Genomic DNA, 288,358 nt, shown 5'->3' on the forward strand with positions numbered 1-288,358 from the left:
CTTTGTACAATATTTGCTGCCTTCAAAACTACAGTAATTTTGGTAAAAACAATGAAAAAGCATTTAAACAACTCTGTAGCTGTTTAGCTGTTTGAATAATCCTCTTGGGGTTCCAGGTTAAGTATCTTTCCCCATCTCAGAAAGGTAAATTGACATTCTTTTCCTGTAATTTTAAGGAGTGCATGCCCTCAGAAGTAATAATTTAGGGCACAAAGGTTGCAGTTCCCAGGCTAAGCATGAAAGTGACCAGCAAATGTGCAACTTGATCCATGTCTGCTTTGCTGTAGTCTAGCAGGAAGGTAATTGAGTAGGCTTGGACTTTGCTCCTGGGTCCTCTATGAACTTTATAAGCAGTCTTAATTTCTTTATGATGAAAGTATTAAAAAGTTTAATGATACATGAGATAAAGCCTGTTTAAAAATATACAGCAATGTAGAAATTTACACTAATGCTATATTCAATGGTCTGACTAGCAAACATCCCTGGGAATTGAACTGCAGCCTGGACCCTACTCACTGAAATTTTCAGCTGTGGAAGATCCAGCAATCAATTTCCAAATAAATAGAATTGGTTCAAAATCCCTAGCTATCACTTGGGAACTTTCTCTATGAAATATTCACTGAATTTGATATCACTCTTGAATTTAAGATTCTATCTCTCTGAACAAGTATACAAAATACAATTTGAGGAGATACACTCCATGTTTTTCAGTGTCACTGATCATGTTATCAACATTGCCACTGAGCTTTACCCATTTCTCTATAGCTATGTAGATAGAGTTCCACAAGACAGAGAGAAAGAGAGAGAGAGAGAGAGAGAGAGAGAGAGAGAGAGAGAGATGGGTGTGAGTTTGCATACATGGGTGTGTGAATGTTAGAGAAAGAGGAAGGAAGGTAGTCAGGACTAAATGTTGGTGTGGAGAAGGACAAAAATATCAAGCCAAATACTGAAAATGTGCCATTGGTTATTGACACTTTGAGTGCATTTGTGAATTCAGGGTCTATTGACAGAACAGAGCCCATGTCGGTTTTGCAAGAACATCTAATTATGAAAAGGCTTCTTAGGCTACCTCAGTCTCACCCCATCTGCTTGTAACCTCTTTCTACCTCGGGTAGGGATCTGAGCTTCTGACGGTGGGATTAGGAAGCATAAAGGTATTACAGAGAGATGCCTCGGGTTGCAAAGAGCCTCTCATCCACTGTGAAGAAAGCAACCAGGCAGCTTACAGGAAAGTTTTCGGCTCCGTGAGTATTTCTCAGTTTCTGCTGGGCTTGAGCTGCGCATCAAGGAAGAGTGTGGGAGGGCTGATCTGGCTCTAGAGCAAGTGGGAAGAGGGAATGCTCTGGACCTGTGAGCTGTCCTGGGGCGGGGTTTAAGATGTGGGAGAGAACACGAAGGAAATCTTCCCAAACCACCTTCTAATGCCATGTGACAAGCTAATGAGGGGAACTTGTTATACAAGGTCACTGCAAACCTTGATTACCAAATTCATTTGGAAGGGACTCCAAACAGACCCTCCTCTTTGTGGATTCATAGCAAACAGCTTTCTGGGAAAGGAGAGATCTGGGACACTAAAGAACCACAGAGAACATTCGTTGCTCCTAGGATGTGCTTGCAAACTTGGCCCAGGCACTTGCAAGTGTGAGGATAAGTGAGTAGAGAGTGAGCACAGAAGTGACCACAGGCACTGTGGGTGGCTCGGTCTCCTCCCGCTGAGGTTAAATTGTTTGTTGTTTGTTTCCTTCTGAAGCAAGGTAATTGCTAGAGTTTTTTAAAAATGGCTTTGGTTTGGGTCTTTCTTGATCCTCCAAACAACTTATTTCTCTCTGCCTCAGTGGGACTGTGATGCTGCCCAACTCCAGTATAGAAGAAACATTACTGCTCCTCCTGTTCCCCTCCACGCCTCTTTACAGTCCATCAGCAATGGAATCGTCTGTCTGACTAGATCTTTGTTGAGAATAAGGGAACTTGGAAGTCTAGTGTGACAGGACAGCATTAGACAGCCCATCTGAAGGACTTTCTACAGTTGTTTTCCTCCCTGGAGTTTGTGGAAGCTGATCTGCTGTGGCTTTGTGCTGCTGAGCCATTTGCTTTGGGTCTAAGGTGACTCTCAGTTCACTACCAAACTCCGCCTGAACCAACTACTTTGCTACCTCCACTTTTAAAAATTATTATTTCAAAGAAAAAAAAAAGACAATGCAAACAATAGCACAAAATTTCAAAAGAAAGTTGTAGCAGAGAAACAATGGTTAGTACTAGTATATTGTTATTTTCAAAGTAGTTGGTTGTGTTACAAGACACAGGCAGGAAAAACTGATCAAACAATATAGGCACAAACCTTTCTTTTGAACTAATCGAAGGAAAAATAAATCAATAATATACATAAAATTAATATATATGTATATATACACACAACAATTAAGATAGTTATGTATCCACTTTTTCTGCAGAAGAGCAGTTTGTAATCTTTAAAAGGGAAAGGGTGAACATTGCATAAAAGAGGAAAATATTCTACTTCACAGTGAAATTAATTACTTGACAGTTTAGAGGGAAAAACACAAACCTCCTCTTATAGTGAAAATCAATAGTGATAGGAGATGGGCTACGTGGCTCCAATATGCCCTGGGGATTTCTAGGAAAAGCATGGTTAGATGAATTTAGCCTTCGGTGCATCTCTGCTTAAACTATCTTCCATGGAAGGAAAAGGTCATACTTGTTTTGCTTTTCCTAAAGGCCTTGCAAAGAGCCCATAGATCTATGATAAATAAGATAAATCTATGATAGAACCCCTATAGGAATTATTTGGATTGAATACTATTAAAAATGAAACATTCAATACACAGAATAGAAAGTGTTATTTATAGTGCAAATTCCAGGAGTCAACAGCATCCAGTGACCAACCTGACAGCTATTATGTAGCACTTTCCAAGGAGTATTTTATGTAATGTATCACACCTAGACATGAACTCTAGAAGTGCAACGTCAAAATTATATAAACATGCAGAGGAAACATATGAAAAAAGGGGAAGTGAAATCAGTATAATATGAAAGTCAAATGTGATTTAATTTCTCAGAGTTACTTTTAGAGGTGTCAAAAATTCTAGGAAGGTTTCTTAAGACAGAATTCTGAGACCAAAAATAAATTAATGGTAGGGTCATTTGAGAGAGTCAGAGGGTGACCTGTAAAGATACAATTTGAGTTTCTGATAAATAACAAAGTTTTTAAGTGTAAGTATGTACTCTGGAATATATTTTCACTAAAACATAATTTGTTGCTTATTTGAAATTCAAATTTAACTAGGTGTCTTATGTTTTTATTTGCTAAATTTGGGGATCTTACTCTTAATAGGCTCTCTAGATGAAAGAAATGATTTGGTGCATCCTTACTGCTTTGGAAGAATTGGAGAGTTTGCCTTGATCTGGGAGAAACTTTCCAGCTTTTCCTGGGAGGTGGGCACAGTCAGGATGTATCTGTTGGTGATGGTGCCCTCTGATTGCAATGGTGCTCTGGGTGCCCATCCCCAATTCCCATGATTCCAATTGCCACATTTGGAAGACGGACAAGTCTTGCCTGTTGACAGGGATAGAGAGAACCCACAGCATGAGTATTAGAAGCAGTAATCAGAGCAGACAGTTTATTTCCTGAAGTCACAGAGGACTTTGTGAGGCGAGGACCAGATGGTGCCTTCTCTGAGGTCTGAGAGAAATCACAGGCTCAGGATCTCATCACACAAGGTTCAGAATATTTACTGAATTCTTCATTAATTTATTTACTCACTCTATCAATGTAATTCATATGCATTCTCCCCATGTGTCCAGCACTTCTGTAGGTGCTAAATGTATGGAAGTAGACCCATGTTGAAAAACATCTCATGAAGCACATCCCAGTAGGGATAGAGACAACATTCGTAGCGTGAGAAAGTAATTCAGAGACCTGGCAAAGTTCACCATTCCGTGCACCAGCTTATACATCAGTGTATTTCTTTTGAGCATGTGTGGACTGGCAAGAAAAAATAACTATACAAATAGAGGTCATAAATTAAAAAATAAGGTCAAAAATATATTGAAAATAAAGACAGTAAGTTAAACCTAGTTTTGAAAGTCCTAAGAAAAAGTTCTGAATTTGAAGTTACATAATAGAAGAGGAGAGGGATGTGCACTGATGTGGGAAAAAAGAAAAGTAATGAACCTGAGCAAAGATGGCCAGGGAGCTGGAGCTAAGAATATTAGCACAAATCCGTACCAGGTGAACTAAGGAATCCTACGTAAACACAGCCTGCAGCCCTGGCGTCTGAAAGGGTTGGCTCAGGGTAAGAAGTTAAGGCTATTGGAAATGCTCTGGAGCTTTTCAGAATCTTCCTTCGCAGGGTAAGTTTTGTTAACTGTTGTAGAAGAAAAGGATAAAGAAAAAATGTAAATCTTAGTGTATTTAACATTTTAAAATGCATTCTTGTGAATAATGTTCTCTTATTTATATTTAAAGGACAATGTACATGTCTGGGAACAACGTAGTACATAGTCCATCATTTAGATAGGAGAAAATGTTGGAATCTGGGTTAGAAGAACCTGATGTCTGCAGATATACAGAGGAATATGTAAATATGGAAGGTTTCAAGAACCAATGAGAGCTATTAAATAAACTGTAGCTATGTATCAGTTAGTTCATTTCTCTCCCTTTGCAAATGGTGAGACTGGTGGTTGTGGAGAAGTATGATGTTATGATAAATTTACATGCCATGCTAGTGGAAGATTTATTGGAATAACATATACCTAAATTTTCAAGTATTTAAATCTCTCAATGATCTGGGTTCTATATATTGAAAGTCCCCTTGATTTATACAGTGTTTTCTTCAAGTTTCTTTAAATACAATGATCTTTCCCTTTTTGAGCTAATATAAAGTACCGGGCTTTATCAAAGCACTGTCTTGCCCAGTGACTTGAAGGTCTTCCTTTCTCCTCTCATTGTTTTAGGAAGCCTGAAAGAGAAACATCAGTCACCCAGGAGTGGTCAAAATGAGTGACAACGCTACCTTGGCTCCTCCAGCACCAAACCAGGGTCCCACCACCCCCCGCAAAGGGCCACCCAAGTTTAAGCAGAGGCAGACTCGCCAGTTCAAGAGCAAGCCTCCAAAGAAAGGTGTGAAAGGGTAAGACCAACACGAGAGAGAAAGCTTTCCATTATTCTCATTTGCCATAAGACTCCTTTGGTCTTGAGAAACTAATGCTCATAATATTAAACAGACTTATAAAAATTTCTGTTCCACCCTCTGTTTTCCTGTCCAATCTAGTATTTGCAGAATTATATCTTTAGCCCTGGAATCCATTCCCTCTCAGCACCCAGATACAAGGGCAAATTTAGCATGCAAAAGGATACCTTTTATGATAACTTTTGATTTGGACTTCTGGTCTTTTTTGTGACCAGACTTTTGTCTTGACACACTCTGTACTTTGGATCTGAAATATTGAATCACTGGTAATTACCAGAAAACACAGTTCATTTTTGTGACTTTAAATCTTACGTCACCAGTTGTCATTTTTGTCTCCTTGTTCTTGACAAAATCCTATTCCCTGTCAACACATCCTGCTACTATGTAAATTTCTTTTTGAAGCCTTTACTGATTCAAACTGACTTCATCATTACTTTCATATTTGTATATTATAGTATTTAAACTTTCACAACTTGTGTTAATTTATACATTTATTTACATGTGTTCTTTAAGACTAAAAGCCCTCAGAGATTTTTTAGTTTTTTCCTTGAACTTTCTGTGCCTATCGTGATGCCTTCTGCGTAATAGATGCTTAATTAATCCTTGTGAAGAAGTGAACAAACAGATAAATGAATCATTTTAATGCTTTTTAAATGACTCAGATACTATTTGAAAAGTGAAGGTTGATTATTGTGTCACTGTAATCAATCTCTCTGGCTTTCTCTTATCTTCCTCTAAGTTTCTGATAGGGAGAAATCTCTTCTCTCTGGAATACACTGCATCCTGCTGAGATGACATTTTCCCTGCTTAACTACAATGCCAATAAAAATGATTTCTCAAATACAAACACTTAAGCTTCTTCTTCTAGCCCATTAGGTCAAGAAATTCTCCATGTGAGTAACTTCAGGATCATTTTACTCTGATCTCAATTAAACTTTATTTCATTTATTTGTTTTCCTGTAGGTTTGGAGATGACATTCCAGGCATGGAGGGGCTAGGGACAGGTGAGCAACACACACCTAAGAAAGAACTTTGTATTTAGAGTTTCACCTTTTTGTACATTTCAGGCCTTAAGGAGCAGTTGAAGGTTCTCGTAAGTACCCATAAAAGGCAGCAGGTTCCATGATGCCACAGAAATTTGAAGATATGATTTACTCTTCCAAATAAGTACATATGTGACCAGATGCAAAAACTCTAAGAGAAATCAGGGTAGGCCCAAAGTTGAATGAATCTTTCTGGTTTGCTAAGCAACGTTAAGGGGATACAATGCTGAGTTGTAGGTTTTTATGGAAGAAAGAGTCTCAAGAGTTTGTCTAGCCCAACTTTATTTTTCAGAAGAGGGATATGAGATGGAGAGGAATTAAGCCCCAATCCGAGGCCACAGAGTGAGGTATTGGAAATAGGGGTGGGGCCTGGGGAACCTTTCTTCTGTACCAGCCAAACCAACTTCCTCTATTTACATACCCGCTAGCACCCACTGGGGAAGCCTTTGGTCTGAGCGCATTTGATACAGTCTGATTGGCTAGAATATCCGCATTCATTAGATAATAACTGTAATCACTGAATTTTTAAAAAAAAAAACCAACAGACTATTTTTTAGAGAAATTTTAGATTTATAGAAAAATTAAGTGGCAAATCCAGATACTTCTTATACACCCCCCACCTTTCCTTCCTCTTGTATATACTTCCCTTTTATTAACATCTGAATTAGTCTGGCATGTGTGTCCTATTTGATGCACTAGTAATTATACATTATTATTATATTCACTGAAGTCCAAACTTGTGTAACTTGAGTTTATTATTTGTTAGATATATTTCCTGAGGGTTTTAAAAATGCACAACATACCCACCATGTAGAATAGTTTCACTGTCCTAGACATTCTCTGTGCTACTTTTGTTTATATCTCTCCCCTACTTCTCAAAAAAAATTCCTTTACCACACCTTAGTTTTGCCTTTTCTACAATGTCATACAGTTAGAATTATGGAGTAGAGTCTTTCCATGCCGGTTTCTTTGAAAGATTCCTATATATTTTTATATGACAATAAGTAACTACTATATAATATTCCATCGTGCAAATGTACCATGCTTTATCCAATTGAAGGGCATCTTGTTTTCTTCTAAACTTTGGCAATAATGAAAAAAACTGCTATACACATTCATGTGCAAGCTTTGGTATAGACACCCAAGTTTTGAACCCATCCAACACAGTTAATAAATGGTGATACTCCTCATGCTAAGTGTCTGACCAGATAATCATGAATGTGTTTGCATTTTCTACTAAAATACCACTTCCAGGAACTCAAATGGATCTTTTATCCCCTTCATAAAAAGCTATTTCCTAGGTCAACTGCTTTTGTAATTTGGCTAGAAACGTTCAGGCCAGCAAATTTGTTCTAGATTCTGAAAGATAGATTTCACTTTACTGGCGCATTTGAGGTAATATAAAGAGATTTATACTGGTGGAAGTTCTGCAGTATGTGACCTGGTTCTAGTCTCATCTACATAATTGTGTTTTCCTGCTAGTTTTTTAAAGTCCCTGCCTATTGGTCAGCTTCTCTCTACATGGAGATAATAACGTTTTATCTAGAGCAAAAAGGTTGAACTAGATGATGCGTTGAGATTGCTTCTCAGTATGTGACTTGATGCAGGAATTTCAAAATGCAAAGGAAGTGAGGAGAGCAAGTCAGATCAGTTCAAACAGCTCACGTGGTCTTGTAGGAAGCCCACAAGACCACAGATTCCCAGACCACAGGACCTAAAGTGTTACTGCTTCTTGCTTCAGTCCTTGGCTGGATCAGAATTCCACTTTGCTCTTTCTTTGGTGGTTGGTCTGCGGGAGTTTCAGTGAGTTTTACTCCCAGCATATTCCCAATCAAACCATGGTCACCTCTGCAAAGAGGTTGCAAAATGAAACCAACAGAGATACTTGTGGCTAGTGATGATCCCCCACTGATCTCATTCTTTTTGGGCTACAAGGCATTCTAGACAACTTCCCAGGTATAAGAGAGTGCAGTGAGATGCCTCTGCCTGAAGGGTGACTTTTGAGCAGAAGAGCTGTACTTGGGGGTCCACTGGCTTACATGTTTTTTTTTTTTTTTTTTTTTTTTTTTTTTTTTTTGTCTCTTGCAGATATCACGGTGATCTGTCCCTGGGAGGCATTCAGCCACCTGGAATTACATGAGCTCGCTCAGTTTGGGATTATCTAAGACACCAGAGGCTCTGCCTAAAGCATCTCACTCATCAGCATCTTCTCTAAAGTTGGTTACTTTGCCAAAGCTGGCAAAGAATCTGGAAATTTGGTAGTCACAAGTAGTTTTGGGGGGCTTATGTGGCCATTTCTGATCAGTTACTATTGAGTTCTCATAGTGTTAGAATCACTCTTGCAGTAAGGCTCAGCAAGAAATAGTAAATGAAAATCTTTATCTGTTGGGAGCATTTCAGGTTTTTCCACCTTTTCCTATCAGCTGGTCAGAAGTCATCAGCATTTCTTTATGTTTTGTGTAAGTTTCCTAAATTTATTTTTGTGAAGCATTCATTGTAATTAGCAGTAGACCTCTAACACTTATGTCACATTCCTTCCCTTTTTATTTAATAAAGGAGATATTTCCCTTTAATCTCATGATGTTGTATTTAAATGTGTTGATTATCTGACACCCTACTCTGAGAACCAATTAAATAAAGAAGGCATAGTCACATAGGAAACAGGACCAGTGCCTGCCGAAGGACACAGGGTTACGGTTCAAGACCTGATTCTACTTTGAAAATTGATAAGTCACGTACTTTCAGGATCTATTCTGCATTGAACTAGGTTAAGATAGGGGTCTCAGGTAGCTCTAAGTTGTGTAGTTCTAGGCTGCTAGAAGACTTCAGACAAATTCAGAATGCTTGGCAAATTGAACTTTCTTTTTGGTGCTCTGGTTCAGGAAAGTTCCCTTTCACAATATCCTTCTGTCCAGTGGCCAAAGGTGAGGACAGTGAAGTATTTCTATAGTCACTGACCGGCTCTGTGCATCTGTACATATGTATAACAAATCACTTTTCAGTGGTCAGCTGGAAAGATTCGTCTACTATCAGATGCAATGGATAGGTGGCTGTACCTTTTAACTAAAATGATGGTTTGCTTCACCTCTGATGTTGTGTCAAATTTAATGTGCACATAGCTATCTTTTCTCAATACTTTTAAGGCAATTGTGAAATTCAAATGTTGCCTCTGTCTGATTTGGATGCTTTGGTACTAACAGTATGAATTTCTTCATTTTAGTTTTGTAATCTGTGGTAAAGGAATGGAGTAAATTAACTGAAAAGAGAAGAAGTGAGATAAGAAAAAGAGTCAGGTTCTAGTCCAGACTTTAACAGTAAGTCACTCTGTGATTTGGGTAAAGACCGCATCCTGTGGATCTTTTGATTTGCCTGAAGATTCACCAACGTGAGGTTCATATAAGTCATAAATTCTAGGACTTTGAGGATCCCTAAGAGTGAGAATTAGGGCAAGCCAATGGCTTCTAATGCAGGGACTGTGTTAATTATTTTGCACAAATGACAAAGTTGTCTTCTGGTCAGAAAACTACAAGTACAAAGGAGAGAACAAGGCATAGATTCAAAAGTGGAACTATGACATGCAAGGAGGCACTGTGGTAATATGCACTTCCCTCTTCAGGAGGAAGCCTTGCTGTCAGCCGTGCACCTGTGTCCCCTCCTGCCACAGCCAGCCCTGCCCCTGAGAGTCAGGTGCTGCTCTGGACAGCCAGTCTTCTGTCTCTGCTTATTCACCTCAGGGTATCTCTTGGTTGAGGAGTCTACTGAGTCCTCCACTGGATGAGACTCTGGTCCACAGCTGAATTACTTTGCAAAGGTGTTCTAAACTGGAAGCAATAATACTGACATAACAGAATGCCTCAAAAAGAACACATTTTCAATGGTCAAGATGGAGAAGGAGTTGGAATCAAGCCTCATGAGGAACAACTGAAAGAACTAATGATACTCATCCTAGAAGAGAAAATGATAACTGCCAACAAATATTTGCAAACTTTTAACAATGAAGCAGGCTGAAGCTGACCTTGATCATGTAGGATCCCAGCATTGAGTGGTGAGATGGTGTTGATATAATTTAAATCACCTTCCAACTCTAAAATTTTATTATTTCTATTCCTAAATTCTGATTTTATCACATATTATTTTTAGTAGGAAATAAGAAATTCCTTAATATATAAAAGCATACATGATAGGGATGAAAAGTATTGGTCCAGACCCAATAAGGTGCCAAATTCAAACTGGGTAATTGAACAAAGTTTAACAGAAGGGCTATTTAGAAAGTCTTAGAAAGAGTTTATATGGTCTACAGATGCCAATGCAGTAACCAGGGGTCCTAAATTACCCTGAAAGCTCACACTGAAGAAAGGATCTGCTGACAACACTGGAACACAGTAGAGGAGCACAGTGCACAGTGAGCTTGTGGGTCATCAGGAGGGGCTCCTGTGGAAGCCGAAAGCTATCTGGTTGTTGGTTGCTTGTTTGCTTTCCTGTTGATACTTCCCATTGGCTATATCCAGCCGGAAGTCACTGATGAAGCTATTAAAGTGCATCTTTTACAGAAAAGAACAGGTTAGGAAGGGTAGGAAGTAGACCCGAGGGGCAAAGGCTGACCTCCAGTCAGCACAGGTATCAGAGAGCAGATGCTATTGCCAATCAGTGACTTTCCACTGCAGTCTCCATGTGGTATATGTGGGTCAAATTCTCCAAAGGTGGTTATGGTGTGGGCCACTGGAACGGAGAAAGGGTGAGACTCAACAAGAACTACACAGACAAAAGTGGACAACAGCAGAAATGAATTTTTATCAAAATTTAGGATTTGGAGAAATTTGTGAAATATTCAGATGCTTTCAGATAACAGGAGACTTTTCTGTGAAAAGCACACAAAATTTGGACCCCACTCCAGGTTTTATGAATTAAAATCTCTGAGGGAGATATCATGAAATCTATTTTTAATAAGGACTCCAGGTTATTCTGATGTTCATGCTGTTTTGAAAAGATCGTTGCTATGGTCCAAGCTTACAGTTTACATGTTAGGAATTAGCTAATTTTTAAAAAACATTTTGTATCAGGTCAGACTAATTTTATAAATACTAGGTTTCAATGTGGTGTTTTCATTCATGCATGTAACGTTTGATCATATTCTGTTCCCATTACCCACTCCTTCCCCTTATTCCTGTCCTTTTGTCTACTGACAGTCTCCCTTCTACTTTCTTCCCGTTTCTTTTCTTTCTTTCTTCCTCTTCTCTTTCTCCTTCTTCCTCTCCCTCTCCCTCTCCTCCTTCTCCTTCTAGATTTCATGTAATAGGGAAAACATCCAACGCTAGTCTTTCAGAGTTTGGTTTATTTTGCTTAATATGATGGCCTGCAGTTCCATCCCTTGGGATGACATAATTTATTCTTGGGAATGACATAATTTATTCTCTTTTGTGTCTGGATAACACTCCCTTAGGCATATGCCCCTTCATCTGTTGAAGGATATCTAGGCCACTTCTATTATCCTGACTGTTGGTAATTACTGCACGATAAATATGGATATGCAATAAACCTATAGAATTCTGACTTTAAGGATTAGCAGATACAATAGATGTCTCATTATTGCACACAGGCTCAGAGAAATGCTTCCTCAATTGCGGAGAATGTTTGAGGGTTCAGAAGTTAAGTATTGGACTGAAGCCTGTCCAAGAAGTGTGGAGCCAGATGGGGACCCTAATTGCCAAGGGTTAATCTCCTGTTTGTCGTCTCACTTAGGCGCCCTTCCTCCAAAGCCCGCGTCACTTCTGTCCTCCACCGATTTCTCAGACTGGAATAAAAGAGATCAGAGAGGAAGAAAGCTTTTGGTAAAGGCAGGTGGAGGCAGAGACCCGGCTCCTTTGGGTTCCCAGGGCTGGGTGGAAGAGGACCGCATGATTTAGGTATTGCCTCTCCTTCTAGACCTCAGCAGCAGATTGCAAAGAGGAAATGCGCCTCTGGGCGCCACACCCTAGGCAAATATGCAGTGAGCTTGAACAGTTGTCACTGTGCAGCTGATCTCTAGTGTGATAAAGGAAGCTTAGATCTTAAACAGAAGGAAAGAGAGAATATTTTCTCAACAACTAGAGAAGTGAGGGAAGTATACACAGAAGGATAATCAGTAAGGCAAATACTCAGCATTAAAGGAAAAAGCCAATTACCTAAGACTGAATAACACAAAAACTAACGGGAGGAGAGCTAAGCAAATGCGACATTACATTGTCTTGCAGGGAGAAACAAAAGGGTTTATCTTTAGTAGAAACCACAGAGAAAGGCATACAGAAGCCACAAAACTTGTATATGACTAAAAATTACTGAAGAAACTTTTGTGACTCTAAATTACTGGCTGGCCTGTCCTTTTATTGCATGAATGCAGAGTTGGACAGCTGCAAACTGAAGTTGAAAAGCAAGGCTCATAAACTGATTGTCAGCATCAGCCTCGCTCCTTCTTTTGGCAAACTTAATGAGACCAGGTTCTGCCTGGCTGTGATACCAGGTATAGGCTAGATAATCAGCCGATTTGGGCTGACGTTTGGAGAGTAAAGCAAGGATCTTGAGTTAAGTGGTCTCCAAAGTCTCTGTCAACGTAAACTCCAAAAACAAAAAAAGCTTTGAATATATTTCAAGGAGGAACAAACTGTTCTCTCTATGGCCAGAAGTGTTAAGGCGTAGGGCCTGGGTTTCCAGGTCCTTTCAGAATGAGCCTTCAATTCTGCTACTTTCACCCTTCTAGTCAGTGACAAAATCAAGTCATGTACAGTACTGCCACCTACTGTGATGAATGAGAACGTCAGCCCTTCAATGACTGTTTCTATCAGATTTTTTAAAACCTCAGAGCTAATTCTACATTGGTTCCCACTTGATCAACATAACCTATTGTACTGCTTAGTTATAGAAAAGGAACCATTCACAGGATAAACATTAAGAGGTGTAAGACAGGTACAAGGTTAGTCTCACGTTTCATTACACATACAAAGTAGTGTTTCAAAGCTCTGTTCATGTAAATTTCACATAATTCTAGTTACTTAATTTCCTTGATAAGTAAAATTATACGTAATAACTGTTTATTAATTTTAAGTAAGAAATATGTAATCATTTATAGATTAACTTCATACTTAATTGATTTAATAAGTTGTTAGATTATTTTACATAACTTACATTTGATAATTTTTAAAATTTTTTTGCACTTGATAATTTAAGGGTTACTAGATATACTGTTACACTTTAAGATGTTTTTCCCTTTTGATGTACTGTCACATAATTTAAATATAAATTAAACTGAAAATAAAAATCTATCATTGGTTAAGGTACCCTAGCATTTTTGCAATATGCTATCATATTAGACAGCTATATTATTTAATTGAAAGATAATGCCTGTTTTTGAATGTTGAACCAAATCATGTACTGATATTGGATAGATTCGGTTAGTTTCAAAATAAGCTGGAGTTTTCAAAAAGAAAAATATACATATCTTGTTATTTTAATTGAGATAATTTCATTGACCTGAGTAATATCAAGATGGAAAGTGTGAAACACAGGCACAGAAAGTGATAATCAGAACAGGAAAACAGAAGCACATAGTATATTTTGACTCTATTAATAACCTTCAGTTGATCATTTCTGAGGCTTATTATTTGTGAACCTCATGATAAACTATAAACTATTGATGATTTCAATAGACACGTGATGTACAAGTGAGTGAATGATATAACTACATGACTGTTACTGTACGATGTACATATATATCAGCAGAGGCACTGTATCATTAAGAGAATCAAGGACAAAAATCATGATTATCTCAATCGACCTGCAAAGCATATTCGGAAAAATTCAATATCTCTGCCCGATAAGAATTCTCAGTGAATCAGGTATAGAAAGAATGTGTGTGTAACATAATAAGGGCCATATGTGACATGTTCATAGCTCATATCAGATTCACCGGTGAACATTTGGAAGCTTTTCCTCTAAGATCAAGAAGACAAGGATGCCAGCCCTTAACATCTCCATCTGAAATTGTCCTGAAAATCCCAGATGGGACAGTTAGGCAAGTAAAGGAAGTAAAAGACACTCAAATTGGAAAGGAAGGAATAAAATGATACAATCTCATAGAGAGAAAACCTAAAAAGACCAACCAAAACTGTTAGAAATAATAATAGAGACAGCAAAGTTGGGAGAAACAAAATCCACTTACAAAAATCAGTCTGGGTTCTACACACTAACAACAAACTGAAAACAAATTTACAAACCAGTCACTGATAACAGCATAGAAAAGAATGAAATACGGAGTAAATTTATCCAAGAAGATGAAAGAGGTGTACAGTGAAACCTGGAAGATACCAGTGAAAGAAACTGGACATGAAACAAATACATGGAAAGACAGTCCATGTTTGTGTACTGGAAGAATTAATATTGTCTGAGCGTCTCTATTACCCAAAGTGATCTCTAGATTAAATGTCCCTATCAAAATTCTAGTGACTTTTTTTTTTTTTACAAAAATAGAAAAATCAATCTTCAAATTCATATGAAATCACCTTAAATACCTCCAGCAACCTTGAGAAAACGAGCACAACCAGAGGTGTCACATTTTGGCCTCATATGACAAAGCTTCAGTCATCAAACAACATGGTACTTGCATAAAACCAGACAGGGACCAGCGAGTAAGAGAAAAGATTCAGAAGTACATTCACATGCATGCAGTCAACCAACCTTAACAAAGGAGCTGAGGAAACTCAGTGGGGCAAATAATAGTCTGTTTGACAAATAATACTGAAAAAACTAGATATTCAAATACAGAAAAGAAATTTGACCATTATTTTACAGTCGATACCAAAACCACTTCAAAGACTTACAAGTTAGATCTGAAATCATAAAGTTACTAGAGTAAAATATAGGGTAAAAACTTTTTGTTATTGGTCTTGGCAATGACTTTTTGGATATGATACCAAAAACATAGAAAAATAAACAAAAGCAAACTCAGAGTACAAAGATGAATAATTTGAAACTCTCCAATGCCCTTCTCCTCTGCACGCTGATCCCAGCCAAAAGGCACCCTCCTGCACGGAGTCCTTGTCTTCTTAATCATTCCCTTGGTGAAATCCGCAAAACACCGTGCCGATCTAGAAATTAGAAAATGCAATGTTTATAAATTCATCTGAAACTTTCACAAATACTCTTTCTCTTCCCCAAAATTATGAAACTTCATGAGAAATGTCAATGAACAATGCACCTAGTAGGCATCATTTGCATATTTTTAAAAACTGGGCTAGCAGAATTCCATTGCTTCATTTTTACAAGAATTCTCATATGTTAAATGAATCTTTCTGTTTCCTGTTGAAGACTATGAGGACTTAAGGTCTATTAACTCCTGTTTATCTCTATTACATAACATACTATCTAGCAGGGGAAAGAATAAGGATAATTATTTAACTCACAAGGTTTTGGATTTTATTCTTTTTGCTACTATTACTCAATATTTCAATGCACACACCTCAGCATACTTAGGGAAACATACTTTCAATTTAAGGGTACATAAATCTACCCTTCAAGGATAATGCCCTGATAGTGAGTGACATAGGATAGAATCAGAGAGCAAGCTGCGTGAGCCATGAATAAAAACTTGGGCGACATTTCCTGCCCTAAAGCATAAACCCTTGAGCTGAGTCTAGTGGTGCATGCCTGTGGTTTCAGCTACTGAGGAAATTGAGACAGGAGGATCTTGAATTCAAGTCCAGCCTGGGCAACAGAGGACAAATGCCTAAAAAGAAAGAAAAGATAGGAAAGAAAGAAAGAAAGAAAGAAAGAAAGAAAGAAAGAAATCTTCATCTTTTTATGGATTTTCCAATTCTCTTCACAACAAAAGTGAACAAAAAAAGTTCTCCAAAATTTTTTAAAAATATATTTGTGTACATGGATATATTTCCACAGCCACATGTATGTTACACACATATGGGAATATGTGATAGATATTTATATATATTTGTGAATATATACAAATATAGCATGCATGTGTATACTTCTTAGATGAAGTGTGAAAATGTTGTACAAAAGAAAGAAGAAATTAATATTTTTAATAGCTCTTTGTGCTTGTGATTTACATTAATCCCATTTAGTCCTGAGGTGCTCTTGCTAAGTGCTAAAGACATAAAGAACCAAAGGAGATACAATGCCTGCCTTCATCACACTTACACTCTGGTTAGGGAGAAATATTAAACAAAAATGACACATAGAAGTATATAATTTAATCCATGCAAGGTCTGAAATTATTTGTGGTGTATGAGACCATTAGTGCACATAATGAAAATAAAGGGGTACGATGACCAGGGCAGGTGTCCCTGATGACAATTGAAGTGTTATCTGAAGGAAAAAAATTATCTAAGTGACAGAGGAAGGAAATATGGTGGATGGGAAGACTAAGTCGGAATGAACCTCTGAGTTTCAGGAACTGCGGGGAGATGGAGTGTTACCTGTTTCTGGGGTGCTGGCATTTAGGTTGCCAGGTTCTTTTCATCTGGAACAGCATTGAATAAAACAAACAAGAGTGGTGACAAAATTGCACATTTATTTGAGGCAAACAAAATTAAAAATGAAGAATAAGGGGGGAAAATGACTCTGCAGAGTGAGCTTGGTAAGTAAAAGAGAGAAAAAAATAAAAATAAAAGTAAACATATGCCTTACAGCCTGAAGGTGCCCCTCTGTGAAGAGGCAGGACAGAGGGCTCTTCATGGCATCTGTGTCTTTATATTCTTTCCACACATCACAAGAGCCCCAGAGAAGCCCACATGGCGGGGCCTGAGAATTGTTTGGCGCTCCTGTCCTGAAATCTACCTGGTCGTGCCTTCATTCAGCAGGGCCAAGCCCACCAGGTCATTTAGAGCAGAATAGCAGTAGATGTTGCGCATATCTACAAAGTGTCTGCACTCCAACACCTCGCCAGAGCTTCAACAGATGAGGGGAGTGCTAGGTACCGAACTCAGGGCCTTGCACGGAGCCATGCCCCCAATCCCTTCTCTCTTTCATTTATTTTGAGACAAGATCTCCCTAAGTCTCTAAATTATCAGACCGGGCTCAAACTTGTGACCCTCTTGCTTCCACCTCACAAGTGCTGAGATTATAGACTTGCAAACTGCTCGCTCCCTCTATCTCATTTTGACTTTTGTTTTGAAAATATGTTGGCATGGTAACTGCTCCGGGCTGGCAATGCTGTTCACAGGCTATGGGAGAGATTAGGCAAATGCTTAGCAGTTGGAGGCTGGAAGGTGAGTCCACTCTCTGAGTGTTGCTTATGGCTTTGCTGAACTTAGAATTAAAAAAGAACCAGAATCCTTGAATTGGACTTAGACTGCCATCTTGTGGCAGTCTGCAAGACTACGCCTTGTAGTTTGCCTCCTAAACTAGTGCAGACCAAAAGAATATTAAAAGGAAAACTAATTTAGCAAGACCCTGTCTCAGAATTTAATGGGGAGATAAGAGAGAGACAGAGAGACAGAGAGAGAGAGAGAAACAGAGAGAGACAGAGACAGAGACAGAGAGAGAAAAACAGAGACAGAGGCACACACACACACAGAGACACAGACACTGAGACAGGCAGAGATACACACAGGGACAGACATACACACACACACACACACACAGAGAGAGAGAGAGAGAAAGAGAGAGAGAGAGAGAGAGAGAGAGAGAGAGAACACTATAGCTCAATAACAGAACACTCTTGGGTTCAATCCCCAGTACCTGAAAAAAGGTAAGTGTATACGTGTATGACTCTTTGAATTTACAAATGAATATTGCATATGGTGTACTATATGATATTTTGATACATGTACACATTGTGAAATTGCTAAATCAAGCTTGTGCTTACTATTTTTTGGTAGTAATGAAACACTTAAGGTCCACGGTTTCAGAAATTTTCAAGCACACCAGTATATTGTTATTAACTTTTGTCACCATAATTTACAATGGAGCTCTTGAATTTATTAACCTTGCTCCACTGAAGTTCTGTGCTCTTTGACCAACATGGCCCAAGTCCCTGACTCTGGCTTCTCATGTCCATTATTCTGCTGTTTCTATGTGTCTGATTTGTTTTATATCCCACATGTTAGTAAGATACTTATCTTTCTGGATCTTATTTCTTTTAACATGTTATTTTTCAGGTTTATCATGTTGTGGCAATGACAGGATTTCTTCCTATTTAGTGCTGAATAATATTCTGTTGTATGTATATACCACATTTTCTTTACTCATCCACATGAACATTTAGTTTGTTGTTTGACTATGCGGAATTACATCATAATAAACATGGGCATCAGGATGTTTCTCCAGCAGACTGATTCCATTTCCTTTGGATGCATATTCAGCAGTGAGATGCTGAGCCATTGTGGCAGCATTATTTTAAATTTTTTTGAGGAGCCTCCAAGTTGCGTTGCATGACAACTGTACCAATTTCATTCCTACCAACATGTACACATATATACTTGACAAGCGTGGAATGGAAGAGGCTTTAGATTATTTGCCACATCTCCTAATTTTACAAAAGAAAACATTTGAGTCTGAGAGAATAAAATGCCTGCTCATGCATATGTTTTCATTGAGCCAACCAGGTCCACTCATCAGTGAATTTTCCTCTGACCTCAGTAAAGGGAAAAGGCACAGATTTGCAGTTGGAATAAAGATAGGGCAAGGCTCAAACCTGGGATCAGGCTCAGGTGTGGGTCGCAGTAGATTGCTTTGCTGTAAAATCAGTATTTTAAAGTCAGTGCAAAATATATACTTAAAACCAAAGAACTGTTTATAGACAACAAAATTCCCTCTGCTGTATATTTTCTCCTTTCTTGCGATAGGCAACTCTATTTTTAACTTCCTCATTGTTTATATTATACATTTAAACAAGGCTTGTGCAGTCTTTAAATTTAATATTTACTAGTTCATATTTTATTTTTAGACGGCTTATTGATCACCTATAATTTCAATAGTGTAGTTCAGCTGGTACATCTTCTTCCATTATCTTTAGTCATTTCCTGGAATCATTGCTTATTTAGGATGAGTACTGTCACACCTCTTTCTAATTTTCTCCTCCTGCCAGTCATAACTTTTCTTTATGTTCTATAGGTTGTTCACAGTAATGTTCTTTTCACTAGCCATTCGTAAACTTTCTATAGTTTTCCCAAAGGGTGATTGTAAAAGCAAACCTATTGACAGATAGTTACATCATTATGTCTATGTACTTTAGTTTTTTAGAAAAGGCCAATTAATGTTTATCCCATACATTTTTCTCTAGTTGTTCAATATCTATTCACCTGAGTTGTGCTGTGGAATATTTTTCCAGCAGCGTCAAGATCAAATGGAGCATATTTTTCTTATACTTCGTCAATTACTTAAAGTCTAGCAAAGTCTGTGCTTTTTTCTGACTTGACTTTTTGTTTCCTTTTCCTCTCTCTTCCTGCCCCTTTCTGTCCCTCCCTTCCTCTCTTTTTTAAAATTTATTTTCTTCTTTTTTCCCCCTGAAAACAGCCATACACTGTGACAGTCTCAGGCTTGTGTGCTTCCTGATTGTTCTGTCTGCTGCTGGTGTCTGGAGGGCCTCTCCTCCCAGAGTCCCTGCCCTCCTGGCGCACTCTGGACGGGCCTGGGGTTTCCAAGCTGCCTCATTCCAGACCTAATCTGTCCTGGATCACATCTATGTTTTCTTTCCTGGCAGTTACAATTATCTTTTATCTTTAACTTTTACAGAGCTCTTTCATTCATCCTACTCAGCAACCAGTGAGTCTCCTCTTTGCGGGTTCTGTCTGCACCCCTCCCTCTGCCTCTGTTACTTTGATAGTATCCTATTTTATTTCTCTGAATTTCTAAATCAAATGTAGTTTCTCTAATTCTCATATTTTCTCTCTTATTTCTCTTTATTATTTGGCTTACATTTTTTGATATTTCTATGACTGGATCTCTCATTTTATTGACTTTTTTTGCTATCCCATATTTACTTTGTTTTAAATTATTTTTTACTGATTCCTTTAGCTTATTATCTTGGTTACAGATGTAAAATCTTTTTGAGTACTTGAGTCCTCTTTTTTCCATTGCAGTTGTTTTCTTCTTTCTTTTTCTTTATCATGCAGGCTCATTTAACATGTTGAGTTGTCTTTTGTAATTTAAGAATGAAGGATGGGGATGTGGTATAGGTACCACCCCTGTGTGGGTTTCCAATAGGCTGTTCCACAGGGTGGAAATTCTGCCAGGGCGTCCTGCTTATACAGGCCCCAAGCTCCAGCCTTAAAATGAGATGTGGAAGAGGCTGTCAAGTGGGGTTTCCCTCAATTGTCAGAATGAGATGACTTTATTCTGGAGTGTGCTCAGACCCATTGGATGCCTTTACTTCCTAGATGGCATGCAAATGTCAGAAATGAGGGAGATGGCGAGAGGAGGATTTGGTGGGCACACTTTTCTGTTTGTATATTCACCAGATTCTTTTGTTTCTAAGTTCCAGACCAATGCCTCTGCCAGTGCCTCTGACCCAAATTCCCTGTAGGAGTCTACTTGTCCATTCATGGCTTCTCCAGTTCCTACTCAACCCCTCTGATGGAAATTTCAGGCTATTACTGTCATGGCAGTGATCCATTGGCATATCCCATCTATTGTATGTCTTCCAGAGATTTAATGATATCTATTGTTTGTTGGTTATTTTTGCCTTCTATCCTTGTTTCCTTAATTATTTTGGCGCTTTTGAACTATTTAAATGTGTTCTTGGAGGAATAACATAGAAAAGCATGTATTCATTTCAGCAGCTGGAATGATTTGATAAATTTCCTTTTATGTCAAAATCTTCTGTTTATTGGTGCTCAAGTGGTTTTCTAATTCTCACTAAAATAATTCTGTTTTTATTTTTTAAATTTTTTGTTTCTCTTTTTTGAAATTTTATTTAGAGAACAAAAGCAAAACAGAAAAAAGGGTAGAAATATTACAGCATTTAAAAAATAGCAGTAAGAAATGACTAGTCAGAAAAAAGAACAGTAAGAAATCACATATTGTTTTAAATGATATTGATTTCATGACAGGAGTTATTGCACATCTGTATCTAGTCTCTGATCCTTGTAATCATAAATAAAGAGCTACCTGAGAGCTAAGGTCTTGTCTGTGCTCTGAAATCTGGCTTGTTCTTACTATATGTTATACATGCTATGCTTCTTGGTAGGGTTTTTGAGCAGCCAATCACTGATATTTGCCCCATTATTCCTTAAATTAACAATGTACTTTGGGCAAGTAAGCGCCCAACTCGTAGATTTCCTCACAAGTGCTTGTCAAGTGTTTATTGATTGTCACCTTTTTATTCACCAAATATTTTAATCCTCACTCCTAAGTCAGCCGCTGTGCAAAATGTTAAATAAATAAGTCGGTCTGCTCTCCCTGGGACCTTGCATTGAGGTAGATAGACACAAGGGGAGGATACCTAAATCACCCTGAAGTTGGAAGAGAGTTGGAAAAAGTATATTATGTGCCAGACACAGTGGTTCAGCTGAATATATGGAGCTTGGAACACTTAGATACTTCCAGAAACTGAGAGGAGAAGCTCCGGGTGCAGCTGGCTAAAGGGAATCTCTAGAGATGTAGAGTAGATATGTGGATGTGGATGTGGATGTGGATGTGGACATGGTGCTACAGGGGAGAGAAAGCCTTCACTTCAGAGGGCAACTACAGACACTGCCCATAGAGAATTCAGAACCAGTGTTACCGAGTTTCAGAAAAGGAATAAAAAGTATGGATTTAACATTAGTGATGAGAAAGAATATGGTAAGAAGAGTTTTCAAATCCTCTCAAAATAATTAAAGTTTATTTATGTAGCAGTCAAAAAGTATACATAATCTGCAGATGCTGAATAGAGTTGAAATTAGTTATGCATGCTCTTATTTTAGTTCACTATAAAAGCACCCAGGCTGGGGATTTAGCTCAGTAGAATGAGCACCTGCCTGGCAAGTATGAGGTCATGAGTTCAATCCCTGGTACCAAATAAATAAGTAAATGGTTCTGAAAAAACTTCTTTAAAAAAAGTAAACAAAAGCGCACAGACTTAATCAATATCCTCCATATTTTAGTAGTCATGGTTCCTAAAATAAGCAAAACAAGTTGGAATCAAAACATTTGTAGTATTCATTTCACCTAAAGTAAAAATATGTCAGTTAGAAGAATCCTTGTGTGGTACAGTTTTATCTAGGCAACTAATTGTGACACTTAGCTGCAAATAAATGATTTGTCACTGAAGTGTCAAATGAATTAGTCTCTGAAATAGTTTTCTGGCTTTTAATTTTTCTTAAAAATCTGCTTCTGTGTAGTTTATCACTAAGTATCTTTGAGTGAAATCATTTCAGCTATGCATGTGGCATACCCCAGACACAAGAACATTCTAGAACAGAGTATCTGGCAGCTCTCTGACCTTAGAATACAGCGTTTGCTTTTATGTGTATGTGTTTTGGTTGTTCCAGAGGTGGTGAATTTACAGGTCTCATTTGTCTCATTGTATTAATGGACATGGTGTTAGTTAAACTGCTTACTATGAATCATTGCCAGTTGAAGTGATGACTTATAAATGACAGAAAATAAATGTAAAATATTAATCCAGTTGAACTGGGATGATGCTTTGTCATTAAAAAAATTTTGTGTGCACATTAGGATAACAATGGATTGCATACTCCTCTGTCCTCACAGACTTTCAGTCTTTGAATACTGCATATGATATCTAATCGCTATACGGTTGTTTTCTGGCTAAGCCATTAGAAGAAGCTCCAGGAGGACAGGAACTTTGCCTTTGTTTGGGATCATAATTAGCCCAGAACCTAGAAAGATGCATGGAAATATGAGAAACTCAATAAACACTTGCAGCATGAATAAATACCTGAATAAATGAATAAGACAATTATTCGTGTGCTTGGCTAGTTGCAAAGATCAATGTGGTGTAGCACAGGCTTCCTGCTCTGGCTCTTGCAGTGATGTTCAATGTTGTTTACAAACTGCCCGTTGCCAGTTGAACCACCTGGGACTGTGACTTTTGATCTACTTCAGTTTACAGAAGGATTTGCTAAGAAGACACTGTACTGGTTTACTGCTATTCCAAACCTATCTTTGCATGTTCAGCTCTGTGATGCTAGTGCTGGAACAGCAGGAAGTGTGATTTAATTTCCCCTTAGTAGCTTCAAAGGAAGAGACTCAAAAGATGGGCTGTGAGGCTGAGGGCATAGGGAAGTTCTTGTTCTTGGTAGCAGCAATGTCCAGTAACGATTCTGTTACTGGATGTTGTGGTGCCCAGTGATCCTTTCCAGACTCTTGTATTATTCAGAAAATTGAGTGGGACAACCAGTGACCACAAAAGTTTAACTTTTATTTAAGGTAAAAAAAGAATAAAAGAATCAAGCAAAGAAAATGAAAAATAAGTGCAAAAAGAAGTGCTCGAGAAGGAATAGTATGAAAAAAAGAGACAAGAAAATACACCCTGCATGCAGATCTGGCCTCAGCAAGAATTAGAGCACAGGAGCCTCCAGGCCAATGGCTGCCATCATTTATATCTTCCTTCTGACATTAGATCTGGGTCGTCATACACAGGGGTCTTTGTGCATACCCAGTGATGATAGTGAGGTCTCTGTGATTGATGAGTCATGCCTGATTATCCAGCCATCTTGCTTTGCCCTAATTTCCTACCTGAAATCCCCTCACCTGGAAATGATAGGTGATATGATTCTGTTCTCCAGCTTCTTTCTGCCTTCCCCCAATACCATACTGTGCGTAGAGATTTAAGTTCCAGCCAGGCAGTGTCTGCCCCTCAGAGGACAGATCTTGGTCTGGCTCCACTTCCCCTGGGCTGCTGCTGCACCCCCAAATTTTTTCTCTTTGTTCTACCATCCCTATGAGGGGAAAATGTCTCAATGTTGTTATTATTATTTGTTTTATTTTAGTGCCTCTTTTTTGCATCCTCAGGCCTCAAACATCTGTTTAGTCATTTTTTGTCATTGACTATAACTGATTTTAATGAATTCTGTTAACATATAAAGCTTGCTTTCTAGTTTCCTGAACTAAACTCTGATGTGATAATTTCATTCCTTATTCTACAGTTCTGTGTCTTTATGAAGTTTGTATTTCAAACCTCTAATAATTTGCCACAAACTTACAGGACTTATTTTAATTTCAAACTTTAATTTAAAAATGCTTTTTCTGATGGAAGATATTTAAAATCATTAAGCAAAGAGAAGTATAGGCCATAAGCCTACTTACTAATTTTAGCATGTCGAAGTTGGATTAATTTTGTCTTACTTTTAAAATCTTCTCTTTTTGAAAATACAACTCCAAAGTGTAAATAATTAAAGAGCAAGATAAAAGACAGATAATAGGAAATAGAGAGATGTATCTTCTGCAAATGGGAAGGGGACAAAGACATGGAGTGAGGGAGCGGGAGGGGAAGAAGACATGAAAAGAATTAGGATGTATTATGTGCGTGTATTGGTTCCCTGTGATGAATGTAATCGTTATGTACCACAAATATACACTAGTAAAATTAAATAAATGAATACATATATAAATAAATAAATGTAACCCCTCCAACAATGACAACAACAACTTTCAGTGGCTCATGAATCATGGGTTTCCCTTTCTATATTAGAGTAGAGAAAAAATTTCTACAGGCTTGTAATTCTATCCACATACAGGTATAATTCTTTACATTCTGGCTATTTTGAATAGGTGTTCAGGAAGGTCCAACCCAATGGATCACTTGCTTGTTCATCCTTCACTGCATGTGTGTAGGATGCTAACATGCACAATTTGGACTTTTTTGGCTGACATGGTAAGAAGCTGCCCTTTCCCACTGGGGCAGAGTTAGTGCAGCAAAGAGCTGATTATTCACTAGGGACATTGGGAATGGATGAAACTAGGAACAGAAATTGCTATCTGAGATGGATGAAATTCTTTTATTTGTATGTATTTTCAGTGCATGACAATTGAGCTCAGTTTGGGGAATTGTTACATATACATACCATATCTTGATTATTTTTGCCTTCCATCCTACTACTCTCCATTCTTCTCCAAATCCCCTTCCATTTCCACAGAGTCCAATTTCATGATAAGATCTACAGAAGGATTTCTGCTACAGAATCCTTGACCTGAGATTTAGCAATGTACCTGACTTTGCTAATAACAGCACTTTCTCATAAAATAGAAAAGATCAAAGAGTGATACAGTAGGAAGGTGCAAGTCATCAGGAGAGTAGTTTGCTTGACCTGCAGAGTGGAAATAAGTTCATTTCCTTTCTTTCCACAAGTTACTGTAACTTCTCTCTATTGAGTGTTTCTGAGGGGGTAGTGCCTATTTTGGGCAATTTATGCTCATTAGCTCACTTGATTTGTCATGAAACTGTGAAGTGGGTCTTATGATCAGAGCATTTGTCATAGCATGTTAGCTAATTCAGTACTGAACTAACTAGAAGGTATAGAGCTCATCCTTAGTTAAATATAAGTCTAAATTCCAGTGTTTTTCTTTCCTTCCACAATAAAATATAATATGTATTCATCTATAATCTGGAAGAACCAATTTCCTTGCTTTACACTGAGACCACACAGATTAAAATAAATAGCTGTTTGGGGCTGGGGATTTAGCTCAGCGGCATTAGCGCCTGCCTTGCAAGCAGGCAGTTGTGAGTTCGATCCCTGGTACCAATAAAAATGAAAAAAAAAAAAAGCTGTTTATAAATAAGAGAAACTAAGGCAGACAGAGGTGTTTGATTAATGAAACTAATCACACAAATTGGAATTGAGCCATGCCTTCAAGGCAAAGTCTATTCAAAGCTCTTCCCTTGCACCACTAAAATCTATCTGTCCTCACCTATATAAGTCATTCTCACCATCATCCCAAACTGTCCCAGTGATGGTTCATTTGGCTTTGTTAATAACAGCAATTTCTCACAATATGGGAAAGATAGAAGTCTGACAAAATCATCTGGTGCTCTGGAGTTCTGTTTGTGCTTTCTGGGCCCAATAGTACCACTCTGATTACTGCAGAGCAATGATCTAACTCCGGTGTAAGTGCTTACTGCTGCTACCCAGCTAGACAGGAAGAATCCTTTCACTGTTTTATTTCTGCACTTGCATAGTAGCACAGGGCTGGTATTTAACAAATATTTGTTGAATAAATGCATGAATGATTCTGGGCTCACCAAACATATGCTCAACTTTGTCTTCTGTGCCTGAATCTACCTGGGGAATTTCCATCTGCTTGAACCACCATCAGATCTCCATAAATAGACAAATGGTATTTGTCAAAGTTGATAATGGGCATTTGTTGTTGTCTAAGCTGATAAAGTCAGGTGAAAAAATAACTTCTCCAATAATCTACAAGGAACAATGAGAAATGCTCTAGAATGGGCTCTTTTATAACTATGAATTTTACCAAGATTTTACTGGCTGTCTTACTAGTTATACATGGCAGAAATTCAACTCTAGAGCCTATGGATTTTGGAGCTGAGCAATCTTATCTGGGTCTTTCCTGGGGTGCACCTTTCTTTCTTTTTATTTTCATTTATGTAACACTGGCTTCTCTCTGTAGAAACGAAGGAAGGCTCTTCCTATTTAACCAGTAAAAGACAGACTAAGATAAGAGGGCCATAAATCAATGAGTATCACAGTATGCTACCAACAAAATCAGCACTGGAAATAAATAACATGTTCTGTAGCCCAGTACTAGAGTCATTGAATCTGAAACTCTGACATTAGGGCCAGGATTTTCCATGTTTATAAACCCTCCAGGCGATTGTGGTGCACATGAAAATTTAAGATCACCTGAGGAAGGGTAGGAATTGAATCCTCCAATAAGTGGTCTTCATCCAGTGACTTTCAAGGACATGGCAGATGGCCCCACGAGAAAGATACAAGTTTGGAATTCCTCTGAATTCCAAGCTGCTCGACTGAGAAAAGCCTAATTGACCCATCTTAATTACGTCCACTGCCTTATTTTTGAGATGTCCTCAAAAAGAAAAAGCTTAGAAAATCATTTGAATTTGTAAAATTCCATCTTCAAGTCTGATGGAGACAGGTTGGGAACTCTGCGTTCCATCAGAGAAAAGTATTTGAGCTCCAGGTCTTACATTTCCCTGAGAATTCTGGGAGCTCTGCCACTTCTCAATTTTATTTATTTAATTATTTATTTTTTGCACCAATCTTTTTCTTTATAGAGATTAATAGCAAAATGTCTGGGTAAAAAAACAGTTGTTCATTAAAAAGGGAGCTTGAACGGGAAATGTGGAGAACTTCACTATTGAAGGAACAGGAACCTCAGTAGATGGCAACAGAAACCACAGCTTTGAGGAGGGACTGCCTAAATTCCTTGGACTCTAAGAACAGAGGGTTCCCAGGGACTACAAAGATCCCCAGGGATTTCAGATCTCCAAGGACTTGTTACTATTTCCCTCAGACTAATAACAAGTCACTTTGGAATGTTGCATTCTGCATTATCTGTCATTTCAGATTCTAATTGTTTTTATTCTTTCTTGATCCTTTAGTTAAAATAATTTTTTCTTTTTCCTCCCAGAGCAAACAAATTGTCTTTACTGGAGTCACAAAGACAAGAGGATACCTCTTGAGGCAGCAACATGGCAACCCCTGGCTTAAAAAATAAAACTTGGGGCTAGGGATTTAGGTTAACGGCATAAGCGCCTGCCTTGCAAGCAGGCAGTCGTGAGTTCGATCCCTGGTACCGAAAAAGACCAAAATAAATAAATAAAACTCAAAAATAGTTAAATAATAATTGTAAGTAGCATAAAACTCAATTTGAAATTTTAAATAATTCTCAATTTGAAAAATTCTAAGTAGTAATTAAACTAACATAACAATAGAAAATATTTACCGATCACTCATGATGTGTTAGTTACTGTTTTAGGTACTTCTTTAAACTAACTGACTTAGCTTTTGCAACTACCATCTACTTTCCAAGCACATATTGTCACAATTTGTCAAAGTGATTTTTTTTGGTCCTGTACTAGGAATTGAATCCAGGACCTGTTGCACTGAGCCCTTTTTAGTTTTGTTTTGAGCCAGTGTCTCCATAAGTTACAACTGCCGAAGTGGCTCAAACCTGTAATCCTCTGGCTTCAGCTTGCCAAGAGTGCACATTAATTTTTTTTGGAAGAAGCTTTTCTTGTACTGACCCTTTGCACAATTCATACAGCTACTTGTGATTTATGTTTTTCTCTACAAATCTTTAAACTCCTTGCTGTGAAGGTTAAAGGCTATTTCGTTCAAAATTAGAAAAAGCTAATTTGAAGCTGTCCACATGAAACCCCAGAGACCGAGCAAACTTTCTTCCTCACAAAGCAACTGACTTTCATGAGTTGAGCTTCATTTTTAATTTTTTATGGTCCTTAAAGACTGCTCAGAATGTTCATTTATATTGTATTTTTAATTTCACTGGTTCTCATTGGTCCTTGAACTCAACTGTTCTTATCTGAACAGTGTTAGGATCTCTCAAGATATGACATCTTCCTATAGGAATCAGTTTATAAATTTTATTTACTTCAGGATTATAGTTGACACATATATTTAGCAGCTATAGATTTAGAGATAGCATGGCAAAAAGAAGCTATTAGCTATTCTCTTAGAGATAATATTTATAAATGGGATATAATCACAATCTGAAAACAACTGTTTCCAGATCTAAAAGCAATAAAGTTAAAGTACTAAGACTTTGCTATTAGCTCTCTGGGGGGTAGGGGCCTCTGATGGGATGGAAAAATGGTCTGGAGTAAGGATAGGGGCTGGGAGGGGAGAAGAAAGAACAGGAAAGTAGGATCAAGATGAGGAAGTATTTCAGGCTCATCTGATCAGCAGACACTGGCGCCCGGAAAGACCAAACTCCTCTGGCCCCTATGGAGGAAAATTTCTTAAAGTATTTTTCCAACCTGGTACAAACTTTCTCATGGGAATGACTTTTTTCACAGATGTTTTCCCAAAAGATGTTTTTTTCTTATTTTCCCAGATAAAAGGATTAAAAATATTTAATAGACACAACCTCAATCAACTAGATAATATATAGCTTTTGTCCGTGAAATGTGCATTCAGGTTGATAAATTTTTATTGAGAAATTACTACAGGCTAGGTACTTTATTGAGTACATTGAGAGAGATATCAAGATGAATAAGATGGGACTTCTACCCTCAAGAGGCATATGATTTAGAAGGGGAAAGAAAATATTAATTACTAATATTACTTACCTTGTTATTCACGTCAATGCCAAAGAAAAATGTTATCATGATTTTCATTTAATGGCTAAGGAATTTGAGGTACAGCACTATTGCAAAACTTGTCTGTGGTCAACCACCTATAAATACGTTTTAACAGGAGTCAGTCGGAGATGAACTAGCTGACAAAGTAACAGAGTAAATCAGTGTCAGAGCCTGGGCTGTACTTCAGTGCAAGTCTCCTGGCTCTCGACACAAGACTCCCATTATTAAAATATGAAATCTTTTTGTTTCTTTCCTTTATAATGAATGAGACCAGAGGTGATCTTCACACTCCATCCAAGATTCCTTCTTGCTTATTCTGAGAAAGCAATCAACTATAAGTCAAACTTTGTTTTTCTACTGTCATGAAAGTATTTGCTAAAAGTTTTATGAAATGAAGCAAAGAACTGTTTGTACAAATACATTTTAAAAGCGTCTCTGGCTTAGGCTAATATAAATGTACATTTGCCGTTGACTTTAGAAACACTTTCATGTGAATACCCATTTTGAAGTTTATGTTTAAAATATTCGTTTATCTACAGTGCATATTTCCTTTGAGTGCATCAGAATAAAAGTTCATTAAATAATGTTTTATTAGGAAAATGGATTTGTTTATATAAACCGTCTAAATTATAGCTTAATTGAATAATTCAGCTAAATTTTATAACATTCTCTAAGAGTGTTAAGGTTCCTAAATGATTTTTTGAAACCAGCAGGGCTGATTATCATCAACCTGACCCATAGATAAAAGAGAAAAGCAGAGGTCAACTTCAATGTTCTATTTTGGATCTGCTTTTCTTCTCTTGTCTGCTTCTGCTCAAGTCCTTGGACCACCATGTTTGTCCTCTAACAAAGACGAGCCTTTTTCTCCAATGCTTCTGGTAGTTGCTAACATTCACTACCTCCCATTTCATTCTCTAAAATTCTATGCTTTTTTAAGTGTTCAAAGAGATGACTGTGAATATACCAGTGAAACTGGCTGTATCCATCTCTGAAGGCTGCCATAATGAAGTACCACAAATGGACTGGCTTCAAGCAACAGAAATTTACTTTCTAATTTGTCAAAAATCTAGAAACTCAAAGTCAAGGTGCCAAAGGTTACACCCCTTTGGAAGGTTCTACAGGAAAAAAAGATTGCCTGATCTCTTCTAGTTTCTTGTGGCTGTCAGCAGTTCTTGGCATTTATTGGTGTGTGACTGCATCCCTCTTCTAATAATCTCTGTCGCTGTCATTCTATGGCCATTCTATGTCATTCTATGGCTTTACTTCCTGTGACTTTCTGTGTCTGACTATCCTTCTCCCTTTTAGATTCTGGTCATTGGATTTAAGGCCCACTCTAATCCAGTATAACCTGATCTTTAGTAATTGATTCCATGAAGACTCAACTTCCAAAGAGGTCATATTCTGTGTTTTCCAATGGGCAGGAATTTTGAGGGACAATTTTCAACCCACTTCAATAAAGAATGCAGGAAGGAAAGTCTTATAATTCAAATACTGGTTTATTTTGAAAAGTGTTTCAGATTTCATCTTCCTAGCATTAATTTTATCTTGTTATAATTTTTGCTTTCATCTATGGCTGATTAGAACTATCCAGTGATAATGCAAGTAAGGAGATGCAGCCAGACCCACCCCGGCATGCCTGCCACCACCACTGGAAAGCTTGCCGCTCTTGGATAACCAGCACAGCTAGGGAGAAACAGCCAGATAACACCTAGTGCACCCAGAGGCTGCCATTGGAGATGCTGCCATAATGTCTCTCAATCTCTTTAAAAGAGCTGCCCATACCTTCACGTATGTTGAAAGTAAACAAAACAAAACAGGCTAAAATCACTCTGAACAAAGAATAATAGTATTTCTGGATTTCACATCATGATGCTATGGAATCAGCACTGGATACTTTAGTGTCTCTTTTTCTTCAAAGTAGCTGTTCATTTCATTGTGCATTATATATTCAATTTTCATAAACTGTTTAGAAGTTCTACGCATGCATGATTCTCTACATGTCTATCTATTCTTTCTGTGTTAGAAGGAAAAAACACAACAAAACAAGGCAAAACAAAGCAAATTCCTAGAAAAACATGAAATGAAAAAGACGTATAAACAACAATAGCAAAGAGCCCAGAACACTGACAATACAGGCCTTCAAGGTGGTATGAACATAACTAGGGTTGTTATTTTACATAATGATCTTCAAGAGTTCCTCAGATCACCATACAATACTATGCACAATTGTTCCAGTCCTATGAATGTTAACTATTTTGATTCAAGAGCTTAGAGAATTTGTAGCACAATCATCTTAGCTATACTAAGTGTGTTTATATAATTTTATATCTTTTCTTTTCCCCTCCTTTTTCTTTTTCCTCATTTTCCCTGAGATATTCTTTTCCCTGAAGGGCAAAATTGAAGGACAAACAGCAGGAAAGTAGCATGGCAGAGACAAAAAATGCATGCCAGTTGTAATCATTAATGTAAATGGCCCCAATTCAGCAATAAAAAGAAACAGCGATAGTGGATCAAGAAACAAGATCCACCAATACACTGTACACAAGAAACACATTTAACTCATAAGGAAATTCATAGACTGAAAATCAAAGGAGAGAAACAATTGTTCCTTGCAGTAGGAGGACAGGGGAAAGCAGGAGTAACTTGCCTGTCAACTACAGAATGCATAAGAAAGATACAGTATTTTCCTATAATGGAAAGTTACTCTGCTGTGAAGTAGGATAATCTCAAGGCTCTTGTAGGTGAATGGATGCAACTGGAGATCATGCTCGTGGATGAAATGGTTTGGACTCATATGGGTAAACGCTGAGTTATTTCCCCAGCATAAAATACTGAAGGAATTAGTAGGATCCAAAAAGTACAATCCATATTATGAAAGTGATAGGGGAGAAAATATCTAAAGAGGGAAAGTGGTAACTACTGTTAACTTCCTATCGTCTTGTTTGAATTCTTGTATCATATTCATAATTTTGTTAGATTTGGTTTTATTCTGTCCTGTTTTTCTGGATTTTAGATTTTACTGTGTCTGATGGTATGGACAGTTATTTTGAAAATAATAATATATATTATGGTAACCATTGTTGATTTCCCATTATCTTGTTTTGAAGTCCTATAATGCCTTCATTCTTTTGTTTGGGTTTGGTTCTGTTTTTCCTTTTTTTACTGTTTTGTATGTGGTGGTATGGATGGCTATTTTGAAGAAAATAAGAGACATTATGGGAGTTATTGTTGATTCCCTGCTGTCTTGTTTTGAAGTCCTGTATCACTTGCATTTTCTGCTCTGATTTGTTTTATTGTGTTTTGTTTGGTTTGGTTTTATTCTCTTTAAAATAAAATTTAAAATAGTAAAAAAAGATAAATATGTAAAAAAAGAAATAAATATCCAGTGACTTTCTTGGATCTCATTATATCTCCAAAAGGTCATAGATACAACCTCCAAATTACTTGACAAGGGAGAGTGCTACCTTTGGTTAAAGTAATTTGTCATCTCCACTAGTTTCCTTTCACAAGAGCAAATAAAATTCAGCATGTCTTGAAATGAAATTACGATCACTTAAAATAAGAGAAGATAAATTGAACATAGGGAAAAGACTGCAATCTTGATAGACAGAAATAAATTCAGTTCTCCGCGCACTATACACTGCTTACTAAACATGGAATTGCTAATCATGCTGTCTTAGCAGCAGACTCTGGAGCAATTATACTGACATAAAGTTATTTTTAGTATTAAGGAACTAGTAGCCATCCAAAAATAACAATATGTTTTCTACATTAATAATATAAAAATGGTGCTACTGCAGTTTGAATTTAAGTGTCTCTCAAAGGCTAGTAGTTAAAGGTTTGGGTGTGAGCCTACGGTGCTGTGGGAGATGGAGGAACCTTTGGGAGGTGTGACTTAGTGGAGAGAAGTCAGGTCATTGGTCGTATGACCTTGAAGCCGGTAGTGAGACTAGCATTTTCTTCTCTTTATCTGCTTTCTGCCAGCCATGATGTGAGTAAGTGTGTTAGTCCCAAATTTTTGTCACTGTAACCATAAACCTGACAAAAACTGCTTAGAAGAGAACATTAACTTCAGCTCATAATTCCCAAGGTTTCTGTCCACAGTCAGTGGGCTCTAAGGAAGAAATATCACGGTAAAGGGAATGACAGAGGAATTTGCAGCAGCCAGGGAGCGGGGTGTGTAAGAGCCATAGAGAAGAGAGCCAGGGCCAAGACAGTGCCCAGGGCTATTCCCCTCTGACCTCTTTTTTCAACTAGACCTCACCTCCTGTCTCCAACTACAAATAAGCCATTGAATTATAATGTATCAGTGGATTAATCCACTGATGAATTCAGAGTCCTCATAATCCAACCACCTTTAAAAATCCTATCTCTGAGCACACATTTTGGATCTAACCTATAAAAGCCGGTTACTTCTTCATGAGCTTCCATGTGCCTTGGCGTAGTCCTAAAAATAACAGAGCCAGTCACTTCTAAAACTATGAACCAAAAGAAATCGCTCCTTCTTTAAAGTTTGTTTTCCTTATCAGTTATTTTGTGACAGCAGTGGGAAGCTAACACAGCTGCCAACTGAGAATGCAGTTGCTGTATAAACAGATGGAATCTGAAAAGTAGGTCTACCTTTTTTTTTTTTTCTGAGCAGCGGAGAGGGGATTGAAAACAGAACCTTACTGAGCTACATCTCCAGGCGTCTTAATTTTTTTTTTTTCTTTAACTTGAGACTGGATCTTACCAAGTTGCTAAGTTGTGCAGACTGGGCTTGAATTTGCCATGTTCCTGCCTCAGTCTCTCAGTGCTGGGGTCACAGGCATATACCGTCATGCCTGGCAACCATTTCATATTGTTGAGGAAAATCAGTCTCATACTTCATGTCCAAGAAGGGAACAACAGATTACCTTAGAATATTGAAACAAAAGATGTCAATATTTATAGGGGTGGTTAAATCTCCAACCTCCTCAGACTTTGTAAACTATGATTTATTTCATTCTCATGTTACCTTTGACAGTGTGCAAAGTTTGGACCAACTGGTCTTCCAGTCCAATCTTTTTTTAACATGACAAAAATTACATGCTGTTGTATATTTAAGTGTGTAGGATAGAAAACCATATTACTGAGTTTTTGTTGGATCATTGAACAGAACTGTCTGCAATCTCACTGTATTAAGGTCCACTTTGTATGCGTTAATTTTGTAATCTGGACAACTGTTTCTGGGATGACAATATGTAATCTATTAACTAGTGATTTCTTACTGTATATTTTTTCTCTTGAAATTCTGTATTACTTGTACCCTTTTACTGTTTTGTTTTGTTTTTCTCTTTAAATAAAAAAAATTACACACTGTGACCCTCCTGGTATCACAATGATTTTGTTTTGCAGAGGGAAAAATCTTAAAGCTTAAAAAGTGAGATGATGCCACCTAGAAGCAAGCAATGCGTGGAAGGTGGAGTATTTCTAATAGTCAGCTAGCTCCACCACACAATATCTGACTGTATCACGGACCTTGGGTTGGTTGCTTTACTGCCAGATGGTAGGCAATTTCTTGCTCATTTCCTCTAAGTAACTCATGTTAGTTCCTAATTTCCAAAACAGAGAGTCTGGATAATCACTTGAACTTGCCATGACTTAGTTCTGGGTCAGTTTATTTCTCAAAATTTATAAATGCATCAGAGAAACTTCTGAGAAGTAGTCATTCCATATCCCATACTGATTTCCTTACTGCAGTTCACAGGATGTCTCTCTTGCGCTCTCTGGAAGGTTTCTTGCCTCCCTTGATCCCTTTTGCACATTCCTTACCCCCAGCCCGGCCCCTTGGGCTCTGGCCCTGCCATTGGCTTATTTAGTACAAAGCACTTAGGCAGTGCTGTCTTTTTCTAATAGAGCTCACTAGGGAGCTGCACATTGAAATATTTAAAGCCACTGTCAATTTTTCTCAGTGATTCACTTAACCTCTGCATCATAATTTATCATAAAAGCAAAGTATGCTCTTTCACATGAAATTCTTATTTGATTATTTTAATTAGCTTTTCAGAACAAAATGGTCAGGTAAAAATCCCTGTGCATAGAATGTTTCACTAGCTGTGTGGGAAATAGAACCCACACATCATTTGCTTTGTGGAAGCTAAAGCTGTACCTTTATTTTTCTCATTTTAAATACCTCCATCTTTCCATTTTTAAGGAAAAATAATCAAGAAAAATGTCCAGTGGCACAGTTTTTAAAATTTCCTTCATTCTATCCTTCTTTGAAAGATCAGCTATTGCCAACAGCAAAAGGATTTTTTTCCTTGCCAAAGGGAAGACAGGGTCAACTCAAAAAAGAACTCTAATCGAGGATTCAGCCTAATATAGCCTAAAATTTTCCTTTTTTAAAAGAAAAAACATGATCCTTAAACACTGAACCATCAAATGAAAAAACAAATGAAACTTCTTCATTAGCTTGTGTTGTAATAGGTAACATTACAGATAATATCCTATTTAAGGAAAAGTACTTATGTTACATTTAAATAACTGAAAATATTTTCTGGTTCTCTTTCTTTATATGATAGTAATATATACATACAGGTACATTTATCAACATGGTTTTACTCCCCATTACAGAAGGAAGAAATAGGCAGAGAGCACAGGCCAGTGTGTCTCAGTAGATGAGTGGGATTGTACTGGTCTTCTGTACTCAGAATGTCACATAGTTCTAACCTTATAAGACAAGGGGAAGGAAAAGCATGATGCAAATGGTGGAGTGTGCTTCCTACACAGAGATGCAATAGAGAGGAAAGATTCTGGAACCTCAGCAGCTGGAGAGCGGTCAAGCAGAGGGTGTTGAAAAGCATTTACTGCGCCACACTGCAGCAGGGAAATAATGAAGAGCGGTCCCTGGACTTCACTAAGTGGACCTAAATGATTTTTTTGAAATGAGAGAATTGGCATTGAAAGGTAACAAGAGATTAAGAATGCTATCTATACACAATGAAGTATACTGCTCTGCCGTAAAGCAAGATAAATTTGCATGTTTAAATATATAAATGCAATTTGAGAGTGTAATGTTTAGTGAAATATGTCAGACATGTTTTCTTATACATGAGAACTCAAAAGAAACTATCTATATATCTCTGTAGATATGTAAATAAGGAAGAAAATAGATAAAACATAACTAGGAAGCAGTTCAAATAATCCCCCAAATTATCTTTCCATTGTTTCAAAAATCTTTTAATGTATATATTATTTGGTTTTATTTATACTACTAGCTTCTCATTTTGTTGAAAGGAAAGTTTTGTGCCATTAGCTGTTTGTAAGAGAAAATCTTTTTTGCCCATGTTTTGTATTCTAACTGCTTTGAAAATACTGATACAAAATGTATTAACCATTATTGTTCTTTTATTTTGTTATGAAACTTGGTTTTGTTTTTTCATAAAATAAAAACAAGAAAAATGTTCTTTCTAAAACTATTAGAATTAAGTGCTGGGTATATCATTTAAGTGTCTGCCACTGTGTATAATGAAATTAAAGTCATTGGAAAGAACAGTGGAGTCGAAGGACTTCTTTGGCCTTTGTGCCAGTCCAACGTGAGATAGAAAGAAGGAACAAAGAAGAACAGAATTAATGATGTCAGAGAAAGAAGGGAGGAAACAGAGCTGAGAGCAAAGCATTTCCTTTGTCCTTAAGATAAAGTGGAATTTTCCACTGTTGGTTAAAATTTTTCATGGAACAGAACTGCAAATGAATTTTTTAAATTATTTCTTTTCCAGAGTAGGTTAGACTTAGAAGGTCCATAACTCTCATAGAATCAGGGGAAGTAAATCAGGGAAAGTAAATAACTTTCACATTCTGAAATCTCACCTCTGAAATATATTCCCTGCCAAAACATAGGGCTATCCCATAAAAAATGTAAAATATGTATTTTAATCCTCACGTCTACTGTATATCACAGAGTCATCCCAAGCTGTTGTTGGGAAATCGTTTCCCAAAAGTTGCCTCTCTCAGTAGGAGACTCAGTGAGTGTAGATTCATAAAAACCTTCTTTGTCTCTGAGATAAACATCATGGCCATGTTCTCTTTTTCGCTTTCCTTTCATTGGAAGACTCTGTTGTGGTGCCAAGAAGCAACCCTCTAAGGTTTATGTCACATTAAGAATTATTAACAGTCCGAATAGGCTGTGACTCCTGTGAGCTGACAAAAGGAGACACCTCCCCTGCCCGGCGTGCACCCATCATCTCTGATACTATGACAGAGAGGCCTGCTATTGGTCCCTCCCCCTTGGGTAACTATTTGTGAATAAGCATTGTGGGAGGGGTTACTGCTTTAAAATAACACTCTTCAACCTTGACATCTGGAGCACTGCTGACATTTGACATTTGGAGCATTACAGACATTTCCTTGTTTTGGAGGGACTTTCCTGTGCTTTAGGACATGTTGCAATCACTTGCCTCTACTCCTTAGATTTCAGAAAGGTCTCCAGAGCCTGCCAAATGTCCCCAGGGCCTGGGAGAAAAGATGTAGGGGACAAAATTACCCTAGTTGAGAACCACTGCGGTGAACTATTATCTTCTAGTATTTTCTTTCTTTCTTTTTTTCCTATTACTTCTTGTGAATTAGTTCCAGTGGTGTAGCAGAGCATTGAGAGAATGAGAGATTTGGGAAACAGGAAAACCAGCATCTCAGAAAGTGCCATAGCTTTCAGAGGACCGGAAGACAGGAATCAGGGCATGAAGAAAGACAATTACAGGCAGAAGAAATACTGAGAGCAGCGTGACTCACCAAAAGCTTTACACAGATAACCCGAAGGAGAAATTACCTTGAATGGCTGAGTCAGAAAACAAATTTCTAGTCTGCTCACCTCTTGTGTGCTTACCTTGGGTTGCCTTGTCTAAAACATGTGGCTGTTTCCAGGCATGATTATTTTAGAACACTAAGTGAAGGCAATAGGTGAGAATATATTCTGTAAATGTATTATTTGCTGAACTGTCAAGAATTGCTACATTTTGTGCATCTGAACTCGCATGTTAGTTAGAAGTTGATGGGACATAATTTGAAACTGAAGAGGCCCAGGAGATAGACTCAGCTTCAGCCCAGAGCAGTATCATGCAACTCAGTGATACCCAAGTCATGCTTTCTTGACAAACCTTAGATTCCAGAGCACTGAGAATGGCATCTCAGAGTGCAATTTTTATCTGAGTAAATAAGAGACTAGAATCCAACTATTAGTATCTTTCATATCTAAGAATTTCTGTTTACTTCAATTCACATGTATGAGTTTTTCTAAAGTATCTTAGTCTATCTTGGTATCCAAGACATGGAAAGTCTGAATTGTTTGTGTTTTAAAATGGAAAGGAGAATAATTGCTTAAAAGAAGCTTAGAAACATATTTCAGGTAACTTTGAAACCAAATAATCATTTTTTCTATATCCTGTGTTGAGGACTGATAAAAATCTTTCTTAGAGCATTTTATAAAACTTAAGATTAAGAGTTGGCTAGTAAACAAGAAGAAACAAATGAAAACACCAAGTTTGAAAGCCTGAGGCAACAAAACCCTTTGAAAATTCTGAAAAGATTATGTTGAGGATCATTGCCTTATGGAAAGATTTAGTGCTTATTTGTTCAACCCCAGTAAAAATAACTAAACAGGTTTGCCCTCTGGAGCCTAGACTTTTGTACCTGGCCAGAAGGAAGAAACACATCAGCTAAGATTTACACAGTTTGTGCTGGAATATGTTTGGCAGAATAAGTCCAAGAGTAAACACTGTTAGAGACTGCTGAGTTAGGTAGAAATGTTATAGGCAGTCAGACAGGCCAGGCCCTCAAGGCAATACAAACAGAACACATCACATATGTGACAGGAGGCTCATCTATTGGAGGCCAAGCCTCAAGATAACGTCACAAGGATCAGACCTATATGCCTCCCCAAGGGATAAGTGGTAACACTTGATCCAATAAAATCTAAATAGACATCACTTTGGTGGGTGACCAAGACTCCCGGGTTCATCCGTTTCTGAGAAGTTCTTTGTCCTGTCCATGTGTACTTGCTAAGTAACCTGATTGGCAATTTTGCTCTATAAAACTTCCTTTGAGAAGTGGGCTTGTTGACAACCCACTTGTGTCCTATATTGTCTCTTTCAGGAGATACCTCTCTCTCTCAATAAAGTTTTCTACTTTTAAACCCTGTTGTTCCTTAAAATTCATTCTTTGATTTGGGGGAACATGAATTTGGCATACGAGACATCTAGTGCATGCGGCATTACATCTATTTCCTCTATATAATCTCAAGGTCTTATATCAACACAATGATTGTATTATACCTAACATGTTAGACATTATGCTTTGCCATTTTCAAGTTTTCTGTTTACCAAACTACCAATAAAAGTGTGCAGAGACATTCAGGTTTTTCTATTTCTGAAATGCTGCTGACTATTGCCATTGTACTAAGTGGAAACTGAGCACTTAATTATAGTAAAATCCAGTAGTGTAGGAGGGAACCATCAGCAGCAGTGATACCAGACTGCTTTTTCTTTGTTTGTGGCCTTTGGGAAATAATTCTAACTCTCCCCTTTTGTGTTTGCACCTTTTTCCATTCTAAAATTGAAAAGCAGAACCTTCTTGGAAAACACTGTTAGTCAGGCATCTTAAGGGGATAATTAATCAGTAAACAGTTAAATGATACAAGGAATTAAAGACCAAGGTACTTTAAAGAGTAGTATAAATTTTTAAGGAAAATAAGTGCTCCAAATTGACATAAAATATTCGTTTTATTCAAATGCCAGCATCTCATGAAATGCACCTTCAGAACAATTCAGACACTGGAGCAATATTAGCTTTTAAGAGCAATTTTTATTGAAAATTTGGGTATGCAGCCCCAAAGCTAGTGAATAATTTATAATAAAAAGTATCTCTTACATTTTAAGGAAGCTCAAAGAGGCTATGCTCAAATTCTCATGATTCCTACCTACCTTGAAATTTACTTGTTTCTGGACCCTTAGTACTTTTTGAAACACCAAAATCATGTTTATAAACAAGTAGGTACATTTTCTGTATTACAACACATGAATCTTGAAGGTATTTTACCAAGTGAAATAAGCCAGTCTCAAAAAGGGGAACACAGTGTGTGGTTTCTAATGCAGTTGGGCTCAGAAACATATAGCAGAATGGTGGCTGTTAGGGCCTAGAGTAGGGGAAATAGGAGGTAACTATTCAGTTTTCCATGATGGGAGAAGGTTCTGCAGATCTGTTGCACAACAATGTGAATAAATTTAGTACTGATGAGCTGCTTTATGAATTGTCTATTTGAAAAGTACAATTCAACTCCTAAAGATAGGCAAGAGATTAATTTACTTATCACCTTTGGCTGCTTTGCTAGGCATCTCTGATGATCTGAACCCATATTCAGAAACTAGTGTAAAGATGATACTGGTAAACACAGGCAATTCTTTTCCCTTATGGTGCCACATGTCATAGAGAAAAAACTGATGGTTCTCAGGATACTCATGAATATTTTGTCTTTATATGGAGCGGGATAGATTCTTAAATGAGCCAGACCATTGGGAATAATTTTATTCCCTCATAAATAAGGGAAAAAGTATTATAATAAGTCTCTGACTTATGAGCATTCTAGTTGCTAACTTTCACAGATACAAATAGACCTCCTCTTACAAATATTTGTAGATGCAAATAAATTGCACACGTAGCTCACATGTCTGCTGGACACTGTCACAGTTGTACTGCTGTGTGCTTACTGTACAGCATGATAATGTGCAGTTAGCACAGTGCTCCATCAGATCCCAGGGTGTCCAGAGCAAGAAGAAAAGCAGTGGTGATATGGAGAGGATTGCTGGGAAGCACAAAGCAATAACCATGCAAACGAAAGTGAAAACAAAAAATTGGACTGAGGCAAAAGATGGTAGACCTAGCTTGTTATTGTAACATGAATCACTTGACCATTGGCACAATTCTAAAGAGCAAGGACAAAATCATGGAACATGTAAAGTCTGTCTCTGTGTGTTTTTTAATGCTTTACACTGTGTATTTGTGTCAAAGGTGCAAAGACTCACTTTGCCAGACTTACAAACAAATGTAACTTAAGAATGTTTCTCTCAAAGCAGAACTCATTCATAAACTGAGGACTTGCTGTAGTTAGTAGCTGTCTGTGAAGAGAATTCTCATGACCATAACATTACTTGGAAAAAAGATGGTGCTGGTGCTACTGATGATGATCATAATTAGAGTAATAATGAACATTTGTTGAAAGCATACCTTATGCCAGGAACTATGCATTTTTTCCTCTGGGGGAAGATATGTTAGTTTTCTGTTACTATGATAAACGCCTGAAGACAATCACTTGTAAAAAGAAAATATTGATTCAGAGTTTTAGAGGTTTCAGCCCATAATAGATTGTCCTCATTGTTTTGGGTCTGTGACAAAGTAAAACCATCAACTCAGAGCCAGAGAGCAAAAGAGAGAAAGAGGAAGAGACCAACGTCCTGTCAGGGGACTGCTTCAATAACCGGAAACAACTCTGGCTCTTAGTGGTTCACCACGTCCCAATAGTGCCACGGGCTAGGGAATAAGGTTTTACACATGGGCCTTTGGGGGCCTTTCAGATCCAAACTATGGCAGTAGATTTCATCATTATTACCACTCTTTTCCGGTTGAAGCTCATAAGGGCCAAGTCTGGGGCTGAAGACTACACAATTGGAAAACTATACTGATACAACTCAAACTGCCCCTTAGAGAACATAGAAATGGCAATTTGGAAGAGGGAGGAAAAGCTTTGGAGTTCCAGCTTTTTTCTGACATACCAATATTTCTCATTTCTTTACTCCTAAAAGCTTTCTCATTTCAAGAGATCTGTGCCACTTCAGCCAAGAATCATAAGAGATCCCTTTGTTACAGTTATTTAAAACTAAGATCGTATGAGAATGTTGCCCTCATCTTCTCCACATTAACCATAGCAGGGGGAAAAGCTACAGGAAAAATGAATATCTGATGAAAAGAAGTCTCTCTGCCTTTGGCAATATTTTCACACTGAATTTAAAAGAGAGAGGAGATAATATGTCTCTATCAGTGAATCTAGGAAGGGAAAATTCATAAACCTCAGGTTCTTTGTTAGACATTCACACAAAGCAACAAAGTGAACATGTGACTGCTTTTGACAGACCGAATGTTGAATGAACAGAAAATCACACTGAGGCATGGTTTGTGAAAAAGGAAATTAGCCAGCCTGATGGTCCCAGCAAAACAGAACATAACCACACGTACATTGCTTACAAAATCTATTTCCAGGTGATAGAATTCAGAGCAAGCGTTAGATCAAAGGTTAAAGGATGACTCAGCTTCTTGCCTTTCTCTAACCAGTCACACCAGGAAAGTAGGATTTCAGAAAAAATTGTCTTGTTAAAGTAAAGGTTAAAAAGATCCAACTTAACATTTTGCCTTGCTTTGGTATTTTCAAATCACTTTCCCTTTTTATCCATATAATAAATCTGTTATTTCAACAAGGCAGATACTTGTGCCTGTAGTATTTGTCTAAGAAAAAAATAGACTTAGCAAAGTTGTCTCAGCAAAATTCAGGGAGTTGACAAGAGAATAGGAGGGGCATTGTACTAGCACTTGGAATGCTCAGACTGGCATGGCATTCATTGCTTACTAGGTCAGAGCAAAGGGAAGAAAAGAATGAGAATCTCAGATCTCATACTCCCAAAGAAAGTTATACAAAATGCAGAAATATTCAGACAGGGAACAGACAATCCAAAAGCCATCAAAATTAACTCCGAGAATTATAGGCTAAATATTTTATTTTGGGTTCCTTGAAAACAGACCCTAACAAAGGGGTCTTAGTGTAAGAAATATGATTGGGAGTGAGTCCATGATTCCTGGAAAAGTGTCGGGCATTAAGAAAATGAAGGGGACATTTCTGGGAAGATGGTGGAGTGGCGAACAGAAGAGAAATCATCTCTCTGAGATTTGGTGTTCTAACACCAGCATATAACAATGTGAAGAAGAGAAGGAAGGAAGTGAGTCACTGGGATCTAGCAAGGATCTGAGGTGATAACTGAAGGCCACAGAGAGTGGGAAGAGAGATTTCAATGAAGAAGAACAAGGTGGCAAGTGACACTTTCTCCTTGAGTCCTGACTTACTGTGTGAGAAGGGCAGCCCAAGTCACAGTGAGTACTGGTGACCCCAGTGGCCTCCACAGAAAAATACATCAGTGGAACAGAGCAATGGAACAGCAGTCTGTAGTGGTTGGTGAGCTATTCAGGTTTAGATGTACCTGAGGAGAGGCTGATTTGCCAGTAGCCATCTTGGAGAGGGTCCGACTGAGCTCAGAACTCAGAGCAGCTATGAGTTGGCACCATCCAGTGTGTCCCACTGTCAGGAGAAGGCAGAGCTGAGTGCAAGCCAGCAGGAAACACACAGAGTTTTGCAGGCTGAGCAAATTTTGTTCCAGCCTCACAGAATGAAACCAGCCTGAACTTCAGGGGAAAGAAAAGAACAGGGACTATCCATTACTCTGGCTTGCTGGAATTAATCAACTCAGAATGAGTCTCTGTCTGCCAAATTTGTCTACCAATGACAGCAAAGACATATCTTGAAGTGGACAGTTTTTTCCTTATTTTCTTTTTTTATCTTGTTTTTTAAATTTTATTTTGTTTTCTTTTCTCTTTTGAAAAGAATAAAACCAAATGAGAAACAAACATAAAACAAATTGAGTCATTCAAAACAAAAGGATGGACATAGTACATGATTTAAAACCACAATATAAGGTGATCTACAATGGTTACCATGATGTCTCTTGTTATCTTCAATAGAATTGCCCATATCATCAAGTACTATAAAATTGAACATAGTAGTACAGAAAAAAATCAATAAAAACAAAACACTGGAGACATAGGACTTTTTTGAGGGTAATAGTCAAACCACAATGGGTATCATGGTGAATCTTATTGTTTCAGAGTAGTTGTCTATACTCTCAGACGTGATACTATCAAACATAACAGATTCAATAAAATCAGTCAAAACAAGGCAGGGAAGACAATACAGGGTTTCAGATTAAGTTAATAAGAAATTAAAAATGGTTGCCATAGTATATCCTGCTCTTTTTGGAATAGCTGTCTGTGCCCTCAAATCTAGTACAAGTAGACAAACTGGAACAGAATATAACCAAACTAAATAGAGTGATGAAAACAATATGGGTTTCAAATCATGATGCAAGATTAACAGTAGCTACTGCCTTCCCTTTTTAGACAGTGTCTCACTTTCACTTTCCCAGAATGTATTGTACATTTTGTATTCCACTAACTCCTTTAGTTTTTAAATAAGGGAAGCAACCCACTATTCACCTAAGTGATGCCGAACCTTTTTACCCCTGAGCATGATCTCAAGTTGTATCCATTTATCTACAAGAGCCTCAGGGTTTTCCTTGTTTATAGCTGAGTAGTTCTCCCTTGTATAAAAGTGTTATGTCTTTCCAACCAATACATACCTGATGGGCGAGCTACCCCTACTTTTTTCTGGTTCCCTGTCACATAGAGCATAATTTTCTCATCTTTGACTTTCTGTTCATAAACCCTCTTTCAGGTGCAATATATTTCTTATATAGAACATGTTGATGGACCCTATCTCTGGATCCACTCTGCCTATGTTTCTTTTATTGTGTATTGAGGCCATCCATGTTAGCGATTATGGCCAACCTTCTCTGCCTTATCTCTGCCATGCTATTTTTCTGCCATTGGTTGTCTACTTTTCCCCTTCATTCCACTGTCTGCCCCATTCAGTGAGCCTCCTCTGTCACTGTTCTTGAAACCATGGTCCTTTTTTTCTCTCTCTAGAATGTCCTTCAGTGTTTTTGTTAGAGTTGGATTGGTGGTCATGAACCTCCCTCAGTTTGTCTTTATCATGGAAGCATCTTGTTTCTCCATTAATTTTGAGAGACAGTTTTTCAGGCTACACCAATCTGGGGTGGAGGTTATTTTTTTCAGGGCTTGAAATACTTCTCTCAAGCTCTTCTTGACTTGATAGTTTGTGTCAAGAATTCTGTCATGATTCTGATGGGTTTTCCTTTATAGGTGATCTGTTTCTTTTCTCTGACAGCTTATAATGTTTTGTTCTTGTGTTGAATTTTTGGGATCTTGATTATTACACATCTAGGTTTTGATCTATTTTGGTTATAGCTGGCTGGAGTTCTGTATGCCTCATATATCTGAATACCATTTCCTTTTCCTACACTTGGGAAGTTTTCTTTAATTATTTCTGTAAATAGCCTTTGTATTTTATTTATGTTTATCCCTGCTTTTTCACTCACATTTTTTATTCTTAGGTTATAGATCCTCTTGTCATCTTCTAGCCTTTGTATTGTTACTTCCTGGTTCTTTGTTATTTTTAAGAGATCTTTCCTTTCATGATCACAAGTTGCAAACCTGTCTTCAAGGTTTGATAGTTTCTTTAGTTTCTTTCAAGCAGTTTTGCCAGTTTTTAATGGAGTCTTTAATTTCCTGGTAATCTCTTTGAATCTGTTTTATGTATTCCAGTTTTTTTTAATATTCTCCATCAAATGTTTCTCTTCTTTTTCTATACTCTTACATTTTTCCATCTGTGTCTTCTTGAGAGGTACTTAGCATTTCTTTTATTATTTTTCTTATATCTGCCTTTACTTGTACTAGTATTTCTGTTCTGAATTCTTTTTAATGTCATAAAGATAATTCTTTATGTCAGATGCTACTTTTTCAGGAACCTTAGATGTGCAGTCCCTGAAATCTTCTGTGTTTACCTCTCCTGGACAAGTACTGTTTTGGCTGGGGTCTGGAAACTTCCTTTTGTATCTTCCTCATGTCATGTTTCTGGCTTCTTCCAGACAAGTGGGTAATGGAGGTCCTCTGCACTTCCTGTATTGCTACGATTACTCTGGAGCATGTTGGCTAGGGGTTGCTTCCCTCCCCAGTCTGCTGATGACCACTGAAGACAAGCATGTGCAGAGAAAGCTGGCCCCTCCCTTCCGAGGTGGTCAATCACAGGGAGTCTTCACCATGTTAGTGGGTGTCATGAGGGATGGGCCGGTTAGGGATAGCTTCAGGGACACCTTATCCTTGTCTATTGGATTGCACACCCTTGCTTCTAAACTCTATCTCTTCTTATATTTCTGTATTCTCCCTAACCTCTCTTAAAATTTCTCTCTTGAGAGTAAAATCACTATACTTAAGCATATTTACTATTTGCAATTTTCTGAATTTTTAAGATTTTTGTCATATACACAAATATAGTTTATACAGTTAAAGGTAGCAAATCAGTTCTTACTATAGTTCATCATTTTCTAGGCTGTTTTTGATGCTGTTGTTATTGATGACTGTATTACATTAGCCAAGATGACTTAATTATTCTAATCAATTGCTCTTCTTGGTGTGTCAAGATTGAGATTTCCTAAGGCTTATAAGCAATACCATAAGACAGTGCCAAAGAATCTGGGGCTAGGCCAAAGAGGTAGCAATTTCCATTCCCAGTAAGGAGGTAGGAACTTGCAATAGACTCAAACCCAAAAGGCAGCTATGCCTGGAAGATGTCTCTAAGAAGTATTCGTTTCCCAAGGGTTCTAAATACTAGCGATAAAGCTAATTGCCATAAACAATATACAAGCACTGATTCAGAAACTGAACTGAAAAGTAAAGAAAAGAAGAGAAAAGAAAAGGAGAAGATACTCAAGCAAGATGCAACCTCAGACTTCCATCTCACCAATGATAACCTCAAGGGGAAATGAGGTGTAATAATTTGAAACCTATCTGCCTGGACTTTCTGAAGTGGTAACAGTAGAAATAACAAAGCAGTTGAATGAAGTCCTAGAAAAAAATCAAATAAATATAATTTCTCAGATAACTAAACAGATGGTGACAATAATAAAAGACTTTTTTAGTTTCTCTAGAGCAGATACAGATTTTAAAAAATAGAGGAAATTAAGAAAATGGTGGGAATCATGAATGCCCAATATAGGAAAGAAATGGAAACCACAAAACAGATTCAAACATATATCTAGTAGGTTGGAAATTCTTTTTAAGGTATACACAAGCAGAATAAACTAATGTGACTACAGAGTGTCAGATATAGAACACAGGATTGTGGTTATTAATCATAAAAAGAAAACTTTCTTAAAAATAGTGCATCATGAAAAATCAGTCCAGTGGCTGCTAGATGATATGAAGAAGAATAATACAAGATTGGAGTCAATGAAAAAAGCAGTAGATAGCATAAATGACATTTTTTAAAAAAAATGTGTTCACAGAAGTACTGGCTGAAAATTTCCCAAGTATGGAAGAGGAATTTAAAATACAGAACAGTGAGACACGTAAAACTTGAGTCATCCATGACCAAAAAAGTCTACCCCAAGACATATAGTAGTCAAGATTCCAGGTATTCAATACAAAAACAGAATATTAAAAGTGGTTAGAGAAAAGAAACAAGTTACCTATAAAGAAAAGCTCATCTGAATCACTGCAGACTTCTTTTTTTTTAACTTTATTTAAAGAAAGACTAAGAAAAACAGAAAATAGGTAGAAATAATACATATGTTCAGAGAAAAAAATAAATAGTAAGAAATCACAAGTTGATGTTTACATATTGTTGTTTTACAAATAGTTGTTCAAGGTACAAGAGTGGAATATGTGAAGTGGGAATTCAAACAGCAGACTGCAAACAGTTCTGTTCAACTGTCCAATAAAAACTTAGTAACATGGTTGTCAATCCTATACACTTAAACATATATGCTGTTATCCATATCTTCAATTATGTTGACACTGAATAAACCCAAGCAGGCTAATATCACTCTGAACAAAGAATAATACTATTGCTGGGTTTCACATTATGACACTCCAGGATCAGCACTGAGGATTTTAGTGTCTCTTTATCTTCAAAGTATCTGTTCATTTCATCGTGTGTCACAAGATCTGTTCTCATAAACTTTTTATAGATTCTACACATGCATGAATCTTAACATATATTTCTATCCTTTCTATATTAGAGGGAGAAACAAAACAAAGCATGGCAAAACAAAACATATTCCTATAAACATGTGAAATGAAATAAACATGTAAGACCATTGTACAAAGAGTTCTACCATGGTTCCTGTGTTGTCTCTTGTTATCTCCAATGGAATTGGCTATATCACCAGACATAGTATAATTGAATATATCAGTACATAACAGCATTAATAAAAACACAACTTTGTATATAGTATAGAACTTCAAAAATCGGCAGTTATCAAACCAGAATGTGTATTGTAGAGTCTTGTCATCTTCGGTGTAGTTGCCTATACTCTTAGACTCAATCATATCAGTTTTGAATAAAATCTTCTCTGCCTCATTTCTGTTATGCTCTTGTTTGCCATCAGTTGTTTGCTTATCTTCTTCCTTCTGTTTTCTGCTCCAGTCATTGAGGCCTCTCTGCCACTGTTCCTGGAATCCTAGTACTTTTCTCTCTCTCTAGAATGCCCTGCAGTATTCTCTGTAGACTTGGATTGGTGGTTGTGAATTTCCCAATTTCCTCTTTGTCTTGGAAGCATCTTGTTTCTCTATTAATTTCTAGAGAGAGTATATCAGGGTATATCAATCTGGGCTGGAGGTTGTTTTCTTTCAGGGCTTGGAATATTTTGCTCCAGGCTCTTCTTGACTTGATGGTTTGTGTTGAGAAGTCTGTCATTATTCTGATGGGCTTTCCTCTATAGCTTATCTGTTTCTTGTCTTTAACAGCTTTTAATATTTTGTTCTTATATTAAATTTCTGGGATCTTGATTATTATATGCCTGGGTGTATCTCTGTTTTGGTTGTAGGTGGCTAGAGTTCTGTATGCCTCATATATCAGAATATCATTTCCTTTTCCTATGTTTGGGAAGTTTTCCTTAATTATTTCTGTGAATAACCTTTGTAGTTCCTTTGTTTGTACCCCAGCTTCTTCATTCACATTCTTTATTCTTAAGTTATAGATCCTTTTGTCATCTTCTAGCCTTTGTATTATTACTGCTTGTTTCCTTGGTATTTTTAAAAAGTTTTCCACTTCATACTCCCATATTGCAAAATTGTCCTCCAGTTTGGATAAACTACCCTTAGTTTCTTTCAAGCTGATTTGCCATCTTTCCATAAAGTTTTTAATTTCCTGGTGATCTCTTTGAATCTGCCTCATGTATTTTATATTTTATTTATATTCTTCATCAAATGGTTCTCTCCTTTGTTTGAGTTCCTTCCTTCTTCCATCTGTGTCTGCTTGAGGGGTGCTTAGTATCTCATTAATTAATTTTCTTATTATCTTGCTTTATTTGGCTAAATATTTCACTTTTGAACTCATCTATGAGGTCCCGAATATATCTCTTTATGTCCACTGGTGCTGTGTCTGATATTGCATGTTTGCTGTTCTCATTCTCCTTTGTATTTACCTGTCCTGGGTCAATGTTCTCAGGGTTGGGACCTGGGGACTTTTTGTTGTTGCTTCCTCTTCCCATCTTTTCTGCTTCTTCCAGGAGTCCCCAGTTTCTTTCTTTGTTGGTTACAATTCTTCTGAAGTGTGCTGGCTAGATGACCCTTCCCACTGAAGTGTGCTAGTGAGTTGCAGATAGGGACAGCGTATGCTGGCCCCTGCCCTCCAGATCAGTCAAGCTCTGTGGCCTGCAATGTATTACTTTGTGTCATCTCCCCTCTGGCTGGCGGTGGCTGGAGCACAGCGGCAGCGGCAGTGGAGTTTGCATCACTTCCCCTCCGGGTTTTCACCATGGTGGAGTCAGGGGCGGGGGCAGCCAGTAGGCGTCCAGTCACTCCTGGGCCTGCGGCAACAGGTCTTGCCAGTGGCCCAGAGGGCCACAGGCAGCGGCTGGAGGGTGGTGGCCCAGAGATCAGTCAAGTTGCTTGTGATGTGCACTGCATTTCTTTGTGTGCACCTCCCCTCCGGGTCAGTCAAGCTGCTGTGGCCTGCACTATCAGTCAGACTTCTGAGATTTCACTGGGTTAGTGTGTGCCACCACTGTAGGGACCTGATTTCAGATAACCTATCGGGTCTCAGCCAGGTCATGTGACCCAGGCCTAGCTCACTCCACCAATCCCGTTAGGGAGCAATTAACTGAAGTCGCTGCTGCCCCTTGTACTTGCCAGTCCTGCCTAGTCCCAGAATGTCATCTGCCGGAGCCCCCCTCTTTATGGAATGGGTCCATTCCCATCACTCACCACAGGTCGATGTAGGCACCCTGCCAACTCAGCTCTCCCATTGGCTCGCCAGCCCCTGAATTCAATGTCAAAGCAGTGGGACCTCAGACAGCTGGGCAAGTCATGGCGGGACCTTGGCAAGCCGTGGCAGGACCTTGGCAAGCTGTGGCAGGACCACCTTGGGACCTCAGATGGTTGGCAAGTCACCTTAATTTCTTCTTGGGATGAGAGAATTCAACTCCTTCTGTTTGGGGCTCCCTACTGTCAGAGAGCCTCTGTAGCCAGTTGTCATCTATCTGCCATCTTGCTCCTCCCCCCACTGTAGACTTCTTAGTACAAACCTTGAAATAGATGAAAGCTTGGAGTATTTCAACACCTAAAAGAAAACTACCTACAACCCAGACTGGTGTAGCCTGTAAAAATATCTTGAAAAATTGATGGAAAATTAAGAACACCTGAAGAAATTCATGACTACCAAACCAGCACTCAACAATGTTCTGAAGGATATTCTAGAAAGTTATAACAAGGATTACAACTCAATGAACTCCAATAGGATGAATCTACTAAGCAAGGGAAACAAACAGAAGGGAAAAAAGGGAACCAACAACAGCAAAATAACATGACAAGAATAAACACATCAGTTATAACTGTCAGTGCAAATGGCCTCAATTAACCAATAAAAAGGAACAAATTGGTAGACTGGATCAAGAAACAAGATCCAACAATATGCTGTATACAAGAAATGCATTTAACTTAAAAAGAAATTTATAGACTGAAAATCAAAGAATGGAAACCAATACTCCATGGACAGGTAACCAGAAAAAAACAGGGGTAGCTATTCTTTTTGAAGACAAAGTTGATTTCAAGATTGATTAAGTGAGACAATAAAGTTACTATATCCTTATAAAGGGAATTATCCAAGAGGAAGAGATAACAGTTATAAATATATATGCACTAAATATCAGCATACCAAACTGTGTAAAACAAATACCAATGGATATAAAAAATCAAATAAGCACTAGTACAATTGTAATGGGTGACATCAATATTCCAGTGTCACTAATAGGTCAACTAGACAAAACAAATATCATAACTGAAGCAAACTTTTGAGCAAATGGATTTACAAGATGTCTGCACAGTGTATCATTCCAGAACAACAGAATACATATTCTTCTTAGCAGCACATGAGACTTTCTCTAAAATACACTACATAAGAGCTCAGAGAATATGCTTAAGAAAATGCAAAGGAACTGAAATTATCTCATGCATATTATCAGAACATAATGCAATGAAACTGGAAATCACTGATAAAAGCACAAGCACTTCATAAACACGTGGAAATTAAGTAGCATCTTTTTGAATCATCAATGGGTAACAGATAAAAATTAAAGAAATTATACAGCTTTTATAATTAAATAATAATGCCAACACAACACACTGGAACTTATGGGACAAAATGAAAGCAGTCCTACAAGGGCACTTTATAATGATCAATTTTCATATCAGAAAACTACAAGTTCAAATAAAAACAACCTAATGTTGAGCTTCAATCTTGAAAAAGAAGAGCAAGTCAAGCCCAAAGTTTATACAAGGTAAGAAATTATAAAGATCAGAGCAAAAATTAATGCAATGGAGACTAAGAAAACAACACAAACAACCAGTGAGTCAAAAAGTTGGTTCTTTAAAATGTTAAATAAAATCGACAAATCTTTAGCCAATCTTTTTTAAAAAAGGATTGCAAAGACTCAAATCCATGCAACTAGGAATGAAAAGTGAGAAATCACAAGAGATCCTGTGGAAATCAATAAGATCACCAGCACATACTTCAAGAACCTGTATTCTAATAAGATGGAAAACACAAATGAGATGGACAGATTCCTAGATGGATATCTCTTACCAAAGGTGAACTGAGAACAATTCACTGGATTAAAGATAGCCTCTTTAATGCAGGAAAAGCTGGCTTCCTCTATGCTAAAGACTAAAACTATACTCTTGTCTCCCATCAGTAACTAAAGTTGAAATGGATCAATGATCTAAATACTAAATCCTAGTTATCTCCTTCTAGAATGTCCAAATCTGTTCGATGATAGAATAGGTAGAACTCTTGAAGACATTTTTGTAGGCGAAGACTTTATGAACAAAACTCTGATTGTCAAGAAATATCACAAAGAATCAACAACCAGGATTTTGTCTTATTAAAAAGTTTTGCACAGCAAAAGTAATTAACAGAGTGAAAATACAACCCATTGAGTAAGAAAAATATTGCTAGTTGTTCCTAAGACCTAGGAGTGATATCTACCATACATAAAGAACTAAAAAATCAGAGCTTCCAATTTAATAACTCAATCCCAAAATGGAATGTCTCAGAGAAAGTAGTGCAGACAGCAATCAAACATATGAAACATGTTTAACATTACTGGTTATTCAAGAGATGCACATTAAAACCATCTCACTCAAGAAAGGATGACTATGATCAAGAAATCAACAAGTTAACAAATGCTCACAGGGAAAAAGGAACCCTTCTCCACTGTTCTTGGGAGTGCAGACTGGTGCAAACACAATCTGCACTGTTCAAGTTAGTGTAAAGATCCCTCAAAAAACCCAAACTAGAGGTTCCATTACCCAGCTATTCCCCTTCTGGTATCTTCCTGTAGGAATTAAAAGTATGATACAATAGTGATGCATGTACATCCATGTTTATAGCAGCACAATTTATAAAAACTAAATCTTGGAAATAAGACAAATGTGCATCAACCAATGAAAGGATGAAGAAGTGAGTTTCTATTTTAGTACAAAGGATTGGGCCTCTTCCACAAAGAAGTATAAGCTTGAGACCTTTCCAGGGAAACTGAGGCACTGTGTGGCTATACTTTGAGATGAAATAAGTTGGACACACATGTTTAAATATATTGTTTCTCTGCAATGAGAAATAAAAAGAATAAGTTAGGACCAAAATGTGTGATAGATATTGGGAAATGGGAAGAAAATGTTCAAATGAGAAGAGAAACAAGGAAGGGGCATAAGAAAAAAAAGAAAGGGCAAGAAAAGAAAAGGAATAGGAGGAAAAAATGGAAACAAAGGTTTTGTAAATAAGGAAGGAAAGGGCTTGAAGGGAGGGGAGGGCAATGGGGATAAGAGAGAAAGCAAGTTAGGGCTGGAGATATAGCTCAGTGGTATATGTGCCTGCCTGACAAGCACAAGGTCCTGAGTTCAACTTCAAAAAGTAGAAGGAAGAGGAGAAGGAGAGAGAAAGGGAGAGGGAGAGGGAGAGGGAGAAGGAGAAGCAGAAGGAGAAGAAGGAGCAAGTTAAATGATGGAGTGCAAATTCCCTGTGTATATCTCATATGATTATGTATATCTAAAATGCTCCATCAGTGAGCTATACCCCAGCTCTCTTCATGAATGTTGATAATAGCATACGAATTCAAAATTTCCCAAATGACAGTTTAGAGCTTAATAAAATAATATATTGTATTCGATAGAAAGAAAAAAGATATAACTGGAATTTTAGATAGCTCAGTTTACTATTCTCTAAAAGGAGAAATCACAAGATTCTTTGCAGAAGTATGGTCTCTTCCTCACCTCCCAACACCAGCACCCTGACCAGGGCTTAACTGAACATAAAAGAAAACTTACTGTCTGGATTTGGTGATTTAAAAAAAGACAAAAACAAAGAAAGAACAGTTCTGACATAATGGAAAAATTCTTATTTTGAGGCATAAGGTTTTTATGTTCAATCCTTGGTCTTGGCCTCAAATTCTTACACTGCAATTTTGAACAAGTTACTTCTTATTTCTAGTCAACTTTCTTTACTATATTTTCCTCCAAAGCATGCATTTTTAGGCTTTTTCTAAATAAAATGATTCTGTCACATTAGAGGAGAGCAATTTTCTGTATACAACTAAACAGCTCATTTACACTTGGTGGAATTCATCGCTGGGAATTACTGATGAAAACATTTTACAACACAAGTTATTGAATTTGGCCAAGCTGTGGAAGTTTCAAAAACAGAGAGATTTAGTTTCATCTCAGAATGAGTAAATAAGTATTTCCACAGGCAAGATCCATGACTCTTTTAAAAGCTCTCCAAAGTGATTTTGATTGGTCAGGGTTGGAGGAACTAGTGGTTGTCAGACTTTGAAGTGCTTGTGAGTTATAAAAGGATCTTGTTAAAATGAAGACTCAAATTCAGGAGATACAGGGTGAACCAAAACTCGCCTTTTCTAAGTTGCTCTTCATTAGGGGATGGGACTGATACTGGTCTAAGAGGCTGTTTAGGATAAGGGGTGTCAGCCTATGTAGCTGGTAAAACATTACTACTGGGTGTGTGTCTGCGAAGGAGCTTTTTAGAAGAGATTATTATTTGAATCCATGGACTAAGTAAAGCAGACCACCTTTACCAGCATGAGCAGCATCATCCAAAAAGTTGAAGACCCAAACAGAACAAAAAGTCAGAAGAAAAGTAAAATTACTTTCTCCATTTTCTTTTCTCCTCTCTCAGATCTTGATTTCAGGATTGAGAGTTACACCACTGGGCATTCCCAGTTTCCATAAGAGATCTGCTCTATGTATCTGGAGACTCCCAACTAATACAAAGCTATTAGAACAACTAGTTGGTCATTTTTGAAAGATGAAATTGCATACAGAAAACACAGCATAGATGGAGTAAAATTATAAAAAGATTAGTAACATAAAAAATGGAACTGCACAAATCCTAGAAAAAGTATGGCTATTTTTGTTTTCTGACCCAGTATAGGGTTAAACTTCCTAATAATGACTCAGAATTAAGAAGTAATTATAAAAAAAGTAATCATATTAAACCAAAAATATACTTCTGGATAGAAGAAATTAAAAAAAATATAATTAAGAAAAACTTGTGTTGTAGCTTTTATTATAGAGAAATAACCCTAATATGTTATAGAATCCTAAATAACAAGAAGAACAATAGCAATTTAACAAAAAGGGGAGCAAATACAGTTTTAGAAAATAAGGACACTGATTTTGATGAAGAGACAAATATGAAAAGGTATCCAATTTGCTCCTCATAAAAGAAATTAAACCCACATCCAGCCACACTTTCTCACCATCCATTTCCTAGTATGTTCTGTTATTGTGGCTCTGGACAGAGAAGCTCTCTCATACCTAGCTAGTGAGACTGCACAACAGCACAATTCTTAAAGAGGAGAATTTGACACAGTTAGTAAAATTCCTGTTAAAATTTTGCTTTGGCTTAGCTTTTGGAGAACAGTCACAAACACAAAAAAAAGAGGCTCAAGTGCACTAGATTATGCATTATAGAAGTATTTTGTTAATAGTGATAGATTCAAAATAACTCACATGTTTATCAAGCTGATTAAATAAATATGTACAACCATACAATGAAATGTAGACAGCTGTGAAAAAGAATAAATGTAGTGGAAAAGTCTTGTATGCATGTATTTCCAGAATATATTATTAAGTGCAAAAGTTAAGGAACAGGAAAGTGGATGAAGGATGCTAGTTTCTGTGCAAGATGAGGACACAGGAAAAATACACATGGAGAGAAACTGAAGCATTCTAGCTTCTCAAGAGGCAATGCCCTTCAGAATGCCAGCGTCCCAGGCAGAAGGCTGTAGCAGTTCTTGTGGGTGTTTAAAGTCCTCGCCAAGTACAGGGTTTGTTAACTAGATTTCCACATGAGAGCTTCTTCTTCCTAAAGTGATGTTCCAACCTCCATCTTCAAGTGATGACCCTGTTTTTCTATTGTCTTTGTTCCAGAAACCTCTCACTTCGTGGAATACTTATTTATCCATCTTGACCACTTTTTCTCTTTCATTTTAAGGCACTTTGAATTTTAAGCAAATAAAGATTCCTTGAAGTGTTTATTTAGACTGAGAGAGTATTTTCAGATGGCTTCTTCTCTTTGCTTCATGAAAATGGAAAATTGCGTATAATTTTCTTCTATTTAAGAATGTGAAATTACATATAGAAAAGAAGAAAAATTGAAGGGGAAAAGCAAGTAGTTACTCAGTCCTTATTTTGTTTCAAATTAAAATGTATGTTCACTCAGCCAGCTTATCATTAACAAAGGTGACCAACACATTCAGTGGAAGAAAGATGGCCTCTTTAATAAATGGTGCTGGAAAAACTGGTTTTCCATGTGCCAAAGACACAAAACTAGACTCCTGTCCATCACCATGCACTAAACTAAAATCAAAATGGATCAGTGACCTAAGTATTAAAATAGAAATACTAAATCTGCTGGAAGACAGAACAGGTAGAACTCTTGAAAACATAAGTTTAGGCAAAGACTTCATGAACAAAACCTAAATTGCACAGGAAATACTACAAAGAGTCAACAATTGGGATTTCATCTCATTAAAAACTTTTGTACAACAAAAGAAATCAATAAAGTGAAGAGACAACATACTGAGTGGGAAAAATTTTTGCCAGCTATTCTTCAGACAAAGGGCTAGTATCTTGAGGACATAAAGAAGTTTTAAAAAATCAGACCCCCCATTCAGATTAAAAGACCAATCCAAAAATCAAATAAATGCACTCTTCTCAGATGAAGTATGAATGACAAATAAATATATGAAAAATGTTCAACATCACTGGTCACTCAAGAGATACAAATTAAAACAATGCTGAGATTTCATCTCACTTAAGAAAGAATGATTTTTATCAAGAAATCAACCAATAACAAATGCTGGCAAGGCTGTGGGGGAAAAGGAATACTTTTCCATTGTTGGTGGGACTGTAGACTGATGAAATCACTGTTGAAATCAACGTGTAGATTTCTAAAACAAAAACAAAACAAAGCAAAAAAAAACCTAGAGGTTCCATTTGATTCAGTTATTCTCTTCTTGGTATCTTCCTGTAAAAATGAAAAGCATTATACCAATAACAATATATGTACACCCATGTTTATAGTAGCACAGTTGGTCATAGCTAAATCTCGGAAACAATCCAAATGCCCATCAACCAATGAATGGATACAAAAGATGTGGTTTGTTGTACAATGCAATACTGCTCAGCCATAAACAATGATACACTTGAAACATTTCTAGGTAAATGGATACACCTTAATATCATGTTGTTAAGTAAAATAAATTGGATATACATGTATAAATACCACATTGTCTCTCTGTTGTGAGAAACTGAAAGTGTAAGTAAGAACCAAAATGTATAATAGATATTAAAAGTAGGAAAAAATTGTTCAAAAGGAAAGGGGGACTAGGAAGGAAGGAGAGGAAAAGGAAAGAAGGGGAAAGAAAAGATGAGAAAAGAGAATAAAATGGAAACAAAGTCTTGTAATTAAGGAATGGAAGAGGGATTGAAGGTAGAGGAGGAAAATAGGAAAAGAAAAGAGAAATCAAGATACACCACATATACTATGATGAATGTGATCATTGTGAATGTCTAAATTTTACCTATAAACTGAATAAAATAAATAGATAAATGGTATTCTAAAAAGTATATATGCTGTATTAAATATATGTGGGTGTGTCCCTAGCCATTAAATTCTCAGTGCTCCATTTAAAGTCAATTTATGCAACCAATATTCTGTGGCTAGACAAACTAAAAGACAAATAGAGTCCTTTAATTTGCTGTATGTAACATTATACACTAACTTAAATTTTACTTAAGTTTAGAAATTTAGAAAAGTTCTAAAAACTTATATGAAACACATACACTCATGTATGCATACCCCCAACACAATGCACTCACACATCACATTGTACAGAGCAGTTATGTGCCTATTTTTCTGGTGCTGAGTCTAAGTATCTAAGGAAAATTGCTTTTCAAGATTTTTAACTCCTGCTCCTCGTATTTACAACCATATTCCCCAAAGTATGCTAATTAGCTACTTCTTCATTTTTTTTTCATACTAGGAATTTGTTTTACAGCTTACTATTCTGGCAGATATAACTACATCACACAGTGCTCCCATGCACTTTTTCTCCCCATCATTAACTTAATGAATTTTGGTTAAACCAGTATTAGGGTTAAATAACAAAACTCTATGCATGTTGTTCATTCAGGCATCTGGTAGACTTTGATTACATCTTTTTCTTGCATGATTTTTAATTTCTGTGATGTTAATAATCTTCCACCATTTGCATAAGTGTTATGGTTTAGATCTAGAAGTCACATGTGGATGGAATTTTCCAGAATGTGGTGTGAGGTGGAGGAACAGTGGCTGCCTGACCTGTGCACTGCTATGTGCTCCTTCCTGCTTCTCCCACTTCAACTGAGTCCTCTCTACACCAGAAGCAAATGATGAAAGAAACCACTTACAATGATGTTTTGGGGTCAAACCCAGTGCTACTCAAGAAACTAAAAAAGGTTTATAAGAAACTGTCTTTGAAGTACCACCCTGATAAAAATCCAAAAGAAGGACAGAAGTTTAGACAGATTTTACAAGTGTATGAAATTCTTTCTGATGCAGAGAAAAGGGGATTACACGACAAAGGAGGATTTAGAAGCAATTAAGAGGGTGGAGCAGGTGGTGGTTTTGGATTCCCCATGGATATCTTTGATTTTTTTCTTTTTGGAGAAGGAGGAAGGATGCAGAGAAAGGAGGGGTAAAACTGTGGGGCATCAACTGTTCATCACCTTAGATGATTTATATAATAGTGCCACAATGAAACTGGCTGTGCAAAAAGAATGTAATTTGTGACAAATGTGAAGGCTGAGGTGGTGAGAAAGGAGCTGTAGAGTGCTGCAGAGCTACTGGAATGCAAATAAAATTCATCAGATAAGACCTGGAATGGCTTAGCAAATTCATTCTGTGTATTTAGAGTGCCAGGGCCATGGGGAACACATCAGCCCTAATGATAGATGCAAAAGTTGCAACAGAAGGAAAATAGACAGAATAAGATTCTGGAAACTCATATCAACAAACACATGACAGACAGAAGAAAATGCTCCATGGTGAAGGAGACCAAGCATCAGGACTGTAGCCAGGAGATACCATAGTGTAGGATCAGAAGGACCATGCTGTTTTTACTTGATGACAAGAAGACCTTTTCATATGCATGGCTATGCAGCTGGTTGACCGGCACAGCCCCCCAATGAGACAGGAGACGCTTCAGGTGGTAACAGGAACTGCCGCTTTATTTACGGGCTCTGGTTTATACATTCCCGTGACCAATCACAGGCTGCCACGAGGAAGCAGGGCGGGAATGGGACGCAGGCTCTGGCCAATATACCCAGCTGTGGCCAATCAGGGGTTGCCACAGAGTCGGCAAGGGCGAATACGAGTGAGCACGAGGTGCGGCACAGGGTTGGCTAATTTAGAGAAGGACATAGCGCATTGCGGAAGCTGACGTGGTCTTATCTTCCCTGGCGGGGTGTGTTGAGCGCCTGCGCCCGACAGCTGGTTGAAGCACTGTGTAGCTTCCACAAGAAATATCTGCTCTTGACAACCAAACCATAGTCATCACCTCCCATCCAGGTCAGATTGTCAAGCATGGAGACATCACGTGTGTGCTAGAGGAAGACGTGCTGATTTATCATAGACCATATGAATAGAGTCAGTCTAATCACTGAATTTAAAGTAAATTTTCCAAGAATGGCTTTCTTTCTCTCGATAAACTCTCTTTGCTGGAAAAACTCTTACCCCAGAGGAAGGAAGTAGAAAAGACTGATAAAATGGATCAGGTAGAACTGGTGGACTTAGGATGGCTCCATTGTAATGGAGAAGCCTATGAGGGTGGGCATCATCCCAGAGGTAGTGTTCAGTGTGAGACCTCTTAATGGGGCTGGTGAATAACACTCACAGCTGGCATCTAGTGCAGTAGTGAATGTGTGAGGAGCTATAATCATCATATGCTCACTACTTGCCATTGTTTTTGTTTCAATATTCAATTATAGTAGTATTTTAAAAACTAAATGAAGAATAAATGCAAATGCACAAGCTCAAAAAAAAAGTCCCGTGTGTATGGAAGTTGATTGTATTATGGGTCGCTATACTCATCGGAGAATGTATTCATTGATGAGTTCAGTAGCTGAGTGTGCTTTTAAGAAGTGGGTCTTGGTTGGAGGCTGGTTGCTGGAGGCATGACCTGGAAGTGTGTGTTCTTCTTGCTGGCTCCTCTCTTCTGTCCCTGCTTCCTGGCTTCCACAGCTTGAGCAACGTTTTCCCCACCGTGCTTGTCTCTCACCTGCTTCCGATTTGGAGCCAGTTGACCGTGGACTAAAACTATGAGATCAAATAAACCTCTCTCCCTTAAGTTTTCAGTGTCAGATATTTTGTCACACTGATGGATAGTGACAAAGATAATAGGTTTCTATGTGTCTAGAAAATTCAGAAGGAAAGACGCATTGAACTCCACTATGGCTTATAAAGCCTGGACTTTGAGAGAACTTCCAGAGAACACTGGAAGCAGATTCCTTTTAGAAATTTCCTGAAGGTATCTCCCTAGCCTACATGAATGAGAAGCTGTTTCCAAGAGACAGGACACACAGGCAGCGTGCATCAGAGGACTGAAATTCATTGGGCACATTATTAGGATGCAGAAACAGGCCATGGAGAAAGGACAATAAATGTTGCTTGGAGATGTTACATGTTAAAAATTTCAGTGTTTACATGAAACATAATTTCATGTAATTTCACTAAATTCATCCCTACGGTGCCAAAGAGATCAAGCTGGGAAAAATGGAAATTAAGACCTTTTAAATATGTGAGATCAAAGGGCAAAAATAAGGCTTGAGGACACTACAGTGTCTTAAATGCCTGTTTCAGAATAAAGCAGTGCACAAAGATAGGTTTTTCTTCCCAGGGTAGGAAAAGCTTATTATGGTAGTTTACCTCTCAGTGGGACATTTTTTGGAAAGATGTTTTAACTCATAAATTGTGAACTTCAGATGAAGGCTTACAGATTAAATGGATTTAGTGGAACAAGACATTTTTTCTTTCATCTCTTAAAGTTCACATCAGTTCTTCTTTCCAAGGTAATACTGGATTTTGGCACACTTTTTTGGGTGGGGGTGGTGCTGGGGTTTGAACCCAGATCTTCGCACATGCTAAACATGTGCTTTCCTACTGAGCTACATTCCCAGCCAATTTTCAGACACTTTTGTCTTTTATACGTTCAGGGTATCATGGTTTTGGGAACATAAATTCTTCCTAGGAATTTGGCCATAAGAATAAAAAATTTGTTTTATGAATTTTATAGATATGAACCCAGTGATGTGATAACTTTATATCTTATTTATACTGACTGGAAAAATGTGTATGCATTTTTAGGGTTGAAATAATGCCAGATTTGTAGGTGTCAGTGAAAGGCAACTATATTAGCTTTGTCATTTTGGGGACAAATTACCCAAAACTGACAGCTTAAAGGAGGAGAGATTTATTTGGCTCATGGTTTCAGAGAATTCAGTCTACGAACTGCTGGCTCCAAGGCAGGAACAACATGGTGGAAGGGTATTGCAAAGTGCTTAGTTCATGGTAGCCAAGGAAGACAGCAGGGGAAGAGGCGGGATGAAGGGATTAAGGACCAGGTACAGCACCTTCATAACTGTCCCAGACATACCTAGAAATGGCCTTACTAGTCACCCGGGCATTCCTCAATTCAGTCCACTTAATTTGTCATGATTAACAGTCACAACAACCCAAGATCCAGCAGCTCTTAAAGTGTCCTTAGGGAAGAGAAGAGCTGTCATTAATAATTTATGAAGTTTATATGTTTCATGCTGTAGAGTCTAGTCTGAGGTACTCATGGGAATTCCATGACATCTTCAATTCATCTCATGGAAGAATCAAAGCTACAGATAAAATAACTTTCCCAAGTGCACACTGGTGTGTGGAAAAAATAGGATTAGGGTACAGGTCAGTTTGAATTATTTGTCTGTTATTTTATTTCAAGCATAATTTGGTCAATGGTTTTTAAGTTTAGATTTTTCAGCTGTACCTTTATTTATTGAAAATTTTTTATTTGCAGCCATTTTAAGAGAGGAAAATGTTATTATTATTTATTGGAGGTACTGGAAATCAAACTCAGGATCTTACACTTGCCAGGCAGATACCGAGCTAAATCCCAAGTCCTAAGATAGGAGAATAGAGTTAAAAGCCTCACTTTGCTACCTTTTGTTATAAGTCAATGATAATGTCTCAATTTCCAACAGTGACACAATTAAGTTTTAAAATGGTGCTGGTTTTAGATACAGACTACATAAGTTAGAATCTCAACCTTTGGTTTGTATAACCTTGAGTTTACTTAACATCTGAATGTCTTAATTCTTTTCAAACTATGGTTCAGTGTTAATATTATTAATTACTACTGGATTATTGGTTTGGCATATTGCATACTGTAGAGGACGCTGTGGCTTCAAACTCTAGTCATTTGAGTGCATGTGGGGACATGAACCCATGTCCAGTGCAGGTGCAGAGCAAGACAAACTTATGTAACTGTGACTTAGCATTAATAATAACCATGAATTAGCATTGATAAACATGTACGCATACAAGAATGTAAATAAGTGGTAATGGTTTATATAACATATAAACAATACAGACATAGCTGCTCTTTCTTGCTGCTGCCTGCTTTTTGATGTCTGCCACTTATACCTTCTTTTCCCTGGGGATTGCACCTGCAAAATTACTGATCCAGGTCTGCAGCCTTGACAATTGGCATAGTTGGCACAGTGAAGTTAGTGTCCCCTCTCTAGCAACTTGGAAGGCTCTGGAAGACTGGGAAGCAGTCTGTCTAGAACCCACAGATGTTTTGTTAGAAGTGATAGACATATAAATCCCTCCTATCATGAGTCCACAGATTTGGCTTTACTTTAACCTTTTTTATCACATGAGCCAAGAAATAAAACCCTTCATCCAGCAAGTAGGTCAACTTCAGTGGATTTAAGAAGACTTGGAACAATGGCTGGCTGCCACCCACATCGTCTTGAGAGGTACAGATAGATGGTACAGCCTCTTTCTGAAGCGTATCCTAAAGTGTAAGTCTTCTTAAGGGTTCCCTGCTTTTGCATGCAAGACTTCCTTGTGACCAGAAGGTGGAGGTAGAGGAATCCCTAGCACCAGGAGAAGGGTCAGGAGGACCACTGACCACTACCCAGCACACAACATACATAACCTATGAAGCCATGGAGTTGTGGGAGGTAGCAAAACAGTTAAAGCAAAAGGTGGGTGAGATGATGCCCCCATGCTGCTACAGCTGTGGGATAATGGCGTTGATAACAGAGTTAAGCCCACAAGAGAGGTCTCAGATAGCTGGTAGAGTCAGCACACACTCCTTGTGCTGGGTTCTGCAGGACATGAAGACAACAGTCATGCAGGTAGGTAACCAGACTTTGATAAACAAGCCCATGTAGGACAGAATAAAGTGACCTCTCCATTGTGTGTGGCAGTACCCAATATTACTGACTGGATGCATTATCTCGCCCTAACACAGTCTTGGTACCATTGGTTAAGGGCAGCAGCTTGTCAAGTTTGAATGAACCCAAGAGACTTGCCAGAGCAAGTTACAAAATGGACAATCTACCTAGACTTAGTATTTGTACTGACAGAAATGGGTATGTGTTAAATGATGATTGCTACGCAGTACAATAGTCATGAGGAATTGTCTCAGATGTACCTTTATTTATTGATTGATTCATGATCTTGGTAAGTGGGACGGTTGGCATGATGAGGACAGTGGCTGCCCTTTTAGTCCCCTTCATCGATCACCTGATCCACAATGCTGTGGATGCCTTAGACCACTTCAGGGATGTGGAAGGAAAGTGCCAAGGTAAGGTGAGACCTTTACACACTGTAGAGCTAAAGCCCAATGCCCAGGCAGCAGGGCTGCTGAAAGTCAGCCAACACCAAATTTGAATGGATCTGCTTGTGGTCACCTCAGAGAAGACAGATGGGCAGCCCTTGCTTGTTTCTGACTCTGGTGTCAGTTGCACCCTGAGCAGCAATACTGGCCAATGAGTCCAAAGGTAAAAGCATCCCCAGTGAAACAGGAGGAAGTGACTCTGGCCTCCTTCTACCTTGAATAGGACGGAGGCTGGGGTACTCGGTTAGTGGGGACTCCAGGGGACCCAAAGCTACTTGTGGAAATGACTGTATATTGCTCCTCAAAACCATACAGCATATACTAGTGTTGGTGGATACTGGAGCCAAGTTATGCTAATTTATGGCAATCCAGACCGTTTCACAGGACCTACTGCACATATAGAAAGATGTGGAGGTCAGTATGCCATGCATTGGAGAGCTCAGGTGACACTGGGTATTGGATAGTTAACTCCATGCTCCTATGATGTCTGTGTTGTTTCCTTGGTTACTGAATACATCCTGAAGGTGAACACAGTGAAGGGTGCTTGGTTTAGTACCGTGCACATGAAATCCATTTGCAAATCTACATGGTGAAAATCATAACCCAAGTACATTTACAGCATGCACTGATGACTCTCCTGAAGGCTACTAGGGTTGTATGTGTGAAACAGTTTCAACTACCTGGCAGCCATGAGGAAATAGGGGAAATGATCCTGAAATTAGCAGAGACAGGGTGATACACCTTGCACATAGCTCTTTCAGTTCTATGGTATGGTCCATGTGAAAGCCTGATAGGACATGGTAAATGACTGTGATTTTACTGGGAACTGAATTAAGTGACTGCTCCCTTGTATGTGGTAATGCCTAATATTACTGACTTGGTGGGTTGTCTCATTCTAACGTTGGGTCAGTACCACTGGGTTGTGGATTTGGCCAGTACCTTCTTGTCCATTACTATCATGACAGACAGGACCAATTTGCCTTCACTTGGGAAGGCAGGCAATGTACCATTCAGGTGTTGTTACAAGGCTATTTTCATAGCCTGATTTTGTGTCACGGCCTGGAGGCCCAGACTTGGACAAAGTCACACGCTGTGTCACTGTTTCATTGTATTGATGATATCATGTTAACTTCTGACTGCCTTGCAGATTTGGAAGCCACCATACATGGTCTGAAGGAAGTTTTCCTGGTCTAGGGGTGGGCCATAAATGAACACAAGGTCCAGGGACCTGTCAAGTTCTTGGCTATTGGATAAGGCAAAAGTAATTCCTGATACCATAATTGACAAGAGCCAGGCATACCCCAGACCCATGACAGTACATCAATTACACACAAATGTGGGCTTGGTCTTTCATGGAAGTTTATACCACACCTAGCTACCCTGTTGTACCCCTTACACCAGATGATCAGAAAGGATGCAACATGGGACTGGATAGATGCAGTGGAAGCTGCTTTTCAGGACTCAATGACAGCAGTCACACAGGTATAAGCCCGCCAGATAGTTGACACTGCCCTGCTGATTTCCCAAACTGTAAATGTAGCTGGTGATGGATTTGGCTGGGCCTATGGCAAAAACAAGGGAAACAGAAGCACTCAATGGGATTTTTGTCATGGTTATGGAAAGCAGCTGAAAGTTGGTATTCCCTGATTGAGAAGTAGCTGGCAGCAGAGTATGCCACTTTATATGACTTTGAGGGGATCATGGGACACCAGACAGTAGAAGTGAAGATCAAATACACTATAGAGGGCTGGGTCTATACATGCATGTATAGACCCAGGAGTGGAGTGATCCAGTTCCCCACCCTCACGCCCTGGGGGACATACTTGCAGATGCTGGCTTCATTTTTGGCTAGCTTGTTGTCAGGCACATTGGCAAGAATTTTTAGACTCATAACGTACATGGCACAGGAAACAATACAGGATGATAGACTATGGGTTACAACACTTGACCTCCATACAAAGGGAAAAGTGGGATTATGGCTGATGCCTGGTATACTGATGGGTCTAGCCATGGCAGAGTCCCACTATGAATAACATTTGTGTCCAACCTCATATGGAAATTTTCTTCGTTTGAAACTAGACCAGGCAGGTCAAACTAATGGGCAGAGCTGCAGGCAGTGTGAGTACTTGTAATGCATAGAGTAGGTCCCCTGCATGTCTGCATTGTCAGCTAGGCCATATTTTGAGGCCTGGCACTCTGGTTAGCAGCTTGGATGACCCAGGACTGCCAGGTAGGGCACTGACCCTTTTGGTGTGCTGACTTATGGTGAGATTTATGGGAGCAAAGCCAAATAACTAATCATGCAGTATATCGTATTTCAGGACATAGCCTATCCTCTTACCAGGGAGTGACATAGCAGATCCTTTGTCAAGGGCAGCTGCTCTCTGAGGGTTACCTTCTGCTGTAACACCCTGGGTCTACAAGAAAAGATATGAAGGACCCAACACCATGCAACCTGTAGCACAGTGGTGGCACCTGAATTTCACTCTGACTGAGACAAAGGCTGTATTAAAGATGTATTCATTTTGGGATAGTTCACCCATTGGCCCCCTGAAGGAGGGTGCCCACATGGCTTGGTGCAGAACCAAGAGCTCCCTATATGCTACAGCAATGGCAGGTAAATTATACAGGGCCTCTACCTCTCTCACAGGGACACAGGTATGCTTTGTCTGCTGTAGACACAGCCACAGGCATAGGTTTTGCCTACCCAACTCCCTCTATTGATCAGTTCATACATTAAGCATTGAAGTAGTTGACAGTTGCATATGTGATGGTGCTAGGAATAGTACTTGACCAGGGTGCTCAATTTCACAGGACCTCAGGTGCAACAATGGGCCAGAGATCATGATGTCAGATGGTACTTTCTTGTATCCTACAGGCTGCATGCCACTGGTATGATCAAGGGATACAAAAGGCTTCTCAAATCCAAACTAGTCTACTTGGCACTAAAGTTCTCAGGGTGGGTGAGGGTCTTGCCTCAGGCAATCCAGTTGCTCAGTGACCAGCCCTAATGTGAAGGGAACAGCCCACTGGATCACTTCCTGAAAGCACAGTGGGCTCCTCGGTGCATCCAATCTAAGGAAGGAAGCTATAAGGTAATACAAGGGGCCTTCATCTTCTCCATATTGGAGCAGAAATGGCTAGGAGACCATTATCAATGAACTTGGGATTGGTTCAAAGACTCAGTGTGAACATGTTCTGATGGGGAACTGGGTTTTCCTTTTAAAGTCTTGAAACATGATATGTAAGTACAGTTCTAGACTTCAACATGTAAGTACAGTTCTAGACTTTAAAGTCCTTGATATGTTCTCCATCTGATGCTGTAGTAGCCACCATTGTAAAAGGGGGTGATGTTGTGGCTGGTTGGCCTAACATCCTGGAGAGGGAATGGACCAAGCACTGACTCCCTTAACCCTGGTAGCAACGGGAACCCGGGTGAGGTATTCTAAGTGGTGGTGGTGGAGGGTGTAAGATGATTCCAGCCACAGTACTATCATGGATGAACATGTGCCCTTTATCCTCCTGGAAGGGCACAGCTGATCTCCCTATAATGTTTTCTCTTTTTGCCCTGTCCTTCTGACTAGGATGAGCTATACTATATATGTTTGCCTGCATACACCAACAAGTGTATTGTTGGGCATGTCCTGAATTCCTGACCATTCCTGACCATGAGAGGCTGAGGGCCTCTCATGAAGAACTGTGACCTCATCCCTACTCAATTGGTTTGACTGATGGCAATAAAACACGACTGGCTCTGCCTGGGATCAACCATGCTAGGCCATCCAGGTTCTGATCTGGAAGAACATGACCAGTGCACAGAGGCTGGCACCTGTTATGCACAATGGCTGGGGGTGGATGATGGGAACTCGGGTAGCAGCACTGAATACACTGGTGGGAAACCGAACTGTGTGGTGGATATCCCTTGACCTGTGTAAACATACATTGCTGATTACCAACAGAAACAAGTGGTGGGATGGTCAGAAGCTCGTCAGCACAGTACTCACTGATTGGCCCAATATGGGTCTGTGGCAACATAGGTTGGCTGCACCTATCCCCACACTAGACAGGACACTATAACTGGGGATTTCCATATGTCAAAAGCACTATCAGACTCACCCGTACAGACACACCTCCCAATTGGGACACTGTGTTCAACAAGTGGCACCATACTAAAGAGATACCCTGATGGTTTTATCCAATGGCCTTGATATTGTCAGGGGCCAGGACCATAGATCTACCCCTTTAGGTTGAAGTCTGTGTTTACATATAATCCAGGCCCTGAATATTACATGTCAGGCTTTGATGTTGATGAGACTTCACAAATGAGAAAGGTGATTTTGCAAAAATGGCATGGCTTTTGATTTGTTGACTGCAACACAAGGTGGCACTTGTTCCCTCTGGCATGTAGAATACTGTGTTTTTCTCGCTGGCCATCAGACACAGGTGCAAGAAGCCTTGTAGGAAATGGATACAGAGTTGTCTGCCATCCAAGCTTTGCAGCAGACCGCCTGCCCCGGTAGTGGGAATCCATGGGGTCCACCTGGCACTGGATAGCCATATGCTGTACCGTAGCGGCAATGGGGTTGATAGTGTTATGCTGTTCCCTCTACTGTTGTTGTGGTCTTTGTGCATGGGGTCAGAGCTTTAGGCTGCTCAGAGGAGCAACATTTCCTCAACCTCTGAGGAGGTGGGATAGGAGACGTAGAGGCTTCAAAGTTCTGGTCATTTGACAACAAGTGAAGATTCTGCTGTCTAACATAGGCACAAAGCAGGACAAATTTATGTAGCCACACACTGGTAACCTGAATGTTCACATACAAGAATGTAAATAGGTGATAAACAGTACAGACATAGCTGCTCTTTCTTGCTTCTGCCTGCCTTTTGAATTGATGTCTGCCCCTTATACCTTATTTTTCATGGAGATCTCACCCATAAAAGTAGTGCTCCAGGTCCCCAGCCTCAACACATACTAAGAATGTCCCATCAATTTGCCTGTTCTTCTGTCTTTTGTCCTGTTCTCCATTACTTGTTTTTAACAGCTCTGGTAAGAACTTTTATAGCCTAGCAGGCCAAATTAAGTTAACTAGGCTCAATGTATTGCATGCTACTGAAATATTTCCACCTAGTGGAAGAACAAAAGTAAAGTTCATTTGATCACAAGTGTCAAAACTCAGAGGGCTTGGCCTAATTAACAAATTCTAGCTGCTTTGATATAAGTGGAATGTTTGTGAATCCATCCCTTGGGTAGGATTGCAGTTTAGAATACTCCAAACCTGGAAAGATGGTCACATGCTAATTCTCTGAGGTAGAAACTGTGAAAGTTGCTACAGAAACTCTGTGTGAGCTTCCTGATTCTAGCAGCTGCCTGAGAATTATGAAAATAAGTGGCTCCCATGCCTTGTTAGCTGCAGGTACTGCAGCTTGCTTGTGCAGATTTAAAAAGTAAATGTTTGAGTTCCAAGTTTGTCATGGAGAATGTTGGGAAATATGGTTGAATCCAGGACAATTTGAAAAAGAGTATTTCAACTTTGGTATATCTGTGATTTGTAATACTATTACTATCTGATTTAATGAAATAAGGTTATTATTTGGGTATTTGTTAATTTACAATTCATCCCTGTATCTAGCGTCAATCTTTTAAAGATTACATGGTGATTATAGAATGATAAAACATCCAAGTGTATTGAGTATCTCTTATTTACAAATACATCATATCAGTGTAATTGTTTGGATCTGAAATACCTCTAAAAGCTAATGTGTTGGAAGCTTGATCCCAGCTAATGGCACCATTAGTGACAATTTTAGAAATTGGGCCTAGCGGTAGTCAATGGGAGCATCTGAGAATGACATGAACAAAGGGATTACCACAGGAATACATTAAATATGATCACAGGCAATAAGTCAGTATGTCAGCTCGAGAAAAGGTTTGATCTCAGTTTCAGATGCTATCCTGGTTGACTGGATTAAGAGACTCCTGAAGAGATTATTGGATTGTGATGGCCTTACCTTATTCACAGGATGAGTTCATAAGCAGAATGAACTATTATTAGTAGGTCTATCCTAGTAGGAGGAAGTGAGTGATGGGCTTTGATCATGGAGACTACCTGTCTCCATGGCCTTTCCCTCAGGCTCTTATCATGGCTTCTGCTTCCCAGATGCTGGGAATTGAACATCTTTTCTTTGTCTTGTTCTTCTGCCATGAAATTTCTGCCTTGGAACAAGTTGACCATGGACTGAAACCATGAGCCAAAATAAATGTCTCTTCCTCTAAATTGCAGGTGTCAGATTTTTTGTCCAAGTGGTAGAAAATTGAGCAATGCAAGTGCCTTTTGAGAAAAAAATTTTTTACTATTTTATTTGCCTTTATGAGTAATCATATACACTAATACAAAAGTAACTGTGAAACAGTTTCTCTAGTGTACTTTAAGAGCATACCTGTTCAGCTTTTGTCACCAAATGTACTACCTGTTAGTAATAATCTTCAGTATCACTTTCTTTCTTTATAATAGATGAAAGTTTGGGATTATATTTACCCTAATCACTGGTCTACTTACTTCCAACCCATTTCTGAAGGTGAAATCATGATAACAGATAGTTCGCTGTCTATGCAAGCCTGCTGCCTGCCTTGATGACAAGATATAGTTTTCTTGTAGGATTTCATATATAGTAACTCATTCTATTTTAAGCTCCTTTCACTTTTAATACCTGGATGGAAGTTGATGGATAGACAAATATAAGAAGAATATAAAATAATCCTAGACCTTGTTATGCTTTGGGTCTGGATGTCCTCCCAAAGCTTCATGCAATCATGGGGACAGACTTCTAGAGTTTGTGACTGGTTCATGGTCCAGTACTGGAATTATGGATAGAAGTGCTACACCCACCCCACAATGAGTGGCCTACATACAATATAAAGGACTTCAATACAATAAAGAGACTTTCTGTTGTGTGCTTCCCATTTTGGCTATTGCTGCTTTGGCTAACTTCCACGACCATGAAGTGTGGCTCATCTGCCATGCCACCTTGCCTTGGAGCCAGCTGATTACGGATTGAAACCTCTATAGCCTGTGAGCTAAATAAACCTTTCCTTCCTTAAATTTGGGTATGGGATATTCTGTCTCAGCAACAAGGAAAAAATAACCAAGGCGGGACCTGTTTACTTCCCTTCCCAAGAAAGAGTAACAGACTAGATTAGTTTGGGCCTTCTTCCAAACCCAAACATCTATATAATGTTATAACTGAGGGTGTTAGTTCTGGAGTAGAATAGCCTTGATTTGAATCTTGGCTTCTCCTTTCTGTTAACATGGCTAGTGTAGTTTCTCCATACAACAGTATTTTTCTGTGTAAAATGAAAGTACAATAAACACCTGTTTTCTTGGTTTGCTTTGAGAAATTCAAATGATTAGTGCATGCCTTGTCTTTTATTTATTTATTGTTTGTTTGAGACAAGATTCCCTGAGTAGTTCAGGCTGGTCTTGAACTCTCAGTCCTCTTGCCTCCGCCTCCTAACTGTTGGGATTAAAGGCTTATGCCACTAAGCCTGGCTAATATATCCTTTTTCAAAAGTACTGGACATGAAAGAGTCTTCTGTTATATAATTGTAGTTAGAATCACATGCTTAAGTTTACCAGTATTTTTTCCTACCACATACAATTTACTACTGCATAGACTAATTATAATCTTCAAAATTTTGATGGGCTTTTTATGTCTGATATTTTAAAAATTCACTCAATTGTGCTAGCTTTGTGTTTCTATAGATAAATTTTGCCCTTTTCTTCAGTTATCATTTAAAATGCTTCCTCTACTAATCACGAAGACTGGTTTTGTTCTGAGTCAGTGTTCTACCTTGCTTCATCACCTGGTAATGAGTATAAAAGCAAAGAGGAGGTTTCTCTTCCCTCTCTCCAGCCCCTTCTCATCCTTGCTAATCCAACACACAGCCATATTGGCACTGATTTATCTTCAGGAGAATATAATAAGAAAACATGAATAAAGACTTTTAGTCTTTCACATTTAAACCTCTTGGACACAACTTTAAACAAAATTGGCATATGCTTGCCATATGTTTAAATGTCAGCCAAGTAGTTAGATCTCTAATATCCAAACATAAACTGCAAAGTTTAGAGTACCGGGAGAAAATTCTCTTTTTGTTCAGGGAAGGGCTCACATAGTGAGGTTTTATGCTGTATGATTGGAAGGGCATTAGATGTTTTACCTTCTGTCCAAAAATACCCCTTTTGCCCTCTTCTACTAAATGTCTCTTTCACTAAATTATTTTTTCTTCTGGGAAATGACAGAGACTTGCATGCAAAGAAAATTAGATTACTTTCCGTCCAAGGAGGATTAGCAAATATGAAAATAGCCAGTGTATTGGAACACTTTAGTTCAATAACAGGAAACATGGGAAAGAGATAGGGTCTGGAATTAAACTCTGCCCATATGATTCTCTGGTTTAAGAAGTTTCTGTTTTCATTTATTTCTGCAGTTCTTTGAAGGCAGATTGGCTCACCATGGGCTTCCCTTTGTCATTTGGCAGTAACAGTTACCTCTTAGAAAATGAAACCACTGAGACCATCAAAGAGCATTAGATGGAACCAAAGACTATTTTAATTTAAGCAAGGACAGGGACGTTTGCTTTTGAGAAATGGCTCAACATAATGTTGCTGATGTAAAATTAAAAAATATTCATCTAATACAAACCAAATGTAGACCAAATACGCACTGCTTAAGCTTAAATTATCCCTTTCTTTTTCCAAGAGAGGTACCATTATTTTCCTTCTCTTGTTTCCACAAAATGCAAGTGTAGAAGAAAATTACCAAGTTATTTGCAAGCTCCTTGAGGACCCATCTTGTATCCAGCTTGAGAAACTGACCCAATCAGCTATCATTTTCCATTTATGCTCACTTGTGCCAATAATTAAGAATGGCAACCTAAGCTACAATTTTCTTATTTGAATTTAGCCTCCGGAAACCATCTGTATTATGGTATAAAGATTATTTACCAGCTAGGCAGTGTCAGTATTTTTACCTCTAATCCTAACCAGTTTTTTGTTTTTGAACTTAAAAAAACACTGGATGCTAAAGTGTTCTGAGGTTTTTAGTTACTTGGCTATATATGATCCTGCAGTCACATTGAGAAATACTACCATTTATTGGTGACTGAATCCATTAGGGCTGAATCCATTAAACCAAGGTGTCATAGATGCTTTGGGACTATGGTTAGTTTATGCATGGAAAAGGTGTAGCTGGAGGATGTGAAGGGCTAAAAAATTAATTTAGTGTTGCTAAAACACAAAAATAACAAACCATGCATCTTGAGCTAGACTAAATATTAACCTTACTAGTTATATAAATTTTGTCAAATTACTTAAACTTTAAGTGTTAATTCCTTTTTGTAAAGGAAGACTTGAAAGTTTTCTCAGAGTGCTAATATAAGGAAGTAACAAAGTAAAGCATGTAAAGTGTAGTTGAGTTGTAGATGATGAATAAATCCTTGGGTGCTAATGTTAACATGATAGAACCCTGAACTTTCCTTATCTACTCACTATCACAGTCATGAGGAGTGGAAGCATTTCCTGCTTGCTTTTATCCATATACTTCATCAATAGATCTTGGGCATTTGTAACAAACCTAATAATAGTTCATAACCAACAACACAAGTGAGTCTTACTTTATGTTATATTTGAAATCTAAAATGTTCCATCAAAGTCTCATGTATTCAATGGGAGGGATTGTGGCGATTGGATCTTGAGGGTATCATACTCATCAATTGATTAGTCCACTGACAAGTTCATGGTTGAACTTGCTATCAGGAGGTAGCCCTGGTTGGATGTGTGTTTCTGGAGGAAAATGTGACCTGGGAGGATATATTCTTGTTCCCTGCTCCTCCCCTTCAGGTCTGCTTCTTTGACTCCTGAGCAGATTTCGTCCACCATGCTCTTTGACTGTGATGCTTCTGCTTTGAAGCCAGCCCAGTGTAGAGTGATTCCCCTGAACTAAGAGCCAAATTAAACATCCTACCCTTAAAGTCGTGAATGTTGGGTCCCAGCAATATATCAGCTGACTGATATATATCATAAGGCCAAGTAATATTTCCCATGAGTTTTTGTGGCTGTCATATGAGAATATTCCCAGGACATTTTTGTTTTGGAGGAAGAATTTATACTCATTCTTTTATTGCCTGCACATCTATTTATTTTACCAATATTCTAAAAATATATAAAAGGAGATTGTGACTATTTCGATCAGCTTCTTTTTTAACTTGTGCTATATTTAATATTTAAATGGAATGCTTAAAAAATTCCTTGTTTTGCAAAGTACTAATCAATGATATTATCCTCTTTGATCTGAGTGTTTCCTAATCATTTATCTTATTTTAACATAATAAACTGACTTATATTTATGCTGAAATCTTTATTAGGTGATTCTTGTGTCCTAAATTTAAAGAATGTCAAACAAGTAGGACATCAGTAAGTCACAATCATATAGTTTGTCACTTGCCTTTTCCTTAAACATGTTTACAAAGAAGAAAGCCAGGGAATGATTGCTCAATAATCCCATTCTTTCATAGCTCATTAGAGTCTGGGGAGGTTGGGAATGCTCATAATGGGGCTGATTTCCTTCCTGATCTCTGACAACTCAGAGCCTCTCACTTCCTTTCTTCAAAAACGAGGTCGGAGCCCCAGGAGTGGGGAGGGGCACCAAAGCTGACCAGTATGAAATTGACTCTGTCTCCACTGCTACTGCATGTCTTAGAATGATTATTCAACGTATTTGCCAAAATTTGAATTAAAAAGGAAAGGAAACAATTGAAATAAAATTGATGAAATTAATTTGTGTGATAAAACTACTCAACAACTCTAATTAGATTTCAAGGAGCCAAGTTTTGGGGTAATTTATTAAAACCTTTTGAGAATGGTGTGGGACTTGTTTCCAGCATTTTGACCTTACAAACTGACATTCTAATTAGAGTTTCAAGGCTAAGTGGAAGCAATGGGCTGTCCTCTGTGTGCTGTAGATTTTCTAACCTCACACAATTTTTAAAGATAATACAATTATTTCTATTTAAGAAACTGCCACACTTCATTGTACGTATGGTATGAATTTAAGAGGAGTGCGAATAGGCCTGATCAACTCCAATCCTGGTTTTGCCTCCAGGTTTTGATTGGGTTGTTCTCTTCTGATTCATTCTGGGTCAATTGTTCTACTTAGGGATTTAAATTCTTGATCTTTAGGCTTTTGATATTAAAGTCTTTTAGTTTGCTATTTCTCTTGGCAACAGTTAAATGCACAAATATGAATCCTTTCTGTGATCATAAATGAAAAGGATTGTTTTTAGTTTGCCTTTTTAAATATTCCCTCTCATCTAAGATCTCTCATTTTCTTTCATATTTAAAATAGCTTAAGTAGTCACTGCAAAAGAGGCTGTTCCTCGAATTTTAAAGCATTGAGTGTGTCGTGTTTTTTCTTTTTTCTGTGTAGTGATTTCTATTACTTGACCCAGTAACAAATATCCATGTTTGTATGTGGCCTCATAATTTATACATCACTCTCATATTTTCACTTGAACTTTGTAAGTTCAGGAAGTAGTAGATTCATTTATTGGGTCTCGGGTATATAATATATTATTAAAGACTAACTGAATATGGTAGACATTGATGTCTATTAATACTATTAAAAATAGTTACTTGAAATGTAGAGAAGTTAAGATGATGTTTCCTTGGTAGAGTCAGACTCATTTTCAACCTTTCTAAATTATAGGACAAGATACTTTCCGCCATTCTACACCACACCAATAATATTTGTGGTTTTAGTTTTTGATATTTTAAAAGTAAAATGTACATAATCTGAATTGTTTAGATATTAATGATGCAATTTGAGTTTTGATAGATTTCTTCATCTGCAAACCAACAAAACAACCAAGATATTAAATATTTCCACTCTCCAGCTTTTCCTAGGGAGCCTATCCGTTACTCTCAATCTACACAGACATTGTATTCCTCTTTTTTCCACACCGTAGTTTGGATTTCCCTGGTCTTACAAATGGAGTCTTGCAAGTGTACTCTTTCAGGGCCTACTTAGTTCACTGAAGACAATGTTTGAGATTTACCCATAATGTTGCATGTATAAGTAGCTTATTATTGTTTACTGCTGAGTAATATTCATTGTATGACTATAGCACGATTTGTCCTTCTATTGAAGAGCATTTCAATTATTTCTAATTTTTAGGTAGTATGATCAAACTGCTCTTAATATCTGCATACAAGTTCTTTATGGACATGTATTTTTGTTCTGCTGGACAATTGCTAGGTTATCGAATAGATAATGCAACAGATAAGAAGCACCTGAATCTCCCCTATTCCTGTGTCAACCAGAGAGGGTGTCATTTGGCTATGACCCTTGGGCAGGCTTTCCATTGTCTCCTTCACCCCACTTCCCCCAAAATGGAAAGGGGGTCTTCTTGGGTTACCTCACAGTGGCACTGCCAGCCACTCTGACAGGTGTGCAGATGCCTGGTCAGCCTTGATGCCTCTCTGCTCACTCCTGGTGCTCCAGATGCTGCCACTTCTTTGAAGAAGAGGAGGCAGGACTCTGAGGTAGTGGAGATCATAGAGGAAATCTGGCTCATTTTCACATCCCCAGCCTCCCCAGACCCCAAAGAGCTGTGGTTAGCACAACCTTTTCAAAAATTCCTAGGTTTTCTTCCCACAATTGTCCTGAGAGATGCAACCACTGTCAAAGAGCTCCCCAGTGTTTTCTCAAATAGTCCTACATGCATCCCATGAAAGCTCTGCTTTCAAAGAAATCTGGCTTGATATAGCATGCTTGAATTTGAACCTGACTAGTAGAGTTAAATTTGAACCAATCAGTAGGCTGGGATTCAAATATTTGAGTTTAAACTAATTTGAACCTATCAGCAGGTTTGGATTCAGGTTAATCAGCTGGACCAAATTTGGACCAATCACACCTTGCAGCTGTTATATGAACAGCACACCTCTCACCCTTCTTGGGTTGGTCAGCAAGGTTGTCTTTTGTGTGGCCTACAGACTACTCTGTGTCCTGTTTAAATACAGCCTCACTCTGATGGTCCTATAACCCTGCTCACGATTTATTTCTCAGGGTTCTGGGATCAGAAGAACTTGTAAATCTGCTTAAATATGAATGGTGTGAGCAGAATGGTTGCTTTAAAAAAAACAGCTGTAAACCCTAGGGAGTGTTATATCTAAAGAACCCAGAGACCAGCATCCAAGGCAGGCAGTGACAGACCAGCAACTCAAAGCAGCCTGCAGTGTTCACCAGCAGCATCAGGGTCCAGAAGGCTGAGGGTCACTAGTGCCCAAAGCCTGTCCTTTATCTGAAGGAGCAAAACTACCTACAACTGATTGGTGACAGTGGAAAGCATGAGAAATCCTAAGACTTCTTCCAATGTGGTTGTACCACGTTACATTCCAACAAACAATACAAGAGTGTCTTGCTTGTTCAACATCACTGTTGATATCTAACATTCTTAGTCTTTTAAATTGTGGCCAGTGCAGTAAGTATCTAGTGGATCTCATTTGCATTTGCATTTCTTTGGTTAATGTACCAAGCTCTTGTGCTTTCTTGTGCTTATATACCATTAATGTATCTTTCTTAGTGGTTCCAAAATTTCCTCCCACTTTTAGATAACATTATCTTTTTGTTATTAAATTGAAGGCCCTATTTATATATTCTGAGTACATTTGCTTTGTCACATATATTTATTGTGAATATGTTCTCTAAGTTAGTGGCTTATCTGTTTTTTTAATGATGTCTTAATGAATAGAAATGTATCTGATAAATTTTGATAAATAGATTTAATTTGTTTTTTTGGTACTGGGGATCAAACTCATGACCTCATGCTTGCCAGGCAGGCAATTGTGCCACTGAGCTAAACCCTCAATCCATTAGATTTAAATTTTTCCAATCAAGTGACTTTGGACTTAACTGTTATGTTATTTTCTTGACGTAAGCTTTTTATTCCTGAGCCAGGGATTTAGCTCAGCGGCCTAAGCATCTGCCTGGCAAGTATTAGGTTGTGAGTTCGATCGTTGGTACCAAAAAACAAAAGCTTTTTATTCTCTTCCTTCTACTTTGTATAGAGAAAATTAAACCCAAAAAGAAGGAGATAGAGAGAAATAGAGAAAGAGACAGAGACAGAGAGACAGAGAAACAGAAAGACAAAGACAGAGAGAGAGAGAGAGAGACAGAGACAGAGACAGAGACAGAGACAGAGACAGAAAGACAGAGAGAACCAGAGAGACAGAGAGACAGAAAGACAGAGAAAGAGAGAAAGAGACAGAGTGAGAGAGAGAGAGATTGCCCTGGGGATTGAACCCAGGTCCTTCACACTGAGTTACCTCCTCAAAATCTTTTGTATTTTTTACTTTGATACACGTTCTTACTAAATTTCCCAGGCTGAGCTCAAATTTGCAATCCACCACAGCCTCCCAGAGTGCTGGGATGACAGATGTACCCTGCCAACAAACCTAGAAGATTTTGATAGTCTGTTTTTACTGAATTCTAACTTAATTGTGTTTAGAGAATGTACTCTATGAAAAGTCAGGCTTTTAAAATTTACTAAAAATTTATTTTATGGTACAACATATAGTTTATCTTGGTAATTGTCTCTTATGCACTTAAAGAATATCTATAATTTATTTGCTATATGTAGTTATCAATAAATATGAATTAGATCAAGTAGCTCATTATGTTTAAATCTTTTTCATTGCTACTTGAAAAACTGCTAATTGCCTTATATAAATTGTTTTACTAATTGTTGAGAAAGAGGCATTGATACAAAACTATGTCTGTGAATTTGTCTTTAATTCTGTTGATTTGTTGCTTAATGTATTTTGAAGTTTTATTATTACTGTATATTGTATTGTATTATATTGTATTATATTCTATTATTGTAATTGTTATTATTTCTGTTGAATTTCTCATTTTATCATTGTGAAATTACTTACAACCTCTCCTAATTTTAGCTGGAGAATTTACAGTTTAGAACATTGCATATAATTATACTAAGTAGTACAACTGGATTTAATACCAGTTTACATTTTTTCTACTCCTTGTTTTATTTTAGAAGAATTTCTCTCTCCCTCTTTTTCTTCTCATCACTTTAAGAGAGAGCTAGTTCTCCATTGAAAAATTATTATTTCTTCTAATGAACGCTTTGCAGAAATTCTCTTCAAAGAGGAGCTGTGCAGCTGAGAATAGTGGCAGAAACATGCAATCCCCGCACTCTGGAAGGCGGATGAAGGAGGATTGTCAATTCTAGCCTAACTGGCAATTTAGTGATTTAGCAGGGTCCTGTCTGAAAATTAAAAAATAAAGAAAAGGACTGGAGAAGTAGCTCAGTTCAAGTGCCTTGAGTTCTACCCTGAGTACCAACACGGAGAAGGTGGTAGTCTTTGAATCAGTAGCATAAATCTTATGAATTGTAAATTAATTCTAAGCAATAGCACTTAATATCTCTGTGCATGCCCCATAGCCTTAAAATTGCATGAATCATTATGGTACTTATTACTTTTCACCTTTATTTCCTGCCAGAAAATATACATGTAAGTACATGTATGTGTGCACATGTGTGTATATACATATATATATACACATATACAAGCATATATCTTTTATTAAATTCCAAGTATGCATACTTTATTAAAACTGTAGTAGTTCACGTTTAGAGTTCCTTAAAATTTGGGACTTCTACTAATTTTTTTCTTGGTGGCCTGTCTAAATGTTCAATTCTACCTTCCATCTTTTAAAATCTATGCAGGAGCCTTTGTTTTATTTCATTTTCATTAGATTATAATCCAGTATTAGCAAATGCAGGTATACCAATTCAGATATTTATTTGAAAAACTTTATTTTTCATGTATACCTGTTTACTGTCTTTAAAAACTAGACTATGAGATATTCTTAGCTCCAGCTGGTATAAAAAATCATAGGCTATCTGGCTTAAGCAACAAATTTTGTTCTCACAGTTGTAGAACCTGGAAAACTCAATGTCAAGGCCAGCAGATGGGTGTTCTTTAAGAGGTTGCCAGCTTGGTTGTGAACAGTCTCCTTCTTAATTTATCTCCTCATGGTAGAGAAAGGGACCCAAGTCTCTTTCTGTTCTTTTTGTGTGTTTGTTTGTTTGTTTTGGTTTCTGAGGCAGAGTCTCTGTGTAGTTCAGAATGGCCTTGAGCTCATTATTAGCCCAGGCTGGCTTGAACTTACGATGATTCTTCGGTGTCAGCCTCCTATGTGCTGGGATTACAAGTGTGTGTCACTATGCCCAGCTCTTGCGGTCCTTAAAAAGATGTTAATTTTATCACAGGGGTCAAGCCTTATGACCTGTAAACCTCATCACCCCCCAAAATCCCCACTTGTTCTTATCCTCCAATTGGGAGTGAAGGTGTCAACATATAAATTTGGGGGAATAGAAACATGTAGTTAATAACCAATATTTAATCAAATGTTCTTGGTTGCCATAAACATATTATTTTATTAACAGCAAAGATATAAATGCTGACATCAAATACTTGCTTCTGCCTCAATATTCTCCTACATGAAATGAACTCTGCATGAACAAAAGGAAACCTTTTTTTTTGCACATCTGTTTTCAGTAAAGTCACAGAGAAATCAGTTACCTTGACTACAGGATTAGTTGCCCATTCATTCACTTATTAAGTTACTGTTTAACAATAGTTATTCCTTCTTCCTGGCCCAGAGACATGATCTGATCTTTCATTTTGAATTGCTATGTAAAATTATAAATTCATGTGTTCATTTTCTTATTTGACAAAACTGGATTTTGTTTCTTTGGTTATCAAGATTAATTTTCTGGATTGATTCTATTCAATCTCTTAAGTAAACTCATGGGATGGAGTCATAGGCCTTATTGTTATCGCAAGGAATCATAAAATATGTCTGCCTAATAAAAACTAACTTTTTCTTTTCTATGAAAATTATAGTATATTGATGCACATCTGATATGGGCATTACTGCTGCTTACATGTAGTATAGTATATGTTTCTTAAGATCCATTTAATCAAATCAGCTAGCAGTAACTAAAAGGATTCTACATGTGACTGAAATAACTAAGTCTGACGTAGGATCATATTACCTATTTATTATTGCCCCATATTACAAACAATGCTTTTGAGCATAAGAGATGTATATTTTTATATTATTTTGATTACATAATATTTCTACTCTCCTGTATGTAATCCTGTGAGAAGAAAGACATTACAAATTTCTAAGCCTTTGGAGGAAGGTATGAAATCAATTAATTAAAATAAGCTTTAATTTAATGCACTACAACCCTTATCAATACCAAGGGAATGATTGCAGTAGACTTCATTTAGGAGAGATTGGCTTCAGCAGAACCAGCAGCTGGAGTGACGGCTTTCACATAGATTAAGACTTTCCTCTTCACTGTATGCTGATCTCTTCTGCAAAGTATGTCCTCGGACACTTCTGAAGAACTAAGAAAGGATGAATGAAATTTTAATCACCAATGTTTGTGAATTACTTTAGTCTAAGAGGGAACACCAGCACACGCTGACTGAAGATTAGGTGAAAGAATCATCTGAATTAGTTTTTGTCTTAGCCACTATGATCCTTAGAAAATCACATATTCTTTTTGTCTTCAGTGTTCTGAGTCATAAACTAAAGATATTGAAGTAGATGATTCTGACGTCTAGTATTGTATTTCAGATTTCATTGATAAACTGTATATTCTCCTTCTGGCCATAACTATAATCAGGTTTAATGAGCATTGGTTTCAGAAATTCCAAAGTCTCCTAAATTGATAAATGTTAGACTTCAAATCTATCCTAGTACTTTCCTAATTTTGTTGCTTTAAACAATAGCAAAAAAAAAAAAAAAAACTTTTAAGACTGTAAAGGCAATATTTGTCCATCTCCAAAGTGACATTTTCCTTTTCTGCGTTAGACACAGTTAATTAAAGGTATGCTATGAATTTAAAGCCCAGTTCTGTCTGAATCTGATAACAAAATTTAAAGGAAAAATAGCTATTTTAACTACCAACCATGTTGTCTCCCTCCCACCCAAAATAATTACCCAATAGCAGAATTCTGTTTTTCTTCTTAAATAGAGGTATCTGACCATCTTAAAGTACAAAATGTCCTTCTATAGTGCATTATACTATTTATTCATTCTGGCATGTTAAGTTTTTTCTTAACTAATGCACAAATTGAGACTAAAATAAAAATGTGAGGGGATTTGTTTTTAAATCAAATAAAGAGCAAAATAAAAGATAGGTAATAGGAAGTAGGGAGAGAGATCTTTTTCAAATGGGAAGGGGATCAAGAGATGGAGGGAGGATAGAGGGAAGGGAGGGAAGAGGAATTAAAAAAAGAACTGAGTGTGTTATGTACATGCACCAACTCCATGCAAGGAATGTGACCACCATACAATGCAAACGTGTAACAAAAGAAATTAAAAATAAAAAAAAATGACTTCTAGGTTATAATGTTTTCAAGAAATCAGTTTATTCTCCATGGTGTTTAGGACTAGAATAGTTTTTGCTATGTAGACACATACAGATGTGATCCAAATCTAAAGCATATGTAGGATGCTTTGGACAATAGGAAACATCTGTGTTCCTTGTATGCGGTTACTCGCCAAACCTAAATGGGACCATGACTCCAGAGAACCGCGGTGAAAACTGGTGTCATGTTGGCTCTCACTAGGTATCATTTTAAGGACTGTCAAGAGATAACAGAGCTGAACATTTCTTCTTATACCTTTATAATACGTAAAATTAGTGTTCAATTTACCATGGAAGGCTGGGTACTTAAAGTTCTATTACTTTAAGAAAAGATATTTTAAAATGTGGTGATGAAAGAAATTGCATGATTTAAGTACAAAAACCTAGTCATAGGCTTTAGAAAGAATACAGATTGGAGAAAATTTCCAAAGCACTTGAAAATTTTATTAAGCTTAATGAACTATCTTGTAATCGTATTATGAGACAGTTCTGTTAGTCAATGTAGGTACATTTATCTGTATCATTGTCTCTGTTTCTTTTTTTTTTTTTTTTCCTTTTTTTTTTTTCCGGTACTGGGGATCAAACTCATGACTGCCTGCTTGCAAGGCAGGTGCTTATGCCGCTGAGCTAAATCCCCAGCCCCCATTTATCTGTATCATTTTGTGAATATAAAATTTACATTTATTAGTGATAAAGTTAAACATAAATCCAGGTTTTCTTTTTTTAAAATTTAATTTAAAGAAAGACTAAACAAAACAGAAAATGGGTAGAAATAATGCATACTTTCAAAGAAAAAAATAAATAGTAAGAAATCATTAGTTGATGATTAAGATTGTCCTCTTACAAATAGTTATTCAAGATACTAAAGTGGAGCATATAAAGTGGGGATTCAAACAGTGAGATTGCAACCAGTTCTGTTCAACTATCCAATAAAAACTTAGAAATACGGTTATCAATCCTATACACTTAAACATACATGCAGTTATCCATGTCTTCAATTATGTTGATATTGAACAAACCCAACAGGCTAATATCACTCTGAACAAAGAATAATACTATTGCTGGGTATCACATTATGACACTCCAGGATCAGCACTGGGTACTTTAGTGTCTTTTTCTTCAAAGTGTTTGTTCATTTCATCATGTGTCATAAGAGCAGTTCTCATAAACTGTTTATAGGTTCTACACATGCATGAGTCTTAACATGTATTTCTATCTTTTCTATATTAGAGGGAGAAACAAAACAAAGCAAGACAAAACAAAACATATTCCTATAAGCATATGAAATGAAAAAGACATATAAGACTGTTGTACAAGGAGTTCTACCATAGTTCCTGTGTTGGGCCAAGGATTTAGCTCAGCAAGCATAAGTGCCTGCTTTGCAAGTGTGAGGTCATGAATTCAATCCCCGGTACCAAAAAAAAAGTATGTATCATAGTTCCTGTGTTGTCTCTTGTTATCTTCAATAGAATTAAGCAAGTTTTCTTATTCATCAACCTCATTCTTAGCTCCAAACTTATACAATAGTAGATGTGCTATCTTTCCTTCCTTCCTTCCGTTCATTCTTCTTTTCTTTGTATTTTGCATGATGTTTCCTGAAACATATCCTTCTTCTATCCCTCAGGTAGTCACATCATTTAAGCTTTTGCAAACTTCAGGATGAAATTCCATCACTCAGTCTCTGCCATAAAGCTCTGAATCCCTTCCACCCACTCTGCCTTCTGGATCAGGGGCAGTCACTCCATCCACATTTCCACTTGGCATTGAACTACTGGTGATCTTTATATTGCAACCAGTCTGCCTGGGATTTATGTTGATCCACACATCCTTGAAATTAAGTTGAGTCCTCCATGCTACCATGGTTTGTCCATGTTGTATGCCTGCAAAATTAGCACCAGTTGGACACCACCGAGGTTTATGACCTGTGCCCCGTGGAGTGATGAGTTGAGGCACACCTAGAGTCATTAGGAAATACTGCGTGGAAGTGTGGGAAGCAGCGTCCCAAGGTAGCTCTGGGCAGTGAGCTCTTGTAGGCTCACCCAGTGCAATTGTCCTGCCTTTCTTCAGCTCTGGAAATGCTCTGGAGATCTTCACACTGTCTTGATAAACTCTTCCATTAGCAATAATCGTAGACATTTTCTTTCCTGAAAATGCTCTTCAGAGGCTGTTTCCCAAATCTTTCCACGTTACTTCCTCTTTTTATTTTGAATTTTGTCTTTTAAGCATTTGTTTTTCTCTCGTATATAATATAAACAGTTAAATGCAAACAAGAAAGAACCTGAGTGCTTTTCTCCTACCAGACATCCAAATTCATTGCTCTTACGTTCTGCATTCCCTAAAGCTCTAGGGCATGAATGCAGTCCAGCCAACTTTTTTGTTAGTTTATACAAGGATGATCTTCATACCAGTTTCAAATATTTTGTTCTGCAGTGCTAAGGCTTCAACAGAATGTCCTTTATTGTCCATATTTCCATCTGCATTCTGGTCACAATCACTTAATAATCTCTAAGAAGATATAAACTTTACCTAGTCTTTTCTCCTAAATTCTTACTTAATTCACTCTAAATGTTCCATTCATGGAAATATAAGCTATTTCTAGCATAATCCTTTAAATTCTTCCAGCCTCTACCCTTACCCAGTTCTAAAGCCATTTCCACATGTCACGGTGACAACACTCACACTTTGTACATTTTTTTGTCTGTGTTAGTTTTCTGTTGATAAAAATGAATACCACCGACTGAGTAGCTTACAAAGAATGAAGGTTTACTTGGACCATGATTCAGAAGATTGAGAAGCTCAAGACTGCATGGATATGTCTGGTAAAGTCTTTCTTGCTGAATGAGACTCACTGCAGAGTCCCAGAGAATCACACAGTGAGGCAGAAAGCCTTAGCTGAAGCTCAGTATCAAAAGGCCACCTTTCTGGTCTCATTTAAATTTAATTATTTCTTAAAAACCCCACTTCCAAACACCATAGCTGGATGAGATTTCTGCCCACTTAGTAATTTAAACAAGGGATTAATTTTAAAGGGGAATTTAGATCTCTTTGATCACCTTTTCCTGTTAATCACATTTTGGGTAATGCACTGTCAGACTCCACATTATACTATTTTGCTCCAACAAGTGCTAATGGTTTTCTCACAGTTAAATTACTGGTATACCACTTTAAATCTCAAAAAGATTTGCTTCAAGCTTTGTCACAGCAGGTCTCTTTTATTTACTCCTACTTGTAGGACACAAAATTTGTGAGTTTAGATCTTAAAACACTAATGTACTTGCCGATCTCTCAGCACTCTGATTTAGCCCAAATTTGACCTTTTCCTTCCTAGAGCTGTGTAGGGCTCTCTGCTTTTCTGTTGAAATTTTGCTCCTGTGGATTCACAGCTTAGGGACACTAATTGATCCAAGGGGAATTTTAAGTGCATATTTGAGAGCTCTTGCTCTGTGGTTCTCACCGCTGAGATCTTCCTTTCCTCTCCCTCTTGCCTTGGTATCCTCATACAATGTGTCTTCTTGCCAGCAGAACCAGTGCCCTTTGCTTTGCTTCTGTCTTCCTGCTCTGAGTTTTGAAGTTGCTCTCAGTGGAAGCAAGAGAACCTAGGGCTCACCTTGATTTTTACATTTTTTTCAAAGATTGTAGCTGTGAGCTAGGCTGTTATTCAATGCCTACAAGAATAGTGTATATGTCTTCAATACCTCCAAACTATGATGAAAAATGAGTCCAATGCCAGCTAACCCTACTGACTGCTTTTTAAAAATTTTTATTAATACGTGTTTGCAGTGCATGATGATTCCATTGATTATAAAGAATTGACATATATGTACGTCATACATTTCTCTTTCTTCCCCTTTTCTTCTACTCTTTTATTTTTTTCCAGCATCACATTTATTTATTTATTTTACAAGAATTTACAAAGTTAATAAACACTATATACAGATCAAAAACCAGACTAACAGGGCACAAAATTTATAAGACAATTGTAAGAAGTCAGGGCATACTTTTAGATCTATTGTCAGCACTGAATACCTACTTTTTGTTTCTCTTTTTTATCCTATTATCTTTTTTTTCATATACATTGAATTAAATATATATGTATATATGCATGTTTTTAATATAAGACAATCCATGTAATATTTAAGCTTGTGTGTCTGAGTTACTTCTCTAAAAACTATGGTCTTAAGGTACATTTGTTTTCCTACAAATGACTCAAATTTCTCCTTCTTTTTGGCAAAGTAATACTTGTTCTCTGTAAATACCACATTTTCTTTATTCATTCACCGATTAATGGACAAATAGTTTGTTTCCAAGATTTAGCTATGAATTACACTGCTATAAATGTGAATATTCATACATCACTTTGATATGATGTGTTTAACTCTTTTTGGAAGGTATTTAGAAAAGGAATAACAAGGTCAAATGGAATTTCTAGTTTTAGTTTTTTGAGGAATTTCCACATTGCTTTCCATAGTCCTTATGCCAGTTTATACTCCCACCAACAATGGAGAAGGATTCTGTCTTCCCACAGCATTACCAATATTTGTAATTGATTGATTTCTTAATGGCAGCCATTATTTCTAGAATGAGACAGACTCTCATGGTAGTTTTAATTTGTATTTCTTGAATCAACAGCTTTGTTAAACATTATTTCATGTATTTATTGGCCTTTTGTATTTCTTCATCTGAGAAGTGTCCATACCAACCTGAATGAATCCAATCTCATCTGGCATATCATAACATGAATCCTTTCAAAATCTGTCAGATTTTCTTTCTTGTGAAATCTATTGTCTTTATGCAATTCTTTGATCAAGTTATCATCTTGTCTTCCAATACAAAAGAAGTGAACGATGGAGAGCGTACTGTAAACTCAACCACCTTGAGATTTTACTTACAGCCTATTAGATCCTGTCAGTATTATTTTTGATAATTTTTTGTATGGAGTGTTCTTCACCAGGTCAATAATTTTTAATTAATGTGAGATAATGGATTTATCTTGATATTCAACCTCCTTGACATCTGTAGCATTTGCCATTGTAACAGCTATGTTATTCTTAATATTTTCACCTTGTATTATTTTATATTTGCATCACTGACTGAAATGGATTGCATGGTTTTGCCTCTCTATTCACATGTTAATATTCTACTCCCCCAGATGATGATATTGGAAGTAGAGTCTTTGAGAGCCAGTGCTGTGAGTTCCCTTCTAGCAGAAACTGTGGAGTCCTCTCTTCCCTCCTCTAATGTGAGGCTATGGTGAACAGTCTAGCACGTGTGTGATACTGAATTTGCTGGAGATTTAAGCTTGAGCTTCCCAGTTCCCACTCAATGGTTTGTACTTCATGTATCTCCCAAAGGTCCATGTTGTTCCCCACTGTGGGGCTACTGTGAGATGGTGGAACTTTCAAGGATGAGACCCAGTGGGAAGCCAATGTCATTAAGGGCACACACTTTAAAGAGACAACTGGTCTTCAGCCCTTTTCTCTTTCTCTCTTTGGCTTTTTGTTCCCCAAGTAAATGCTTTGATCTACTGTGTGCCCCCTGCCATGATATGCTGACTCACTTCAGGCTCAAAACAATGTGCTCAACTGATCACCAATAGGAACCTCCCTAACCATGATCCCAAATAAAGCTTTTTATATATTATCTCAAGTATTTGTTATAGTAACTCAAAATGACTTAACATTCTCCAGACCTTTGAGAAATAAATTGCTATTGTTTTAAACCACATAATTCATGGTGTTTGTTATAGTAACCTGAACACACTGTGACACTGGCAATATTTCAGTAAAATTTCTGTTTCATGGTTTGTCTGTATCTTTACAAAGTTTCTCTGCTGAAAACATAGTTTGTAACCTCTCTAGTCAGTCTAATTGATGCTTATAGATTCAACTATCATTACTAAGAAAATGTTTTCTTTGACATCTAAAGTCAAAGCAGTGAATTCAATATGTACTGTTTTGAAGACATAAAATTACTGAACTAGTACTAGACTGAACACCTCTGTTATTGTTTTATAGAAAATTGAAAACAATCTGATATTTGTGGGAGCTCCTCTCTTTCTCCCAACTCCTTTCCCATCATATACTTACTAGGTTAATTAGTCCTGAAAAAACAAATACAGAGCCTTACTTGTGTGTACAAATGTTCTCAGTTCTTTGGAAACAACTGGAATACACTTGACTGAATAAATGCTCATGTTTGTCTAAAGGTCTTGTTAATATTTTGGTAGTCACCGAGTTGATTTTAAGTGTGCCATTTTTGTGTTGATAAGAGGTGATTATTTTATTGTAAGCATCTGATACAAATATGTCTTTCAGAGAAGATTTATTTGTCTAAAGGAGAAAATAAAACTTTGGCTAGATTTAGAAATTGGAAAATCTGATTGCGATAGTAAGCAAGGTGATAATATAAACTGTTCCTTAGAAGAAGGGGTCAGAGTGAGGTGAGAGGTGATAGGAGGCTAGAAGGCTGAGATAAAGTCAGAGGGAAATGATAAAGACTGTTAGATACAGGAAAATTCAGTCTATGATTGGAACCTGTTTGCCTTGTTTTGGATTAGAAATCTTTTACAGTATTCAAAAATCGCCAGTGAAACCGACTGACTACATTCATGAATTGTTTCAGCAAGTGTTTTGCTTTAATTTGATTCTCAGAATTTAGAGAAGGCTGTGTTTTACATCCAAACCAAAATAACAAGGAACAGAGAGAGAAGGTGTCAGGAGACAGATGTGGTCACAATAACATGTTGGAAAGGGTTTTTGTAGGCTACAGGAGTTCCAAAGTATTTTATCTCAATATAAACATAACAGAAAGACCTCATATAATTCCTAGATAATAGTACTTACCAAGTCTCATTTAAAAAACATCTTATCAAATGTGGCATGATTTCTTGATATGCTTAAATTCTTCAAAGACAGATTCATATCTTATTCATTTCTTTGTTTCTACTTTTCTCATCTCATGAAACACAAATCAGTGACTTACTTATCTATTAATGTTGAGAGGTTCTTGCCGTAGTATAAATTACTGTACAGTTATGGTGGTGGTCTAATGTAGCACCAAAGAGGGACACTTACCACTTCCTGCCTCTTCTCCAACCTAATTGCAACTCCTCTACCTGTTTTAGAGAATTCCAATTGGTCCCTCACACATCATCAATATCTGCCCCACGTGTCACTTCCAATCAGAGGTCATGTAACCCTCTGCCTCTCTGTATCTGGTAGAAGGAGACAGCCCAACCGCCATGGGTTGTGTGCTCCTTTCCATGTCCTCTACTCAATAAACCTCTTCATTTTGTACTTTTTGCTTCTCTGTTGCTCCAGAGTACTCTACAGGACTGAGTGAATAAATTAGTAGATGTAAGCTATTGTCTCATTATTTAGAGCCAACAAACAACTGGACTGCCCTGATTTCAAAAATAAAATAGAACGGGGGTGGGGTAAGTAATCTTCCAAATATTTTACCAATCATAGAGATTTTGGGAAACAACTGTTTCAGTAGTTCTCAGATTTTGACATGCTTCTGCTGAGATGAAGGGTTTGTTAAAGCAGATTTGGGGAGCTCCTCACAGAGTTCTAACAGTAGATTTGGGGTAGAGTTCAGGACTGTATTTCTCACAAGTTCCCTTTGCAGCTGCTGAGGACATGGAGACCTCACTTGGAAGCCCACTAACTAATAAGGTGACATCATTAATCATTCAGCATACTCTTCACAGAAAGCATTACAGGAACACTTTGCTATTGAAATGCCTAAAATACACTTCTCCACTCCTTAGCACAACAAAGCAAGAGGCATTCAAGTTTTACATCCTTAGTATAACATCCATCTGCGTGACCTTAGGGAAACCTCTGCCCTTTGGCTTCATCTCTTGACAAGGTCCATGATGTCATTTTTAAAAACTGGTACATGTTCATAGTACATAATGATTACATTCATTCTGGAGAGTTGATACATGTAGATGATATTTCTTAATTCTTTTTTTTAAACCTCTCCTCTGCAAACTCTTTCCAAACTCTTTCTAGAATGTAAGTTCTGACTACAGAACTGAAAGTATACAGACCTTTCATGATGACTACTAACTAAGCTCAGTTACACTTTCCCCCATAAACTTTCATTATATTATTTTATCATTAGCCAGAACTGCAAAAATATCATATTAATATGAACTAAAACTAGAAGTTGACATTGGTTGTCTTTTATTTCTCTGCTACAAAGATATCGAATGTTCCAATTTGGATTGAAGTCTAGTCTTTGACTTTCTGGATCATATAAGGGAAGGATGCAGTGGAGAATGGGGCAGTCACCTCCCCTTTGATGTGTTCCCAGGGCACTTGGCTATTGGCTATGTGCATGGAAATTTGAATAAGGCACTCATCCAAAATGAGCAAGATCAAAATTGTAATGACTTCCCCATTCTCCAAGGTTTTGCAGCAATTCACACTCAGTATTTTTTATATTGCAAAACAAAGTCATGCTTTAAATTCAGCTTCACAGAACAAGTTTTTTTTTTTTAATATCTCCTTTCCAAAACATTCCAATTCTTTAGAATCAAAATGGTTTTTTGGGTCTTGTAGATGTACTATTTAACCTTATGGACTTGTGTTTTTCATATAATTAGAAAGCATACAAAAGCCTAACATTCATTTCAAGCTTCATACATGGTGACAGGCATGCAACTTAACTGTGAGCACTTCGAGTTTACTTCCTTGTCACGAGTCTCTGTGCCTGCTCCTTTTTTAATGTTGACACTGACTGATACTGTCTAGACAAAATGATTGATTTTATTTCTTATTCTTTTAGTGGGGAATAGGTAAGCTTTGGAATGAGCTGGGTTCCAACAAGAGACCAAGACAGTGTTAGGGAGTCACATTTAAGTGCTAACATGTTCTAATTTAAGCTGTTCTCTAGGTATCCCTGAAGGTTCTGTGTACATTTGGATTCGGTCAGGAAGGGGGAACATAATTCATAGAGTAACAGGGTGAAAATTTTCATGAAATCCATGATGCTCTTAGACAAGAATATACTTTCAGATGTCAGTTGCCTTTCCTTAATATTATAGCAAAAGAGAATTATTAATGGGATAGCCATAGACACCATGCTACCTGTGATAGCCTTAGTTCATATGTATTTTCCTTATAAATGAATATTTCTCTCTTTTGCTCCTAAGTAGCTCTATCTGGATAGTAAAGCTGGTCACTTGACTAATTAGCAATTGTAAACTGTATTTTAAATGTGTTACATATTTATTAAATAAGTAAATGGTTAACATTTTCTTATTTTTGTTTGCATAGCAAGGGGTAATTGAAAACAAAATGAATATTTAAACTAGAAAGTATTTTCACAAGACACATTGCCATTTATTACCCTCAAAATACTCTCCCTCACTTCAAACATACTTCATGTATCAATCTCGTCCCTCGCTGAAACAGTTGTCAGTCTTCCTCTGTGAGTGTCTTTGCAAGGTGTGAACCACAGTCTGATGGATGCTGCTGCCAAATGCCATCCAGTGGAGAGGCGGGCTCATAAACACTGTCCAGTGTGTGGTCACCCACCGTGTTCACTGAACCTGACACTGTGTAACTTCTAGTTCCCCTTCAAAGCCAACATAAAAGGTAAATGTTTCAAATGGATTCAAGACATTGAGGCAGCCAATGACACACAGGAAAGAGAACTTCAAGAAATATTTCAGAAAGTGACAAGAATGATGAGATAAGTGTGCTCAAAGGGAGGGGAATATTTTGAGGAGGAGGACGACAATCTGTCTTTTACTGTAATAATTCCTTTTTAAAAAATTAACTATTCACCCTAGTTTTTGATCACATCTTGATCTTTCTAAAACACTGGGGGGAAATATAGACATTTGCTTCACCAAACAATTAGTTTCCATTCAGAATGAATCCCTTTGAGATACCCTAAGGTGGTGTGAAACGGTAACAGAATACAAGAGAAGACATCTGTGTCACACCAGAACTTTACTCAGGCTGGATGGAAATTTACAGCCAGTTAATAGGTATCTGAAAAAGAATGCATTGACATCATGCTAATCCATTTTAAATTATTGTGATTTGCCTTCATAGTGAAAATAGATTCTGATGGCTGTTGAATGTTCAGGAAAACAGAAAGGTCTAAAAAAAGTTATTTTTACAGACAGGGAGTGTCCATGTTGCATGAAAGGACAGACAGTTCTCCAGTGAAAAGGATTTCCCCTCTGCTGTGTATTATCACTTTATGGCAGGTTACGGATGCTATCTTACACCATCAATAAACATTGTAAATTTATCCTAAAATTGTATTTTGTAAAGTGTGTTTTTGGCTTGCAGTAAATAAAATATTTGCACCAACTTTTTCTTAGTCCTTTGAGTATAAGAAAAAATAATTTAAAGTTTAGGAAAAACCCACAGATAATTATACAAATGTAAGATAAAATGAATAGAAGAAAGCACCATGCTGCCATATGTCTAACATATAATTTTAAAGATATTTTAGAGGTACAAGTAAACTTGGCCTCTCATTTGGGAGCTGAAATGATGTACAAAATGTTCATTTTGCTAACACTTTGCACACCAAAGTTGGTCATTTATCAGCAATGCATAGCAGTTGCTTAAGTCAACCACTGACAAATTTTCAGCGCAGTTAAGGAAATGATACAATAAGGAATCATTTTTTCTTCAGGATTGTGTTATTCAGACTTAGGGTCCACTTTTCTCCGCATGGGACAAAGTTACTCTCTGAAAAGATGGGATGTGAGAATAAAGAGGAAAGAAGAGATTGAATTAATGCTCTGAGAACATTAGATGAAATTATGATTGATATGATTGGCATTAAGTAATACCATTTTGAAAAGTTATTGATTTTATAAAAGTCTTGTGTTGGGTTAAGTATTCAGTTGGAGAGCAAAAAAAGTTTAATTTTTAAAACCTCTGTTCCCTCTTACGATATTCAGAGAGAACCATAGAACTATTGGAATCTTTTTAGCAAGATCAGGCAAAAATTCTTGGCATTGGCAGAGTGGCAACCTTTAATTTCCTTATCCGTTCTTCCTAAAATTAGTAGTTTTCATTTCCTATTTGCTCGTTTAGAGTTGCAAGTTCATACATATAATTGGGAAAAGGCTACTCAAATAATGGTTTTTCTTGAATTATTCAGGATGTAACTCTGAACAAAGGGACTGCTATTTGTAGAACGTTAGATAAGAAAGAGAAATAGCAGGTGATGGATCATGCCAGTGGATTCACACACTGAATCCTGTGTTAGGAAGTGGGCCCACTGGAGGTGGTGGTGCCTTGGAGTTGTGCATTTGGAGGCGGTATCTCTCCTTGACTCTCTGGCTCTGTGCTCAGCTTTCCAGCTGCCGTTACTCCATTATGCCCTTTCACCATGATGCTCTTGCCTGGGACCCAGAAGACTACCGATGAATCTTCTGAAACTGAACCAGATTAAACCTCTGCTCTTTTAAACCTTGGCTACTGGGTATTTTTTCCCCCCAGAAGTAGGAAAACTGACAAGTACATTTTCCTTCTTGAGAAACTCAAGATAAGAAAAGTTGAGGTTCTGTTTTGGACACAATGAAGTCATTGGGTGGTTCCTAGGGTAAAAGAACTGATATTTTTATAAGAAGAAGAGATCAGGAGGTAAACATTACAGATGGAGGAACAATCATATGAGGACATAGCCATAGAAACCTACTATGAAAGCCCTTTTTATCTGAACTTTCAAGAAAAGCTGCATATATAAACACTAAAGGAAACAGAGGGCTGGGAAAATTGAATAGACCGAATCTCACCCAGATGGGAGATATGTTGCAAAACTCAACCCGGGCTCTTAGCTCTAAAGCCGCACACTTTCCTCTACATCAGTACATTGCAGATAGAGGGCAGATTTCAATAGGAATACTTGGGTAGAACCTAGGTGAAGCTAGTTTTCCACTGTTTCAGAAGCTGACATTCAAATAAGCATTTCTGAACACCTCCGAATTCCTGGAGTTTATTTTTCTCCATCTGTTAAAATTGTATTCATCTATAAAGGACCAGCTGTGTATTGCCACAAACAGAATTGACTTCCATTAAAACAAACAAAATTCCAGTTCCCAAATCTCACCCAGACTATTAAATCTATCTCTAGAGGATGAGGAGAGCCCTTGTTATGGGGAGGAAATGTTAATGAGCTTATTAAGGATGCTATAACCAAGCACTGTACACAGATGGGGTGGCTTTAACAACAGAAATGTGTTTTCTCACAGCTCTAGAAGCTAGAAGTCTTAGATCGAGGTGCAACCAGGTTTGCTTCTACCCAAATCCTCTCTTCTTGGCTTACAGATGGCTGCTTTCTGACTATATCTTCCTTCTGATTTTCTCTCTGGCCTTGGGGTCTGTGTCCTAATTTTCTCTTCTGAGATGGACACAATAATTTTGTGTTAAGTATAACCAATAGGACCTCATTTTCCATTAATTACAGTTTTTAAAGGTGCTATATCCCAATAGAGTCACTTTTTTAGGTAGCTGTGATTAGGGTTTTGCTATGTGAATTTTGGAGGAAGAGGGCTGAGTTGATTACAACCTGTATAGTTTAGAAGTCCCAGTTGAGTAATTTACCCATTCTAGGTCTCACTTTCTTTCTCTGAGCAATAAGGGTAATAGCTCAGAAGTAGTGTAGAGCCTAACGATGATAACATTTAAAATGATTTTTAATATAGCATTCAGTAGAGTACTGTACTCAAGTATCAGTAAAAGCAGGATTCAAATTCTTCCTTTGGCGCTTACTATGTGCACATCTACATTAGTTTTCTACTGCTGCTATAAGAAATTACCACAAATTTAGGGTCTGAAAACAACCCTAATTTATTATGTTACAGTTCTGCAAGCAGAAGTCTGGTCTCCTAGGCATGGCTGTGTTGCTTTCTTAAGAAAACAGCAGGGAATCTGTTTCCCTGCTCTCTGCAGATTCTAGAGGCCACTTGGTTCACAGGTCCCTTCCTCTACTGTCAAAACCAACTACTGACCTCTTTCCTCTTGCCTATTTTGGTTTCTATCACATTTTTCTCTAACTCTAGCCAGGAAACTTTCTCTGCTCTTAAGAAGCCATGTTATTAGATTGGACTCTGATGATACAAGATAATTTTCCTGTCTCATAGTGTTCAATTTAATTACATCTTCAAAATCCTCGTTGCCAAGCAAGGTGACACAGTCACGGGTGTATAATAATAGAGGGCATTATCCTGCCTGCCACAATATCCTTGGACACATTTTTCTCTGAGCCACTTCTTTAACAATAGAAGGGACACACTACTGTAAGTGCCCTAACCCTGAGAGGTTTATTGCAAAAATTTTATCCATTATTTCCTACTTGAGAATAACAGTATTCTAATGAATCAAATCTCTTGATAGTCAAATGAGAAATGAAATCTGATTATCAGAGCCATAATAGAAATTCAGCCAATTCTCCTTCCACTGTAGTAAAATTTTTCCCTTCTGTATGTCACTCCAGGCTCACTGATTCCCTTTCCCTATAATGAGAACTCCCTCCTACGTTCCAAGTGAAACTCCCTGTTCTTACTTTGACAGTGTATACAATGGCTTCAATTAAAATACCTCATTCTCCAACTCTTTTACAAGCTAAAACTTGAAAATTGTGCATAGCCCACGTGTATTAGCTATTAACCTTGATACTGAGCTTAATGCTGTATTTTAAAAACCTTGAAAGCCTTAATTTATGAAATTGGTTCTAAGATAAAGAGATTATGTAATGTGAGGGTACATGTGGATTCTTTTCTCTTGGCATGTTATACTTTTCCAATGATTATGTAGAGGCCAGTTCAGCTTAATGCATAGATGGTAGAAGGAGAACAGATCCACCTTATATTTCAATCTGTTCTATTCATATGATATTAAAAATGTACTTAGAATTTGGAGTTTTACAATAAAAAATGTCAAGGCTTAGTCCTTAGTCAATAATTTTTTGAGTAAACCTAGGAAATTTTACTTTATTTAAACCTTTATTTCCTCATCTATTGACCATGGTAATATAAATTTATAGGCTTCATTTTGGGATATAGTAATGTAAAAATACATTTATCATCATAAGATCACACAGTTTTATCTTCAGCTTTCAAAATGATGGATGTAGAGAAACTGGGAATGAGAAGCAACTTAAATGTATAAAAATAAGGAAAATGAATTTCTTCTTACATAAAGATCCAAAGACACTTATATCAAGCAATGAGCCAATTAGAAAGGTAAATGGCTTCCAGATAAACCTTCTCTCCCCACTAAAGGTAATCTCAACCTTGCTATGTTTCTTTATCTTTACTGTCCACTGAAAGAAATTTCTGTCAATTTTAGGTTCATCCTTTGGGTTTTTGTAAAGCAGAATGTGAGAAATGGGTAAGTGGAAGAAGAAAGGAGGATGAGAGAATATCTTCCTGGGGATGTAACCAACGATATTTTACAAAGGCTATATTGAGAGATGCTGGAAGGCAAAATGACAGCAAGTTCTGTGTAATGATCTGATTGTCTTTAGAGTTTTACAAGTGAGCAACACTTTAGTCCAAGAATGAATTGGGTAAAACAGAACAGTTGATTTTTGCAAAGTAAAGAATAAGAAAACAATTCTTCTTTTTTGTCTTTTTCTTTTTAACTGGCACCGGGGATCGAACTCACGACCACACACCTGCAAGGCAGGTGCTTATGCTGCTGAGTTAAACCCCCAGTCCAAGAATAAAAAAAGAATTAAAAGCATATTAATAAGCCTAAGTTTGCTAGAGATGATTTTTCTATGAAAGTGAAGGTAGTGAGAGGTTTGCTATCAAGATGATTCAAGAGACTAGGCTCTATTCTTGATTGCAGTGAATTTTTTTCTTTTCAGAAAAACGATCTTAAAGTTTCAGTTTGGTTATATGGTACTAGCATAAGTGATTCCATTTTGATTTGCTCTGATGTGCCAGAGCCTAGTGTAAGCAGGGTAGTTCTGAATAACCCCTATGATCATTTAGTAGACTAGTAAGAAGAAAAGTGATTTAAAAATACTTTCCAGGAACAATGTGTTCACATCAACTTGTGAAAAATGACAATAAAAAGATTATTATTTTATACATAGTTTTAGTTATGAAACTATTTGCTAAGCAGCTCTGAAATTGGTCCACATGCGTAACAGCTTTAATAGAGTTATGACAAGTGTACACATGTGATAGGTCAGAGTCATAAAACAAAAGTGCAGTGGTTTGGATTTAGTCTCAATGTTCCTCCCAAAGTTCCCTGGGCTGAGAACTTGCTCCTTAGTATGGTAGTGTTGAAATGGTTGAGCCTTAAAGAAGTGAACCTTAATGCAAAGATCTTGGATCAGAGGTGTATCACCTCAGAGGGGTTAATGCTCCTCTCACGGAGTGGGTGAGTTCTTCCAAGAGTGAGTTAGTATGAAAAGAGCAAAGCCAGCTTCTGATCTTTGTCCTCCTTCACATCATGGGATTTCCCCTTTCTCATTCACGTGATACCTTCACCATATGTGATATAACCAGAAAGGTTACTGCATGGCTGCGTGATCTTGGATACTAATTACTGTGAATTAATCTTCTTTTCTTTATGAAAATTCAGCCTCAGATATATTATTATCATGAGAGGAAATAGACTAAGACAAACAGATATGAAGGGAAGGAGGGCAAGAGAGAGAGAGAGAGAGAGAGAGAGAGAATATGAGAATATAACTAAGAAAATTTAGGGAGATTTTAAACAAACTGCTTATTTCAAATTTTTGACCGAGATGGAATCCTGCAATATGAGTTGTTTGCATCCAAATCCAACTACTTAAAAGTTTACATTTAAAGTCACATTTTAGGCAAGATAAGACTACAGATCAATTTGCTAGCCTCAGATATTTCTGCTTTCAAAGTCTTAACAATTGTTTCATTTTGAGTCCTAAAGATATAAATAACTGACTTTACTAACTGTGAAGATTTATGCTGGTGATTTTGGCTCTATGGAGTCACAGATAGAATCAGGGATCAAAACCAAGTGCTGGTTGTGACTGTGTAGATGCAGAGATGAGATAGTAACAGCAAGCAACATTTTCATCTTGGGAAAAAATCACCGATTACATGTTCCTGAGCTGAAGATTGCCTTTGGCATTGAGCCGCAATTCTGGTTCTTCCACGCTATTCCCTCTCCCCAGAAACAATGAATGTTTAGCCAGGGATTCAATTTCTATCCAGGTAGCTGATATCTCCTTCTTATGGGTCAGAAACTGGTTTATTTTCTTTTGGTCACTAGTCACACCCTAAGAAGCTTATTTATATAGAAGATAGGAGCTAGAGTAAATGAAAATCAGAACTATAGCTCTTAAACTGCCATAATAATACAGACAGTGCCACCGAGTATCAGGGGCTCAGGGCTACAGAAACCAATGTCAAAATAAGGCATAATCTCGTAATTAAGCAAATGATGATCTGGCTTATGAGATCAGCAATAAACCTAAATCACCACAACAGAAGTCATATAGGAGTTATTACAAATAGAGCACAAAGAAGGAAAAGAACAAAGATCAGGGGAAAAGTCACTGAAATGGTTACTTTTTCGATGGCATTCTAAAATAGCATCCATCTATTAACACTTCTCAACCTAAATTTTAATAACATCTATAACCATTTTTCTTAACCTAAAATTAATGTACATGCAAGTAATTGGGCAGAAACCTAAACTAGTCATAAGCTAGTGAAAGATTACTTATTTCACTGGCATTTTATTCTACTTGGTATTTTTCTCTTATGCATAGTTTTTACTTGAGATTGAGCTCTATAATATGTATCATTTTTATACTTTAATAAAATCATAAGGACTTTTCTATGTCTTAAATTTTTTTTAATAATACTGCAATGTCTTTAGAAAATTTATTTATCTAGACTTCAATTTTAAACAAATCCTTTATTATTAAGTACATGGCTTCATTTTACTTTGGTTTCTATTTTTATGAGAATTACGTTAATCCTTTTTGTATTAAGTATTAACTGCATTATTTACCTCCTTAAAATAGTTTTCTAGAATTGGAGTTAAGAAAAATGTGGACTGTGAAGAGACAGATACAAAAGCTGTGTTCTAGGCATAGGTTACAGCCTAATCATGGGAGGTCATTTCCCTGGCCATGAAAATAGTTGTGAAAAATATAAGCTCTGTCTTAGGCAAAGTGTCTTGTTGCTGAGACAAAATGCCTGATACCGAAAATTAAGGAAGTAAAGGTTTATTTAGCTTACAGTTTGAGGAGGTTTCAGTCCATAATCAGCTGGCTCCAAGGCAGGGTGGCATGGCACACTTCAAGGGGCAACACTTCAAGGTGGAGGAAGACAGCAAAAGCAGCAAGAGCCAAAGGTGGGGTGGAGCAAGCCTCTTTTTCTTCTTAGATTGTACAGGCTATCCCCCTCCCCACAAGGGCAGGGGTAGCACTCACTTATCTCCCTCTGCCCCTTTCGCAGGCTGAGGATGTTTAAACAGTAAGGACCCGGCTCCTTTTCCTGTTAAACTGCTCAAGTTGACAGCATGTATCAACCATAACAGCTTCCACTAGAAAGATGATTTTAAATATGAAGATGATTCTCTACATAGGATAAGATACCCTTGAGGGTATTTGGTAGTTTGACTATCTCCAGATGTTGAGAGATGCTGACCCCTTGGGGAGCTGCCTTGGGGCATTAAAAATTGATGTATTGGCTTTTTACCATTTTGCATGCTTTGGATGTAGTTCTGTTCAGTTTAAGAGTGATGTTCCATTAAAGGAATCTGACAAATGAATGCCAAGGTAATATATATTAACAAGATGCTTAGGGAGACTTTGGTGTTCTAGTAAATGATGGTGCCCTGAATTATTCATACCATTTTAGTTAAGTGGACAGTATAAAGTTGGAAATGAAAAGTTTCATTGTAAATATGGCTTTATTCAATCTCTAGGAGCTATAAAATACCATCTAGGTGCTTTTTGCCCTAGGAATAAAGTAAGGACTTTGGCCAATCATGGCATGATGTGAATATATTACATATTTCTACAGGGTGGCTGAAATAAATCACAATTTAGATATAATTCCTCCCCTCAAGGTCCGCAAACTCTTCGGAAAATAGATATGTGATATGTTTGACTTTGATTTCTTGTCCTTTTTGGTCCTACAGCAGAAGTAGTTGAACTTTCAAGTACATACTTATCCCTTAAGGAAGTATAGATGATTGGGCTCCACTCCCACACATTCTGGTGGGAATTTTAGATAAGCTTCCTGGATGGCTCTGCTGGGAATGTCTCATGGGCCAAGTTTAAGGAAAAATTGCCACACGGACTACAGTTGTTAGCTGTATTAGGGCAGAAAGGAATTCTTATAATCTCCCCGCCTTCAATTTAGAGTAGAGATGGAGGACCTTATTATTAGTGTGCTCCAAAAAGTTTTGCACAAGATGGTCATATGAGAAAAGACTACTTGTTAATGCAGTTATGTATTCCCCAATGCTCTATACTTGACTCTTTAGCAAAGACCTCACTTGCAGTGCTGTGGGAACATGTGGCAGGTTCATGGTCCAGTATGTAGCCTAATTTTAAGTTAATAAGAATTCATGTAGAGCTGTGTGGTTAGTGTCCTGGTGCTCAGTAACTACAGTTGTTGAGTTCTACCCTATTTGTTCATAATGACTAATGGTCATGATCAGATCACTTATCAGAATTAAACATTTGTTTAGCATAACTTCTGCTCCCCAGTATATGATGCAATTTTAGTGGAGTCAAGATGATAGCTAAAGACAGGATGTTGATTAATTATTAAGTTCTTTTAAAGGGAAAGATTATCAAAGCGGTATATCTCTTGCTTGCTCTTGGTCATTGTGAAAAACCAGGATGGAGAGTGCTTTCCCTGCACTGTTGTTATCTATCCTTTGATTGAATGAAATTTTTTGATAAGAAAAAAGGCTTTCATTTGGTACAGTGGTTGACCTAGGGACATATTGATTATGGTTTTAAACTATAGTAATAAATCTAAGTTAGAAAACTAGAGACTTTATATTAGCAAAAAGTCAAAATTATCATGAATTCTCCAGTCTTCTATGTAAAAATTGTTTTATAAAGTCAATGTAGATAATGAAATCCTAATTTACCTATTAAACAATTAATTCGTAATTAAACCAATTAAACTTGGTTTTTTGCCCTAGGAATAAAGTAAGGACTTTGGCCAATCATGGCATGATGTGAATATATTACATATTTCTACAGGGTTCATATTTCTTCTTTTTCTGCAAGGTTCACTAGAATGGGTTGACAGAAACAATTTAGCAAAATGAATTTTAAAATTTAATTTATAAGTAGTGTAATTTAGCTTTGGGATAAAAAGAAGGTGATAAATTGAATCTGGATATCCCTTCTTTTGAAAGAAGTGAAAGATAGTATATTACTAATTTCTTGTGCAATTTGAAATTATATATACCTGCATTGCTGGCTTAGTACTTCATGGAATTAAACTGTAACAACAGACAGCAGTATCACTTTAATCTACAAAATATACCCTGTTTCTAGGTTTGCATTTAAAACAAGGAAGTGGTATCATTTTTTTGTAGTGGATATAATCTGGAAAATGTATTTTCAAGCTGAATTTTAAAAAAACACAGAGCATGTGTTAATTTTTTTGAAGATATTCCATATTAAGGGTACTTCTCTAATGATCTTTGTAAGGGCTGCTAAGAAATTCTTATTATAGTTTAAATATTAATGATAACATTTTAAAATATTCAGAATAACAGAACCAAGAGAATGTAACCCAACTGTGAGAGATGTGCATTCCAGTCACATCACTGTTTCATTATTTTGCTACAGATTTGAGAATATTATATTAGATGATTTCTGAGAACATTTTCACTTCTGAAATTCCAGGATTCTAATTTCAAATTTCTAGTGACTGGGTTTGTTTGAAATCAAGGATGTAGGTCCTATAGATGGTAAGGTAGCCTAAAGTTGTACCATTCCATGCAGTAGCCACTGGAGTAGTCATACGGTTTATTATGGCTATTGAACACTAGAAATATGGTTTGTAGAAATTCAGATGTGTTATAAGCATGAACTGCACACTGAATTTCAAATATATGATGCAAAAAATGCGAACTATCACATACACTAGTTTATATTGATTATATATTGCAATGATAACTTTTAGAGTAGTGAGTTAAATAAAGCATATTAAAATGAATTTATTTTTCCTTTTTTAAAAATGTAACTATTTTATATGTAAATAATTAAAATTTAGACAACAGTAGTCACTATAAGAAGTAGAAAATTTTAACTTTCATATATGGTGCACATTATGTCTTTTATTTATTGATTGATTTTTTGAATGGGGTCCCCCTTTGTAGTTCAGGCCGGCTTTGAACTCACAATGGAGCCCAGGCTAGCTTTGAACGCATGGAGTGCCTCCTGCCTCAGTCTCCAGAGTGCTGGGATTACCATGCACCACTATACCCAGCTACATTATATTTTTATTGAACAGCATGACTTCAAAAGAATAGTATGTACTACAGAGGAACCTTCCTGTAAAGCAGAGAATTTCCCATTTTTGGTGTCATTCAAGAAATGTCCTAGTGATTTAAAAGAGATTGTTTTAGTTTTCAGTCATTTTACCAGAATATATGATACTGGGTAATATGTAAAGAAAGGTGACTCATTTGGCTCACAATTTTGAAGATTGCAACTTTGAGATTTGGTGGCCCTTGGTGAGGGCCTTCCTCACACATCACAGCATGACAGATAATATCATAGTGGGAATTTGAATAAGAAAAGTTTTTTTGCAAAGATAAGAAACAAGAGAAATTCAGAAGCCAGGCTTTGTCTTTGTGTGAAAACCTGATCTTTTGGGAACTAAACAGAATCCCCTGAGAACTTCCTTAATCCTTTCCGACATAGTTTCCCAGTGACCTCACAGTTTCACTAAGCATCATCTCTTAAAATTTCACCATCTTCCTGTGGTACCACACTGGAGACCAAGCCTTCTGCACATGAGCCGTGGGAGATAAGATTCAAACTGTACGCAAACTATAACAGAGATTCTTTGAGGGTAAAATGAGAATACTGTTCTCAAACTATAATTCACAGAACCCTAGCCCTGCTAAATGTACCACCATCATCGAACAAGTATAAGCAGTGCTTTCCTACTACGCCCCCTCTACTGATTTGTGGCTTCCATTAGCTTAATGAAAACTCAAAGAGGTCATGCTGTAACGAAGCTTGCTTTACTTAAGTTTATCTACTGTTTGACAAATTGGCGTGGGAAAGAATCTTTTTGCTGGTTTGTTTGCTTAATGATATCCAATTAAGTTTATAGAGCAAGAAAGCTGCTTTAGTAAATACTAGTAAATTAAATAATCATAAAATCACTGTTATCTGTTGGAGGCTTAAGGTAACACTTAGGAGCGCTTCCTGATTATGCTTGTTTTGTGTACGTAGGCTTCTTCTCCTGTTATACTTAAAATGTCTCCTTTCATATTTCTGGGCTATTTAAAATGTCATCAGTATTAATAACTGATTAGTATTACTAATCATCTTCTTTTAAAAATCCTTAATTTGACTTTCTTTTCAAAGAAGGTACTTAACCAAGGGTCCAAGGAAATGTTACCTGAATATATTAGAGATAAATAGGATAGATGAGGGGATGCTGAAAAGATATCTCACCTTTTTGAAAAGTTAATTTAATGCATTCCTGTGGAGAGTCATCTGCACTACTCTCCTTGAATAAAGAGCAATGGTTAGCCCCACCTTGGCTATACCCAGCCCTCTCTCCATGTACTTATAAGTACAGAGCTGGTTAAACTATTTCCTTTTCCCTTCAATTGACTCTAAGCAACGTAAACAGGGCTGGCTGAGGTTCTGATGAGTAATCTTTGAAGCCAGGCGACTTATTTCTCTGCGCCAGTGTCTCTCTAAACATGGTTGAGCCAGACGGTTGAGCTGGCCACTTCTCCAGGGCTGTTAACTGGATTCAGCCTCAAGGGAAGAGGTGATCATTTTACAGCGCGGAAGAAGTTTGCACATCAGAACTGAAGCACCACCACCTACACATTAATGCTACCTCGGTTGTGCTATGCAGATCGGTCTTTCTGCATATTGCAGAGGTGCTTTGAGATCCCCTGCATAGCCCAGCTCATAGTAGTCATGTATCTCGTGAGTCACCCATGTATCTATACATGAATATGGGTGCATCCACTATATTCTCATGTATCTCTCATAGTCACTCATCCTCAACCACCCCATTTTTGACTAATGAATAAAAACTAGGTTAAACCTTGGATTGAGACCTTTGTTCTGATGAACCTTCATCATGGCTAGTCTGAGGATCCCTTAGTCACCCATAATGATAAATACATTTTAGAGTCCTTATTCTAGCCATGGATTGTACCGGAAGTGGTAGATTGAAATTAACTTGATAGAATTCCAATAGTGTTTCCATGGGATTACAAATCTAAACTTCCCAGACCATGATGAGGATGGGAAAGGAATCTCTATATATTCCCTAAGGAAAACAGTTTCATTATGTATGGGTTCAGGCTGCTGAGGACTAGCTGGGGAGCCTAGATATTTACAACTTTATTTCCAAAGGAAATTGCAGCCAACATTCCAAGAAGTCAAATGACAAGAGTATAAATTTTAAGTTGGGCTCTACTGGTACATAGATTGACTCAGAAGCTCAGGGAATAGATGCAGTCAACATTCTGTACTTGTTTCAATGTACTAACTTGCTTTTTGCAATAAGCTCATTGCTTCTCAGATTCAGAGAAGATAGAATGACAGGACGAAAGCTTTTCTGATCAATATTTACAGGCTCTCACAAATCATAAAGGAGCACAAAAATCCTACATTGAGATTTTTCTAGGTTAAAAACACTGAAATTTTTAAGTCTTAAAAGTACTCTTAATAGAATAACCAAGTTATTTTCTATTCTCATAAAATTTTTTCAGGACAGATGGACACACACAACACAAACAATACAAACTCAAAAAGCTCTAAAAGCTCATTTACAGTTTCCTAAGAAATAAAATATATGTTTTAATTCATAAGGGAATAAAATGACACATTCTTTTGTAATGAGTCTCTGTTGGCTGAATAAATTTGAGGACAGAGAGCCTAAAATAGAACAAAAACAAGGAGAATTTAAATAAAACTATTACTTTAAAATAAAATATTGATATCCTATTTAAAGCCTGGAAAAGATGCAAATTGAAAACCTATGTCGAGGTATTAGACATTTGCTTTAAACAGTTTCCATGAAGTCTTGCTCAGCAAAATGGACTCATAGCAATGATCTAACGAAAACCATGTCCTTTCCAGAGATGCAGGGGACCTTCCAGCTTCAGGCAGGGGCAGTCACTGCATTTCCAGAGCTATTCATTCCTTGCATTTGTCTACTTACCCATCTAGTATATTTCCTTTTTGCCTAATAAATATCTGTTAACCTGTCTGATGGTATGAATTTGCAGGCACCAAGTTGTATTAGTCCATTTTATCACATAAGAAAATTTTTACTTCATTATTGAAAGTATTTTTACTTGGAAAAGCATTCTGAAGTGTCTTTTCTTTCTTCCAATAATTTAAATACGTCACCACTGGACATATTCTGGAATGCATAGCTGGGGATATGAGATTGACCATCATTCTAATTCTTGTTCCATTGCATATGATGTGTATTTTTCCTTGCTTTTAAAATTTTCTCTTTATCACTGTCTTTCAGCAATTTGATTTTGACGTACCATGTTATTCTTTTCTTTGTAGTTGTACTCCTTGGGGCCTTTTGAATATCTTGGATCTGAGAGTTTATAATTTGGAGTGTTTTTTGGTGATTCTTTTCTTTCTTTCTTTCTTTCTTTCTTTCTTTTTCCTTCCTTCCTTCCTTCCTTCCTTCCTTCCTTCCTTCCTTCCTTCCTTCCTTTTTTTTCTCTACCATCAGCCTCCTCTATTAGATTTGGAAGTTCAATTAAACTGCTCAGTTTTCCTTCCCAGCACTCCCAACAGCTGTTTTGTTTTGTTTTAAAGTTTTTTCCCTTTCTATGTTTTATTGGGACAGTTTCTATTGCCATGTCTTCAAGCTGACTGCTCATTTCTTCAGGGTCATGTTAGATATTAGTTGCATCCTTTCAAGTTGAAGCTACATTTGAACTTGTTTGTGGCTTTTATTTCTGTCTTCATTATGTTCACTTCTCATGTTTCTTTACCTTTATAAACATATGGAGAATGTTTGTAATAATTTTTGTTCTCTTGTTTGATAATGATAGCGTCTGTCATTTCTTGGCCTATTTCTAGTGACTGAATTTTATTTTACTTTATTTTACTTTGTCCATTTCTTTGTGTGCATAGAAAGTTTTGGCTGGATGCCAGACATTATAATTCTTAATCCTTTTGGGGTATAGGAATTTTAAATATGCTTTTGTATACTATGTTAGATATTTTCCCAGCTTAAAATTAAGTCACTTGGACTCATTTTGATCAAGTTTAAATTTTTAAAATATTTGTTAGAGTAAATGAATACTCAGTCTAAGCATAATTTAAACTCACAATTAATATAATATCTTAGTCATAATTTTGACTCATAACTAATCTGATATTCTCCTTGAGTTCCTGTATCCTGCTTGTGTATGACAAAGACTTTTCAGCATGGTTAGTGGGAATCCAAACTCTCCCTAATTCTATGTATACTTCCCCCAAAGTTTGGACTATTGTTTCTCTGTGCTTCTTAGTGCAGCACTGAGCAGTTCCCCCCATCATACATTTATGTGTACTGTATTCAGAAAAGACTAAAGGAGTCTTTTCACATATCTCTCGGGTTTTCTCCTTATTAAGATTCCTTCCTTCAACTATTCTAACCCACAGATTCTTATAATCTTGATTCCCTCAAACTTTGATTTTTCTCTCTTCAACTCAGTGAGATCACAAGGCTCTATTTAAGTAATTCCTAGCTGTACTGCTTTTGTGAAATCTGCTACTTGGTTGTAAACAGGAGTCATAGGCATTTGCTTCATTTATCTTCCTTCAATCAGGGAATCAAAGTACTTTGTTGTTATTATTCAGTGTCTGAAATCCTTTGCCACATATATAAGATGACATATGATAAAATATATGGTAAGTGTTTAAATAAAAATTTTAAAGTTATGACAGTAATTGCCATTAATACCCCTCAGAAGAGTTCCTTTCACTTCAAAAACATTCATTCCATCATTTGTCCTACCTTAAGAAGCAGTTCTAGAAGTCTTCGTCCCTGAATTTCTTTGATTATGCTGTCATGGCTTTTGATGTCCTGGATCAGTTGAAAATGTTTGCCTTTCACTGTCTTTTTGACTTTGTGGAAGAGTCAGAAGTGGCAAGGTACCAGATTCAGTGAGTAAGGTGAATGACCACACCATAATGTTCTTATCTGACAAAAATTACTGTAAGTGTTTTGCTTCTGGACATTGAGGAAGCCCAGCAAGACTGTCATGCAGGAGGGCTTCCGGAACTGCTTCAGGAAGTGGCCAGATTGGCAAGTGTGTTCAAAATCCAAGAGAGAGAGAGAGTTTCGATAGGGATTAATGGCAATGTGTGTTTCATTGTAGTAAATTTTAATTTAAACACTTATCATATTTTTGTTACACTTCAAATTTTGTGTACTTTGTCTGGTTCTTAGTATGCAAGGGTAGAGTAATCTAACTCCTGCTATTTCATCATGGCTAATGAAAGATATGTGTTTAATACTGAAAATAGGTTTACTAAGTGAGTCTTGTATCATTGGCATTCATGAAAATGAAATTAAGCTTCTAAGCAACTAGTAATATTAACTTTTTTATAATCTTTATATGTGAAGTTGCCTAGGGCATAAGATAAACAATTATAATTTGTGTGATCTCATGTTCTTATATAATTACCAGCTGGAATTTATGCCAGTGTTTCTAGCATTTGTAGCAGGTCTGAACTGGTATTCTTATGTCTTAGGCAGCTACTGGTGTTGGTATCTGTGTATTCAGCCTTGTTAACTTTTTTTAAAGAGGATAAAACAGAATAAAAGTATTCAAAACAAACCAGTGTAAGAGATACAGGTATAAAAATATTATGAAATCAACAATAGTTACTGTAATGCTTCTTGATGTCTTCAAAATAGCAGCAGATAACTTCTGACGGTAAAAATCAAACAGAACAGAATAGAATACAAACAATAAAAACAAGACAATGCACACAATAAAGGACTGCAAAACAAGCCAATAGCAAATCCAACATTGCTACTATTATCTTGCTATCTTTGAAACAGATGTTCCTGCTATCAGACTTGACATAATCAAACAAAACAAAAGAGAATAAAACCCAACCCAACAAAACAATGAAAATGATATAGGACTTCCAAAATAAGACCATAGCGAATCAACAATGGCTGCAAACCCAGAAGGACATCCCCACGAGATGTCACACTGTACCACTATCCTCTGAACCCATGACCAGACCACTGGCCCTGGACCTGCAATGTTAGTGAAGCACCAAAGCACACAGGCATCCAATGGCATGTCACCTTCATCTGTATCATCACAGCCTGTTTCCCCGGAAAAGCCGGGGTTGCTTATAGGGGTGGGGTGGGGGCTGGGGATGGTATTTCTTGTTTGCCAGCTCACATGTGGGAAGGGGCTAGGGTCTGGCTGTTCGAGTCTGGTGGGGGTCCGTGCATGGCGCTGGATCTCAGAGTGGGTTTGCTTGCTGATGTGTCCTTTGTTCTCTCTACTCCTGGTCTGCGAATGGTGCTGACTCACGGGGAGAGGCTCAGCCTCTTTAGTTTTTAACTCAAGGATAACACTCGAGTACTTGACTCTTTCCTTAGGAGTTTGTTTTTTAATAACAACTGGCCAAACTATATTTCTCAGCACAGATATGAAAGAATAAAAATGACAAAGGTCAAAAATAATTTTCCCTGTTTCTTTTCCATCTACATATTTTACATGGACATTACTGAAGATAAATCGGAGCTCAGTTTACTAACTTGGTCCTTTAATAAGTAGTTGCTTGTAAGAATACAAATTTTGGACATAGGTTCTTATGTTTTTATCCTGTCACTTTTTATTTCTTTCAAATTTCTTCTGCTACATTCTTTTTCTCTAAAAAAGGCAATGTGGGCTTTTAAAGTCTTTTGAATTACCACACTTCCCATCAATTTCATGTTTGCTTGTTTTGGTTCCATGCTATTTCCTTTGTCTAGAACGCTTTCACTTTCTTTCTTTCATTGTTCTCATACATTTTGTAAGGCTCACATTGAACAAAGGGTCAAATGTGTCTGACATAGACATAAACATTTTTAATGAATAAATGACAAAATAAAGGGTAATTCTTCCCTAAATTATCTGATTTTGTGCCGTCATCCCACAACTCAAGGATCATTATAAATATATCTAATATTACATATTAGAATATAAACATATTCTAATTAGGGCTCTGGAGTCTGATGATTTGATTTTCTGGGTTCAAATCCTGGTTTTACCCACCAAATAGTTGTGTGGCTAAATTAGCCAATACTTTTGGCTAAATTACTGTGGCTCAATATCTTCAATCTGTAATTATGGTTACTATACTAATTTCTTTATAGGGTTACTGTGGGGATTTGGTGAGATAACACATAATGTATCTAAAGTAGTACTAAATGTTCTAAAAGTAGCAGCTATTACTATCAATAGAAACTAGCTTTTATTAGATTCACTGATTTTTCAATTCTACATTTCAATTGATCCCTTGAATCTCTCCTAAAATTTATTAACTATTCATGTTGTTACAAGAAAGACTGTCCAAATGTGATATAATTTGAAAATTATGCTTTTTATTATAGTCACATAAAATAAAGTCAATTACACCAAGTTGTTAAAATACATTGGTGAATTAAAGCTTCCAACACTTACAAATTTTTATACATATATCTATGCATTTATAAATACATATATATGTAAAAGATATATTTTCTTCTAAAATAAAGTGCCCAAATCTTGATATATGGGGGCATAATAGGGAGAAAAAAAAATCATAGTTTTTCATTTATAGATGGTATTTTCACAGTACAAGAATCAATTTTATACACATTTATTCAGGTATTGTGAACTTTAATAAATCATTCTTTTCTGAATTCTCTTAAATGAATTAATGTATCCAAAATGTTAAAGAAAGTCACGTGGTGAAATGAACAAGACGTTATTTTTTTCTGATGGTGATTGGCACAGAGACTTGGCTTCCTGAGGGAGGGTTAGTTAAGATTTATTTTTAATTATCCTATTGTTCAGACTGATTTTTTTTTCTGATAAGCTGGTAAACAAAATAAAAAATATTTAGAAGTCTCTAATTCTAAAACCTCTGCTAGCAGGAAGTAAAGTCAGGATTTGATGAAAAGATTCCTAGGGCTGGGGATTTAGCTCAGTGGTATAAGAACCTGCCTTGTAATCAGGCAGTTGTGAGTTTGATCCCTGGTACTGAAGATTCCTAATATTTTACAACATTTTGGAATTGGGGAGAAAAGTCCTAGCAGAGTCTGAATTTCTGGCTCTACTGCCTGTATTATAACTAAAATCTTATTTGAGCCAAGGAGGAAGAATTGGGCTGTAATGATCCATATGTCATTGAAAGAACCAGCTCATGGTAATGAACTCTTAGTTACAGTGAGACACTTTAATGAGAACATGTTTCAATTTAAGAGCAAACTAAAAGACTAAAGAAAAACTGCATCATTTATTTCAGAAAATCTTCACTTCAAATAGGAACTAGAGTTCTATTACCTGCTCTAATAACCCAGCTTCCCTTCTGCTGTTTTTACTGTACTTTCTGCTTTCTCAGACATTTATGATGATCATCTGTAGTCTTTGACAAGAAATTGAATTTTGAAATGCCTTTGAAAAGACTTCAACTTATTTAACCAAGGAGGAGATACCTAAAAATAGCTTAATGCAAACCCTGCCGTTTCAGAATCTCTGGTGGTTACATATTCAAACTACATTAGAGTGGATCTTATGCAAGCAGGAAAGGAAAAAGTATCAGCATTGGAACTGCATACAAAGGCTCTAAACCTTCCCGGCAAGTGAGTGGGAGGCTTGGGTGATGGGAAGCCCAGACATGTCCTATAGTCAACACAAGGAGTGAACACCTTTTATTTTTTCACTTTTGGAAGGAAAGAAAAAGGGCAAGAGAGTGTTTCTGATGACCCAAATCATCTCGCAGGGCCTGTGCAAACCCAGAGATGCCTAACTGCTGATCTTGGTGAGCATCTTGTTGATGGCTTGCTTGACGTGCGTGGTGGAGCTGCGCCTCCTGGCCTTGCCCTGCACCATCCTCCTGCGACGCACCTCTCGACACAACTCATAGAAGATCTCTGTGATGTTCCCTTCACCTGTGCAGGCAGAGCACTCATAAAAAGCACACGCCAATTCGGTGGCCAGCTTCTCCCCTTCTTCCGTACTCACTTGCCTGGAGTGGTCCAAGTCAGCTTTGTTTCCAACCAAGATGAGAGTCACGTTCTTAGGCTTTTTGATCTCATCTAGAATGTTTTTTAGTGGCAGCACTTCCTCAAAACTTCCTCGGTCTGTAATGTCGTAGACCAGCACAAAGCCTTCCCCCCACCGCATGTGGCCTTCCCTCTGAATGGTGTCTTCCTGTTGGCAAAGAAAACCTAATAGTTAGCAGCCCTGGAGGAAATCACAATATACAGATCCCGCTGATACTGGTAATAATCCTTAATTACTATCCTTTGTATCCAATTTTATTGAATGCCTTGGTTTTTACCTGTACAAGTTTATTTTCTCCAATCATTTTGAAATGAAATTATTACTTACTTCCAGCAAAATACTTCAGAGAATTGAAAAATTTTCAATCACACACTTTAAATTTTTTTCTTGCCATGTCATTAAATCTGTGATCCTTAAGAACTATAAAGTATAAAATCAGTTGAGAACATCAGCTTTAAGGCTTTTATCACAATTAAAGAACTAATAAATTGTTACCAAGTAAGTAGTCTTTAACCCACACTTTGGGTATGAAAGTCCCAATTAAGCAATTATTGATGCCAAAATTTAATAAGACTTTTTTCTTTTATTTGCTTTTATCCATTTAGGTTATTGACAATTAGCTCACAGGGACAGAAGAAAGCTACACAGAGTCCAATTTTAAGATAAAAATTTTGCTTTTTTTTTTCAATCTCAGTAACCCAAATAGGTTATGCTATACAATAAAGACAGAAATTCATTTGAAGTGCTTCTCAAGAAGTGTAAATTCTTCACAGGAAGGTAGCATGTATGGTTTAAAAAATCATCGCATTCACAGGTTTAAATGATTTCTGGAGACTGTCAGCACTTGAAAGAGCACAAGAATGCAATAATGAAATGGAAAAGGACATTTTTTTGTGTGTTAAACAATTGAATTTGTGCCTCCTTGGGTCACAGGTCACTCATGAAACAGCATGGAAACCTGCAGATTAGCTGCTATTCCAGTGTTCAATTCTATTTTGGGAAACTGAACTTATCTATGAACACTTCTGTAATCAGATCAACCTCAAAGTGGAGTTATAAAACAATATTCCAGAAGAGATTTCCAAATGAAAGCACTGAATTCTGAAACTAACAAGAATATGTGGTCATAGAAGTTTGGAATAAAATGCAATACCAAATCTCTCTTTTTGATTCCCCTCACTCATAAACACATTAGAGGCTCTGAGAATTTTTTCAGCTAATATTTGTTTAAATTTATCTGAGCATTTCAAAGCATCCTTTGCCATGAAAATTTATTAATGTGTTTCCATGCCACAAAATACAGGTGAGATATCCTAACCTAGATGACATTATTATAGAATTTTATATTCTATAATATTATAGAATTTTCAAAATCCTCTTAACTGTGGTAGAGTTTATATCAGAATGCATGGTACAGGCTGTTAGAAATGCAATAATTTATAAAATAGCTAGATAACAAAAGAAGCAGGTTTCTAGGCAGACAAAAGTTGGTTGAGGAAAGTGGCTTCATTTTGCTCATATTATGTAGCTGTGTTTTTATTTGATGTGGAAAATATTTTAGTTGAATTTCTATTCACCTGACCAGCGGTATCTAGGATCTCCATGGAAACAACTTCATCATCGATGGTTGCTTGGTGTCGGTAGGTTGATTCTGAGGAATGAGCAAATAAAGAATGCAAAAAGTAAATAACTGAAATAATTAATTTGGTCCTTAAAATGAAAGGAAAGATGAATGTGCTTGAGTGCAACAACTTTGTACTCAGCTCTTGGCGGTAGTGAGATTGAACAAGGAGGCTACCAACTTTCAGAGGATTGCATGGGGGAGAGCTCATTGCTTCTTCCTCCCCATTCATTGCTTGTGTGGCTCCATCTTCTTATTTTCCTGTGAGAACAGTTTCCTGATGCTTTTTTACATTTAAATATTCCTCTACATCCTATAGTAAGAAGGTACTTTCCCCAAAAATGTATTCTGCCTTCATGCTGCAAAAAAGTTTATGAAATCATCGCTAATTTATTTTCCTAATAAGGTTGCATACAAACTGGATCTACTACTTTCCTTCTAGTCCTTAACCTTGGAAATGCAATAAACATTAGAGAAAGGTGAATCGATTTTTTTAAAAGCCTTTTTCCTTTTTATCGGTACCAGGGATCAAACTCAGGACTGCCTGCTTGCAAGGCAGGCGCTTATGCTGCTGAGCTAAATCCCCAGCCCCTAAGGTGAATTGATTTTACCAAATGGTGTAAAGCTATGAAAAATTCTTGAGGAGATAAAAGGTGACGAGTAACCTAAAGTAGAGGGGAACCATGCACCACTGAGGTAACATTACAGATTTTTTTCTCATCGTGTTACCTCTTCAAAGCAGAAAATAACAGCTGCTTAGCACCAGCTGGAGGTCAGTGGGTCAATAGTAAAGTGGTCCCCAAGTCAGAAAGACCTGAAGAGAACAAGTGGGTACACGAAGACAAGGTGGCCCCAACTGTAGGTCTCATTACATAAATGAAAACCATAGGCTAAAAACAAGGGCCAGCTGGTGATGCTCTACATGAAAACTGTAACAGCGTAAATAAAGGACTCAGTGAAAGGACAGTGGGCTGAGGAGATGGAAGTGAGACTGAGGAACTCTCCCAGGAGACATCAATAAGTGATAAGATGAAAACTGAAAAATTAATAAGATGTATGGGTAATAGAACTAGAAATCTTATTTTGTACAAAATGTGTCTCAAAGGGGAGAATAAAATACAGAAAGGCATGGGAATATTTACAAGTTGTAATGACTAAGAATTTCCCTGGATTAGAGCCATTGAAAGACTGAAGGTCAAAATGACCAACAGAATACGTGGGAAAAAAGACTCCTATTTAAATCTATAACAGTGAAAATTAGGAATACAAATGACAAAGAAAAATCTAGGGGGATTTAAAGGAAAAAAAGCACATAACGTATAAAAGGACATGAATCAAATTAGATTTTTTTGAACTGAAACCAAATTCATATTTATGGCAAAAGTAAATCTAAATTACAGCAAAAATAATCCATAGTCATAATTTCTGGTAATTCCAATTTATCATATCTTAGTAAAGATGGGGAAGACCAAATGAAGGTTTGAGTAAACTGACACTTTTTTCTAGAGGACCATAAAATAAAAAGGGAAATTAGAAAAAGTGAGATAAGTACTCTATTCAACAAGGAAGAACAGGGCCGGGGATATAGCTCAGTGGCACAGTGCTTGCCTAGCAAATGCAAAGTCCAGAGTACAATTTCCAGTACAAATCAATCAATAAATAAGAATAGAAAGTCAAAATAAAATTTAAAAGATGGAAATAAAAGGCAAAATGTCATGATGAAAAAAATATAGTCATCTAATTCCTTTTATAGGAAATTATGCTGAGTTTGCTAACAACAATACAAGAATAACAAAAAGAAAATAATGACTTAGAACATTTTAGGCCTATTCTTTTTGTGAATACAGTTAACTAGTCCTAAATAAGTGGTTATTCAATTTATTTCAATAGTGCAACAAATACAATAATGATCAAATGGAGTCTTTGGAAAGCAGACTGTTTAAAGTTTATCCATGCAATTTATGAATTAGAAGGGGAAAATCACACAGTTAACTCTGTCAAGGAGAAAATGGTCTCTTTTTTCTTAAAGCTCACTATCTGTTAAAGATTTTTAAATATTCTCAGATAGCTAAAAATAGGAATTCCTTAACATGGTCTAAGGCTACATGGCCAAGACCCACAGCATGCATCAGATAAACAGAGAGGATTTATATTCTTTGTCTTTAAACTACAAGCAAGAAAAAATAAGTGGATACTATGTAAAAGAATAATCCAAGATGAACTGTCAACTGTAGACAGTGCAATAAAGTAGAAATAAATCAAAGATACAAAGATAGGAAAAGAAGTTAAAGATCACTGCCAGTAGCAATAAAATACATAATGATATCTAGAAAGTAGTACAGAATGAATAAAATTTGTAACTTTATACAAAAGGCAGCAAAACTTTTGTAAATGAGCAGGAGAAGAAGGGTTGAAGACTGAGGGGGGGAGGGGAAAAGAATCAAGTTATACCATGTGTAGGTTCAAACTTCCTGTAATGAATGTGATCATTATATATGCCTAACACATACCAGTAAATTTAATTTTTAAAAATTTTAATTTCTCTAAAAGTTAATATAAAATTTAATGCAATTAAAATTAAAAGTCTAAATTGAGGATCTAAATAAACTTACCTAACATGGCATAATACAAAGTATGTAACACTTCTCTAAACTATGGTATAATATCAGAATGGATAAATTCATTCATCAACTCCTGAAAAATAGACACGGGTTTATTCAGAACTTGACTATGTGACTGAGGTGGTCCCACATACTACCTTGAAAGAGAACGGATTATGGGGTATTACATGGGAGAAATAAATCTGGACCCCCCCGCCAAGTACATACCAAAAGTAAATTCAGATTAAAGATTTTGATGTATATCGATTTGAAAAGCAAACAAATTTAAAAGAACAAAACATAAGAAAATATAAAAACTCATGTACATAGCTCAAAAAAACATATTAAAAACAAGTGTGTTAAGTATATTAAAATGAAAAATTTTATGTAATATCAAATAAGCAAAACCTGGAGAAATAAAAGTGGAAACAAGACTTTTGTAAATGAGGAGGGAAAGAGAGGTTGAAGGAAGGGGAGGGAAATGGAGAAAGAGAATTAAGGCAAATCATGTAAGGATACAAAGTCCCTAGATGCATGTTATCATTTGTATATCTAAAATGTACCAATAAAATTAATTTGGAAAACCTGGAGGAAATATTTGTGATCAACTGCTGATGAATATCTAAATTATACAGAAATCTTTAAAAAGTGAAAAAAATAGATGAACAGAAAGTAAATACAGATAAAGCATATAAAAAGAAAATGCACAGAGAACGAAGACCAAATAATTAACGTATATTGGATGATGTTTGACTGGCTACTTACCAGAGGAAAGTTTATATAATTATGCTCCAACCATAAAATTTGCTACAATTAGATAGATATAATGATGTCTTAGGTTACAGGAAGCTGCCCTGTGCCAGCAATGGGAGTGCAGAATTACTCCAGCATTTTTGAGGATAACTTAATATTATTATTAGATATGTTTACCCTGAGACTTACCAGTCTTCTTCCAGGCAGAGGCTATAGCATAGAATTTTAATTCAGATTCTTAGAGTAGAGCAATGGCTCTCAAAGCATAATACCTGGATCAATATTATCATGTTAACACAGCAATGCACCAGAAACACAAATTTTCAGGCTCAAGCCCTCATCTACTGGTGCTAAGATCCAGCAATCTGCATCCCTACAAGTCTTCTAAGTTATTATGATATATGCTAAATTACAGAACTGCCGATGTGAAGGAATGTTTCCCCCTGGGATGTTAGCAGGAGCTCACATTGCAGGCAATCGGAGTATTTGTTACAGGAAATGTAGGTTAAATTCGGTGTATCTAAGGAATACGATGCAGAAAACTAGATGCTGATCATCCCATGGTGCTGATGGCAGGTAGAAGGCTAAGCTGCTTAATTAAGCTTCCTTTCTGCAGTTTGCTATGAGATTATATTTGCAGCAAAAGAAGATAAAACTGGTCTCAAAAGGCTGAAGTACAGTTGAAGAAAGTTAGATGGAGAGATAAAAAATAATAAAATCACCCCTTCCCCCCACCATGAGAAAATAAATTATAGGCTTATTTGTTTGAGAGATTAGTCATTCAGGTATTTTAAATGCAAAAGTCAAATTAATAATCATATTAGTCTTCTTACTCTTTTTATGGTACCATGCCATTCTTGATATATATAAGGCTCTCGTGTTATTTCCTTTTATTTTCTCCTGGGTCCCTCTTCTGATGATCCTTTTTTCCTTCTCATAAATACACTCTAATATGTTTGATAAGCATAGTGTTTCCAATACTGAACTCCAAAGTCAGACTTCTGGATTCAAATCTCAAATCTACTACTTACCATTGTGTAACTCTGTAAAATATGCAATATACTTATGTCTCAGTTTCCTCTTGTAAGATGGAGCTAATAATAAAATATACATCATAAGATGTACGTGAAGATTACATCAGTTAACATAAATGAAACACGTAGAGCACTTCTTGTTCAACTAATAAGCAGTGTGCTTTAGCTACCATACATACGGCCTATGAAAACAGGTTTATACATACATTTAACATTTTATATAAATTTAATTGTATGGTATGCATATTTATAGTCTTAATAACAGAACGTGAATTTTGAAGGCCCATTCATGTTTTCATAGTTCCAGATGCAAAAATGTTATAGCTTGCATACTGCGAAAGTATTTCCCAGAAACTAAAATTTAGAAACAGGATTATGTTCAATATATTTTAATAAGTGTGCTTCATATTATTGTCATCCTTCTAGGACTTTTAATAACATACATAATCTGCATACTGACTCTCAATTCTAGAGAATTCTGTCCCTCTGCTTTTTTATGTTGAATAAGTGATTATACTTTTGAGTGACTGAATGCTCTAAAATACTACTCATCGGAGCCACTTGTCTCTATGTGCTCTCCCAATTATTGCAGACTGAAAAAAAGACCAAATGACATCAAATATGGTCCAGGTCCACACCCCTTTTGGTTTCTTTCTGCACTGTTCTTTGTGTCTTTTGTAATGACTTCTCTTTCTGAAAGACTGGCATTCACCCTGGAGCTCGGAAAACAGAATTCTGGGCTGTATTCCATCTCCTTGCACCAAAAGTTGTCCGTGAGACAGGGACATTTTTCTCTCTTCCTTCCATGATAAATAGAGTATGTATTTCAACCACAGAAGGCCACAGTAGGGGGGAAATAGAATGGAATGAAAATTGTATAAAGTTGCGTGTTTCTTTGGCTGTTTGTTAACTGAAATGAAAAAGGATAAAATGCAGGAAATGAGCGAATGTCTACCACAGACTTAGCAGCGGGTGGTAGTGGTGATTTCATCTAAGATGAATACTGGTTTCACACCACTCTGAACATTTTTCATCTTTAGGCATCTCTCTTTCTCCTTAGGAACCCATTCTCTTTCCATATAAAACAATGGCACGTTTACCTACAGGCACAAAATGTCATACATGTATGTGCTAGGTCTATGCAGATAATTCTGAAAAACACACTAAGTGTGTTATATAATAAACTCTATTATTATGTATTTTAAAACAGTAAAGAAAATAGATATGCATTTGGGTGGTGTTCACTCTTTTCATTTTCTTCACACTAACAATGATAATTTGAGTCTTTTTTTAAGGTGTGAGATAAATATTTAGAGGTTTCTTCCAAATGAAATAAAATGTCACATACTTTGAAAAATATACAAAATATATTTGAATTTCACTGTGTATGAAAGATTAAAAAGCTGCATTAACAACATCTTTATAAATACAAGTCTCTACTCTGTGTATTCTGAGAGGGACTAATGATCAAAGAGAGGTTGCATGTAGCTAATCCTTATACTATTCTGAAATTTTTGCAAATTTTAACATACTCATGAGGACACTTGGCCAGTATGGTAGTAATAGTAGTTAATCAAGCTGATTTAGGGTAGGGTAAAATTTTTCTGACTTGAGTTCCATGACTGGCCTTACCACAAACCAGACATAAAATCTTGGATAAAAATCTATCTCTTTGTACCTGATTCTTTATTTGTTAAATGACTAAGTTATATCACTAAGTTACCTGCAGTGCTGATATTAAATAGTTGTATGAATTGGCTGAGCACTTCTCTTTGGAATCCAGCTGAGGTAATTTGTCCTTGGTGAGTACTTTATCTTTGTATGATCCTTTTCCAACAGAAGGAACTGTAAAGCAGGCAAGAATCGAGGAGAAACGCCAAAGCACTGGTGAGTTTAAAATGTGTCCTAACTCTTGCCTTTATTACTATCTGAGCTTTTATGAAGCAGATAAAAACAAGTATCATTCACTCAAAACAATGTAAGTGGCCTGGCTGTACTAGTACAATAATCACAGGTGCTGAAATGCAGTCTTTTCTCCAAATGTCTCCAACACACACATCCTAACAGGCTCAAGTGCAATTGCATACAAGCTAAGAATTTGAATTCTCTTCTATGTCCAGCATCCTTATGAGACAACAGGATTCCTGAATCTAGGAATCAGTTCTTGGCTGGATGTATGCTCTGGATTGTTTGTATACAATCTGAACACTGCTGCCATGATTCATGGGGCTGTCCTGGTCAGATCTTGGTATCAGATCATCTGATTTTTAGTGGTGATTTTCAGCCGCTCTTTCTAAACCACAGCTGTCCACTCACAAAGATTTCACTGATCTACAGTGAAATGAGAACACGTTAAGGGAAACTAAACTCTGTGTAAAGGAACAAACTTTTTTTTCAAGACACTCGTATGTTAAAAATTCCCTTTTTTTATGAAATAGAAGCTTAAGTAAGTACAGTGTTAGCTCTCCTCACTCAGCCCTTACTTGTGTCTCTGATTGGAATTCTTATGGTAGACCCTCTCCATCAAATTGAAAGAAACCAAAATGAACAACAGGGGACACACACACACACACACACACACACACACACACACACACAAATCCCACTGGGGCTAAAATCCAGAAGTTTTGGGGACCATTTGTTATCATAGTAGCAAGCATTTTCTGTAAGAATTATTTTAAAACCAGTAAATATTCCAATTCTGTTAATTATGTAGAATGATGTCTCCAGTTTCTCATGCAGCAATGATGCTGTTACAAGTGAAAAAATCAGGCCCATGTTTCTGCAGAAGACACTGGAATAGGAATTCAAGAATTCTTTTATTTACACAAATATACTTCTTTGTTTTGTGATGCCATCTCTGCTGGAGGTCATCTTGAAGCTTTTAAAATGGCCACATGTTCAGCAAAGTATCCTGTCTTCCCTTTTGTAGTACGATGTTAAACCTAGGAAACGCTAATTTCTGTTTAAACAAATAGCTGGAGGTCTCCACTGGACTAAAGCATTAGCAGGCTGTGGGTGCACATGGGCATGTGCCCACATGGATCAGAGCTAACGAAACGTGCACCTGCTGCTCCTGAAGCAGGGGGAGGGCTCTGGTTGCTTAGCAGCTGCAGGCCTCTGCGCAGAGCAGTGCAAGGTCACTCCGTGAAGACTCACCACTCAGGCAAGAACAACTGATTTCTATTAATAACAGTTGTCATCAAAATGATAAAACAAAAGGGGAAAGGGCACATCTAAGACTAATTTAAAGCAGCAACAATAGTTACTGGAGCACATTGAGAGTGACTCCAAAAAATTGATGGGGTCATTTTTGTAAGTTTTGTCTTTCACTGAGATACAAATGCAATTAGTATTATTCTGTTGAGCTCCCACGAAATATAGAGATTCCACAATCAAAAGGCTTAATTAAATAGTAAAAATGTAAGTGGAAGGTAAGTATTTAGCTGAATGGGAAAAACAACAGTGGATTTTAAACATGGTTCATTTATAGATCAATTTGTATCATTTTAAGCTTAGAATATGACTATATTTAAAAGTATATTACAATTTTTGATTTAAGAGCAAGACTAAAGCATAAATAATAAATGTACAGATATACTATTCCCTTAAATGGAAAGGTTGAATATCATGAAGACAAGGACAATCTCAAGGCAATTTATAGCTTTAATTCAGCTCCAATCAAATTATGACAGTTGTTAAAACTGACCTTGGAAAGTACAATACAAAGAGAAGCCAAGATAATTTTGTAAAACACTAAAGAAGATTTTCTCACTGAGAAACTGTTGTACAAGGCATGCGACTCTCAAAAGACTGGGATTGAATGAGAAAAGTAAATCTAAACTGCATCCTAATATAAATGATTTACCACATAAAGACAGCATTGGAAAAACAGAATTGGAAAGGTAGGAGCTATTTAATTAATGATAGGAGGATAATTAATCTTTTTTAAAAAAACGGTCTTCACCTTGTACTTCTTCCTAAAATAGCTTTAAATAGTGTGAAAACTTAAATATTAAAGAAATAAAGTGATCCCCTTCCATGTCCATTACTCCTCACATCCCTTATCACTGCTTGACATATTTATTCATTTATTGACTCCACTTTTCAGTAGACCATTATCTCAAAACTCAGAGGCTTCGTCCTTTTTCTGACTGATCGATCTTCAGTACCTAAACATTATTACAAATGCATGGGGGTGATTCATAAATATTTGTCAAGTGAATGAACAAAAACAGTGAAATGAAGCATGAGAAGGAAAGGAAGAAAAAAAAAAAAAGAACCTAGAAACAGTCTTTGCCAGAGTTTGAACATAAACACCATGACTACTTTCAAAACCCACAAACATTACTTTCTTCTTTCTTTTTAAAAACATATTTTAGCATATTTTACTAGCAACAAGACAAAGTGGAGAATGATTTACTCTTAACAAGACAAGGTAGGAAACAGTTTTTTCTTAAACTTCCCCAAATCAGTGATTAGAAGTTTTTTTTTTTCCTGTTACTCTTCTCAGCATTCCATTTTACTCTACTCCAGGTTTGCTACATCCGTATTTTCCTTTCTCCAATTAGAACGCTGCCTCTTTTTTCTGATGAGAAAGTATCACGTTGCACCCAGTTGCTTCTTGTCTCGATTTGACCCGATTTCCTCATTCCTGCATTAAAAGCTTGCAGAGCCACAGTGAGACACACAGTGTAGCCTCTTAGAGGGCATCTTTGCATGGTTAGACAAAAACCTGCACTTCTAAAACAGCTGCAGAGGGTTTCAAAACACTGCAACAGAATACATGATCATTTTGCGGGATCATAATCTTTGATTGGTGAGGAGGAGGAAACAAAATCTGACGTACCGAGGGTGGGATCATATTCCCAGATGAATCTTTTGGTTAGAAATCTCACCACAAGTGCTGTGAAAGGAAAAGAACAATGTATCAATCAAATTTGTTGATTTGTTAGGGGTCTTACCTTTCTAAGGAAAGAGAGATGCTCCATACAATTTTATAAGCAGTCAGTATTTCCTCAGTATATAAATCCAGTAAATTTAATTATGCTGCCTCCCCTCCCCTCCCCTCCCCCATCCCTCCCCTCTACTCCTCTTCCTTCTCCTTCTTCCATTCCCTACTCTTCTTTTCTTTTCAAATAAGAAAGCTGAAGCTTTGCCAGACTGATTTAAGTGAGCCCATCTAGGGAGTTCGTGGCAGCATCAGGATTTCACTCTACGAAATCTGCCTATAACGCCTGCAGTTTCTGCATCGTACCAAGCTGACTTGGTCATCTGGATAGCACTTCACTGGAGTATGCACTGGACAAGGAGGAGCCCTGAAACGTGAACCTTAAAACTTGGTGGAAGATATGCCGACCGTCTGCTTACATGTAGTTGTAAGCAGCAGACCGTCTGCTACGTAGCTTACTGTAGTTGACAACAGTCAACAGTGGTTTTTAATTTTAGGAAAATCTTTGAAGAGAGTGTCCCAGACACTTTAAAAACAGAATGAAATTACTGGATCTTTTGCCTGGAAAAATGCGCATGCACTCCATTTAGGGTACAGTTACAGCAGCCTCTGGAGGTCTCTAATGACCCTTGACTGTATCCCCGGGGCCCCACTGAGCTTAAATAAATACTCACCATCTTTTATAGTTAATTTTAAAAAGCTATTATTGGTGGTTTTATTTTTACTGAGACACTTTTCGATAGTGGATAAAAGACACTTCTCAAAGAAAAGAAACTGGTTAGTTGAAGGTTACTGTCAGACTGCTGTCACTGTTAGCTCCTACCTCTGCGTCTCCTATGAAAGACCTCAGCGCAAATTACAGCAAGGCTTTTGTGGCTCACTCAGACCACAGGCATCTGTGGCTTCCCTGCCAGTGACTGGCAATGTTCTTTCTAAAGACAGAGCGTGAGGCTGGATCTAAGCCAAGCGTCTGCAGAGCCTAAAGCAGCAAGGCCGTGGACCCTCTCATCCCTCCCACAGCGAGCGCCCTTGCGGTTACAGGGACAGTCTTTAGAAGCTGTCACCACTCATTCTCCTGAGGCTGGGGCATTTTTTCCTTGCATGTGTGAAGCAGTAAGGTCAGACAGATATTTTTCTCTTCTTTTAAAATAATTATTGGTGTTGGTAAACATAACTGCCCCATAGGATTCAAACAGTTCCATCTTTTTGTTTAAAAACCTTAAGGAATGAACTCTTCATATGAAAATTTTAATAACTGAATCTGATGTTCCTCAATGCCAAAACCATTTAAACTTTAATAATTTCTTAAAGTCTTCCAGAAATGTTTTAGACACCCTATTGACTTTCATAATCAAATACACTGAACATAATTGCACCATTTGGAATTGGTATGTGATTATGAGACATAATAATTGCATTTATCTTGGGGAATGGATACATACACATGTCATACCCCTGACAATTTTACGTCACCTTTCCCTCCTGGCCCTCCCCTCTCTAATAACCACCTCCAGGTTCTCTTACAATCTCTATAAAATCTAACTCCCTATTTCCTACCATTTCTCTATTTTGCTTTTTAAATTATTTATATAACTTATTCTGTGTCCTCTGAGAGGACAATCATTGCTTTTTACATTATTTATACAATGTGATATTTAACTGTCTATGCCTGACTTATTTCATGGGACAGTATAGTTTCTTTTTTTTAAAATTTTATTTAAAGAGAAAAAGAAAAAAAGCAGAGAAAGGGTACAAGTTATACAGATTTACAGAAAAAAAATAAACAATAGGAAATCACTAGTTAATGGATTACATATTGTCATCTTAGAAATAATTGTTCAAGTTACGAAATTAAAGCTTATAAAGTGGACATTCCAACAGTGAGACTGCAAACAGTTCTGTTCAATGATCCAACAAAACTCAGTAATATATACATGCAGTTATATCGTTTAGAGCACTTTCTTTTCCTCTCTTTTGTACAATGACAATTACACATTTTGGGTTTTGTTGCTCCCACAATTCTTATTACTTTTTTTGGAAGAGAGTAGAACCAAATGTGACATAACAGAACAGAGTCAGTCAAATCAAAAGGGTGGACATAATAGATAATGTAAAAGCATAATACAAGGTGATCAACAATGGTAGTTTCAAGAATTGCATCATTTTTAAATATTTGACTCTTGGTGGATAAGAAGCCTATTTCTTGGCTGGCGCAGTTAGGCGGCACTATTTGAAATCACAAAATGAATGAGATGAAACAAATCGATTGTGTTGGGGCTTCCGAGTTTCTAAAGTTTTGAAGGTGAGTTATATATATAAATGTATTCCTAACATATACTGTATCTGTCTTCTCTTGCTCCCTGAAACTCCCCATAACAACCTATCTCAACTTTATTACTTTTATTATGCCAGAGATTGATAAATCATATCAATAATCTTGGTATAATTTGTGAAATAGGGGAGGAAATTATTTCTGGGGTTATGTTTTAAGGAACCTCTTTTTATTTTATTTTTTTTATTTTATGGAAAAAGAAGCAAAAATTCGTGGACCCTCTTATAGTGACATACACATGATCTGGTGTTTGTTTTGGTTAAGTTTTTTTTTTTTTTTCTGACTTCTAGGTTACTGGCCCAGTTTCCAGCTACATGAAATAATCTTCCAGCAAGGCAATGGTGATGGGGTTAATCCACGCAGCCATCTAAATGTTTTAAATGTTCTTTTAAAGAGCCACACATAAATGCTTATTTTGACAATGCAATCATGGATTCAAAAATCAATCTATTCAAATGTACTAAAATACTCTGAAAAACTGACATTAGTTTATGCATTATTTGAAGGTATGTTTTCATGTCTCAGGTTATTCATGGAAAAGACACATGCATATATTTTTAGATTTTTAATAATATTTTAGTTTAAAATTATTAAAGAATGAAAATGATAAGTTTGCATCTGTGGGCATGCAAACTAAGTCCTTATCATTATTTAAATTGTGTCTAAATTGGGTAGATGTCATTCATTATTTCCCGATAAATTATAGAATGTCATCAGTCTTATTTGGGCCCCAAGTTTTATTATGGAATATGATTTTCATATGTGATACATCCTTCCATACCTCACCTCCTCCACCACTGTGGCAGCTATTTTCTGGCTTCATCTGTTAATACTAATTTTTTTCCCTGCATGATGGGTCTGCTTCTTCTGAGCCAATGATTTTGCTGAAACATAAACCATCTCATGTCATGTATTTGTCTCAATTTGTCCCTGACCTCAGTCTTTGACCAAGTACTGACTGAATGCCCACTCTGTACTCGTTCTGTGCTAGGTGTTTGGAATAACCTAGCTAATAAATCAAAGATCCCTGATGTTATAAGGCTTATTCTCTACTACAAAGAGGCAAATTAAAATAAAAATAATAGCTAAACTATATAATATACTAGAGGTAGTAAGTACTCTGGGAGTTAAAAAACAAAGGTAAAGAGCGGATTGGGTTGGAGATGTAGCTCAGTGGTAGAACCCTTGCCTAGCACGTGTGAGGACCTAGGTTCCATCTCCAGTACTAAAAAGAAGAAAAGAAGGAAGACAAGCACGTAACCAAGAGAGCAAAATAAAGGGATTGGCATTGAGGGTAAATCATGAGAGCTGTTATTTAAAATAAAGTGGCCAGCTTATATAAGCTCCTTAGGCAGATAACATTTGAAAGGGTTGGGGAAGGTATCTGAGAGGGCAGTGTGCCAGGCAGAGGGAACAGCACTGCGAGGCCTCTAACGTGGGAATGCGTGTTCCATATGCTCAAGGAAGGAACATCAGTCAGGGAACTGTGACTAAAGCAACATGCATGATACTGAGTGTAATCAGAGATCAGGCAGTTTCCCATCACTGTCCTGTTGTACATCCACAAACACCCTGCTGGAACTACAATGCCACCTGTGACTTACTCCTACTTAATACTTATTTATACTGTGCCACCATCACTAATAATAAGTTAACTCACTTCCCTATAACAATATTATTATTATTGTTGTTATTATTTTGCCTGATTTCTTTAGAATGTACATTTTATAAGTGCATAGAACTTGCTTTATTCAATTTTCTGGTGTCTAGAACAGTTCCTGGCACATGGTAGACTAAGAAGTATTTATTGAATACATGAAAAAGATGTATCAGTCCATGCCATTGATTATTTATATTTAACAGCTAACTGATAATCATGCATTGAAAGAAATAGCAGAAAAATTGACTCAGGCTAGCTCACCTTAGAACCATGCCACTTTTCCATAATTTTTATCTCAAGGAGTTATCCGGACGTATCATCCAAAGTGCTTTATAATGGTTATTCAGTGATCCTTACACAAATTACACATATTTTATCTGAGTAGTTAAATCTATAAAATTGATCCCATATTTCCCCCAAGAAGTTTTTCTTTTGAAGTAAAATGGTGACACTAATAATCTTTTCTTCTGCCAGAGGAAGTCTGATATAAAGTCCTTTCATCCTGAAGAGAAAGGTTGGGTCTGTTTTGTTACTGACAGTTGGCTCCTTACCCACTGCCTTGAAAAACCAATACCTTTCCACTAAACAAGCCAAAGATGTCCAGTGGTTAACTTAAGGAGGAACATTTTCTCATTTTGTCTAACTTGTAACTTTCATGACATGTGTTCATTTTTATTATTACTGGCACAAAAATTTCACTGTTATTAATGAAAAAAAGAATGGAAAATACAGTGTAAAGGAAATTTTTTAGATCATTTAATGTAATAACTGAGTGGGATGATATTTTGTTCATAAGTGAGAGCTAAAAGGCAGGATTGCTACATTCATACAGCTATGCTGTTTCTAAAGACAAATCTGGCTGGTTACTCAAAGTAATTCTTAATGTCATTCTAATGATGAAGCAAGCATCACAAATACCAGCTTGAATGATCAAAATAATATGTGTAAACAAACAGTCAATTGGATATGATCCATACAATAAATCCTTTAGAAAGAAATGAATTTTCCAAGGTAAATGAAAACTAATATTGATATTTTTAAATTCTAGAAATAAAAAAAGAAGGGCCATAGGTCTTTCAAATGTTGCTTGTAAGGCTCATACTAAAACAATTCCTTGTTATGTCATTAATTTTCACTTACATAATTTATAGAACAATCTAATTAGCAATGTATATCTTGTTGTTATTGCTTTCTTTGTAAGTCTCCAGGTGTACCGCTATTGCTGTATAGCATGCCTAATCCCAAACTCAGTAGCATCCAATAATAAATATTCATTATAGAGCCTCAAAAAATAACATATACTCAAATGATGAGGCTCTGTTGGTGGTATTAGACATATTCAGCTGAACTGATTTAAACTAGCCAGATCAGAATCTTTAAAAGAGACGAAAACATGCTTCAATTAAGACTCTATCAAGGGACACAATTCATCAGCTAGTTATCTTGAGTACCTTTTGAATTTTGCCCATAATCCTTTCCAAAGAAAACCCTAGATTTAATTTAAGCTCTAAGATAGTATATATCATTTCCTAATTCATATGAGAACAAATGTTAGTATGAAATCACTGTGTTAACAGATTCATGTTGTTTCCATACAGTTTGAAATTGTAATATCTGGTGACTTTAACACAATTTTAATAGCCTCCCACAACATTTAGTAAATTTAGGATGTCTGTTATGAAAAGTTTTAAATATTCAGTGAAGAATGAAAAGAGTACCTTGTTACACACAAAAAAGGTCAACATAGAAACTAATACAACCACAGTCCTTTGGGGGTTAGGACTAGTACTTATACAGCTTGTCATTTCAATTTTTTTCCATTTTATTTTACAATTAAATGAGTTAGAAGTATCAAAGCTTAAATCTATAAGAAGAAACAAATTTACACAGCATTCTAAATGAGAAACTTCTGAAAATAAGGATATATCCAGGAGAGAATATCTTTTCCTTGCTTCTCCTTTTTTTCCGCTTTATTCTAGTAGTTAAAATATAATTTTTTGATCTTAATGCCAGTAAAAACACAAAGCAACTGTGCATATTACCAAGCCCACATGGATTGCACAATCAACACTAAATTGCTTTCAGTTGGAATTTTATGACCTATAGTTAAAATGTCATCATAAATAACCCATATATAAAAATAATGAAAACCAAGAAAGTTGAATGTAACTTTAGGATTGTTTTCTCACTCTAGTAAGTAAAAACTTAAATAGTATCATAAAAATTATAATGGGGAAAAGTGCAAAAATAATGTGGCACTGTTACTATGGCCCACCTTCATTTATCGAGCATGTGCTGTTAGTTCAGACAGCATTTTAGACCTTTGCATCTATATCTTGACTCTTCACTTCCTTACGGTGTGGAATATTCGGATATGTGTGGAGACTAAAGGTCAAATTGTTTCTATCTTTTTCTGCAATGTGAGCCCCCTCCTGATCTCAGGATCCACATTCTTGAAGTATATCACCCTGATTCATTTAGTGCAATTCCTTCTTTCACAGATGAGAAGTTTGTATGAGAAACTTAGGGGTCTAAGTGCTAGGTGCCTCCATGGTTATTAAACCCTCAGTGCAAAGCATTTCACAGAGACCGCTGCATGTACTTTACACACAGATGCTTTTGACATACACACGCACAGTTCCATACACACACACCTCAGATGCCCATCTGACCTGTCTACCTTGTGAACTTGACTGAGAAAGGTAGGATCCACTGTAACTCTTCTTGTAGACCAAAGAGAAGCCACTGTCTCTACCTTCACATTATTAGTCTTAAATTTAAGCTTTATTCTTAAGTGGATAAAAGGTTTCTAAAAAGTAAAAATTAGCTTACACCTTAGATTTGTGGAGAGTTTTTATTGTGAGATGAGCTCATTTTATTAACCTAAGAACTAGTTCATCAGCTGTTAGATTAAAGTGTGCATACATATATCAGATGCCTTTAGGAAGGCTTTTATTTTTTCTGTGCCAGGGATCGAACCCAGGGCCTCCATTCTGAACTACACTTCAATCTTTTTGTTTGTTTGTTTGTTTGTTTGTTTGTTTTTGTATGGGGAATTGAACTCAGGACCTTGCATTTGCCAGGCAGGCACTTGTGCCACTGCGCTATATACCAGCTCCACTGAGTTATATCCTCAGCTTCCGATCCCTTTTTGTATTTTTAATCTTGAGACAGATGCTCAGTAAGTCACTAAATTCCCTAGGTTAGGTTCAAACTTGTGATCTTCCTGCTTCATCCTCCCAGCATGCTAGGATTACAGACACACACCACCAGACCTGGGTAAATTTGACTGTTTTAAATAAAAACATTAAAGGAATTTTAGGAATGTTAAATATCCAAAGTGCAGTTAAATATATACTGGTACTGATTATATGCTTATTTCTCATATAAACTCTTAAAAGTAGCCATTAATGTTGCCTAGTTTACACGTAAGAAACCTGAGCAGAAAGTAAAATAAACTTATCTGTGTTTATGGAGCAGTTAAGTTACAGAACTGAGGTTGAACCCAGCTTTATTTACCTTAAAATGTGCTTTTTCCACTATACAATACTTACAACTACACTTTAATATATCCAGGGATATGATTTAATTATGCATGGCTCAACGTTTTCTTTCCACATGAGCACACAACCCATGGAGCAGCATGGTTTGAGAAATAAATTTTTTGTTCATGACTAACTTTCTTATTCTTTAGTGGAGAAAATTTGCATGACCAGAAACCATAGTAACACAGAGGAGAATATAAATTTCAAGAAGCAAAAAAGGAAACTTTAGGGTAAGTAAAGCTTTTGTGTTTCCTCTTCAAAAGGTCTTTGGAGTTGCAAAAACAAGAAAAACAAAGAATACAATGTGAAGTGTTATGTGATAAGCAATTGTCCCCTCACCAGTTTACTAAGTCATTGACAAATTCTTTCTTTGAACAACAAAATGAGAATGATGAACCATTTCAAAAAACTAGAAAACCTGCAAAGAAAATAAACACAGTTCCTACTCTTGAGAATTTGAGATTTTCGCCCTTTCCGTGACTAAGGAACAATAAAAAGATTAGTGCATAAATCAAAATATTATCTAAGGGTAGCAATGACAGCAAGTCACTTAACATTATTATCTTTCTTCTTCTTCCTCGTCTTCTTCCTTTTTCCGTTTTCCTTCTTCTCTGGGTGCAGCTGCTAGAACTTGAACTCAGGACCTTCACACTGAGCTACATCCTCATTCCCATATTTTACTTTTTTAGTTTGAGACATCAAATCACTAAGTTACTGAGGCTGAGCCTGAACTTGTGATCTTCCTGCCACAGCCTCATAGAGTGCTGGGACTTCAGGAGTGCACCACCACGATCTGCTGACACCATACAGTCTTACCACAGGGCCTGGATCAAATAAGAAGGCCAGGGGGCTGGGGATTTAGCTCAGTGGCAGAAGCACCTGCTTTGCAAGCATATGGTCGTGAGTTTGATTCCCGGTACCGATAAAAAATAACCATTTCTCTAGCTCAAAGATAACATTTGGACCTTTGTCCACTTCCAAATTAAATTTTTCTGTTCCCCCGAACCATGGGTGCAACATTCTGCTCCTTCATACCGTATTTGGGTCTTAGGAATACCCTCAGCCACTTCCTAAGTATGCGTCCTTCCTGTCAGCGTGTTTATTCCTCTTTCTTCTGTGACTGCTCTGGCCTTCTCCAGGACACATGGGCCATTGTGCCCCTGGGGAAGAAGAGAGTTACAAGCACCTCAACACTCCTGATCTACTCTGCCCTTTGGGCGCCATGACAACTCTTTGAGGCTTTGGCTTATCAGTTGTTGGTGACAGCTGGGAGTAAGACTATGTCAATTTGGAATCTCAAAATCCCTTAGTCAAACAGGACTAAAAGCCATTTCTGAACTGAGAAGCAGTGTTGTAAAGAGATGGAAATGAGCTGAAAAGAAATGGGTTGTTAAACAAAAAAATCCTCAGAACTTTGTGAGACTTGAAATGTCAGGTCTTGAGCAGAGAAGCTAAAAGCTCTGTTGTGACTGCAAAAATCAGATTTCAGACGTATTTATTGATTCTAAGGTTAATACTTATAAATGCTTTTCTATTTAGGTACCCTGTCAAATCTTTCTCTCTTTTCCATGTATGTGTTTCACATTCATTTAATCAATAAATATTGATTGAGCACTCTGTGAAGCTAGGAAAAAAAAGCAACAAACAAAAAATTCCTCAGGTAAGATGTTAGCAATGACTCACAGTAGAGCTAAACTGTGAGCCAACTCTTGGAAACTCTTAGAAACTCACTAATTTAAGAAGAGAAGTTCAGGCGGCCGGCAACCATGGGCAAAATCCTATGCACAGCAGAGCCTCCTTCAGCTAGGAGTCTCACATAGTTTGGGACAGGTGAATAGTGCATGGGTGGATCTGTGTGTGGGTCAGGGATTAAGGATCTCTGGTCACAGAATATAGAGGAACTCATATGTAGGAGTAGGGCACATAAAGATGCTGAGTAGAAGGATCTCTGGTGTTGTTCTGGTCCAGAAATCTTCACTGCTTGGATATGGAGAATGCAGAAGGATTAATGCAAGGGTTCCATGTAAATAAAGTCTGGAGGTAGCATCATTATTTGAGTCAGAATATAATGAATAAATGAATCAAGAGTAAGGAATGTTGAAGCTGAAGGTGTTAAACATTAGATACAAGCAGGTAAGGAACTGCCATTCTTCCACCCAATTAGCCTGTCTTCCTTTATTTTTCCATCCATTCTTTGTCTTTCCATTCATCTATCCAATCAATATGATTTACTGAGTGTGTGTCATGTTTACTGTGTCAAACATCACACCCGATACTGTTCCATGGGCAGCTGTCATCAACCCTGAAGCCGAATGGAGTGATCTTTGCTGGAGTGCCATCTTCCAGTGGGCTGTAAGTGTGATGAGTCCAGTTAAGATGTTGTGGGTAAATAACTTAAAGTAAGAGAGTCTGACTTAACTCAAAACTCGAGTTTTTTAGCCTCATCTCATGGTGGTCTCACAGCCTACCTAAACTTTACCTAAACTCCTCAAAATTTCCAGCCGAACAACAACAAAAAACCATTAACAGATCAAATCAAAGCACAAAAATGAGTTTGTGTTTCAGTTGCTGAGCATCTGGAGTAGACACACCTCCCCACTCCCCATCCCACTTGCCCCTCTGCACTTCCCTTGAAGGTCAAAATAAAGTGACATTAAAAAAAAACCCCTTATAACCATAAAAATAGAAATCCAGCAATTTAATGGAAATGTAAAGTGAATGCAATATAAAAATGTGTGCTTTGTAATGCCAGAAGTTGAAATGAGAAGTAAATTAGTTCCAGATGGGGTCTAGGGATTGCTTTTAAATTGCTGTGTTTGTTTAAGCCTAAAGTTTTTTGATTCGTCCTGCATTCTGACAAAATATCACTTTGGGAAAGCCTTATGCAATCAATGTAAGTTCTCCATGCAAAGCATTTCTTAGAAATAAATGGTGTAGTCTCTAAGAATTATTAGGAAATAGTTTTATTTTTGAAAATGTAGTTAAGGGGTCTAAAGTTCTAAAAGTTAGTTTATTTTGCTATGGAAATGGTTAAGTTAGGGTGAATATGATACTGTGTAGTTGGGTCACAGGATGATAATATGGAGGAAAAACGGCAGAAACATGTTGTAATTCCTGACATATTTAATATTAAGTAGATTTGGGAATGCTTATAAAGAATGTAAAATCAAGAAAAATTTAAATTTCCAATATAAAAATCAACTCTATGTAAAAGACAATCGATTCTTCCCCAGTTCAAATTGAAAGGAGAAACATGAGGACATTATTTTGGAATATGATAATCAACTGATTTACTTTTGTGTTTATATCTTAAAGATTAGTAAGTCAAAAGCTATGAGTTCATTGTCCAAGATTTCAAACCAATTTTTATATAAGTTGAAAATTATTATTCATTTTACCTGAATGATGATTAAGAAATAAACTACTAAGTTTTCAGTTCAGAGCTTTTAATTTAGTAATTTATAATTTGTTATATATGTTTATTAAAATAATATTTTATTGGAAAACATTATGTTTAAGCAGAATTAGCTGTAATATACTGAATATTATTTTAAGTTGTCAAGGGATTTGATTATCAAAATTGGATGTATAAATTTTATTTTTTTGAAACAAGAAGAGCATATGGTGTTTATGTTTAAAAAATTTTTGCTATGTTTTTAGTACCAGAGCACATAAGAAATTGACAGCTGGAAGCATTCAGATTTTATTGTGGGTATAAAAGTGACTCAGAGTGACTAAGTATCCAGGGAGGCAGAGGAATATTTCTGGTTTATTCCTCACCGAGTAGGCTCTTATATAAAGGCCCGTGGATTTAAAGTCTTCTCCTCATGCATATCCCATGCTGCAAGCTAATCTTGCTTCCTGTCAGTGTACCCAGATATGGTTTTAATAGGCTTTGCCTACAGATTCTGTCCAGGGTGCAACCCTTGCCACAGAGACTCTCCCTTAGCAGGTCCATATCATCCCCGGGTGATCTCTGCAGCCCAAGTGAAGACATGGAACCTTAAAAAGTCATCTTGCATATGGAGAACTAGAACCTCCCAGTATAAGGTTCCAGTTGTAGAGTGTAGATGAGAGGAAGAGTAGGTGAGTAGACCAGAAAAGTACCTCTATCATAGCGTTTATAAGACAAGCTGAGAAGCTGCTAATGATGCTCAAAATAAAAGTGAATCATTAAGCCATTATAAGTAGAAATATGATATGCTCATCTTTTTTAAAACCTAAAAGTGACTGTATTTCCTTGCCAAGGTGAACTGTGGAGACATAACAAGACAGGAGACAGAACTATTTAGAAAGTTTCTCTGCACTACAGAAGGAGAAAAGTAAAATGATATGGTTCCCTTCTCACTCCTACCATTAGTAAATGTGCCAATCATAACCAGAAATATACAACATATGTACAGTAGGAAGCCTTCTCAAAAGAGCTCCCTTCGCTTTTTGACACTCATTGTTTATTCATAGTATTTCCTTGCTTGATACCTTATTTCTTTTTATTGCTGAATAGTCTGCTGTATGTGCCACAGTTATTCTAGCCCATAACCTCTCAATGAACATCTTGGTTGCTCTCAGTTTATGTTAATTGTGTTTTGGTGGTAAACAGTCACATGCAGGTATTTGTGCAGGCATATGTGATCAGATTGTTTAGAGAAATATTCAGTAGCTAAATTGCTGGATTCTGGTAAGACTACAGTTAGCTTTATAAGAAATGGCCAAGTGGGTGTATTGTATTTTATTACCACCAGTAAGGAATGACAGTTTCTGTTGTTCCACATCCTTGTATAAAATATAGCTTTTCCAGGTTGCTTATTATCATTGTTTTGTTTTATTTTTGCCATTTTCATGAGTATATACTCATATCTTTCTGTTACTTTAACTTTCAATTCTCTGGGAAATTATGTTGGAAATCTTTTATATGGTTATCTGCCACCTGGCAAAGTATTTGATAATTTGTTTCCCCTTTTAAAAATTATTTTATTTTTTAGAGAAGTTTTAGGTTCACAGTAATATAGGGAAATAGAATTTCCATATACCCCTTGCACATACATGGTCTTCTCCACAAATTCACATCTTACACCAAAATGATACATTTGTTACAACTGATGAACCTACATTAGTACACCATTATTCTGACTCACTGTTACAGTTGTACATTCTGTCACATAGTATAGTTTCATTGTATTAAAAGTCCTGTATGTTCTTCTGCCTATTTACTGTTCCCTCCCCTTAAGCCGTGGAAACCACTGATTTTTTTAAAGGAAATAAAACAAAACAGTAAAATGGAACCAAACAGAACAATGAAAACAATATTGAATTTCAAAAATAAGACAGAAGAAAATTCCCCGCAGTTGCCATCCTGCATATCATTGTCCTCTAAATAGATGTTCTGACTATGACTTTAGGCTTGCAAAGTCAATCAAACAATACAAGCATTAAGTTGGTCTTTTTTACTTTAGTAACTATCATTTCAGCCTGTGTTCCTCTGAATCAGCTGGTAGCTTATCAAGGGACTAGGGATGGGAACTCGGCTCTTCTTGTCTCCCAGCCTGCATGCCGGCTGGCTCATGGGAGGGGATTGGCTTCTTGGTTCTCCCCCTAGCTTGCATGGCTGCCACTTGCTCATGAGAATGGGTTGGCTTCTTGGTTCTCCTCCTGGTGCACATGGCTGCTACTGGCTCATGGGAGGGGGCTGGCTAACCATTGATTTTTTTTTTTTTTTTTGAGACAGTTCAAGCTGGCCTTGAACTCATTTTGTAGCCTAGAATAGTCTCAAACTCACATCAATCCTCCTCTCTCAACCTCCCAAATTCTGGGATTGCAGGTAAATGCCACCACGCCCAATTAACCACAGATTTTTTTTTTAAACTTTCTTCACAGTTTCTTTTTCCAGCAAGTCATATAATTGGATCATACAGCAGGTACCTTTTTCAGATTTGCTTCTTTCACTTACAGTGTGTACTTCCAGTTCTGCCATGTCTTTTCATGGCTTTGAAGAGCATTGTTTTTGTACTGAATAACACTGTCTGATGTTCCAAAATTTATTTTATCCATTAACTTATGGAAGGGCACCTTTGTGGCTTCCAAGGTCTGGCAATTATGATTAGAGCTGGTGCAAAACATCAAGGTGCAGATTTTTTTTAAGGTGCAGATTTTTGAAAAGACAAAAATTTTTAACTCATTTGGGTAAATATCAGAATTTGATTCAAGAACATGCTTAGTTTTGTAAGAAATTGCCAAACTACCTTGCAGTTTTGCATTCCTATTACTCCACGTCCTCTCCAGCATTTGGGGCTGGTTACTAATCTGTGTCATGTATTTTGACCATTCTAGTAGGTGTGTAATGGTCTGTCATGCTTGCTTTCCTTTACAGTTCTGTAATAATATGTGATCTTGAACATATTCTTATATCTTTACATGGCATCTATATATATTCTTTGGAGAGATATCTATTGAGATCTCTTACCCAATTTTAAGTCAGATTGTATATTTTCATACTGTTCAGTTTTAAAAAGTCTTTGCTTTTTTTGCATGAGCCCATTATCAAAAATGTCTTCTACAAATATTTTCCCCCACTCTATGACTTGGCTATATCTCTTGAAATTATCCATAGAGAAGTTACCACTGAAGTCCAACTTACCAAATCTTTTTTATTTTTATGGATATCTCTTTTGTTATTTTTAAAAAGTCATTTCTTAAAAAGATCACCTACACTTTCTCCTATATTGTTTTCTAAAAATGTTGCAGTTCTCCATTTTATATTTATGACTATGATCCATTTTCAAGTGACTTTACAGAAAGTGTATTTCTGTATTTAGATTGTTTGCTTGCTTGCTTGTTTCTTTTTTTGCTTTAGGATATCCACTTGTTCTAGGACTCAGCTGTCAATAAAACTGTTCTTTTCCCATTATGTGTCTTTGCTCCTTGGCCAGAGATCAGCTGTTACCTGTCTGTTAGTCTCTGTGTTCTTTGTTGTTTCATTGATCTATGTGTCTCTTTTTTCCCATCAATATCATGCTGTCTTGTAGATGTAAGTAAGCCTCAATGTTGGTAGATTCAGTGATGAAACTCATTCCTCTTTAATAGTGTATTGGTTATTTAGGTCTTTCAATTTTCCATATAAACTTAGCAAACAGGCTGTCAATATCTACAAACTAACTTGGGACTTTGCATGAATTGCACTGAATCTATAAATCAAGCTGAAAGGACTGACATCTTAACAAATTGAGTCTTTAATTCATGAGTATCAAGTATCATTTCATTTAGGTTTTCTTTGATTTCTTTTATCAGAGTTTTATAATTCATCTCATAAAGACATAGTTTGTATTTTTTGGGTTCACACCTTAGCAGTCCATTTTTCTTTATTCTTCTTAAAATAAGATTGTGTTTATTTTCAAATGTCCTTTCTGATATTTAAAATGTACTTTTGTATATTTATTTTGAATCCTATAACTTTTCTATAATTGTTTATTAATTCCAGAGGTCTTGTGCTGATTTGGGAAGGTTTTAAAGTTAGACAATCCTATCAACACTGAACAGCCCTTTCCAATCTTATTACCTTCATTAGCTTTTCTGGAATTAATGCACCAGTTAAGACTTCTGGTGAATGCTGAGTAGGAGAGGTCTGAATGATGTTCTTTCCTAATTTCTTATCTTACCAAGAAAATACCTGATTTCTCACACACTCTTACCCAGTATTAGCTTTGAATTACTTGTGTCTATTCTTTAGTCCTAATTTACTGCATGAATCAGTGTTAGATTTTGTCAAAAATTTCTGTGCCAATTGATATAATCATCTGATTTTTCTTGTTTAGACTATTGATGCAATAAATCACAGTAATTGTACTTTTACATTTTGTTTTTAATTGACATAATTGCATGTAATTATAGTTTATAGTTTGATACTTCAAAGCATTTATTATTTCTTTGTGGTGAGAATGTTTAAAATCTTTTTTAGTTATTTTGAATGTGGAACCAGCTTGGCACATTGCAATTATGTTCACTTGTGCATGATACATAAATCTTTTTACATACTGTCTGATTAAATTTACCAATATTTGTGGAGGATGTTTGTATCTATGTTAACGAGAGAGATGGGTTTGCAGTTTTCTGTCCCCATAACACCTTTGTTTATGTTAGTATTAGGCTAATACCGCATTATAGGATGAGTTAAGGTATGCTCTTTCTGTTTTGTGGAAGGAATAATAGGGAGTTGTAGAAAATTGAATCGATTTTTTTCCTGAAATATTTGGCAAAATTCACCAGTGGAATTGTTGGTCTGCTTTTTTGTTTCAAAAGTCATTGTGGACTCAATATTTGTCTTTCTCAAAAATTAATACACAGAACAACTAACCCTCACAATGAAGGCTATTAGGAGACAATACGTCATGAGGGTGTGGAGCTTTCAGGAAAATAATTAGTGCCTTTCCAAAAGAGATTCCAGACACCTTTATCTAGTTTTCCCCCTTGTGATGGCAGAGGAAAAAGACTTCTGAAAAGCAACAGAGAGGACTTCTATCAGACCTCCCAATCTGCAAGCACCTTGGTCTTGACTCATCAACATCATGAACCGTGAAAAATAAATGTATGTTAATCAACCCATCAATCTATGGTATTTGCTTGTAGAAGCGCCCAATTGCGAATATTGTTTGTTATTAATTCACTTCCAAATTCTTTAATAGATTTAGATCTAATAAGTTATCTATGTACTACTTTATGAGTTTTAGTGATTTGTATCTTTAAATGAATTGAATTTCTTCATTTAAATTATCAAATCTTTGGGCATAAAACTTTTATAGCATTCTTTTATTACATATTTAATGTTCATAATTTACTATAAGTTCTGATGTTAATTTGGATCTTTTTTCCATTGTTTAGCCTAACTAGAAATTTATCAATTTTATTGATTTGCAAAGAACCATCGTTTATTTTTGCATACTTTATTGATGTGTCTTATTTCATTGATTTATTTCTTAACTTTTATTGTTTTTTGTCTTTTGCTTGTTTTAAATTAATTGTCCTCCTTTCTCTAGTTTTCAAAATTAAAAGGTTAAATTATTGATTTTAGATTGTTTTATTCACATTGTTTTATTCATATTATATATATATATATATATATATATATATATATAATATATATATCCAGTGCTTTTGAACAATCCTAGAAACATGATTTTTACTGTTTAGCTTATCTTTTGATAAAGTATTTTTTTATTTTGTTTAAAAATATTTTTAAATGTTTTGAAACTTTTTTGCTCTTTGTTATTAAGAAGTACATTATTTATTCTTCACATATTTGAAGATTTTCCAACTTTCTGTTGTTGATTTCTAGGTTAATTTCATTGTTATCTGAAGACAAACTTTACATGATTTGTAGTCTTTGAAATTTGTTGGCATTTTTTATGGCTTAAAATGTGGCTTACACTAGTGAATATTTCATGTGAACTTGAAAAGAATGTGTATTTTGCTATTGTCTTAAAGTTTTCTATAAATATAAATTAGGTCAAGTTGATTGATTATACTGTTCAGATCAACTATATCCTTCCTGAACTTCTCTTGCCTTCTTGGTCTATCAGTTACTTACAGCAGGATGATATATTCTTCAATCACAGCACTGAATTTGTCTGTTGCTCCTAGCAGTTTGTCTCATGTATTTGGATGTGCAGTTAGGTACACATTAAGAATGTTATATCTGTTTAGAGAATTAACTCATTCATCATTTTGTCATGCTTTCCTCTTTTAGTCCACTCAGTCTGCTATAACAAAACATCAAAACCTGGGTGTCTCATAAACAACACACTTTTATTTCTTACAGTTCTCGAAGTCTGAGAAGACTAAGATCAAAGTGATGGCAGACTCATTGTCTGGGCAGGGACCCCTTCCTAGTTAATGGATGGTGTGTCTTACTGTATCTTCACTCCATTGAAGAAACTATCCAGCTCTCTCATGTCTTGTAATTATAAGGGCACCAATCCCAATCTTGAAGGTTCTATTCTCATGACCTTAATCATCTTTTCAACCCCGCAAAATCCTTGTTTCCTAGTACCTTAAAATTTAGTATTGATATGGTAATTTGAGGGAGATACAAACATTCGAACTATAACATCCTCTTTTTTCCTGATAAAATTTTTCCCAGATTCTGCTGGTCTTTAATTATTACAGCTACTGTAGGTTCCTTTCCTTTAGTGTTGGCATATTATTTGTTTCTCCGTTCTTTTACTTTTAACCTGTATTTTTAAAGAATGGAGTTTTTCTTCTGTTTGTTTAATTCACTCTTTTACACTTGATGTGTGGCTACAATTTATACATGAAGTGATTACCCACAGAGTTGAATTAATATCTACTGTGTTTCTAATTGTTTTCTTATTGTTGAAAATGTTCTTTGCTTCTTTTTCTAGTCTTCCTTCTTTTTCTAGATTCTTTGATTTTAATTGAAAATTTCATTTAACCCCATTTTTTTGTCTTCTCAGTAGATTGATTGTGGTTTTTTTTTTTAAAAATTGGCATTTTTCCTGGAGTTTGTCATATACATTTATAATTAGTCTAAGTCTATTTTGAATGGGAATGTATTACTTCACAGGTAATGTAGAATATTGCCTACTCTCCTGTCTCTTACAACTCTACTCTCATTCATTTCATTTATCCATATGCTATGATCATTCAACATATTATTATTACTTGATTATTGTATTATTACTGTTATTTATCAGGTCATTTAAAAAAACAAGAAACCCAAAGGACCTTGTATTTTAACTTCATGTACTTCTTCTCTATTTTTCCTTTTTATGTATATGTGAGTTTCTGAACTATGTAACTTTTCTTCTCCATAAAAAATATTTATTTGATTATACTTCTTACAAGAAAGATTTGTTAGTAACAAATTCTGTCAGCCTTTTTGTCTGAGAAAATCATTAGATTTTTTTCACTTGGGGGACTGAATCCATGAGAGGCAAATCTTCTAACACTGTGCTACATGTCACCCTCTGTTTATTTATTTGTTTATTTTTAATTTTAAGAGAGGGACTCCCAAGGCTTGTTTTTTGTGGGCAGCCAAGGAGGGTAGGAAGATGCAGCCAGATATACTCCAGGCACCTGAAGGCTGCCATTGGAGACCCTTGATTCCTTCAAGCAATCAGCACCCACTGGGAGATTCAGACAAGTACACCCCTGTGTGCCTGCCATCATCGAGGAAGTCCTAGTTTAAACATGCAGGGCGAGAGAGGAAGCAGCCCTGCCACCGTGCACTGCTGGCCACCAGAGACACCTCAGTGTAGCTACATGGGTCTGGATACCCTGTTACCTCTCTGGGAACGTGGGGTCAGAGAAACACAGATGCCTCTCTCAATCCCCTACACCATGGAGGGGCAGACAATGTGGGAAGTACTTGGGACCCCACAACTGGCTTTTTGGGAGGAACCAAGGAAAATGTCAAGGCAATGGAGCAAAAGGCAATATCAGACCTCAAGGCCTCACAGAAGTCTGCAGATGATGTCATGGAAGAAGTCTGGGAGACAGAGTCATGGAAGAAAATGGAAGTCACATGCCTGAAATCTGAGAGAAAAGCAACTGAATAAGGAAACAACCTCATGAGACTCTAAAATTAATCATATCAGAAATAATGTCTCAGGTAAAAGAAGAAATCACAAACATTGTGAAAGATTGCTGAGCATATCTAAAGAAGACATAGATTTAGAAAAAAGAGGAGCACAGGAAAAGGATAGGAACCTTCAATGAATAATATAGGAAGGAATTGCATGAAATGTATTCAAAGAGATTTGCAGGAAATTAAAAACTTGGTCAAATGCTGGCAAAACCATTTGAAAGAGACTGAAGACAGACTTTCAGACCTTGAAGACAAGATTGCAGCTAGTGATTATAAAAGGAAAGAACTCCTAAAAATAACAAGGAACCAAAAGGCAGCAATTCAACAGCTGCAAGATGATGCAAAGAAAAACAATTTAAGAGTGCTAGGAATTAGCAAAGAAGCAGTGGTTATCACAAATGGCACAAAAAGTCTATTTACCGAAGTAGTAGCAGGAAATTTTTCAAACATGGGGAAAGGATCAGGCATACAGATGCGCGAGGCATATAGAACTCCAATAGCCATAACCAAAATAAATCTATACCCAGACATATAATAATGAAGATCCCAGAAATTAATCACAAGAAAAGACTGTTAAAAGTTGTTAATAAACAGCATAATTTATAATACTTAAATTTTGGCAACAACCCAAAAGCCCATCAATCACAGAATGTATAAAAAAGATGAGATATTTTTATACAATAGAATATCACTCAGCTCTAAAAAGGATAATTTTGAGGTTTTAGAGGTAAATGGAGGCAGCTTGGGATCACTCTCATAAGTGAAATAAAATCAAACTCATATTTACAAATATCATATTGTCTCCTAGTATAAAAAAAAACAAAAAATAAAAGGCTGAAAGAAATAAGATCCAAATTGCAAATAGATACTGTAATAATGAAAGGGAAAAAATGTGCTCAAAAGGAAAGACCAACTGGGATAGGGGAAAGGAGAAAATGAAGAAAGGAAAAGATTGTATGTATGTTGGTAAACATGTATAAGTGTATGTGTGTATATGTATGCAAGATAGACAACTGTACTACCAATTTCTGTTAGTTCATCAAAAAGAACAGTTTGTGCTGTCATTGTTTGACTGATTTTTTTGTGCCTAGATCTTGTAACGTTAACAGCTACTTTGAAGATAACAATGTATAAACTAACGTTAATTTCCTACTGTTTTTTAAAATTCTATATCATTTCTATCCTTTTTTTCTGCTTGTCTTTTTAAAATAAAACATTGTTAAAGAAAAAGACCACCTATAAAGGAAAATCCATCAGCATCATGGTAGACTTCTCAACACAAACCATCAAGTCAAGAAGAGATTGGAGTGAATGTTTCAAATCCTGAAAGAAAACAACTTCCAATCCAGATTGATGTACCCTGAAAAACTATCTTTCAAAACTGATGGAAAAATAAGATTCTTCTCTAGTAAAGAGCAACTGAAGAAATTCATGACCACCAAACCAACACTACTGAGAGTGCTAAAGGATATTCTAGAGAACAATATAGGTGAGCAGTGTTCCAGGAACAGGAGCAGAGGAGGATTGCCAAACAGGACAGGCTAGTGAACAAAAGGGAAAAATGGAGGGCCAACAGCAGAAGGATAGCATGATAGAGATGAACCAATGTATGCTAGTTGCAACAGTTAATGTAGATGGCCTCAGTTTAGCAATTAAAAAAAAACCCACAGGGAGAGTGGATCAAGAAACAAGATCCATCAATATACTGTACACAGGAAATACATTTAACTTGAAAGGAAATTCATAGACTGAAAATCAAAGGACAGAAAACAATTGTTCCACACAACAGGAGACTAGGAAAAAGAAAGAGTAACTTGTCCATCTACCATAGAATGGACAAAGAAAGATACAGTATTTTCATATAATGGAAAGCTACTCATTTATAAAGTAGGATAGTCTCAAGGCTTTTGGAAATAAATAGATGCAACTGGAGATCGTGCTTATGGATAAAATGGTTTAGACTCATAGGAGTAAACAAAAATCTGAAGGAGTTAGTGGGATCCAAAAAGCACAATACATATGATAAAAGTGATAGGGGAAGAAATGCTTAAAAAGTGTAAGTAGTAACCACTGTTAAACTTCTCTCATCTTGTTTTGAATTCTTGCATCATTTTCATAATTTTGTTAGATTTGGTTTGTTCTGTCTTGTTTTGTTAGATTTTCCTGTGTCTGATGGTATGGGCAGCTATTTTGAAGATAAAGGAATATGTTATGGTAACCATTGTTGATTTCCTACTATCTTGTGTTGAAGTCCTATAGTGCTTTGATTGTTTTGCTTTGCTTGGTTTTATTCTGTTTTTCTTTGTTTGATTTTATTATGTGTGATCTTATGGACTGCCATTTTGAAGAAAAACAAGAGCCATTATGGTAACTATTATTGATTTCCTGTTACCTTGTTTGAGGTCCTGTATCACTTGCATTGTTCTGTTCTGATTTGCTTTATTCTGTGTTGTTCCGTTTTACACTCTTTAAAATAAAAAATATTTTTTTTAAAAGAGAAGGACTCACTAAGTCTCAGGCTGGCCTTGAAGTTCAGTCATTCTACTCCAGCTTATCAGGGAGCTGGGATTATGGTGTGTGCCCACACACTCGGCTTCTTTCCCTTCACTTTATAATCTAGATGGTTATAAATTTACATATTATAAATCTAGGTGATTTTTTTTCTTTAGCACTGTACTTCTTGACTAGGTTTTGATGAGAAGTCCCGGATAGTTTCTATTCTTGCTTTTCAATAGTAAAGACTTCCCATCTCAGTTTCTATTCAGATACCTATACTTTGTCCTTTTTGTATAGTTTAATGTGGAATGCATATGTGTAGATTTTTATTAATGTTTAACACTCCTGGGATTCTCTGAGCTTCTTGAGTCTGTGGTTTGATGTCTGCCATTTAGTTTTGAAACATTCTCAGTTATTATTACTTCAAATATTAGTCCTGAATCATTTCTATTTTTCCTCTTAGTTCCTCTTAGGTACTACAACTATAAATATGCTCTGTCTTTTGGTAATATCCTGCATTTCTGGATATTCTGGGAAGCTGTGTGTATTTTCATTCTCTTTTTCACGTCCATTATATTGTGGGATGTTTCTATTGACATGTTTTAAGCTTTCTGACTTTTTTCCTCAGCTGTATGCACATCACTGATGAGTCCTTCAAAAACATTATCCACTTTGGTCATAGGAATGTTTTTTCTTACTTATTGCATATCCTTTTGACTTTTTCGATGTTTATATATCTTGTTTCTATGACTTGTTGATTCTTGAATGTTGCCCTTTTAAAGTAGAAGACAGTTCATAGTTTCATCAGTTAATGCCTATGTAAGCAAATCTTGACTATGATTTTTCCTGGTTTTTGTCTCTATTCAGATTTCAGATTGTGGTGGATTGTTCAGAAAATTAAGCTTTTGATTGGCCCAAGAGAAGGGATTGATTTTTCAGCTAATTTAGTTTTTTTTCTTTGTAAAGATAACCATGGTAATTCATTGCTTAGTTTATTCCTAAGTTTTTCATGTATTCACTTACTTTTCAGATGATGAGAGACAAGTTTATGATTATACTCTACTAATAAATACATTATAATTATTTCATAGATTCATAAACTTACATGTATTATCTTTTAGCCTTTATAGTCACAGAGTCATTATGCTTTTAAAATTAGAAGATTCCACTTTAGATTCAGTTTGCTACTTTTATTTTCCTTTCGATAAAAATGACACAAGAATATCCTCCTGGGGGCTGGGGATTTAGCTCAGCGGCATAAGCACCTGCCTTGCAAGCAGGCAGTCATGAGTTCAATCCCCGGTACCGATAAAAAGGAAAAAGACAAAAAAAAAAAAAAATCCTCCTGGAAGAAACTGAAGAGCAAATTTCTTTGAGAGAAAATTACCAAACAAAACCAAATATCTAATGGCTAGAAATTCCTTGAAAGAACAGTATTTTCGGGGCTGGGTATTTAGCTCAGCGGCATAAGCGCCTGCCTTGCAAGCAGGTAGTCGTGAGTTCGATCCCTGGTACCGATAAAAAACGAAAAAGACCAAAAAAAAAAAAAAAAAAAAAAAAGAAAGAACAGTATTTTTCTTATTTTATAAGAATATTTTACTTAATAATTTGTGTTACTATCTTTGTTTGGAGATGAATTAATTTTAAAAGCTCATGAAATCATAGGTAAGCTTATAATATTTATCATCTTAATATAAATATATAATTGGTAAGACTAATGTGGTATGATTTGAACATCAATTCTGGATTACTTGATGGTGAATTATAATCTCTTTTTCAAACTTTTGTTTTTTTCAAGGCTTTTTCTGGATAATTCTATTTTGAATCTTTAGGGAAAGAGAAGAAAGGGGAGGTTTGTGAGAGCAAATAAAATGTTATAATACCAGTCTTTCATATTAGAATGTTTAGGTAAATGATCTATAAAATTTACAAGAACTTTTAAAATATACTGTCTGACTATATTGTTATCTGTAATATTCTCATTTTTCAAAAATTGCCACAGGCCCTGATACATATATTTGCAAAAGCACAAAACTTAAACCAGTCATTCTCTAATTGTTGTGAACACATTCTTGATACATGAGGTTGAAAAGCAAGCTATACCTAAGGGCATATTCACATACACACATGATGGGATAGATGTCTTCTCTCATCTCTAAGGGATTGGCTCAAAAATTTCCTTTCGTATAAGCTGTCTGAAGCTCTGCTAGGGGCTTTGGAGGCAGGTGTGCTAATGTAGGTGATGTTGGTACCTACTACAAATGCTTGACTAAAGACCAGGATTTTTCCTAAGGACACTAATGACAAATTCAGCATTAATGGCTCCTTTCCATGAAAATATTACAGCAAAGGGAAAATATTGTGGATCAGTTGCATTGTTTGTTAATATATTATATTTGAGTTTGTGTAAGTACTGAACTTCAGTATCACTGCTTCTTTTATTCACTCATTTATGCCACAAATCTTACTAGTAACATCTATGTGTATGGTACTGAGATGTTTGTTTGACACATTTAAGTAACTGGCTGAAATAGAACTAGAGTAGAGTGGAAGGAGAAGAAGTAGCAGAGGAAAGCTTGAGAAGGAGGTCATGCAAAGTATGTGAGTGTAAGGATGTTGATCTGAAGTAGAGAGACACCTGCCCAGTATGAGAAAGGAAGCGATGTGATTTTTTTTGTTTTGTTCTTTTTCCCGTAGGTGGTACACTGTCGTGGATAGATCAAGAGAAGATGCAAGGAAAGCAGTTAGGAGGTTATTGCAATCATTAAAATCATGGCAACTTGGACTAGGAAAGAACAGTATGAAGCAATAGCTTTGGTTTTAAGCTGGCTGCAGTGTGTGAAAACAAAAGTGAAGACAAATCCAAGGTTTATGACCTACGATACTGGAATGAGGAAATGCAATTTCCTGAAGTGGGAAAATATCAGCGATAGAGCAGGAGTTAGAGAAAAGACCAGAATCCACTTTTAAACAAGGTAAATTGCTGCTGTCTTTCACACATGCAGTGGAGACACTGAGAGACATAAGATCCAGGAATCTGGAGTTTAGGAGGGAGATTAGGTTATAGGTGTGAATCTGTAAATCAGTTAAGAGGAAGATGGGATTTAAAGCCATTAATCTGGATGCAGTTACCTGGAGATAGTTTAGATATAGAAACTCTCTGGACTTTGAGTCACCGCTTTTGACGGTTGAGCTTGATGAGGCAAAAATCAGTGGCTATGACTGGCAAAGTGCAAGAGGAGGAAATCCAGGAGGGTTTAGGATCCTGGAAGCTGTCCCTAGGAAGCTTTCTGTGGACAAGGGGCTGATTAGCTCTTTGAAATGCTGCAAATTAAACAAAGACTGAGAGTTGGATTTATTATGTGCAATCATTGGTGATGGGTGACATGACGGTTTAATTAGACTGGGCTTAAGGGGATATGGAGGAGAAGAAATGGTGAGAGTGAATCCAGGCTTTCAAACTGTTACCAAATGGCTCTGAGTCACAGAGAATTCATGTCAATGTGCCCATTTTAAACATTTATCAGTCATCATTTTGTTCAAAGATAAAAGTGTGACTCACACAAATGTAATGATATATCCAGCTGTCACTCAGTAGTGTAACAGTTTAAATGCTCAGTGTCATAGAATAAAACTAGAAAAAAAAAGACTCAAAGTTGAAAAATGAGAGTGCTAGATAATGTGGTGAACCCTTTCTTTACTGGTTTTTAGCTGAAAATTTCATGTTTTTCCCCATTCCTCTTCACATGACCTTGACCTCCACTCTCCTCTCATGAAGATAAACCAGATTACAAATGCAAAGAGAAACCAAATACTTTTATTGTTGAATTTCAGTTACCAAAGACTTAGCTCTAGCAATTAGATTCTAGCTGAAGTCCTCTGCTTCTCCTGCCCACAAATAACCCTATCCATAGATAAACACTCTTTCTTGATGAGTAAGAGAGAACAGGAAAAGAGAATGTGAAAGAAATTTTGATGTGGCCCTGTATCCCCTACTCCTGAGGCTGACCCAGTGAGGTGGCACTGGAAAGAAGCTGGGTTTGGCAGGCTTGGAATAAAGAGAGATCTTTGTGATTGTTAAGCTTATTTGTCAACTGGACTAGCTGGGGAGCTTTCTAGGGGATCAGTAAAACACACTTGGATATGTCCAGGTGGTCCCACATGTGTGACCTTGAGGTCTGTGTCTGGTCCCTGTCCCCTTTCTCTCTGCAATACGTCTCTGCTCTGCTTTTCTGCTGTCATAAACCAAATGGCTTTGCTCTATCATGTTCCTGCCTTGGATTCAGTCAACCACAGACCCAAGCCTCTCAAACCGTGAAACAAATGAATCTGTTCTCCTTCAACCTGCAGATGTCAGATATTTTTTCCAGCAATAGGAAAGCTGATTAATACATCTCTCCACAGCTTGTTCTGAGAGACCCTCACCAAACCTCTTTGGCTAAGGAAGAACAGAGGGACAGCACATATGATGGTTAGGCAGATAGGTTTCAAACAGGGTCACCTGTCACTCTCCAGACTTGGCCAAGGTACACCCAAATGCTGTCTCTGTGGCTCAGAGAGTGTCACAAGTGTGCAGAGGCATGACGACAGCTAGTCCTATGTCATATACATGGACAAGAGGATTTCAAAAGCAGAATAGCTCAGGGTCTATAGTGTACGACAACACCAAGGGTCAGTGTGCTTGACCAAAAGATGAATACCTTCTTATGCTAAGTGCGAGCCCTTAGAGCTTAGATTTTACATCAGGAAAAAATAGGCAGTGGCAGATCCTACTTTAATTTTCATATCAGAAGACATAATAAAATTTGAGGAAAATATTGTTGTTTTAGAGAAAAATAAAATTAATAACCTTCTTTGCCCATGGTGGTTGATAAAGAAATTTACACCAAACTATATGAACACAAAGCTGCATAGAAAATATGGTTATAAGCTGTCTGGGAGAAATTTTGGGAACAGAGAAAAACAAAGATTTAAGCTTAGAATGATAAGAACTGCATTTAAATCCCTCCTCTGTTCCTTTCCTCTTAGCCCCAAACAAGATAGCAAAGTTCTGATTCCTAGCACCCTTACTTATAAAATGAAAGACAAATATTCCTTATTAAGAATATTGTGGTTATCAAAAGGCCATAATATATGTGAAAGTGGTTCATAAATTCTAAATATCCCAAAATACTGGGTGATCAATACCAGATAAGACAACATGCCACTTTCTGTTTATTATGGCATGTATTTTGTGTTATATATTTTTATTTAGCATATAATATACAGATATTGCATTATATCACACTCCTGGCTAACCCACTACAGACTTATTTCACTACTATTTTCCTGGCATGATTGTGAATAAGATCCATTTCATTTTCAGATCTCTTGGTTTGGATGATGAATCTCAGAGCCATCATATATATTCTTTTTATACCATATCTTTGCAGGTGTTTTTATTCCATTTTCATTTATTCCATTTTGCGGTAACTGATGCTCACATGATTCATAACTAATGTTCTCTCAGCTATTTATGCCGCTATATTAGAAGTCAACTCAGTCCTACCAACTTGGAAAGTCAGGCTGCTCTATCTACAAAGCCATTGCATGAAGTCCAGTACAAAGTTCTGTTTGCATTACAAACAAGTTTGTATAAAGTAACCATGTTCTCTGAGGCAGTGAGCACAGGGACCCAACTAAAGGGAGGATAAAGCCAGTTAATCCTTGAATTCCTGAGCCAGCAACCTCCCAGTCCTGTTTACCTTAAGCCATTTGGCCTTTGCAGTGGATTGGCAAGCAGTACAAACATATGCAGATCAGCGGTAAGTGAATTAATTTAAAAGCATTACATTAACAGCCCCTTTCTTCTTTTTATTTTTACTTGGGTTTTATGCAAACATTATTAAATGAAATACCTATATCTCCCTTAAATTTGGCCTTTCCTTGGCCTTCTAAAGCTCCTAGTTCTGTCCAGCTTCTAAATCTAATTTTGTGAGAGCTACAAAACTTTTTTTCTTCTTTTTTCTAAAAGGCTGTGTTTGCTTCAGTTAAGCCTGAGGTTTTACGCCAGATCTCATTAAACAAAACTCACCATCCTCTAGTAAACATTGTATGAAACTAACACCGGTGATCAGAAAATCTCTTTGGTTTGATTTACAGAATTACCTGACATTAAGCAAGTGTTATAAATCAAAGTGATTAAAATCTAGGTCTATGAATAAGCATAATTCTTATCATGTAATTTACTTTCAGCAAAAAAAAAAAAAAGCATTTTATAACATTCTTTCACTAAAACTATGTCTTAACAAGCCAAATGGGATGGATAATCGGAGAAACAATCTTCAGTTAATTCTGGATGGAACCATCTAAATAAAATTGGAGGAAAGGTGGATCATTTTATAGTTGTTACTCTGCAGATATATTTATTTTTTGAAGATTATTGAATTTAAGAATTTGACATATAGATAAGTGCGACATGTAGAATTCTAATTAGCCATGACTAAAATACATCTACGTTAAGGCATATAATAGTCTAGATTGTACGTAGAAAGCTAGTTTTTCTGTTTTTCTAGCACCATTGATTAAAGAGGTTTTCTTTCAGTGATTGTGTTTGGTCCTTTATCAAAAATCATGTGGCTGAGCGTGTTTGGAGTTGATTCTGCATCTTCTAAACTGTTTCAAAGGTGGGTTTTTTTGTTTTTTGTTTTTGCCCGGCTCATCCTGCTTTTAGTAGCTCCATAGTATAACTTTAAGGTAGGTATTGTGATGCCCCCTGACTTGCCTCTTCCTGTCCAAAATTGCTTTTAGTATTCTAGTCTTTCTTGGTTTCAAATGAATTTCAGGATTGTTTTCTCTCATTTTGTGAGGTATGCTAATGGTATTTTGATTGGGATTGCATTAAATCTTGGTAACAGTTTTGGAAGTTTGACCATTTTCACAATGTTTGCTCTTCCTATCCTTGAACAAGGAATATCTTTCCATTTTCTGATATTCTTTCTCATATATTTTCTCATTTTCTGATATTCTTTCATTCTCGTTTTTCAGAGTACTATAGATTTTCATGTAGGTATATTTCAATGACTTTGTTACATTGGTTTCTAGAGATTTCATTTCTTTGCTGCTATTGTGAAGGGTGTTACTTCCTTAATTTCTCTCTCAGTGGGTTTGTTATTCATGTATAGGAACGCTATTGCTTTTTGAATGCTGTCTTTGTATCCAGTTACACTATTGAATTTGGTTATTAAATCTACAAGTCTTTTGGTGGAGTTTTTGGGATCATCCATATAAATATCATGTCATCTGCAAATAATCATAATTTACCTTCTCTCTTTCCTATCTTTATTTCTTTCTCTTGTCCAATTTCTCCTACTGTTTCCAGAACTATGTGAATAGGAGTGGTGATTGCAAACATTCTTGCCTTGTTCCTGATTGTAGAGTGAAAGCTTTCAATTTTTGACCATTTAATATGATACTGGTGGCTGAGTCAGAGATGGCTTTTATCAGATTGAGATAAAGACCACCTATTCAATTTTCTTTAGAGTTTTTACAATGAATGGGTGTTGGAATTTGTCAGTTTTTTTCCCTGTATTTATTAAGATAATCATGTAATTTTTGTCTTGGGTCTACGATATGGTGTATTACATTTATTGATTTACAAATGTAGAGCCATTGGTTATAGTGTATAATCTTCTCTGGAAGATAATGGTCTAGGCAAACACTTTATGAATAAAATCCCTATCACACAGGAATTTTCATGAAGAACCAGCAACTGGGACTTCATTTTATTCAAAACTTTTCCACAGCAAAAGGTATCATGAACAAAGTCAAAAGACAATTCAAAACCTTTTTGCCAGCTGTTCTTCAGACAAAGGACTAATATCTAAAACATATAAAAAAAACTGAAAAAAGTCAGACTCTCCAAATTTAGACGCAAAACAAAAATGGACATATGAAACGCACAGCCACTTCTTAGAAGTACATAAATAAACAAGTAAGGAAACAAATTAATAAATAAATTTTCAACGTCACTGGTCATTCCAGAGGTGCAAATTAAAAGGCTGACATTCCATCTTACTCCAGAAAGAATGGCTAGTATCAAGAAAACAGCTAATAAAAGATGATGGAGATGCAGGGCAAAAGGAATACTTTTCCAGTGTTAGTGGGAGTATAGACTGGTGCAAGTACTGTGGAAATCAGATACTACAAAAATTAGGATTAGAGGTTCCTTTTGATCCAGTTATTCATCTTAATGATATCTTTCTGGAAGAATTAGAAGTACCATACCGCAGCAATATATGCACACCCATGTTTACGACTGCACAGTTTGTAGTAGCTAAATCATGGAAACAGCCTAAATGCCCGTCAACTAATGAACAGATAAAAATATGTATTTTTAATATAATGGAATGTTAGCCATAAATAGAGATAAACGGAGGAGGGGTCCCGGGTTCCTGGGGCACCTCGGCCCGTACCCAGCCGCGCCTGGCCGTTGGTGTGCGGAGGAGGAGCTGCGCGGATCCGGAGCCGCCTGCAGAGGCCCCGTCCTTTGTCTGGAGGAGGAGGGGTCCCGGGTTCCTGGGGCACCTCGGCCCGTACCCAGCCGCGCCTGGCCTTCGGTGAGCGGAGGAGGAGCTGCGCGGACCCGGAGCCGCCTGCAGAGGCCCGGTCCTTTGTCTGGAGGAGGAGGGGTCCCGGGTTCCTGGGGCACCTCGGCCCGTACCCAGCCGCGCCTGGCCGTCTGTGTGCGGAGGAGGAGCTGCGCGGATCCGGAGCCGCCTGCAGAGGCCCCGTCCTTTGTCTGGAGGAGGAGGGGTCCCGGGTTCCTGGGGCACCTCGGCCTGTACCCAGCCGCGCCTGGCCGTCGGTGTGCGGAGGAGGAGCTGCGCGGATCCGGAGCCGCCTGCAGAGGCCCCGTCCTTTGTCTGGAGGAGGAGGGGTCCCGGGTTCCTGGGGCACCTCGGCCCATACCCAGCCGCGCCTGGCCGTCGGTGTGCGGAGGAGGAGCTGCGCGGATCCGGAGAGCCTGCAGAGGCCCCTTCCTTTGTCTGGAGGAGGAGGGGTCCCGGGTTCCTGGGGCACCTCGGCCTGTACCCAGCCGCGCCTGGCCGTCGGTGTGCGGAGGAGGAGCTGCGCGGATCCGGAGCTGCCTGCAGAGGCCCCTTCCTTTGTCTGGAGGAGGAGGGGTCCCTGGTTCCTGGGGCACCTCGGCCTGTACCCAGCCGCGCCTGGCCGTCGGTGTGCGGAGGAGGAGCTGCGCGGATCCGGAGCCGCCTGCAGAGGCCCCGTCCTTTGTCTGGAGGAGGAGGGGTCCCGGGTTCCTGGGGCACCTCAGCCCGTACCCAGCCGCACCTGGCCGTCGGTGTGCGGAGGAGGAGCTGCGCGGATCCGGAGCCGCCTGCAGAGGCCCCTTCCTTTGTCTGGAGGAGGAGGGGTCCCGGGTTCCTGGGGCACCTCGCCCGTACCCAGCCGCGCCTGGCCGTCGGTGTGCGGAGGAGGAGCTGCGCAGGAGGAGCTGCGCGGATCAATCCGGAGCCGCCTGCAGAGGCCCCTTCCTTTGTCTGGAGGAGGAGGGGTCCCGGGTTCCTGAGGAACCTCGGCCTGTGCCCAGCCGCGCCTGGCCATCGGTGTGCGGAGGAGGAGCTGCGCGGATCCGGAGCCGCCTGCAGAGGCCCCTTCCTTTGTCTGGAGGAGGAGGGGTCCCGGGTTCCTGAGGCACCTCGGCCTGAGCCCAGCCACGCATAGCCATCTGCGTGCAGAGGAGGAGCGGGGTAGATCCGGAGTGCCCGCAGGAGGCCCTTCCTTTGTCTGGAGGTTTGTGGATATCTCTGCAAGCAGGGAGGGATCACAGGCTCCTGAGGCACTGCGGTCTGTGGTGAGTACCCTAACCCGGCTGCGATCCAAGAGCTGTGGATCTACCAAGGGGCAGGTGGGCTCACGGTGTCCCTGAGGCCCAGCTTGTCTGGAACCGCGGAGTTCTGAACAAGCAGAGAAGGGCCATTGGTTCTGCAGGCCCAATGGCCTGGGGTAGAGTGGTGCCAGAGTCTCAGTAGCTGCAAACATAGAAGGGGATTTTCAACAGATCCTGAGGAGGCTTTCAAATAACACTTGAAACACAGAAATATAGGAAAATGACAAAACGAAAGACCAAATTACAACCTCAAACCTCCAGCCCATCTCAGGAAACCCTAGGAGAAGTGTATTTAGAAGAAAATATATCTCATCCTCCTCATATATTAGACACAATAGCTACTGAAGTTGACAAGCAACTCCAGGAAGCTTTAAAGAAATTCAAACTCGAAATAATTTCCCAGATAAAAGAAGAAATGATAAAAGAAATGAAAGAGATTCTAAATATATCTAAAGAAAACACAGATAAAAAATTGGAGGAATTAAACAAAAAGATAGAATCCCTAGACGAGCAATATAAGAAACAAACAGAATACATAATGCAGATGCACAGAGATATACAGGAAATAAAAAACTCCACTGAAAGTTGTAAAAACCGCCTTAATGAAAGTGAAGATAGAATTTCAGACCTTGAAGACAGGATTGCAGCTAGTGAACAGGAAAGGAAAGATCTTTTAAAAATAACAAGGAATCAGGAAACAACAATTCAACAACTGCAAGATGATGCAAAGAAGAATAACATAAGAATGATAGGGATTAATGAAAAAGAAGGAGACAACATAAAGGATATCAAGAGGATATTTAGAGAAGCAATAGCTGAAAACTTCCCAAGCATGAGATCAGAAACTGACATCAGGATCAGTGAAGCATATAGAACTCCAAATAGTCATAACCAAAATAAAACTACACCCAGACATATAATAATCACCATCCCAGAAATCCAACACAAGAATAGATTATTAAAAGCTGTCAGAGAGAAAAGACAGATCACTTATAAAGGAAAACCTATCAGAATCACAGCAGACTTCTCATCACAAACAATAAAGTCAAGAAGAGCATGGAGTGAAGTATTCCAGATCCTAAAGCAAAATGATTTCCAACCTAGACTGATATATCCTGCAAAACTATCATTTAAAATAGATGGTAAAATACGATACTTCCATGACAAAGAACAGCTGAAGAACTTCATGAACACCAAACCAACCCTGCAAAAAATATTGAAAGACAGTTTAGATACACAAAGGAAAAAACCACTAAGCAAAGCAAATAATTAAACAGAACAGAAAGATAAAGATGCAACAGCAGAGAGATAAGAATCCTACAATTAAACAACATTTAACAGTAATAACCATTAATGTAAATGGTCTCAATGCACCAATCAAAAGAAACAGACTAGCAGAATGGATCAAGAAACAAAATCCAACCATATGCTGTTTACAGGAAACCCATCTAACCCAGAAGGATACTCACAGACTGAAAGTCAAAGGATGGAAAACAATTCTTCATGCAGCAGGAATCCAAAAAAAGGCAGGAGTAGCCATTCTGTTTGCAGACAACGTGAACTTTAAACCAACAATGACCATAAAGGACAAAGAAGGTCACTACATACTCGTAAGGGGAAAACTCCAAGAGGAGTTTATATTTCCTTAAATATATACGCACCAAACTCCAGAGCGCCCAGTTATATAAAACAATTATTAACAGAAATGAAAACTCAAATTATCAGTAACACAATTGTAACGGGAGACCTTAATACGCCATTGACACCAAGGGACAGATCGACCAGACAGAAAATGAGTAAAGAAATAACAGAACTGAATCATACCTGTGAACAAATGGGTTTGATAGACATATACAGAATGTTCCACCCAACAACATCAGAATACACATTCTTCTCAGCAGTACATGGATCATTTTCTAAAATAGACCATATATTAGCTCATAGAACATATTTAAACAAGTGCAAAAGAGCTGAAATCATCCCTTGCATGTTATCGGATCACAGCGCTCTGAAATTAGAAATTAATGATAAAAGATACTGTAAAAATCCCACAAACACATGGAAACTGAATAACACACTCTTGAGTAATCAGTGGGTCACAGAAGAAATTAAAGAAGAAATCAAACAATACCTAAAAGAAAATGAAAATGCAGATACAACTTACCGGAATCTGTGGGATACAATGAAAGCCGTTCTGAGAGGAAAATTTATTGCACTGAGTTCCCACATCAGGAAAACAGAACGAATACAAATAAATAACTTGATGCTACACCTCAAACAGCTAGAAAAGGAAGAGCAAGTCAAGCCCAAAGCCAAAAGAAGAGAGGAAATTATAAAAATCAGAGCAGAAATCAATGCAATAGAGACTAAGAAAACAATCCAAAGGATCAACAAATCAAAGAGTTGGTTCTTTGAAAGAATAAATAAAATCGATAAGCCCCTAGCCAACCTTATTTAAAAAAGGGAAGAAAAAGCTCAAATTCATGCAATAAGAAATGAAAAAGGAGAAGTCACTACAGACCCAATAGAAATACAGAAGATCATCAACACCTATTTTGAAAACCTCTACTCTCAAAAGTTTGATAACACAGAAGAAATAGACAGTTTCTTAGAAGCATATGAAGTGCCAAAGCTAGATCAAGAGGATGTAAAACTGTTGAATAACCCAATCTCGGTTACTGAAATTGAAAATGTAATTAAGTCCTTACCCACCAAGAAGAGCCCAGGCCCAGATGGATTCACTGCAGAATTCTACAAGAAATACAAAGAAGACCTAATGCCGACACTCCTCAAACTATTCAATGAAATTGAAAGGGAAGCAATCCTGCCTAAGTCATTCCTGGAAGCAAATATCACTCTAGTAACAAAACCTGAGAAAGACCCAACTAAAAAAGAGAACTATAGACCGATCTCCCTAATGAACACAGATGCAAAAATCCTCAATAAAATATTGGCAAATAGGATCCAGCAAATCATCAAGAAGATTATACACCATGACCAAGTGGGATTCATCCCAGGAATGCAAGGATGGTTCAATATACGCAAATCAATAAATGTAATTCACCATATCAATAAAGCCAAAAATAAGAATCACATGATCATTTCTATAGATGCAGAAGAAGCCTTCGATAAGGTCCAACATTTATTCATGATAAAAACTCTACAGAAAATTGGAATAGATGGTCTTTACCTCAATATAATAAAGGCCATTTATGACAAACCAACAGCCAGCATCATACTAAATGGCCAAAAATTGAAAGCCTTTACTTTAAAATCAGGCACAAGACAAGGATGTCCTTTATCACCACTCCTATTTAATATAGTACTGGAAGTACTAGCCAGAGCAATTAGGCAAGAAAGAGAAATAAAAGGGGTAAAGATAGGAAAAGAAGAAGTTAAGTTGTCATTGTTTGCAGATGACATGATACTCTACATAGAAGACCCCCTAAGCTCCATTGAAAGACTCTTAGATACAATAAATAAATTCAGGAATGTGGCTGGATACAAAATCAATACTCAGAAATCAATAGCATTCCTATACACAAACAACAAAACCACAGAGAGGGAAATAAGGGAAACTGGACTATTCACATTAGCAAGCAAAAAAATGAAATATTTAGGAATTACTCTTACGAAAGAAGTGAAAGACTTATACAGTGAAAACTATATTACACTGAAAAAGGAAATTGAAGATGATCTCAGAAAATGGAAAGACATCCCTTGCTCATGGATAGGAAGAACAAACATTGTGAAGATGGCCATTCTCCCAAAACTCTTATACAGATTCAATGCAATCCCAATAGAAATACCATCAACATACCTTATAGATCTAGAGAAATCACTCCTAAATTTCATCTGGAACCAAAAGAGACCTAGAATCGCAAAAGCAATTCTAAGCAGCAAAGACAAAGCAGGAGGCATCACAATCCCTGACTTGAAATTATACTACAAAGCAACAGTAGTAAAATCAACATGGTATTGGAATCAAAACAGAGCTGAAGATCAATGGAATAGATTAGAAGATACAACCACAACTACAAACACACTCAACCACCTTATCTTCGATAAAGGAGCCAAGCAGGTTCACTGGAAGAATGACAGTCTCTTTAATAAATGGTGCTGGAAAAACTCGCTCTCCATTTGCCAAAAACTAAGGCTAGACCCATGTCTATCACCATGTACTAAATTAAAATCTAAATGGGTCAAAGATCTGAATATTAAAACAGAAACGCTAAATCTATTGGAAGACAAATTGGGTAGAAACCTTGGAGACATAGGAGTAGGTAGAGAATTCATGAATAGGACTCAAACTGCACGGGAAATACTTCCCAGAATCAATAACTGGGACCACTTCTTATTAAAAAGTTTTTGCATGTCAAAAGAAATCTCCAGCATAGTGAAAAGAAAACCCACAAACTGGGAAAAGATTTTAGTGAACTCTCTCTCAGACAAGGGACTCTTGTCTAAAACATATAAAGAATTAAAAAAACTCAGACCTTCAAAATTCAAAGATCCAATCCAAAAATGGGCATCTGAGATGAATACGCAATTCTCAGATGAAGAAATGCAAATGGCAAATAAATACATGAAAAAATGCTCATCATCATTGGTCATTAGAGAAATGCAAATTAAAACCACACTGAGATACCATCTCACTCCTGAAAGAATGGCCAGGATCAAGAAAACCAACAACAACAAATGCTGGAGAGGCTGTGGGGAAAAAGGAACTCTCCTGCACTGTTGGTGGGAGTGTAGACTGGTACAGCCTTTGTGGAGATCTGTCTGGAGGTTTCTCAAAAAGTTGGGATTGGAAATCCCATTTATTCCAGCTATTCCACTTCTAGGCATATTCCCAGAAGAACTGAAAGCATCATACCACAGGGATATATGTGCACCTATGTTTATAGCAGCACAATTTGTAATCGCCAGATCTTGGAAACAACCCAAGTGTCCATCAACTGAGGAATGGATAAAAAAGTTGTGGTATTTCTATACAATGGAGTATTATTCAGCTATAAAGAAGGATCGCATTGAGATATTTATCAATAAATGGGCGCAGCTTGAGACCATACTCATAAGTGAAATAAATCAATCTCGCATGTATGAATACCGAATAGTTTCCCTAATGTAAGTAATGATTCAAATATATAAAAATATGTGATAATCATGATTCCCCATTATGTGGCCTTGAAGCCTTATAAAATTTTCACTTATTAATTAGAAAGGCTTTACTCTGGGCTTTTTGATATGGAAATATTTGAAGCTATAGTATATGAAGTTTTATCCAAATATTTTAAGGAAAAAGACAGACACTATGGTAACTACTATTCTTTAAAAAAAAATTATTTAGCTATTTCTTATGTTTATTTTAATTAAGGGAAAAACTTAAAAAATTAGGATATATAGTAGTAACTCTTTTTGATCTCCTATTAACTTGTTTTGAAGTCCTGTAATACTCCCAAGATCTTGTTTTGACTGATTAGACTCTGTTCCATTCTGTGCGATAGTAGCAAGTTTGAAGGTATAGGCAACTAATTTGAAGGCAATAAGATTCACAAAGATGCCCATTCTGGTTTGACTATTGTCTCCTTTGGAAGTCCTGTAATGTTCACAATGCCTAAGTTTTATTGGTCTTGTTCTCCACTGTTTTGTCCGGCTTTATAATATCTAATGAGATGGACAATTCCTTTTAAGGAAACAAGAGACAATGTTGATAACCATTGTTGATGACCTTGTACTCTGTTCTACATCATGTGCTATGTCTATCCTTGGTTTGGACTTACAGCTTTGTTTTGCCATATTTGACTTTATTCTCTCCCCCCCAAGAGAGTAATGAGAACTGAGGAGTAATAAAATCCAAAATGTATAAATTTTGTTATAAAAAAGAGAGGGAGGGGAAAAAAAAAAGAGCTCTAACGGATATAACAACAAGTGTGTTTAGGGATGTTAAATAGCTGACTATATTAATGTTTTTGGATCACTGAACACAGCTGTTTGCAGTCTCTCCGTTTGAATGTCTACTTTGTATTCTTTGATACTGTGATTTGAGCAACTATTTCCAAGATGATATTATGTAATCTATTAACAGGTGATTTCTTACTGTTATGTTTTTTTTTGTAGTTATGTATTATGTGTAACCTTACACTGCTTTGTTTTGTTTTGTGTTTTTCTCTTTTTCCTCTTAAATAAAAAAAAAAAAAAAAAAAAGAAAAAAAAAATAAATAGAGATAAACTTGAGACATTTCTAACGAAATGGATGGACCTGGAGACCAAAATTGTAAGGGAAATAGGACACACATATGTTAAGTATCACATTTATTTTTCTGGTATAAGAAACTGAAAATGTAAATAAGTATCTAATGTAAATGTATCTAATCTACAAAATGTAAAATGTATCTAATCTACAAAAAGTAGATTAGATATCGTGAAGTAGGAAAAATCTGTTCAAAAGAAGAGGGAATCTAAGGAGGTGGAGGGGAAAAACAAGGAAGAGAAAGAAAAAAAATGAGAAAAGGATAAAATGAAAATAAAGCTTTCTGAATGGGAAGGATTTGAAAAGAGGGGTTAAGAATGGGAAAAAGGAAGACTCATGGAACATCATACACAGACACAAATTCATTAGAGAATGTGATCATTATGCATACCTAAATTATGCAAATAACCTTAAAGTATTTTTAAAAATCAAGATTTCACAAAATCAGCACAAGAAGCTGTTGGAGAAAAAAAATCACCCCTGAAAGAAAGTTCAATAGACTCACAGCAGACTTCTCATCACAAACTCTTAAGTGAAGGATAGCTTGAAGTATTTCAAGTACTGAAAAAAAAAAAAAAAAAAAACAACTACTTCCAACCCAGATGGATGTACCTTTCACAACTATCTTTCAAAAATAATGGAGAAATAAGATATTTACATGAAAAAGTACAACTGAAGAAATTCATGAACACCAAACCAGTTCTCCAAAATGTTGTGAAGGATATTTTTGGAAAAGATAATGAAGAATACAATTCCAGGAACAGCAATGGAAAGAAACCATCATGAAAGGCAAGTAAGTTGAGGCAAAAGACAAGGAACCAACAAAATGAAAATAATATGATAAAGATAAGCCAATGCATGTCAATCATAACTATCAATGTAAATGGTCTCAATTAACCAATCAAAAGAAACAGACTGGCAGGGTGGATCAAGGAACATAATCCAACAATATGCTGCATACAAGAAACATTTCATTCAAAAAGAAATTCATAAACTGACAGTCAAAGTATAGAAAATAACACTCCATGTGACAGGAAATCTGATAAAAGCAGGAACAGTTATTCTATTTCTAGACAAAGTGAACTTCAAGCCAAGAGTGATCAAGAGAGACAAGAAAGGATCACTACACACTTAAGATAAAACTCCAAGGAAAAGAGATAATAATCATAAATATATATTCACTAAATACCAGCACACCCAACTATATACAACAAATACTAATGGACATGAATAATAAAATAAGCACTAACACGAGTGTAATGCAGGACCTCAATGTCCCACTTTCACAAATAGACGGATCAACTAGACAAAAAAATCAACAAAGGAATAGCAGAACTGAGCCAAAACTATGGACAAATGGACCCAGTAGATGGCTACAGAGTGTTTTACCCCACAAAATTAGAATACACATTCTTCTCAGCAGCATATGGGATGCCCTCCAACGGAGACCACATATTAGTTCACAGAACATGCTTAAATAAGTGGAAATGGATTGAAATTATCCTATGCATATTATCACACCATTGTGTAGTAAAACTGAAAATCAACAACAAAAGAAACCACAAAAACTATATAGATGGAAATTAAAAAAACATCCCGCTGAGCGACCAATGGATCACAGATGAAATTAAAGAAATTAGACAATTTCTACAACTAAATGATTATACCAATAAAATACACTGGAACTTATGGAACATAATGAAGGAAGTCTTATGATAGAAATTTATAGCAGTGACCTCTCACATCAGGAAAACAGAGTGATTTTAAATAAGCAACCAAATCTTGAACCTCAGACTTCAAGAAAAAGAACAATCATGTCTAATCTCATACAAGGGAGGAAATTATAGAAATCATAGCAGAAACTAATGCAATTTAGACTAAGAAAATGATAGAGAGACCAAGAAAACAATACTCAATGAATTAAAGAGTTGGTTCTTTGAAAGACTAAATAAAATTGACAAACCACTAACAATTTTAACCAAAAAAAAAGTAAAGAAAATACTCAAATACATGCAATTAAGAATGAAGAGTGAACCCACAATAAATCCTGCAGAATTCCAGAAGATCAATAAAACGTACTTGGAGAATCTGAATCCTAATAAGATAGAAAATACAGTCAAAATGAACAGATTGTTAGATATATATGATTTACCAAAGCCAAATCAAGAAGATATAAAAATTCTAAATAATTGATCTGATCATTTCACATGTGTATATCTAAGTAACTCTTTGGAAGGTAACACTATTCAATATTACAACCATTGTTAAATTCCTGTCATCTTGTCTTGAAAACCTATACTGTTTTGGATTTTCTGTTGTTGTGTGTCTCTTTTGCTTTTTGTTTTTCTTTTCTGTGGTTTTTTTCTCTTAAATAAAGAAAAAAAAGACAAAAATTGTAAATAAATCAGTATCTGTAAATGAAGTTGAAGAAGTAATTAAAAACCAAGCAATGATGAAAAACCTAGTCCCTGATGGATTCACTGCTAAATTCCACAAGAATTTTGGAGATCTAATTTCACCACTCCTCAAACTCTTAAACAAAATTAAAAGGAAAGCAATACCTCTAAAGTCTTTGAAGCAAGTATACATGTACAACTACTGTCTGAAGTTATAGCCATAAAATCAGATCACTTTTATTAAAATATGATGAATCATTTTAAGAATATACAACATCAAGCAAAGTAGTCCTCAAGATTCATAAACTAAAGGCAAGTTCTGAATGCATTGGAAAGCGACCAATAAGCATTCATGTAGTGATACATTGAGCAAAAAAGATACCACCACTTTGACTTCTGTTTGGGAAAACAGATGTTTAATTTAACCTGCAGTGAATCCTAGTATTTCTGTAAAAGCAAAAAGAAATTTCAGGAACTAGGCACACATCTCTGAAGTCTGATGGGTCATGGTAATCAATGCACATGAAACATAAACCACAAAGTTAAAGTCCATCAGTTCCCCTATATCCAGAATCTGAGATCTCTATTTGGAGGACACTGTGAGAGTAGAAACAGACTTACAGCCCAAAGAGTGGTGCATGGAATTAGCTCATGAAACCAGAGAGGAAAAGCAGGAGAGAGAAAGAGAGACAGAGAGACACAGAGAGACAGAGAGACACAGAGAGACAGAGAAATGGACAAACTATCTCCCTGAGGTGGGGTCTTATTGAAAGAGGCAGGTCACTGAGTGTGACCTCAAAGAGTGTATCTCCCTTTCCAGCTTCTCTCTTAACTCTCTGCTTCCTGGCCACTGTGCTGTGAGCGTCTTTTCTCCACTCAGGCCCTACCATCATGCCTTTGTGTCTGAACCTGGCAGATTATGCAACAACTGAAACTTTTAAAACATGAGCCAAAATAAAACTCTTACTTTACATTGTGAGCTTGAGTATTTTATCTCAACATCAGATGACTGAGACACACTCAGAAGGCTATAAACACATGGACCATTATGCAGATTCTTAGAAATTGGAATTGGAATTTAAAAAAGGGTCGATAAAGAATGTAGAGGTGAAAGAGAAACATGAACTAAAAAACCTGGGTCTTGAAGAACATGGAGCCAAGGGCTGCAAGAATCAAACTCAAGGACACTGAAAAATATTCCTATCCATGTAGGCACAGGAGCCTGTATAGGAAAAGATCTAAGTGTATTAATGATTAAGAAATAAACACTATATGCAGGATTTGATAAACTGGGCATTGATGTCATGCGCAGAAGCACTCAGGTGACCTGAAGTGAATTAGAGGTCACTTTAGTTAAAGCTACCTATTTCACAAACATTTACAAGTCTTGAAAACATCCATATATTCCAGCTTCAATATCAGTGTGTCTATTTACCACTATAATTCTGGTCTCTGTCGTAGTCACTTTCCTTGGCACTGAGACACTGATACCCACAACTTAAAAGAGGAGAGGTTTATTTGAGTTAACAAGTTTTAGAAGTTTCAGGCTGTGGTTGACGGGTTCCAAATGGCAGAAGGATCTAGGGAAGAAAAGCTGCTCACATCACTATAGTCTGTCTAGAAGCAGAGGGAGGAGGGAGGAGCCAGGGAGGAAGACGCGCTTCCAGGTCATGCCCACGTTCTCACCGTGTTCCTTTGATTGGTGAAACCTGTTGGAAGCTGCAAGGAGCAATGCAGGTTAGGGAGAAAAAGTGGAGAGCCCAAGTTTCTTGTTTTTGCTTCCACCACAGATATATAGAAAAGGTGCAATGATATTGCAGGTATTTTAATTTGTGAAGATTCAGACAACTTTTAACTCATATATTTGATATATATTAATGCTGGAATTGAGCCCAGGGCCTCATGCATGCGGGCAAGTACTCCACTTCTGAGCTAGTCCTCAAAACTTGTCTCTCTATATATCTTCTATCTGAAACAAATGAACAAAAGATTAAACTCACTACTTCCAAAAAAAGACAGCACCAATAAACTTTATAGACCATCAGATCTAGGCTCACATTTAGCGTCAGCAGTGTAACTTGCCATGTGACTCAGGTTAAGTCACTGAAATTCTCTGCTTGATTGTCTTCACTTGATGTAGGGATAGAGTAACTATCTGATTTCATTACTATGAGGGTAAATGGTATGGCGATGGTAAAAAACCTACTATAACATCTCATATATCATAAATATTTTAGTAATAATAACTGACATTTATAGGGTCCTTTTCATGTCCCCAGCTTTGTTTGAGGGGCTGAATTTTCTCCTAGAAACTATGTAGGCCTGGAGTTTGATTTTATAAAATGGAGAAACTTAACATAGTCTTTACGGTACCCAACCAAGATGTCACAGCTACAGGGTGTAAAAGACCGAACAGAAATTCAGTCAGGCTACACAGTTCGCCTCGGCATTACTGTGAAGACCCAGATAAACTGTAGTTATTACTATTGCAAGGACAAATCCTGGCAGGGATGTGGAGGAGTATAAAGAAAGACAGAGTATAGACTGAATCACTCTTTTCCAGGGGCAAATGGGAATTCTACGATTAGGCTTTGGAGCTCTGTGTTAAATAAGGGACTGCTATTATTATTATGCAACTCCCATACCTAATTTTAAACAGAAAACAAAACTGCATAAATGCAGTATTATCCGTGTACCTTCTAAGCAGGGAAAACAGCTGTGTAGAGAGGTCAATGACACGGTCACCCTCAGTTCATTAACACTTGCTCCCGCTGAATACTCTTAGGGGAGCAGGCTATGTAGGTGGCGGGATCCAAAATCAGCTTTAGCTCTGATGTGCCCTTTTCAACATTTTCTATATCTACTTTATCTCACAGTGGAAAACTAACTTTAAAAATAAAGCAAAAGAAAACCCAACCTCAATAAGGAAGTAAGAACTACAGATTTTTAAATTGGAAAAGCATGTTTATTTCTCTTTGGTTTCTTGAAAGCAGCTTGCCAGGCACATAGTCCACAGCTTTGAACCATTTATATAAACACGTCCAAGTCTAATGTCTGCACACAGCAGCGAATTTGCCTGCACACTGGCAACTTAATGACTTTGAAGGCAATGGTAAAAACTGATACCTTGGCTGAATTCATCTGAGATATTTCTTACAAACCACAGACCAGTGACATTTGCAGTACATCAGAGCATCTCGAGTCACTTCGAAAGAAAATTCTATTGGTTTTGAGATGGGAAAAAAGTGCTAAATGATAACAAAAGGTACAAATTCATTCTTCAGGGGAAACAGAATGCTCAGGAATTGTGTGGTACCAAATAATTGTTATTATCCACCAGAGGGCACTACCAGTATATGCAAACTTTACAAGAAAAGTTGAAAACCCCTCATAGCCCCAGCTATAAGCAGAGAAGGCTAAAATGACTAGGTCCTCAAAATTTCACTTTTATTCAGCTTGATTTTCTTGTATAAATCAGGTAAGTGTTTCCCACTTTCTGAAGGGATTAATGAATTGGGTGATACACCTACTGCTATGACTCTTTTAAGTTGCTGACACAGTGTGAATGTGTAAACCTTCTTTTATGATAAATTTTGAGTTGGTCCTATATACAAAGTTTGGAGCTTGTCATTATGATAGCATAAGTTAATTATAAAGCCAGCTTCTTTCTTGTAGATTGGAGATTAATACAAGGCTTCTGAGGTAATTACTAGCAACATAAAATAGCTCAGGAATTATAAAGTATAAAAGTACACGCTGTTTTGTTTTACACTGGTAAAGACTATTGTTGATGAGAAAACTGGCAACTGTAATGTTGGGAAGCATTTTGAGGAAAGTAGAGGAGGTTTTACAAATAGCATAGGCAGAAGGGAACGCAGAAAAGAATATTAGTGAAGTCGTAGAAGTAGAAATTTCATGACAAAGAACAAATACTGTCTTTCTTCAATTATTCCTACACTGATTTATAATGCTTCTAAATACAACAATTCACCTCCTTCACTATTTTAAGCTCTATTTCTGCCCCTTCTACTGAATAGGTAGGCTGTCCATATTTTCCAAAACTATTATTCATAGTGTTTTCTCCAAGTTTCAAAAGTCTAGAAAAAATAAAATGCAAAATATTCTTGTTTTGGATAGTGAAGGCTTGAAGCAAGCTACTTCTTGGAGACAGACCGATCCTTTGTCCTCTTTGAGCCAGGTAGGGTGAGGCAGGACAGAGCACATGGTGAGATTCCATCTGTGCACTGAAAACTCCTCTTTTTATGTAGCTGTGCCCTCAGAATAAGTTTAAAACCGGTAACTTGAGTTGAAGAAACCAACCCAGCTGGAATGCTTACTGTGGTTTGCCATGTATTATGAACAGGAATTCGCAATGAACAAATTTATTTTGAAAAGTTAATTTCCACATATTTGAAGTTGATTAGAACCAGTTCTAACATGCACGTTCTTAGGTATTAAAGCCTAAAACAATTACATTACTATGTGGGGGAAAAAAAATGATTGTTTTGTCATAATAGTATTTCTTCAAAAATGACATGATACTTTACTTATGTTGAGTTCCCTACTGTTTTTTATGTTGTGCTACTTAGGAACATGCCATTTTCCTGGGGAATTAATGTGTGAAGACAAATACTTACTCACTACACATGAATGTGACAGCTCTGCAAGCCTTCACTCTTAATATGTAAAGTCTCAGAATGAAGTCCTCTGGGTGAGTCATGTATTTACACTTAGCAGAGAGATTGAGAAAAAATTAACACCACAAATTTCCTTAAGTAATGGGAAAAATGTGACTTTTTCTGCATTTATTTTCTGGGTCAGTATTTTTCCAGACATTTGACAGAACTGGAGGGTCACCCAAGATTTCTCCAGGTTTTCTTGACAGAAGGAATGGGAGATTTATGGTGGGCGCTTGATTTTAAATTTGTAAATTATCTATTCCTTTTATAGAATTCAAGTAATCACTGAAGTTACTGTTTTGGACAGTGAAATATATAAACTAGGGGTATAAGCTTTGAATGTTTAAAATAAATGATCTTGGTAAATTAAATTTCACAAATATCAAGACCTTATAAGTTCACTTTGTATACAAAAGAAAAATCTTTTATCCCTTCTTAACACATTTGTATAAAGAGGGAAATAGAGTCTAGAGTTTAGGTACAAGAGGAAAACTATAGGATTCAGAAAAATGCCAAGAAGTCCTATAAAGAAATGATGGAGAATTAGAGCCCCTGGGAAATGCAGAATAATTAAAAAGTGCTTGTAATATATAGTACAATAAATTCACAGGGAATTATTTTGGCACCTTATTGTCTAAATAAGGCACTTAGCATACTTACTAAAAGCAAATTAGACAAGTCATACAAGTTTCACCAACAGCTACAAATGTTGATCTTCAGAAATTTTTCAAGACAGATATTATTATGAATTGTATACTCCCAAAAGAAGTTCTGCTCGTGCCCCCAAACTCTATTTGGAAATATGCCCTTTCCAGATGGTAAAGTTAAAGTCGATTATGGCTGTGTTCCTATAAAAAGGGACCGTTTGGACATACAAGCAGACACAAACGGAGGAAAGACGATGTGAAAACGTATGTGACCACCATCTACATCTCAAGGCTCACCTAAAATTACTACAAACTACAAGACAGGCCTGTGACAGGTTCTCCATTACAACCTTCAAAACGTGTGAACTGTGGGCTTTGATTTTAAACATCTAATTCTTAAACTGTGAAGTAATACCTCACTTGTTTTTTAAGCCACCTAACTCATGCTATATTTTAAAGGTAGTGCTAGAAATCTAATGCAGACAATAAAGACACATTTTTAAGTACTTGTCCTCTGGTTTGTCATTTAGTCACTCAGCCTCCTGGCAATCCATAGAGCACAGAAGTTTCGCGCAGACTGCCTTTAATTTCCACCACCTGGTCTGCTTCTGGACCACCTGACACAGCCCTCTACAGAAGGCAAGTTCCTTTCACAATTTCCCAGGCCAAAATAATTAGGAGAGCAAAGCGGTTGTAACAGCTCAGATACTGCATCATGAGTCCAAATACAAATTCTACTTTGACAAGCATTTAAGTTAGAATGAACAGGAATGGTCTTCTCATTAATCACAAAAGAGCAAAGGATTGATTGCACTTCACTTTCCTTAAGGAAAACCAAACAGCTATGTAGCCTGATTAATAACAAGTTGACAGAATGGTAAAAGCACCAGAATTATAACCACCAATCATGGTTATTGCTGATGGCCCAAGAGCATGAGAAGTCTTCTGCTTTTTCTAAGATGGCCTCCGCCCAAACAGTGCAATCAAAGTAGGTTAAAATTTCCCTCATTAGTCCCTGTCAATGATGTTTTCAAACTTGATCTTTGTGTATTATTTAGGTAAGACAATGATTTTAAAACTGTCATACAAGCTGGGTGTGGTGAGGTAGCACTCTGGAAGGCTGAGTCAGGAGGACCATACGTTCAAATCCAGCTTGAGTAACACAACAGTTTGACAAGACCTTTTCTCAAGGTTAAAAAAGGACCTGATGGTGGGGCTGGGGAGTTAGCTCAGTGGCATTAAGTGCCTGCCTGGCAAGCACGAGGTCATGAGTTCGATCCCCAGTACTACAAAAAAAAAAAAAAAAAAAGCATAGAAAATTAAAAAAAAAAAAAAAAAAAAAGACCTGATGTTGTAGTTCAGTGTGAAGGCCCTCCAGTAGCACAAAAAACAAATAACAGCAAAAACTATCATACAAACAGAATATTTACAACTGGATTTTTTTGGTGGTACTGAGGATTTGAACCTAGGGCCTTGAATATTTTACGCAAGCACTCCGCCACAGAGCTACATCCCTAGCCCTACAACTGGACTTTTAAAACATTTTAAAAGTACAAGTGGACCTGCCTGCTATTTGATAAAAGAATTTCAAAGAAGTTAACATAAGTGAAATTATACAATGAATTTTAATTTATTGAATGTAGGTTAGAAGTACTTAGAAATTCAGACACCAATGTCAGGCCATCTTGATCCTCAGTCTGCAGAGGCTTGGAAAAGAAGTGATTCAATAAATGTATAAAATAACCAGTTGATATGAAACTCAACTGAAATGTATTTTGACTGAAAAAACTTTAAGAATATAAAACAATTAAAAATAAGGGGGAGGTTAGACCTAGTAGTGTGGTATAAGAGGTAATCCAACACCATTGTTTCTTTTTTTTTTCACTTCCTAATGTCTATGACGCATTGTTAATATCTAAAAAACATGCCCACACCTGGTACCACCTTTGTAGGTGTGACTAGAATCTGCCTGTTGGAAAATAAAGGCTTAAATAAAATGAAATCAGAGAAAATGACACATAAAAGGACAACTTGAATTTCCAGCAAAGCAAATAATGGGGTTGATCAACCCTCCAGCACAGTCCTCCCAAGCGAGCTGTGTTTCCAGAGGAAAATGAGGGCGGAGGGAATCTCAAAAGTCTTGGCTCCCGTCCATCCCATGGCCTGCTAACACAGGCCCGGCTCCCCTGAGCACTGCGGTCACGCTCCAGTCGCTGCCAGAAGAGCTGCTTTCATTAAAAGTGAGTAGGCAGGACAACAAGCAACAGTGTTGGGCAGAAATGGGATGCTGGAAGGAGCTGGGGATGACGGACTTGGTTTCCCTCCTCTGCTCGGCAAACACTAGGTAGGCTACACTGGATGGTATCTTCTATTTATCTTTTCTCAGGTTTGGAAACTTTCTCCATTCCTAGGGTCACTCTAATGCCCCAGGCACTCAAAAACATTTAGTTGTTAATCCAGGGAATTCCACCAGGACTCTCGTGGGGATTTTGGTAGAAAACAGGATCTTCATCTGTTTTTGTGTCATGGCACATTTTGGTATGGCCTGTGACTCATTTCCTATAATATTTTAAAACATACAGGATGTTTATAACTGAAAATAAAACCAACTATGTTAAAATAATATTGCACTATTTAAATGTATTAAAATACTGCTACAAAATATTTTTATTATTTTAAAAATATACTTTTACTAGGGCCTATTTTACAGAATATTGAGTTTTTGTTTGTTTGTTTGGTCTTTTTCCTTTTTATCGGTACCAGGGATTGAACTCACGACTGCCTGCTTGCAAGGCAGGTGCTTATGCCGCTGAGCTAAATCCCCAGCCCCAGAATATTGAGTTTTGATGTGGTATTTTTATAGATGCATATATTTTGATCATATCCATTTCCCCTTTGCCCTCTCTTAAAAACAAATGTGCAACATAGCAATCACATGCTTCTTTGCTAACACGTGAAGTACGATCTAATTTTGAGTGGTATAATCATCATAATCTCAACCACAAGTATGAATGACATTTTGAGGCATCGATGATGATTGATATGATTGGAAATATCTGTGAGTCCTGTCAAAAATAAAGTCAAAGGCGTTACAAGCAGTACTGTGATTTGTTTGTTTCTTTACTTATCATGGAAGACACTGCTAAATGTCATTAAAGTTTAGTGGAAATGGAAGTGGAATATTTCCCATGAAAAATCATAGATCCCCTGATATCTATCATTAGATTCCTTACAGAATCTGGGTTTTGGATTAAGAACCCTGCTATATAGTTTCACCCTGCCTGAGACAGGCATTACCACGTATCACACAGCAGTTTTACGAAATTGTATTATAGATTACCAGCTTCCTACACAAGTGTTAAACTCCGTCTGTCTGACGATTCAGAAGTCACTTCAGCATCTTCACAAGAGCTAACCTCCTGAGAATCGAGGACTTCCTATGTAGATTTGAGATGCTCTCCTTAATGAAATTGCTGGGTTCAGAAAACCAACAATGGTTGATACGTTCTTTCTAAATGAGACAATGAAACAAATCACCCACGCGTGAAGTGATAGTATCATAACATCATAACTTCTCAGGAAAAAGAAGTAGTGATCCATCTAGTCAATCAAAACAGATAATTCAATCTTAGTGAGACCTTGATGTCAGAATTTTATCTGAAGTTCAATTCTATTACTTTTGACACATTATTTACTTCTGGGAGCTCCAGATATTTAAACCACAAGACAAAAATGAAAATAGTGTCTGTCTCAGTGAGATCTAAAGGGAGTTAGAGGAGATAACGCAGGACAAAATGCCAAATCAGCATCTCCTGTAAAGTACCCATTGCCTCTTGACAGACTGTGACCAGGAAGACCTATCAAGCTGACTTTTCTCTCAACCTCTTTTCTTGGGCTGTTCTCAGTTTTCTGCTTTAATGAATAGACTCATTCTTCATTCTAGATTCTTGACTTTAAAAGGCTGGAGAAGATAGAAGAAACCACACAGATTACATAAAGGCAGATGTTCAGAGCATACCAAAATAGCTTAAAACTATTTGTAATCAGCAGATATGAGGGTAAGTCTGTTATCAGCTTTAAAATATTTTGTAATTTTGGGAAATATTTTACAATCCAGGCTCCTCCAGTTTTCCTGTGTCAAAATGTCAAGTAAGACGTGAAAAAGCTTGAGAACTAGCAAGTAATTTTGCTTGTGAATTCCCACAAGTTGGGATCAACTTGAAGGATGTAATTTACAGGCATTCTTGGGAAAGAAACATTCTTGTTTCATGAAAATGTGGTGTTAAAATTTGTCAACTGCTTACTGTCCCTTAAGTGCTAAAAGTAAACTTAGCAGGAGTATACCATTTTTACACTTTTCAGTTTTCACCTGATACTTAAAAAGAGAGAGAGAGAGAGAGAGAGAGAGAGAGAGAGAGAGAGAGAGAGAATTATAGCTGATGGCAAAACACACAAAAATAACTGACGACTAGGAAATCAGAGTTTTGGCTGCTTACTTTGAAAAGTTGGGCGCCTTTCTCATTACAGTTACATGTAAATGATTGCTTTACTGATGGGATAATTTTGATTTCCAATGTTTTCTGTCATATTTTGGATGTATTTCCAAACAGAAAAGAGCTAGCAGCATACAATACAGCTCTCATAGTCTGCGTATCTAAATCCACCCATCGTGTACACTTTGTCTCTTTCGTTTCCGCATTCACTCCTCTCTATCTCTTTATCTCTCTGCATATATATGAAAGTATTTTACCATTTTGTACAATTTTCCAACTTGCTAATACAAAAGCAAATCTTTAGTTCTTATACAAAGTGACCTATTTTATTTATAAGAGTTACTGATTTACATATAGTTGTATATATCGATGGTATTTGGCTTATCAGAAATTTTAATTTTTTATTCATTTAGGGATTTGGGATATCACTTGATATCATAATAAATCATACCCAAAACAAAGCAAATAATATTAAAAATTTTTCAACCAGATTTATCTTCCTGACATTGGGAAAAGGGAACATATAATGATCTGGCCTAGGACAATGGAGGGGAATTTTTGATATTCCATAGTTCATACAAGGAAAAGGGCATTAGAGATTATTAGACATTTTGGAAAGTGGAAGAGGCTAAAAGATGAATTTGATGATTTAGCATCTATGAAAATTTCTCTTTGTACAAAACTGACTTGTTTTACTATAATAGCTGCTATGCTCTCTCAAATTAAATATATATATGTATATGTCTATGTGTATGTATATATATACATATATATATCACATTTTGGTGATTTTTGTTTCAATTCTTTTCTTGATAGTATACTAAAATATAGTGTTAGATGCTGTTTATTTCACTGACATTAAATTCAAAGTACTGTGACCTTTGTTGTAACCATGTCTGGATACTAGTGGGGATAAACAATACAGAAACTGACTCAGGTGAAAACCACGTGCACTAAAACATGATTTTCTAAAGCCCAAAGTTTTGGAAACTTTGTAAGGGCCCCATCTATAAAGGAATCAAAAAAGAAATCATAGAAAAGAAGGTATGAAGAATTTGGAGTGAGGCCTTAGATATGTTAATCTTTTAATCTTAATTTCATTATCTGTAAAATAGAGATGACACTAACACTTACTTTTCTCATCCCATGAAGTTATATTACTCTTACTATTATTATTGTTATTATTGGTGCTGGGGATCAAACTCATGACCTCGTGCTTGCCAGGCAGGCACTTATGCCCCGAGCTAAATCCCTGCCCCCTCCATAGAGTTATTTTAGTGAATAAGAAAGATACTGGGCAATAAAATACTTCACATATGAAAAAAAAGTCACATTAATTATAATCCCACTAAAAGCACTTGAAGATATTACACTGTTGAAAACTAAAAATCCATTGTCCCAGTATATTGGTAGTAGCATATTGTAAAGATGGAAATATAAGGACTGAGCTGGACAACTACACCATGGGTTGCAGAACAAGGGTTAAAGTCTTCCAGAAGAATCCCTCATACAAGCAGAGGCAGCACTGAGAGTTCAAGTGTACGAATTATATCTGCGACCCCTAATATAACGTACATCACCCAGAAAAATCCCCATGTATGGGTCCTGCTAAGAAAAAGCCCAGAGTTAATGAAAGTTCATTTTTCAGAACATGCTCATCTTTTCTTCAAGCCCTCTCTGGTCTCACGGGTAATAAGCTAGTTACCGAAAGCCCTGGCACAGTGAGCTGACCTGTTCCCAGTATGCCCTAAACCTCTGACATTTTTCAATTTATTTTTTGTATTCTTTAGGGGCCAGCCAGATCTCACTCAGTATGAATGGATAATGTACGTGATTGATTCTCCAAAAAGTGATGAATTGTAAGAAGGGATTTTAGAGAATCATAATTATTTACCAAGCACCTATTTTGTATCAGTCCCTCTGTTGAGTTGGAATCTGATCATACATAAGACATATATGCACAATTATTACCCTAATGTAGATTAATCCAGTGATGGGCACAGTAACTAGTAAGCCAGTACTGTTACTGAAAATCCTAATAATAACAATGAATCACACTGTTGAGCATTTACCAAGTATCAAGCACGATCTTTAGTGTTTCACTGTATACTACTGCCAGGTATATAGCTCAGTGGCACAGTACCTGACTGGCAAGGGCAAGGTCCTGAGTTCAATTCTTGGTACCAAAAAAAGAAAAGCACACACTATCATTCCCATATTAAAGCTTATGAATATGTGTGTCAATCTTGATTGTTAACTTGTCTAAATTAAGAGATGCCTGGAGAGGTGGTTGGATCATGGGAGACTTGCACTCACCCGTGGACCAACCCACTGGTACTCCTAGCTGAATGTTCTGTTAGGAGGGTCACTGGGGGCATTCCTTTGGAGAATATATCTCTCCCTGGCACTTTTCCCCTGGACTTTGCTTCCTGGCTTTTGTAAAAGTGAGCAGCTGTCCTTCACCATGATGTGACTGCCTTAAAGCCAGCCGACCATGAATCAAAACCTCTGAAAGCATGAACCCCGTTAAACATATCTCCCTTTAAGTTTGGGGTATTAGGTACTTTTTCTTAGCATTGGGAAAGCTGAAGAATGCAGAAGCTTAAGTAACTTTTGCAGAGTCCCTGTGTGGCAATGAGAGGATATAAACCCAATCTGTTAAGGAGAGTAGAGAGAACTGTAGAAATATAATCTAATCTAGGTGAAGGGTAGGAATGAAAAGCTTCCCTGAGGAAACACTGTCTAAATAGAGACTTGAAAAATGAGACTAATTTCTTAATCCAAATGAATGTGTTATAAAGCTTAATGAGAACTTACAAGGGTAGGAGAACAGGAAGAAAGGGCACAGGAGCCCATTACTCCTTGCTAAAACAGCAGCCAACTTGTTATGCACTAAGTGGATGAGGGTCCATTCCTACCCTCCAAGTCAAAGCCTCCCTTTGTCTTTTCTCCTTTTCCTGGGGCCAGCTGCTCTTAAGATGAACAGATAACTAAATATGCACCCCCTGGTCAAAACATAAAGGGCAACCGTGGAAAAAGAGAGCAGATAAAACGTGTTAGTTTATGCTCATCTCTTTTGTTCTCAAGGAAGAAAAATAAAGGATGAAGCAGTTTTTAAGAAGAACACAACCATTTTATTGCAGTGATAATTTTATATTTTTGAACTCTTAAAGATTATCTAATTCTCTTATTTTGCAAATGCAAAGAAATGATCCAAAGAAGATGAGCCTTGCCTATCATCACACGGCTAATTACTGTCACACCGAAGAATGGAAACTAAGCCTCCTTACAGCATTGCACCAGCCCTTGGAATCCTACAACAACATTTTTGCCGTGAACGCTTTTAATTCCTCCCATCAGAAAAGTGTCATAGCCACATTAAGCTAGATTTTTGCAAGAGTTCGACCAACTTTGCTGAGGCGGTCTGAGCATAATATGTTCACGAGCCTCTGGCTGTATTATCGAGGATCCCTAGTTTCTAGTTTTAATTTAAATATCACAGAGTGTAGGTGGACTAATGTAGGTGGAGGTCATGAGTGCATTTCTTTGTTGAGAACCAATAATGCTATAAACACTACATAAAACGCCAACACAAAACACCTGCCCGGTGACCTGATAGCAAAAAAGAGGAAGACATGGCACACTAGGAAACGTGCATGACTCAGGCAGCAGGGAAAAAGGAATGACAATGTAAATCTATAATTGCTTGTGACTCACATAATCCTTTCTCCTCGAATGTATTTCAAATGATGCCTCTGTTAATTTTAAAATAAAACTACAGATTCCAGAGGAAGAGAATGATGACACCAAAGAACTTGTAATCTTCCAGAAGCTGGAATCAGTGGAGACGGACTAAAGAACTGAAGTTCCATATTTATATGGATAAGAAAGAAAAAAATATTTGCAGTCAAGATAAAGCATAAATTTAGAATAGAAGGAAGCAGGTATTGTAATAGTCAAGTAGTTTCTATTGCAGCTGTTTACATTTTATTTTGTGTTTACTTTTTGATTAGTATATATTTGAAGTCCATATTGTTCACATTCCCTGTGTGGTTGCAGATGTACATAACACATCTTAATTCTGTTTTTACATGCCTACCCGCTCCCATCTCTTCCTTCCCTTCTTCTCTTGAACTCCTTTTAGCGTGTAAAATATCTAGCTCCCTACTTCCTATTATTTATTTTTCTCTTCATTTATATTTTGGATTTTTCATATAAAAGAAGCCATTAAATATTTAAGCTTCTATATCTGATTTATTTTGCTTTATATCATGACCTCAAAGTGCATCATTTTCCTATAAATGAATGAACATTCTCTTTCTTTATGAAGAGTTGTATTCCACTGTGTGTTCTTTATTCATTCATTTTCTTCTAGCTAGAACAACAAACCACTGTGTGTCTTTCAAACAGAGGTCATTTAATAGAGGAAAGTCCTTATCTAAAATGATGGAAGACCTGAGATCCTAGTTGGGATATAAAAAGGCAACAGCAGAAAAATATTGCCACACTTAGAGTTGAAAGGACAACATGGGGGCACCAGTAACCAAAACCTAGAATCTAGAACCTTCCAGAAGAAGCTAGAATCAGTGGAGATGACCCAGAAGGAGGGATCATTGAAGAAGGAGCCTTTTTGAAGTGACTAAGATTCCAAAGGAGACACAATTATTATAGCAGATCCCACAGGAGTTAGAAAATGAGAGAAAACCAGTGTGCTTTTCTCTCCTTTCCATTTGTCACTCTTCTGTCACTACTTCACACTGCCAAAGGCACTAAAAATTCGACAGGTAAGGGAATTTAAGAAATGTGGCAAAGCAGGGAAAGGGTGGAAAGGAATCAGGAGATTCCTTGGTAGTTGGCCAGCACATGATGTGATAAATCAAGTCTGAATTCTGCAGGCCCCTGGATGTCTAAAGCAACTTTTACATTAGTGGCTGCATTTCCATCCAGGAGGCCTGCATTTCTCCATCTTCCTCTCTCATTCATTGTCTATTCACCATCCCTTGGAGTCCCCTAAAAAAACCAAAGTATTCAACCTCCCATAGAGTCAGGCTCCAGGTTACAGGAGCCTACTCTGAGCCCACTGCAATTCTCTAAGAACTTGCCAGTCTGTCTGGCTCATTAATTCTCTTTTCTAAAGAACACAATCAAGAAGAGCTTGAACCTGCACCTTTGGGTGAGAATATAGACCCTGAGTCTTGGGTACCAACAGAACCACTGTTTAGTTCCCCAGGCTTGGACCACACTTGGTTCACTAAGCCATGACTATGAGTTTTTCTTCTCTATCTTTTACTTAGTAATTTGTCACCCACACAAAGTATCAATTAGCACAAGATAGTCAAAGGTGTGTGAGAATGAAATAAAAATAAAATCAAATTTTGTTTGGAAGTTTGACCTTTTGTCCCTGGACATGATGAAAAAAAAAAGTGTTACTGAAGTTTTCCAGTGAAGTGCTCTCTTCATTAAGCCAGAGTGCCTCTCTGTGAACATGTTAATGTAGGAGCAGATTGTAAATAATCCTCTTGGCATTGAGGACTGTGTTGTCTCTTGGAGGCTTCAAAGTGCTCCTCTTCTGAGCTAAATGAACAGGAGGAACAAACTGTACCAAACCCAAACTGATTCTGAGGACATGATCCGATTCATTTTCCTTGGTCTGGGCACTCTTAAGTGACGGTGAAGGGAGAGAGTGCTGCTGAATCCAGGCTGCATTAGTCACGGTAGGGTGGTGACCACTCAGTCTGCACACTATGGACTTCTGTCTCTGCATGTAAACTGTTACAGTACAACTAAGGAAACTAGAGTGAAAGCCAGGATACCAACCACTCCTTCAAGCCAGCAATCTTTTAACTTCTGCCAAGAGATTTTTTTTTTGCTAAAATAAAGTTGCTTAGACTCCAAAAATAACATCTGTTGCTCAGAGTAACATTTTCAAAGAACATAATAAACGCTACCTCCAGAAAATATACACTCTGTGGTTCCCTAAGGGAACTTGTAGAATGGATGATGTGACATTCTGGGCTCCTTCATTTCATGTACTGCCTGCCCCTGGGTAAAATACTTAGTTGATATGAGCGGTGGTAACATATACTATGTAAAAATTACCTTCATTTTCACCATGCAATGAACTGAAATAGCTTTAAATATGAGCCCCATTCAGATGTGCTAGGCAGGCTTTCACTCGCAGAGAGTATTTTTGGACTGAGGTCATGATGTCCTAGAGTAGGTACCAGGAAAATCCAAAATCTTGAAATGTAATAATAATAGCTACAACAGTCTAAGGCTGATAGTTGGAGCATATAGTCCAAGCACATTTTTAGATTTCCCGAAAGTTACCTCCGTTTCCAAGGATCACCCAACACTTTAAATCTCACTTCCCAGTATCACTCCACAACTTGTTAACCTTTATCCTCTTCATCTGTCCCTGTCAAACTTTTAGAGATTTCTGTCGCTAAATCAAACATGGAAGTGCTTGAATCACAGTGTGCTCTGTGACTATAATGAGCTCCTGATCGTCTTATAATTGGAGGTCACTCGCTACAGGAGACTAGAAGAGACTATAGAGGTAGTATGTGACCATTATCACTAGTAGAGACAACTCAGAACATTAATTGCTGCATGTTCAGGGTGAAGAAGCACTTAGATCTATGATTCTCCATCATTTCTAGTTTGAAAAGGAATCCTAAAGACATTTGCCTCGTGATCAACCCTCTAAAAGCATGAGATGGCTTTGCCATCTGCTCGGGCTAGGAGGTATGCAAGAGACTACAGAGGAAAGTGGCTGCCAAAATCACATTAAGTTAACATACATGAAATGGCTTTACATGGGATATGATGTTTTGGGAAGATTTCTACTACTATTGCTCTTATTTGGAGCATTGTAATAAACCTTTATGCTACCTGACAAAGGAGTGATTAGATGGCTTTTGTGTGTGTATGTTTACAAAGGAATTTATTTTTACAGGACACATAATTTATAGGATTATTTTACCCAGAAAGTCAAATGCAAAAGAGGGCAAGAGCTTTGTCCACAAACTAGAGACCCTAAGAATCCAGCTAAGGACTTGGATCCAATGGCCATCCCCTACACAAGTCCACCTGAAGACCTAGAATCCATGGCAACATCCTCCATGAGTCCAACTGAAGCCTAGAGTCCCTGACAAGGTCTCATGTAAGTCTGTTTCTAGGATCTGCACTGGGAAGGCCCAAAGGTCAGTGGGAACCTAGGAAGTCTGCACCAGCAGAAAGAAAAATCTGTGCCAGAAGGTTGGGGGATCTGCACCAGAGCCAGGAAGTGATGCTCAGAGTAAGGAACAGAGATTCCTCAAAGAGGCTGTAGTTCTCAGCCATCCTCAGCAACAGTAGGGACCTGAGCTCCTCTGAGGATGACAACAGTCAAGTTCTTATCAGGAAAGCCAGAGTCACAAGCTTCTCTAGGAGAATGAACAGCGTGCATTTCCCCTCTAGTTCTCTTTTTTATGCTGATGGCAACAATCCTTAGGTAGGCCTTTTTCACCCAGCACCGTGCTGATTCAGTTCCGCTGGGTGTTACAAGTTGCCTATTAGTTAATCCACCACACTGCCTGACCTTAAGATTCTAGCGTGCAGTGTGCCCATGCTATCTTCTGTCATTTAAGGTCAAAACACTGGGGAAAATGTAATGTCTTGTGTGGAAGACAAGTGTTGGTAAGGAAACACTGTAAAGCAAGCCTTTAGGGCGGAGGATAGATTTTTCTTGCTAAGTATAAAGGATATGTGAAGATTGCCAGGACTTTATCTAACTTGACTTTCTCCACCGAGTCCTCCACTGGAGGCTCAGGAAAACCAGAATTTCCCAGAGACTGGGCTCAGTCTAGGTTGAATGTAACTGTCTGCTTGACTGCCCTGAGGAAACTTTGTCTCCCAGATTGGTCCGCTGTTTGTTCTGTGGTGAAACCAGTGGAGATTCAGGTTCTATCTTTGAAGAATTTTACTCAGCATCACTGAATTGTCTGGAAGCCTGTGACACCCAAATCGCTAGACTCCCAGCCCCAAAATTTCTGACTCAGTAAAACTTGAGTGGGTTCAGAAAATGTGTGTTTCTAAGATGCTGCTGCTGCTGGTCTTGGAAGCAGAGACTGTTCTGTAGAAGCCATCATCTATGTGTCTATAGTTAAAGGATTGAAAATGATCATGATGTGTTATACACATAGCCTAATTCTCTGACATAAGCATCACTATTTTGTATTACCAACATGCACTAATAAAAAATAAGTTAATACTAATCAGGTATAACTTTAAAAATAAATTACATAATTTAGTTATACAAATCAATGTAAATAAAGCATTTTTGGTGTAGATGTCTCTTTTCAAAATTTGTATGAAGACAAAAATACAACACTGTTTTGGGCCCATCTTCCCCCACCTTTTATTTTCCTTTTCAATATTAAAGGCGAATAAAGTTTCAAAATTTAAATTGGTTCTTGGTCCCATTAAGGTACACAGCTTTCAGATTGGTGACATAGATTTACAAACTGCCCTTTGAAAGCTGAATAATAATTGGAAATTATGCCCCTGGGAGAAGGGAAGGTCAACTTTACACTTTAGCTTTTCGCTTCATTACACCTGAAAGTCTGGCTTACGACTGCTTTCATCTAATTAACCAGTTAAGCTCTTAACCTTTTTGCTGTCACATTCATTCAGAATTACAAGTTCCATTTAAATAAGTATTTCATTATAATAGCAATATGAGCAATTCCCTACAGTCCTGACAAGATTACAGCCCCTGGAAGTTAGGTACTGTTTTCAAGTTCAGTATCAATGATCTGGATATAGTTCCTGTAGCTCCAGTCACACACCATAGAGGAGAGATTTGTGTAAGAAAACTTAATCTCTGCCATCATTCAGTTCCCCTTATTACCAGAGAGCAATAGGACAGCCAGCGTACACTTCACCGAGCCTCAGGACTCAGGTTCCATCCTGGCTCTGATGCATCCTGGCTCCAGAACCTTGAGAAAGCTGCTTGATTCCCCAGAGCTTTTTCACTTGTAAAATGGAGCCAACAAGCTGTGGCTGAACTATTTTGGAGGGTTGTTTTGATAACCAAAATAAAATGAGAAATACAAATGAGGACGCGTTAGACACTATGAAGCCTTTAAAAGTCAAGGTCATCTTCTTTTTTTGCTGCCGTGTTCTGGGTACAGTGTGCCCTGGCCCCTGTTTGAAGGCTGCCCTCTTGCTTCTGGAAAGTATGGGGAGTATTATTTCAAACATGTGTTTATAGTTCATACTTGAAGACTGATAAGAAATGATGACAACACTACACTATCTCATCACCATGGTAATAACATTTCTCCACTGCTGTATAGACAGTGAACTCATTGCCAAAAGCATGATGTTTCTTTGCCTTTGTTACCCTACACAGTTACTGTGCTTCCTCCCAATTTACAGGTGAGGAAACAAATTTTTCTCAAGGATATACTAAAATACAGAATCCAGACTAGATTCTTGTCTCCTTAAAAAAGGCCCATTCTCAACCTTCCGGGAAATCAAATGTAAATAAAGAGATATGGTCCATGAAAGGGTGTGTTGTTCTAATACACTAAAGCTTTCTCTTTTTCCCTTTCATATGAGAATATCATTATTATAATGGACTTTTCAAAAAGGTCATAAAGGTATCCCAAGATAAGGAAGTGAAACATGACAGCCCTGCCCTTATTTACATAGTTTTACCTCCTAACAGGTTCAGTAAGGGCCGACCTATAAAGATATATCTGTCACGTTCCTTCTAGCTCCACAAGAGCGATGCATGAATGCACCAGATCAAAGGATGCCCAGATATTTAATTAAATATTATGTATAGGTGTGTCTGTGAATGTGTTTGTAGAAAAGACCAACATTTGAACTGCAGGGCTGAGTAGATCACTCTCACTAAAGCAAATGGCCATCGCCCACTTCGAAGTCCTGAAGAGAAGAAAAAAATGCAGCAAAGGAAAATTTTCCCATCTAGTCTGTAAGCTTAACTTGATAGTGATCTTTTCTGGTTCTTGGCACTCTTGTTCTCAGACTTGTAATGGAATTTACACCATTTATGCAGCTTCCTGGGCCTCCAGATTGTGGGTGGTAGATACAGAACTGCTCAGCTTTCCTGTATGTGTGAGTCAATTCCTCGCTAAGTCTCTTTCACACACACATGCACGCACGTGCACAGACACACACACACTCTCTCTCTCTCTCTCTCTCTCTCTCTCTCTCTCTCTCTCCTCTCTCTCTCTCTCACACTCTTTTATTTGTTCTGTTACCCTAGGGAATCCTAACACAATTGATCCCTCTGAAATATGTATAGAGTTTTATTTTTATGAATTCCTAGCCAGGCAATAATAGAATAGTAATTCCTAAGTACTAAGCTCCCTCTTAATGATTAACCCATATTGCTTACAAAGACTATGAGGTAAGGATTTTAACAGGAGCCAAATACTACCTAAGCAATGAAACGAGGAAGGCATATAGAAACCGTTAAGGATGTGTGCATGCGTGTATATCTGTATGTGTGTGTGTGCCCGTGTGTGTATTCACCAGTGTGCATGCATAACATCTGGAATCTACAGTGCAGTTCAGGAAAACAAAATGCTAAAAGCCTGCTTACAAATTGTTCTGTAATATACATCACTGTAACTAAATTTAACTGTTTCTGAAGACAATAAAATCACTTTAACATGAAAGTGCAGTTTTCTGCAAAGAAAAATGTCCTTAATATTTAAAAATGAATATTAAAAGACTGAATCTCAGTTTGAGCTGCAGAGATAAGGCTGTGTCAGTGGGGTTCACTGTAACAAATGCACCCCTCTGGGCGTTGATGATAGAGAGGCTGTGGGAACATGGGGGTGGGCAGGACACAAAAGATAAAGCTGCACCAATGTTTTGTACTTTCTGTGCAGTTTAGTTGTGAGCTAAAACTGTTCTATATATGAAGTTTGTTTTTTTAAAAAAACATGATTTTTACAGCATACTTTCATATTTGAAAAGTTGTGATCTCCAGAAATATTGCTACTATTTGAAGTTTGCAAATATGTAGTGCCTAGTGGCTTTTAACTTCTGGCACAATATTTTGGTCTGCAAGCTAGATCCTATTCTATCTTTTGTTTGTTTGTTTATAATTTGTTTTATTTTTATTGATAAATGTTTTCAGTACAAAATGATGACATTAACTCTAGGAACTTGGTACATGTATGTAACACATTTCTTTTTTCCCCCTTCCCTAAACTTCCCTTTCATTTTTCCGGTGCCAGATTCATTTATTTATTTATAAGACCTTATAAATTATTAAAGATACACATTTAACTTTCGGATCCAGACTTTTATCCTGAATGAACACACTTGTAAAACATGTGATTGAGAGTCAAACCGAGGCAGTTTCTGCAGATTCTTCGGAGGGAAAAGCACTGGAGTCCAGACTGCATTTCCAGCCTTTACAAAATGCCCTGCTCTCCCATGCATTCTGCTTCCTTTAAACTTGTTATGCTTTATGTCTAGACATCCCCCCACAAACCCTCCAGTGCTTTGAGGAGGTGATTGCATCATGAGTATGTGATATTCACGAGTAGATTAATTCTCTGACAAGTTTGCAGCTAAATGTGACGTTGGGAGTTGAAGCACGGTTGGAACAGGTGAATCACTGGGAGTGTGGTCTGACGGGGGCTCTCTTCTTCCTTCTTCCCTGATGCTTTTCTCTGCTTGAAACCCATGCCTTAAGCAATTCCCTTCTGCCATGCCATCTTGTCTTAGAGCCAGCTAATTATTGATTGAAACCTCTACAAACTGTGAGCCAAAATAAACCTCTTCTTCCTTAAACTGTGGTTGTCAGACATTTTGTCCCAACAACAAGACAGTAACTAAGACACAAGTCAAGGACATTCCCAAAACAACATCACCCTGAACAACCACTTTTAAAGATTGAAATCATCTCCTAAAAACCAGAGGAAACAAAAATTACATAATGTTAAAAATCAAATGTTAACATCTTCTCTTAATCTCCAGGACAATTCAAAGAAGTTTAGAAAATCCCAGCTTTATGCAAGTCATTTCTCTTAGTTTTTATTTATTTAATGTCTTAATTTCGCTTTGCTTTTTGCAGTAGAGTTTTACTGGATGTTGGATTTTCAGATGAAAGCATTTTTCTTTCATCACTTTGCCTCTCTCATGCCACTGCCTTCTGGCCTCCATGCTTCTGTTCAGCGGTCAGTTTTAATTTTATTGTACATTCTTTACACATGATGGATAAGTTTTGTTTTGCTGCTCTCAAGGCCCTCTGTCTTCATTTTTAGAAAGTTTGAGTATGATACATATCAGTGTGGTTCTCCTTGAGTTCATCTTTGAGTTTGTTGAGTTTCTTGGATATATAAAATAATATATTAAATGAAATTTGGGAAGTCTGTAACCATTATTCTTCTAATACTCTTTCTGCTTCCCTCTTGACTCTCAGATTCTTATTATGTGTGTATCAGTATGCTAACATGGTCCACCTCTCTTTGAGGCTCTGTTTATTTTTCTTTTTTTCTTTCTCTTTCTCACACTTGATAATATCAATTAACCTTTACTAAAGTTCATCATTTCTTTTTTCTCCCAACTAAAATCTGCTTTTGTGTTCTTCTAGTGAATTTTTAAATTTAGTTATTTTGCTTTTCAACACCAGAATTTCCATTTGGCTGTTTATTTATAATTTCTATTTCTTAATAATATTCTTTATTGGGTTAGGTATTACTATCATGTTTTTCTTAACTTCTTTGGGCATGTTTTTATTTAGTTCTTTGAGTATATTCATAGACTTGCTTTAAGTCTTTGTCTAATAAGTCCTAGATTGGGATACTTCACAGACAGTTTCTATTGAATGTTTTTTTTTCCTTTATGTAAGTCTTTGTTTCTATGTGTGTTTCAATGTTTTTTGTTGAAAACTGGACATTTTAGGTAACATAATATGGCAGCTCTGGAAATCAGATTAACCTTTCTCAATCTATTGTTTTGTTTTTGTTACTGATTTTTCCTTTCTACAGTTTGTAACTTTCTTAGACTGATTTGTAAAGAGTATATTCTCTGTAGTATATAACTGCAGAAATCTCTGTTCATTAACCTTATTAATTAGCTAATGATTGATCAGAGATTTCCTTAACATCTTGAAAAACTTAAGTCATTGAACCTTTGCTATCAGGCTTAGTGTACATATTGGGGCATACTTTCAATGTTCAAGTAGTCAGTATACAACTCTGTCTTAGTTCTCAATTCCTGTTGGCACAAGGTTTCAAAATCAGACAGAGGTTCTGTTCATAAACAGTCTTCTCATGTCTTTTTTGAGTATGTATACACACTTGCACATGAGTTCAGCCTTCTAGATCCCCAGGAATACATTAGAGCTTTTCAAAAACCACAACGGACATTTCATTTCCTTTAAAGTTTCTCCCTGTTGCTCTTGTTTGACTGTAATAATAAGTAGCTACTTCCAATTATTATAGCAAATGCCCTTTGGAAAGCCTTCTCTTCCAGAAAGTGTTCTGAATCACATCAGAACAGCACTTGTTGAATGGTCTGTTTAGAGGCTGTGACATAGGTTTAATGGTGGCAATGCTCTGCAGATGTAACTCTATGGAGCTCTAAACCCATCTTGTCTTCCTGATTACTGTAAGACTGCTAATTTTTAAACCATCATGAGTTTGATCTTGCTGGTTTTAAGGTTATGTAGAGCTGGGACAAAGGTGCAAACAATAGATCAAGTTAAAGTGCCACAAACAATGCAGTTCTTCATTAAGTCCAGCAGGTTTTTTCTGCGTAAACATGTTTTAGATTGCAATGAGACTTTAATTTCTAGAGTTTTAAAAAGCTGATTCTGAGTAGTTTAGCCTACATTTTCATCACTTTTCTTGTAAGACAAATCTACAGAGGCTCTAATTTCCCTACTATTATTATCTTTAAAGTGAAACTTGAAATAGAATGAAAACTTTCATACATTCTAAATGATTTTTTATCTTTCTTTTATTCACATTATTGTTCAATTGTCATGAATATATGACATGAAACAGAAGTCTAAACTCATAATTTCTTTCGTATCTTATCACATAGCTTTTAAATTATAAAGGGCTTATCTCTTAAGTGACCTTCCTTGAAGTTGTAATTTGGTTTCTTCAGTGATCAGACCATTGCAGAGCATGAGGTAGAGGGCAGGAGAAGCCTTGTTAGTGGTGTGATGCTTATCTCACTGTTAATCAGTGGACACCCTTGTCTGCGTATGTGAATCTACATGACTCCTATCAGCTTAGAGCAGCACACTGGATGATGAAAATTCTGAAACAATACTAAGTAGATTAGTTTTCCTGTATTACAGGAGGATCTCCAATTCTTGGGCCAGGGACAGGTAATGGTTGGTGGCCTGTTAAGAACTGTCTGGTATAGGATTTTATATTGTTTAAAAATATTTACAAAATTTTAAAAAGACTAGGTTAAATGATTTCTTCTTTCACTTTAAATTAAATTACTTTACAGTACCTCTCTATATTTGACCTTTGAATTAAAGAGCTCTCTGTTTCCTACTAATTGCATCTGTGTACATGTGCATGTGTACACACACACACATACACACATTCCTTAAATATCAAGAATAGGTTTCAGGGCAAGCAAATTTATTTGACCATTAAAGCCTTCTATTATTTTACTTAAAATGTTGTCATAGTGTAAGAAAACTGGTTTTATTGAAAACATCCTCCCTCAATTTTTCTATATATGTAATGTAACATATGCATAGTTTTTGGTTTTTTTAAATAAACTTCAGATCATATTTGGCACGACAAATGCTAATTAATAGTTTTACAACTCAAACAGAATGATTTTCCCACTATAACTTAGCCACCTTAATATTCTTCTGAAATTCATGCCACTGCTTAGTAGAATACTTCAAGGTATATTCTTTCTAATAAGTCCAAAGGTATTATATTTGAGCTTGAAAAGCAGCACAAAAATTGAAGTATGTTTTAGAACTAAAGACAGCCTAGGAGGTTCATTGAACAACTGCATCAGCCTCCTGCCTTATAAAAATCTAAGGAACAACTAAAAATTTACAAAAAGAAGACCAAAAGACATTATTGATAGAGCTCATGAAAGAGGAACAAAGAAAGACAAAACAAAATGAGACTGAAATTACTGTTCCTTTGGCCTCCATCTTTTTCTTTTCAAGTGGCCTGGCATACTAATTATTTTGGCTGTTTGAAACTGTAACGTTACACTTTTGTATTTATGGCATTAAGGGAAAAGATGGTTGGGCACACATGCTTAGACTTTTAAACACCATAATCCTCCAGATCTCCTCAATTTAAGTTTCTTTTCCAAATAGGTTGGAACTGTTCCATGGAACTTTGAAGAAACAGATTGAATAGTTTTATTACTGAATTAGACAAGGAAAGGAGAAAGGTAAATACCATAAAAAATTCTCTTCGATTCTCTCACTTTGACTATGTATTAAGAACTTCATTCCACAATGACATAACTTTAAGAATAGCTCTAAATTAGATGTTAATATATTGCATATTGTTATCTTCAAAGTAGTTGCTCATTTTAGAACAAAAAAGAATAAAATTGATGATAAAGAACTTCAAAACAACATAATAGGAAATTAACAATGGTTGATATATTGCATATTGTTATCTTCAAAGTAGTTGCTCAGATTACAAGATATAGGTATGAAAAAATGATCAAACAATGAAAGCACAAACTGTTCCTTTTGATGAGCTAACAGAGATTAGTTGCATAATTATCTGTATCATTTTTATTCTTTTTTGTTTAAAAAGTAAAAATATATAAAAATAAACTACAGATGGCTTTTATTCATTTCAACCATTCTTCTAACAGAAACATGTTATTTACATTCTACTTAAAGCAGCACCATTGGGTTTTCCTGAAATATTTACTATTTGATCTCTACTATGTCTGAAACTTAATTCTGCAATTAATGCATGGATTTTTGTTTATTTTGCACACAATAGTTTCATAAGTGATCAAAACACAATGTAGGAGGGAGTTTAAGACAATATTCACTTGTTTCTTAATTTTACGAATGTGATTTTTGACTTTTAGTTTAATCTTACCATATCAACTTCTGTCAGTCACTCATTACTTTTGAGCTTAAATTCTTTCATTTATAAATTATGTACAACCAAACCTATTGTGAGGGCCAAATCATAAAAGTAAACAGCTGCATTAAAAAGAGCCCAGTTCCTACAAATTGTCAAGATCTGCACATACAACAGCATCCTCCAGGCTCCTCAGTTTATATAACGATTCGTTAAACAGACCATTAAAGTATGCTTTTCTGAGGAGGTTCTTTTAGGGAAGTACAGTAGTTGCTTTCTCTTTTAGAGTTATGAGTGCATTTTAAGAAAATCAGGTCAACTATTTCATTTCATTTATAAGTAAGTTTCTAGAACAAAGGCCTCTTAATTAATTATTTAAGGTTTGTGTTAGTGAGCTTTCCATCACTATAAAAATGTTCAGGATAATAAACTTATAAAGACAAAAGTTTGAGCCAGTGTGAGCAGAGGACCCAGCTACATCTGCCACTGCTTGCCTGCTGCTGCCATCAGAAGGCAGACAACCAGTACAAGCAGGAATACACCACCAGGCAAGCTCCGTGCACTTCAGGCCACCATTGGAGACCTTTGCTTCCTTCAGGCAGCCATCACTCACTGAGAGAATTACACAAACACACTCCTGTGTGCCTGCCACCATTGTGGGAGTCCATGTGTAGACACACAGGCTGAGAGAATCAGCCCCATCAGCAGGTGCCCCTGACTATTGCAGAAGCCTTAGTGTAGCTGTACAGGTCTAGAGAAGGCCACTCCTTGCCCTGCTACCTCCCTGTGAACCTCGGATTAGAGAAACTCACATGCCTGCCCCACTCCCCTACACCACAGAGGGCAGCCAATATGGGAAGTGCCTAGGACCCTACAACCAGCTTGTTGGGAGGAAGTCAGGAGAATGTCAAGACAAAGGAGCAAAAGGCAATCTCCGACCTCCAGGCCACATGGAACAAGTCTGGGAGATAGAAACATGGGGGAAAAATGGAATCACCCACCTGAAATCTGACAGGATAGCAACTGAAGTAAAGAAACAACTTCATGAGACTCTAAAATCAATCAAATCAGAAATAATGTGTCAGGTAAAAGAAGAAGTCACAAACATAATGAAAGAAGTGCTGAGCATATCTAAAGAAGACATAAATAAAAATAGAGGAGCTTAGGAAATTGGTGGAAACCTTGAGTGAACAGTATAGAAAGGAATTACAAAGCAGGAAATTAAAAAGTGGATCAAATGCTGGCAAAACAATTTAAAAGAGACTGAAGATAGACTTTCAGTCCTTGAAGAGAGGATCTCAGCGATCATGAAAGGAAAGTGCTCTTAAAATTAACAATTCAATGGCTGCAAGACAATGCAAAGAAAATAATTTAAGAATGATAGGCATCAGCGAAAAAGCAGTGGTCAGTACAAATGAGATAAAAAGACTATTTACAGAAATAACAGCAGAAAACTTCCCAAACATGGGAAAAGGATCTGGCTTACATAAAAGCGAGGCATATAGAATTCCAACTAGCCATAACCAAAATAAATCTACATTCAAGCATTTAATAACCAAGATCCCAGAAATTCAGCACAAGAACAATATTAAAAGCTGTTAGAGAAAAGAAACAGATCACCTATAATGGAAACCCAATCAGAATCATGGCAGACTTATCAACACAAAACATCAAGTCAAGAAGAATTTGGAGTGAAGTGTTTCAAATCCTGAAAGAAAACAACTTCCAATCCAGATTGATCTATCCTGCAGAAACTATCTTTCAAAATTGATGGAAAAATAAGATACTTCCATGACAAAGAACAACCGAAGAAATTCATGACCACCAAACCAACCCTACAGAGAGTGCTGAAGTATATTCTAGAGAGAGAGATAAAGATGATCATGGTTCCAGGAATAACAGCAGAGAAAGCTCACCAAACAGAGCAGGCCATTGAACAAAAGAGAAGGCAAAGTGTAGGGCCAACCACAGGAGGATAACATGGAAGAGACGAGCTAACATATGCTGGTTGTAACCATTAATGTAGGTGACCTCAATTCACCAATGAAAAGAAACACAGGGAGAGTGCATCCAGAAACAACATCCATCAATATATGGCATATAAAAAACACATTTAACTAGAAAGGAAATTCATAGACTGAAAATCAAAGGAGAGAAAGCAATTGTTCCATATGACAGAAGACCAGAACAAAGCAAGGGTAACTTGCCCATCATCTGCAGAATGGATAAGAAAGATATGGTATTTTCATACAATAGAAAGCTATCCAGCTATAAAGCAGGATAATCTCAAGGCTCTTGTAGGTAAAGGAATGCAACTGGAGGTCATGCTCATGGGTGAAATGGTTTGCACACATACAGGTGAACCCTAGCATGAGAAACAGAAGGAGTTAGTGGGATCCAAAAAGCACAATGGATGTTATGAAAGTGATAGGGGAAGAGACACTTAGGAAGGAAAGGTTGCAACCTCTGTCAGCTTAAAAAGACAAGAGGTTTATTTTGGCTCACAGTTTTAGAGGGTGTAATCTATGATCAAGCAGACCTATTGTTTTTAGGTTTCTAGTAGGGATGGCAGCTGGTAATTCTGGAGAGGGTGGGGTATGTGGTCAAGCAAAACTGCATGACCAGAGAGTAAAGAGAAAGGAAAAGACCAGAGTTCCATGATCTCTGTTAAGGGCAATGGGCCCAGTGACGCAAAGACCTTCCAGTAGGCCTCATTTCTCTTACAGTGTCCACTTCTTTCCAATAGCATCTCCCTGGGGATCAAGTGTTTACCACATGGACCTTTGGGAACATTTATGATCTCAACTGTATTGAAATTATAACACCACTTTATCCAGCTACTGCATTGCCTGGAACAAGACTGTTTCCCTTGTGTTCCAATTAAACAAAGATTTTGAATGTCATAAATGCAGAATTAAAGGAAAGAAAGGGACCAAGAAAGATAGATGTATGTTTACAGGATAGAAGGGGTGGGTGATATGGAGGTTTGTTTGTATGTAGGAGCTGCTGATGAGAGTAGACACTTCTTAGCCATCTGAAGACCAAAGATAAACTCTTCTTTAGTCCTCTAAATAATATTATTTCTTCTAAAGACAGAGATGTTTTTCTCCATGTATAAAGAGATCTAAGGCATAGAAAGACTGACTTCTTGCAATATCAAAAATGGTTCCAAACACAAAGGTGTCAAAAGTCAATGAAGTTTGAGCCTTAACACTGAAAGCTTTACATTCCTTGAAACTATCTAAATTGAAGTGCAGAAATGCATTACAGTTTCTGCCATCAATCACTATTAAACTCTAGGATTAGACCACTATACTTGATCGAAAGCAATCTTTTACCTTACAGTGCTACAATTAAGTACATAGATCTTCTGAATTGGCACCAAAACTTCTTAAAGTACCTGGCTTATTTCCACAAATGCATTACCATCCATATGTAGATTGCATCTGTTTATCCAAAAGATTGTTAGGAAACATTTGCTGACTGCCATGTAACATCCAAAAATATCAAGAGATGTGCGAGAAAATGCTGCTGGTTTTCTCATTCCAATTGCCATTTCTGTAAGCCACAACAGAATGATTCATGGCTTTTTTATGGGGAAAATTCCCAATCAACAGAGAAAGCAAAATCAGGCAGCAAAGGATAGAGTGTGGGCAGCTCCAGTTATAGTCATACATTATTATCCGAGCTTATCTGCTGCATAGCAGGAGGTTCCAAACATCATGGCTAGACTTCACAGGAAGCACATGAAACAGAGCTTTCCAAGCTCAGACTCAAATCATCAGGCTTAGGGATCAGGCCAAGGCAGTAATGAAAGGCAGGTGGATTGAGTTTAGAAGTTTGGGGAAGAAGGAGGAAGAAGAAATATATAAAACTCACTGGTATTAATCTATTTTGGGGAAACTTAAAGGAGGAAAATGCAAGAAAAGCCAATAACAATGATTTGCTAGCTAGAAATTTTACTTTTTTCTAATCATGGAAAGTCAAAGGATTCCATATAGCAGTGCCCTTTTAAACCAAGAAGAGTATTACTCTACAGGCAGGTGAGGTTTTGGAATTTTACTGCACAGGGCTGATTTAGGAAGTCAATAAAGACTAGAATTATAAAATTGAAACTTAAGATGTAGCCCTATTTCCAGTATGAAGTGAATGCACAAGGGACATCACTAGGAGCCCAGGAGCAGTCAGTTCCAGAGAAGCCTTCCTTAAAAAACTTCACCTGGGGGGCTGGGGATTTAGCTCAGCGGCATAAGCGCCTGCCTTGCAAGCAGGTAGTCGTGAGTTATCCCTGGTACCGATAAAAAGAAAAAAGACCAAAAAAAAAGAAAGAAAAAAAAAAAAAACTCCACCTGGAGGAGGAGGTGGGGTAAGCTAGGGTCTTGAACAGAAAAGTCTGAGCTATTGGCAAGGGTTCCTCTGCACAAGCTGCCAGCCGAGCTTCCAGAAAGCAGTAGCTCTGAGGACTGTGGCCAACAGCATTCAAATGTAAAACACACACCCACAAGACAAAGCTAATAAACCATCTCCAGGACCCTCTAAATAGAGGCACAGCTGTAAGACTGAAGTTGCACTTGCAGGAGTCAGTAGGGACACTGTGGAATCCTTTTGTCTGCTAGCAACTATGTGATTCTGAACCCTCATTTATGTTGGACTTTCCTCTTAGAGAAATCTCTGAAATGAATCTGCAGGCTCATTTCTGACTCCATGAGGTTGTAGCTTCTTATGCATCTGTGTTGTAAAGGATGGGAGGAGAGGTTTTCAGCTTTGTGAAAACAGTTTTTCAATACACTGACTCTGGACTGAGAAATAAAACCACACAGGCAGGTTGCTTTACTTGTGAAGATACTTCATATGCTCTTAACCTCTATTCTTTTCACATGTACAAATGATTAATAGTGGCAAATTTATTGCACTCAGACCCTGAGAAGTATCTTTTAACTGGGAAGAAACAAAATACTGACATCAATTTGTTTACCTTCTGCAACTTGGTTTCATCTAGAACTATCATATAATGTGACAGTCCTACTAAATTCTTCAACCCAACCAGACCACTAAAACATGTGGGTTTAACCCAGGAATCCAATAGCTAGAAAGCTTGTCTTTTTTATCCTGAAAAATTTTAATAATCCAAACAGCATGTGAAATACTAAGCTTAAGTACTCTTATGAAATTCCATATTCAATCCAAAAATGAGTATGGGATACATTTCTTAGTTCATGTTCATATATAGCCCATTCATCAAGACTGCAAATGGCTGGGCTTTGCAGACTTAAGGAATGAGTTATTATAAGGAGACAGTTCACAGCGTTGGCAGTCAAGACTGCTAAGCTTGAAATCCTTGCCCTTCTGCTTAATAGTTGTGTAAGCAGAAGTACGATGTTTAACCTCCCTCTCCTCGATTTCTACTTCTGATGGTGGGAAGGATGTTAACTGCTTCATAGGGTGTTATAAAGATCAATATATATATGTATCTATATAAATTATTTAGAACAATTTCTAGATATCATAAGATAAATAAATGTGAAATTTTTTTTTATGTCTAGGTAAACCTACTCCCTACTCGTAACAGATACAAGGAAATGACCAATAACTAGAGTAGTTGTGTAAGTTTAGATCAATGAAACAGTGGAAAATAGAGAATAGAATACGCAAAGTATTGTTATGCTTGTCACAGCCAGGTGGGAATGTCCTGTGAGGTCACTGCAAAGATATGCCGCATGGCTTCGTTATTTCCAAAGCCTGGGATCCTCATGATAACTACTGGCAGGAGCCATCTAGAAATTCATTTTCTCTCTTTTATACTTTGAGGAATCACGTTACAATTTATGAGACAATTTTATCTAAGAAAAAAGGGAGTAATTGGCATATTGTTTTGTTGTGGGTTGAATGTCCCCTCTAACACTCATGTACAAACGTAATTGCCTTTGTGATGGTGTCACAAGGGGGCAAGAGTGAGAGAGGAGGTCACTGGGGCTCTGTCGCCTTGAACAGATTAATGCAGTTATTATGTACTGAAAAGGATTTCCTTGTTATTTTGCTAAAAAGAATTCTCTGTTTTTACTAAATGATCTTTCTTAACCATAAAGGGATTAAGGGACCACTGTTGGTTAAAAAGTTTCAAAGGTTAAATATTGACTCAAAGATGTAAACCACATCCTGAGGGACATGTCTTATTTCTTTTCTCCTCATGTAAAACTGTTAAAGATATCTAGAATTCTAGAAAAGATGAACAAATTACAGTTGGAATTGCTAAACTGCAAATATGTGTTTTCTATATATTCACAGTGATTGTACAATAATGTCAATATCAAGTGGTATGAACTCTTCATCTTTGCATTCTGACTTAGCTACGATGATCCTTTACTTCCTGATAGTTTCAAAATACTTCAAAGGCATTATCTCATTAAGAAAACATTAATTATCAAACACTATTAAAAAGTAGGATGAAGGAAATATTGGAGGTGAGGCCTAAACTTGTGATAAAATTTCCAGTGTAATAATAATAATTCATTATTATGGTGCCTTAATGACTTAGAAATATTTTCTCATGCCTGATATCATTTAAATTTTAACAGAAACCTTTGAGACAGGCAGGAAGATGTGTAATAATCTGTGATTAAGAAAGCATCAGAGAATTAAAAATGACTAATCAACTTAAATTAGAGCTCTAAAAAGGAAATGCTATATTAAAATAATTTTAGATACAAATTAAAAACCTGGTGCCATCTTCGGTTTTTCTTTTTGGAAGCTGTAAAAATAGGCATCAATCTCAATTTCCAGTGAAAGAAAATGAAGTATGAAATTCTAGCTCAGATATACAGTTTCTAACCTAGAAAGAATATTATGATACTATGTAAAGCTTGAAGCCTGCAGCATGATTATTTTAAAATCTGTCACTCTCAGATGTCAGAAAACTAGGATGCTATTATTATACTTCCTTCTGTTTAACTTGAATTTTATTGTGATTTAAGAAAAATTATTATATATTATTTATCCCAGTTCAAAAAAAGCACAGTTCTATGACAAGCCTAGGAGTAGTGGGGAACGTGTAGGGTCCTTGTGAGTTACCCTAAACTCAGCGTGACTCAGGACTAAGCTGCAGGATGTCAGCTGGGACAAATCCCTCCACCCAAGTCTCATAACAACTATGTATTCTCATCTTTCCTGGAGATTGGCACAAGAAACCTGTGTATCACAAACACTTCATATCTGTTTGCCTATCAAATGTTAGTGGGGAACCAAGTAAACTTTCTAAAATTAAAACATCTGGTGTGAGTTTATGAAAACGTCTTCTACAGCCTCAAGCACAGTGGCGACACCTACCTGAAATCCCTACTATTTGAGAGGCTGAGGCAGGAGACCACAAGTTCAAGGCTAGCTTGGGCAACTTCACAAGATTTTGCTTCAAAAGTTAAAAGGCTCAATTTTTTAAGCTTATTATATATTCTAGATATTAATCTTCAGGATACATGTTTTGCTAGAGTTGCTATCAAAGATTTTTCTCCTATTTGGGAAGTTTTCTGTTTAATTGTTTTCTTCGTTGTGCAAAAGCTTTTTAATTTCATGTAACCCCATCTGTTGATTCTTGTTATTTCCTGCATTTTGGAGTCCCATTCAGGAAGTGTGTACCCTGTGCCCACAGCATCAAGGGTCTCCCCTATGTTATCTTCCAGCTTCTGTATCTGTGCCTAGGGTTTTTTTTTTAAAATCCATTTTGATTTGATTTTAGTACAGGATGAGAGATGGGAATCTAATCTCAACCTTCTGCATATAGATAGGACATTTGATAGGCTTGCCAAGAACCTGTGTTAAAAAGGCTGACTTTTCCTCAATATATGTTTGTCAAAAGTGAAATGTAGTGCTTGGGGATAGATGTAATTAGAAACCAGCATGTTAACCAAAATAAAACAAACTCAGAAAGTTAAATATCATATTTTTTTCCTATATGAGAAACAACAGATAAATGAAATAAAGGAGAGGTGACAAGACACTACAAGATAGATTTTTGGAGACAAGAAGATCTGAGAGGGAAGAAAAGAAAGGGAAAGTGAGACAGATGGGATTGAAAATGATCAATATATGTCAAACATGGTGGTGCACACCTGTAATCCCAGCACTAGGGAGACTGAGGCAGGAGGATTGTTGTGAGTCTGAGACCAGCCTGGGCTACAAAGTGAGTTCAAGGTCAGCCCAAACTGCATAGTGAGACCCTGCCTCAAAAAGACAAAAATATATGTCAAATGCATGTACCAACTTCTCAAAATGGACATTAGCAATGGGTCTGTATTACTAACATGCACTAAAAAGATAAAGAAAATAAGGACAGGAGAAAGGAAGGAAAGAAAGAAGAAGGGAAGGGCAAAAAAGGAAGGGAAGGAGAGAGAGAGGAAAGAAGACTGGAGGAAGGAAGGCAGGGAAGGAAAGAAGGAAGGAAGGAAGAAAGGAAGGAAGGAAGGAAGAAAGGAGGAAAGGAAGGAAGGAAGGAAGGAAGGAAGGAAGGAGGAAAGGAAGGAAGGAAGGAAGGAAGGAAGGAGACATGGGATATAGCTCAGTGCAAAGCTTCTGGGCTCAATCCCTAATACCTTGGAGGAAAACTAAAAAAAAAAAAAAGATAAAGAAATCCCAGTCTACACTGCTACCATTTCCCAGCGCTTCAGCCAATAGAGACATTGTCTAACCTGTGACACTTGTGAGTCACAATGAGATGATGAACCCAAATTCGAGAAGGGAAAGATGAGTCACTAAATGTCTTGAATTCCTTCCCATATCCACACCATTAGTCTTCAGAGGGATACAAGAAGAACACCTTCAAACGTCTGTCCTATTCATTTTCATCTCATCCTTTACAATCTCTATATTCTGTATATTTGTAATGTGAATAATATATTAGTAGAGTAGTGACAGGTGGTGATTGTGAATGCATCTAGTTCAAACAGAGCGAAGATGTTTCTTTGTAAATGAGAGTAACTTTGCAATGAAGAATGTCTTTGCACTCAAAATGTCATTTGATTTCCTAGTTGGCTTGCGTCTTAAAAAAGCAAAAGGAATACGTCCAATGAAAAGCACTTTAGAGAGCTGCAATAAACAAAAATACCTGAAATGTTTTAATCTGGTGAACCGTCTTCCCATGCAAAATGTGATCATATGGGCCTCATTTGTCAGGAATGCAGAGATCTTGATCATTATTGGGAACACAACGTGTTTGAACTCATGGATTTAATGGCATCCAATGACAGCAAATCATAATGACAGAGGGTGTGCCATGGAAGCAATCAGAAATGAATTGTGAAAAACGCATACTGCCATTAGTTTGTGGGTGACTATGATTTTCTGAAGAAGGCCAACCCTCAGGGGCTCTTTCAGGATCTAAACTGAGGTACACAGGAGATCTCTCAGATCCTATAATTTGAAATACAACAAAAGTGGAAGCAGGCATAGAGAAGGACATTCTGTTTTACAGTAATTTTATTTTCCCTTAACCTAATGCAACACTCTGATGGAAACTGACAGAGAAGTAGCTCCAGTAACTTGTCAAACACAAATTGAGCACCTCATGAATAACCTCAATGTGATTATCCACTTAATTACTTCATTACTACGTGGGCAGCGCCTTGAGGGAAGTATATATACCCACAGTTTGTATTTTTCTTGTGGGTATGTTTATACAATGTTTATTTCACCAAAACACTTAGATCTTACGTTAATTGTCACAGTTGCCAGACTATCCAGAAACTGACCTCTGTGTTTGCCACATTTTTTCAACTAGAACATAGAACACAAAATACTTAGTTTCTTCATCATGAGATAAAGAGGCAGGAGATTAGGGCATGACAAACTGGCCAGGGAGGTGGGTATGATCTGTTAATTACCAAGTTCCCAACTGTTCCCAAAGCCCTGTCTGTGGAGCCAATCAGAGAATGCTGTCTTTAATTCTTTTCCTGGAACTCTTGCAAGTTTTATTAGAACAGCCTAGATCTGACATTAGCCCGAGGAATGGGATCTAAAAGCACAGTCACTATTGAGATAGGCAGTGCTGTGTTCCATCTGTCACTGTAGTCCACTGTCATACTCTACAGGGTACTTTTTTCCCACTTGGCACAAACTCACCCTGCAGAACACATTTCTTTCTCTACCTTTAATAAACATATAATCTTGGAAAATTATGTGCTTGTTTTGTCCAATTCTTTGTTCAAGGCAAGAAGAACTTGCAAACCACCTCGGGAAGGAGAAACCAGAATCCTAGAAACTGGTAAAATATTGTCTATATTTCTAAAATACTGCTCTCAAATAATCCAAAGTATTCCAATTTATTCCCTAAAAAGGCACAGCATGGATTGAGGTGAAATTCTATGATCCTTGATAGTCTAAGGCCTTTATTATTTCATCATGTGGAGAAATGTGTCTTTTTCATGTTTTCTGTAAAGGAGGAAAACAGTTTATGGTAATTCAAGTAACTCTGTCTAGTTACTTTTCCCTTTATATAACTTGGCCCTCCAGGATTTGGCTGCAGGCTGAGCCCACACTGAAGAGTTCATACATTGTAAAGAAAACAAGTTATCTAGATAAACTGTTTCTAGATATAATATAATATAATTCCAGTAGTTGAATTAAATGAAAAAAAGATTTAATATTGGTAAATTGATGATAGATTTAAAGATACATAGAAATAACAAAATTATTTCTACTGATCTTTTTAATGGGAGGTAAGATGCATGGAGTCACTTTCAAAAGCTGTCAAATGCCCTTATAATTCTATATTTGCAACTCTTTGCAGTGGCTGTTAGTTGTTCCTATTTTACAGAAGGTAAAACTGAGTTTCGAAGTTTAATTTGTATGAAGTCACAGGACAACCTAATTACAGAGCACATCAGTCTCATTGCTTTTTTTTACTCTGCATAAAGTTACTTTTAATGAGTTGTTTGTCATAAATGAACATCAGTGAAATACCTGGCATCACAACAATCAGGCGTCATGCGCTGCTTGAAAGTCAACCTGTTACTGACTCTGGCCAACATCATATAACACAGATGGTGGGAAGCCATGCCCATGACTTTGTTTAACTGCATCATCCTGGGAGTACAGGGTCCTTTCCTTGATTGCTCTGAAGGAGTAACCTGCCCCTTGGTAAGATGGCCCCGTGGTACCTTTGGGAGCTTAGAAAGGACCCTGGCTGTCAGGAAGAGAAGAGAGACCTCAGAGACACAGCTGCAAAGCAGGAAGGGGGAGGGGAGAGTGGGGTAGAAAGAGAATAATAATGGCTCAAAACCAATCTCCAGAGGGTACATTCATACCCCAATTGATGCCTTTACTGAGACCTTTTACAGACAGTTCACTGGAGATGAATCCTGACTCCTGGTCCATCAAAACTGCAAGTTAATAAATAGGTATCATATTGTCACTAAATTTATGGTAATTAGTCATGCAGCAAGAGAAAATTAATATAAACAACATCTGTCTTCATAATGTAATAGTGTGAGGCACACCAGGTCCAAGGTATTACACTATACATCTGTGAAGAGAACGGGTTAAGCTGCTGCTTCTGTGAAACGCACTTCTGAACCACGAGAAGTCATCTGCTTAATAATATTCATCAGTGCCAATCTATAAGGAACATCTCTTCCACCCCCTCAAGGAAAGCTGCTGAAAGATGAGCTTTTGAAAGCTTCCCTATAAGGCGTGCAAGTGTTCCAGCAGCAGGCAGAAGCATATTGGCCTTGCATGTTTCAACCTGAATCTGTAGGCTCCGAATTTTGGTAAAAATTGGTATTCCTTCACTTTCAAGAGATAAAGCAGCCTACAGTCACAGCTGGTCCTCACCTTCATGTTCTTCTTTTACCTCCACATCCACACATGCATCATAAACACTCTGTTCTGGGAGGGAAGGATCTAACAATCATGTGGATTCTTTTTTTATGATGAGTGTACAGTTAAATTCAGAGAAAGAATATTACAGAGTAGTAAACAGCTCTTGTCTACAGGGAAGACACACAGAATCATCTGTTTGCTTTGGTTGGGTGATTGGACACCTGGATGGTCAACTGGCACAAACTGGCACAAACTGCTTCGGTTTCCATCCCAGAAGCATTTTCCTCCCACAGTGGTTTTAGAGTTGACTTAGGCTCTAAGAAGATAACATATTAGCTAGACAAGCAGAAGTACACTGATAAAAAAAAAAAAACAATAACAAAGACTTATTCCCAAAAAACTATAAATGAGTTGTTCTTGTCTTTTTTGAAGACTTGTGGGGCAGATTAATTTGGTATTTGGTAAACACAAGGATTTGCTCTTATTCTAAACAATGAGTTTGATAATGAATGAAAGCTTAAATTATACAATTAGAAACAGATTTTTAGCTCCTTTTGTGGTTAAGGAACAAATCTAGATTCTATTCTGGGCAATCGTTCTCCATCTTGGCTTCCTGCTGAAAACATTTAACAAATACTGACACCTGGCTCTAAGGTATTGCCCATGATATGGAGGACTTTTAATCCTCCCAGATAATACCAGAATGCACAAGTGGTTGATGGTCAGTGGATAAGGAAGCTCTTCAGGAGACTTACAATTCAATTCAACTCAGTATAATTAATTAAAATTTGGATTTTCAATAAATAAATACTTCTCTTTCAGCGACTAATGGCATTTGATCATCCTGTTTTCCTTTTCCATGATTCTTTTCCCTGAATGCCAGATGATCTTGACCTTTTTGTAGGATTACTTCCCAGAATCTTGCTCTCCTTTCTGACTTGTGAAAGTAATTCCAATATTTATTATCTGAGTAAGAACAAGATACAAAAAGAACTCACTGGTTCATTCAGTAGAAAAGTATTTATTAAATATCTCCTTCATTCCTATTATGGTAAGTATTGAAATGCAAAACAAAAAAGATTTAGTTCCTGCCTTTAATAACCACAGTCTAGTAGTTTTGACAGATGAATGTTGAAATACTAGTACACTTTTTATCCTTAGAAGATACATTACAGTACAAGTGCAGGAAAGAAATTACTAGAGTGCTGAAATATGATCTGGCAAGTTGAAAGATGCTTTGTAGGTAGAAACTGAACTAAACCATGAAAGATAAATATTACTTTTCCAACTAATCAGTCAGGGAGATCGGTAACTTTTTGAAGTTAAGAGTGCAGAGCATCTATAAAACTATGATTGTGTGAACGCTGAACCGTCTAGTGTGAATGTGTGGGTATAGAGGAAATGTGGACTAGAGATGAGGGGTGCAATAGTTATCACACTAAACAACATCCTAAAGATAAGAACCACTTTTAGAGTAGTTATTTTGTTGCAGCAATGAAACACAGCTAGCACAAATTCCATGGTAAATATATGCAAAAAAGTATCATTCCTATTTATAAATACGAGAACTAAGGCCCCCAAATTTAAGTGTTATTTAAATTTGTAAATACCAGAGCCAAATATTACCTAACTCTGACCCCAAAGCCCAAACACACCTCCTCCACTCTGTAATTTACCTTGAGGAAAATGAGATCACTAGAAAAAGGCCAAACTGATAAGTGTGTCATAACTTGTCTTCCAGAGAGAACTTCGCTTTTTCTCATCATCAATCTCTCTTTGGTTGTTACTAAACTAGTATTTTGCTCCCATAACAATGCTCTCACATCCGTTTTGGGTGTGTCCCAAACACCCAGATATCTGAAACCTCCCACAGAATTTTACTGTGTACTGGAAGACTGACGATCAATTTAAAAATGGGTTGGGAAACTTCAGAGGTAGAGTACAGTTCAATTTTGAATAGATAGCCTACATGTTCTTAGAATCCTTTTTGCCTCTAAATCAAGCCAAATGCTGTGACTTTCCACTAGAAAGAAAATACCAAACAGGGTTGACAAACCTCTCCAACCTGTATGAAAGCAGCTAAACCATCTTTGAGCAACAGTTGAATAACCCAAGATAGAATTATGAGATTGATTTCTGAGTAAAAATGATGGTTTTAAAAGACCTTCCCATACTACTGGGTGGTGGTCTTTGTTACATAATTAAGAATTTAATAGCATGACAACAACATCAGGAAGTTTGTTGGTTTATTTTTTGTTAGATTGATTTTCATATTCAGCATTTATTGCAGAGGCTTGTCTCAGCCATGCATTCAAACTAAATATTAATCTTAGTGGGGAAGGAGGAGTAAAAAGAAACGCAGTTAATTCTAATGTTTTAAATTCTCCTGCTCAAAAAAGTTTAAAAGGAAAATTTTTGAAAATAATTTGTATCAGTCAGAGACGACGAAGAACAAAAAGAGAAGAAAGAATGTGAGTATAAAAAAGGAGAAGCAAGAAGAGAAGAAAGAAAACAAGGAGGAAGAAAAGAGGTTGCAAAAAACTAATTCAGAAGAAAAACAAATAAATAAGAAATATTCAGAGGCTACTTCTTCACAGCCATATGGGCTAAATAACAAAGAACAGGCCCTACTATTAACCAAAGTAAGCTGCCAAAGTACAGGAGTAGGCAAAAAATAACAGAGCACTTAATTATATAGTGACAGTTGCTGCGCTGGGGATTTCCCAGAGATTAATGGAGCAGCTGGGAAGAACTGATGGCCCTGGGGACAGTCAAAATGATCCCAGTCAATGAATAATTCCCAGGAAAAACATCTTGTTAACTTTGCCATTAAGCAGAAAATGCAGGAGGGCTTGGATGCTTGGTTTGTTTTCCTCTTTTTCTTCCTATTAGAAAATATATAGCTCAGTGAATAGTTGCTTTCAATTAAGATTCCTACCGACATAATTAGACTGTCTGGGCACCTCTCACTATGTAAGTCTTAACTCTGGATAGAACTTTCCCGCTACCCTGTGCTAGACTACTAATTATGACCACAATAACCTGAGATTGAAGGGAGAGAACAGGCTATAAAATTGATCTTCAAGAGATAGTAGAATCAGCTCCCAAGTCAACAAGTAACTGAAAGGTACAACAATAAATACTAAGCCCAAGACACTACTCTAACGGGACAGCAGAGCTTATGGTATGCCTGAGAATGAATACAATACCTAGCACAGTTAAGTAAGTGTCGACTATATTAGCACAGACTTTACATGTGACTTCACTAGAGGCCAGCGTTAGGCCAGGTCCTTCGGCCTAAGATCTGAACACTATTCCTAATTTGCTCTCACTCAGTGACCAGCTATGACACCGTTAGCTCTGATGTTTGACTATGTAAATTTAAAAAGTCATATGGACTTAATGCCTTTTCTTGATCATTTGACTATTTTTAAATAGTAAAACTAAATACTTTGCAGTGTTGTGTTGAGCTGTGCATGGTGAATTACATTGAAATGAATTTTTCTTATGACTTTATATGACAAGGATTCCATATTGGTCTCCTGTAGTTTATCAGGAAATAGATGAATACCACAGATTTAAGGACTTAGAGAATTTTTTCCTACCAGTGTAATAAGAATCCAAATCAGGACACAGGGTTCCAGAATTACAATGAGTCCTTAGACAGCCAGGACTCTTACTCTAAGCATGAGCAATAGCTACCTGGAGAAAATGACTTACTTTCCCTAGGTCATTAGGCTTATTACTGATAAAGTCCAGCCTTCTGCTCCCTATCCGTACCCTATCCAGCTCCTCTATTTCCAACAGTGCTTTCTTTTTCTCATACATCCAACTTTAATGCTGTTTGCTGAAGAGATATTTATGCTTCATGGTCCAGTAGAGTATTGCAATGGAATAGGCTTTTGACAAAGGCTGAGAAAGCACACTCTGCCCAGAGATATAAGCTTGGATAACCACTGTTACTCGGAGGTCACAGTGTCTCTGCTGATATATTCTGGAAGCCATGCAAACACACACAGCTCTCTAATCTATAAGCAGTCTTCTATGATCCTCAGGCATGAAGAGATGCCCAGAGAGAAGGCAGGAGAAAGTACACAGGAGCAAAGGACTGATCTTTGGGATTAATTCTGACTCCTTCCCTGGGCATATACTTTATCTTCTCTGAACTTCAGCCTGGAAATGGAGATATACTTTACATACTTATTGTGAAAATAAAATTATTTTGAAAATTTTAAATGTATTTATCACATACTGGGTGGATATAATATGTGCTTAGACCAAAAACATACTAAAACTGTATTTAGCATATAATAACGCACAATAGTATCAGTTTATTTGCTTTTCCTTCAAAGGGCTTTTCCAGCCAAAATTATAGCCCTTCAGGTATTCTACTTGAGAAAAGAAAATTACTGTCCTTCCCACAGCTTTCTGCTCTCTACTGTCAGTAGTTAAGAGAGTGCCCCAGACTTCCATATGTCCTCAGAGTAGAAAGCTCCTGTCCCTGAAGAAAAACACATTCTGTATTACCTCTCGGCCCTATAAGCCCAGTAGAATTTTCTGTGATGATAGAAAATCTGCGTTTGCAATGTCTTCGCTTGTATTGTTGCAATAGCCTCCTAAAAGGTGTTTCTGTTTCTTCTTGGCTTTTAATTTCTCCCTGGCAAATATATACCTAAATTGTATTTTTAGCACAGAAATTAGAATAGTGTTGTCAAACGTAAGTCACTGTAGTGGCCCTCTGCTAAACATATTCCAGTGGCTTCCCATCTTGTTCCAATAAGTCAAAGGCTTCACTGTGACCTACAGCACTGTGGATGTAAATGGTTTCACGGCTCCATGAATCTCTCACTCTTTTTTCCTTCCTTCCCTCTACTCCATTCCATCTAATCTGAGCTTTCTTCTCATACTTATAGAACTTGACACCTGCCATTTCCTTACAGGAAGCACTAGTCTTCCAACGTTTTCTCCAATGCAGTCTTCTCACTGGGACAGTCTCTGACCACTACACTCAAAATTGCTACCTTTGACATTCTGTTTCTATTCTTGTCATTTTTCTATTATAGCCATCACCATCTGACATGCAAATTACATCAGCAAGTATTAATTTTCTTATTATGCCTCTCCCCTTTTAGAAAGCAAATTATATTTGTTAAAACTATTTCATTCACTGCAGTATTTCCAGAGCCTCACATAGTGATGGCCACCAAGAAGCAGTGACTAAATATTGAATGAATGGTCCTATGACTAGAGGAGTAAAGAAAAGATCTTCTGCAAGAGGAATTTGCACATCTCTCACTAAAGTGGAGGATTCAAAATTGGAGAACTTCGTGAATTGGTATTCAAAAATTCATAGAAAAGCAGAAAGCCACAGCCTCCTGGTTATCACCTATATCAGCAAACTAAGACGTGTGATATTAAGAAGCCTGCATGATTTCTTATACTGTATAATACCTGAATATGCTATTTTCACAATGCTAAATCATGTCCTAGTAATAATGAAAGATATCACTTTCCTTAGTAAAATAAGGGAAAGAAGTTGAGGTTATACTATATAAAGTCTGGCTTAGGGATGAGATTAAGGAGGGATTCAAAGAATTCATGTAGAAGTTGATGGGTAGCTGACTATCACAGATCCAAAGTCCTTGTCGTAAGACACATGGGGCAGCATGGGAAGCCAACTTGGGTTTACTGTGGATTCTCAGATTTAAATGATGAGGAGACATTTGAGATGTTCTAACACCTAAAAGCATTGGTCATGGGTTATGTATGTATACATCATAGTCCTAGGTGTGTCCAAAGATGGGAGAAGATATTCGTTATGTCAACCCAACTCTGATAGAGACAATGAAAGGTTTCAGTACTTGGAATTTTCAGGTTAAGTGTCTAAAAACAGAAAGGACAGATAAAAACAAGAAGTAAGCTCTTCTGGTCTAAGACCTATACAAAAGAAGTTTTTCTTGCACAGGCATCCAGAGCAGGAATATTCATTTTCTGTTGCTTTCTAACAAATTGTCACAGATTTAGTGGCTCCAGACAACACACTTTCTTATCTCCAAGTTTTTATGGGTCAGAAATTTTGCACAATTTGCTGGAGCTGTGGTCTCATCAGAGGTGTGACCTAGGAAAGGTCCACTTCCAAATTCCTTCAGATTTTTAGTGGAACTTGTTCCTTAAAATTGCAGATCACAGGTTCTGTTTTGAGGCTGTGTGTCAACCGGGCTCCCTCTGAGCCCCACACGGCCTTCTCACACCAGGGAAGCTTCTTAAAAAGAAGCAAGTCTGTGAAGACAGAGCCTTTTACAATGTAATTTAATTATAGAAGTGGCATGTTATCACCCTTGTCATTTTCTATTGGTTAGAAACAAATTACAGATTTGTCTGAACTCAAGGAGAGAGGACATGACTCATTCAGGGCCGTGTTAGGGTGTGTCCGTTACTTCCACGTAAGCATCCACACAGACTTCCAGAAATCCTGGTCACAGTCACAGGACACTGCCATCCAAGATAACATGGGATTATGTGTAGACTAAACTATGGCTTTCAAAAGATCCTAGATGTGGAATAACATTCTAAACAGTTAATCTTCCTTTTCCTCTTCACCCTAGTACCTTCCTGAGACTTCACAAATCTGTTCTATTTCTTTCTAAAGTGCAGAGTTCCAGGCTATGGTACTCCTTGCTAGAACATTTGCAGGCAACTGAGTTGGACAGAAATATTACAGGCAGTCAGCCAGGGGTAGGCCCTCGAAGGAGCCATTATAGAAGACTAGATACCTTGCAACTGTGGGGGAAACAGACACCTCCACTGTGGACCAGACTGCAAGAAAAAAGATAAAACAAATACACTCACATATTTCCTAAGGATAAACATCGGGATAGTCTAAATAGGTCTCTCTTCCCTGAGAAAGCCAGGAAACCATAACCCAACCCCCTACCGGAAGAAACCTGCTCTATATGCAGGCCTGCTTACCACGCTTCCCCATTCGTCCCTGATTTAATCAATTTTGCTGGAGCAATTAATCTTATTGGTTGGCCATAAATCTGTCCCACCTTTTGTCCATTTTGCAAATTCCTATTTTTTCCCCACCTTGGACCTGCCTCACTTTAGGGGTTTGCTTTATAAAATCCCTAGAAGAGACAGGGTCTTCAGCAACTCACTCAGGACGACTTCTGTCTCTCTCTCAGACAGAAGCTTTCTTTCTCTCAGTAAATATGCTCTGCTCTCAACTTCTGTTGTTCCTAAAATTCTTTCTCAATTTTAGAAGACACAAACTCATACTGGACATCTAGTAGGTTGGGAATTTCCTTCCTTAATGTGAGAACTGCTACAGTAGCCCCTTCATTGGTCTCTCATCCCCACTGAGCCTGCCCCATTTTCTTCATATAATCTATTCCCATCAGGGAAACCAAGATTTTTTTTTCTCCTAAAATATGCATCTGATAACACCTGTCCCTAATTTAGCATCTTTACCAGTTACACATTACTCTGAGGTTAAGCCATGAACTTTTTAACTTCTAGTCTCTGTTTATCTTCCCAGCTTCATCTCTGTATCTTGCCATTAAACTCCAAGATCCAGTCAAGATAACAATCTCTTTGTTTTTCAAAAGTTCTGTCCTGTTTTCTAGCTCCCACTCCTGTTACTTACTCTATTTCTTCTGTCTGAAACACAGACTACCTTCAGTGAGTCTTCACTTGGCAAATTCATGTTCAATTTCAACTCCTTGGTCTCTAACCCCACTAAGTTAGGTGTGGCTTCTACATTTTCTCATAGGTCTGTATACTTCTCATATCCAGGCACTCATGGCTTTGTCAGGATCTGTCTGGCTCCTTAGCTGCTAAATCAATAAGGTTAACATAGAGGCTGACCTACTACTGGCTACTAAGTGGTGGCTGAATAAACAAATGCTAAGTTTTATTGAAAGCAGCTATCTCGACAATATCCATGCCTTGTCATCATTTGGTTTTTAATGTCGAAAGCTGTAGAGAGATAACAAAATATCACCTGTGCAATAATTTTCATTTCGAGAAAATTTTACATGTACAGAGGATCTGTTAAAAGGTACTGAGTTCCATACACCTGTCACCCAGGTTCATGTAATGTTCACAATTCATGTAATCCCAGGGTAGCTATCAAAACTAGAAATTAACATTGGTGCCACACTGGTAACTAAATTGTAGCTTTTATTTAAATCCCTCCAGCTTTTCTTATAATGCCTTTTTTCCCCGTTTGCAGAACATAATCCAGGATCCCACATGACATCTATTTGCTATGTGTCCTTGGTCTTCTCCAATCTCTTACATTTCCTCAGTGTTTCCTTTCTTTAATGACCTTGATACTTTTAAAGAATACTGGTAAACTATTTTGCCAAATATCTTTAAATTTGAGTATCTGATGGCAAACTGCAATTAGACTGAAGTGAGGCATTATTGGAAAGAATGTCACAAAGAGATTTGCCCTTCTCACTCCATTACATCAGCATGTCCATTGCCTAAATCCTACTGGTACTAACCTTTAGGATCACCTCAGTGCCTTTTCATATAGCGCCTTGATTGTAAAGTTATTTTTTCCTTTGCAATTAATAGATGTTTATTTTAGTGCTAGTACTCTGAGGCTATGCAATTATTCTATTTCTGCTCAAATTTTCACCAGGTAAAACCACTGATCATTGACTACATCAACTATTACCCTATGGGTTTAATATTACCTTTCTTCCCATGTATTCTGTGTTTAGAAATTGAAGTGTTTAAGGAACTTATTTCTTTCTTCTTCATTACTTTATTCAGTTATTTGTATCACTATAGACTCAAGAATATCCATTTCTTACAGTAGTTTAAAATTAATGTCATTGGATTTCTGTTGGGGTGTGTGTGTGTGTGTGTGTGTGTGTGTGTGCGTGTGTGCTTTCAAATTGTTCCAAATCTGAATGTTGGGGAACTCTTTCAGGTTGGTTAATGTTATGATTGATAACATTGAGTCAACTCGAAAACTTTAGAAGTTTAACTAAGAAAGTCAGCAGGAAACCAGGCTTCTTACTTTGTAAATATTCTCACCTGTGCAAGAGGAGCGCAAGGCTATTGTGTGAGTGCTATACCTACCCTGGATGGGGAACGGCCTGTGTATAACATAAGGAACCCCTTTTGCACTGGGTGCTTTTGTTGACTGTGCCTTGGTGTTGCCCCTCAGCCATGCCATCCTGCCTTGGAGCCAGCTGATTATGGACTGAAACCTCCACAAACAGTGAGCTAAATAAAGTTTTCCTTCCTTCATTTTGGATGTCAGGTATTTTGTCTCAGCAACAGAGAAAGTAACTAAGACAGTTAGTAGATATGCTTCTTAGCGCTCTCTCTCTCTCTCTCTCTCTCTCTCTCTCTCTCTCTCTCTCTTTCTCTCTCTCTTCCCCCCACATACTCTTCCCTCTCCTCTCTTTTTCCCTTCTCTCTTACCTCCTTCCCTTTACTTCTTTCTAACTTTCTGATAACATAAGATGTTCCATGCTAGTCTTTCATTCTCATTTCGCAGGCCTGGAAGTGATCACTTTTGAAATCTAAGAAATCTTGGTTCCTTTTATTGGGGAATTTATACCTGCTTCTCAGAGCCCTGCAATAGTTTAATCCTACACCCATCCTCATGCTTCCTACAGTGGAGGCCCCTCTGCCGTTCTTCAAAGAAAAACAAACTTTAAATGATAGTTTTAGGAACTGACATGGATCCATACCATAATAATGGGTGCACAACATATATTACAACAGAAAAAGAGTACCAAACTCTGAGCTGGGAAATAATCCTGATGACTTGCATTTTGATTCTGGGTCTGGTTTGGGCAGGAAAGCCATTATACTATAAAAGAAGTCATAAATATAAATGCAATCAAGAGAAATCTGTCTAAAAAATATGTACATTCCAAGCATGTTCTCATGTTCCTAGATTTCAGCGGTGACAAATGATTGCAGTTATTGTCACCCTAGGAAAAACATGAATGAATCCATAAAAGGAAGCCTTTTTTTAATGCTCTACTTTCCCACCCCTCCCCCCAAAAGCATTTGAATCTGAGATTTCACTTTGCCAGTAGGAGGAAAAAGAAAAAAAAATAAAAAAAAAACAAGTACCTTTACAAGAATAATCAAAACAATGAGTCACAACTCTGCAAGGATTTAAGATTATTTCCCTGTTGTGAGAACCTTGAGGGGATTATGTTAAATCACATGCTGAAGGGTGGAAGGAGACAGTGTGCAGCTGGAGGACACCCATGTGTGCGTGGCACACACTCACAGGATGCAGGCTGGCCTCCAAATAACAAACAGGGCCTTCCTCCAGCCCCACATTCCAGGCCTGGCTGTTAGGGGGCCAAGGCAAAGACATGTAGTTAAGTGCGATCATAAATGATTATTCAGAAGCCACTAGAAGCTAGTGGTCTCTTGAAACACTATTCTCACTTTCTCACATACTGTCTGCCACTCTCCAGTTCTCAAAATAAATATATCCTCCCTGTGAACATGTGCTTTGAAATATGAGCTTATTTAAAATAAATGATTAATATTCAAGCAAATGCTTTTAATTTTTAAAAAATAAGAAAGGAGCAAGACCTCCTTAAAGCTTAGTATCCAATGAAACCTCTATCCTCAATGCTATACTTTTTCTTTTCTTCTTCTTCTTCTTCTTCTTTTTTTTTTTTTACTAGCATTCCATTACCTCAGATTCATGTGCTGTATATACAGCCTTGGTGTTGTTTAAAAGCCTGGAGTCCATCTCTTCCAAGAATGCTTAACATGATGTCCAGCTCACAGTTGCCAAGAAAGGAATTCTATTTGCTTTATTGGTTAAGAGAAATTCTGTTGACAGCAGCAGGATCTTGTGTTGTGTCCAAATTTTGCCCTGTGGTTGCTGCAGGATGATACTGGGTTGATTGTGCTGCCCACTGATAACTCGATGAAATCCACAGAACAAATCTTAAGGGCAGGGTGTCAGGTTTTATGAGTGTGATTTCCACAACCGCCTCACTATCCTTCTCTCCCTGCAAAACCGATTTCCAGCTTGCCAAATGGTACTTGGTAGTGTATACCAAGGATTCATCCCTTGTTATCCTTCAGAAATTGAGAGTTCTGTTTTTACTTTTAGTATTTACTTGTGTTATCTTCCAACATACAGTTGGCAGAAAGTTTTAACCTAGTGCTCAAAGAGTTAGAGAGCTTGTTAAATGAATGTTTTTAAAGTGGCCTAGAAGGCTCTTGTGAATGTCATTAAAGACATGGATAATGAATAGGCAAGGATCGATTTTGGAAGATTCTAATTAGTCACCTAGAGATACCTCTAGAAGTGAGGAGATTTCCACAACATCTTTAGGAGTCTGTTTTGGGAAAGGGCCAGTGTGGCTAAAGTACTGAAATGGAATGAGAAACAAAATATAGGATAATCCTGCCTCCTCTTTTCTCTTTCATACAAGCTCAGAATGCATAGGCTGCCTGGTTAAGAAATGAAGAATGAGAACAAAAAAGAGAGGTCATTGTTAATTTCCTGCCTACTCATTTTCTCTGCTAAGTAGGTGGCCTTCTCCCAGCTCCATGAATGACTGTATATCTTGATTCTGTAACCACCCACAGAAAATTTCCATTTACCTTCTTAACGCACAACAAACTTGGCTCTTTTTCTTCTTTTCCTTCTTCTTCATTTCATTAATTACCCAAGCCATTAGCGTTTATTTGTTTCAAGCTGAACTGAGGTCAAAAGAAAATCATTTCAAGAAGGTGGGAGGAAATCAGAATCAAATGCCATATGCCATAAAACTACAGCACGCAGATATCTACAAGTTGCATCACTCACAATAAATACTAATTGCTAATATGTTATTGTCCTCTGCAGAAGCCTCACAGCTATAGTTAATATCCTATGCTCTTATTCCCAAGTCATGGCTTAAATCAGATTTGTGATAACTTGAATAACTCAGTTGGATGGATTTTTATTTTGTGTAAATTAACATACTTTCCAAGCTGCACAGACAAGTGCGTACATGGAAAGAACAAAGGTGCCCATTCCTAACACTCAATGGCTACACGTGTCCCACTGAAGAGGGCACCCCCACAGCTGTATTTGTGGCGTTGACTATATAGAAACTGTGAGCCTGGGACTTCCTCTCCCTTCATAGCATTTAAAATATGAGAGCAAGGTTTTATTTCCCCATAAATTTGCACAGCTGAGTGACCTTTCTCTAGCCAACACTGCTGAGCAGGATCCATCCTACATCCAATGTAAAAGCAACTCAATAATGTAAGGTTTGACCACACTGCCCAGCCTCATGAAACAGAGGCTATAGCTGTTTTATGTATTAAGAGGAGAAGAAAGAGCATTTTATTCTGCCCAAGCAAAGCTTTACTGACTGAAGAGATGGCCCAGGCTTCCTGAACTGAGATAATTAACACTGTCAGCTTATTACAAGGCTGGCATAAACACGCTAGAAAATGACACCTCTTCTTAATCATTCTTTGCCCCGGAGGAAGTATTTCTCAAACACATGCAAACCTACAGCCTTGTGCTTCGTATTAGCAACTGTGTTCAAATTCAAAGCCATGGTGCGAAAGTCAGTCAGGTCCACCGCTTCTAAGACTGGGGACCTTGCATTAGAAATATGCAGAGTGGAGGTAAATAAACACAAGAGCAAGGAGAAATATTTTAGTGGTTGATGAGCATTTAGTTAATACTGAAAATAAAACCCATGCCACCGCACTGGGATTGAAAAACCATATTCAAAGACATTTTGAAGTGGAAGTGATGATTCCCAAATTGCTGTAGACAATTCATTCCGAGCTTGGCACTTTATATATAATTATCCTAGAGGGTAAAGTCTGTTCTTACACAGTCATAATACATTTTCTATTTTATAAATACTGTGTAATTCTTCTTAATTGCTGCCACCAGAATAGAAAAGTCAGGTAGAAATGCAAAGAGGGGTGAGAAAGACCAATAATAAGAAAAAAAGATTCTAATCATAAAATAATCAACCTTTCTGATGGTTCGCATCTCAATGGATGCTCTAGTAAACCAGGTAAGGGAGTTTCAATTTCATACAGAGTGACAGCTAACTGAGCAGTTAACAGGAAGAAATCATCATTCTAAATTATTTTCTTGGATTATTCCACTTACTACTTATAATGACAATCTGAAGCAGCCTTTTATTCTCCGAATATTTATGGAGCACCTACAATATGCCAGACTAATCCAGGTGGAGATATTGCACAGATCAACATACACACAAATCCTTGATTCTGCCAGGAAGTTGTGAGGTAGGATATGAATCCAAAAAGTCTGGCTACTGGAGTATAAAATTATTATAATTAGCAAGTAGCAAAAAACACAGTCTCTTTTGGAAACCAGTGAGAAATCTCATAAATCAAAGGCAGTTTAAGTGAAACAATCCGGAATGGTTCGTGTTCTCTGAATGCTATTACTGAATTGCCAAGGGCTTTGCTCTAATGAAATAATTTGAGCAGGGCTTGCAGTTGAAAAGCTGGCATTAGGAGTCAGCACAATGGGCTCAATTTCCAGTTGTCCCACTTGCTAGATGTGTGCTGTGGGCCAGTTGTTAAATTCTCTGAATCTTACATTTCTTGTCTGAAAAATAGTGTTTTTAAAAGCACTTGGTTCATTGTGTTGTGGTGAACTATTAGGAATTATAAATAAAATATTCTGTAAAGCATCCACTATTGTACAAACTGTGTTTAGCATTTGAACCTACAGACCTAGAAAACAGAATATGACAAACTAGTTTAAATCATCTTAGGAATGTGAGCCTTACACCTTGGAAATGTCTGATTATACAGAACAGAGGACTGTACCTCACCTATCTGTGAATGTGTGAGGATGTCAGAGGGCATCACAGAGGGAAAGAGGACCCAGTGTGTATATATCAGCCAGGTTGCTGTTTCGTTCAAACTGGTTTAGATGTTGACTGAGTCCTCTTTGCCCAGGATAACTGGCTATTTTATTCTACATCACCAACTTTGCTCTAAAGTTATCTGGTCTCAGTATAGTTATGTCATCCAGGAGCTAACAACAAGCAAAGATGTCTAAATGTCATTGTCCATCAGGATACTGCCAGACTCAACAACCTATAGCCAGTGGTTTTGGTTTTTATTATTATCATTTCACAACCTCTGGCTCTATCCTTTTTTACTCTTTGTTTACTCCACCTCCTCTCTTAATGAGGAGGCGTCCATGGACAAATCCTACTGTAACTGACTTCCTCTCTCATGTGCACAGCTTTCAAATGCAAACTCCTTCTTTATCAAGCTTAAAGTGCAGGACTCATCTTACTAAAGCCAAGCTTCCTCAAGTGACCACACACATGATCGCCTGAATTTGAAAAGTAATGAGCTCTGTGTTTAGGAGGCTGCTCATTTCATCCATTCAATGATCCCCAAATCTGATAGGAAGTCCATTCCTGAATTTCTGAAAGCTACTTTGAATTTCAGGGTAAGGAGACAAATGTGTGTACAGAGTCAGAAACTTTGGATAAAACATTGATTTTCAGTAGTCTTTTCCTTTTCTAATTTAGGCAAACATGAAATACAAGCTTTTGGGAGCCACACTCCATTTGTACATATAAGAATTCAAATTAGCACAAATGTAGAAGCCTAACACACAGCATCTTACAGTTCTACAGACGTCATGAGGGTTTCTCTGGATGATTTAAGAGAAGATCAGTTTCACTGCCTGCTTCAACTTCTAGACGCCATTTCCATTGCATTTCTAAGACCTTTCCTCCTCTGTCACATCTCCCTCAGACCTCAGTATCTGACTTCAGCTGGAAAGGTTCTTTTCTTTCAGACACTCATGTGCTGAAGTTTGGCTCCCTGAGATAATCTGAGATCACTTCTTTGTCTCTGGGTCTCTAACTGCAATCACATCTGCAAAGCCTTCTCTTCCATGTAAGGTAACAAATGTATGGGTTCTGAACATTAGAGCATGGGTATCTTGGGGCCACTATCATTATTACATCTGTCTCTTTCCTTAAGGTCTACATATATCTGCTTTATGCCTTTCAACCCTTTTATGAGGGCTTGGAGTTCAGTTTTATTTCTATATGTGTCAATGCACCTTTATAGCAAAGCATTCCAAGATTAAAATGCATTTGACACTTCTTGTCAATTCTTTCTTTTGGCATGTCTGCACTTAATACTCAGTAAAATGAAATCTTCTTGCAACATGAAAAGTTTTACATTAATTTTGGCCCATTTTAACTAATTGACATTAGAGATAATACATATCAAAGTGGAATTGATTACATACATCTGTGAATAAATTTTGGCTGAGAAGAAACAAGTATTTGGCACACTATAATGAACATTCTGTAGATTCTGTGGATTATTAAATAATATAGAGATGTTTACTTATTGAAAATTATAGCACTGTTATGTTTCACAAAGATAGTTTAAAAATCTTGCTTCATGATACTTTACATGAAACGCATTTGCAATAGCTTATATTATCTCAGAGATACTTTGAAGAGTTTATTTTATGTTCTGAAAACTTTTTTTTTACTAAGCCTGAAAAAAACAGCCCAAGGTAACTCCTGTATATAGTTAAGGTTTCACTTTGCCATAGAGATCATATATATCAATTATTTGTTAAAAAATAAAAGATCACCGTGCTGTAATTTGCAATAACCCACTGTGTAACTGAAAACTTACCCGGAACAGTATATGACAGGGCTCCTTTGCATTTGTGCATCATAATTTTAAACAATATTTATTGATCTAGAAGTCTCCAACAATAATTAATCATGAATTATTCATGCAGTTAAAAGATCTCTCATTATCTGATGGGATCCAATCCCAGCCAATCTACATCCAGGCAATGTTTGAAGTCTTCTGGCATCTGGCCCTGTGTAGGAGCTCAATTCCTCCAGCTACTTGGTTCATAAGAACAATTTGTATTCCAGTAGAGAGAGAGAGAGGAAGAGAAACTACCCTTCTAATATGATGAATAATAAAGAAAAATCTCTGCAACTCAGTATTTTAAAAATGTATCATCATTTAATATTTTTGACTTACATATTTTCCCTTATGTTGAATGCTAGGGCTTCCATGTTTTGTTTTGTTTTTAAAAGAAAAACCTGAAAACTGAGTTTTGCTTCTAGCGTTCTCCCAGGTCAAATTTTAAGATATCTTCTCTATTCTCTTTTCCAGTAAGGATATTTAGCATGCTTCACATTTCTCGCATATTAAAAGTTATGCTTTTCCATCTTTCTTTACAATTTCCATTCACCTTTTGTAATACCTCCTTCATATATTACTAGGCCTCAGGAGCTGAATGAAAGGTTTTAGTATGAAATCACAGGCAGCATTTGGATCAGAAATACTATTTTTAGCATAGTTGAATAAAATATAAAGCTTTAAAGCCTTCTACAGTTTAATTACAGTTTCCTCTGTTCTGGGTCCTTATTATTCTATAGCAGTGTTCAAATGACGTAAAGAAATTTTCATAGACATTCAATCTAAATGAGTGTTCTAGAAAAGCAGACACGAGAGGGAGAAAGGAAGAACACATCTGTCGCGCACTTACAATTGTGCTTGGTATTTTAAAATACTGTAGATAAAAGCAGACACTAGACCCATCCCACCTTAATTTGAATTTTAACTCTGCTGGAATCCTGTCATTTTTTAATGGCATTGATTCCTTACTTTCTCGTCTAGACTTCAACCTGTTCCCCTAAAAACACCTAGTAAGACAGTGTGAGCCTGCAGTACTTTTACAAGTTCTTTGATCTCTGAGGTCCTGATTTCATTTCTTTTGGATATGTATGTCGCAGTGTGTTGATGAATTATATGGTAGTTCTACTTTTGATATTTTGAGGAAGCTTCCTACAATTTCCCATAGTGATTACACCATTTGGTATTTCTACAAGCAGTTATCAAGCACTTCAAATTTTCTACATCTTCAACAACACTTATCTTTTTTCTGTTACATATTCTTTTCCTATAATCCTAACAGGTATGAGGTGATGCATCATTCCAGTTTTAGTTGGTATTTTTCTGATAATTGATGGGTTTCTGTCCATGTGAAGTTCGCTGAATCATCATGTCGACAGACCTACGTGGCTGAGAGACCCCAAGAACAATAGCAATCAACTTCCTGCTTCTTGTCTGCTCAGCCCAGAATAAAAATCTCCTCTTCCTTTTTCACACACACCAATGCTCCTCCAATCAGCTGCTAGCATGTCACCTTGCCCACCTCCCCAAACTGTACCCCCAGTCAGACCTAATAAAATCCCAGCCATTTTTTTATTCTGGCCAGAGAGTCTCTACACTTTTCTGTAACCCTTCTGTGCCTGCAATAAAGCCCTCTTTCTCGTCTCTCGCTCTCTCTCCTGAAAAACCTAACAATAATTAGTTATGTTCAACATTTTTCATGTATTATTGACCGTTATACTTCATCTCTAGAGAAATATCTAGACCTGTCTTATGCTCTTTTTAAAGCAGTTTTTAAAATTGAATTGTAGGTGTTTTGAATGTCACTTCTTACATAATTATAAAAAGAAATCTTAAATATAGGACAACAGCAAATAAATCAAAGCAGCCAAAGCAATTCTGAGTAAGAAGGCAAAGCTGGAGGCATTCACATTTTAAAATTTAAAACTGTATTTCAGTCAATCAGGATCAAAACAATATGCTATTGGCATAAAGACAGACACAAGAACCTAGTATATATATAGTGAAAAGAGTTCAGTCCCTTCAACAAATGTGTGTTAGGAAAGCTGGACATGCATCTGGAAAAGGATGAAGCTGGACCTTCTGTATTACACTATGCAGAGAATCAAGATGAGAGATCTCCTGCAGAGATCAAGATTCTCCGCATAGTGCAATCGAGATAGATTGAAGACTTAGATATAAAACCAAAAACTGTCCTTCCTAGAAGGAAACAGAGGAAAAGTTTCATGGCATTAGTTTTCTTTCCCTTTCTAATGTTAGCATTATTGACATACACTACTGTGAAAACCATCATAATTTTGAGATGCAATAAATAAGTGGAAAAGCTCTGCCTGACTTCACCTTAAAAACTTCACTGAACTTAAGTATTTTAGACTTTCTGCCTCCCTAAATATTTTCTACTGTTTTCTTTTTGTCCCATCCATCTCCATAGCATTTGTGGCCTGAACTAAGTAGGACATAAATTTCTGTTAATACATAATTTAATCAGAGTTCACATTTTAAAAACTAATGACAAGCTCCATCCTTTATTGACTTGGCCAGTTAGTCTTAGGATTTGAGATTCAATTGAGTCAAGAATCAATCATTTTAAAAGCTGTAGTTTAATTGTCTGCATGTCATATACTTACCATTGTATTCATGTTGATTTCCTAGTTTTGATCATGTATTGTGCCAGCAAAGATGTTGCCACTGGGAGAAATTAGATGAAGATACAGAAGATCTGTTTGTAATATTTTTACAACTCTGTTCAGTTATCTATAAACATTTCAAGATTAAAAATATAAAGCTCATGAATTCTGCTGAATGTAAACTATGATTAGCTGGTTTCTAATTATAAACCATTCACAGTGTCCAACAGAACACTATGGTTCCTGAACCCAAGAAGAATTTTATATAGTCCCCTGGGCTTCCTCCACAAACGCTGGCATTTTATTGGGCTCACAGTAAGGATTATAGTGGAAATGTAGGAAACTCAGGAGCATAAGAGGCTTTGCACAAATATTTCTAAATTGATAAATCGAAGACATAAAAAAAATAAGTTAAATTTTGGAACACAATTTAAAAGGATGGTATTCCTGGCCTCACTTCTTTCGTGACACTGATAAAAACAGATTCAAGATATAAAATATCTGAATGGAAAAATGTTTGAGCATTAGAACAGTTATCATTATTCATTTTACCATGTATGACTGAGCCTTTCTCTAAAATATCTAACTCAGCATGTGTTGCCAAATGACTAGGAAACTGGCTCACACATTAGGTTTAGTTGTAATTTACTTTACAGGATTCTTTTTTTTTTTTTTTGGTACTGAGAATCAAGCTCACAACCTCGCTCTTGCCACACAGATGCTGTGTCACTAAGTGATAACTCAGCTAATTTACAAGGTTTTTAATGTAAAAAGACGTCACTTGTTTTTCAGAAAAGTAAATATTCATAACTTCTATTTTAACTTTTTATTTATTTTTATTGTTTTGCTTTACCTCTTAAAGTACTGCTCAATGAGATAAAATGAGAGAACTTTTAAAAAGATTTCTAAAAAACAGGAAATGCAGTGTTGAGACAGACTTTCTACCTTAAACAGAGGAAATTTATTAACTTTTTCTAACACTAATATTTTTCCCATTATTATGGCATAAGTTGCATAAATACTACTTACTAAAGAGCAATTTTAAAAGACTTTTTCTAAATATTGAGGGAAGGAAAACTATTTTAGTTTGGGGTTGTTTTTTTTTTGTTTGTTTGTTTGTTTCTACAAAGACACACTCTATGGAGTATGATATTACTAAATTTAAGGTCATGGGTTCAATTCCCATATTGTCTACTTAGATTCTTTCAGAAGATAATTTGATATGGGTTGAATCTGATGTATCTGAAATACTTAGGGCTAAAAGTATTTCAGATCATAGAGTTTCTGAGATTTTGGAATTTTTGCATGCTTTTACAAGTCTATCATCCTTATTGTAAAATCTGAAATGTTTTGAGTATTATGTCCACATTCAAAACGTTTACATTTCTGAGCATTTCAAGACTTTTAGATTAGGGTTTTTAGATCAGGAATGCTTAACATATCTCATAGTCAGGTTGCATACTTAATGCCTAGAGATCCCTGCAGACTAGCCCAGCTCATCCATACTACTACCAACAGCTCAATGTATTCTCCTAAAATCAAAGTTGTTGAGGTGCATACTTTTTTAAAAAACAGTCTCATCTTACTATGATGTGAATGGCAAGTCCCAGTTTTAAGAATACATGGAAAAGTCTCATATTTGTACTCTCCCAGAGTATTTTTGACTAGCTCATTCTCTCTCAACACAACGTTAGCATCATGAGGGAAGACAGCTTGCCTGTTTTATTTACCATCACATGATCAGTACTCTAAACAGCGCCTGACACTCCATGTATACAACAGGCAGCTCTAGGTGGGGATATACACAGAGACATATTAGATACGTAGATATAGAAAGAGAGATATTCAAAGCTGAATTTTTTTTCTAGATGAAAATTGAATATTTAGCAATCAACCCAGTAATTCACAAAGCACGATTCTCTGGTCCAGCATCAGAATTATCATGAAATCCTCATACAAACTCTCTGGTTTCACTACAGATCTGCTGAACTAGAACCTCTATGAGCAGTGTCCTGAAACAAAGGTTTTAACCAGTGTTCAAGGTGATTGTGAAGGACAGTAAGGTTTTGTGTTGACTGTTATAACCTAACAACGGCAAGTCTTGCCTATTTGAAGACAACTCACAGTAAGTCTAAATTGCATAAATTTTTAGCAGCAGGTCCACATCACATAAATTTGGCCTGTTTAGTACAGAAATGTGCATGTGGGTCTTGAAGTGAATCTCTGTGGAATGCGTTTTTGTGTAAAAATGGTATATGGGCCACAAATGATATACTGATCACTATTTGCATGTCATGTAGCAATGTATCCTTGAGTCCTAAAGAAACACGAGACAGAAACAAGTGGACAAAACAACAAAGAATGAATTAGCATATTATCACCTCTTCCCAGTTTACCTCTTTTATAGTATTTCTCCTAAGCAGAAGTTATTTAATACATATGGGAATAATGTGATATTGTGTTATTATCCCTACTCAAAGTCAAAGATCCAGGAGATCTGTTATTGTTGTTGTTGTTGTTTGTTTGTTATTGGCTTCTTGGATTTGTATTGTTTTGTTTGGTTTTTCCTTAACCAGCATAAATGGACATAATGTCACTGGGACTCATTATTTCAGTGAGGTCAGTGACATCAAAGAGGGAAAGTTTACACTCAGTGGCATCATGGACCCACAATGTTCTGAAATGGAAACACTTTCCAATAGTACCAAGAAGAGAGGGACAACACAGCATCCAATTGAGGGTCCCACAATTTATGGAGTGTATGGGAGAAGTGAGTAAGTGATGATGATGGTGTGAACGATGTTACTGGAAACCATAATCTCTATGGAGTAAACAAAGTCGTTGTCTCTCCCTAGTCTAGGCGGAAAGACTCAGTCATGAGAAGCTACATGCTAGTTATTTTGAATATGAAAGTATTACATGGAACAGTGATTTATTATGCTCAATGTGACTCTAAGGAGAGAAATTTAAGCCAATGAGTAGCTCCAAAATCTTTGGCTCCAAAGAAGTGAGGAAGAATTGTTGTAACAGCTCCCTGTGTTAATTTGTTTGATCTATAATAACCATGTATTCAGTGCACATTAATATAGAAATATTGTACACATGAACCACATACACATGTAGTTAACATTTAAAATAGGTAGATCTCGAACTGAGGAGATCATATTTGCTGGACTTCATCCAGTTATTGGAAGGTTTTGTATACAAAACAGTTGCCCCTGGAAAATACACCTTGGATCCCCAGTGATATTTGTCATGTTTTGGTCATCCATTGATTAATGGAAATTTTCTTATAAAACAAAACCTCAGGCTTCATAAGAGTCATATTGTGATATTCTAATGATCGTGTTATTTCCTAGTAGAAAGTACTCCAGAGGATGTGGAAAATACCTGAATGATACAACATGAAAATATTTAGTAGTAAAGTTCTAAGAGCTTTGGAGAGTCATAAACTAAAAGTTTTGTCTTGGCTATAGCACCAATAAGGTGGATGATCTATCAAAATATCTCTCTAATATATTTCTCATATGTATGTATATCGTTTTCAAATCTGTTTATTCATGATGAAATTACCTATTTCAGACTGCTTGGATTTTACAATATAGCACTCTTATTTTTAATGGGCTGGGAGAAATTATGGCCGATTTTTTGAAATCACATCAATGTTCACAGGCAGCTGTAGCAACAGAGATGCATTTGCACTGGAATTTGACTTCAAGGCCAATATCACCTTGAAAATTTGGCTGATATCCCCAAATCCATAAATTGGAGAAATACCAGGAATAACAAGGAGAATTAGGGGATGATTTATATTTCTTCACTCCCTTAAAGTTAGCCCTTGTCAGTTGCCAAGAAAAATGTCAAGATCAAAATGAATCCAATAGAATGCCTGAATGTTTCAATGAATAAACTAGCTATCAAACAAGAATAAGTGAAGATTGGAATTTAATAATATATAACAATACAAAGAAGAAAGGAAAGAGGTATGTCCCTTTGGCTCTGAAAAAGTTCTCACTTTGTTTCAGTTTTTTTTTTCCATAACTATATTTTTCCTCCACTTTCTTGCTCTTTTCTGTTGTGCTTTCATGGCCCCCTACTCTCTTTTAAATGTAAATTTTAAAAAAGCCCCTTTCTTTTTATATTCAATGGAGAGGGACAAGTCCTCTCAAGAGAGAACACTTTATTAAGAATTGACTATTGACAATCTATAAAGTATTTACCCATCAACAAACAATTGACTTTAATTTCTTTTGTTTTCTTTCATTCTTATTCTTCACTGTTCTTTTCCTAAGTATAATTCTTTGCTTTTTAGCAGACCCAGAAAGGTCTGCTAAAAAAGCCAATAATAACTTTAGAAATTGCATAAAGATCTGACTTTAATGCATATTCATCTGCATAAACCTGCAATTTGAAAATACCTTTTTATTGTTCTGAGATTGAAAAAACAAATGGCAACTGACTCATTTAAGCCACTTGCCTTTTCATGTTTTTTTTTTTAAACGGTGCAGGTTAGAGGAAGATAACCGTTGGAAAACCACAAGTAGTCATATTTTATGGTAATAGAATGGTTATTTCTTCTAGTTCCATCCAGATATCTCAAACGCCACACTCCCACACTTTGGCCCAATCCTTTAAAAAAAACAGTTGTTCAGCTCACCACCAACCACACAAAAACCAAATGAGCTGAGGCTCTGATAATCCTTCAACATTAAAAACTAACTAGTAACAGCTTGTTGGAGTACACATGTACACACACACACACACACACACACACACACACACATTTTCAGGAGTCATGCAGGTTGTGCATCCACCTGCGGGGAAGGAAACTTGAGCTGTCCCTCTTCTTATTTTAATGTGTTTAGAAAATTTCCATTAAGGTTATATAACCCTGTGCCCACACCCCCACTGTCCGTATGGCATTATTCACCAAAGCCAAGATATAAAAAAACCAATGTGACCACAAGTGAGCAAATACATTTTAAAAATGTGATACTGTATGTATACACAACCCAGTCTTTAAAAAGAAAAAAGCCACAAGTGCTGTCATCCCCAAATACATGGATGAATCTAGAAGACATTACGCTAAGGGATACAAACCAGGCACACAGAATCAAATAGGAAATAACAATCTCACTTCTGAGTGGAACCTAAAGAGCCAAACTTACAGAAGTAGCCAGGGACAGAGGAAGGGGATGCCTAGGGAAATGAAATCTTGATCACAAGGTGCAAAATTTCATTTAGAAAATAGCAACAAGTTATGGTGACTTTAGCAAATTCATTAACAACAGGTTAACAACCTATTGCATATCTCAAAATATCTAAGAGGATTTTCAACATTGTCATCATGAAGAAATAAATATTCGAGTGTTAATCTTCTAATTAACCTGGTCTGATCATTCCCTGAGGTATCATACTGTACTCCATAAATCTACACAATGATTACTTGTCAAACATAAATCTTTAAAGAAAAACAATTGATGGTAAATATATGTATTCTTAGAACACATGCTCTAAAACTTGACACACCGGTTGGGCTGGATGTCAGGAGGCAAGGACAGTCCTGGGACATCACTGGTGTCCCTGTGCAGCCGGCCATGGCTGCTGTCCTTCCTGTGGTCCTCAAACTGGACCCGAAGCCTAGGAATCATGATACTCACAAATCAGCTTGTTATTTCTTCCTGAGGAGCTCGTTTTAGTTGCTGATTTGGGGGACACTTGCTCTTACAGCCAAACAAACACACAAACATATAATAATTAAATCCTGCAAAATTTTATATCCTTAATAAAACACAAAAGATTACATGACTATGAGCTCTTATACAGCCCCAAGTTCCCTATACCCCCTCTTCAATGCTGAGTTCTTTGAAAAGAATTTTCGAGAAGCGTCATACCATACCTTAAACTCTAAAGGAAGGAAAAGAAGAGGTATATAGCTACTCAAGGAAAGAAAAAGTTCTTAAACGCCAAAATTTCTATAGCCCAAGATGCTATTGATATTACTGTTTTTTCTTTAATATATGTGAGAGCTCATAAATGTATCCCATAAACTACATATATATGTTAAAGCAGTGTTTTGTTTGTTTTCTTGTTTTAGACGGGGATCTTGCTATACAGTTCAAGCTGGCTTTCAACCTACTATGTAGCTTAGGTTGCCCTGGAACTCACAGCAATCCTCTTGCCTCAGTCTCCCAAGGCCTGGGATTATAAGCATGTCTCACCACACCTGGCTGTCACAGCAAATTTTTGGTACCCGTTGGAAGAGTCTTATTTAAAATCTCTTTTTTTGCTAATTCACATCAAAAGAAAATGAAAAAATGTTTTAAAAACATTTATAATTGAGTAGAGGGAAATGAGAGTTAAGAACAGGGTTAAAAGGACAGCAGAGAGGAAGAAAAATCATTTTTCTTGGTGCCAAGATAAAAAAGCATCACAAGCTTGTTTGCATTTGGTGCCCAATTTATAGTCCAGCAACCTGAGTGTACAAACTTAAGCCTTCATGGTTGAGTGCATCAATTGGTTTTTGAATTAGAGAGTAGCATTACTTAATTAATTCTGAGACTAGCCCTTCGAAGAAATATATTTTGTGATGGCACACAGCTCTAAAATGAGAATGTCAGCTGTGAAACTAAATTTAAAATTTCAGTTGTTTTTCTATCCGCTCTTCCTACACTTACTACAGATATGAATAGTATGAAGACAGGAAGCATTTAAATAAAAGTGTGTGTATTCTAGGTTTATTGGCAGGCCTTGTGGTTTTAATTACTTGGAGCTTGTCAAAATACAGGCTGACGCACACAAGTAAGGAGGTCTGCATGCTTCACTATAGAACTTCACCCTCAGCCAGGGGAGGTAAATGTTTACCCCTGTGGGGGCAGAAGGAGGGGCTGGGAAACTGTGGCCTATGCTTGTAGAGTGTCCACTCTGCTGTCCCTCAACCAGCAAGCTCACTTGAGTAAGAGTCCCAAGGTGACATTAGACAAAAGGAATCCACTCACTACAACAGAGCATGGAAATACAGCCATGTGTATGTTACATACACACACACCTCACGTTTCAGCAATGCTTCTTTGTAATTACCACCATATTACATTTGGCCTCTGTTGACACGTCCTTGGTCAACCTGGCAACTAAAAAGTTCTGCTCAGTGTTAAGCTCTGCTTTAAACATCAAGAGCCTATCTATCATCTGAGTTTAGAATATCAGCTCCACATACCAGGAGCACTTTAAATTTTAAGGGTGCTAATTTATTGATGATGCTAATATACCTCGGCCTATTTTTCCAAAATTAAAGATAAGTCACAAAAGATTTCACTATAATTATCAGTAGCTGAGCTGTAATGGACATTAACCAGATTTTAGGTGAGAGAGAGAAAGACAGAGACAGACAGAGACAGAGAGACAGAGGCAGAGGCAGAGAGACTGCAGACAGACAGAGAGAAAGTGAATTATGGTATGCTGAGTAACAGTATATGGTTTTGACCTTATACATCAAAATATCCACTTGAATATATTTTTCACTTGCCTATTTTCACCAGAGAACTTATAAGTTAAAATAAGCACACTTTGAAATATTATAATAAGTTAATAGCTGAGCATTTGTTATGGCCCACGTGCTAAAACACCTGCATGTCATAACTTATTTAATCCTAATAACTGAGATAGGTACTACTGCAAGATTTTTCTAACTAAAGAAACTGAGTAGTAACATGCCACAAGTTGCCAAGTTCAGTTAATAAAAGCTCTGGGCTTCTCTTTTATAGCAAATGGACAGTGCAGTCTTATGGACCCCACATACCAATTTGGTACTGAATATGGGGGGAAATTAGAGAGGACAAGTAAAATTTAAAGACTCTGAAACAACTGACACAAGCTCAAGTACAGCCAGAGACACTCGGTTTCTAGCAGTCCAAGGTCTTGAGCTAGACTCCTAGGCAGTTTGGAGAGGAATAAGATTAAGTCATGGGGCCATCATGGCCAGATGGGGAGCTAAGTAACAAGTCTGCAGTTTATTTCAGCAAGTGTAATTTCTTGCAGACTTAAAAAAGCAGAAGTTACTTGTAAGACTGATACAGTCTACACAATAGAAAGATGAATGTGTGGTACTAAGCAAAGGCAAGATACAACTAAATCAAAATGAATTCAAAGAAACATGAACGCAGTATTGCAACAGTCAATTTTCAAAACTGATAGATAAGAAATTGCCCGCAGTTATTTTTACTGAATTACGAGAAAAGGTTTCAGAGTTATTTCCCATGCATCAGTCAGAACCATGTTATTTTTTAGATGTGAGATGTGGTTGCAGGTCTCAAGGAAACAGTCCAGTGCTGGGATAGAAAAGCAGTGGCTGTCTGAGGCACATTGACTGTCATTCATTAACCTGCCAACAAGCAGGATCTTCTATATCTTTGGATAAATTTATACCTACAAACTTATTATTATATTCCATTGCAATAAAGAAAAAAAACAATGACTGTCTATAGACGGCATACAAAAAACTAATTGTTAAAGCCACCGTGTCTAATCTGGTCTTTTTCACCTAAACGAAAAGAAATGATCATGGTGGAATGCATACAACCAGGTAGATAGAGAAAGCAGTCTTAGGAAGATTCAGTTACGGAGTCAGGATTTTAGAGTTGGTGAGGGTCTTCGTGATAAGCTGTATATATGCAGAAGCTGTTCTTCACGCCCAGCCTGACCTTTGGCTTGTGGTGTGGGGCATCCCCCTTATGGAGAGTGCCTGGAGAGAGAGGACAAGAGAGGCCATGCAGAGTGCTGGAAACCCAAAATGCTGTGAGACAGCATGAGAAATGCAGCTCATGAAGTCATTTAAGGGCCACAGAGACAGAGACAGAAAGCCAAGAAAGGTGCTCTCATGGAAGCCTTGGGAGGAAGGTGTAGTGGTCAGCTTTTCCACTGCTGAGCAAAATATCTGAAAGCCACAGTTTAAAGGAGAGGCTGATTTTGGCTAATGGTTTCAGGGCATTCAGTCCATGATCCACTGGCTCCAAGGCAGAAATATGGTGGAAACATGTGACCGAGCAAAGGTGCTTAGATCACAGCAACTGGAAAGAAAAGCAGGGAAACAGTGGGGCTGGAGACCAGATATAATCCCCAAGGTCACACCTCCGTAATCCACCAAGGCATCGGCAGAAGTAGTTTTACTAACCCTCAGGCCAATCAAGCACACAGTCCACATTAACCATCACAGAAGGCAATCAGGAAGAAGAGTTGTGCTGAGCATCAAGAAGAGGCCTAAGAAGATCAGACCGGAAAGTGTCTTGGGCATTCATTGGTGGTGACCTCAGTAGCATGATTACAATGAAGAATGAATGTACCTTTTGCAAAGAATGAGAGATCTGGAAAAATTAAGAGAAGAAGGGCAGAGCCAATATTCAATTAGTTCAGGAAAGACAAGATGGCACAGTGCACAAAGATATACTTAAGGGAGAGAATGGAGGGGCTGACTGGGACAGCTTAGGGAAAAACAAAGGAAACTGGGCTCATAGCTCAGGCTGATGAGTCTGGCGGATAAGACAAGATAGATGGTGCCAGCTGCTCTGAGAGGAGGAAGTTAGGAAAGAGACGGATGGATATATAGAAAGATTACTGAGTGGGTCTTCTGGGGAGTTTTAAATTTTATGTTTAACTTTTTAATCATTTGGAGTTTATTTTAATAAATGATGTAAGGCCTTTTAAAAATCCTTTTCCCTTATTACTTATGCTAAGTATTGAATGAATGAATAGAGGCCAGGTCTAGGCCTAACCCTCCACTCACAGGGGCTCAGATGAGGCATTACGGGCAGCATCACCTCCTGCATTCCCTGCCCTTCACTTGCCACCCACTCTAAGTTTCCTCATTCTCCAGCTCCTTCTGCCAGCTGCAGGAAAGTGGTTCTCATGCCTCTAGAAAACAACCAGGAGATTAATGGGGAGGACTTTAACCTTCTTCAAGCTTGTGGAAGCTGGCAATGTCAACTTAGCACTGGCAGCTACTTAGTTTCTCTGCTTGGAAAGCAAGCAGCACATTGAAGAAAAGCGTGGTGGCTGGAAAGAGCACCTGAAAAATGAACAGAAAATACAGAAGAAGGCTGAGAATAGATGACTGCTGAAATCAAGCCAGGGAGGTGATTAAGAAAGAGACTCCTCACAGAATTAAAAGGTGCTTCTGTGTTGAAATTCATGTGGATTACCTGGCGTATTACTTCTGAACGAGTTTCCCTCTGCAAACGCTCACCACTAAATATCTGTTTGTTTACTTTGCCACAACCCAAAAGTTCTGAATGCAAAGCCATTTATGGTTGAGGGACCACGGCTTGTCATAGCATCTTAGCAACGTCTCCTTTAGCATGCTTTAATTATGAAATCTAAAATATTATTTACAAACTGGATGTTTGGTATATTTTTCACTTCTACCATTCCACGCTGAAACTTATAGGTGTGCAAACTTTTTCTCAGGTGTGTAATGGAAAAACTCTGAATTATTGGCGTTAGCCATAATTTGAAAATTTAAGTTCAACCCAGAGGCAATAGCAATAGCTGTCTTGAGAGTATACACTCCTGACTTTCAGAAGTTGTCTTCTGGTTTTAAAAGTATTGGACAATAATGCCATTCTGTTTCTGGTAAGGATATATTCATTCAACAAGAACTTGTTAAGCACTCAACATATGCTTGACATTGAACAGTTTATTTAGAATATCAAAATGATTGAGATATAGAACCAGCCACTCAGAATCTCATAAACTGAGATAATAATTAATATATTTTTTAAATTTCCACAATCTAACTTCTTTGGAGGTTGCCTCAGAATATCGAGACCATTACCTTGTGCAATATCAACAAAGCTACTCTATCAGGAATAAGCAAAAAGGATACATAACTGTTGGTTATGCAAAATGAAGTTCTCAAGAGAAAGAAATCTTAACTAAGGGAAAACAAATGGAATGAGAAATGCCAGCCACTCACCTGTCCAGTCCCAAGAGGCAGTAGCCCACACATACCGGCACACACTCTCCAACAGTGCAACAGAAATCTTACCTGATTTCCCCACGCCTGCTCTCCCAAATACTGCCAGTTTGACCTCCGCACTTTTAGCCATGGTGGGTGTTGGCAGAACTTACTGTTGTTAAAACTAAAAATCTGAGCAAATGTTTTTGTTCGCAGCCTTTGGAGTCACTGCATCATTGTGAATTTTGGAAGAATCCACAATCCTTAAACAAAAAAGATTTGGAAATTCATGACTAGCAAATAAAGAATTAATTTATATTAAAAATCTACTGTATGCCAACAAGAATTGACTTTATCTGCATTTTCTAATTTGATTTCCCACACAATCCTGTAGGAGGACCATAATAACTTACTGTAAACTACGAAATTAATGAAAGGAAGACCAAGACTTAAGAATTTAGGTGTTTGATACTAAATTATGTGCATGTTCACACAACATAATTTTCTAAAGTACTTCCTCAAGAAGCTTTTTATGAAGGCATTGTTTCTTGGCATTAATTGAAAATACTTGAAGTATGTAAATACATTCATTTACTACCTGTATGTAAACATACAAGTATACATGATGGGGAAAGTCACTTCTGGGCCTCTTTATTTCTTGTAGATTGAATAATGTAAGTTCATATTAATCAATTCTACTGCCATGTTATTCAGTTTTTTATTTCATGGTTAAACTGTATCCTAATCCACACTAGATCACATGATCAAGTTATGTAACAGATGGACACATTCTTGATACATAATTGATACAAATTGATACATAAGATCAAGATTATATTTGTCTATTTTTCATACACAATGCCCTAGTACAAAAAATGATAAATACCGTGCTTCAAGATCTGCTTCCTTTTTTTTTTATTATGACCTCACATAATAAGTTACTTTGCAATATTGTCCTAAACTTGAAACAAGACATTACATACAATGTAAACACATTTTGTGTTGGTGCTTTAGAAATGAAACCTAGGTCCTTAATAAGAAGGAAACTTTGGAAAGAGCCTTGGGAGGATTAACCAAAGGGATCCTCCAGCCATCTCAAGAGAATTTCCTTATGGCCAGAGGATAATCTCCTGCCTGATTTACTACTCCTAGCTGTAGGAGGTGGGTTTGTTACTCTGAACACTGTTTTCTTTCCAATTAGAAGAACTGTCTTTCTTCTGTTGAGCTCTGCTCTGTCTCCTTATGATTTCTGCTACTGTGTCCTGGGTTTTTTCAATGCAATAATTCAAAACAAGTCAATTACTTTTTCTCTCAGGACTCCTCATGTAATGTCACATCTATTATGACACTTCACCCTGCCCCACATTTCTACTGGCCAGCATGTAGGTTCTTTCTCCATAGGATAAACACCATGGGTTATTTTCCTTTGTGTTTTGACCCTCTCCAACTCCTCTCGTCATAGGTACCACTCTTCTCTAATGACCCTAAAAACCTGATGTCCACAACATTCACCACCTGATATAAGTGACCTAAGCAACCAACACAGCAGAAGCTCCCTGAGAGGCTTTCTGCATGCTGTGGTGGTTCTCTCTTTGAGAGGCAGCTCCTGTCTCTCACATGGACTGCGCACTCCTGCACTCTGAGCTCCTGTAATTGATGCTTGAAAGATAAATGCAAGACCGCTTTCACTGGTGTTAAACTTAATCATCTCAGTCCACAGGACTCACCCTCTTACGCAGTCTGTAATAATATTTCCCAAACGCAGATCTGCTATCTAAACATGTTAACTGTTCCTAGGAGCATTTCTTAATCTGCAGGTTTTTAAGAAAAGCTCAAGTGAGAAAAAGTGAAAATTCCTTCTCATGGTGTCCACAGAGACAGTACTATGCAAGTTTTCTTTATATGTTTAAGTCATCAACTCGCCACTAACAAACTTTGTATTTACTGGTTTCCAAAGTTCCAAAACTTCCTCTGAAGGAAGAAAAGGTCAACATCAACATTAGCAACTGTTTACTTCACCTCCCAATGAAAAATTTCTTAGTGATCATTAATAGTACCCAAAACCCCAAAGCGTAAACATTTGTAATATATTCAGTCCCATACTTTTGGCTTAAGATAAAAGGGTTTTTAAATTTTTCATTTTATATGCATTCATTAAGAAAAGCTTCCTATGTATATGTCTAGTCCTTCATTGTAGAAGCATAATACATTGAAATATATTAACTATATAAATTTTAATTGTATAAATTCTGGATGAACTGGGTGTGGCGGTGCACTCCTGTAATCCTAGCACTCTGGAGGCTGAGGCAGAAGATCACTGAGTTCAAGGCCAGGCTGAACTACACAGTGAGACCTTGTCTCAAAAAAACAAAACTAGGGCCAGGGGTTTAGCTCAACATCGTAAGTTCCTGCCTGGCAAGCGCAAGGTTGTGAGTTCAATCCCAGGTGCAAAAATAATAATAATTAATTAATTAATTAACAAAAGTAAAATAAATTGTAGATGAGAATGGTCGCTGGCTAGTATCCCTGAAGCAAAATATGCAAATGTTGGGAGCTCACATAAATAATGATTTACTATTTCATGCAAAATTGTTCATTCCTGTGTATTGAAAATCTGCATATTTTCTTGATAAATGCTGCATAAATGCAACCATCAAATGTAAAATTTAAAAACAAGTTGAATATCTCAGTAAATTCCCAAACTGCATTTCTTGGATGCACAGGAATTTCATATAGGACAGAGAAATTATATGTGTTATTTTTTCCTTTTAAAACTTACTAATGGAATATCTGGTTATTGTTAAACTTATATTAAGAAACATCGCTTAAAGAAAAACACCAAACTGACATAGATTCTTCAGAATTTTACTCCTCACACGGAAATGCAGAAAATTAAATTTGACAAGATAGAAAAAAAGATAAATGTGTAAACGATTACAATAAGTAACTTATGACCAAACTCCTGATGTTCAAAACAATTCATCACCTGGACCTTCCCTAAAATGGATACAAGAAAACACATTTGAACCAGTGTGCAGAAATACTCTGACTGACTGGAGGTTACCACTCATTTACTTTGTGGACAAAAACTATACAGACAAAAACTTCTTGTCCCCAGCACTCTTGAGAGTAAAGTTACATCTGAATATCTGGAAGAGTAAATGTGTAATGGATTATTTCCTAAAAATAAAGGAAGGAAAACAGAATGAAGAAAAATGCTCCGAATTTATTAATACATGTGTTCATTCCACAGATGCTAAGCACTGTATATACAAACAACTGACCATCTTCTAGGAGCTTAGACTGTTAGACCTATGACATTTAGATTACTAAAATCTTATTTATTTCTTTGTAAACAGTTTTCAATCCTCATAAATCATCCCAAGCTATACTTACTAAGGTTCCTCTTTTGACTTTCTGGGGAGTGGAGAGGATAAGAAAGCATCTTGATACTCTTTTTTTCCCCCTAGCTTCTGTTTTTGTATTCTCATCAAAATAAAGAGCAGCTGTTTGGAGAACCAAGGAACCTATCTGGTGGTGGCAATGAGATTCTCAATTTTTCTTTGGGTCAACCTTTCTCTGGTTCTGAAATCAAGTTTTTTCTGATTCCATGATGAGCTCGGAATTCTCCCTTATCACCACGCATCATGCCCCTAAGAGGGTAATTTTATAAACCCCTTGATATCCCGCCCGTGTAAAATCAACAGGTACCCTTGCAGCCAAACAACCCACAGCAGGCTGCAGGTCGCTGGCCTTCAAATTAGGGGGTCAACACAGCCTGGACCCAAAAGGCGAACCGGGAGAGCACTGGCAAAACTGGGCGCTGGCGTGCATCTCTCTCTCTCTCTCTCCCCACCCCCCCAACCCCCCTAGGGGCACCCAGCAACCCTCAAGACTGACCCCTCAGACCCCGAGTGCTCAAGGACGTGAGACCAATCTGCAGGGATTCGCCCCCAAAGAGCCACCTGGACACGTGCGTGACACTCACCTGTTCGCTCTCCAGGCTGGGGGACTGCGGTCCTGGGCAAGTTCGGAATGGGTCCCCCAGGATCGCAAAGCCCTACCCCGCCACCAGCCCCGGCTGCAGCTGGTGCTTCCGACTTGCCAGGCTGCGATCGCGGGCGGGAGCAGCAGCCGCAGCGAGCGCGGGGCCAGGGGCGGTCTCCTCCCGAGCGCTCGCTCGCACTAGGGCAGACAGACTGCGGCAGGGCGCGAGCTCTGCCCGGCCGAGGCCACCGCGCTGGCCGCCGGCGTGCTGCAGTGAGGCGCTTTGGCGCCCCCTACTGGGCCAGGCGCGGGCTCCTCCGGACCGCCAGCCCGAAGCACCAGCCCTTCACGCGCAGCACCCAAGTCTCGCTTCTCCCTTTCTCTTATTGCTCAGTTCCCAGCCTCAGGGCCCTGGCAGAAAACCGACTTTGCTTGATTAAAATCTTGCATATGAAAGCACCACTTCGTGTTGTTTTCTATTCCTCACTTCAAAGGATTCTCCTAATATTCCTTGGAAATGCATTTAATTATCCCCATGCTACCCAAAAGGAAACCAGAGATTTCAAAGAAAAAAAAAAAAAAAAAAAAAAAAAACCTAGTCCAAGGCTAGTACGTGGCTGGAAGGAAACTTAAGCTGTATTTCAAGCCGAGAGATGCCCAGAAAGACGTAAATCCTGAATTCAACTGAAACCCTTGTATGTGTATCTGAGAGAGTCCCCAAGGTTCATGCACCACTTACCAGCATGGATGAGATTTTCCTGGGAGGCTTGCACCCCGGTGCTCGCAGCCTCACAAAGGCATTTAACATGCGAGCTAGGCTAGACCTCTGCTACACCCCTGTCTCATCTGATGTCTACACCTCCTTGAGGACAACGTCAGTATTGTAATTGCTAGGCGAGAAAGTGAGTTTTAGGGAAATGATTTTTCAAAAACAGTGAAATATATGAGCAAAGGAACAAGAAATGTCTTTGGGGTTTTTTTTTGGGGGGGGGGCTAAATTTCAGATCTAGGTATTCTTACCCAGATACCCAGAGGCCTTCAGCATCAGCAGCCAGGGCCCCAAGGCTAAGGAACAATCAGCAGAAGGTCCTGTTGGGAGGCAGGTAACCATGGAGGCAGTGTCCCCGCTGGCGCTGCCTGGGAAAGTACCCTGGCTGCCAGTTGTGAGCCAGACTGAGTAAAGTAGTTGTTTGTGCTGGCAGGAGTAGGATTTGCTGAGGGTTTGCCTACGAAGTCATGCCCCCAACACACACCTGCATCACACTCTCCTTCGACGCCTCGCGGCCCCTGGGACTTCACGGCATTTCTCAGATTTCTCCACCATACCTGAAATTTCTAGAAGCTAGGAGTAGCTCATTTAGATCTCCGTATCCTCGGCAGCTACTTGAATGCCCGGCACAGAGTAGCTATTCAAAAAAATAGCTGTGGAATGAATTAAGAGACAGTACAAGTGATGTGGCGATACGATTGAATTGCTTACATGCTGAATTTGGGACAGTAAGAAATTAAATAGTGGGATCCGAAGTTCAAAAAAAAAAAAAAAGAATAGCAATTTTAGCATCTCAGTATACAAAAGCTTTTTGCAGCCTAAAATGGGAAAACAGTTATCCAGGTAGACTGTGTAACATTTTATAGAATTGCAAATTATATCAACTTTTGTGTCTCTGACATATTCAGATCTCCCATTTACCTTCCAACCCCATGAAATCTGGTATTCAGGGCAATATTTAATGAAATACCTATGCCTATATGGCATATATATACACACTGTATACTATTAATGAAGCTATCATATATCTGTGAATGCAGACATTAAAAAGTTTAAAAAGTGTGCATCTGTATATTCTGCAGTAAATATCTATATACAGACTATGCCTCAGGTTGGAATTCCCACTTTTTCATTTTTATCAAAGAGATATTCCTGAAGAGGCATCACTGGTTCCTGTGCAATAGGTCTCAGGGATCTTGTCTAAGGAGACTGTTTCTCTCTGTTTTCCTGGTTGGCCTATGTAACAGGAATTCCATCACTCTTCTCTCAGTGCAGGAGGTCTTGGTACCTGCAGCTGCAGTTCTTTAATTTTCTGGGCTAAGACAGAGTAGCTCTATGGAGGCTGACACCCATTGTATTATGACTTTCATGTGTATCCCCTGTCCCATGGGACTTGTCCTTTATCTCAAAAGCAACTAAAGGGAGCCCACCCCTTGTCTACCCTCACCCTGCATCAATAACAAGGACAAAGGACATTGATACTTCTGATTCCACTTGCGATGCCCATTGGACAGAATTCTTCTGGGAGAGGTTGTGTCACACTACCAGGATTCAGGTTTAAGATAAAACTTCTAACACTAAACTAGTAGATGAAGAACCAGCATGATTCCAAAGCATGTTAAAAACTAAAATTGTGAATGTGTGTGTTTGTGTGCATGAGTAGCTGTTAATCATATTCACTGCAAATAATTTTAACAGTAGAAGAAATGCAAAGAAGTAGAAAATTGCCTTCAAAATCACACTACCCAGAAATAACCACATTACTGTAAGAGGTGAACCTGCATTTCGAATATCACGGAACACAGACATATTAGTAAGTATATGCAGTGGAATACAGATATGCCAAGCACCAGCATATTGCAAATCCCATTTTAATTTAAAAAATATATTTAATTAAGCAGAACAGAGAAAAATCAAAGTGAATCTTAAAGGAAAAGGATGAACTTTAGATATTTACTTACCTTATGAGATATTTCATCCTAATGATTCCTCTAAAGTCAAAATTATTACTTAAAACCAGATCTGAATTCATTATGCTTAAACATATGTTTGCTTTATTCAATATCAAATGAATTCTTGCTATTTGAAAGAAAAGGAAATGAATTATCTTATTATACCCCTCATTTTCCTATCCATCTCTGTATTTTTACTGAAGTATTATTTGCTCATTGTCAAGATTTATAACATTTGCATTTACTGTTAGTGGTAACTGTTATTCCCAAGTAAATTTAGCTCTATATTTAAATGGAAGAAATTCATTTAATTAAATCTTTTGCTATGGTTCTTCTATTATGATTCTTTATTATGATTCATCTTTTGATTTCTTCATTAAGTAGCATTTCCAAGAAAGCCTTGCAGCTGGCCTGTTGCATAATTGAGAATACCTGTCTTTTCTTTTCTTGGTGGTTTTAATTTATTTTGCTATTAGCCCATTTTTGCTTATAATGACCCTTCTCTCCTTTTTTTTCCCTTGCATTGAATATTTTCATATTTATTATATTATTTCTTTTAAAGCAAGAAATCATCTTTAGTCTGATGCATAGGAGATGAATTCTACTTGGCTCTGGTCCTACTTTAGCTGAGCCCTGTGTGTTTTCTATATGAAGAAATGATTTGAATGTGAGCACTGCATTCTGCCTACTGTCCTGGGATAAGAAGATAAAAGCTAAAGGAGAGGTCATCTGAGTCTCTGTGCAGCCTGCTAGAGGTTTTGTGCTCTGCTCTTCCTCTGAGCCTGTACTAAAGACCCTGCCTAGTATTTAATGCAGACATTCAGCACCAGTTTTTGTAAGGAAGACCACAAAGAAAGACTTCTCTCAGTCTGAGTTTACTTTCTCCATTCAACCTTGGAGCCTTCTCCTCTTTTCTCCCTGGCTGTTTCCACTATAACCATTCTTTCCCTTCCTCCCATAGGAGAAAGATAATGATGGCTGCTGGGCTCGTCGTTCTTCAGATTTGGAGGTATTAACAGATGAGAGAGAATACTCAGGAAGCGATGACTCATCAGTACCGCTTCTGGAAAGCCAGGGCTCTCTGCACCATGATCTCCTGTTTCTAAACGTTTGTTTTGAAATTCCATAGCAAGAAATGATATCCCTTTTCTTATTTGTTGTCTTTGGGAAGGTATTTTATCGTCCTTGTTTATTTAGTTAGCTGTTAGCAAAGATAAGTTTTGTTTTAGCTGTGATTAGACTTTCCTGCTTACTGAGAACAACTATTTTTAAAAACAACCAAAATATACAAAATAGCTTTTTGGAAGAACTAGAAAACAGCCAAGGCTGGACAGCAAATCCTGATGAAATGATTGTACTTGAATTAGTCCCATATTCACCCAAATTTCCTCCATGTGGGTGACATAAGGGCCTTCGTCCATGAAAGCAGAGCCAACACAACAGTAAGAAATTATATTTAAGGACTAGGAAGGCAGCTGGGTCTGGAAGGAAAGTGAAGAGCAGACAGTCACAGAGAGACAACTCTGGAAATTTGCAAGGAAATGGTCCCAGGAGCTTGGATAATTTCTGGGCTGCATCTTGTGCGGGGAGCATCAGGACACCTAGAAAGACAGCAGCTGCCTGGAGTCAGATGGTGGTAGAGATCTCAGAGTGCCAGGAAAACATGAGCGTCTTAGCTCAGCTAGAGCTCAGAAAGTTCTGTGAACCACGTGGGTATTTGATCGTTAATTGCAGAATTGCTGCAAAAAGTGGCAAGAATGATAGGGTATATGTGTTCAAAGGTAGGAGTATTTGAGGGAGATTAAAGGTAGTGTGTCTTTTGCTACTTTTTTAAAGTTAGACACACACCATAATTTTTGATCAGCTCTTGTATGTGGCCACAAGGACAAGTTTCTAATTGAGCAGGTCTGTGAGCCATAATTCCTATATCAAATTTAGCTATTAGGAGTCTATCTCTATTTTAACTGTTTTTTCTAGATCACTGGTGATTAGATTTTATTAATGTAATTAGATTTCTTATTGAGTTATTATTGTTATTGCTTTTACAAATTTTCCCTTTTGAGATAAGATCTTTCTGTGCAATTCAGACTGGCCTGGAACTCACTATGGAGCCCAAACCAGCCTCGAACTCACAGTGATCCTCCTGCCTCAGCCTTCTACATGCTAGGATTACAGGTGTGTGCAGCATGACTGGGCTCAGTTCTTACTAATTCTTAAGCACACATTAGAACACTTTTAAAATGTCCTGTGTGCATGTATTTGTGTACATGTGTATAAGGATATTAGTGTATAAGAAAAAGAGAGAGTAAATTCAGTTCCATAACCACAGTAATTATATAAACACTGTAGCTATATAATCTATTAGAATCTTGAAAAAATTAATTCAAATGGAACTGTAGAAAGTTTTATTGGAGCATAAGGATCTCAAAGTTTCCACAATTCATAGCACTTGAAGTAATATATTAAAAATAAAATTTGGCCTACTAGAGGAGCAATGTGAAAAGTTGAATTTATTTTTATCAGAAAGTCTATGCACTTTTCTACTTCCTCAGTCTACCTTAATTACATGTGAAAAAAATTCCAAGCTGGAGCATTTTGAAAAATTTACAAAATCTGGCATTATCTATGGTTTAAAATGGTTAAGGAATTCTATGAATCAGGGTAATTTTTGAGCTGTCCTGTTTCCTATTCAGGATTGAAAGAAACAGGTTTCTTATGCCAAGAAAAGTGATTTAATGATTCCAGCTGATATGGTTATGCAATGAGAAAATAGTGAAGCAAGAAAATGTCTGGGTAGGGATCAAAGGCTTAACGCTATTTTCCAGCAAGCAGAGATTTGAAAGTTTAATAATGGCCACCAACTGATGCAGCTCAGCCACAAAATCAGGGGAAAACAGAAAAAGTAGAAATTGTTACAGTTTGTTCATAATTTCTTGTCACAATGCCTGGCATAGGCTTGGAGATCAGTTCTATGTCAGTACTGTTGACAAAAATACAGTAAAAATACGTGTAATCTGTGAATAATTAAACATCAGAAAATACATAGTAACTTCTAATTTAATATTTCCTCTGCCTCGCTGGCTCTGGTTAAGTTTCCCTCAAACATAATTAAAATACATAAAAGTTTCTTCAACATATAACTGAGATATATAAAATGCAAAGTCAAATCAACACCAAAATATAAAGCTGATATTAAAATAAAACCAAGTCCTCTAACAGTGTAGGATACAATCTTCCACTTTCGTCTGCCTGTTCACACACATACTGTACAGTCACACACGCAAAAACCCATAAACATACTTTGAAAATAGTTTTAGATAGTGGATGGTAATCTACAAACTGTTCTTTTTCTAGCTCATTATATTCTAAAGGTCCTTTTGTGCTGTTACATTTAGATGTAACTCACTGATTCAATTATGTCATGGTATTGAGAAGGTATGTATGAATTACATCTTATTTAATTTTTTAGTGATCCAAAGAATAGTACATTTTACAATTAGAAATATTAGCCATCATGTAAATGTAGTAAATCCATAATACTGGCATGAGAATATTTTCAATATAAAAATAGATGCAATACATAAAATATGATGCAATTTATGTGAAAAAATCTACATAACGTCTGTGTGGAGATGCATATGATTTCCTAGTAATTACTTAAAGATATAAAGCAAATGGGATATTCCTGGGGTTGATATTAGTAGGTATAAGGGCTGTTGGACTCATCTGTAATGTTTTAGTCTATGTCACTTAGTTTAACTCACGATGAATATAATCATTGTGCTCATTAGAAAATAAAATTCATTTTGCCCCTTAGAAAATAAAAAAAAATATAAACTGTAAGGTTAGCATACGTATTTTGGAAATGATTGGAAAAGCTTCTCCAGGAAAACTGATCCATCTGTAGCAACATTATCCATGCAAAAATGTAAAATGGTTCATTCCACAATTATATCTCTTATGTAAACAATGCCAAGATGTACATCTACTTTTATCTGGTGGTTATCAATAATATTTTAGCCAATTGCTCATGAAGGGTGATGATGCAAAGGCACGAAAGTAAACTAAAAGATGCTATCACTCGTGTCCCACTGTGAGACTGAGAATGGATCCACACTGCTGTCGGTTAACCTGATCCCTGGCGTAATTAGTGGCATCTCAGGGCTGATGGCACAAATGACTCCTTCCTGTGGAAGCCAGATTCCAGCGCAGTCACTGTTGGACTGTCCTGTCATTATGCTTTCCTAGTGCCACATGGATCTCAACTTTTTTTTGTATTTTTCCTTTGCTTTTATTGTTTTCCCTTTACTTATAGCTAGATGATAAAATCAGGTACCCTTACACTGTTTTGTTTTGTTCTGTTTTTTTCTCTTTTCCCTTTTAAATAAAAAAAATTGCAGTTAACTTTAAAAATTTGAATGGACAAAACAAAAAACTACTGCTAAGTTTTTACCAAAACTGTTGAAAGAAATCAATTTCTCTTAGCTTAAATGTGTCTCATTGAAGTGAACCTTTGGCAAACAGCAAAAATTGAGAATTCTGCAAATCTGATACACACAAAACTTGCCACAGCTGAAAGTGGACCAAGAATAGCCCTGCGCTAGTGGAAAAACATCAGTGGAACCTGGATTGTATAAGAAAAGAAATCTGGAGCCACAAGACAGAGAATTCACTCTCCTTGCCAAGCTTCCACTAAAGTTTTACTGGTTCTCTGGCAGGATTGAAGTATGAAGAACCATCAAAAGACTACTAAGCAACACATGCAAGGGTTTTAAATTATTCCTGACTTTACAACATGTACAGATTGTGTGTTTTTGTTTTCAATACAAAATTTCAAGTTAAAGATATGGGTTAAACTCCATCTAACGACATTAAGATTTTGCAAGTCAAGTTAGTAAGTTAGCAGATCTTGCACAGAAACTATTGTTAAATTTTTTAAAATTTTCTATAACTGTGCATCATATCATCTGATGACTACACAAAAAAACAAAAACAAGTAAATAAAAACTGTGAGGCTTTCCAGTATGCTGACAGTAGCTTGCAGAAGAGAATTAATTTCTGATGTATTTTTGCAACATACTATAAAAGTCTATAGAAATACTTGCCTAATATTAACTGTCCTCTCCAATCAGCAAAGCCTGGGAAGTACTAGGGTCACAGACCTGCGAGGACAAACCATGCTGAAAATATGTAAATATTAAATTCTAGGGTGTTTTCAAGTTGTGAGGGTGCAGAAATGTAGATTTGTTAAAAGTCAAAACACTGAAATAAGAATCTGGAAGCAGGGGGCAAACAGAAGTAAAAGCAGAACAGAGCTAACTAAATAATCAGTTTGACAATTATTTATTCTAAGAATTCCGTCTTCTTTTCTCCCCTCCTCTAGATCCTCAAATCTAGTATGGTCTCAGCTATAATATCCCCAGCCTATGTCCTCTGGGTAAAGCGCAGTATTACGTACATCTCCTTTTCCCTCCTTTCCTGACTATACCCCTCCTAAATATGCCTGTCTGATGTCTCTGATTCCCTTAGATAATGCTTGAGTGGCAGAAGCACTTAAATGAATTTCCAGGCACCAATTAGGCAATAGCATCCTGAATAAGATTAGTATCTTGTTTTTACCCCTTAATACTTCTGTATCACTGATAGTCACTTAGACCTGTAAATGGAGATAATTACGCTTGTTTTATAATGGGTTTATACAGCTGTGGGATTTACATTAGACAAGTTATTATATAAAATTCTGGGTAGTGTTAGGAATGCAGCTTTTGAGAGGTAGAAACTGGAGATAGCATTTAAAGTTACTAATTATTTTCTGTTGCTGAAAATAGCAGTGGATAAATCCTTTCTATTCTTGAAAAAAAACTAGGTAAAGGTCCTTTTTGGATAAGTTAGAAATGAAGGCTTGTTTTAGGTAAAGAATGTAAAGAGGAGAGTTCATTATATGTTTGTTTGGTTTGCCTGTCCAGAGTCCGAGATTTAGTCATCATCCTTTGGGAACAGGTTTCTTCCCTCTCCAAGTGTTTCTGTATCTATGAATAGCAGTAAATGGGGCCTTCGGGGAAGAAAGGCAGTATGAACCAGATCTCAGTCTTCCTGAATGCAGGGATTGGGTCTAACTGATGGGTGGGGGTGATCTCACAGAGACCACCAGAAGCAAAGGCAAAGGGCTCTTGGGAAGACACTATACCGAGTGACAAAAATCAAGTCTAAACCCTGAGCTCAAATCAGCATTTCTATACAAAATGGGAAAGTGATGTAGGGCCCAGCATGTGTTCCACTCCAGCAGACTAAAAACTGCGGAAGAGTAAAGTCCTAAAGTGTTGAGCCCTGGGCTTCTAATGCAGGCAGGCAGAACCAGGTAAAAATGAATATGGTACATTTACAGTATCCAGTATTTCATGGCAGATTGTGAATATAAACTAAAAGTCATTTCTTCTTGTTTGGATTTTCATGGACTTTTGGGAAGTTGGGAATATTTCCTGAACAGAGTTCCATAGAATCAACCTGCAGTCCCAGCTCAGCGAGATGAAGCATCCCTGGGTGTGGAACCTGTGTGTCAGGAGGTCAGTACAGTGATAGAGGCAGATTCACACCAGCACCTTCAGGGAGCTCTAGGAAAGGGGAAGAGGAGATTGAAATGTTTTAGGAGCCCTAATTAGTGCTTGGGAAGAGGCTTCCCAAGGCAGTGCGGTCCTTTGACTCTGCAGTAAACCACACAGGCAGGAGTCCTTCAAATTGTTTGGGCTCAGCTCTGTGTTACTCAAACTTACAAGCATTTGAAGTACAAATAAGCTCACTAAATTTTTGTGTGTGCACCAATTTTTGTAACCAAAATGTTTTGTGTTTGCCATTCAGGTTTTTTCTTTGTCTTGTATATCTAGAGTAATAAAATGGCATTTATTAGGATTCTAAATAATAAATGGGCACAGAGGCGTATTTCAGTAGACTACAGCAAGTTGTATTTCATTCTACAAAATTTCAGTTGCTTTTGGCCTGCTTTCCTCAGTAAATTGAGAAAAGTATACCAGTTGCTCATTCGCACAGGAGAGATTTCTGTGAATATTTAAAAACCATTAAATATCCAGGAAAGAGGAACCAGCTTTCTCTTTTATCTTCTGAGTTTTTTTTATTGGAGAAGATACAATAAATTTAGCTGGGAAATGTTGGGCTACATTGGATCTAAGCTTGGAGTTAAAATACTTCTCAAAATCCTTTCATTAGCTTGATGTGGTGGGTTGTACATGACAAATCCCAATTCTGGGTGGCTGAGGCAGGAAGATCTGGTGTTCATGGACAGACTGAGCAACTTAGTGATTTAGTGAGACTTGTCTCAATATCAAATTTTTAGAAGGACAAAGAATCTAGTTCAGTGCAAAGTCCCTGTGTTCAGTCTCCAGTATCAGAAAAAGTTCTTTTTTACCATTTAACTACATACAGACTTTGGTTTCTTCTTATGATCATTATTTTACTAGTACAAATTTCACTGGTTTAATTTCCAAATGGCAAACACACTTTCCTTGTGCCCATCTTTTATGAGACACATCAACGCTGAATGCATACACAAGGAGTCCTGGTCTTATCACTCCCTGGTGTTTTCCCTTCTGTTGCACATGTCACTAAGTGCACCTTTATTAGAAAGAGGCACAATTAGCACAGAGTCCATGGTTTTATTGAAAAATTCGCGCCTGTAAAATACTCGTCAGGTCTATGGACTCTGTGAGAATTGTACATTCTGACCTAGCTCAGTGGTCCAAGTGTCTCTTATGGTCCTCTTTGTTGGAGTTGGGGGTTTCTTTTGGTCTTCAGTGGTCTCAGTAAGAGCCTCTCCTTAGCTCTCTATCTCCATCCATCACATAACTACACCTCTGCATCAACAGTATTTAACTGACATACTCAAGAGGCTAGCTTTCAGCCTTCTTCTTAAGGAGTGATCTTTTTTCTTTGGAGACCAGGGTATTCTTGTTTGTGAGGTTTTCACAGTGATGTGGAGGGAGGGTTTCCACATGGCTTTTGTTGTTAAGGTGGGAAGGCCGTCCCCATATAAGACTTTCTAGTAACTGTGGTAAGTTAAGAGTCTGCAGTTTGAGTGCTGCCTGAAGACATGATCATTACTGACCTAAACCTTCCCTTCCCAGTCATGGGACCTTTACTTTGTAGGTACTTATTTGGCAAGAATGTATCCTCAGGTCTGCCCTGCTTCCATAACAAACATTACCTGCCTCTTCATAGGATTTTATGTGATAACATGCTTCTGTTACTTTTGTTTCAGAGAATAATTTATTTAGAGTTTAGTAGAAAGTATATATTAACAGAGAAAACAGAATACACAACTTTTAAATTTTGGTTTCATGTTTCATTAGATAAACTCCATAAAGCTAACATTTTTTCTTTCTGCATTTTGATGTAAAACAGTAGTCTTAAAGTATCAAAACTGATTAAAATCAGAGTAAAATAATTGTCAGTTTCTCCTAGCAATCTCTTGCTCCATGGGAAAAAATTTAAGATAACTTGCAAGACGCACTGTAGATTAAAAGCACTTGCATTGATATATACAACCCCCTCATGCAGAGACTCATACATTATTCTCATTGTAAAGGTAAAGAAATACATGATTGCCCAACAATTCAGAGGCAGCAAACCAGGGGATAAGCTCCTGTAAAGTTATCAGTGAGACACACTGATTCTTATATAAATCAATATGCATTCATACACGCCCAGATCATAACAGAGCAGCAAACTCCCCCTCTCAACATGAACACAAATAATAATCTCCAGCTTTGGGATAATACTGTGTAATGTTCTAATCACCTTCAGGATTTGTTTCATTTTAGAGGTTAAAAAGCTGAGTCTCAAAAGATATCTTTTCTAAATTCACAAAGATAATAACAATTGGGTATTAGTTATATTTTCTTAAATACAGAAAGTGGACTCTAGTTTTGAAAAACACACACTAGCCCATTTAATGTTTTACTTTCTGGTTATTTATATGATTTATTTATTTAACAATCATCAGAGAGTCTCCAATATAACCAAGGTACTGTGCTATATTCTGAGGATACTTCACGTAATAATTTAGTTATAGTTTATCCCCAAAATAATTTGCATTCATTGCTAAAGATAGCTATTAAACAAGTGAGAGTGTTCCTAAACAAATTCAAATTTTCTCTACACTTGCTCTGTTGCTGGCTGATTAGTCACAGATACAGTGTGATACTAGTCTACTGCCTTTCAAGTTCTACAACATCCTGGTAGATATAGATACATCACTCATTTGTTGGGTGGTAACTTCTGCAAAGAGCCAAGACCCAGCTGGGCATGGCAGTGGATATCTATCATCCCAAAACCGTGGGAGACGGAGGTAGGAGGACTGCAGGTTTGAGACCAACCTAGGCAACATAAGCACACTATGTCTAAATAAAACAGGAAAAATAGTTCAGTGTTAATGCCCCAGATTCAGTTGCTAGTATTAAGAAAAGATGAAGAACCCAGACTCACATTAATTCATGTAATGAGCACTGGTGTTTTGATGTGTTCAGAGATTGGAATAAAAATCAAGTGTTACAGAAGCTGAGTGAAATGGATAGCTCCTGAGACAGAATGCCAAAGAAAAGACTTAGATTGGTGAATATGAACAAATACACAAGCTCTGAAATTATATCCAGAGCAGAAAAAGGAGGGGTACATTGTTGGGATCAAAATCATTTGTTGGGAACAGAGTGGATAAGTCATATTCTATTGACCAGGACACAGGATAGCCAAGGCACAAGAAAATGCCACAATAAATCTCAAAGGATCGTTGTGTGTAGAAGGTAGGTAAGCTGGCAAGTGCTACCCACGAGCAATAACTAAAGATTTATCTCAATGTCTTCTTCAGAGGATTATATTCTGGGTGGAGAGAGAGGTTCCTGTCCAGAACCCATCTCCTTAATGCAACTAGGTATCAGGTGAGAAGCATTTCAAAATTCCAATGAAATTAGTGGAGGTGGTGGAGATTTATTTATCTTTTTTTTTTTTTTTTGCCAAAAAGCACCTTCTAGGTATGAATTCTCCTTTTGTGAGGTGAAAATTTTGTAATGTAACTGAATAAGAGCTGAGACTCTCAAAAGGCAATAATGGTTGTTGATTAGTTGCCATTTAAGGATGATAATTTCAGTTAAACTGAGTAGCTCTTCAAATGATATCATTTAAGTTTTGGATGAATCTGAATTTGTTTTGGGCAATAGAGAATAATTTGGAGATTTCTCATGAAAAACATCAAGAAAATAAAACACCTACAGGCTAGTAGGTAAAGAGTCACAAAAGAAAAAAAGAACAATGGACATTGTTACTAATTTTTCATTATAAAATGTGCAATGTAAATCCACACGTTTATTTCTCCAGCCGAAACCTACATTTTCCTTAATGCTTTTGTGACTTACATTTGATTTTGGAGTCAAATGAATTATAATGAGCTGCCATTATAAGAAAAACTACGGATTATTCATGAGAAGAGCCATATATGGGTTACAGTATTAATAACAACAAACACAACTTGCTAGTTGAGTGTCCAGTGCTAGTGAAAGTAACCCATCTTTTAGTGCATGCCCCGCCCCCAGGTGCTGAGTCTGTGCTCCAGACTGCTGCATAACAAGGTCATTTGTCATTTGGACTGGACAGTGTTTACTGAGACCAGAGGCGTTTCCTGATAAGGATAAGCTGGGAGTGGAGTACACACAAGGTTCCCCAAAGAGCCTTCTTGCTTTTGATCCTGCTTTCATTGTTTTGCTCAGTGTCCTCTGAAACCAGCAGCCTAGCACAGGGGATTGGCTGGCGACTTTGGTGGTACTGCCAGTCGCCTGCTGCCCTGAAAAGAAGCCCTAATAAACCCAGTTATTTGCCAAACTGGATTTATCCAAGTCTTTGTTCTGTCAGTCCCCTCGCAGTTCAGAGGCAAATGTTTCTTTTATGAGTCTCTGGAAAATTTATGCAACATATGGAATCTGAGTAGGGACCCACGGAGCCAGTGATGAGTCAGGAAGGACATCTGCAGGGGAAAGCCTGGAGTGATCCTCCTCCTCCATATGGTGTGGCACTTCCTAAGTGATTACGGTCCACCACTTGAGTACAGGAATACCTCAAAAATGCCTAACAGACGGAAGAGCATTCTGCAGTCCCTAAAGACTGTTTTGGTGAGGTAGCATTGCAAGAAAGCTGTCACCATTTGGCACAGCCCGTGTTGTAGGTGGTGAGGTACACAGCCTCCGTAAGCTGTCTGCCCACTGGGAGCTCCTGGGATGCCCATCTATCCCATAATGAGAGAGATGATGACTACCATCTCTCCACTATCATTTGAATGCAGGAATGCCTTGAAAGCATCCCGAGGACTGGGGGACTCTCTTGCCATTTGTTATTGAACGGTGTGCTTTAAAGGGAAGCAAAGAACTGTGTAAGATCACAGCCACCGTGGAGCAGCCCTTCCTCATGGCAGCAGTGGCAGAGGCTGAGCTGGTTTCAAGAAAATGCAAGGAAACAAAACCTGTTTAGGTGCCAGTGGTAGTAGCAAAGGCCATCAAAAAATGGAGACAGCAGAAGATCTACGCTACCTGATGGAGCTCAAACTGGCATCCAAATCCTAGCTAGTATAGAGAACAGATCAAGCCATGAAGCCAGGCATAGGAAGATAGAAATGGCTCTTGGATAGCGTGCAGCCTGCACCATCCTGGTGCATAGCAAACCTGGAGTCAGCTCCTCTCCAGTAACAGCAGGGGCTGGGAATGAACATTTCCTGGCAACCTGCGAGGAGTTTACAAAAGCCCAGTGGAGAGCATCATGGCTGATTGGTAAATTTCCTTTAGGATTCCAGTTTAAAGTGATATTTTTTGTTTCACTGGCATGGCCTGAACTTTTGTGGTAGATAGTTTTGTGATAGTTTTCAAATTGTAAGCATAGGTGAAAAGGCTTCACTAATATTAGGGGTAAGCAACTATCCACCCCATCCCAACTGCCCTAAAAAAGAACATACAAAGGTTAAATGTGTTTTGGGGACCACCCTGCACACCAAAATCAAAAAATTCCACTTGAAGGTACAGACTATAAAGGCAGTGATGCATGGCTGAGGAGAATAAGAGCTAATAAGCCCTGCCCTGTGCCGGGTAGTTAATACCAGACTGCAGAGACTACCAGACAGGTATTAAAAAGTGTCTGCCCAACCCCCAGTCCTTTTTAACAGTTTGATACTGCAAGTAACCATGTCAAGTGGCTCATACAAAACAATCATGGGTTGCAAAATGTTTACTAATGTCGTGTTCCTCTCCCTCCACCCATGCTGCTGTGCCCACCACTGCTCTCTTGACTAAGTAGCTGAAGCAGGCCATGGACACTTATCATATTGTTCTGGATCTTTCTAGTGCTTTCTGTAGTGTTTCCTAGCTGCTGAGTCCTGGGGTCAGCTTACATTCATCTGGAATGGACAGCAACAGACTTTCTGAGTGCTTTCTCAGGGCTACTTGCACAGCCCCACCATTTACCACAAGAAGGTAGCTCAGAGCTTACCTGTTACCTTCTCCACCCCCCATAAAAATATTGCACTACATAGATGTGCCAGACAATGTCTGTTTTACTCATTTAAAAAAATGATCTGGAAGATAAATATATATATATTTATAATATATATTATAAAAATGTATATATTGATATCTAAAAAGTTAATTTAAACAATTTACAGCATCTTGTACCAGCAAATGCAAGCAATTATAGACATTCTTAGTACTGTTGGTGTATTGGCATATTTTCAGGCCTCACTTTCAATAGGCTCTGGTTCCGGTCACACAGAGGGACGGAAGCCTGGGATAGAGCACTAGAGCGATAGTACTGGCTATGTGTACAGCCCTGAAGTAGGTGAATCACCAATGGATCTGCTGCACTAGCAATGAAAACAGTATCGTGCATCCAAAAAAAAAAAAAAAAACTTGGGTTGAAAGCCTTTTGGCAAAGTTCCTTTCTGAGGTGGTACAAAACTAGACTTTCCAATCCAGAAGACACACTTGCAGCTTGGCATCCTCTCTGCTAGTTCTGTGACAGATGCCATATAAGCCCTACTGGGGCCAATGTCATTCCAAGTTACTAATTCTCTCCGGGTAAAGTGACTCAACCAACTGCCTGTACAGATACAGTACTGAAAAATGTATTGCTGATTCTGGCAGATGCTTGTTGCACTGACTACACTAGTCTGGGCACAAATGGACAGCTGTAGATATTCAGGTAAATGCAGATACTATCTTGGAGAAAAATGCTGAATGCATCAGTAGACTAAGCAATGAGCAATATGGATGGTGATTACTCATAACCACTATCTAAACAGATACTTAGGTGGTATTCTAACCTATGAATGACTCAGTGAAAAAAGTAGCACTTCAAGTGCATGGTAGATGCTACTGAAACAACAGATATGATGAAAACTATATAAAAAATATACTAACTAATTCAGAGCCACTAACAGTCTTACATGTTGCTGCCTACAGCACACTAAGTCCGCCAGGTAACCAAGACATTATGCCTTCACAAGAATGCAAGTGATTTGTTCCAAACACCCAGAAAAGCCACCAACTGGGTGCATATTCAGTCTAAAGACAAGATGGCCAACTTTGACTAGGCAGTCACAAAGTCTCAGGCTTTCCCATAAGGCATTCTGACCATTTCACATGCTACACATACATGCAAGTCTTGCTTTTGGTTATTGCCTCAAAGGGTGAATGTACTGGCTGGCAAGTGCACAAGTTAACATGCCTGATACTAGGTTGGCAGGTGGATTATATAGGGCGTGCCAGTGAATGAAGGTTAGGAATACGCACTGATCTGTGTAGATACTGCTCTGGGCATCTTGCAGACTTTCCCCTGTAAACAGTCCACTGAGGAAGCCATTAATAGGGTCTCACTCAACTCAGTGTTACAGATGGATACCCACAAAACATTGACCGTGATGGGGCACTTTATCAATGTTGTCATACAAAATTGGCTGAGTATGTCAAGTACAATGGTAACATCACCTACTTTACAAACTCCACAAGAGTTAGGTTAGTTTTTTAAATGGGTTGTTACAATAGTTAAAAGACTTATATAAAATCAACCTATCTGGATAAAAATATTACTCTAAAAGTCAAAATGTTATTAAATAAAAACCCCAGTGCCAGGGATGAGCTCCCTTCCTATTAGATATTGACCAGGAGGGCCTTGAGGTCTCCCCATGCCACACAGGCATTTGCTACTCCAGTTGGTTACACACCAATGCTGGACAGTAAGTCCTTTATGTTAAATATATCACATGCTTTGGCTACAGGACATAAAAAAATCAAGTTAGAACTAATCTAGAATCTTCTTCCCTACTGGCCAGTACTCATAGTACCAGAGGGCTATGTAAGTTGCTAGAGAATCATCACTAAAGCTTGTGTGTGCTTGGCTATGGGCCTCGATGTTACATGACCAAGCAAAATATACCTTCCAGGGCAGTGGTGTCACAATTTGTCTGGGTGCAATCAGTGACTTTCTGATTGGAGTTAAGCTTACTCCCAGTGAGAGAATGCACACTCATTACCACAAACCAGGACAGAAACTTGTGACTTGGGAAATTATAGACCTCAAAGGAGAAACCACTGCTGCTGTTTTGTTCCGTGAATGTGATGTGTCAATAAAATTGCCATCTAAACATTTGTGTCTGCAGCCATAGATGACTACTGCTGTGGGCAACCACCCCAGGAAACGTCTAGTAGTGGGCCGCAACCTCAGTAGCAACCTGCACTGGATCCAGCTGTTGAGTATGTGGTAAACTTCCCTTCTCCAGTTACTCCCTCAAAAATGGAGTAGCCATCAGAACCCCACAACCCAGAGGGTGCACGTCTTCGAGTCACACAGACAAAAGGTAATGCATGGGTTGGTAGGCCTGGTCCAGGGATGAAGCTTCTGTCTCAGTTACTTTCTCATTGCTAGGACAAAATATCCAACGCCAAAAGTTAATGGAAGAAATGTTTATTTTTGGCTCACAGTTTGTAAAGGTTTCAGTGCATAGTCAGCTGGCTCTAAGGCAGAGCGGCATTGCAGAGGAGAAACAGTTCATGGTAAGGCAGATAGGAGGCAGCAAGCAGCAGTCAGCAGCCTGCCTCTCCCTTTTCCCTGCCAATCTTCCACCTAAAGCACTAAACTACACTTGAGGACAACTTCCTGCTTACCCAGAATTCAACACAGGTACAAAGAGTAGTATTGTGAAACGAAATGGACTTGGCTGTTAGCTACTATGCCTGTGCCCTCAGTGGCACAACTTACTGTGTGTTTATGTCAAATGATGGGACTAATATAACAGATACTTTAAAACAGGTGAAGATAGATGTTGGTGAAGTAGATCACTTAAATATCCTGCCTTACACATCAGCTAGGCTCTCTATCTGGCTATTGGGAACATATACTCTTAATTGCTGTTGCTATTATTCTAGGAGTGAGCTTCTATTGATACCTACACTGTTGCTTTGGCATAACAGCCCAGCGCTAAGCTCTTACTCAAAGAGATTCACTCCCTCCAAGGCTCAGAAAACATCACAAAGAGGGGGCCCAAAAGATGATAAAAGATAAAAAGGAGGGTGGGATGCATAGTGAAAATGTCCTCCAAACCTTAGGCAAAGGAATTCCGCCTTTCAGTGCTCGCCCTCCTGCACCCAGCACTGTCAGGAGCTGGGGCTGCAGCACCACCAGGTCGACTGGACAGTGTTTACTGGGATCAACGGGGTTTCCTGACGCACTGGGAATGGGGTACACTCAACTATTCCACAGCACTTTCCTGCTTTTGCTGTTTTGATCAGGGTTCTATAAACAGTAACCTAGCACAAGGGGGTGAAATCCTTAGTAGTGCTACAACCCACAAGTCATCCACTCCCCTGTAAACAGGGCCTAACAAACTCACTTACTTACCACGCTGGCCATATCTGAGTTGTTATTAGGTTTGTTGGCCCCCTTGTATCTTAAAGATAGATATTTCTTGAATGTCTTCCTGGAAAACTCATCCACTGATCTTTCCTTATATTGTCTTATCTAATTTAATCTTCAACCTAATTATATGGTTCAGTGTATAGTAGGGTTTTAATTACCTTAGATTTCAATTGATCCATATGACTGCTACTACTCATCTTTCCTTGGTAAAATTCAGTCAGTTGGTAACACTAGGTATAAAGGGATTTGGTAAATACAGTAACTATTTGGACAATCTCCTCCTATAAATTAGTCTGCAGGGACAGACAGCTAGTTGGTTTTATCGGTTAAGAAGACCATTGATTCCATTACACAGATAAGAAAACTGAGGCTTAGGGAAATTAATTTCCTCAATGCCACACAAATAGAAGAGGAAAGTTCTGCTATATGGCATTCTCTAGATGTTTAATGAACACAGTCTAATTTAAATGTAAGATAAATTTTCTCAAGTGAAAGAAATTAGATGAAATAAGAGTTAAACTTACAGTTCCAACGACCAGGATGAAGAATCAATAGAAGCCATTAACAGCAATCTACTTTCTGTACTGTTAAGGAATGAACCCAAAGATACATTGTTGAATAGCAAAGAAGGGGAAAGCATACATGTTATAATTTGCCTACTTAAAAATTACCCTGGTAAACATGCCTACATACACAGAGCACTTGTGGAAAAAAGATACAAAGCTACTAGTCCAGTGACTTCTTCTTAGGAAGGGAGCTAACTAAGGGCTGGACAGGGACTTCTCTTTCATCATAAATAGATCCATTTGTATCTTCTATTTCATTATGTTCATGTAATTACTGATGCCAACTTTAATTTAATAACAAAAGGCAACTAGAAGACATCACGACTCCTTAAGAGCTACCATTTTTTCTCCCATTTGGAGAGAATTCTTACTGCTGACTTTTCCACCCCCTTTTAGGGGCTGCTGTGGAACATTCAAGGATACCCTTCCTGATTCTCTTTGGATGAAACTCCCTGAAGCTTTATGCAACACTGACCTTGGTCCCATGTCAACAAGCAGCTGGTCCTGCCTCCCAGCTCCTGGCAACAGAACCCTCTAGGTTGATTAAACACTCACCAAGCCCTCCTTCAAATTTACTACGTGTGCTCGGATCTACTCTCCCAAGACGGAGAGTCTGGCCAGGTTTTCTGGGTGACTGGTCCCAATGCAGCATACATGTAGAAAATCAGCAAAAATAATCCAAGATGCATGGTTGGCAAATGAGAACAAAGGGTAAGAAAATTCTCAATGTGAATTTCCTATGATTAAGGCTTTGAAAGAAAACAGGGATCTTTTTTTATCTGTTCATGTTTATTGAAGCAAATCACTAGTGATTTTCATACCAGCTATCTATTAGGTCAAGCTTTAGCATAGCCAGAACTGATTTTCAACAAACATGAAAGCAGGTGGAAACAACTTTAAAACAGCCTTGAGTGGAAATAATTACCACTTTATCTGATCAAGAAAGCAACTCTTGGTGCCAGAAAGCCCCTTTCCTACTTGGCAAAGTCCTAATTACCACTTCTCACAAAGGAGAATATTGTAGTTGAAATTCCTAGATGCCAATGTTTAAAATTATCTACTAAAGCTTAGAAAATGCTAGAGATTACTTTTAAGTCCAAAATAGCTTTACTTCACATGCAATAATGATTGCTTCAATGATACATAAAATATTAAGGGGTTTTTTTGTCTTATTTTTGAGCCTTTTAACAGATAAAATGCAACTAAACAAATGTGGAAATTAATTCTTAACCTTAACAGCTAAATCTTTTTTTTTAAATTATATACACAGTTGTACTCACTAGCAGCTGAAACAAATTGAATACCTACAAATTCAAAATAAAATTTATCATTAAAGCATAATCTTAGTTCTAGCAAATTTTAGGCTAAGTTGTATCACGTTTCATAACTAGAATATATCCTCTTTCCTGGGATGCAGGTGGAAAAATTTAACTTTTTCTATATCCTGCAATCGTTTATATAATTCCAATATGGGTCTATGTATACATTCCTTTATTTACAGATTCACTGATACCAAACAAAACATTTCTACAATTGTTCATCTTAAACTTATTTGGACAGTGAAAATGTCAGGCTACAATATGCTCTTTCTACTCCAGCCTGGAAATGGATGTTTCAGCTCAAATGTCAACTTTTAAGCCAAATAAAAGAGCCAGCAATGTTCTAACATTCAGATATGAGAGTGAAAATGAATACTGGCTATTCTCCTAGTGGTTTTGTTTTCGTTTTTATTTTCAGTTTTTCATTTCAGTTCTTCCCTCAGCTCTGAAAATTCTTATAAGAGAAATGTGGCAGTTTCCATTGGTCATTCTTTGTGACTGATTAACTGATCTAACACAATTTTCTTGTGTTTAAAAAGCCAGTTCATGGTATTGTGGATCACCAGTGTTTTCAATATTGTTATACAACTAGAGTACACTCCAACACGAATCCATTTACATCTGCCAAGGAGCAATATTAACAGAACCAAACCTCTCCTCTAGTAGACAAGACTAGAGCATAATATTGTTTTACACTTTGCTCTTCGAAATGTAGTGATACCAACCATGCATTTCTCCTCTCTGTGACCATCTTTTCTTGAACTCCTTTGCAAAGGTCCTTCTGTAGTTTCCTTCAAATACTGGAGCTTTTTGGAGCACTGGATGGGAGTTTTCTTTGTTTTCTCTTCCTCTGTAGGGTTCTCAGTAAGTCCTCTAGCTTAAATACTATTTCTGGGCAGGATTCCTACATTTACATTAGACTGTGTTAACTATGAACCTTCCTTTGTCTCATGGGGGCAGAATCTAAGAGCTGACTGTAACATAGTAGTATGTTTGAGTTACCAGGCAAAGGTCTTCCTGCGGTTTCATTCTTAGCAAGTCTTCTGCCAGTGAGAAATGGTCCCTCTAGGAACTGGTTAGGGGTACATATAAGATGCTCACTTTTGTCTTCATCACAGGGCATTGATCCCACATTTCAATCATATCAATTACTTCTCTATTCTTTACATCCCTTGGGAGCCTCCAGAGCCTCAGAACAATCCTGAGCTTCTGGAAGTGTGAAGACACACTCTCACTGTGAGTCAAACAGAGCACAACTAAAGGAGAGGAGGGGCACCAAATGGATGAGTACCTAGAATTTATTTATTTTTAGTTTTTAGGTAAATCGAACTCGTGACCTCATGCTTGCCACACAGGCAATTGTGCTGCTGAGCTAAACCTCCAGCCCTAGAATTTTAAAAGTTGGGAATCATAGTGGTTTTTAACTTGCTTAATACTGATTTCAAAAACCACAAAATGTGCCTAATCAAGAGGAGAGAAAAAACAATTCAATAGAAAGAAATTAAAAAGACAAGTTAGATAAAGTATCAAGCTACTTTCTAATTATAGTTTACTGGATGCAAGTCCTTACAAATAATGGTTGCAAAGTCGTCTCCAAACTTTAAAATGAAAGTGACCACCAAAAACTGAACATTTACTTTTAATGCCTTGTAAGCACATCTCAGTCCAACACTGAATTCCAGTTCCTGTCAATGCTGATCTGATTCTTCCTTCAGCCTTGCAAGGCTTTGCCATCCGGCCAGGCCACTGTCTTTGCAAGGCCACAGCCATCCCCTTGTTTGCTTAGAAGTGGCTGTTCAGCCTGTAGTGCAGAACCTGCCAAGGCAGGTGGCAGTGCTCTCCTGGACATTGTCAGCCCTTTGTGTCATTCAGTCACATCTTCAAGCTGAGACACTGCTGCAGGAGTCTCACTGTGTCCCGAGGCCACACAGACTTCCTGTTCCACACTACGATCCTGACCACCTCCCAGTCACCCTTGAAAAACTCGGCAAGAGGAAGTGAGATCCTACTACTCGCACTCAGACACTGTGATTTATGAGGTCCCTTGAGGCCTCAGCATACATTTCTGTCCAGCTGTCTCCTTAGCAGCACAGAGGCAGGCCAAGTGCGGGCAAAGCCCTCACCTAACCAAGTGCTGATTGTCAAGCTCCCCCTCGTGTGCATACTTTACCTTCCTGAATAAACTCTAAAGCTTGTTTAGAAAGGATAAAGGAGGCCTGGAGTTTAGTTCAGAGGTGTAAGTGCCTGCTTGGCAAACTCAAGGCTGTGAGTTTGGAGATTATGCAGTAACAATATTGTCACATTGTAAGAATCTCTGAAATCTGTTTGTGCCTAGGATTTATGTAAACTCATACATTTCCAATTTAAATCGGTTCAGTTAGGTTTCTATCACTTACAAGACAGTAAATGTGACTCCTACTGTAAACGAAGAGCAGTGCTTTATACAAATCCAAGCAAAGTCAAGGACCAAGAACAAGAGTAAATTCATTAAGAACATTTTGTGTTTCCATATGTGGCTTTTCGGGTTCTGCAGCTTCTGTTGTTTCCTGCTTTATTTTGTTTTCGTGCATGTTTGAATGGTGGACTGCTCTGAAAAGCATAGTGCATGACAGAATAAATACAGAAAGTTTATAGAATCCTTTGGAGAGCAAAGAGAGCAATTTGGCATTGCCATGGCACCCAAACATGTTATTGGTGAACTCGCCTTGCTAAAGGACAAATAGACTGGTTTATATCCTTTTTATGTAATTTTATTAATAATTCATGCTTATCAATTTTTTTCCAGAACAATACCTCTGTGATAGAGTGGGGAAGTAAAAAACAAGAAAGAAAAGGAAAAGAAAACGTGCTGTACTTGTATAACAAACAATTTTAAGAATTACTGCACTGGTACGTGTTATATCTTCTTTGTAGACTGCATAAAATTCTTTATATAAAATGGATGTAAACACTCAACTCCACAACCGTGCTGCTCTTTGCTGATAATTTACCTTCCCTCCTACTGATGTTCCCTTTCCTGCCCTCACCCCATCCAGCTAAGAGCTCCTACTCTTTCCCACCTACCTGGCTGATTACAGCTTTCTTCAGTTACCTTGCTTGAAATGCTGTCGGAACCAGAATGAATACTAAAGCCTGCATGAAAATGCTTCAGTGACCCACACTAGATCATGCTTCTCAACGACTTTTTACTGTCCCATTGATTTGCTCCAAAATTGCTTTATAATTTATAATAAAATTGCTTTCCAATCTTTCCATATGATATATTTCATGGCTTGTATAAGAACTGTCTTAAAGAATTTATTCAGAAAGATTCATGAATCTGTACTGGAAAGAGCAAATATGAAGATGAACAGGAATAAAATATTTTTGCAATGATGCGCACATTTTTCTCAGTGTAATCTGATATAAACTCTCTTGCTAATTAAAAAATAAAGATAAATTAAAATTGATTGAGATTATCTCTGATTGTTGTGGTTCAATGCATGATGAGATAATGATCTGTTAAAGATCAATTGAGGGATTGTTTCCTTCAATGGTATTTGGCTTTATGTCAATGTTAGCATTATTTTTCTCTTCAACATGGAGGAAATGGGCCAATTTATATATCTACAAGACCATAAAACAAAAACCAGACACGTTAAGTCCTTCTACCTATTCCAGTGACTTAAATATTTTTTTAGAACAAATCATAGAACTTAGAAAATGTATCTGGGACTCAACAAGCTTAAGAAAATATATGTGTTTATTTAATGGTAAACATATAACAACAAAAGCACAAATGCCTAACCCCGTTGAAAACCTTTCAGAAATCAGGGAAGGTAGAGGCAGCTAACAGTGCAAAAAGGAGCATACAGATAAAGGAAATATGTGTGTGTGTGTGTGTAGGTGTGGGTGTGTGGGAAAGCAAAAAAAAAAAAAAAAAAGAAGACACAAGAGAAGAAAAGTGGGAGGCGGAAGAGGAGACTGCAGGACAGATAGCTTCTCATTTTTTAAGTGAGATTTAGACATCAAACTGTTATCTCCTTGGGTCCTAATTGCATCTTTGCTACCTTCTCCATTTCTCTTGATTTGTACCATTTATAACCTGCAAAAGCGATACTAAAACATGAATTAAAGTAGGCTTTTCAGTCCCACTGCCACAGATGCAGAGCGCTGAGATTTTGGTAGCAGAACAGTTAATCTGCAGCCTTCTCCCAAACTCCCTAATGATCTCCTTTTAATCTTTCCTTCCTGTTTCTTTCCATACTTTACAACCTCAACAAGCAAACACACAAACAAAATAAAGAAGACTGTAAACGGGCCAGCAATAATAGAAGTTATTATGAAGGGATTAACAAAAATGAATGAATTTAAAGTCATCGAATCCAGATCAGATTGGGATGTCTTTTTTATTTCTCATAGTCTCATCAAATCTAATACAAATCTAATACACTGGACACACATTATTTTCCTCTTTTCTACCTTAAAATTGTGGCAGTTAATTTCTCCAACCCCTAAGCTGGTAATTTGTGATTGAACTGTTGGGTGAGCTAATTATTCTTGTAATTAAAAAAACAAAAGCTTAAGTTCATGGGAAAGAATCAGTGCATGCTTCCAGGATGTGGTCCAGAAACACAGAAAGGGAAAGAACCCAGCATCTCCTCTGCATGGAAAGACGTTAGAGCACAGTAGGCAAGAGCAAAGAATCTAGCTATGTTTTCAAGCAGTGTGCTAAGATAAGAGCAGAGCAAAGACTTTAACCCCTTGCATTTCATTACCAACAAAGACTAATCTACAAAGAAGCGCCAAGTCCCAGAATTCTTCAACTTCAAAAGATTATGAACACTTATAAACAACAAGTATCTGAGCAGAGGCTAGAGTGAATTCTATACTCGCTGAGTCTCTTCAAATATTTGCTTCTCATAAAACTGCAGGACCTTTGCACAATCCTAGAGGAATGTTAGGGATTTAGTGTGACACTCAAGCTTAAACTGCACTTACATTACATTCAGATAATGAAACAAATGTGACATTTCATGTACATGCAACTCACACTTATACATATTGCTAATATAAATAATGCACATGTAAAAATATAATCACGATGATACTTATATATGATTGTGCACTCATCATAAACATGGCATCTGCAGATTGTTTGTGAAAATTAAGAAAATTTTAAACAAATACCTGTTTCCCATTCAAGTGTTTTGTGCATTACACTTGGGCAGAACTTCTTCCTTGACTGGTTCTGCCACCTCACAGTTCTTCCTTGTGTGCTTGTAGAATTCGAACACCAATGAGTCTAACCCTCTAACTAATTAGAAATAGAAGAGAGCGCTTTAATTGTATCTTTTAGCAAGTGTAATTCCATCTAAAAGAGTTGCTTCCTTGATTCCCTGAGGTAGACTACAAACCTATACAATCCTGATCAACATTTGAGGGTCTAATTACTCACATCACAGCAACTGGAGCCCAGAAGACAGGTCCTCAATATGCATTTCTCGCCACCCCAATTCTTTATGCCCTTTACTTAATGCAAACTGCGTGTGTGTGTGCGTGTGCGTGTGCGTGTGCGTGTGTGTGTGTGTGTGTGTGTGTGTGTGTGTGTGACTGGTGGGAGACTACAACCCTCATTTTTCTATAGCCTTGTTGTTTATCATTTTTAAACATTCCCTCTTGTTACTGACCCCTCCATTCCAAAGATGTATGGCCTGGTCTCTCTGTACTGCAGAAACTTAGCCAGAAATTTCACTTGATGATCTGATAACACTCATAAATATCTCATTTATAACCTAGGAACATAAATGCATATTTATGTATATCTCTGACAAAATATCCTTTCCATATCTGATGGCCATTAATTTAGACTTAAGTAGTTTCCTGTAAAAATACATTGCAGGGAAGCAAGAAAGACTATGACGTGTTTGAGAAATGTTCTCTGCCTGCTATAAACATTAAATTAAATTTATATGCTAATTATGGAAATAATGGTCCTTTGGATGATTTCACATTACAAGCATCAACTGAAACGAGGTCCCTAGTTGTCACTGCAAACATCAAAAGGATCTTAGTTTGAGGGGTAAATATGTGATTATAGTGATTAAGTGTGAATTGTGATTATATTTTTCAATAAAGAAAACATGCTGGGATATATAGCTTTCCTCTGGGAATCAATCAATGAATTAACACATACTGAACACCCACAGAGTTCCTGGAGCTGAACAAACAAATTACTTCATCAACCTGGGAAACATCAGTTGCTAGGGTGAATTGCACAGACAGCATGGTTAAGCTTGGCCCCAAGCAGGACCGTCAAGCAGCAGAATTGATTTTTACTGTAGATCGAGTCTCTATTCCACATTCTTGAGTACTGGACAGTTTCAGACTAGAAATTTAAACTAGTTTCTGCTCCCAACTTTATCACCTGATAGCTGCATAATAGTATCCAAAACAATTCATCCTTTCTGAGTTATAAAATATAAAACCATTGCTTTATCTTAAAAAAAAAAAAAATAGATGGACCTACCTAGCTTGCCTGAAGCCCTAGCTGAATCTCCATTAAGATAGAGTGACCAGAGTAACGGGGGTGGAAGGGGACATTGCACTTAACTGATTTTAAAATACATTATCTTGATATCTTTGCTTTGGTTAGCACCTTTATTTATACTCATGTTTTGGTTGAAAGGTTTTGAGATTTTTTTTGCAGGTGCTGTGAAATCGTTTTATTTTTATGAATGACCTGGACCAGGATAGGATATTTTTGTCCCTAATGGTTACAAGTATTTGTGTTTCTGCCTTAGAACTGAGAACAGGCTAGATACTACATTTTAGGAAAATGAGGCGAAGGGGCATCATGAAAAGCCAAAGGAGAGGCCCCCAAGCAGCGCCCCTAAAAGGTCAACCTGCTGGAAGTCACCCTGCACTCCCGTAGGTGCTGAAGCCAGGCTCTGCAGTACCTAGACTGAGATGCATTAGCAAAATCTTAAATTCACTGCCTGCCCAGCCTGGCTGGTTTGTGGCTCCAAGCACGGTTATAAAATGCTCTAGACTGAGTGGGGAGAGGTTAATCCAGATGACCGCTGTCCTTGATCCCTTTAACATCTGAGACACTAGGCACAGAGCATCAGGAGCCCCCCAGGACAAATCAAGCAGCAGACTGCTCCCCCAGATCACAGCCCGGCACCCTGCTCCCAGGAGCTGAAGGATCTGTGCCCTGGGCACCCCGTGTAAGAAGACCTGATTCCCCGGGAAGCAGCAGCAGTTGGCCTGGCAGTGGTCCTCACTGATGCTGCGTGTACCTGATGATGACTTTTGAGGCCGCGCTTGAAACGCTTGTGTTCTATCTTGAAGCATGAGTTACCAGGAGAAACGCTTGATAACAAGGTCACTGATATTCTAGAAGGGGCTGAGCCCTCTTGGAGTCCCTGGACCAGGGCACCTAACTCTTCCATTGCTTTGTCTTAAATAGAGCTTTAAAGGAACAAGAAAAAAGAATGGGAAAAATACTTCTCAAACTATTAAACCCTCCACAATCGTGCAATACTATTTCTCTTTTTTATTTCCTTCTTGATTTTCCTTAAAATTTTGTTCTTATGACCTCTTAATTCCTTTTTTATTTCTAAGTCTTCTCTCTGGTACTCTATTGCTAAATCAAACAACAGCTGATTCTCAGTGTTTTATCTGGTTTTCTTAGCAGCATTTCACACAATCCGTAGATTAGTTTACCTTCCTTAAAATACGTTTTCTGTTGAGCTTCTGGCACACCAATCCTTTCCTCCAAAGTCAATAGGCATATTTTCTCTGAGTGATTCATCTTGTTCCGAATTTTAACCCTTAGAGTCTGTATCAGTTGCTTTTCTGTTGCTGGAACAAAATACCCAACCTCCTCAATTTGAAGGAAGGGAGGTTTATTTGGGGTCACTGTTTTCAGAAGATGCAGTCCCTGGTTGGTTGGCTACAAGACAGGACCAGCAAAGGAAAACTGTTCAACCCATTGCAACCAGGAAGTGGAGACAAAAACAAGAAGCACAGGAAAAAACACACCCTTCAAGTCACTCCAGTGACCCACTCCAGTCACCCAGGCCCCAGGCCCTAAAAGCACATTTAACCATGAACTTATCAATAGATTAATCCATTGTTGAGATGAGTACAGACCCTGCATGTTCCAGTCACCTTCTGCCTCAGTTACTTTTTACTTATCACTGAGACAAAATAACTGATGCACCAAGTTGGGAAAGGAAAGGTTTATTTCTTATGGATTTTGGAGGTTTCAGTCCACACTCAGTTGGCTCCAAGGCAGGGTGGCATGGCAGGGCTGCAGTTCATGGTGGGTGCAAACAGCAAGGCAGAAACTGGCAAAATAGTAAGACACACCTTTTTCCTGCCATTACATCACATCCTGGCTCCACCCCTATGTGGTTGTAGCACCGACACCATCAATCCAAGCACTAGACAATGAACCAATCACAAATGCACAATGCAAATGCATGAGGCCTGTGGGCCACAGACATAAACCATGACATTCCACCCCTGGCCCCCAGGACTCATGTACATTCTTTATACAAAAGATATTTAGTCCACCTCCAAAAGTTGTCAAAGTCCTAACAGTTTCAGTATTACTAAAAAGTCCAAGTCCCAAGTCTCCTCCAAGATCTATGGCAAACTCTTACTATAACCCCCTGTACAAATGAAACAAGGTTAAACATTTCCGAAGTGCAAAGGCACAAGATAAACAATACCATTCCAAAAGATAGAAATAGGAATACAAAGCATTGTAAACAAAACAAGTCCAGCATCCAGCAGGACCAACATTAAGTCATAGGGGTTCCAGACTCAGCATCTGAAGCAATCTGATTGCAAGCTCCAAAAGACTTGGGTGATTCCAACCTCATGGCACTTTCAGGGATTTCAGCTCCCACAGCTTTCTCTTAAATCCTCTCTGCTCGCTTTTTGCAGCTTTCATTGGATCATCCATGTTCCTGGATTTTCCAAACTTCTGGGGTCTCCATTGCACCTTCGGCTTCACCATTACATCTTCACAAGTTGCCCTCTCAGGGGCACACTGCTTGGCCACCCAGGCCCTTTGCAATCGAGGTGGAAGCCATCTTACCCTCAGAATTCGTGCATTTTCCTTGTGCCTAAAATCAGCACCATGTGGATGCCACCAAGGTTTGCTGCTAGCTGGAACAGTAGCCAGGCTTTTCTCTCTCTTGGCTGTAGGGGTCAGTTGCCTGGATTGCAGGGCTCTGTTTATCTGATTGCGAGGAAAAGCTTCTCTATGTTGCCACCATTCTGGAATCTCATGTGGCCTCTGTTGCCATTCTGGAGCATGGTGCTCTGCAGCTTTCTCCTCTGAGCAAATTCTTTTATCTTTCTGTTTCTCCTCAGCAATCAAAGTCTCAACTCTGTCTTTACAATCCACAGCATTCCTGGAATTTTCCTTCTGGCCAAACTCACAGTATTGCAAATTATCCTGCTGGGCTTTTTGCTCTTGATTTGCAACATAAAGCTGGCTAAAAGCCCCCAACAATAGTCATGCCACAGCCTCAATATTTGATTGCTCTGAAATTTCTTTTTCTAGATTAATCAGTCCATTTCCCTTTGTTTCAGTCTCAAACAAAGTCTCTGGGCATGAGCAAAATGCAGACAAACTTTCTTCCAAGCCATAACATACATCACGGGGAGTCCAATAACCAGTGCAGTCCTTCTTCCCTGCAGAAAACTCCCAAGCCCGGTCTTATCATCAGGCTTTCTATCAGCCTTCTGGTATCCCAAGCTCTGACCAGAATCTCCTCTACAGAAGAGACTAAGCTGCTCCAGTTCTACACATCCAGGGGACACATCTGAACCTTTCCAAACTCTGCCCACAAGCCATTTCCAAAGCCTCTCAAAAAGCATGGTCAGGTATAGTCATAGCAAATGACCCCACTCCTTGGTACCAAATTCTGTCTTAGTTACTTTTTACTCGTCACTGAGACAAAATACCTGATGCACCAAGTTGGGAAAGGAAAGGTTTATTTCTTACAGTTTTTGGAGGTTTCAGTCCATACTCAGTTGGCTCCAAGGCAAGGTGGCATGGCGCCTGCAAACAGCAAGGCAGAAACCGGCAAAAGAGCAAGACACACCTTCGTCCTGCCATTACATTACATTCTAGCTCCACCCCTATGTGGGTGTAGCACTGACACCATCAATCCAAGCACTAGACAATGAACCAATCACAAATGCACAATGCAAATGCATGAGGCCTGGGGCCACAGACGTAAACCATGACAACTTCCCGGAATCCCATCTCTGAATTTATAAGACTTTTGGGAGACAGTTGTAGATGTTAACCAAAACAGAGCCATGAGCTTGAGTTCTCAGACCTTAGCACCTTTCACTAACAAGTGCCTGTTATGGCTGATACATTATGTCAACTTGAGAAGTTTAGAAGTTTAAGTGACTCAGCAGGGATCCAGGGTCCTCACTTTGTGAACATCCTGAGCCTGTGCAAGAGGAGGGCATGGAGATGGTGTGAGTGCTGCACCTACCGTGAATAGGGCGGTGGTGGTAGCGTGCTTATAATACAAGAGAGGAAAAGAGCCTTGTTTCCCCTTTTGTTCTTGCTCCTTTTGCTGTCTTCTGCTTCCTTGATGTATTGCCCCGGTACCAAGCCACCCAGCCTTGGTGCCAGCTGATTATAGACTGAAACTTCCACAAACAGTGAGCTAAATAAACCTTTCCTTCCTTAATTTAGGGTGTCTGGTGTTTTGTCCTAGCAATGAGAGAAAAGTAATCAAGACTCTACTCTTTCTTTCTTTTTCTTCTCTCACTGTAACTATCTAGTATCATTACAATAAACTTTATTTTAATTATTTTCATATCAGTCCAGACCTCCCTTGCAACTCTAGAATCTTAGCTCATAAGTGTTAATAAAAGTGTGTTCAATATCTACCTACTCATTTCTCCCCCTATACCTCCTCCAACAATCTTCCTCTCTATATTAGATGACATCTTTCCATTCACAAGCCAAAGTTCTATTAAACCATCACTCCTCTCTCATATTCCATAACCAGTCTCTCTCTAACAGACCCCACAGAAAATCCTGTTAGCACTGACTCCAGTATCTGCATGTGGTCATCACGTCCCTCACCATGACCCTGGTTTAAATGCACTGGATTAGTGATGGTGAACCTTTTGGTAATTTTAATGATAATGAACGGCCCACTGCAGTACACATGCCACAGGTCATCACCACTGTCCAAGGTTATTACAAGACCTTCCTAACCATTTTCCTGCCATTCATCACCTATTCTCAATAAATCATTCAGAGTGGTCCTCTTAAAATACAATGATTGTGTCACTCCTTTGACAAATCCTTCAATGGCTTCCCATCTAACTATGGCGAAATTCAAGACCCTCATAATGAATTACAGACTTACAAAATCCAATGCATACACATACATGTATAAATGCATCGCTATCTTTGATCTCATCTCTTACTCATTTTCTTTTCATTTTGCCTTAAGTAGGACGGCCTCTGCTCCTATTTAAAAACTCTGGCTTTCTGCACCAGGGCCTTTGCGTTATTTACCCTATGCTGGGAGAATCTATGTCCCTAAGATAGTCATGACCTGCTCATTCAGCTATCTCAAGTTCTTACTTCAACCTCCCTTTCTTATTAAGACATGTCCTAACCTTTGCCATTAAATCATTTTTTAGCAATTCAAAAATACTCTAACCCGGATTCTTGTCATTCTATCATACAGTATGTTGTCAACATATAGTATATTGTCATTCTATATATATGGAAATTACTTTTTTATTATTGGTACATTAAAATGCTTGTTTCTTGGAGAAATATATGTTTGCATGAATTGGTACTTCTTACCCCAAGCAATGAGAACAACATAGTTTGGAAAAAAGAAGACAGTAATTTTAAATAAGTAAATAAATGATATCATTATTACTCAGTCTGTTTATAAAATTAGCCCTAAGAACTTTCCATTCTAGAGAAAAAGTATTTTAGAAGAGAAATATCATGACTCCTACAACACATTCTTTAATAGTAATTGAAATGTAAGTTTTTGGTATCATGCCTTATTTTTGCAGTTCATATCAGCTATTTGTCAACTTGCATATATTTGGAATAACTGCAAAATACAGATGAAGGGAATTTCATATACTGGTTCTTTTCCATTACTCGCTAAGGAAGATTAAGGGAAAGAGAGGGAATTGAAATGAGCCTTTTGCTTAATAGTACATATGTAATGAGGTGATTTTTGGGGTTGAAGAAATCATCACTCACTTTCTTGGATTTTTCTTTCCCATGAAGCAAACTATCTAAGCCACTGACAAGGGAGTAGAATATTCTTTTACCCCACGACACAAGAAGAGACCCTTGTACTCTGATACGATTGCTTCAATCACATCTTTCTAAAGTTAGGAAAAAGCTGCATTCTAAGAATTAATTATGTCATCCATGAATAGTTTTAAACCCCACCTTCATTTATACTCCCTAGCAAAGCAGCAGAATGCTGTATCATCCTGTCCAGGAGTACAGCAACTTCAAGGAGTAGGTTCCAGATGCCAGCATTTCTAATGTTCGGTACACAGATAGGGCCCATGGAAATAAGTCAAATAAGATGGCTAAGAACTTTGTTTAAAAGTCATGGTATCAGAGTTGAAGAATTTCTTTGTACAAAAATACATCAATAGACTTGATGAAACAGAAGAAATAATCTATCAACAGGCCAATACAAATTACCAAAAATAAAATGCAAACTGAAATGAAGGGAAGAAAACAACACAAAGAAGCATTCAAGATCTGTGAGATATTTATCAGTCCAACATTTACAAAATTGGTGTTCTAGAAAGAAAAGATAGTATAGAGCAGGAATATACAGGATGAAATAATGGCAAAATATAACAAAAATGAAGAAAGATATCAAAATACAGATCCATAAACTAAAAAAAAAAGGCAACAATTTTTAAGAGTACATAAACAGGAACTAGGGATTTAGCTCAGTAGCATAAGTGCCTGCCTGACAAGCGTGAGGTCATGAGTTCGATCCTCCGTGCCAAAACAAAACAAAAAGTACATAAACATCAGGATAAATAAAACTGTTTAGGGAAAAAATTAAATGGAAAATACTAGAGGCACGTAGAAAATAAAGAAACATTGCATATAATAATAAAGATAAGAACTATAGCAGATTCTCATCAGAAATATATTACATTATACTCTAGTATACCTTAGCAAAAGACCAGTAAGTAACATGAAAGTACTGTCCAACAAAAATGCTATATTCTGTAGAGAAAAAATTTAAACATAAAAATGTAAAACAAAAATGAAATAACAGTTTTCAGCAAACTGCACTTGAGAAGTGATCGGCAGACATTTGTAGCAAAATGTTATGTTAAAACGCTAATAGTGGGTCTTCAGGCATAAAGGAGTGTGTGATCTGCTCAAAGATTAGATCACACCATGAATTGAAGGGGACAGGGAAAGCTAAAACTGAAAAGCAATGAAATGTTTTTACTTCACATTTAATACCATGAAAAGATAATTAAATATTTAAAATATTAGCGATATATTCAAAGGTTTAAAACACACAAAAATCTAAGCTTTTCATCTAAAACTTCCATTCCAACAAATGAATGGACAAAATAATAGTTCAAAAGAGAGGAAGAAATTGAAGTTGTATTATTGTAAGCTTCTCATACACTCTAAATGAATGGTTATAATATTTAAAGATGATGTTAATGAGTAATCTATAAAGAACTGAAAAAAGATGCATAATTAACATATGAATACAGAAGACAAAGGAAAATCATTTTAAATACTCTATTCAAAAGAATCTATAAACAGATAAATGCACACATGATTCAGATGGAAAACAATTCATGAGAAAGCAAATGTTAATGTAATAATATTAAGAATCATACCAAATACAAATGATCTAAACTGAGACTAAATGACACAGATTGACAGATTAATTTTTTAGATTCAACTACTGATTCTATAAGAAATTCAATTGAATTTTAGGGACATGTTGAGCTTTAAAAGATAGAAAAGAACATGATATGAAAGCATTAATCAATATTGCTAGAATTATTACATTAGATAAAGCAGATTTCAAAACAAGGAATAGTATTAGGGAAAAAACATAGCACTAAGAGTCAATTTATCAATTAAGACTAACAATTCTATGTATATACACCAAATCATACAGTTTTCAAATGTGTGGAATCAAAAACTAATAGAATTGCAAAGAAACAAAATAATGTGCAATTATACTGGGAATTTCAGTACACTTGTGTTAGTATTTGATAGAATAAGTTGATAGGAATTCAGTAATGATACAGAAAACTTTGAAAAACTGAAAATGACTTGACTTAACTAATATAACATGAACTGAATACGTATCTTTTGCATAAGAACATGAAACTTTTCCCAAGATAGATTATGTTCTAAGCCATAGAGAAATATCAACAAATTTTAAAAACTGAAATTAGGCAACTTTTGTTATCTGACCAAATGGAAGAAAAATAAAAATCAATAACAGAAAAAAAAATGGAAATGCCCAAATATTTGAAACTAAATAAAATACTTAAATCATTCATGGCTCAAAGAGCAAAGAGCATATAAATTTTAAATATTCTGTACCAAATGAAAATAAAACTCAATATATGAATGAAACACACTTGAAACCATGATTAAATAGGTATTTATATAGTACTAAATGCCATTCCAGAAAATAAGATTTTTTAGACAAGAGTGTGAGAAGAAATTAAGAAATGAGGAATAAAAGAGCAAAGTAAGCCCAAATCAAGCAGACAGAGTAAACTAATAAAAATAATAGTAGAGCTTAATGGAATTTTAAACAGAAAAATAATAGAAGTAAAATCACGCTCTTTGAAAAAATAATAAAAATGTGGCAAATGTTCCCAAGGAAAAGTCCAGGACCCTGATTGTTTCACAGCTGAATTCTACTAAACATTAAAGAATGAATGCCAAACCTTCTCAAACTCTTCCAAAAAATTAAGGAGAAAGGAATAGTTCCAAACACATTTTACAAGGCCAGCTTTACTCTGAAACCAAAGCCAGGAAAAGACACCATGCAAAAAAAAAAAAAAAAATACTAGCTGACCAAATTCAACAGCACATTAAGAGGATTCTCCATCATCCAGTGGGAGTCATTCTGGGGCACCAAGGCAGCCTAACACATCAATGACTGTAACAAACCACATTAACAAAAGGAAAGAGGAAAGTTATCTGATCACATCTCAATCAATGCGGGAAGTATTCGACAACCTTAAATGATAAACATGTTCGTTTCTACTTCCTGGCCATGCAGAGAGGACTGCCACACATGCCTTTACCATGATGCACCGCCTCATCACAAGCCCAGAGCAATAGGCCAGCCATGAACTGGAACTTCCCATGAGCCAAAAGATACCTTTGCTCTTTATAAGCTGATTGTCCCAAGTATTTTGATACAGTGCCAGAAACCTGGCTGCCAACATATGCTTGCTCCATGCTTATTTATGCTTGTTTATTGAACCAGACATATACGTTATATCTTTTCTACTTGATAGTTAAATAATTTCACAATTAAAAACTCAAATTTTTTTCTATTTGGGTTAAGTTCCACCCAGTGGCTTCAGTCGTTAGTTACAAATGAGTCACTTGGCCATCCTTAAGTATAAAGAGTCTGGAAGTATAAAAGCCATAATAAAAGAGTCTATTTAGGGAAAAAGAGGATAAATGCTGGCTTAGGAGTTAGTAGTGTCTGCTGCACATGTGTAATTCATTGAGCTACTTGAGTATAATTGTAATCTCAAAGGTATATATTTTTTCATACAACAACATATGTAAATGAAAGCCAACTACTTCATCCGTAGGTCAGGGGGAAAAAAGACGTCTGCTCCAAAACTCAAAGTCAACGCTTGCTACACTGAGCTGTCAATTAGCCTGACGCTTCTCTAAAGGACTTTGAAGAGAAAGCGTACCCCAAGGAGAGCAGTGTTCCCTATCCTGTGACTCTGCCTGTTCCTCGAGTTGGCATCGTGTTCTAGAGGTTGGCGGATCCTGAGCTACTTACTGGTCCTGCTACACTTCTGAGGACATAAGCACGTAATGCTTTTCAGGATTCATCACCGCATTTTAATTTCTGGTTTATTCTTCTATCTGAACTTCAGAGGTTCAGGTTAGCTCAGGTCTGTGATGTCGGAGGCATCCCTTACTCACAATCATGTCCTTAGGCTATGGGCGTCCAATTTTTTGGTCAGCCTGGGCAACGCCAAGGGAAGAGAAGTTGTGCTAAGCCTCAAGAAAAGTTGTCCTAAGCCTCATATAAAACACATACAAGACGACATCTTTTAAAATTTATTTTAATAGGTATTTAATAGTTAAAATAAGTATTTTAATAGTTATTCTATTCTAACTATTAAACAAGTGTGTGTAATTTTCTAAAATAATTCAATATTTCCACCATTAAAGCTATTATTTTAATTACTGTATTTCCTCTCCAAGTCGCACAGCACATGTACCATCTGACACACACAGGTGCAAGAACGGGGGGAGCACAGGAGGGGTAAGCAACCCTCCCCGGCACAGCATTCTGTTATGGTCTATGCAGCCTGGGCTTGAATACCTGGAGATCAAGTTACGAGCAACAGCACTAAAAATCACATAATATTGAGAAAAGTTTATGATCTTGGCAGTTCACATCACTGGCTGTGTTGGGCTGTATGCTGTCCATGGGTCATATGTTGGACCCATCTGCCCTACTCAGCTGTCTATAGCAAGCAGATATTCATTAAAAAAAAAAAAACTTTTCCTGATCCAAAGCAGCCTTCTGCTTGTATGGACAGAATGCTGTCAACATGAACTTGGGTTTTTCATCCATGGTGGGCAACAAGCAGAAAAATGCTTCACACTGGATTGTGGAGCAGAAACTTGGACACCACTTGTTTTCCAATCAGCACTGTGACATTAACCAAGAAATGCCTGCCCAATATTGCTTACATCCCATATTACTGATCACAGAGTACAACCCAAGAAAACGTATTTCCAGAAGTATTAGAATATCATTATTTCTCACTACCTACATGCAAATAGATACCATTGTTGTAGGGCCCCATATAGAGGTCTGTGTTATATAAATCATCAAATGACAGACATGTGAACTTTGACTTCAGATCAGTAAAATACCTTCATAAGAAATGGTAGTTCCTGTGCTTTCTCCACAGGCCTTTTTATATGAGATGCAGGCTTATCACAGGGTGATATTTGTCTTACGTAGCTATGTTAGAAACAGGAGAATCCCTGGGCTCCAGATCCAGCTCTGCCATTACCCAGCTTCAAGTCAGCTGAGGAGCCACAGATTCTTCTATGTACAGGTGTAGAGTAAAAGCTCTGATATGATTGGTACCAAATGAAAGTCCCTGATACCTATGATTATGGCAAGCAAATGGGCAAAATGAACATGAACACAGAAGTAGGTTCAAAGTCAGAGGAGTTCAGTCAGCTGTCACCACATTCCACAGTCAACTGCTGAGACTCGGAGGTCTGGAATAATTTTCACCAACGGCTTAAACCTGCACGTCTTGACTCTGGTGTCTAGTTGAGATTAAGGTGTTTCTCTTGCTCTAGGGCAGATGAAGTTTCAGATTGGTGTTAATGAGATGCCTATAAAGTGGTGGTGGTGAGGCACAGATATAAGGAAAGTGAAGACATATAATGCAGCCTGAGGAAACTGTTCTGAATTCCACGAAGACACACAAGGCTTCAGTGAAGAGATGACATAATCATTACAGAAAAGGAGTTGTAAACATGAGGCCCTAAAAGTCATTGTTCAGGTAGGGGACTGGTTGCTTAGCTGAAAGGCACTGGAATGCAAACATAGAAATGTAATTAGCTATTTAATTTCAGAGAAAAAGATGGAATTTTAGAAAGTCACTGCTCCCATGGCAGTCAACAGTGTGCCTGTGAGAAGAGCCCTCATCAACATGGCCGCCTGGTCCGGTCAGTAGGGCCTCCCACTGTTGTGTGTGGAGTCTGGGTCCCCATCTGAAATGCTTACAAGATTTTTGACCTACTGTCCTTGTAAGCCTTACTTATCTGATTTACAAAACAAGTAATTACTTAATTATGTGTTATGAAAGCTGTATTTGGATATTTAAAATAAAAGCTGTGTCTTGGAAAATTAAACATTTGAGATGATGCAGATATTTTAAACTTATCCATGTAGTCTTTAACATTTTGAGTCAATTTGATTAGATATATAATGCCATTCACCATTTGAAAAATTTGATCTGAAATAGTCAATTCGAAAAAAAAATTTGATATATTGAGTGCAAAAATAAAATGAGACCAATATATTAGTTTGAAATTTTAATTTTAAAATACTAACTTTAATAAAAGAAAAACGGATTGAAACCTAATTATTAGACAGAATTTCAATTCCAGTACAAAATTCCCACCTGTGTTATTCCCCTAAGTATTGTTTTTTTCCTAGCTGTGTCTAACCTAGGGAAAGTATATTAGGAAGAGCAGATTGCTGACAAAGGTCCATACCAAGCCTGTGTTTACGGTGCCACCTAGTGTTAGAGAGGAGAGTAACATCTTTAACCACCTGTCACCATAGTGGCAAACAACTCATTTGAGACATTACAATCAATGTTAAGGGCTGAAGTGAGAAACATATAGATATCATGGTGTCTATAGCTTTTTGCCATCTTCTAATTTATGGTTTTTTGTAGTTCCTTTTTTATATAGCTTATATCCATATTTCTGGGCGTTATTTCTTGACTTTGGAATTAGAGAAACTTCTGCCTTCTTAGCATTTATGTTTCAGGTGGATTTTTACTCTGCCATGGCATTTATGAGAGCTATTTCATATCCGATTGTTTATGTGCATTGACCTCTTACTGCCTGTGAGCAGAATGCCTCCGGGATGCTTCATCACTAAGGAGAGCTTTTCACGGTCACTGTTCAGTAAAGCATGCGGAATTAAAAAGTGTGCAAAAATAATGCTGACCGTAATTTACAGATCAATTAATTCCATAGCTTTAATGTTCCTTTCTCTTAAGATATTTAGTCCACAATTATTCCCTTTGTCTTTCCTATCCTGGAATTTCCAGGGCTATAAACTTTCCAACTATAATAAGATAGAAGAATTTATTTTCCTTTGCATGAAAACTAGATGCTTATAACACAAGTGTCAAGTATACAATTTTTAAAGTATAATTTTAAGTCATCATTTCTATTGTATTCTACTCCTTAATGGAAATTTTTAAGTTTTAAAGTGTTATACTCTGTATGAGAAAATATATTTGAGCACTATTATTATGTAAAAGCATAGCACTGTATTTTAAAATAAATATAGCATTTAGAAATCTCAGTTTTAACTGGATGCAGTGATACACAGCTATAGTTCCAGAACTCAGGAGACTAAGAACCAGCTTGTGTAACATGGTAAGACTGCGTCTCAAAAAATTCTCAATGTTGTATTCATTGCACCAAAAATTATAAAGCTTTGCAAAGAATAACTGATATTGGATGAACTGGAAAACAAAGAGACAACAGAATCTTTTATTCAATGCAAGGAACGTGATATCAAATTCACCATAGTTAAACTAAAGAATCTCACTTAACGCACTTTTAAAATACAAATAATATCAATTAGATTCATGATGAATAAGCTTGTTGGTACAATTTTCATGCAGTATAAAACCCAAAAACATCCTATAGTCATTTGGTTCTCCAAACTCTTAACATCTAGAATCTGTGAATGCACTATATTACATAGCAAAGAAAGATTAAGGTTACATATGACTTAATAAATATATATGTGGTGTTCAATAAATACTAATTTTCCATTCCATTGCTACTGAAATAGCCTCTCATAAGTGGCTATGTTTTGCAACTATTAGAAAAAAGATTCGTTTTGTTAACAATAGCAGTGGTTCACATTGTAGCTTATTATCTGGGGTAATAAAAGTTAACAGTGCTATAGAGTAAAGGCAGTGAGGAGCATTGTATTTGAAGCATAATTACCTGATACAGCAGAAACAAGCTTGTCCTTATCCCGTATTGTTACCAAATCTGGGACAGTTTAAATATATATGTCGTGCCACTCCTTTGGTAGAGAATTAATTTGTGTTATGCCCACTCATTAAAATACCCTTCTGAAAATTTAGTTTATGGATAATCAATCATCTGGCAATGTCATTGTGAATCTCTGACCTGTTATTGATTTTATTATAAACCTGAAACATACTTTTAAATAGACTTTCATGTCAAGCAGTTGAAAAAGCTTATATCTTTGCTTTATCAATCATCTAAAAAGTAGTCTTTTAGTAAGTTAAAATGCAAAAAAAAAAATCCTGCCTAGGAAGGATAGGTAGGGCTTGCTCCTTTCAGTTCTTTGGAGAGGTGATTCATATCTGAAATTGTGGAAACCATATAAAAGGCAATGCCAGTACTTTGGTTTCTTTTTCCAATGAATTAGAAGCCATCATACAGAAAATTACTAAAAAGTAGTTATTTGTGTTTCTTATGATGATGTGTTGTATTTCTTACTGATAAATTTACCTTTAAGATTATATAAATAGGGAAAATTAAAAATAGAATGTTTACAATAATTCTCTTTTAAATATGCAGTTTACCATTTTAGTTACTTTTAATGTTTTTCTTTAGTAGCTTTTAAGCAAATTATGTTTCCTTTTTATTCTATTTTAAAGAGTATTAACAGAGTAAAACCAATCAAAACAAACCAGTGCAAGAGATACAGGATATCAAAACATAATTAAATCAACAATAGTTATCATAATGCCTCTTGATGTCTTCAAAATAGCTGCAGATAACTTTGGACATAGTAAAAATCAAACAAAACAGAATAGAACAGAAACAATAAAAACAAGACAATGAATGCAATAAAAGATCTCAAAACAGACCAAATCCCACCCTCAAAAGACAGAATTAGACTGGAAATACACCACCCACTTTCCCTGCTACTCAGAGAAGCCAGCAACAAAAGGACAAGAAGAAATACAAAGTCTGGGACAAATAATGAAAAGAAATATACTCTAGACCACTGTACTCAGTTGCATGTATTCTTCCTAAGGTCCACACAGTGGCAGAAATCCAGTCAACGCTTTCTTTTTGACCTACCCATTAAGGAGTCTTTTGGATGGGATGTGGTCCTCATCACATGACCTTTCCCACTGCACCTCTCCATCTTGGGCCTAAGTTAAGACAGGACAAGCTTTGACCTGAAGGAGTGATTAGAGCTTTTCTTTATATCTGACTAGGCATTGCAATGCATTAAATATAATAATTTTCTTATGACACCTAAAAGCAACTGGAAAACTTGGATCCATCAAGATATATTGAGAGATGAAGGAAGGTAAGACAGAGCTAACCTGAAGTTAGTGGTTGGAATGAACACAAAATGCTGCCTTTAGATTGGGTTTTTTAAGGTCAGGTCTCTTGTTAAACTGGTTACTTGGGGCATTGTGTTCTCTTCAGATCTCCACTGGGTTTAAACAGTTGTATAAGCAATATATTTATCACTATGCACATACTAGGGGAAAAATTTTATTTCTCTTATAAACTAAAAAAGAAAGCTCAGAAAGGAGGCCAATGTTTAGTGATATATATACTACAAAGATGTTACCTTATCTTATTCATCCCCTTTATTGCTCCCAGTAGTGTGAAGCATTTTGTAGTTGAGAAAACTGAAGCTCAGCTAAGTGATTGGGTCCAAAAGGATTGTAAATGGCAGATGAGAGATGCAAATCCAGTCTTCTCTTGATTATGTGACCTGCTAATGTTTGCTATAATTTGGATCTAGAATGTTCCCCAAAGGCCCATGTTACAGATTTAATCCTCAGCGTGGGACTATTGGAAGACTGTAGTACCTTTAGTAAGTGGGACCTCCTGGGGGCCTTCAGGTTCTTAAGAGCATGTGCCCAGAGGTGATAGCAAGACCCTGATCCCTTTCTCTATTTTCCTCCTAGACACAAGGTAAGCAGTTTACTGTACCACATACTCCCGAGGCCAACCCGTCAAAAAATAAAACTTCTAAAACTGTGAGCCAAAATAAACCTCTCTTCTATACAAACTGATTATCTCAGATATTTGTTGTAGTGACATAAAGGTAACACAGTTTCCAATACCTCATTCTGGAAAAGTGGTAGTAGTTGTAAAACCGGCCCGTGGAAATCTCCATGCTGGCTTGTCATTGACACTGGAGCACACATGTTGGCTCTTCCAACCTTAATCCGCCTGGAATCACTGCACAGCTTTGACCTAGATCAAAGCAAACTAAAACTTCTAGCTGGGAAGGGTTTTAAGTGGTCCAGTTTCTAATCTACACAACTTAAGAGTAGGGAATGTGCTTGCTCATTAAATCATAAATCATTATGAATTTTACAAGTTAGCTTTTAATGTGGAAGCGGTGAATTTCTTTCATATTTGTGGAGAAAAATATTTTCAAGCTAATTCAGTGAATGCAAATTCCATCTTCATTTCGGTGGAATGTGTTCCCAGATGTAAGTGTTCACCTTTCTCCTTTATCCCCTCCAATAATTAGGACATTTAAAACAGTGGCTCTCTCAAGTTTCCTTTTATTTCCTGTACCCCATGACAGTTGTATAACATTTCTTAGGAGACATGAATTGCAGTTTTTTTAGAGAAAGCTTTATCTTCTCTCCCAAGAATTTTGCTGAAATTTCCTCTAGTATTTGGGCAGTAGGACACTTTTCTCAATTTCTAAAGTGAGAAACAATATCTTCTCATTTCTATTTTCAATGAGTTTGATTTTTAAATAATCTATTTTTATTATTTGAATTAGAATTATAAGACATTACGAGGCAGGAAAAACAGAGAGTTTAGAAATCATCTATACTACCTCAGTCTACAAAGAAACAGGAAGGTTAGAGGCCATGCCCATCCTGCAGAGTTAATATGTGCTTGCCCTTGGAGTGTATTGTTAAGAATGATTCTGCAATCATTAGTAGACATTGTGGATACCACAACTTATCAGACGATCTGCCATGAATACCATATACACAGTATGCGAGGAGAACCACATCCTCACTATTCCTCCCAAAGAAATGCTTCCCAAATTTTAATGCACACATATTGTACAATGTATGATATGACTCAGTAGATCTAAACTGGGCCTTAAGAATCTGCCATAAATCTGAGGCCAATATCCTGCAAACTCCGACCTACAAGACAAATCTAGTCTACCACCTATTCTTGAAAACAATTTTTTTTTAGAACAGAGTCTGCACCCATTTGTTTATAGATGGTCTATGACTGCTTCCAAGTTATCATGGCAGAGAACTTGCTGCAAAGCCTCAATTGTTAACTGCCTAGGCCGCTCTAGTAAAACATAATTCCAATCTTTGTCCTAGAATATAGGTTGTCAGGTTTGGCTGTACATTACAATTGCTTGGGGAATTTTAAAATGCCAAGTGCCCAAGCTACCTTTCACATGAAGTAGATCAATTAACTCAGCATCAGAAGAAATGGCACATGGCATTATTTTTAAAAGATTCTATAGCTGGGAACTACTTTTCTGGAGCAATGGTTCTCAAGAGTTGGTGACCACAAGAATCACCTGACCTGATTTAAGAAGGTAGAGCCCAGGACTGTATGTCCACAGAATGTGATCTCATGGGACTGAGAGACCTACACGTGTGGAGCTCAGGGATCTACAGATACAGGCTCAGTTCCAGACATTAAAGCCCTAGGAGCTTGGTTCAAGAAAAGAAAGCACACTCTTACTAATTTCTTAGAAATTTGCTCTATTTTTTATACTGGGTCTTGCTATGTAATTCAGGCTGAACATGAATTCACTATGTAGCTCAGGCTGGCCTTGAATTCATGGCAATCCTCCTGCCTCACTCTCCCACGTGCTGGGATTACAGGCTTGGGCTACCGTACGAGGCTGAACTTTATTTCTTGAAAGTTCTACATCAACTCAGGTACTGACAGAATTGTGATTCCCCAAAATGAATCATTACCACAAAGTACAACCAGTACCAGGAACTAGACTAGACTCCTTCCAATATCAGACAAGATCTGACTCATTTAGGATAGCATGGAAGTAGACTAGATTCTTCACCAGTAAAAATGATCTTGCACATACAAAATTTCGCCCAGCCAGGTGTCGTGGTGGATTCCTCTAATCCAAGCACTGTGGCAGGCTGAAGCAGGAAGATCACAAATTTGGACTCAGCTTGGGTTTAGATTCCTCTTTTTCTTTGGACAACACGGAAGGACAAATGGAATTAAAGCTGTAAATGAGATCGTCATTAAGCCTGGCTTTTACATCTACGGAGATCAAACGATGCAATTTCATGTGAGTCTCCTGTGGTCCCACTGAAAATCATCAACTCAATGCTTGTTTTTCTTTTGTCTTCCTTCATGACTGCGAAAGGCTCTTTGGGATCCTAGTTGATGTCTGTGTGCTTGTAAATATGCTCAAACCTAGGGTGCCATCAGCAATGGGGTGAAGACTGAAGCCAAGTACATGTGAAATACTGGATTGTTTTGTTTTCTGAAATCCAAGGGAACCCAAATATGAAAAGTATTTCATTAAAAAAATCACAGTACGTACCTGCTGGCTAAGTCATTTGGCCACATGAGTTATAAATCTTACCTCCCACAACACAAAAGTATCTTGGAAAGCACGAACATTTTTTTCCAAATAGGAGACACTGAGCATTGAAGAGGAGCAGAAGATAAATCAGTTTTTTATTCCACTGTGATGTGAAGGCAGATTCCAAGCCAACTTGCATTTCCCCTCTGAAATTTTAAAATAGAAAATCAACAGCTGTCATGTCTCAATGAGCCACTAGATGGCAGAATTTCAGCACATTCCTGCAGCTAGAGTAATGGCATTATCTCCTTGTACGCGGTTTAATGGAAGGCAATAATTTAAGTGTCAAGCTTAATTACTCAATCTCCTCTCAAGAGATTTCATAGTCTCATAAATAAAATACAAATATGACTCAGAGACTTATGTTCTATAGTTTTAAAATATCAAAAGTCAGCCATTCCCATAATGTAGTTGGCATCCACAAATGTAAAGTTATGGCTTTGATTTTATTGGCTAAAATCTGGGGATTCACCTTGACTAAAAGGCTCTAAGAAGGGATAAATATGGACCCAGAGACTTTGAAACTCCCAAAGGAACACTCAAGAAAGTGAGGCAAATTTTGACAGTACATTTTTTTATAAAAGGTTGTGTGGTAAAGTACTTTAATTTGGAGAAAAAGATGGAAGAAGGTATATCAAATGGGGCACGATTTATTGGTAAACCATAGACAGTGCTGAGTTTTGTCGCATTCACTGGTTTTGCTATCCAATCCTTGGAGTTAGAATGGCCTCTCAGAATGGAGAGACGACCAAAGGTGCTACTTCCCTCAGAGAGCCAGTCTATTCCAATACATCTAAGAGATTACCAATAAAAGAGAAAACCCACAGGAGATCAATGACAGAACAAAACTACAAGGTGACTGGGAACAAAATCATCCAAATCACAAATCCTGTGAAGAACAGAGAAGGCAGCACACAGAAATGAAAAAAGGTGGGGAAGGGAAGTCATGAGACAAGATGGCGGATTAGAAAATGGCGTCATCTGGGAAGGAGGACAACAAACACTTGGGTTTCAACAGTGATTCAGAAGTGGTGAACTGCATGACCTTGAACAGTCAGACGACACTTTGCCAACTTCACTGACTTCATCTGCGAAATGGAGGCTACAGTGACAACAAGGCTAACAAGTGGCTGACAGGGCGTGAAGAAGCTCTCACAGGTGAAGACACAAGAGCTCATGACATAAGCTAGTCACTTTTCATTCCTGTCACACTGGTTACAAAAGTTATCAGAAAATACAGGGAGAGTACGGGACCTCTCTGCTCAGTACCCAGACCAGACACACAGGAAGTCAGCTATGCTATCCTGGGTTCAGAACCCTGAGATAGACGTGTAGAGGTCTTGGATAGCATTTTATCAGGGAGACATAGCAATGTCTCAGAAAGAGAGCTAAACTGTGATCCCTTTTTATGTAAGACTGTCTCTCTTCTCAGTCCCAGGAGTCTGGAGTGTATGATCCAGCTTATTATACTTGTGTGTGGCCCACCTGCGTGTGAGTGGGTCTCTCTAGGTACTTGTCTCTGTGTTCCTGTATCTACGACTCAGACACTGGCTGTCTGCAATGAAGATCCCATCTCTTCCTCTTCCCAATCTGGAAGCTGAGCATGTGGTGGCATTTTCCTGTCTATGGGAAGGAACTTCTCTGTACAAACCACTAGGGGGCTATGTAGAGCTCACTGTGCACCCAAAGCATTGGGCTCCTCTTAAGCCTTCTGCATCACCACCACCACCAACAGAGAAGGGGTTCCCTTCTCTGCCCCTCCTTACTGCTGTCCTGGCCCTGCAGCTCCACAGCCCTGGTCTCCCCATTTTATTACACTGAGCCTCTGCCTTACCGTGACCTTCAGGCAGTCACACCCTTCAGACGCACAAGGGGGTTATTTTTTTTTTTTTCAAGCTTCCTTTTCAACAGAGAGGGTCCTTTCTCAGAAAATAATTTTTGTGCCAGTTATCATGAATATTAATGATTTTCTCCATTTGATATAAATATGCATGTAGACATAATTATACACATAAACATTTCAAATTTAAAGTGGAGTCATACAGTCACCTTATACATGTCGTTTTGCGATTTTCAGTGGCTTCTCAATTGTGTCTTCCTTCCAAGTCATTAGAAATAAACCAAACTCGTTATTTTTACGCCCTGCATAAAATCAGTACTTTAATGTGAGACGAGGTAAGTTCCTTTGTGCCGTAATTTTGTTATTGGAGAGACAGAGTACAATTCAGTGTTATGATGAGAATTCATCAGATAAGACAGTGGAGACTTTGCAGTTTCTTAGCACAGAAGTGCTACACAGAATCACAAAATCTTTATTAGTTATATAAATAATGGTAATGAAAATCACTAGTAACGCAGTGGCAATGTTCTATGTACCAGAATCTATTTCTACTTATTTGTATATAGGAACTCATTCAGTCCTCATAGTAACACTACAAGCTAGGTTCTATTATTATTATTCCCTTTTGACATGATTGTCCTGAGGCAGAGGACACTCAATTAATTCCTCCAGGTAACTCAGCCCACAAACGACATGCTTTCCAAAATGGTTGTGTCGCTGGTCCCTAAGCCATATATCATCATCTCCAGCGTGAAGCACTTTGCATGTGTTCACCTTCCAGGGACCCAAACTGACTGTCACTGATCGAACTTAATAAATGGTCTCATTGCAAGGCCAGCTCCGGGACCTCGGCAGGGGGCTGACCACACTAACCTCAGTTAGGCACCCAGCCCCAGCCCCGGAGACAACACAGGGCGCTGACGTCCATCAGGAGGGAGCAGAGGCAGCCTGAAGAGCAAGGCAGGGAACAGCAGGGGAGAAAAGCAGGGAAAGGGGAAAGAATGGAGTAACTAACGGAGAGGGAGAGGAAGGCTGCCAGGCACCTGGCCAGGCAGAGGGAGCCTCTGAGGTGAGCGTGCCAAACCCCTGCAGCGCCAAGCCTGATCCCAGAATAGCTGGGAGGAGGCGCAGTGCCAGGGAGTCAATTATTATAACCAGCGTTGGGAGCACTTAATCAGATGCATCCGGTTTGTATTCCACGATATTAGGCGGAAATGTGTGGTCAACTGCGATGGATTGCATACCCCGAAGTGGGCCAGCCATCCCGGAAGCCAAGTCCTTTGAAAATTGAATCAATCTCTCTCTCTCTCTCTCTCTCTCTCTCTCTCTCTCTCTCCTGAGTGCTTGTTCTATGTCTTAGTTGATTCTGTATATTTTATCCCTATTTAATATGCTCTCTAATGAAGAAGAAATTTTTCTTTATTGTGATAACCAACTGGAAATTGAGGGCCCGAAACTACGAGGACTGAAGTCTTTGGACACTTGGGGCAGCTGTCCATTGTCAAAGCCGGTTTCCTACTTACCACGCATTACTACACAGCTCATGTCATCTGCGGCATCAGGCCCAGAAAGGCTGGCACAAACAACATGACACCAGAATAGAGAGGGTCAGGATGCTCTTGAACACCGATGAGCTTTTCTTTTCTTTTCTTTTCTTTTCTTTTCTTTTCTTTTCTTTTCTTTTCTTTCGCTTTCCTTTCCTTTCTTTCTCTCTCTCTTTTTTTTGAATGTTTTGACACAGGGTCTCTATGTATTCCAAGCTGGCCTCGAACTCACAGCGATGCTCCACTTTAGCCTCCCTGAGTGCTGAGATTACAGGTGTGCACCACAACGCCCAGCTCTGAGCTGCCTTTTCTGCCTGCAATTCCCATATATGATGTGCTTTCATGGCTGTCAATTGGCTTCCAGGTCTTTCTGGGCTTAGCTTAATAGTTGGCTCAATGGGCTTGAGGTGTTTACTATTGTTTTGAACATCTTTTCCTTTAAACTTGTGTGGCAGAGTCCCTTGGTGTCTCATCTGGGGTCCTACCTGCCAGTTAGTTGCTTTATGTTCTTCTTCCTTAGAGAAAATTGCACAATTCTGTGGCACGTATGGACAATGAAAAGCTGCAGAAAGTTTGTGATGTCTAGTCTTCTTGCTTCTAGAGAGGGAGAAATTTTGGCTGCATTTATACAACAAAATTTCTGATAAGATCAATCTGAAGCTAAGATTTTTCCGAAAGCATGATTTCCCTAGATTTTCTTCTACCCTCTTCTGCTTCCCTTCCTCCTTTGAAGGTTCTTCCTGAAGGTCACATAATTTAGTAAGTCACAAAAAGCCTTGCCTCAGGCTCTGGATCTCAAGAACCTCATCTAAAACAATATACAAGATCTTTGGTAAATTCATAGCATCATAAGTGATGCAATACATGCTTAATCAAATATTAGGTATTCACATACTGCCTGTGTTATTTTTCATACTTGTATATTTCTGTATACAACTGTTTACCTAATGGTTGTTTAAAAATAGTTTGCAAGACAATTTTTCCCCAAAAAAGTGCTTTGTCCTAAATATATTTCTGAAATCATGGGTTTAAGAGTCCCAGTTTTTCAATGCAGAGCAAATTAAACATATGTACATACATATACTTGGACTCACCTCTGCCAACTTCAAATCATTCTACCTACCACCTGTTTTGTCTTTTATGAACTGTATCTCTCAAAACAGGGTAACATGAGAAGCATCATTAATAAAATGTTGTAAATTCCGCCCCAGAACTCTGCTCGTATTTGATGTGAAGTTATTCTTGTTGATATTTTTAAATCCATTTGCACTTTTTTTAGTTCCTCTTTCCTTCTAATCCTGCCAAAGAGTAAAAAGAGACGTTCTAATTTGAAAAAATAATTCATAAATCCTGTGGCACCTGCAGTGTTTAAACTTGGGAGGGTCATCTGTCAGCCTGCTTCTGCCACATAGAAACATTTGCTTGGTTTCCGCTGATGCTTGCTTAGGAGGAAGCACCAGCATCTCCAGGCCTTACACTAATTGCTAAGATGGCTGCGTGACATCACGAAGCTCAGATGTGCTTCTCCGAGGAGGAAGAGACATTGCTCCTCATCTTCTCAGATTTCTGGGCAGCCCAGGAACGCCTATCATTGTATTCTTTCTCTGCCACCTGCAGTAATGAGGTAAGCTCACATGTTAGGTTTCCAGGATCCTCACACATAAAAGCCGTTGTCAAGGATACGATGTTCAAAGAGAGATAGGTATGGGCCGCTGTGGCCCAAGTGAGGAGTGAGCAAGACTGTACAGATCACACAGCAGCCGAAGGGTGGCAGGTCTTCATCTCTGCTGATGGAGCCCCTCTTGACTCTCTTGGTTTGATGTTTTTAAATGGCTCCTGTAAGAAACGAAGAATTTTTTCAATGTGGAAGGTGGCAAACCAATTGAAAACAAGTACTCTGGGGTCAAAATTTTATCTCTTCTCCAGCATAACAGTCTTTCTAACTTATTCCATAACAAATTTTTTTTCTGAACTTTTGTAGTATTGAGAAGACAGACATCTGAGGACCACTGTATCTTGAAAGTCAGACCTGGGTCCTTTGAAACAAAAATGTCAAAATGCATTTTAAGCCCATTGAACAAGTTTATAATTAGAGAAAAGCTAGAACATATACATCGGAAAAATGAGGGCAGGCTTGAAAAAAAAACTTCTTACCTTCCCATCTACTGTAATTCAGTCTTAAAATTCTTTCTCAAACTAAAATATACATTAAAAAAGTAATTCTTGGTGTGTTTTATTTATCTATGCATGATTTATTGAGTGTGGCTGACATATTTTAACTCCATTAATGTAATGATTAATACTTTTAGTTTACAGTGAGTCTGATTTTTTGTTTTTTAAGGAAACATAATGCTGTTTTTATATGGTTGTACTAATTTATATTTCTACCAACAGTGTATAAAAGTTTCCCTTTCTCCACATTCTCACCAGTATTTGTTATTTGTTGTCTTTTGCCTGCAGGTCAATGTTTATTGGAGAGCTATTCACAATTGCCAGCATGCAGAGTTCATCTAACTGCCAGACAATGTGTAAATAACATTAATAAAGCATGATATATACACACACAATGGGTGAAAAACTATCATTTGCCACAATATAGATGGACCAGCAGGATTCTAAGTAAAATATGTAAGGCACAGGAAAACAAACATAACATGATTTTACTCATATATGGAGCTCATAGAAATTGAAAGTAGCATGTTGGTTACCAGAGGGATGGGAAGGTCAGTCAATAGATGCAATGTTATACTGCAGTTAGAAGCAATGAATTCTGGTGCCAAAAATAATGCATGTTTCATCTAAAAATACCTATAAAATAAGTTTTTAAATTTATTTATTTTGATTAAAGTTTAAGGTAAAGAATATGCTAATTACCCTGATTTGATTATTACCAACTTTGAGTCAAAGCATACGTTAAGTGTGTATGTCAGTATATGTCAGTAAAAATAGAGCAAAATTAAACATACCTTTAGCTGTGTATAGAATTTCCCTGCTGCAGGATAGTGCACCATCTTGGTCTTACTCATAAAGTGACAAGGAATTTACACAGGCTTGTTTTTTAGTCCTGTGTCCTTATCTCCTTTCACTCTCAGAAGTGTCCTCAGAATAAAGGCTTCAAGTTTGGGAAGACTTTTGTTCTCTTGTGGGATCTCACATCATTACAGTTGTTTTCTGGAGAGGTCTGTCTTTGCTCTACAATATCACTCAATGGTATGATTCTGGCCTTGAGAACCAGATTCTCTTGTTCCTTGTGGCCTCCTAATTTGGTTGAATAAGTCAATAACGGGCACTATGCCCCAGTCATGCCAGTCCTTTCTGGGTCAAGCACTGTGGACTTTTTACTCAATAACTTTTCATTACACATGTCAATTTTTTTTTTTTATCAGTACCGGGGATTGAACTCACGACCACCTGCTTGCAAGGCAGGTGCTTATGCCACTGAGCTAAATCCCCATGTCAAATTTTTAAACAGTATATGAACTTTTACTAACATATCATACTTGAATTAATAAGTGCTCTAATTTGCTCCTGGGTAAGACGAGTTATGTTTTGCAGTCAATAACTGAATTATCTCAAAGGTAGAGGTGTCAAGAGCAGAGAAAGTGACAGTGCCAGTCACACCCAGATTTTATCTTTTGAGAGAAAAAGCAAAACAAAACTAAAAGATTTAGACTAAACACAAATACCAATTCACAGACAAACAACAGAAATTGGTGGATAAAGAGTCTGGTCTCAGTTCAAGCTTTTCGTCAAGCACAGGAGAGATTCAAAGCAATGAAAGTGTAACTGGATTTGGAAAAGTAAGACAAAGTAATGGAAAATGATCTAGGTTTTGGAGTCCTGCACTAGGTGTCCTTTGTACTCTGAAATGTTAGTCATGTGGAGTTATCACAGTTAGTAAGATGTTTAGAATCTAAACATCCCGAAAATGCAAACAAGTCTTTACAATATTTTTGTAATGAAGTTTCAACACAAATAAAACCCAGTTTGTTAAACTTTTTGGTGAGAATAAGAAACTCCAGTCATCTGCTAACAAGAAAATATATCAAAATAAACAGCTGTAACCTGTTTCATCAGATTTTAACAAAGTATAAGAACATAGCTACTTTAAAAATGAATTCATTGTCATCCAGAACACATTTTGAAGATTTCTATTGGCTAATGATTGCATTGCTGTGTAATTTTGTTGCTGAAAATAATACACATATGTCAATTCTTTTTGACTGTCATATTTGCACATTTAAAAATATAGCCAGAGATTTATTTAACTTCTGCCCAAAAAAACTAAAGAAAAATTTTGATGGATTTTGAATCTTATTTTTAAAAATAAAAATAAAGCATTTCCATTTTGAAAAACAGTGACTGACATTTAGGAAGACAGAAATAGAATTGCTGCATTTCATTAAAAAATTTTGTGTAATTGGTAGATGAGATAAGAATAAGTACCATAATAAGCGTGGATATCTATGCATTTTAATCATTAAAGTCTCTGTATATATTTGAAGGTATCTTTTCAGATATGACAAGCACTCAAGCATTCAAATAAATATTCAAATTTAACTGAATTTAGAAGCTTCCATTTTTGTCAAGATGAAGTAATAACATTTACTCTCTAGTCTGAAACAGCAAAAATAAAGGTTATAAAGTAAGATGCAATAAATCAACCATACTTTATGACTTTAAACATCAAACAGCAGAAAACCAGATCAATGACCAATCAGAACAGATAAGATAAGCCTAAGACTGTTATAGCTTTCTGCTTCAAGAATTTCCAGAGAGCAACTCAAGGAGGGGAAATCTAGGTAAACACAAGCGAACTACCTGAGTTGAGGGAAGAAGCTGAGAATCTAATGACCAGATGCACAGGACAGACAGAGAAAAGAAAGCTGCAGAGTAAGAGGATCTGAGAGACCCAAAGAAGATGCATCCATTGATCAGCAGAATCACTAATTTGTACACACCTGTGGAGAAGCCAACCACTTGAAAGGAATAGAAAGAACAATAGCCAGTGCTCACAGACAGCTGGGAGCAGGGTTACCTCCCACCAGACAGACTAAAATAACTCATAATTACCAAGGTTTGGGGAAGAGTATTCACAAAAGTCTTGATTCAATAATCGAGAATAAAGTATCCTACTCAGGTCTTACAATAAATCAAAATAACCTCAACAGAATGAAATATTTCCAAGTAATTGAACTGCTTCCTAGAACTAAACTCAAGAATACCAAGAGGAACCTTGGCTCCAACAGGGCAAATGAAGAAGGAACAGTAGTGGTGTCAATCAAAGCAA

The 288,358-nt window shown here is 37.4% G+C and overlaps 2 protein-coding genes, 1 long non-coding RNA gene and 1 pseudogene across 5 annotated transcripts; 3 read left to right on the forward strand and 1 right to left on the reverse strand.

Moving 5' to 3' along the window:
• The first annotated feature begins 1,086 nt into the window (after positions 1–1,086).
• On the forward strand, positions 1,087–8,828 carry Pde6h (phosphodiesterase 6H). Of its 2 annotated transcripts, none has more exons than XM_003470435.2 (4): positions 1,087–1,244; positions 4,972–5,147; positions 6,171–6,211; positions 8,339–8,828. In XM_003470435.2, exons 2-4 carry the CDS (start codon positions 5,014–5,016, stop codon positions 8,413–8,415), a joined length of 252 nt encoding a protein of 83 aa, XP_003470483.1. In that variant the 5' UTR covers positions 1,087–1,244; positions 4,972–5,013; the 3' UTR covers positions 8,416–8,828. The 2 variants fall into 2 exon arrangements, with proteins under 2 accessions (XP_003470483.1, XP_063094336.1); XM_063238266.1 differs by lacking the exon at positions 1,087–1,244 and adding an exon at positions 4,264–4,368.
• Positions 8,829–58,892: 50,064 nt separating this feature from the next.
• On the forward strand, positions 58,893–60,374 carry LOC100714120 (dnaJ homolog subfamily A member 1-like; annotated as a pseudogene).
• Positions 60,375–110,701: 50,327 nt separating this feature from the next.
• Rerg (RAS like estrogen regulated growth inhibitor) lies at positions 110,702–235,357 on the reverse strand. 2 transcript variants are annotated; one of them, XM_023565299.2, is made up of 5 exons: positions 235,223–235,357; positions 230,587–230,759; positions 123,245–123,301; positions 113,965–114,038; positions 110,702–112,534 (listed from the first exon to the last, which is right to left on the reverse strand). In XM_023565299.2, the coding sequence occupies exons 2-5, from the start codon at positions 230,645–230,647 to the stop codon at positions 112,127–112,129; spliced, it is 600 nt and encodes a 199-aa protein (XP_023421067.1). In that variant the 5' UTR covers positions 230,648–230,759; positions 235,223–235,357; the 3' UTR covers positions 110,702–112,126. The 2 variants fall into 2 exon arrangements, with proteins under 2 accessions (XP_023421067.1, XP_003470365.2); XM_003470317.5 differs by lacking the exon at positions 235,223–235,357 and adding an exon at positions 234,485–234,750.
• LOC106027872 (uncharacterized) lies at positions 150,643–174,897 on the forward strand. Its single transcript, XR_002791405.2, has 3 exons — positions 150,643–150,779; positions 168,103–168,224; positions 172,783–174,897. It is a non-coding gene; the product is annotated as an uncharacterized LOC106027872 (long non-coding RNA).
• Positions 235,358–288,358: the final 53,001 nt, after the last annotated feature.

This window comes from Cavia porcellus, unplaced genomic scaffold, assembly GCF_034190915.1.
Source record: "Cavia porcellus strain 051 isolate PalLab524CR breed Dunkin Hartley unplaced genomic scaffold, mCavPor4.1 scaffold_27, whole genome shotgun sequence".
Classification (NCBI taxonomy): Eukaryota; Metazoa; Chordata; class Mammalia; order Rodentia; family Caviidae; genus Cavia; species Cavia porcellus.

Bases quoted from the DNA above. Each gene is read 5' to 3' on its own strand.
- Pde6h (XM_003470435.2), top strand. From the start codon at position 5,014: ATGAGTGACAACGCTACCTTGGCTCCTCCAGCACCAAACCAGGGTCCC. The intron at 5,148-6,170 runs GTAAGACCAACA...GTTTTCCTGTAG, and splicing joins CCAAAGAAAGGTGTGAAAGG to GTTTGGAGATGACATTCCAG. The intron at 6,212-8,338 runs GTGAGCAACACA...TGTCTCTTGCAG, and splicing joins CATGGAGGGGCTAGGGACAG to ATATCACGGTGATCTGTCCC.
- Rerg (XM_023565299.2), bottom strand. From the start codon at position 230,647: ATGGCTAAAAGTGCGGAGGTCAAACTGGCAGTATTTGGGAGAGCAGGC. The intron at 123,302-230,586 runs GTAAGATTTCTG...TTCCTTTCACAG, and splicing joins AGCAGGCGTGGGGAAATCAG to CACTTGTGGTGAGATTTCTA. The intron at 114,039-123,244 runs GTACGTCAGATT...CTCATTCCTCAG, and splicing joins GGAATATGATCCCACCCTCG to AATCAACCTACCGACACCAA.